Consider the following 234,396-nt stretch of genomic DNA (forward strand, 5'->3'; position numbering starts at 1 on the left):
TCTCTCTCTTTCCCTCTTTCCCTGTCTGTCTATCTATCTCTATCTCTTTGTCTGACTGTCTCTTTCCCTCTCTGTCTCTGACTGTCTCTTTCCCTCTTTCCCTCTGTCTCTTTCCCTGTGTCTGTCTCTTTGTCTGTTTCTTTACCTGTCTTTGTATGTTTCTTACCCTGTCTGTCTCTTTCCCTTTCTTTCCGTCTGTCTGTTTCCCTGTGTCTGTCTCTGTCTCTTTATCTGTGTCTGTCTCTTTCCCTGTCAGTCTGTCTCTTTGTCTGTCAAAAAAGTAATAGTTCTGGCACACTAAGAAGAATGAGAACATGAAAAAAATTTTCTTGAATGCAGAATCAGTTTTATTAGTGCAAAAAACAAGATAAATTCATCCAACGTTTCGACCGTCTTAGTCGTTATCAAGGATAGAATTATCTATATCATAATGGGAGGACGTGCGTTCAATAGAAAATGGTCATCACCATTAGGTATGAGTGATCAGGAGGTTACGATCTTATGTCTCTTGCACTGGCCTATGGTAACGAGCAAAACCAAGATGGAGGCAATCTATGGTTATAGTTGTTTCTGGAATAATGCGTAATAATTGATAGTAGAAAAAAGGAAAATAATAGGATTCCCTCATTGAATGGTTCTCAGTTACCTCCCAGATATGCATATGCGCATATGTTGGTATATGGTAACCGAAAAACAGAGCTGAAGGCAATCTGTAATAGTAGATGTGTCTGAAACACAGTGTAATAATTGATGGCAGCACAATAAGATTCCCTCACTGACTGGTTCTCAGTTACCTCCAAGACATGCAAATACTGGTGAAATACACTGGGCAAAACAAGTAAACTTTCAGGCAGTAGGGTGAAAGATTCTTGTGGTGGTGGCATAGGGTATAGGCCCCTGGGGAAAGCGCTTTCCCCAGGGGCCTATACCCTATGCCACCACCACAAGAATCTTTCACCCTACTGCCTGAAAGTTTACTTGTTTTGCCCAGTGTATTTCACCAGTATTTGCATGTCTTGGAGGTAACTGAGAACCAGTCAGTGAGGGAATCCTATTATTTTCCTTTTTTCTACTATCAATTATTACGCATTATTCCAGAAACAACTATAACCATAGATTGCCTCCATCTTGGTTTTGCTCGTTACCATAGGCCAGTGCAAGAGACATAAGATCGTAACCTCCTGATCACTCATACCTAATGGTGATGACCATTTTCTATTGAACGCACGTCCTCCCATTATGATATAGATAATTCTATCCTTGATAACGACTAAGACGGTCGAAACGTTGGATGAATTTATCTTGTTTTTTGCACTAATAAAACTGATTCTGCATTCAAGAAATTTTTTTTCATGTTCTCATTCTTCTTAGTGTGCCAGAACTATTACTTTTTTGATTGACTCCTATTTTTTCTGGGCACCTAATTCATACACAGTGAGCCAGACATATTCTCTTACTACTGTCTCTTTGTCTGTGTCTGTCTCTTTGTGTCTGTCTCTTACCCTGTCTATGTCTGTTTCTTACCCTGTGTCTGCCTCTTTCCCTGTCTATGTCTGTCTCTTTCCCTGGCTGCATTGTGACACGCCAACATTCCATATAAGGGTGAGACTGCGCATTCTTCTGAAGTTCTGTCTACACTGTGGCTCCCAGCTCCATTCGCTTTAATGGAGGCAGGTTTTTTGGTGAATAACTGTAAAGCACGGGGTTAAAATTTCGGGGTCCAGAAGTGTGAGTGTGCAAAATTTTGTGGCTGTAGCTGCGACGGTGCAGATGCCAATCCCGGACATACACACACACGCACATACACACACATTCAGCTTTATATATTAGATTAGTTAAAAACAATACATTTCTTCATCATGATGGAGAGTGCATCACATAAGCGTGTTTCATTGGACGCGATTTGGACAGAAAATGTCCTTAATCTGAGACAACCAGATTAAGGACATTTTCTGTCCGAAACGCGTCCAATGTAACACGCTTATGTGATGCGCTCTCCATCATGATGAAGAAATGTATTGTTTTTAACTAATTTTGGAATAAAGGAGAAACATTTTTTTAAAAATATACTGGATCTGGATGCTGGAATTTCTCAGTTTACTGTACTCCATATAGTAAGTGTCGTTCTTTGGAGTATGGGGTGTGTGAGGCTCCTCGTGCAAGTCACCCTAATGGAGGGCTGTTACACCTCGTGGCTCTCCTGTGGCAAGGAATGAGACAGTCTCCTTGCCTGCCACGAGCGCTCCTGCTCCGCAGCGCCGAAGGTCTGCCAGACTGCGCAGAGTGCAGGAGAAACCTCCTCAGAGAGGCAGCACAAGGGTGACACCTAGTGGTACTCCTGTTGCAAGAAATGAGGCGGTCTCCCATTCCTTGCCTGCCACAGCTCCTCCTGCTCAGCAGCCTCGAAGGTCTGTGAGGTTGCGCAATGTGCAGAGATTTGCTGCTCAGGGAAGCAGTGAGACTCCCGTTATCTCTACACATTGTGAGACCGAGGATCCCGCCTCTATTTCCCAGAGGCAGGAGGGTGAGCATGTGCTATGCTTGGTGGATCCTGATTCGCCCACTGACGTCACATGGCTTGATGACAAGGCTGGTGACGTGGTGAATCCTGACTGGCCAGGCTGGGATGTCATGGATCCTGATTGGGTCAAGTCCGTCATCTCCGCCTCGCGCCCGCCCTTGGCTGGAGCTACACCTCCTTAAAAGCTCCTCCTGCCATCATGGCGGCGCGCGACCGTCCTTCTATGTTTGGATGTCTGGCAGCGTGCTGCCACGCCACTGCTCAGGCATTATCTTCTGTGGGCTTGGCCCTTGCTGCTTAGGCAGCACCTGGTTTGCAGGCCGTGTCCCTGCCTTGCTGCTCCGGCAGTAGCTCCTTCTACAGGCCGTGTTCCTGTCCCAGGTGAGCTCCTCGAGTCTCCACTGGACTCACCTGGTTATTGAAAGCACACGTGCGTGGGCACCTCTGTGCTACCCTCGTGCCATATTCTCGTGACTTCCACTGGCACACGTGCGTGGGCACCTCTGTGCTTCCCCGTGCAACAGGTACACCGAGCCGTGTGATCCCTGCCATACAACCCACACGGGTTAGGGCAGACCGGTGTACATAGATCGTCTGTGACATTCAAGACGATCGCTAGCAGCAACCCGCTCACTCTTCACCCACCATAGCAGCGGTCCCTTACACCGCACAGTGGACCTTGACCGGCGGAAGCTGTCCATTCCCCATCTTGGCACGCTTCCCCGGGTCCCCCTCGTAACATTACGGTCGCGCCAAAGGTCTGGCTATGGCTGAAGAGCAGCAGCAGTTGCTGCGTTATGTGCAGCAGTTGGAATCACGTTTGGCAGCAGTGGAGCAGTCTTCCTCTGACAAGACTGCTCTGACGACAGTCGCCACCCAGGCGGCTACCCAGGCTGTGCTATTGGGCGGAAGGTCTCCTCGCCTTGCGCTTCCAGAGCGCTTTAGCGGGGACAGCTCCGAGTGCCGTGGGTTTATAAACCAAGTTACCACCTACTTAGAGCTGTCCGCGACTCTTTACGCTACCGAGAAGGCGAAGGTAGCCTTCGTCCAGTCCCTGCTCACAGGGAGAGCGCTGAAGTGGTCCACGCCGTTGTGGGAGCGCGGAGATCGGGTGGTGAATAACTTAGCATCTTATCTTGGGGCCATGAGAATGGTGTTCCTCGGGCCTCAAGTCACCCACGACTCCGCGCTGCGCCTCCTACGACTTCGGCAAGGGTCCGCTTCAGTCGGGGACTTTGCCGTACACTTTAGGACACTTGCCGCAGAGCTGGACTGGCCCGATAAGGTCCTTGTCCCTGTGTTCTGGGAGGGCCTGGCAGGGTTCGTCAAAGACGCACTGGCCACGCGTGAGGTGCCTGCTACTTTAGAGTCCTTGATTGTGGTTGCCTCTCGCATAGACATCCGCCAGGCGGAGCGGAGGCTCGAGGTCTCTTCAGCACCCACGTCCTCACGGCCTAAAAAGCGTCTGGCTCCCATATTCCACCAGACAGGTCTCCCAGCCAGCTCTGTAGGCGACTCCGTGGAGTCAATGGAGGTGTCCAAAGCGGTCTCCTCTACCCCAGGTTCTCGGTCTGGTGTCATCTGCTTTTCCTGTGGGCAGAGGGGACACATAGCTACCCGATGTCCCAAACCGTCGGGAAAAGACAGCGTCTAGTTTCCATCAGAGGGGGGTTACTAGACGCTGCTTCTCCCTCTAGGTTGACTATCAGCGCCCAGTTGCAGTTTGGCACTACTCTCTTCTCTGCTCTGGCCTGCCTGGACTCAGGCGCTGATGGCAATTTCATTTCGACCTCCCTGGCAACCCGATACTCAGTTCCCCTGGTTCTCTTACCCAAGCCACTCAGGGTTCGGGTAGTCAACGGGTCCCTACTAGTCGATCCCATCACCCAGATCACCATCCCTCTCAGGATGGAAGTACCACCAGGACACCATGAGCAGGTGTCCTTCCTGGTGCTTCCAGGGGGGACGGATGAGATCCTACTGGGCCTCCCCTGGTTGAGACAGCATGCTCCTATACTCAACTGGGCAACAGGGGAGATCTCATCATGGGCAGGATCCTGTAGGGAGCACCTCGTGACTTCCGAACCACCCGCTACCATTAGGTCGGTTGGGTCCTCAGGGAATACAGGGGAGCCAGGTTTACCGACACCTTATGAGGCCTACAGGGACGTCTTCTCCAAGAGGGCCGCAGATACCCTTCCTCCCTACCGGCCATACGATTGCCGAATAGACCTGAAGCCAGGCTCCGAGCCCCCTAGGGGCAGAGTGTATCCCCTCTCTGCTCCAGAGACGGAGGCTATGTCCAAATATATTCAGGACAGCCTGGCAAAAGGGTTCATTCGCAAGTCTATTTCACCGGCCGGTGCGGGGTTCTTCTTCGTGCAAAAGAAGGAAGGGGATCTACGCCCCTGTATCGATTACAGGGGATTAAATGCAATCACGATCAAAAACAAATACCCTTTGCCCCTCATTACGGAGTTATTTGATCGATTCCGCGGGGCAAAGATCTTCACGAAGCTGGATCTACGCGGGGCGTATAATCTAGTGCGAGTCCGAGAGGGCGATGAGTGGAAGACCGCCTTCAACACCAGGGACGGTCACTACGAGTATCTCGTAATGCCCTTCGGACTCTGCAATGCCCCTGCCGTATTTCAAGACTTTGTGAATGATGTTTTCCGGGATTTGTATCTTTCCGTGGTTGCATACCTGGATGATATCCTTATCTTCTCCCCCGATCTTGCCACCCATCGGAGGGATGTCATCCGAGTACTTAAGAGGCTCCGCACTCATTCGTTATATGCTAAGCTAGAAAAGTGCGTTTTTGAACGTGAATCCTTGCCGTTCCTGGGGTATATCGTGTCCAGTCAGGGGTTAGCAATGGATCCGGGGAAGTTGGAGACAGTGATGAAATGGCCTGAGCCCCGCTCGCTGAAAGCGATCCAGCGATTCTTGGGGTTTATCAATTATTATCGCCAGTTCATTCCCAACTTCTCGACGGTGGCAGCACCCATCATTGCCCTTACCCGCAAGGGCGCTAATCCCAAAGCATGGACATGGGAAACGGTAGAGGTATTTCACACTCTCAAAACTTACTTCTCCAGAGCTCCCATCCTTCATCGTCCAGACATCTCCAAACCCTTTCTACTAGAGGTAGACGCCTCTTCGGTCGGTGCTGGTGCAGTCCTGTACCAGAAAGACGAACGAGGAAGGAAGCATCCTTGTTTCTTTTTCTCCAAGACCTTTTCTCCGGCCGAGAGGAACTACTCCATAGGGGATAGGGAGTTACTGGCGATGAAACTAGCATTCCAGGAATGGCGGCATCTCCTGGAGGGTGCGAAGCATCCATTTGAAGTATTTTCCGACCATAAAAATCTCACATACCTCCAGACAGCACAACGCCTGAACCCAAGGCAGGCCCGTTGGTCCTTGTTCTTCTCCCGGTTCCGCTTTATTATCCGCCACCTGGCCGGTGAGAAGAACGTACGGGCCGATGCCTTGTCACGTTGTATGGTTGTGTTGGAGGAGGACGAGGAGGAGCCTCGTCTTATACTACCCCCGGACAGCTTGAGGATGGTCACTCCCACTTCTTTGGACCAGGTGCCACCTGGCAAGACCCTCGTTTCCCCTGAACTACGGAATGAGGTGCTATCGTGGGCCCATGCCTCCAAGGTCGGGGGTCACTTTGGGGTCAAAAGGACCAGAGACCTTGTGACTAGGCACTATTGGTGGCCGAGACTACCCCAGGACATACAGGAGTATGTGGGAGCCTGTATGTCGTGTGCACGGAATAAGCCATCCCGGCAGAGACCGGCAGGTCTTCTTCACCCACTGCCAGTGCCGGATCGTCCCTGCGAAGTGGTGGGAATGGACTTCCTGGGAGATCTGCCCAAGTCAGCAGGTCACAAGGTCGTATGGGTCATCACGGATCACTTCTCTAAAATGGTCCACTTGGTGCCTCTCCCACGACTCCCGACGTCACGTGCTCTCGCCACCTTATTCATTAGGCATGTATTTAGGCTGCATGGCATGCCTGACAAGGTGGTGAGCGACCGGGGTCCCCAGTTCGCGTCTCGCTTCTGGAGAGAGCTCTGTAAGCTCCTGCAGATAGAGCTGAACATCTCCTCCGCATACCATCCCGAAACCAATAGACTGGTAGAGAGGACCAATCTGACCTTGGTAGCTTACCTCCGCCATTTTATCTCCGCGCACCACGACAACTGGGCTAACCTCCTTCCTTGGGCCGAATTTGCCATTAATAATTCGGTCCATGAATCCTCTGGTCAGACTCCGTTCCTGCTCAATAACGGACAACATCCCAGAATCCCGGTTCCGATGCCCATTACGTCACCCGATCCTAGAGTGGAGGATTGGGCGACCGAGGCCCGGGAGATCTGGGATAACACCCAAGAGGCCCTTAAGAGGGCTAAAGACCGGATGGTGACAACGGCTGATGAGCGCCGCCGCCCTGCACCATCCTTCGCCCCTGGTGACCTAGTGTGGCTGTCCTCTAAGAATGTTAACCTACGGGTACAGGCAGCCAAGTTCGCCCCTAGGTACCTGGGTCCGTTTAAAGTGCTAGAGCAGGTGAACCCCGTGGCATACCGACTCCAGCTCCCTCCACGCTGGGCTATAGCCAACACCTTTCACGTGTCCCTCCTGAAACCCGTACGACTTAATAAGTTCTCGGGGTCCCTGACGCCTCAAACTGACTCCCCGCCCGACGACTCTGAGGTGGCGAAGCTTGTGGAGACAAAAGTTATACGGGGCAGGAGGTACTACCTCGTGGAGTGGGTCGGCCGTGGTCCGGAGCATAGATCCTGGGAATTGGAGGATCATATCCACGCCCCGGGTTTGATAGCGGCCTTCGAGCACGGGCGGGGGGGGGCCTAGACGGGGGGGTAATGTTACACCTCGTGGCTCTCCTGTGGCAAGGAATGAGACAGTCTCCTTGCCTGCCACGAGCGCTCCTGCTCCGCAGCGCCGAAGGTCTGCCAGACTGCGCAGAGTGCAGGAGAAACCTCCTCAGAGAGGCAGCACAAGGGTGACACCTAGTGGTACTCCTGTTGCAAGAAATGAGGCGGTCTCCCATTCCTTGCCTGCCACAGCTCCTCCTGCTCAGCAGCCTCGAAGGTCTGTGAGGTTGCGCAATGTGCAGAGATTTGCTGCTCAGGGAAGCAGTGAGACTCCCGTTATCTCTACACATTGTGAGACCGAGGATCCCGCCTCTATTTCCCAGAGGCAGGAGGGTGAGCATGTGCTATGCTTGGTGGATCCTGATTCGCCCACTGACGTCACACGGCTTGATGACAAGGCTGGTGACGTGGTGAATCCTGACTGGCCAGGCTGGGATGTCGTGGATCCTGATTGGGTCAAGTCCGTCATCTCCGCCTCGCGCCCGCCCTTGGCTGGAGCTACACCTCCTTAAAAGCTCCTCCTGCCATCATGGCGGCGCGCGACCGTCCTTCTATGTTTGGATGTCTGGCAGCGTGCTGCCACGCCACTGCTCAGGCATTATCTTCTGTGGGCTTGGCCCTTGCTGCTTAGGCAGCACCTGGTTTGCAGGCCATGTCCCTGCCTTGCTGCTCCGGCAGTAGCTCCTTCTACAGGCCGTGTTCCTGTCCCAGGTGAGCTCCTCGAGTCTCCACTGGACTCACCTGGTTATTGAAAGCACACGTGCGTGGGCACCTCTGTGCTACCCTCGTGCCATATTCTCGTGACTTCCACTGGCACACGTGCGTGGGCACCTCTGTGCTTCCCCGTGCAACAGGTACACCGAGCCGTGTGATCCCTGCCATACAACCCACACGGGTTAGGGCAGACCGGTGTACATAGATCGTCTGTGACATTCCAGACGATCGCTAGCAGCAACCCGCTCACTCTTCACCCACCATAGCGGCGGTCCCTTACACCGCACAGTGGACCTTGACCGGCGGAAGCAGTCCATTTCCCATCTTGGCACGCTTCCCCGGGTCCCCCTCGTAACAGAGGGCTATCACCCCCTATGGGTCAGAACAGGTATATTTACTAGATTTTTATATATTAAAGTCATAAAACAGAAAGGAAATGTCACTTCCCATCTGTGACAGTAAAGAAAGGCTCATCCCCATCTGTGCAATGGAAAAACCCAGTGTCATAAATGACGGATTCAGCCCCGGCCTCGCAGGAATGGCGCAGTCAGGCGCAGCCGCTGGGATCCGGGCGCGTCTGTTCCCCCGTCCCACGTTATCAGGTGATTACTGACAACAGGTTATTATGTCCTTTGTTTCTCAATGAATAATTAACAGAGACTTTTTTGCTGTAGGTGAAACTGACAGAGTGGATGAGCGGCAGACGGGGGAGGGGACGGGCCCGAGGACAAAGCGATCCGCAGGTGACACGAACGGCCGGATTCTGGGGAGCACGGATCTCATTAACCCCATCACTGCCTGGAATAAAGGCAAATAATGGAGGGAATCATGACTTCATGCACCTTTGGATGCGATACCGCCCCGCGTCGCACTGCGGCGACGTCGTCCTGCGCTAATCAATATCATGGGACATTGAATAAGTCACCAATGAGTTCTTTACAGTCAATGGAGCTGAGACACAACTAGATATAGAGCTGAGCAGCAAGTCCCCTTCTTGTTGATGGTTTCCAGTTAGGATTAGATATAAGGAATGGACAAAAGGAGAAAGAATTAAAAAATTAAGTTTATAATAAGATGTAAAATATTTCCCATGAAGAAATGATCATTCGCTCAAATTGATGGAGACCAATAATGGGGGGGGGTCATGTGCGAGGGCAGCGTGTGCCCCCCCCTGCCCCCCACCCCCCGGAAAAACAACTGTCTATTTAATTATACTCATGGCAAATCCCTGACCCCTTTTACACCTCGGACATCCTCAAGTTTTCCGGACTGTTTTCCGGGAAGAGGGATGCCAGGATCGGAGCAATGTCGGCCTCCTGGAAACCGTCATCGCACCCAAGACACCGGAAACAAAGTATTGGCAGCAGGAGCCCCAGGGAGGCCGGATCCAGGATAGTGTCTGGACTGAGGGATAATCTGACTATACAGTCGTTGTCCGAGCAGTCGCCATCTCTCCCCCATACACAAAAGCGCTCGGCTCCGCAGATCCTTCATTTGGTATCAACAAGAAAGGAGAAAGCTCCAATTAAACAAAATAATTGGGAGGTAAAATCCCAACTGCCCGAACCTTCTCCCTCCAACTGCCTGAACCTTCTCCCTCCAACTGCCTGAACCTTCTCCCTCCAACTGCCTGAACCTTCTCTCCTCCAACTGCCCAAACGTTCTCTCCTCCAACTGCCTGAACCTTCTCCCTCCAACTGCCCAAACGTTCTCTCCTCCAACTGCCTGAACCTCCTCTCCTCCAACTGCCTGAACCTTCTCTCCTCCAACTGCCCAAACATTCTCTCCTCTAACTGCCTGAACCTTCTCACCTCCAACTGCCTGAACCTTCTCTCCTCCAACTGCCTGAACCTTCTCTCCTCCAACTGCCTGAACCTTCTCTCCTCCAACTGCCCAAACGTTCTCTCCTCCAACTGCCTGAACCTCCTCTCCTCCAACTGCCTGAACCTTCTCTCCTCCAACTGCCCAAACATTCTCTCCTCTAACTGCCTGAACCTTCTCACCTCCAACTGCCTGAACCTTCTCACCTCCAACTGCCTGAACCTTCTCTCCTCCAACTCCCCAAACGTTCTCTCCTCCAACTGCCTGAACCTCTTCTCCTCCAACTGCCTGAACCTTCTCTCCTCCAACTGCCCAAACATTCTCTCCTCTAACTGCCTGAACCTTCTCACCTGCAACTGCCTGAACCTTCTCTCCTCCAACTGCCTGAACCTTCTCTCCTCCAACTGCCTGAACCTTCTCTCCTCCAACTGCTTGAACCTTCTCTCCTCCAACTGCCCAAACATTCTCTCCTCTAACTGCCTGAACCTTCTCACCTCCAACTGCCTGAACCTTCTCACCTCCAACTGCCTGAACCTTCTCTCCTCCAACTGCCTGAACCTTCTCTCCTCCAACTGCCCAAACGTTCTCTCCTCCAACTGCCTGAACCTCCTCTCCTCCAACTGCCCAAACATTCTCTTCTCTAACTGCCTGAACCTTCTCACCTCCAACTGCCTGAACCTTCTCTCCTCCAACTGCCTGAACCTTCTCTCCTCCAACTGCCTGAACCTTCTCTCCTCAAACTGCCTGAACCTGCTCTCCTCAAACTGCCTGAACCTGCTCTCCTCCAACTGCCTGAACCTCCTCTCCTCCAACTGCCTGAACCTCCTCTCCTCCAACTGCCTGAACCTTCTCACCTCCAACTGCCTGAACCTTCTCTCCTCCAACTGCCTAAGCCTCCACTCCTCCAACTGCCTGAACCTGCTCTCCTCCAACTGCCTAAAACTCCTCGCCTCCAACTTGATGCCGGAGGGGAGGGGTGTAGTGTGAGTTACCAGCCCTTGGGGCAATGAAAGTATTTTACTGTCCCCTAACCAGTGAACCATCAGCACTGGGTCCGCTCCCCCAGTCCAGGATCGAACCCTTTATACCCCAAGGATCTGTATTGTATTTTAAAAAATCCTGGTGTAATTACACTTTACCCTTCAGCTCTGTAGTTTTTTTCTGATATTTGAAATCCAACTATTTGAAAAATAAAAAGTTACACATTGTTACATTTTTATTACATATCTTATGTCATTATGTTATTATTCTAGGTCTAACACAAAACCTAACTCCAAACCTAGTCCAGTTCCTAAACCTAGTCCTATCCCTAACATAAAACTCAACCCGAACTCTAACCCTAAACCTAGTCCTATCCCTAACACAAAGCTCAACCCGAACTCTAATCCTAAACCTAGTCCTATCCCTAACACAAAGCTCAACCCGAACTCTAATCCTAAACCTAGTCCTATCCCTAACACAAAGCTCAACCCGAACTCTAATCCTAAACCTAGTCCTATCCCTAACACAAAGCTCAACCCGAACTCTAACCCTAAACCTAGTCCTATCCCTAACACAAAGCTCAACCCGAACTCTAACCCTAAGCCTAGTCCTATCCCTAACACAAAGCTCAACCCGAACTCTAACCCTAAGCCTAGTCCTATCCCTAACACAAAGCTCAACCCGAACTCTAACCCTAAGCCTAGTCCTATCCCTAACACAAAGCTCAACCCGAACTCTAATCCTAAACCTAGTCCTATCCCTAACACAAAGCTCAACCCGAACTCTAACCCTAAACCTAGTCCTATCCCTAACACAAAGCTCAACCCGAACACTAACCCTAAGCCTAGTCCTATCCCTAACACAAAGCTCAACCCGAACTCTAACCCTAAGCCTAGTCCTATCCCTAACACAAAGCTCAACCCGAAATCTAACCCTAAACCTAGTCCTATCCCTAACACAAAGCTCAACCCGAACTCTAATCCTAAACCTAGTCCTATCCCTAACACAAAGCTCAACCCGAACTCTAACCCTAAACCTAGTCCTATCCCTAACACAAAGCTCAACCCGAACTCTAATCCTAAACCTAGTCCTATCCCTAACACAAAGCTCAACCCGAACTCTAACCCTAAACCTAGTCCTATCCCTAACACAAAGCTCAACCCGAACACTAACCCTAAGCCTAGTCCTATCCCTAACACAAAGCTCAACCCGAACTCTAACCCTAAGCCTAGTCCTATCCCTAACACAAAGCTCAACCCGAACTCTAACCCTAAGCCTAGTCCTATCCCTAACACAAAGCTCAACCCGAACTCTAACCCTAAGCCTAGTCCTATCCCTAACACAAAGCTCAACCCGAAATCTAACCCTAAACCTAGTCCTATCCCTAACACAAAGCTCAACCCGAACTCTAACCCCAAGCCTAGTCCTATCCCTAACACATAGCTCAACCCGAACTCTAACCCTAAACCTAGTCCTATCCCTAACACAAAGCTCAACCCGAACTCTAACCCTAAACCTAGTCCTATCCCTAACACAAAGCTCAACCCAAACTCTAACCCTAAACCTAGTCCTATCCCTAACACAAAGCTCAACCCGAACTCTAACCCTAAACCTAGTCCTATCCCTAACACAAAGCTCAACCCGAACTCTAACCCTGAACCTAGTCCTATCCCTAACACAAAGCTCAACCCGAACACTAACCCTAAACCTAGTCCTATCCCTAACACAAAGCTCAACCCGAACTCTAAGCCTAAACCTAGTCCTATCCCTAACACAAAGCTCAGCCCGAGCACTAACCAATTTTGCCAAAATCCATGGGTTTGGTCGACTTTCATCTACTGTGTTTGGGGTCCTGCGGTTCTTGACTGTGGACATTGTCAGTCAGACGTGGTGATATCTCAGCAGGTCACCAGTGGAAAAACACCGACTCTAGGTGTCCCGTGCGGAAACAACATATGGACCATAGCTTCAACTGCTAATATCATTACAGCCGGTGCTCGTCATGGACCACCGCCTCCATATCTTCCCAGAAAGCCCCCCTGTTTTATACCTACCCATTAGTTATTCTGATCAATAGAAGACTTTCCTCTTTATATGTGATATCACAACAGTAAATTATAATGGTGGACCCCCACGTTCATTTACTGCTGGTGCTGGGGTGACTCTAATACAAGGACCACCAGGGTCACTCCTGAGCTTCAGTGCAAAAGCTCCAACAGGCCCCAAATTATTGCAAGTCTGTAATAGCTCTGGTCTTTTCATATAGGCCGCAGAGGCTTTTTGGGCCCCTTAGGCTCCATGGTCCAGGTGTGATTGCAAACCCTGCGCCTGTTGTAGTTACGCCCCATGGGACAGTGATGTGACAGTATATGGCGGCGATTTGAACCCCAAACCCGCACGAGGAGATGTTGGGGTGAAGTTGTCACAGACGTTGGTGGAAAGGAGATTTGGGGGATGTAGGTTGTCAGGCTCCGTATTCAGTGCCCCCCTGACAACTGTGCATTAACACTAGAAGTCCCAGAGAGGGGTCATTTAACATTTCTACCTTTGGAACCCAGAGACGGGTCGAATGACCTGAAGGATTTTAGCTAACATCCTATAATCACCGTCTTTTGTCGCAAAACAGGAGGTTGCTGTTTTCCATTGCGTTTAGCCATTTAGTTTCTAGTTAGTTCTATTCAGTTTGGACTAAGGGTCATTTGACCCTCTTTCGGGACTTCAGGGGGGAGCTCAAAATTTCAGGGACTTCTAGTGTTAAAGTGTGAACATAGGAAGGAAAATCTGGCAACTGTGCGGTGACGACAGACGGCGGAGCGCAGAGCAGACTGATAGCATCGCGCTCCGGGAACATGCCCTTCTGCGGAGCCGGTTACCAGGATGCAGGACGGTTCCTTTTTATTGTGATTATTCTGAGCAAACAGCTGCTCGGAGCCGAGATAAACAGCAGCAGGTGCTCTCCTGTGTCAGCCGGGCGGGGGCAGGGTGCGACACCAGCGTGGCACAGACCTCGCCAGGTATCAGGCCCAAGGAGAGCGGCGCCATGGAAAATGTCACAGAAATCCGAGTGTCCTAGTGCTAAGACGGCAGGGGGTCTGTCTGCAGAATACAGGCTGCCATTGATGGTGGTCTGTACTCTGCCTATGTGCGCAGGCAGCGAGGACACACGGGAACAGAAGATCGGATACTTTGCAATCCAAATACTGCCAGTGAAGGGAATAGTCATGAATTCTGTATCCGAGCTCAGGTCCACAGTTTCTGTCTCCAGCTGCACAGGGTTTAGAGTAGTATCCATTCCCTGACAGCAAGCAGAGGTCTGGAAAAAGAATTATTGATTCATTTAACTGTATGCAAATTAACTCTCCTCCAAAAGGAATAAAGCACTGCTGACATAGGCCAAGCAAAGCATCCTGGGAAAAAGGTATGCAAATTAGCTCTCCAAAAGGAAGAAAAGTGACTCTCTAGCGCCACCCCCTGGAAGAAGCCACTAGGTGGCAATAGTCCTATTCACTCACGCGGAGCATTGCCTGGCCTATAAGTCTCCCACGGTCACATCCACAAGCAAAAAGGCATCAAATACATGGAATATAAATATATATTTATATCTATAAATTCTCCTCCTGTATACTTGTAAATGCTGCCTGCAGCCAGGATTGCAGATAAATAAGCTTATCTATGATGATGTCATGTCTTTGGAAGCTTCTGATAGGTTTATTGGCAACATCTGAGTTAATTACAGAAGCACCTGTGGATGTATTGTAATGCACACCTGAAACACACAGCTTCTTTGTGTAACATCATGGGAAAGTCAAAAGAAATCAAGAAAGATCTCAGGAAGAGAATTGTGGACTTTCACAAGTCTGGTTTATCCTTAGGGGCAATTTCCAGATACCTGGAGAAGACTCGTTCATCTGTACAAACAATTATACACAAGTACAAACAAGATGGGAATGTCCAGCCATCATACTGCTCAGCAAGGAGACGGGTTCTGTGCACCAGAGATAAACATGCTTTGGTTAGACATGTGCAGATCAACCCAAGAACAAAAGCAAAAGACCTTGTGAAGATGCTGGCGGAAGCTGGTAAGATTGTGTCATTATCCACAATGAAACAAGCACTGTATCAACATGGGCTGAAAGGTCACTCTGCCAGGAAGAGGCCATTACTCCAAAAGAAACAGACAAAAAGACAGATTAATGTCTGCAAATGCAACAGGAACAAAGAGCTTAATTTTTGGAGACGTCATGTGATCTGACGAAACTAAAATTGAACTGTTTGGCCATAATGGCTGTGAGGTAAATCCGGAGATATGACGATAAATCATGATATTCAAGTATGTCAGGAAGCCCTCTCCTGGTGTCACCCCCCCTTTCCTTCACACAACTGGTTTAGCAACAAATCCCATGGCCATGTCCTGTGATATGGAAATTAGGTGGCTTAGGGACAATGGACACAGGATGACTCCCTGCCGTGACCCTGTAGTGGGGGCTGCTAGCTAGTTAGCAAGGCTATGGAAATAGCCAGACAGAACGACTCCAGTAAAAAATGGTTCATATCTCGCAAGCCATATTTCCGATAAATATGGCAACCATAAAAATGGTGTCTCCGCATGTGGACGATGCCGGCACCCCCTTTTTATGGGAGCAGGACATTGGGAAATGCCCCAGGCGTGATATCAGCCAATGGGGAACTGGCAGACAGGTCATGAGTCCCCTCGTTCTGTAGCTAAATTCATAACTGTCACAATGAGAGCATTGGCGTCTGCCTACGACGCTCCCAGGCAAAGTTATGGCCAATATCCCCTTTGCTGGATAATTCTGATCCATGCAGGGGGAGTGGCAGTGTTTCCCTGTGAGGTCACTAAGGTAGGAGGGGACCTGGATCTGCCCAGGTTGATAACCCTACTTCGGCCATTTTCCAGTGTTCTTCTGCTCGGGGGCCTGGTTGGGAAAGACCTGTGAGGGAGTTCCTGGAAACCTGGTCTACAGCGCCCCCCTGTGGCCAGACGCAACAAGGTAACTGCTGGAACTGTGTATGCCTGTTTGTAACCCATGCTTTGATTGTAACTGTACTCTGACATATGTATATTCTGTAGATTCCCTATTGTATATATTGTAGTTTCTAGTGTGCTTTAGGCTGATTAAATTATATAATTAATCTTGGGCTGTTCTGTTATCTCGATCTTGAATCCCACGTCTGTGTGTTCGGCTAATAGTTACCGTAAATCGGTTGGTGGCAGCGAATTGTGCCAAGGATTGTTGTGGGGAGGCCAGTGAGATTCGGGGAGATTTTATATATTCCGCCCGCGGAGGTCGGGGGAATATATACCTTACTCTCACCGGGGACCCTTCAATAATCGGCATAAGTAGTATAGCGGCCTCCTTGCTTATTGTCGGGCAATTCCATAATTGGCCTGACTATAAGAGGGGCGCTAGAGAGCGCGTCACGTGCTCTGTCTGTCGGTCGGGAGGTATAAAGGAGGGGTGACCCCACTTGTTACCCCCCCGATTGTGACGTACTGGTAGCCAGCGCGGGGGATTTCTGAGTGACCCCCCCGGTGGTTTGTGACATATTGGTGGCATAGCGGTGGGATCGAGATAATAGTGTGTGTGAGTGTGAGACCCATACTCCCAGACACTAAAGACTGCCTGCAGCAGCTGTGGCTGCTGGGGTCTTCAGACCAGCTCAACACTAGAGTGTCAGAGTGCAGATACTGTAAGGTGTGTGGAGGCATCAGGTGTCAGTTCTGTGTCAGTGACCAAAAGTCTGCAAGAATGGCTGATGGCACCAGGAGCAGAGCTATGCAACTGGCCAATGCTAAGGCAGGAGCCGAAGAGAGGGAGGACGGTGCTGTGGACAGTAATGAGGAGGTTGCCCACGAGTCCTCCAGGAGCTCGACGCCAGAAAACCGTTCTGCAGAGGACAGCGCACAAGCTGGCAATTATGGACAAGATGAGGAGCAGCTCACCCAAGGTTCCTCAACGAGCCAGATGCCAGCCCTCCGCTCTGAAAGGGACAGTGAATCGCCTAGCTCTGCAGCGTGCCGCAGATCACCACGTGCCATTCCACCGAGCCTGGGAGGCTCGGATAGCCTTCTTCAAATGGCTATGGCCCTTCTCCAGGCTGGAGACCAGAAGGGCTACAAGGAACTCCTGGCAGAGCGCAGGGCAGAGCGGCAGGCAGCGCGTGATGCTGAGGCTGCGGAGCGGCAAGCAGCGCGTGAAGAGCGCCAGGCAGAGCGTGAGGCTGCGGAGCGACAGGCAGACCGTGACTACCAGCTGCATCTAGCCAAGCTCCAGCCCTCATCAGCCACACGTGACCTTCAAGACACCAAACTTCCAAAGGTCCGTGTTGAGGACTTCCCAGTGCTGGAGAAGGATGGAGACTTGGACTCTTTCTTGACTGCTTTTGAACGGACTTGCTTGCAGCACCATCTGGACAAGGACCAGTGGGCCAAATACCTGACCCCCCGTTTAAGGGGTAAGGCCCTGGAAATCCTTGGGGACTTGCCTGCTGAGGCAGATCAGGGCTACGACACCATCAAGCGGGCCCTGATCCAACAGTTCAACCTCACTCCGGAGTCCTACCGCAAGAAGTTCCGGACCCTGCAGAAGGGACCAAAGGACTCCTGGGCTGACCACCGGCGGGCACTTGCCCGAGCTGCCGACCACTGGACCCAAGGCCTGCAGCTTTCCACCGGACCGGAGATCCTGGACTTGTTCATCACGGAGCAACTCTTGTGGAACTGCCCTGAGGATCTCCGCCAGTTCATCCGAGACCAGAAGCCAAAGGGGTCCACGGCTACAGCTGCCCTGGCCGATGACTACACCAACAATCGGGCTCCGGAAGCCAGGAGAGCAGCCACCAGCAGCACCTGGAGAGGGGGTAAGATGAATTCTGCGACTGCCCCACCTGCCCCTAGACTGCAGGGGGTGTCCCCCTCAACTCCCCTCTCCAGGCCCGTGGCGGAACCAAGACGGTGCCACCAGTGCAACCTACCTGGACACTTCAAGGCCATGTGCCCTCAGCGTCCCAAGGCCCCGGCTCCGTCCCCGTCCCAAGGGCCGCCCAAGGTGTATTGTGTGGGTGGGGGTGGTGGTAGGTCCCTGGACAGCTTCCAACCTGTCACCGTCGGCCGGTCTGTGACCATAGGACTGCGAGACAGCGCCTCGGAGGTGACTCTGGTGCGGCCTGAGATGGTGTCCCCCCAAGACTTGATCCCTGGAAAAACCCTCGCTGTCTCCGGGATTGGAGGCATTGACCCGGCGCTGCCTGTTGCTGACATTTATGTGGACTGGGGCGCAGGGCGAGGGGTGAGGGAGGTGGGGGTAACTGATCGGATCCCTGCAAACGTGCTACTTGGGACACATTTGGGGCAGATAACCTCCCAGTTTGGGCCCCAACCAAGGGCTGAACCTTCAGCCAGTACTGACATGCCTCCGGACAATGTTAATGTGTTATCTATGAATGATGTAAGGGAGGAGGGAGTGAACTCTGATATTTCTGCTTGCATAGACACCATAGACACACACTCAGCTGCAGCTGTGACAGGGGAGGGGGTCAGAGAAAGGTGTGACAATGCCTCTACAAGTAATCAGCCTGTGAGCTGGGATCTGTTGCCCTCTGCAGGGATAAGCAGAGAGCAGGGTGCTGCAGGGGGAGGACCAGTGTGTGGGGTGGGGGCTACCACAGCAAATGTGGGGTCCCCAGAGATTTCACAGCGGGGTTCTGTTGCTGCAGGAGGGGAACAGGCAGGTGAGATTGGGGCCGGTCCAGGAGCGGAAGTGCTCCCAGGTAAGATCTCGGTGCATGGTTCCCCCACAACCGGGGTGTCAGGAAGCCAGGTAGGTCTGCCTGAACCGGCGACTTGGTCAGGAACGGAGGAGGAGCAGGCACGACCCACGGTCGCAGCGGCTGTGGCCGCTGTCACCCGCAGTGGGAGTGCTGGAAGCCAAGGGGCCTCCCGGAGGTCCGATAGCTCTTCCCCTTCTGACCAAGTGGCAGCCGAGTCAGGTGGAGGCCAGGACACAGGTCCCGGGGTACTGACTGAAGATGTGACAGTCTCGTCGATTCTGGCCACATCTAGTCAGGGGTTTCAGGCAGCGTTAGAAGCTGACGACAGCCTGAAAGCTCTTAAGGAGCAGGCGGCACAGCCTCCCTCGGACTCGGACCCGGAGCGAGTGGTCTGGGACCAAGGACGGCTGTACCGGGCCACGGTCCAGCAGGGTTCACCGGAGGCGTGGCCCAGGGACCGACAGTTGGTGGTACCCTATCCGTTCCGGACGGAGTTGTTGCGGATCGCCCATGAGATTCCGATGGCCGGACACCTAGGGATCGCTAAGACCAAGGCCAGGTTAAACCAGCATTTCTACTGGCCAAAAATGGGGGCCGATGTGGCTGCCTACTGCCGTTCGTGTGAAACCTGTCAGAGAGTGGGGAAGGCGGGGCCACGCCCCAAAGCCCCACTAGTATCTCTGCCAATCATCGATGAGCCTTTCAGGAGGGTGGCTGTGGATCTGGTCGGCCCGCTGGCCATCCCCAGCAGCTCCGGGACACGCTTCATACTGACGGTAGTGGACTATGCCACCCGGTACCCAGAAGCAGTGGCCTTGTCGTCCATTCGGGCTGACAAGGTGGCCACCGCATTGCTGGAGATTTTCTCCCGAGTGGGTTTTCCCCAGGAAATGCTCACTGACCGGGGGACCCAATTCATGTCCCAGCTGATGGAGGCCCTCTGTAAGCAAGTCCAGGTGCGACATCTGGTGGCCAGCCCGTACCATCCACAGACTAATGGCCTGTGCGAGCGGTTTAATGGCACCTTAAAGCAGATGCTTAAGATGTTGGTCGACTCCCATGGGCGTGACTGGGAGCGGTATCTCCCACACCTGTTATTTGCTTACCGGGAGGTTCCACAGGCCTCAACAGGATTCTCACCGTTTGAGCTCCTGTACGGGCGACGTGTGCGGGGCCCCCTGGCTCTGGTGAAAGAGGCTTGGGAAGGGGATTTGGCCACCCCTGGAGTGTCGGTTATCGAGTATGTCATGCGCTTCCGGGACAAAATGCAGGCCTTGACGCAACTGGTACACGACAATATGGCTCAAGCCCAGGCCGATCAGAAGCGTTGGTACGACCAGAACGCTTGTGAGAGGACCTACCAAGTGGGTCAAAAGGTGTGGGTACTGGTCCCCGTACCACAGGACAAGCTTCAGGCAGCCTGGGAAGGCCCATACCTCGTGTACCAGCAGCTCAACCCTGTGACGTACCTGGTCACCCTGGACCCTGCCCGTGGAAGGCGGAAGCCCTTCCATGTGAACATGATGAAGGCACATCATGAGCGGGAGGCATGTGCGCTCCCCGTGTGCAACCTGCCCGAGGAGGGAGAAGCGGAAACCCTCTTGGATATGCTAGCCCAGGTTAGGGCAGGCGGATCCATTGAGGATGTGGAGGTTGGCCACCAGCTCTTGGAGGACCAACGGTCCCAGCTGTGGGCCACCCTACACCCCTTCCGGGGGTTGTTTACCAACCAGCCCGGAAGGACTGACTTGGCTGTCCATCACGTGGACACTGGGGATCATCCCCCGATCCGGCGTTCAGCATATCGGGTCTCCCTGGAGGTGCAGCAACACATGCGCCAGGAGATTGACGAGATGCTGAAGCTGGGGGTGATCCAGGCATCCAACAGCGCTTGGGCCTCGCCTGTAGTCCTCGTCCCTAAGAAGGACCGAACCACGCGGTTCTGCGTGGACTACAGGGGGCTCAATGCGGTCACGGTCGCCGATGCGTACCCAATGCCACGCATCGATGACCTGCTCGATCAGTTGGCCGGGGCTCAGTACCTGACCATCATGGATCTGAGCCGGGGATATTGGCAGATCCCCCTGACTCGCAAGGCCAGGGAACGCTCTGCCTTTATTACCCCATTTGGACTGTACGAGTCCACGGTGATGCCATTCGGGATGAGGAATGCCCCTGCCACTTTCCAGCGGATGGTCAACACCCTGCTCAAGGGACTTGAAGGGTACGCGGCCGCGTACCTGGATGACATTGCCGTCTTCAGTCCCACCTGGGAAGATCACCTAGAGCATCTAGCACAGGTGCTCAGGCGGGTCCACCAGGCAGGTTTGACCATCAAGCCGGGAAAGTGTCAGCTGGCCATGAGCGAGGTCCAGTACCTCGGTCACCGGGTAGGTGGGAGAACACTGAAGCCCGAGCCTGAGAAAGTGGAAGCCATCGCATCCTGGCCCACCCCCAGGACCAAGAAGCAGGTGATGTCCTTCTTGGGGACCGCTGGGTACTATAGGAGGTTTGTTCCATGCTATAGTAGCCTGGCAAAGCCCTTGACGGACCTCACCAAGAAGAAGCTGCCCTCTGCAGTCGATTGGACAATGGACTGCGAGACAGCCTTCCGGGCCCTAAAGGACGCCCTGTCCAGCCCGCCCGTGCTACAGGCAGCCGACTTCACGCGGCCGTTTGTAGTACAGACCGACGCCAGTGACTTCGGCCTCGGTGCGGTGCTCAGCCAGGTGGACTCTGCGAGCCAAGAGCACCCAGTCTTGTACCTGAGCAGGAAGCTGTTACCAAGGGAAGTTGCCTATTCCACGATGGAGAAGGAGTGCCTGGCCATAGTGTGGGCCCTGCAGCGTCTGCAACCCTATCTATACGGGCGCCACTTCATCGTGGAGACGGACCACAATCCCCTCAGCTGGTTGCACACCGTCTCTGGGACGAATGGGCGATTGTTGCGATGGAGCCTTGCGCTCCAGCAATACAACTTCACCATTCGCCACAAAAGGGGCCGTGACCACGGTAACGCAGACGGGCTGTCCCGACAAGGAGAGGTCGCGGACGGGCGCACGGGGGAACACCGGAGTGTGCTGCCCCCTAGCGCCCTCAAAAGGGGGGAGGTGTGAGGTAAATCCGGAGATATGACGATAAATCATGATATTCAAGTATGTCAGGAAGCCCTCTCCTGGTGTCACCCCCCCTTTCCTTCACACAACTGGTTTAGCAACAAATCCCATGGCCATGTCCTGTGATATGGAAATTAGGTGGCTTAGGGACAATGGACACAGGATGACTCCCTGCCGTGACCCTGTAGTGGGGGCTGCTAGCTAGTTAGCAAGGCTATGGAAATAGCCAGACAGAACGACTCCAGTAAAAAATGGTTCATATCTCGCAAGCCATATTTCCGATAAATATGGCAACCATAAAAATGGTGTCTCCGCATGTGGACGATGCCGGCACCCCCTTTTTATGGGAGCAGGACATTGGGAAATGCCCCAGGCGTGATATCAGCCAATGGGGAACTGGCAGACAGGTCATGAGTCCCCTCGTTCTGTAGCTAAATTCATAACTGTCACAATGAGAGCATTGGCGTCTGCCTACGACGCTCCCAGGCAAAGTTATGGCCAATATCCCCTTTGCTGGATAATTCTGATCCATGCAGGGGGAGTGGCAGTGCTTCCCTGTGAGGTCACTAAGGTAGGAGGGGACCTGGATTTGGCCAGGTTGATAACCCTACTTCGGCCATTTTCCAGTGTTCTTCTGCTCGGGGGCCTGGTTGGGAAAGACCTGTGAGGGAGTTCCTGGAAACCTGGTCTACAGCGCCCCCCTGTGGCCAGACGCAACAAGGTAACTGCTGGAACTGTGTATGCCTGTTTGTAACCCATGCTTTGATTGTAACTGTACTCTGACATATGTATATTCTGTAGATTCCCTATTGTATATATTGTAGTTTCTAGTGTGCTTTAGGCTGATTAAATTATATAATTAATCTTGGGCTGTTCTGTTATCTCGATCTTGAATCCCACGTCTGTGTGTTCGGCTAATAGTTACCGTAAATCGGTTGGTGGCAGCGAATTGTGCCAAGGATTGTTGTGGGGAGGCCAGTGAGATTCGGGGAGATTTTATATATTCCGCCCGCGGAGGTCGGGGGAATATATACCTTACTCTCACCGGGGACCCTTCAATAATCGGCATAAGTAGTATAGCGGCCTCCTTGCTTATTGTCGGGCAATTCCATAATTGGCCTGACTATAAGAGGGGCGCTAGAGAGCGCGTCACGTGCTCTGTCTGTCGGTCGGGAGGTATAAAGGAGGGGTGACCCCACTTGTTACCCCCCCGATTGTGACGTACTGGTAGCCAGCGCGGGGGATTTCTGAGTGACCCCCCCGGTGGTTTGTGACAATGGCCATCGTTATATTTGGTTGAAAAAGGGAGAAGCTTTGAAGTCTAAGAATACCTGATCTCAATCCTATGGAAAATGTATGGGCAAAAAGCTGAAAAGACCGGTGCGAGCGGCGACCTCCAAACATGGCTCAGCTACACCAGATCTGTCAGGAGGAATCAGCCCAAATTCCACCAACTATTGTGAGAAGCTGTGGAAGGATCCAGAATATTTCCCCCAAGTCACACAGTGTAAGGGCAATGCCACCAAATACTAGTGACATGGAGGGAACCTCACTGTGCAGAAAGGAAGAAAAATGCCTGAAAACATTCTCTCTGTCTCCTAATTGACCAAAAACCGGAGAAAAACTTGCAGATGTGTCTTTATAGAGAGCAGATGGAAATTTCTGGATTCAACTGTATATATATATATATATATATATATATATATATATATATATATATATATATATATATATATATATATACGCATATATATATATATATATATATACACAGTCATATGAAAAAGTTTGGGCACCCCTATTAATGCTAACCTTTTTTCTTTATAACAATTTGGGGTTTTGCTATTTCAGTCTCATATATCTAATAACTGATGGACTGAGGAATATTTCTGGATTGAAATGAGGTTTATTGCACTAACAGAAAATGTGCAATCCGCATTTAAACAAAATTTGACCGGTGCAAAAGTATGGGCACCCTTATCAATTTCTTGATTTGAACACTCCTAACTACTTTTTACTGTCTTACTAAAGCACTAAATTGGTTTTGTAACCTCATTGAGCTTTGAGCTTCATAGGCAGGTGTATCCAATCATGAGAAAAGGTATTTAAGGTGGCCACTTGCAAGTTGTTCTCCTATTTGAATCTCCTATGAAGAGTGGCATCATGGGCTCCTCAAAACAACTCTCAAATGATCTGAAAACAAAGATTATTCAACCTAGTTGTTCAGGGGAAGGTACAAAAAGTTGTCTCAGAGATTTAACCTGTCAGTTTCCACTGTGAGGAACATAGTAAGGAAATGGAAGAACACAGGTACAGTTCTTGTTAAGCCCAGAAGTGGCAGGCCAAGAGAAATATCAGAAAGGCAGAGAAGAAGAATGGTGAGAACAGTCAAGGACAATCCACAGACCACCTCCAAAGACCTGCAGCTTCATCTTGCTGCAGATGGTGTCACTGTGCATCGGTCAACAATACAGCGCACGTTGCACAAGGAGAAGCTGTATGGGAGAGTGATGCGAAAGAAGCCGTTTCTGCAAGCACGCCACAAACAGAGTCGCCTGAGGTATGCAAAAGCACATTTGGACAAGCCAGTTACATTTTGGAAGAAGGTCCTGTGGACTGATGAAACAAGGATTGAGTTGTTTGGTCATACAAAAAGGCGTTATGCATGGAGGCAAAAAACTACGGCATTCCAAGAAAAGCACTTGCTACCCACAGTAAAATTTGGTGGAGGTTCCATCATGCTTTGGGGCTGTGTGGCCAATGCCAGCACCGGGAATCTTGTTAAAGTTGAGGGTCGCATGGATTCAACTCAATATCAGCAGATTCTTGACAATAATGTGCAAGAATCAGTGACGAAGTTGAAGCTACGCAGGGGATGGATATTTCAGCAAGACAATGATCCAAAACACTGCTCCAAATCTACTCAGGCATTCATGCAGAGGAACAATTACAATGTTCTGGAATCCCAGTCCCCAGACCTGAATATCATTGAAAATCTGTGGGATGATGTGAAGCGGCTGTCCATGCTCGGCGACCATCAAACGTAACTGAACTGGAATTGTTTTGTAAACGGGAATGGTCAAATCTACCTTCATCCAGGATCCAGGAACCCATTAAAAGCTACAGGAAGCGACTAGAGGCTGTGATTTCTGCAAAAGGAGGATCTACAAAATATTAATGTCACTTTTATGTTGAGGTGCCCATACTTTTGCACCGGTCAAATTTTGTTTAAATGCGGATTGCACATTTTCTGTTAGTACAATAAACCTCATTTCAATCCAGAAATATTCCTCAGTCCATCAGTTATTAGATATATGAAACTGAAATAGCAAAACCCCAAATTGTTATAAAAAAAAGGTTAACATTAATAGGGGTGCCCAAACTTTTTCATACGACTGTATATACAGTATATGTACAGAGCACAGCTGGACCTGGTCTGGACCTTCCAGGTACAGATGGGGCAGATCTCAGGGCAGGTGCAATCGCTTTCCGCACAGGTGACGGCTGATAAAGGCAAAAGTGTCTGTGGATGGAAACATAAAAGATCTGATTGGAAACATAGTAACAACTAATCCAGAGGTTAATCATTCACATTGTTGGCTTTGCTGCCACATCCAAGGAGGACCTCTGTATCCTTAAAGGGGTCCTCTTCTCCGCAAATCCCTTTTCTTAAAAATAAATAAATAAAATAAATAAAGTGCCATATAAATAACCTGATGACAGAATTTCTCCCAGCTGTGATCATCAGCGACCATTTGTGGGGAACCAAACATCATGCGCTACATGTCCCTGCAGCGCCACCACAGGAGGAATGACGTATTACACATTTCTCATTGAAAACATTTATGCCAGGTCCTCCAAAATGAGCTTCGCACTTTATAGTGGCCTTCACTTTAGTATTCTTGGTGGGTGTAAAGAATTGTGCATCACAAATAATTAACAGTGAAGCTGGTTCCACATTATATCCATATATATCTATTCCGCTCAGCACTTGTGTGGCCAGTGTACTCCTCTCCTGAAATACTATGTGCTGCTGTGATATTCTGAGATTTTTTGCTTCGGTTCAGGTTTCTGGTTCTTCTTCACGGTGGCACAGAGAGTCCAGAGACCAGAGCAGAGATATCACCAGGACTTTCTTCTGGTGCAATAAAGGAGGCCACCAACCTGGTCCGGACCCCGTACGTCCGGCGCCTCATAGCAGCCTCTGCGGGGTATGACCGGTTCTTGAATTCCACCCACCTGATAATACTGATCCACCTATAATGTTCAGCATTATTAGCAATAGACAGCTGCACCCTCCTGCACATACACATGAGCTGCGCTCTCTGCACATACACATGAGCTGCGCCCTCCTGCACATACACATGATCTGTGCCCTCCTGCACATACACATGAGCTGCGCTCTCTGCACATACACATGAGCTGCGCCCTCCTGCACATACACATGATCTGTGCCCTCCTGCACATACACATGAGCTGCGCCCTCCTGCACATACACATGAGCTGCACCCTCCTGCACATACACATGAGCTGCACCCTCCTGCACATACACATGAGCTGCGCCCTCCTGCACATACACATGATCTGTGCCCTCCTGCACATACACATGAGCTGCACCCTCCTGCACATACACATGAGCTGCACCCTCCTGCACATACACATGAGCTGCGCCCTCCTGCACATACACATGAGTTGCGCCCTCCTGCACATACACATGAGTTGCGCCCTCCTGCACATACACATGAGCTGCACCCTCCTGCACATATACATGAGCTGCGCTCTCTGCACATACACATGAGCTGCACCCTCCTGCACATACACATGAGCTGCACCCTCCTGCACATACACATGAGCTGCGCTCTCTGCACATACACATGAGCTGCGCTCTCTGCACATACACATGAGCTGCGCTCTCTGCACATACACATGAGCTGCGCCCTCCTGCACATACACATGATCTGTGCCCTCCTGCACATACACATGAGCTGCACCCTCCTGCACATACACATGAGCTGCACCCTCCTGCACATACACATGAGCTGCGCTCTCCTGCACATACACATGATCTGTGCCCTCCTGCACATACACATGAGCTGCGTCCTCCTGAACATAAACATGAGCTGCGCCCGCCTGTACATACACATGAGCTGCGCCCTCCTGCACATACACATGAGCTGCGCCCTCCTGCACATACACATGAGCTGCGCCCTCCTGCACATACACATGAGCTGCGCTCACTGTACATACACATGAGCTGTGCCCGCCTGCACATACACATGAGCTGTGTCCTCCTGCACATACACATGAGCTGCACCTTCCTGCACATACACATGAGCTGCGCTCGCTGCACATACACATGAGCTGCGCTCGCTGCACATACACATGATCTGTGCCCTCCTGCACATACACATGAGCTGTGCCTTCCTGCACATACACATGAGCTGCACTCTCTGCACATACACATGAGCTGCGCTCACTGCACATACACATGATCTGTGCCCTCCTGCACAATCACATGAGCTGTGCCCTCCTGCACATACACATGAGCTGTGCCCTCCTGCACAAACACATGAGCTGCGCCCTCCATGGACAGTCCTCCTGAGTCCAACATAGTTATATATATTTACATAGATACATAACGTTAATTACATATAGTTACATAGTTACATATAGTTATATAGTGAAATAGTTACATAGGATGTAAAGGAGACCCCGTTACATCTAGTTCACCCATTCTCCACCAATTATACATTGTTGTCACTAAATCATCTATAACCCACAATCTTATGTGCACTAAGGAAATCATCTGGCCTCCTATATAAGCTGTTTTAGTATCGGCATCACTACCTCTTGTGTGACCCCTGGACTAGTCAGGTCGTCCCAGGTAGTCCCATGCACACACACCCCCTCCCTAAAAAGATGACAGCAGCCAAACTTCAAAACCCTTGTCACCACCCTCCAGTTTAGATGTCCACACCAGGGGGGTGGAGCCAGGCAGTTGGCTCCGCCCACTGAGGAGTTCACAGGCCCGGAGGCGGGAAAACAGTAGTTCTAGAGAGTAGTTACAAGAGAGAAGTCGAGTTCAAGGGCAGACCTGTGACCAGGCCTGCCAATAGTCTACCAGGTGTCTTGGTTGGAGCCCAGTCACCTCGGGCAAGGAGGCAGATGGTGGTCGCCGCCTGTAAGAGCTGGTATTGCAGCCGGTGGAACCGTAGGGACCGGGGTCGGGCGGTGGCCCGCCGGTACCGAACCGGGGAACCGATTGGAAACCGGAGCACTAGGAGGGGTACTCAGACCCAGTACGAAGCCCAGAAACCACAGGGCTGAGTCAAATCAACTGATTGAGGACTGGACTTAAGGACCTTTCCTACACAAGACCCGTTAGAAGACAACAGCCCAACCATACAGGGTAAAGCCACCGCCAAGGCATAGAGACCCGAGGGGCCAGCGTCTGCGGGCAAACAGGGCTCTCCTGACACCCAGCAAGCCAAGGAGCGGATTACCGTTGCTTAGGCATAGGAGTCAAACATTCACACAAAGAGGTGCAGGAGAAAGGCGGAAACCACCAACCTGTTAAGGGAGAAGCTGCAGCCGGCTGCGGGCCCTGTTCATCATCCCATTTGGTTTACCAGAGACTCCAGTGTGTTGTATTATAGTGAGTACACCAGTGCCTTCAGGCCACGCACCGTGCTGCACCGCACCGACACCCCAGCATGCATCCAATCCCCCGCCTCGGCACCTCCCTTGGGCCCCGGGACCATCAATCCCCTACACACGGAGGGGTCAACACCAAGCTGCGCAACACCGTCCCCAGGAGGCCTAGTCAACGGCAGCGGTGGTGTCCATCCATTCACCACAACCCGTGGGTGGCGTCACGAACTTAAATCCCCTACAAACCACCGCGGCTTTGGCTGTGGGACTCCCCACTGAAGTCCCCGCGTGTAGCGGCAACCACTTCCCCCTTACGGAGCGACGTGACCCCCGGGTCCGTGAAGAGCTCGAGGCACCCACCGTACGAGCACGGATCCGAGCGGCTTGGCAGCCGGCTGAGCCCGTGGGGCGGTACACTTGTGATCAGCATTTCACAATCTCACTGCTCTTACTGTAAAGAACCCTTTCCTATTTAGCTGCCGGAATCTCTTTTCTTCCCCCGCAGTGAGGGCCCCTGGTCCTTAGTATTGTAACGTGACTTCACCAAGAAGATACTAAGACCATCGTATGACAGTTTATGGAACATGTGAATGTCTGAGGCTGCTTTGCCTTCCTTCGAGGCATCGGCGCCCCTTCTGCAGTGTCACAGTGAGCGGGGTCCCAGCATTATGGGGGCCGCGTCCATCTGCAGAATGTCACCCAGATATGACACCCGTAGGTGGGCACCGGGCGTCATCCGCTCCGTGTCAGGCTGAGCTCGGCTGCCCAGATGTACCCGGTGCAGTGTTAACCTCCCTAATCCTGCGCCTCTGCGCAGCGATACCTAACACTAGAGGTGCTCGCTGGATAATCCTGCCTGCCATTATGACTATGGATCAGGTAACAGCTGGCTCCTTCTGGGGCCGGGTGCAATTAAATTGGTGGGTTACAAATGACATTTGCATTTTCCAAGAAACCGGCTTCACATGTAACCAGGCACCGGGCACAAAAGCGCAAAACAGATTCAGTGACAGCGAAGGGGGGGGATGACCGCGCCAATCCCGGCCCTGCCGCCCCGGCCCTCCGAGCTGTGAAGCCGTGAAATCCGGCGTTTCATCCATCCTCGCTTCAGCCTCCCCCAGGTTATATTTATATGGCGGTAAACAGCGGCTCTGGCATTGCCCCCGCAGGTGGGGGGCGCAGTATTATTACTTGTGATCCCAGGGAAAATGGCTCAAATGAGCAGAAACAGAAGATAAACTGATAATGATCGTTATTATGTCTCCAGATTGACCCCTGAGTGACACGTGCGGATGATCCGGCTCCATCAGGACACGGCGATCACCGGCTCCGGCTCTGCTGCAGCGTCCATTGGGGTCTGCAGGAGACGGAGAACAGACGTTTCCGCTGCGGATTCTCCACTTTTATGTAAATGAAGCTGAACTGATTTATAATAAAACTTTGGCCAATGTTTAACATATTTTGTCACTTACTTAATCTCTATTTCCAGATCTCTGCTTGGTGTCACTGAATGAGCATTTGTAAAAATGTAACAATGGGTGATCAAAACATTTTATCTACCCCAAAATGGTATCAATAAAAACACCAGCTCGGGGCCCAAAAAAACAAGTCCTCACAGTTCTATATCCCGAAAAATGAAAACACAATGGCTCTTGACAGAAGCAAACTATATTTTTATTACAAATGTTTGAATTTTTTTTCACACCACTTAAATAAAACAAAATGTATGCATGTGTGGTATCTCCGGAATTATAATGACCAGGAAAATCATGATACCAGGTCATTTTTACACTAAAATAAACGTTGTAACTTAAAAAAAAACAAAAAACAATTTCAGAATTGCACTTTTTTTTTGCTATTTCACCACACTTTTATTTTTTCCCTGCTTTCAATTACATCAAATGATAAAATGGATGACGTCATTTAAAAGTGCAACTCGTGCACCAAAAAACAAAGTCCCCATGTGGCTTATATCAATGGATAAAAAGTTATGACTCTTGGATTAAGCGAAGGAAAGGACAAAAGCGCAAAAACAACAAAAAAAATGCCGCCCACTTTACTGCAGCTGTAATCTGAGTTTTTTTCTAAAGTTGGATTTCTGTAGGATTTCAGAAGTTGCTCCCCCTAGTGTTTAACAGTGGAAACAGTGGAAAATATCAAACTTTTTTATTTTTTTTTATATTTTGCTCAATTAAAAAGAAATAATAATATTTAAACAAAACATTAAAATATTATTACTTTACATTTTTTCAGTTATTTAATTTTTTTTTTCTGACGATACATTCCCTTTAAGGGATACATATTTTTTTGAATATTTGAATGCTGATAAAGTGTTTTGCATTGTCATCGTTGTATCCTGCTCGTTGCTGGTTGGTCGGATTCTCTGTGCAGAGATTTGATTTTCGTACATTGCTCTGAGCGACACCAATAGGTTTGAATGTATCAGCCGGATTCTATTTCTGATTGTCCACAATGGATACATTTGTAACAAAGCATCAGAAGCATGAAGTATTATAAGGATGTAAGACCTTTGTCCCATTCAGTGACCGCCAGCAGAGATCTTGCTAATGACGATGAGTTGAATCACATAATTTGATAAAGTTGCAGAACTTTTTGTTACATATATAAGAATTAGTAAATTGTGTCTTTTGATTTATTCTGACTTTTTTTTTTACAGCCCCTTTTCTCCCAGTACCAGTACAAGGGATCTGTCCCCCTCTTCTTGGCTGGCACTTGTGTATCTGGTTTTTCTGTCGCCTCTGATGATTTTTCTGGCAGAACTGAGCCAGACTGACCACGTAATGACATTATACTGTGTTATGGCAAATTAAAATGTCATTTGTTTTTCAGATAAGAGAGAAGTCACATATGGAAGGTGTTTGCTAATGAGGACAGACAGAGATGTGCGGCTCTAGGACACCAGAGATGGGAGCTGGCGCCGCTCATCATCACCGATACACGGCCCGATATTACAGGGGACATAGAAGAAAATGCGTAACAGCTTCTTCTGAAACCCGCACCGATGAGGGCGAGGATCTATCTCTGCTGCAGGGAGATAACTTGTATCTGCTCAGCTCAAAGGCAAAATCTGTAACAGGGACCCATCCCTCTATATGCCTTTTATTTAAAAAAAAAAAAAATTGGGTCATTTTTATGGCAGAGGAATCATTGCAACCCACAAGCACTAGTTCTGGGTTGAGCTGCTAACCCTGCACCCCTATAGCTCCTCATGTATATCATGTTAGAAGTTAAAGGAAAGCATAAAAGATTCTGTCTGCAGCCACCACTAGAGGATCCCCCTGTATACAGAGATACATGATAAGATTCTGTCTGCAGCCACCACTAGGGGGAGCTCCCTGTATACAGAGATACATGATAAGATCCTGTCTGCAGCCACCACTAGGGGGAGCTCCCTGTATACAGAGATACATGATAAGATCCTGTCTGCAGCCACCACTAGGGGGAGCTCCCTGTATACAGAGAAAAATGATAAGATTCTGCCTATAGCCACCACTAGGGGGAGCTCCCTGTATATAGAGATACATGATAAGGTCCTGTCTGCAGTCACCACTAGGGGGAGCTCCCTGTATACAGAGATACATGATAAGATCCTGTCTGCAGCCACCACTAGGGGGAGCTCCCTGTATACAGAGATACATGATAAGATCCTGTCTGCAGCCTCCACTAGAGGCAGCTCCCTGTATACAGTGATACAGAAAGTTGAGCTCCCCCTAGCGGTGGCTGCCGGCATTCAGATTGGTATCATTTAGCTTGATGGATGTGTGAAAAGGAAAGGAAATGATTTGTCGCTTTATATAAGTAAAAAAAGAACCCTGATGTCTGGGAAAAAACATTAAAAAATATATTTTTTTAAAGACATTTCCCAATACAAATCTATAGTATAATCCTCAGCGCACGGAAGGCTCACGCCGTTTAAGGAAGCCGGGTGACAACTGAGAGGAGCAACGTTACAATTCCCACCCAACTTTCCCAGCGTTCAGCATTATACTTGTTATCCCGCAGGGTGAGGAGGATCTTATTATTACAGAACGGGAAGTGACTCATTATAATGGCATTTTTAGGAACAAGAGCAGTTCCTGTAATAACCATCAGCAGCCTCTGCCCGATGCAACAAAGGTTCAGTGTTCGGGGCAGGTTTTTTACAGCCTCTTATCTGTTCCTTGTTCTGGCTCTGGACGCCCCATTTACAGGATGCACCCGAGATAACATTGTGCAAAATGCAAAACGACTTCTTTAAATTCACTTCAATTTTCATAGAAAAGTTGTGTGACGACAATAAGAACTGAAAGCTCCAATAAAAAGCAGAGGAAACGGATAGAACATTCGCAGGGCTCGGGTTCGCTCACATCTTCATATACATACACCAAATGCACTCGCACCAATGATATTCAATGAGTCAGGTTTCGTCAGGTTGAATCTGGCTGGGACAGGAAAAAATGGCAGGATGTGGCGTATGGAGGTGTAAAATGTCCGAGAGTCGCCAATGCAAGTCTATGGGTGCGAGGAAAAAAAACGCACAGCACAGGAACAATCCTTATCTTCCAGATACATTGCCATTCTGCTGCACAGAACACTGTGAATGATTATATACGGATGCTAGCCCAGAGTAACAGTTGCACACCCGCATAGCACTCACATGACGTGTGCAATACCAAATGGATTTCACTCGCCCCACTTTTCTAGATGAAAATCAGTGCCATTTTTTATACGCAGGTGTGAGCGTACCCTTATATTGATTGTCCAATCCTTATGGCAGGTCATCAATATTAGATTGGAGGGGGGCTGGCAACTGATACCCCGAAGATCAGCTGTTTGCAGCTGGGTTAATGACCTTTTCCTTGCTGGTAGTGCCTGGTTAGTCTTATCTCAGACGCAGCAGTTTTGTGACCAATCTCCTTCCTCTTTAAATAGTCACATGTTCTAACACATGATGCCGGTTATAGATCCATTCTGAATGAACCACCATGGAGTGAGGAAGCTTCTTGTAGCTGATAGAATCCTCTTGTGTGCAGCCCTTGTGATTGGCTGCAACTGTGGAAGTTGGAGTACTGTATATCCTTTTTTGCTTTTGTTCCCCTGTCCTCCTTCCCATATATTTTATTACAACAGTGGTGTAATCTAGTGCATCAGCTTTCACACTAGCCAGGGTGAGTGGAGGGACAGCTAGGGACTACACATGTGATGGCGGTGGGGGGGAATGACTCAGTGACATTAGGGAGTTCAGGGAGCAGACACAGTGTAGTGACAGCATCACATTCTCACCGGCTCTCCACCGGCCCTCCACGTGTGCTGCTGCCTCCTTCCAGTCCCAGACCCTGTGCATGCCCACTGAGTTCTTGGGAGTGCACCTACGATGCGCGCATGCACACTTAAATTGCCGGCATGCTATTTCCATAAAAGGCCTCTCAGCCTATGGCTGAGAGGCACAGTGTATTTAAGGCACCCTCCCATTAGTGGAGGTACCTGGGCAATGTCTCTAGTTAGGCAGTCTCCAGTCTGCTACCTAGCTAGTTGTCAGGATCTGTTTATTCCTGTGTCCGTCTCTAGTACTTGCCTTACCATACCTGTGTACCTCTGCTGTGCCTAGCATTCCTCTCCATACCCACCTGTCCAGCCTGCCTCAGACACGCCACCTGTACCCGTCTATTCCTGAGTCCATCACCTGCCCTGGGGGTCAGCTGCCACAGTTCCGGTCACTGCCCGGGGAGTGGTATCTGGCGTCCGCCTCACGGTGGGGGCTTAGTTAAGCCCCTCACACTAAGGGGTGAGGCTGAGTCCTCCCTGTGGTCCAGTGGGTCCACTAATCCCGCTCACTGCCCCTACACCGGCCGTGAGCATTACACACAGGTTAGTGTCATGTGGTGACCCATCTCCCCTATCCCTGCCATAAGGGCCTTCCTACCCCCTAGCCATCCCCATTGTACCTCTGTATTGCGCCGAGCGATCCCTTGCCTGAGCGTGACACGTACCTAATTACGGCCAGTACAGATTGTGTACAGCTGTGCTGATCCGGCTCTGTACAATGTTTACATCTGGCCAGTAATGGACCTACAAACAGCTGATCGTCGGGGTATCGGCTGTGTGTTTCCCACCAATGTACTACTGATGATTAATTTTGAGAATAAGTATCACTATCATAGTTAAACCCTTTTTAATGTTTTTTCCAGGACTAAAACATTGATAGCCTTCACTGTGCTGTAAAGTCGAGGTCCAGGAAGACAGAGGCCAATGTATTAAATAGTGATGATCTATCATAAGTCCTATAAAATCCCTTTCATAGACATGTGATCTATGATGAGCTATCAGTGGCCTGGGGTCTGTCTTGCATTGTTTACACTGACACTGCAGCACTTCAGTACCTGAGCCTGCACCTGGGCCTGTAGCTGCTTGTAGGGAAGCAATAGGGTAACACTTTTTGCAAATGCAAATTTATAGGCACAGTCTGCTGATATCGTTACTGTGATGACACTTTGCTGACATTTAGGCTCTTTGTGGGAGTGACCTGTATTCAGGGGTGGGACTTACAAAAAAATAGCCCACCCACTAAGAACACTGACATCTTGGGTCTTTCTGAAAATATTTAGGCTGAATTTATATACAAGATTTTGCATCATTTTGCAGAATATTTCATGCTTTTTTGTTGTTCTTGCACCATCAGAAGATTAATACTATTTCTGAGGCCGCTGTTACATATACTGATCTCTCAGTCACACTGGTGTCCTACGTATAGAGTTGAGCGGATTGCTAATAATCCAGGTCCGGCGGATCAGTGGCGGGTTGACAAGGAAGTCCGAGATCCGATCTGGAGAGAGTGGAGAGAGGAGAGAGAGGAGAGGGAGGAGAGGGAGGGGAGGGAGGGGAGAGAGAGGAGAGAGAGGAGAGAGAGGAGAGAGAGGAGAGAGAGGAGAGAGAGGAGAGAGAGGAGAGAGAGGAGAGAGAGGAGAGAGAGGAGAGAGAGGAGAGAGGAGAGAGAGGAGAGAGAGGAGAGAGAGGAGAGAGAGGAGAGAGCGGAAAGAGTGGAGAGAGGAGAGAGAGGAGAGAGAGGAAAGAGAGGAAAGAGAGGAGAGAGAGGAGAGAGAGGAGAGAGAGGAGAGAGCGGAGAGAGGAGAGAGAGGAGAGAGAGGAGAGAGAGGAGAGAGAGGAGAGAGAGGAGAAAGAGGAGAGAGAGGAGAGAGAGGAGAGAGCGGAGAGCGGAGAGCGGAGAGAGAGGAGAGACAGGAGAGAGAGGAGAGAGAGAGAGAGGAGAAAGAGGAGAGAGCGGAGAGAGCGGAGAGAGAGGAGAGACAGGAGAGAGAGGAGAGAGAGAGAGAGGAGAAAGAGGAGAGAGCGGAGAGAGCGGAGAGAGCGAGAGAGCGGAGAGAGGAGAGAGGAGAGAGAGGAGAGAGAGAGAGAAAAAAAAAAACGAATCCGGATCGTCCACCCGGAATCCCGCGTCCGGATCGGACCCGGATCTACCGCTGAAACCGCGCGGATCTGGATTTTTCACGTCCGGGTCCGCTCAACACTACCAACGTTCTCTGGTCCACAGTCTGGCGGGTTAAATATCAAAGATTGGCTGCAGATACGATAATTACAAGATGTTCTGCAGCATTTGTGCCTGCAATCACAATCATCCTCTTATCCTGGACACCGGAGGCAGCCGCAGGCACAGGACAGGGTTGTGGGGCAGCGACCTGGAAGTGCTGCGCTAAAGGCAAACAAGTAATAAACCAGAAGAGGAGGCTGCGATGGGGAAGAACATGGAGTATCTGATTGGGGAAGGAGATAACAGCTCGCACCATCTGGCTCAGGCTGGATATAGATTTCTGCTTTACCAGGATCAGGAATCTCGCTCAATAGCACGCTGCCTGCAAAAAAAGCAGAAATATCGTGATAGACCAACTCCAAGAGACCTACAAATAAACAAGGCCAAAAATGGTTTGATAAAGAATGCAAGACACTGCGCAACTGCCTAAGGATAGCCTCAAATCAAAAACACAGAGACCCGGACAACAAGGAGCTAAGAGTGGTCCATGACACCCTACAGAGGCAATACAAGCGAACCCTCAAGGAGAAAAAACAAAAGCACATCTCCCACAAACTGCAGCAGCTCGAAGACTCCCTCCAGGACAACTCATTCTGGGAGACATGGAGCCATATCGGTACAAGTCCCAAGCAAAGTACCCTCCACATTCAAAATGGCAACATCTGGCACAGCTACTTCAAGGGCCTCTACAAGAATATCCCAGAAGACGACCTAACCCCAGAACAAGAGCATATAATGACTAAACTGAGGGACATGGAGGAGACAATCAAGGACTTTCAAAATCCTCTGGACATACCAATCAGTGTGCTGGGAATAAAAGACAGAATCAAACTGCTAAAATCTAAGAAGGCCGCGGGCAGTGACGGCATCCTGCCAGAGATGATCAAATACAGTTCCCCAGATATTCATGCAGCACTGGCTAAACTATTCACCCACGTCCTGAGTGCCGGCTACTTCCCTCAAAGCTGGAATCAAGGTCTCATAACGCCCATCTACAAGGATGGAGACCGATATGACCCAGCAAACTACAGAGGGATCTGTGTCAACAGCATTCTGGGAAAACTGTTTAACAGCATCATTAATAAAAGGATTATCGCCTTCCTCACCCAGGGTGACGTCCTCAGCAGAAGCCAAGCTGGGTTCATGCCAAACCACCGCACCACGGACCACATTTACACCCTGCAAAGCCTCATCAAGACCCACGTCCACGACAAAAAACAGGGGAAAATATTTGCATGTTTCGTGGACTTCAAAAAGGCCTTTGACTCAGTGTGGCATCCAGGCCTGTTCCTGAAACTCCTGGAGAGCGGAATAGGTGGCAGGACCTACGACGTGATCAAGAGCTCATACACTGAGAACCGGTGCAGCGTGAAGGTGAACGGAAAGAGGACGGCTTTCTTCCGACAGGGCCGTGGGATCAGACAGGGCTGCAGCCTGAGTCCAACTCTATTCAACATCTATATAAATGGACTAGCAACAGCTCTAGAGTCCTCCCCCACTCCAGGCCTCAGTCTGCATGACCGAGAGGTGAAGTTCCTGCTGTACGCAGATGACCTCCTGCTACTCTCCCCAACTGAAAGAGGCCTCCAAGATAGCCTGGCAGTACTGGAAACATTCAGCACCACATGGGCGCTTCCCATCAACCAAAAGAAGACCAAAGTCATGGTGTTTCAGAAGAGGAACCAGAACAAAATAAACACTCCCTCCTTCACATTAAATGGCTCCACGCTGGAGAACACCAGCAGCTACACCTACCTCGGTCTGGAGCTAAGCAATAACGGGAGCCTCAAGCAAGCAGCAGAAGCCCTGAAAGGAAAAGCATGCAGAACCTTCTATGCCATCAGAAGACAACTGTACCACCTCAAACCACCTGTGAGAGTCTGGCTCAAGATATTTGACAGCGTCATCACCCCTATACTGCTATATGGCAGCGAGGTATGGGGCCCAGTGACCTACCCAGACCACACAAAGTGGGATTCCAGCCCTACCGAAGTCTTCCACATGGAGTTCTGTAAATATCTCCTCCAAGTCCATCGCAGCACCTCAAACATAGCCTGTAGGGCAGAGCTGGGCCGATTCCCCTTATGGTTCACTATACACAAGAGGGCGCTATCACACCAGGCACACACACAGAACAGCAACCCCAGCTCCTACCATCATAAAGCCCTGCTGAGCCGGAGCCCAGAGCAAGCCAGGAACCCCGGCAGCCAGTCCAGCCAAAGTCAGCAACACCCCCTGACAAAAGCCCAAATAAAAGAGATCTCAGAGAGCTGCAAGATGCAATACATAGAGGACTGGAAGAGTGAATTAGAGAACTCCCAGAAACTCACCATCTACCGGTCACTGCGGAGGGACTACACTCTGGCCCCATATCTGGAAAGGCTACGCCACCCCAAAGACAGGCAGACCCTGAGCCTGTACAGACTGAGTGCCCACAGCCTAGAGGTGGAAACAGGGCGGCACCGACAGACATACAAGCCGCGAGAGAACAGACTGTGCCAGCACTGCCAGCAGGGGGCTCTGGAGGACGAGACGCATTTCCTACTGCACTGTGACAAATACTCAGCAGTGAGGGGCTCCCACTTCCAGAAATTTACCACCCATAGCCCGGGCTTTCCATCCATGGATGAGGACATGAAACTCCGCTTCCTACTGGGGGAAGAGGAATCAATGGTGGAGATCGCCGCCCAATATGTCACCACATGTCATAAGCTGAGGGGAACCTAAGACCCCTAAATGGACTGTCAGAGCCCAAATTGTGCCCCCCAACTCCCCATAACCCTGATCCCCTCCCACCACACTTACTGTATTTCTCTTGCTTTGGCAACACTAATTGTATTTTGGTCCTGCCAATAAAGCATATTTGAATTTGAATTTGAATTTGAATTGACTGCCTGATCATGAAGAGAATGGCCTGAAACTAGTGACTGAATTGATAATGCTGCTTATTAATTCCCAGCAAACTACTGACATCACTTAAAACATTTACATTGGGTTAGATAAGTATTGAACATGACACCAATTTGCTAAGTAAATATATTTCTAAAGCTACTATTGATATGAATTTCTCACTAGATGTCGGTAACAACCCATCCAATCCACACATGCAAAGAAATTAAACCATAGCTGTCCATAAATATAGTTATGTGTAATAATCAGAAATGACACAGGAAAAAGTATTGAACACCTGAAGAAAGAGAGGTGTAATAAGCCATGAAAAGTCCTGACACCAGCTGAAATTTATCAAATGTATCACTAATATTGAACCTATCCTGCACATTAGTGAAAAATAATATCAGCTGGTTCTGATTACTAAGGTGCCACACAAAAAACATCTCATGATGGGTAAAACCAGTGAGCTGCCTCAAGATCATTTTAAACTTATTGTTGCAAAACATAGTGATGGCATTTGTTACAAAGAATTTATAAACTACTGAAAGTTTCAGTGAGCACTTGTTAACAGGTAGAGAATGCAACAGCGCAGGCAAAGAGGAGACAGTGGTAGGTGAACCATCAAGGGTTTATTCACTTAACACAAACAAAGACAAGATACCTTGGGCACAAAGAATAGTGAAAATAATGGCAAAGAAACAGATTATATTGCAAGTAAAATACAGAAATTCATATGAAAAGGATATGAATACAATGCTACACACTACTGTTCTATGTTAACCATAAAGTAACAGTTACCGTTGACAAGGTTTTAGTTTTAACATCCAAACCCAGGAAACATCAGTGCCGCCACCGTTGTAACTCTATAGGATATACAAAATGTCACACGGACCACAATAGGGTTAACGATGATGCTACCCGCGAGGCTGCAAGGCTCAATAGGTGGGTTACTTTGCACCCTCAGCAGGCTGACCGCCTTTATTCTCTGGAGCACAGTCTCAGTTCCCGCTTGATAAAGTACATTCATACATGAAGTGACGGCTCACACTGACGGTCTTCCGTTATGACCCAGCTGTCTCTCCCCCTGTCGGCTCTGGCTCTATCAGGTCATATCTCCTCTCGGATCTTCTCTAGGGTCAGGTCTTGGATTTCTCTCGGATCTGGTCTCAGATCTTCTCTAGGGCCAGGTCTTGGATTTCTCTTGGATCTTCTATCAGATCTGGTCTCAGATCTTCTCTAGGGCCAGGTCTTGGATTTCTCTTGGATCTTCTATCAGATCTGGTCTCAGATCTTCTCTAGGGCCAGGTCTTGGATTTCTCTCGGATCTTCTCTCAGATCTGGTCTCAGATCTTCTCTAGGGCCAGGTCTTGGATTTCTCTCGGATCTTCTCTCAGATCTGGTCTCAGATCTTCTCTAGGGCCAGGTCTTGGATTTCTCTCGGATCTTCTCTCAGATCTGGTCTCAGATCTTCTCTAGGGCCAGGTCTTGGATTTCTCTCGGATCTTCTCTCAGATCTGGTCTCAGATCTTCTCTAGAATCAGGTCTTGGATTTCTCTTGGATCTTATCTCAGATCTGGTCTCAGATCTTCTCTGGGATCTGGTCTCGGATCGTCTCTGTGACCTGTCGCTGTAAGCCCACTCCGCTATTCACATGTCTGTCCTGTTACAGGTCCAGGTGCCGGCTGTGCCCCTTCCTGGCTCTCCCAAGACTTTTATACTTAGTAACTGCGCCACAGTTGTCACGCTCCTGCATGCACGCTCACCAAACAAGAGTCCATTGCTGAACAATAAGCATTTTCACATGCATTTTAAGTTTGCTCAACAACATTTAAACAAGTCTGTGAAATACCGGAGAATATAGTCCGGTCAGATGAGACCAAACTGGAACGCTTTGGAGGATATAATACACATTGTTTTTCGAGACCAAAAACAAATTACCAAAAAAACCCCGAACAGAAGTGAAGTGTGGAGGTGGGAACATCATGGTCTCCAGTTGTTGTTCAGCAGACGGCACTGGCAAACTATATACAGTACAGACCAAAAGTTTGGACACACCTCCTCATCCAAACAGTTTTCTTTATTTTCATGACTCTCAAAATTGTAGATTCACATTGAAGGCATCAAAACTATGAATTAAAACATGTGGAATGAAATACTTAAAGTGTGAAACAACTGAAAATATGTCTTATATTCTAGGTTCTTCAAAGTAGCCACCTTTTGCTTTGATTACTGCTTTGCACACTCTTGGCATTCTCTTGATGAGCTTCAAGAGGTAGTCACTGGAAATGGTTTTCCAACAGTCTTGAAGGAGTTCCCAGAGATGCTTAGCACTTGTTGGCAATTTTGCCTTCACTCTGCGGTCCAGCTCGCCCCAAACCATCTCGATTGGGTTCAGGTCTGGTGACTGTGGAGGCCAGGTCATCTGGCGTAGCACCCCATCACTCTCCTTCTTAGTCAAATAGCCCTTACACAGCCTGGAGGTGTGTTTGGGGTCATTGTCCTGTTGAAAAATAAATGTTGGTCCAACTAAACGTAAACCGGATGGAATAGCACGTCGCTGCAAGATGCTGTGGTAGCCATGCTGGTTCAGTATGTCTTCAATTTTGAATAAATCCCCAACAGTGTCACCAGCAAAGCACCCCCACACCATCACACCTCCTCCTCCATGCTTCACGGTGGGAACCAGCCATGTAGAGTCCATCCGTTCACCTTTTCTACACACACATGGTGGCTGGATCCAAAGATCTCAAATTTGGACTCATCAAACCAAAGCACAGATTTCCACTGGTCTAATGTCCATTCCTTGTGTTCTTTAGCCCAAACAAGTCTCTTCTGCTTGTTTCCTGTCCTTAGCAGTGGTTTCCTAGCAGCTATTTTACCATGAAGGCCTGCTGCACAAAGTCTCCTCTTAACAGTTGTTCTAGAGATGAGAAGGTGTGTCCAAACTTTTGGTCTGTACTGCATATAATTGAAGGAAGGATGAATGGACAAATGCACAGAGACATTCCTCATAAAGACCTGCTGCCATCTACCAGTATGAAACGAGGGCGGACAATTCGGCAAAACAATGATCCCAAACGCACAGCCAAGGAAACTCTCAACTGGTTTCAGAGAATAATAATTAATTAATAATTTTATTCATTTATATAGCGCTATTAATTCCACAGCGCTTTACATACATTGGCAACACTGTCCCCATTGGGGCTCACAATCTAGAGTCCCTATCAGTATGTCTTTGGAGGGTGGGAGGAAACCGGAGAACCCGGAGGAAACCCACGCAAACACGGGAAGAACATACAAATGAATGAATGAATGAATATAAATCAGCTAGAATGGCCGAGCCGATCACAAGAGCTGAATCCAATAGAAAATGTCTGCAAGGAACTAAAGCTCAGAGGTCATAAGAGAAGCCGGGACCTGCGGGATGTGAGGAGTGTGTGTGGAAGAATGGGTCAAAATCCACCTGAGCAATGCAGGCGACTAGTGTCTCCATACAGGATGTGAGGAGTGTGTGCGGAAGAATGGGCCAAAATCCACCTGAGCAATGCAGGCGACTAGTGTCTCCATACAGGATGTGAGGAGTGTGTGCGGAAGAATGGGCCAAAATCCACCTGAGCAATGCAGGCGACTAGTGTCTCCATACAGGATGTGAGGAGTGTGTGCGGAAGAATGGGCCAAAATCCACCTGAGCAATGCAGGCGACTAGTGTCTCCATACAGGATGTGAGGACTGTGTGTGGAAGAATGGGCCAAAATACACCTGAGCAATGCAGGCGACTAGTGTCTCCATACAGGATGTGAGGAGTGTGTGCGGAAGAATGGGCCAAAATCCACCTGAGCAATGCAGGCGACTAGTGTCTCCATACAGGATGTGAGGAGTGTGTGCGGAAGAATGGGCCAAAATCCACCTGAGCAATGCAGGCGACTAGTGTCTCCATACAGGAAGTGAGGAGTGTGTGCGGAAGAATGGGCCAAAATCCACCTGAGCAATGCAGGCGACTAGTGTCTCCATACAGGATGTGAGGAGTGTGTGCGGAAGAATGGGCCAAAATCCACCTGAGCAATGCAGGTGACTAGTGTCTCCATACAGGATGTGAGGAGTGTGTGCGGAGGAATGGACCAAAATCCACCTGAGCAATGCAGGCGACTAGTGTCTCCATACAGGATGTGAGGAGTGTGTGCGGAAGAATTGACCAAAATCCACCTGAGCAATGCAGGTGACTCGTGTCTCCATACAGGATGTGAGGAGTGTGTGCGGAAGAATGGGCCAAAATCCACCTGAGCAATGCAGGAGACTAGTGTCTCCATACAGGATGTGAGGAGTGTGTGCGGAAGAATGGACCCAAAATCCAGCTGAGCAATGCAGGCGACTAGTGTCTCCATACAGAATGTGAGGAGTGTGTGCGGAAGAATGGACCCAAAATCCAGCTGAGCAATGCAGGCGACTAGTGTCTCCATATAGGATGTGAGGAGTGTGTGCGGAAGAATGGACCAAAATCCACCTGAGCAATGCAGGCGACTAGTGTCTCCATACAGGATGTGAGGAGTGTGTGCGGAAGAATGGGCCAAAATCCACCTGAGCAATGCAGGCGACTAGTGTCTCCATACAGGATGTGAGGAGTGTGTGTGCGGAGGAATGGACCAAAATCCACCTGAGCAATGCAGGCGACTAGTGTCTCCATACAGGATGTGAGGAGTGTGCGGAAGAATGGGCCAAATCCACCTGAGCAATGCAGGCGACTAGTGTCTCCATACAGGATGTGAGGAGTGCGTGCGGAAGAATGACCAAAATCCACCTGAGCAATGCAGGCGACTAGTGTCTCCATACAGGATGTGAGGAGTGTGTGCGGAAGAATGGACCAAAATCCACCTGAGCAATGCAGGTGACTAGTGTCTCCATACAGGATGTGAGGAGTGTGTGCAGAAGAATGGGCCAAAATCCACCTGAGCAATGCAGGCGACTAGTGTCTCCATACAGGATGTGAGGAGTGTGTGCGGAAGAATGGACCAAAATCCACCTGAGCAATGCAGGTGACTAGTGTCTCAATACAGGATGTGAGGAGTGTGTGCGGAAGAATGGGCCAAAATCCACCTGAGCAATGCAGGCAACTAGTGTCTCCATACAGGATGTGAGGAGTGTGTGCGGAAGAATGGGCCAAAATCCATCTGAGCAATGCAGGTGACTAGTGTCTCCATACAGGATGTGAGGAGTGTGTGCGGAAGAATGGACCAAAATCCACCTGAGCAATGCAGGTGACTAGTGTCTCCATACAGGATGTGAGGAGTGTGTGCGGAAGAATGGGCCAAAATCCACCTGAGCAATGCAGGTGACTAGTGTCTCCATACAGGATGTGAGGAGTGTGTGCAGAAGAATGGGCCAAAATCCACCTGAGCAATGCAGGCGACTAGTGTCTCCATACAGGAGGAGTCTGGAGGCTTCAGCACCAACAAAGGCTTTTATACAAAGTATTAAATACATTTTAGTAACGTATGCAATACTTTTTCCCTGTGTCATTAATCATTATTTATTTACACATAATTTATGTACATCTATGGTTTGATTTTTTTGCCTGTGTGGATCGGATAGGTTGTTATCAACATCTGGTGAGAAATTCATCTCAATAGCATCTTTTGGAAATATATTTACTTAGAAAATTGGTGACGTGTTCAATACTTATTTCACCCGCTGTATTCATACACTGAATGTCTGCACACCTGGATGAATGAATACATGAACTGTTGCTATAGATATAAAAAGCCGAGGTGCTTAGTTAACATGTTTTGGTCAAAAAGCTTAAAAGCCTCCAACTGTGACAATGTGAGCTGATATGGATGGTCTCTAACTCCAGTGACATCACTAATGTTACCTATTAATTCCCTGGAATGTGATGACATCACTGAGAATGTAGCCTATCAAGTTCCTGAAATACAATTACATCACTGAGAAGTAGTTTTCCGATTCCTTTAGTTCCCACTGGCACATTACAGGACTACCCGGACCCTCGGGGCCCAATGTTCAGCTACATAAAAATATTACATTTTCCTCATTCACAGGTTGTCTGTACATAAGGAACCAAGTGTACTGTTCCCCTATGGGCCAGTCCAAGCTTAACACTATTAATTCCCTGGAATATGATGACATCACTGAGAATATATGATAACATTCTAAGGATGTATGCTGATAGTGTATGATAACATGTAATATGATGACGTCATTAAGAATCTGGCCTAGAAATTCCCTAGAATTTCATGACATTACTAAGAATGTAGTGTATCAATTCACTGGAGTATGATGACATCACTTAGAATGCAGTGTATCAATTCCCAATATGATGACATCATTTAGAATGCAGTGTATCAATTCCCAACATGATATCACTTAGAATGCAGTGTATCAATTCCCTGGAATATGATGACATCATTTAGAATGCAGTGTATCAATTCCCAATATGATGACATCACTTAGAATGCAGTGTATCAATTCCCTGGAGTATGATGACATCACTTAGAATGCAGTGTATCAATTCCCAATATGATGACATCACTTAGAATGCAGTGTATCAATTCCCTGGAGTATGATGACATCACTTAGAATGCAGTGTATCAATTCCCAATATGATGACATCATTTAGAATGCAGTGTATCAATTCCCAATATGATGACATCACTTAGAATGCAGTGTATCAATTCCCTGGAGTCTGATGACATCACTGAGGTCATTGTCTATGAGTTACTTATAGGAATATTATATGGCTACCCCTGGTAAAATAATGACATCATCACTATGTAATGTAGCCTATCAATTCCCTGGAATATGATGACATCACTATGAATGGAAATAACACGCAAACAGGGTGTATATGTAAATCCCACCAAAAAGGAGTATATACAATATGCCCATAAAATCAAATATTTATTGAATCCATAAAATACAAAATACAGCTGTGACGCCCTGGGCAAGCCAGGGGTCACAGGTCACAACACCACCACACCCAACACTCCAGGTAGGCACATCACAGCTAAACTACAAATCCTTGTTGCCTTCCTCCAGAGGCTGATGATTCACACCAGGGGGTGGGCCAGGCGGTTGGCTCCGCCCACCAAGGAGGTCACAGCTCTGGAGGCGGGAAAACCAGGCAGTCGAGCCCAGGCAGGGCAAGAGTGAAGGAGAGATAGCTCAGGGAGGAGCAGGAGTGAGGAGCTAAGTGGAGGAGTAAACAAGAAGTGACAGTAAAGAAAGAAAGCCTGAAGGGTCCAGCTTTGTGTAGGGCCAGATCAGCAAGGTCAGCGACGGCGGTGACTGTCTGGAGGGGGACCGTTTGGAAGTTCCTGGAAGGACCCCGTTGGCTGTGTGCCCGGTGGTCTGGAGCAGTGTTCCGAAGGACAGTCAGCACCAGGGCAGGGGCCTCTCGGACCCCGGCAAGGCTAGGAGTCGCCAATTTTCCGAATCCGTCAGTGAAGGGGACGTAGATCCCCCAACAACCAAGTCCCGATAGAAGGCAACAGCCCAACCTGAAGCAGAGAGACACCGCCACCGCCACGGCACCAGTTTCTCAGGGCCAGCGCCTGCGGGCAAAGTGTAGAGCTCCTCCGACCCAGATTGTAGTCGGGGAGCGGGTAACCGGAGGGAATCCACCGCTACCACAAGTCAACCATAGGTGCAAGGAAGAGAGACATCACCGTCACCTACCGGGAGTGCAGGTGCAGCCGTCTGTGGGACCGTCCTACCAGCCGTTTGGTTTACCGTACAAACTGTGTCCACGTCTCAGGCTGAGTGAGTACCACAGTGCCGCAAGGCACAGCGCTGCCCCCGCGCCCCTGCGCCCATCAGGTCCTGCACCTCACAAACCTTCACCGGGCCCCAGGATCACCAACCCCTGCCCACGGAGGGGCAACACAACACCTGGCTGCTCCGCCTCACCATCCCCGGGATCCCCGTATTGAGCAGCGGTGGTGCAATCACCACAACCGTGGGTGGCGTCACGGACAATAATCATCCCCACACCCAACAACCCCCTTTCACTCACGGGCGAGGAGTGCCGCTTGAGAAACCCCCGGGATCCGGCCTACGGCTCGAGCCACCACTGAGCAGCGGCCGCCGGACCCGAGCAGAAGGGGGCGAGCGTAGTGTGCCGACACCCTCCTCCCCGCCCGCGACAACTTGGCGTCACGAACAGGATCCTACCGCTCTGCCGTCTGGTAGAGGTGCGCCTTGTTACCGCCGGAGGTATCCGGCGGAAAAATTTCAGAAGCCGCCATCTTTGGCGCGAAAAGTTCCCGCTCGAGCGTCTTCTCGAGCAGTAGAGGCGCGAAGGCCAAAACCCCGCCCCGAGAAAGGAGGGGCCGGAAAGAGCTAAGGGGGACGGAAGCAGGATGTCTGCGCCCAACGGAGCCGCTGGAGGAGCGGTGGTCGCAGCCGCAGCGGCACCCGCGGATGGGAATGGGCCTGCCCAGGTCCCGGCCGTACCGGCGGGAGGTGCCGCGGCCCCCGCGCTCGCTCAGGTCATGCCGTTCTCCTTGCCCTATGCGCCCGGAGCTGCCTGGCTACCGCAGTATGACGGGAAACCGGATGCCCTACAGGCCTTCCGGAAAAAGCTTAACCCGTTGCTAGAGCTGTACCCCCTGACTGATAAGCAACGTGCAGCGATAGTGCTAGGCCAGTTAACCGGTGCGGCGGAGCAGGAAGCGGAGACCTGGGCCGAGGGGGACCGGCTCTCTGTAGCCACCATCTTTGAGAAGCTACAGACTGCCTTCGAGACCCGGACTGAAGCTGAGCTGAGGATGCAGTTTTACCAGTGCCGGCAACGAGCTGGGGATAGCATTCGGGACTATGCTCTACGTCTGCAGACCGCCCTCCGCACGTTGAGGCGGGTGAACCCTATTAATGAGGCGGACAGCAACAAGATGTTAGTAGAGCAATTCGCGCAGGGGATGAGGTCCCCTGAGGATCGTAAACAACTCCGGCTGTGGGCCCTGGAACACCCTGATGTGGACTTTGCTGTGTTAAAGGAGCGGGCCATTAAAGCACTACAGCCCCCAGCTGCAGAAGTTCTGGAACCCGCCCCGTGGCCCGTTGAGACGGCTCCCGTTGTGGCGGCCTCAGCCAAACTAACCTCTCCAATACCTGCAGCCCCGAGTAGCACAGTGGAAGAACTGGCAGCCCAGGTCCGTCGCATGGACGGAGACCTTGCCAAAATCCTTGCTGCACTACAACCTCTGACCAGATCTCAGCCTCCAGCACGGATACAGCTTGCTGACAGCCCTGAAGATGTACCCTGGATGCAGCGGAGAGGTGCTAATCCCCCGCGGAGCAGGCCTCCAATCTGCTACAAGTGCCGTAAGCCGGGGCATTACTAATATGCCACGAAAAGGCTTACTCATGTCGCTGTTGGTGGCCATATGTAGCTCCACCCCAATGTACATTTCACCCATCTTTGTCAGGGGGGGAGGTGACATCACTAAGACTACAATCTTGGAAATCCAAGGAATATGATGACATCACGGGATATGAAGCCGATCAGTCACATTACTGAGAAGGAGCCTATCAACCATTTATATACAATGACATCATTGAGGATGTAGCAGATCAGTCGCCTGTGATATGATGACATCACTGAGAATATTGTCCATCATACACAGTAGATAATGGCACATTATACATGAGTGATATGGAGGGTGATGTAGCTAATATCTGGTGAGAACAGATCGAAGAGTTGTATCATCAGATTTCATGTGAGCTTCACACGTTATGCAAACAACACACTGCAAACATACCGCCATATACCATCCCCGGTATGTACATACATACTCTGCCTTCATTTACATTATATATACAGGATGTACAAACACAGCACAATGCAAACAGCTGGGGACACACCCAAAATCTGCTCCGGGAAACATCTTGAACGTTTACGTAAATGTGAAGATTGGGGGAAAATTGTTAAAGGGGCAGGATGCAAAACTGACAAAGTATCAAGACTCCGTCCACAGAACTGCCCCTATTGTAGGTTTGATGGTGCAGACTGGGCAGGGTGTTATCGCTGCTGCTACCGGCCCTCTTGATAATGGTTGGGGGGTGATTTACAGTTTGTTCACACTGGAAGGTATCCAAATCCAAACTGAAGACCCTTACATGATGGATCTACAGCAAAGGATCGAGTTTAACCAGGAGTTAATTTTTTTAAATGGAACGTTCGTAGTAATTCATATTCATTCTAAAATACCAATTATTATTGTATTTATATTGTCCGGTGCCACGAGGATTATCTGATAAACCGCCGTCCCGGGTAACCAATTCTGTCATCCATTCTTTATATTGTGCATTTTATTAAGTTATATGACTTTTATATTCTGGACTGTGCAAAAGTTTTAAGTAAGTGTGGAAAAAAACACTGCAAAGTAAGAATACATTATATTATGGAGGAGTGAATAAATAGTTTATTGTAATCAATTAACACAATGCAAACTGAAAAGAGCAAAAAAAAAAAGTAAAGATCATTTTCATATGTAGGTTAAAACACAATCATTAACTGAAACAGAAACCGCTGTGTAGGAGGTTTAAAACTGGGTAAGGAACAGACAAACTGTGCTACAAAAGGTGAGGTTATGGAAGACAGTTTCATGTCGCAGGTCAGTCACCATGGCAAGACTGAGCACCGCAACAAGACACAAGGTAGTTATACTGCATCAGCCAGGAGTCTCCCAGGGAAAGACTTCACAACACACTGAACATAAGATCTGCTGATCAAGAAACGGCAGCTATGGAGCACCATAGAAGAAGTGATAGGCCTATGAAATTTAGTGCAGCAGATGAAGGACGTATTGAACATTACATTCATTTTCAGATATGCTTATATGGAGGTACAGATGGGGGCATTACCATATAGAAGTACGGGGGGGGGGCACTATTACAATGTGGAGGCCATAGAGAAAGCAATATTATTATGTGAAGGCAAAGAGGGGGCACTATTACTAGACGGAGACACAGAGAAGGAAATATTACCAAGCGGAGACAGAGCTGCAGACCTCAGCGATCAGCCTTCAATGTGAAAAGCAGGTGTTTGGATGAGTAGAATGACCCCTAAATGATGACAGGGAGTATGAAATAGAAACAGGTCATGGAGGACTGCAGAAGGAACAGAGGTCGTGGAGGACTGCTGAAGGAACAGAGGTCGTGGAGGACTGCAGAAGGAACAGAGGTCGTGGAGGACTGCAGAAGGAACAGAGGTCGTGGAGGACTGCTGAAGGAACAGAGGTCGTGGAGGACTGCTGAAGGAACAGAGGTCGTGGAGGACTGGAGAAGGAACAGAGGTCATGGAGGACTGGAGAAGGAACAGAGGTCGTGGAGGACTGCTGAAGGAACAGAGGTCGTGGAGGACTGCTGAAGGAACAGAGGTCATGGAGGACTGGAGAAGGAACAGAGGTCATGGAGGACTGGAGAAGGAACAGAGGTCATGGAGGACTGCTGAAGGAACAGAGGTCATGGAGGACTGCAGAAGGAACAGAGGTCATGGAGGACTGCAGAAGGAACAGAGGTCATGGAGGACTGCAGAAGGAACAGAGGTCATGGAGGACTGGAGAAGGAACAAAGGTCATGGAGGACTGCTGAAGGAACAGAGGTCATGGAGGACTGCAGAATGAACAGAGGTCGTGGAGGACTGCATAATGAACAGAGGTCATGGAGGACTGCAGAATGAACAGAGGTCATGGAGGACTGCAGAATGAACAGAGGTCGTGGAGGACTGCAGAAGGAACAGAGGTCATGGAGGACTGCATAATGAACAGAGGTCATGGAGGACTGGAGTAGGAACAGAGGTCATGGAGGACTGCAGAATGAACAGAGGTCGTGGAGGACTGCATAATGAACAGAGGTCGTGGAGGACTGCATAATGAACAGAGGTCATGGAGGACTGGAGAAGGAACAGAGGTCATGGAGGACTGCAGAATGAACAGAGGTCGTGGAGGACTGGAGAAGGAACAGAGGTCGTGGAGGACTGCAGAAGGAACAGAGGGCGTGGAGGACTGGAGAAGGAACAGAGGTCGTGGAGGACTGCTGAAGGAACAGAGGTCATGGAGGAGTGCTGAAGGAACAGAGGTCATGGAGGACTGGAGAAGGAACAGAGGTCGTGGAGGACTGGAGAAGGAACAGAGGTCGTGGAGGACTGGAGAAGGAACAGAGTTCGTGGAGGACTGCTGAAGGAACAGAAGTCATGGAGGACTGGAGAAGGAACAGAGGTCGTGGAGGACTGCAGAATGAACAGAGGTCATGGAGGACTGCAGAATGAACAGAGGTCATGGAGGAGTGCTGAAGGAACAGAGGTCGTGGAGGACTGGAGAAGGAACAGAGGTCTTGGAGGACTGGAGAAGGAACAGAGGTCATGGAGGACTGGAGAAGGAACAGAGGTCATGGAGGACTGGAGAAGGAACAGAGGTCATGGAGGACTGGAGAAGGAACAGAGGTCATGGAGGACTGGAGAAGGAACAGAGGTCATGGAGGACTGGAGAAGGAACAGAGGTCATGGAGGACTGGAGAAGGAACAGAGGTCATGGAGGACTGGAGAAGGAAGAGAGGTTGTGGAGGAGTGCTGAAGGAACAGAGGTCGTAGAGGACTGTACAGAGGTCATGGAGGACTGCACAGAGGTCATGGAGAACTGCTAAAGGAACAGAGGTCATGGAGGACTGCTGAAGGAACAGAGGTCGTGGAGGACTGCTGAAGGAACAGAGGTCATGGAGGACTGCTGAAATAACAGAGGTCGTGGAGGACTGCTGAAGGAACAGAGGTCATGGAGGACTGCTGAAGGAAGAGAGGTCGTGGAGGACTGCTGAAGAAACAGAGGTCGTGGAGGACTGCTGAAGAAACAGAGGTCGTGGAGGACTGCTGAAGAAACAGAGGTCGTGGAGGACTGCTGAAGGAACAGAAGTTGTGGAGGACTGCTGAAGGAACAGAGGTCGTGGAGGACTACCACAGGAAGAAAGGTAGTGGAGGACTGCGATGGGAAGAGAGGTAATGGATGACTGCTACAGGAATACAGGTAATGGAGGACTGTCACAGGAATACAGGTAGTGGAGGACAGTCACAGGAAGAGAGGTAGTGGATGACTGCGATGGGAAGAGAGGTAGTGGAGGCCCATTATTCCAGGTCCACCTGTCTCTATCCATATTACGGAGTCTCCTACATCAAGTGAATTGTAATATACAATGAAATAAATAAATAAAAACAATAGGGAAATCATTGTCCTAACGATTCCTCCGCCCTGACAATGAAGGTTCAGCAAATATGTACCCAGCCAGTCACACTGCACTGATTATACTGTATACTGAGCCCAAGGTAAATTCTACCCGGACACTTCACCTCCGGGGAAACATATTCTATTCCCAAAATAGACCGGAGGAACCAGATATTTTGGATGTGGTAACGGCGCCCACTAGTGGCAGGACGGCATCCGGTCAATTATTAGCAATGTCTTAGAAGGAAACTGTTAAACTCTGGGCAGAAGAAGTGGGAAGATGGGAACTAAATCTAGAATATAAAGTAGGGATCAAAAGAGGGAGGAGAAAGGGGCCGCAGTCCATGCGGAGGAAGGGGCCGCAGTCCATGCGGAGGAAGGGGCCGCAGTCCATGCGGAGGAAGGGGCCGCAGTCCATGCGGAGGAAGGGGCCGCAGTCCATGTGGAGGAAGGGGCCGCAGTCTATGTGGAGGAAGGGGCCGCAGTCCATGCGGAGGAAGGGGCCGCAGTCCATGCGGAGGAAGGGGCCGCAGTCTATGTGGAGGAAGGGGCCGCAGTCCATGCGGAGGAAGGGGCCGCAGTCCATGCGGAGGAAGGGGTCGCAGTCCATGCGGAGGAAGGGGCCGCAGTCCATGCGGAGGAAGGGGCCGCAGTCCATGCGGAGGAAGGGGCCGCAGTCCATGCGGAGGAAGGGGCCGCAGTCTATGTGGAGGAAGGGGCCGCAGTCCATGTGGAGGAAGGGGCCGCAGTCCATGTGGAGGAAGGGGCCGCAGTCTATGTGGAGGAAGGGGCCGCAGTCCATGTGGAGGAAGGGGCCGCAGTCCATGCGGAGGAAGGGGCCGCAGTCCATGCGGAGGAAGGGGCCGCAGTCCATGCGGAGGAAGGGGCCGCAGTCTATGTGGAGGAAGGGGCCGCAGTCTATGTGGAGGAAGGGGCCGCAGTCCATGTGGAGGAAGGGGCCGCAGTCTATGTGGAGGAAGGGGCCGCAGTCTATGTGGAGGAAGGGGCCGCAGTCCATGCAGAGGAAGGGGCCACAGTCCATGTGGAGGAAGGGGCCGCAGTCCATGTGGAGGAAGGGGCCGCAGTCTATGTGGAGGAAGGGGCCGCAGTCTATGTGGAGGAAGGGGCCGCAGTCCATGCGGAGGAAGGGGCCGCAGTCTATGGGGCGGAAGGGGCCGCAGTCCATGTGGAGGAAGGGGCCGCAGTCTATGCGGAGGAAGGGGCCGCAGTCCACGCGGAGGAAGGGGCCGCAGTCTATGTGGAGCAAGGGGCCGCAGTCCATGTGGAGGAAGGGGTCGCAATCCATGCGGAGGAAGGGGCCGCAGTCTATGTGGAGGAAGGGGTCGCGGCAACCACACACCATGGGCCCGCGACAGCCATACATCATGGGCCCGCGACAGCCACACATCATGGGCCCGCGACAGCCACACATCATGGGCCCGCGACAGCTACACATCATGGGCCCGCGACAGCCACACATCATGGGCCCGCGACAGCCACACATCATGGGCCCGCGACAGCCACACATCATGGGCCCGCGACAGCCACACATCATGGGCCCGCGACAGCCACACATCATGGGCCCGCGACAGCCACACATCATGGGCCCGCGACAGCCACACATCATGGGCCCGCGACAGCCACAGATCATGGGCCCGCGACAGCCACACATCATGGGCCCGCGACAGCCACACATCATGGGCCCGCGACAGCCACACACCATGGGTCCGCGACAGCCACACACCATGGGTCCGTGACAGCCACACACCATGGGCCCGTGACAGCCACACATCATGGGCCCGCGACAGCCACACACCATGGGTCTGCGACAGCCACACAACATGGGTCTGCGACAGCCACACATCATGGGCCCGCGACAGCCACAGATCATGGGCCCGCGACAGCCACAAATCATAGGCCCGCGACAGCCACACACCATGGGCCCGCGACACTCACACACCATGGGCCCGCGATAGCCACACACCATGGGCCCGACAGCCATACATCATGGGCCCGCGACAGCCAGACACTATGGGTCCGTGAGCCACGGGTTGGGGCCCCCCAATATAGATATGGGGGGAGGTAGAGACTATAAAGCAATTATAATGAGAAAGGGAATGTAAGAATTATGGACAGCTGAGACCATTACATGAGCTTTAGGGTGTGCAGGGGGCATTACATAAGATTTGTAGGTACAGCAGACATTACATGAGATATGGGGGTGCAGGGGACAATACATGAGATATGGGGGTGCAGGGGACATTACATGATATTCAGTTGTGCAGAGGACATTACATGAGATTTGGGGGTGCAGAGGACATTTAATGAGATTTAGAGCAGTAGGGGACTTTACATGAGATTTGGGGGTGCAGGTAACATTACATGAGATTTGAGGGAGCAGGGGACATTACATATGATTTGGGGGTGCAGGGGACATTACATATTTGGGAGTGTAGAGAACATTACATGAGATTTGGGGATGCAGAGGAGATTACATGAAATTTAGAGGTGCAGGGGACATAACATGATTTGGGGGGTGCATATGACAATACATGAAATTTGGGGGTGCAGGCACATTACATGAGATTTGCGGGTGCAGGGGACATTACATGAGATTTGGTGGTGCAGAGAATATTTAATGAAATTTAGAGCAGTAGGGGACTTTACATGAGATTTAGGGGTGCTGGAAACATTACATGAGATTTGGGGGTCCAGAGGACATTACATGAGATTTGGGGGTGCAGGAAACATTACATGACATTTGGGGGTGCAGGGAACATTACTTGATATTTGGGGGTGCAGGAAATATTACATTAGATTTGGTGGTGCATGGGGACATTACATAAGATTTGAAAGTGCAGGAAACATTACATGAGATTTGGGGGTGCAGGGAACATTACATGAGAGTTGGGGGTGCAGGGAATATTACATGAGAGTTGGGGGTGCAGGGAACATTACATGAGAGTTGGGGGTGCAGGGAACATTACATGAGAGTTGGGGGTGCAGGGGGATATTACATGATGTTAGGGAGTGTAGGGTACATTGTGTGAGATTTGGGGATGCAGGGCACATTAGAATGAGATTTGGGGGAGCAGGGAACATTACATATGATTTGGGGGTGCAGGACACATTACATGATATTTGGGAGTGTAGGGAACATTACATTAAATTTAGGGGTGCAGAAGACATCACATGATTTAGGGAGTGCATATGACATTACATAAGATTTGGGGGTGCAGGGACATTATATGAGATTTGCGGGTGCAGAGATTATTTAATGAAATTTAGAGCAGTAGGGGACTTTACATGAGATTTGGGGATCCAGGGGACATTACATGACATTTGGGGGTGCAGGAAACATTACATGAGATTTGGGGGTGCAGGAAACATTATATCATATTTGGGAGTGTAGGGGACATTACATGAAATGTAGGGGTGCAGAAGACATCACATGATTTAGGGGGTGCATATGACCTTACATGAGATTTGGGGGTCCAGGGGACATTACATGAGATTTGAGAATGTAGGGGACATTACATGATATAGGGGGAGGGGTGTATGGGGACCTTACATGAGATCTGGGGTGCAGGGGACATTTAATGAGATTTGGGGGTGCAGGGAACACTACATGAGATTTAGGGGTGCAGGAAACATTACATAAGATTTGGGGGTGCAGGGAACATTACATGAGAGATGGGGTGCAGGGGGATATTACATGATGTTAGGGAATGTAGGGTATATTGTGTGAGATTTGGGGAGCAGAGGACATTATATATGATTTAGGGGTGCAGGACACATTACATGATATTTGGGAGTGTAGGGAACATTACATGAAATTTATGGGTGCAGAAGACATCACATGATTTAGGGGGTGCATATGACATTACATGAGATTTGGGGGTGCAGGGGACATTACATGATATTTGGGAGTGTAGGGGACATTACATGAAATATATGGGTGCAGAAGACATCACATGATTTAGGGGGTGCATATGACATTACATGAGATTTGGGGGTGCAGGGGACATTACATGAGATTTGGGAATGTAGGGGACATTACATGATATTTGGGGGTGTATGGGGACCTTACATGAGATCTGGGGTGCAGGGGACATTTCATGAGATTTGGGGGTGCAGAGAACACTACATGAGATTTAGGGGTGCAGAGAAGATTACGTTAAATTTAGGGGTGCATGGGACATTTCATGAGATTTGGGATCGCAGGAGACTTTTCATGTGATATCGGGGTGCAGGGGACCTCACATGTGATATTGGGGTGCAGACCACATTGCATGAGATATGAGGGAGCAGGAGAAATTTAATGAGATTTGGGGGTGCAGGGGACAAATTTCTAAAATAATATTTAGGAAATTTCCGGACAGTGCAGCACTCGGCGCTGAGTCAGGAATCTGCTTGGAGTCGTCCTCGGTCGGTGCTCAGCTACACCGGCATAACGCGAGCCGAACGAACAAAACGTTGTATCAAGCATTGCACGTCTGGCTCGACGTCAGCCCGGGGCAGAGATGGAGCTCCGGGGCGGCGGGCACTGATCCTCGGGCAACCGGGGTCTGCAAGCAAAACAGCAAGGAGAGACTGGATGATTCAACTACAACTCCCAGCATGGCAGGCGCTGCAGCAACAACTGATCCCTCTGCATCCGCTGCTCCCGAAACAAATGCACAACTTTACAAAGTAATGACAAATACATAAGCAGGTGACAGCCAGGACACAGGGGTATACAGAGGGGTATAAAGAGGAGTATACACAGGAGTATACACAGGGGTATACAGAGGAGTATACAGAGGAGTATACAGAGGAGTTCACAGGGGAGTATACACAGGGGTATACAGAGGAGTATACACAGGAGTATACAGAGGAGTATACACAGGGGAGCACAGAAGAGTATGCAGAGGGGTATACACAGGGGTATACAGAGGAGTATGCAGAGGAGAAAACAGAGGGGTATGCAGAGGAGAAAACAGAGGTGTATGCAGAGGAGTATACACAGGGGTATGCAGAGGAGTATACACAGGGGTATGCAGAGGAGTATACACAGGGGTATGCAGAGGAGTATACACAGGTGTATGCAGAGGAGTATACACAGGTGTATGCAGAGGAGTATACACAGGGGTATGCAGAGGAGTATACCCAGGGGTATACAGAGGAGTATACACAGAGGTATGCAGAGGAGTATACACAGGGGTATACAGAGGAGTATACCCAGGGGTATACAGAGGAGTATACACAGAGGTATGCAAAGGAGTATACACAGGGGTATACAGAGGAGTATACCCAGGGGTATACAGAGGAGTATACACATAGGTATGCAGAGGAGTATACACAGGAGTATACAGAGGAGTATACACAGAGGTATGCAGAGGAGTATACACAGAGGTATGCAGAGGAGTATACACAGGGGTATACAGAGGAGTATATACAGAGGTATGCAGAGGAGTATACACAGGGGTATACAGAGGAGTATACACAGAGGTATGCAGAGGAGTATACACAGAGGTATACAGAGGAGTATACACAGAGGTATGCAGAGGAGTATACACAGAGGTATGCAGAGGAGTATACACAGGGGTGCACAGAAGAGTATGCAGAGGAGTATACAGAGGGGTACGTAGAGGAGTATACAGAGGAGTATGCAGAGGAGTATACAGAGGGGTACGCAGAGGAGTATACAGAGGGGTACGCAGAGCAGTATACATGGGAGTATACAGAGGAATACGCAGAGGAGTATACAGAGGGGTACGTAGAGGAGTATACAGAGGAGTATGCAGAGGAGTATACAGAGGGGTACGCAGTGGAGTATACAGAGGGGTACGCAGAGCAGTATACAGAGGAGTATGCAGAGTATACAGAGGAGTATGCAGAGTACACAGAGTATACACAGTACACAGGTGTGCATTGTATGCACCTATGGATGATGTCCAGCACCCATGTAAATTCATGACAAGAGCAAACTGACTATTCCATAATACAGCTCCTTACAGGGGTCTGAGGGGTCCGGGGGTCTCACCTGTCCGTCTGGTGAATGTCTGCAATGCTGGAGATCCTGCAGTCACTGGTGCCCGGGTGAGTGATGGCGCTGAAGGTGAGACCGCCCGCCTGTAGTGACGGCTGGGGCGCTGTATAGCAGGTAGAGGTGACCGGTAACACGCTGTGTGTGTACATGACACATATATGCAGTATATAGCGGTATGTGGCAGGTCTGGTCACCACACTGCAGGGTAAGGAGCGCTGATGTCCCTATGCTCGGTGCACCCAGCTCTGTGCCACGTGTGGGTCCTCTCCAGATCTGACTTCACACGTCCTGTAATGAATCGTTAGAACAGATCTAGCAGAGATCCACTAGTAAAATGATTTCTGCTAAATCTGTTTTTTTAACATTGGAGTCTATGGAGAACGGATCCGTTAACGGATTGCTATTAATCTTCCATTTGTAACGGATCCTGTAAGAAAAAAATGGATCAATTGCAAATACAAGAAAAACGGATGAATAAATGAACAATCAGGTAACGGATCCCTCCTCCATAGACTGCAATGTTACAAAAAAAATGGATCTGGCAGAAATCAGTTATTTAAAAACGGAGAAAAGAGGCCACCTGTCATTCTGTGCTAAGCATGGGCTACCATCAGCTGCGCATGGCAAAGACCACCTGCAGCTCCATGCCAAATACTGCCTACCACTGCTTCTCTGCTAGGCAAGGACCACCTGTAGCTCTATGCCAACTAAGGACCACCTGTAGCTCTATGCCAACTAAGGACCACCTGTAGCTCTATGCCAACTAAGGACCACCTGTAGCTCTGTGCCCAGTATTGGCCATGTTCAGCTCAGTGCCAAGTAAACCCTGCAGCTCTGTACCAGGTAGGAACCACCTGTATCTCTGTGCCAGGTAGGGACCACCTGTAGCTCAGAGCCAGCTAAGGACCACCTGTAGCTCTGTGCCAGGTAGGGACCACCTGTAGCCCTGTGCCAGGTAAGGACCACCTGTAGCTCAGAGCCAGGTAAGGACCACTTGTAGCTCTGTGCCGTGCCAGGTAAGGACCACCTGTAGCTCTGTGCCAGGTAGGGACCACCTGTAGCTCTGTGCCAGGTAGGGACCACCTGTAGCTCTGTGCCAGGTAAGGACCACCTGTAGCCCTGTGCCAGGTAAGGACCACCTGTAGCTCAGAGTCAGGTAAGGACCACCTGTAGCTCTGTGCTAGTTAAGGACCACCTGTAGCTCAGAGCCAGGTAAGGACCACCTGTAGCTCAGTGCCAGGTAAGGACCACCTGTAGGTCTGTGCCAGGTAAGGACCACCTGTAGCTCAGTGCCAGGTAAGGACCACCTGTAGCTCAGAGCCAGGTAAGGACCACCTGTAGCTGTGCCAGGTAAGGACCACCTGTAGCTCAGTGCCAGGTAAGGACCACCTGTAGCTCTGTGCCAGGTAAGGACCACCTGTAGCCCTGTGCCAGGTAAGGACCACCTGTAGCCCTGTGCCAGGTAAGGACCACCTGTAGCTCAGAGCCAGGTAAGGACCACCTGTAGCCATGTGCCAGGTAAAGACCACTTGTAGTCCTGTGCCAGGTAAGGACCACCTGTAGCTCAGAGCCAAGTAAGGACCACCTGTAGCTCAGAGCTAGGTAAGGACCACCTGTAGCTCAGAGCTAGGTAAGGACCACCTGTAGCTCAGAACTAGGTAAGGACCACCTGTAGGTCTGTGCCAGGTAAGGACCACCTGTAGCCCTGTGCCAGGTAAGGACTACCTGTAGGTCTGTGCCAGGTAAGGACCACCTGTAGCCCTGTGCCAGGTAAGGACCACCTGTAGGTCTGTGCCAGGTAAGGACCACCTGTAGGTCTGTGCCAGGTAAGGACCACCTGTAGCCCTGTGCCAGGTAAGGACCACCGGTAGTGCTGCGCAGTATGAGAAGCAGATACCACCTGTTGCTGGGTGCCAGGTAAGGGCTCCATTTTGCCATGTGCCAGGTAAGTAAAGTCTCCTTTTGCTCGGTCAGCTTCTCGGTTGCGTGGTTCTGGGTGAGAAGTCCTCGCTGTCCCTCGGTGTTTGCTCGGGTAGGACGGTACCTGTAGTTCTTGGTGTAAGTGCCGGCAGTTCTGCTTGGCTGCTGTGACACGTTGGCAGGCGCTCGCAGGTGGAAGCAGCTGTCTGGCAGTTCCTGGGTAGTGCTGCAGGCAGCGCAGGCACAGTGCCTTTATATAGCCCTCCCACCCAATTATCCCGGCTCGCTAATTTATCAGTGGACTAGAAAGCATCCATATAGATAGGAGCACATACATACATACATACATACATACATACGAGCCACGCATGTCCGCAGAGAGGATATTGGTTTTTCGGTGTAAATGGAGAGAAGCTCTTCTCAGCACCTGTCACTTAGGTGCGTTGGTCCTGTGCAAATATTGACACAAGAAGGGGGGGAGGGGGCACGAAAAAAGGGCGAGGGAGGAGTCCATTACGTTTTGGCAAAGGGTTTTTTATGCAAAGTAGTTATCTGTCTTTTGTTAATGCAAGCCTGATGGGTCAGAAGAGAAGGCGAAAAATACAGGGTGCATGGCGGAGGGGGAGGGGGAGCAGGGATTTATTAACCTGTATTGAAACAACACCAGCTGCCACTTTCCACCCACCTGAAATTGCTCATTTGCACACATTTCTGTGAGGAGGGGGCGCAGGTGATTGGGAGGCCGGGGGGGGGGGGTTGCTAGGCAGAGAGCGCTCGATGGGGTATTTTAAGGGTATTACGGCACCAGACTGCCCTCCACCATCATAAACAGACATCATGAATTTGCTAACGGGAGCGTGTATTTTTTCATAATTCTCTGGCGCCATCTGCGCAGCTTTAGATGCAGCTGGCTCCACCGACGTGCTACCTGACGACGCTCGCCCGGGGCCGGGTACACCGAACCGGGGATTCAGGGCTATGGAGAGTCTGTACAAAAGTCAGCATTTTATTCCAATAATTAAAAATGTGCAAAAAAGAAATTCGACATTGGGGTGTGACTGGCTCCGTGGCCCAATACCCTTCCCCATCAGGTCCCTTCTCCACGGGGCAATACCTGCAGCGCAGAGCAAGTGACGCAGGAGCAATGGTCGCAACGCCGGCTCTGCCATATAGTATAATGACGCCACATTCACTTCTGTGCTATACTGGCCCTATGGATCGCACACTACAAGCGTGATCCTACAAAGCTGTGCCTCTGCAATGTGAGTATACTATGTAGCATTGGGGGTCTTGTTTCTTCAGCCCCCCTATAGCTACAGGACTGGGGGACATAGTGTCCATGATAGTGATACATTTACCTGCACTGACACCATCTGTTGTATCGATTGTCCTATTTGCTGGTGAATTATTTCCACAGATTCGCTGTTTGTATATAGGGGATGGTGACGGCTGCGGGGCACGATTGTCGCTGGCTGCGGCCTCAAATAAAAGCCTCATCTGGTGGACTTTAGAAATCAATAATTACTGAATGGCCGAAAAAAGGGTGGGCACCTTGAAATTGTTCCAGAAAATTAGGTATTTCTCCCAGAAAATTATTGCAGTTACACACATTGGAACATGAAAGAAGGACATAATTTCACCAAACTCCAAAAATGAGCCAGACACAATTGTTGCCCCCCTCAGTTTCATATTTAGTTGCACCTTTTATCCTTTGGAATAAATCCCTTCCATCAGTCGCCTCCTGTCCCCGTCCACAGCTTCTTCCTCCTCTCACCTGGACTCTTCTTTATAAACGTCCCCAGGTTTCTCATATCTGAAGGCGTCTCCTCTCCTCTCCTCTTCTCTCCTCTCCTCTCCTCTTCTCTCCTCTCCTTTTCTCTTCTCTTCTCTCCTCTTCTCTCCTCCTTTCCTCTTCTCCTCTCCACAGCAATTTCCAGATCTCTCCACAGGTGACAATGGGCTTTAGATCCGGACTCATTGCGGCCTCTTCAGATCTCTCCAGCTCTTTGTTTCCATCCATTTCTGGGGCTTCTTGAAGTATTTGGGGTCATTGTCCTGCTGCAAGACCCCTGACCTAGGACGAACCCCCAGCTTTCTGACACTGGCACAACATTGCCACACAATGCTTTAGTAATCTTCAGATCTCATGATGTCTTGCACACAGTCACCGCACCCAGTGCCAGAGGCATCAAAATAACCCAAAACATCTCTGACCTCCACCATGTGTGACTGTAGGTGCCGTTTTCTTTATTTTGTAGGCTTTATTTCATTTCTGGTAAACATTAGAATGATGCGCTTAACATAAAGCTCTATCTTGGTCTCATCTGTTCACAAGACGCTTTCCCAGAAGGATTTTAGTTACTCACATACATTTTGGCTTTATTCTGTCTCTGTGTCAGCAGTGGGGTCCTTCAGGATCTCCTCCATAGCGTTTGTCTGTGTGTGGCAGCAGTGGGGTCCTCCTGGGTCTCCTCCATAGCGTTTGTCTGTCTCTGTGTCAGCAGTGGGGTCTTCCTGGGTTTCCTCCATAGTGTTTCATGTCATTCAGATGTGGATGGATAGTTCTCGCTGACACTGATGTCCCCTGAGCTGCAGGATAGCTTAAATTTCTTTGGACCTTGATTTGGGCTTATCCACCAACCGGACTATCCTGCGTTACAACATTTCATCAAGTTTTCTCTGCCGTCCATGTCCAGGGAGATTAACTACAGTTCCATGGGTTGTAAACGTCTTGATTATGTTGAATACTTTGGACAAAGCAACATCAAGATCTCTGAAGATGGATTTGTAACCTGGAGATTGTTGATATTTTTCAACAATTTTGGTTCTGAGGTTCTCAGACAGTTATCTTCTTTTTCTGTTCTCCATGTTTCACACACAGGGACACACAATCCAAACGCTGACACAACTTTTCCCCTTTTTATCTGGTTTCAGGTGTGATTTTCATATTGCCCACACTTGTTACTTGCGATTGAGTTTGAATGAGCATCAAAAGCTTGAAACAAAGTTGTCTACCCACAATTATGAAAGAATGCCAACAATTTTGTCTGGTCCATTTTGGCTTTGTGTGAAATTATCTCCAATTTGCCTTTTTTTCCCCCTGTTTTTTTGTGTTGTTCCAATAAACACAAAGAAAATAAACATGTGTATAACAAAACGTGCGTAATTGCAATAATTTTATGGGAGAAATATTTCATTTTCTGTAACAATTTCAAGGGTGCCAACACTTTTGGCCAATGATTGTATATTTGTTTTGGGAAATTACATGATCTCTAAGCATCCCCTAACAATAACCCAGACTAGCACCCCAACCCTAACAATAACCCAGACAAGTACCCCACCCCTAAAACAAACTCAGACAAGTACCCCAACCCAAAAAGAAACTCAGACAAGTACCCGAACCCTAATAGTAACTCAGACAAGTACCCCAACCATACCAATAACTCAGAAAAGTACCCCAACCATAAGAGTAACTCAGACAAGTACCCCAACCATAAGAGTAACTCAGACAAGTACCCCAACCATAAGAGTAACTCAGACAAGTACCCCAACCATAAGAGTAACTCAGACAAGTACCCCAACCATACCAATAACGCAGACAAGTACCCCAACCCAAAAAGAAACTCAGACAAGTACCCCAACCATAAGAGTAACTCAGACAAGTACCCCAACCATACCAATAACTCAGAAAAGTACCCCAACCATAAGAGTAACTCAGACAAGTACCCCAACCATAAGAGTAACTCAGACAAGTACCCCAACCATAAGAGTAACTCAGACAAGTACCCCAACCATAAGAGTAACTCAGACAAGTACCCCAACCATACCAATAACGCAGACAAGTACCCCAACCCAAAAAGAAACTCAGACAAGTACCCCAACCATAAGAGTAACTCAGACAAGTACCCCAACCATACCAATAACTCAGAAAAGTACCCCAACCATAAGAGTAACTCAGACAAGTACCCCAACCATAAGAGTAACTCAGACAAGTACCCCAACCATACCAATAACGCAGACAAGTACCCCAACCCAAAAAGAAACTCAGACAAGTACCCCAACCCAAAAAGAAACTCAGACAAGTACCCCAACCCTAACAGTAACTCAGACAAGTACCCCAACCCTAAAAGAAACTCAGACAAGTACCCCAACCCAAAAAGAAACTCAGACAAGTACCCGAACCCTAATAGTAACTCAGACAAGTACCCCAACCATACCAATAACTCAGAAAAGTACCCCAACCATAAGAGTAACTCAGACAAGTACCCCAACCCAAAAAGAAACTCAGACAAGTACCCCAACCCAAAAAAAACCTCAGACAAGTACCCGAACCCTAATAGTAACTCAGGCAAGTACTCCAACCATACCAATAACTCAGAAAAGTACCCCAACCATAAGAGTAACTCAGACAAGTACCCCAACCATAAGAGTAACTCAGACAAGTACCCCAACCATACCAATAACACAGACAAGTACCCCAACCCAAAAAGAAACTCAGACAAGTACCCCAACCCTAACAGTAACTCAGACAAGTACCCCAACCCAAAAAGAAACTCAAACAAGTACCCCAACCCAAAAAGAAACTCAGACAAGTACCCCAACCCTAACAGTAACTCAGACAAGTACCCCAACCCTAACAGTAACTCAGACAAGTACCCCAACCCTAAAAGAAACTCAGACAAGTACCCCAACCCAAAAAGAAACTCAGACAAGTACCCCAACCCTAACAGTAACTCAGACAAGTACCCCAACCCTAACAGTAACTCAGACAAGTACCCCAACCCTAACAGTAACTCAGACAAGTACCCCAACCCTAAAAGAAACTCAGACAAGTACCCCAACCCTAACAGTAACTCAGACAAGTACCCCAACCCTAAAAGAAACTCAGAAAAGTGCCCCAACCCTAAAAGAAACTCAGAAAAGTAGTCCAACCATACCAATAACTCAGATGTACCCCCAACCATAAGAGTAACTTAGACAAGTATCCCAACCCTACTCATAAACCCAAACTATTAGCTGAACTCTCGCAATAATCCAGACAAGTACCCGAGCCCTAAACATAACCCAGACTATTACTCCAATTAAAAAAAAAATCAAATCACAGAAAACTATATATCCCTGAGCTCAGCCCATCATCCTATATCGATTATTGCCCCCAGACACAGACCTCACAGAGCAATATTATAGAGCAGATCCTAATCTTAAAGGGACGTTTCATAATTCCTCCTTTCATGGTCCTGGATGGTGACAATGTAAAGTTGACCAGAGCCAAATATAATAAGTTACTGACTGATGGGTCCTGTCCAGCTTTCTAGGTGACTGGCAAATTAAATAAGTCATAAACGAGCCCGGTCCTCAGACACAGATGGCAGCAATTGCCCCCGATACAGCCATTAACCTGCCCTTAGGGGGCAAACACGAAGAACTGACAATGATATAAACTATTACAAACAATTCTGCCTAGAAGAAACATCCACGTCGGGAAGAGATAACATTTTTACCTTTTTCAAACCCATTGAATTTTTGTCTTAGTAAGAGAGAGAATAACAAAATCTGCACAAAATAGGAGAAAATGACAGACAGTAACATTACAGGCGACAAGTCAGAACGAACGAACTGACCACAATCCAGAAAAGGGAACGCCTCACAATAACCGTAAAGTTAATCCGATATTTACCAATGACCAACAAACAGGCGCATTGTAAGGTACATATCCATCAATCAGAAGATGACTGTAATCCGGGTCCAGCCTCTCTTCATGTGATTAATGAGATTATTATTATTATTATTATTATTATTATTATTATTAATGAGATTATTGAAACCTCCTGATTATTAGATACCAAATAAAAGGAATCGCAGCCTCCTGGGGCTCAATGGATGCTCCATAATAAAGTAATGCAATGTAGTGATCAGATTTTGCATGAACTTATGATTTATACAATATTAGCGACATAACATTTACAGGATACGACTTATTGCACTTTCCTTTTACTAAAGATAATAAATATTGACTATTATTAAATCAGCAAAGCTGAAAAAGAGGATGTAGTTTATATCCCATCTTACAACGATATCACTTCTCAATAAAGGGGAAATAACCAACTATATACATGAGAAACTACAATAATACTGCCCCTGTATACTACAAAATAACTACTATAATACTGCCCCTATATACTACAAAATAACTACTATATTACTGCTCCTATATACAAGAATATAACTACTATAATACTGCCCCTATGTGCAAGAATATACAGTTAGGTCCAGAAATATTTGGACAGTGACACAAGTTTTGTTATTTTAGCTGTTTACAAAAACATGTTCAGAAATACAATTCTATATATAATATGGGCTGAAAGTGCACACTCCCAGCTGCAATATGAGAGTTTTCTCACATCCAAATCGGAGAAAGGGTTTAGGAATCATAGCTCTGTAATGCATAGCCTCCTCTTTTTCAAGGGACCAAAAGTAATTGGACAAGGGACTCTAAGGGCTGCAATTAACTCTGAAGGCGTCTCCCTCGTTAACCTGTAATCAATGAAGTAGTTAAAAGGTCTGGGGTTGATTACAGGTGTGTGGTTTTGCATTTGGAAGCTGTTGCTGTGACCAGACAACATGCGGTCTAAAGGCCCCGTCACACTAAGCAACATCGCTAGCAACATCGCTGCTAACGAACAACTTTTGTGACGTTGCTAGCGATGTTGCTGTGTGTGACATCCAGCAACAACCTGGCCCCTGCTGTGAGGTCGTTGGTTGTTGCTGAATGTCCTGGGCCATTTTTTAGTTGTTGCTGTCCCGCTGTGAAGCACAGATCGCTGTGTGTGACAGCGAGACAGCAACAACTAAATGTGCAGGCAGCAGGAGCCGGCTTCTGCGGAGGGTGGTAACCAATGTAAATATTGGGTAACCATGAAGCCCTGTCCTTGGTTACCCGATATTTACCTTTGTTACCAGCCTCCTCCGCTCTCACTGTCAATGCCGGCTCCTGCTCTGTGCACATTTAGCTGCAGCACACATCGGGTAATTAACCCGATGTGTGCTGTACTAGGAGAGCAGGGAGCCAGCGCTCAGTGTGCGCTGCTCCCTGCTCTCTGCACGTGTAGCTGCGTGAGCTGGTAACCAAGGTAAATATCGGGTTGGTTACCCGATATTTACCTTAGTTACCAAGCGCAGCATCTTCCACGCGGCGCTGGGGGCTGGTCACTGGTTGCTGGTGAGCTCACCAACAACTTGTGTAGCCACGCTCCAGCGATCCCTGCCAGGTCAGGTTGCTGGTGGGATCGCTGGAGCGTTGCAGTGTGACATCTCACCAGCAACCTCCTAGCAACTTACCAGCGATCCCTATCGTTGTTGGGATCGCTGGTAAGTTGCTTAGTGTGACTGGACCTTAAGGAGCTCTCAATTGAGGTGAAGCAGAACATCCTGAGGCTGAAAAAAAAGAAAAAATCCATCAGAGAGATAGCAGACATGCTTGGAGTAGCAAAATCAACAGTCGGGTACATTCTGAGAAAAAAGGAATTGACTGGTGAGCTTGGGAACTCAAAAAGGCCTGGGCGTCCACGGATGACAACAGTGGTGGATGATCGCCGCATACTTTCTTTGGTGAAGAAGAACCCGTTCACAACATCAACTGAAGTCCAGAACACTCTCAGTGAAGTAGGTGTATCTGCCTCTAAGTCACCAGTAAAGAGAAGACTCCATGAAAGTAAATACAAAGGGTTCACATCTAGATGCAAACCATTCATCAATTCCAAAAATAGACAGGCCAGAGTTACATTTGCTGAAAAACACCTCATGAAGCCAGCTCAGTTCTGGAAAAGTATTCTATGGACAGATGAGACAAAGATCAACCTGTACCAGAATGATGGGAAGAAAAAAGCTTGGAGAAGAAAGGGAACGGCACATGATCCAAGGCACACCACATCCTCTGTAAAACATGGTGGAGGCAACGTGATGGCATGGGCATGCATGGCTTTCAATGGCACTGGGTCACTTGTGTTTATTGATGACATAACAGCAGACAAGAGTAGCCGGATGAATTCTGAAGTGTACCGGGATATACTTTCAGCCCAGATTCAGCCAAATGCCGCAAAGTTGATCGGACGGCGCTTCATAGTACAGATGGACAATGACCCCAAGCATACAGCCAAAGCTACCCAGGAGTTCATGAGTGCAAAAAAGTGGAACATTCTGCAATGGCCAATTCAATCACCAGATCTTAACCCAATTGAGCATGCATTTCACTTGCTCAAATCCAGACTTAAGACGGAAAGACCCACAAACAAGCAAGACCTGAAGGCTGCGGCTGTAAAGGCCTGGCAAAGCATTAAGAAGGAGGAAACCCAGCGTTTGGTGATGTCCATGGGTTCCAGACTTAAGGCAGTGATTGCCTCCAAAGGATTCGCAACAAAATATTGAAAATAAAAATATTTTGTTTGGGTTTAGTTTATTTGTCCAATTACTTTTGACCTCCTAAAATGTGGAGTGTTTGTAAATAAGTGTGTACAATTCCTACAATTTCTATCAGATATTTTTGTTCAAACCTTCAAATTAAACGTTACAATCTGCACTTGAATTCTGTTGTAGAGGTTTCATTTCAAATCCAATGTGGTGCCAACTCGCCAAAATTGTGTCACTGTCCAAATATTTCTGGACCTAACTGTAACTACTATTATACTGCCCCCTATGTACAAGAATATAACTACTATAATACTGCTCCTATGTGCAAGAATATAACTACTATAATACTGCCCCCTATGTGCAAGAATATAACTACTATAATACTGCCCCCTATGTGCAAGAATATAACTGCTATAATACTGCTCCTATGTACAAGAATATAACTGCTATAATACTGATCTTATATACAAGAATATAATTACTATAATACTGCCCCTATGTGCAAGAATATAACTACTATAATACTGCTCCTATGTACAAGAATATATCTACTAAAATGCTGCCCCTATGTACAAGAATATAACTACTATAATACTGCCCCCTATGTGCAAGAATATAACTACTATAATACTGCTCCCTATGTGCAAGAATATAACTACTATAATACTGCTCCTATGTACAAGAATATAACTACTATAATACTGCCCCTATGTACATGAATATAACTACTATAATACTGATCTTATATACAAGAATATAATTACTATAATACTGCCTTTATATACAAGAATATAACTGCTATAATACTGCTGACTATGTGGATTCTATTACAATACTGTTACAGTACAGATGATTAGTTTGTTTTTTTTGCGGACACGTTGCAGTGTGTTGTTACCACAAGTCATTGCTCATTAGTTTGAGTCCATAAATGAATTAGTTGAGACAATTACAGTTTTGTTTTCTGGTTTCTGCCCTTACACAAGCTGCAGGCACCAGGGGATTCAACAGATAAATCTAATAATGGAGAGTAAATTTGGGGCTTACTGTGACTTAGCGTCTCTATTAGTTATATGCTGTGACGTACTTTGTAGCCACTATGTCCGAATACTGGAGGGCCTTGAAGGGAGGGAGGGGCGGTATTCTATGTAGATGGATGGCAGCATAGGAGCAATGATAAACAATGTAACCTTTTGGTTTATTTACTACTAGCTGTACTACCCGGCTTCGCCCGGGTTAATGACCGCTGTTAACAAAATAGAATGTATTAACAAAAACCACAAAACAGATATAAATGTAATTATAATGTCTGTCTCCCCCTCTGTATATATCTCTCTGTCTCTCTCTCTCTGACTGTATCTGTCTCTTTCTCCGTCTGTCTCAATCTCTTTCCCTGTCTGTCTATCTATCTCTTTCCCTGTCTGTCTATCTATCTCTTTCCCTGTCTGTCTATCTATCTCTTTCCCTGTCTTTCTATCTATCTCTGTCACTTTCCCTGTCTGTCTCTTTCTTTCCCTCTCTTTCCCTGTCTGTCTTTTTCCCTATCTATCTCTTTCCCTCTCTGTCTCTTTTCCTCTTTCCCTCTGTCTCTTTCCCTGTGTCTGTCTCTTTGTCTGTCTTTTTACCTGTCTTTGTCTGTCTCTTACCATGTCTGTCTCTTTCCCTCTCTTTCCCTGTCTGTCTGTTTCCCTGTGTCTGTCTCTTTGTCTGTCTCTTTACCTGTCTGTGTCTGTCTCTTACCCTGTCTCTCTCTTTCCCTCTCTTTCCCTGTCTGTCTCTTTCCCTGTCAGTCTGTTTCTTTGTCTGTGTCTGTCTCTTTGTGTCTGTCTCTTACCCTGTCTATGTCTGTTTCTTAGCCTGTCTGTGTCTGCCTCTTTCCCTGTCTGCGTCTGTCTCTTTCCCTGGCTGCATTGTGACACGCCAACATTCCAGGGCGTGGCTGCGCATTCTTCTGAAGTTCTGGCTGCACTGTGGCTCCCAGCTTCATTCGCTTTAATGGAGGCAGGTTTTTTGGCGAATAACTGTAAAGCGCGGGGTTAAAATTTCCCCCCCTCAAAACATAGCCTATGACGCTCTCAGGGTCCAGAAGTGTGAGTGTGCAAAATTTTGTGGCTGTAGCTGCAACCGTGCAGATGCCAATCCCGGACACACACACACACACACACACACACACACACACACACACATTCAGCTTTATATATTAGATGTGTGGAGCAGAATGGCGGAGCCACGGTGAATGTAGCCGATTCTACTGATCAGGGTCCGAGACGCCATATTGCTGCCAATCAAACAATTTTTGCAGATCGTCGTGCGCACACTGTATCTTTTTGGTGACCGCAAAGATGCATGTTTTTGGTCCTAAAAAAAAAAACACCCTCGGCTGCATTTTTTGCCATGTTTTACTGCTTTTTTAACACTTTTTTTAGTCAAGTCTATTGACTGGAAGGGCTCAAAAACCCACAAAGAATTAACCACAAAAAAGCAGCCAAAAAAAGCTGCAACGTGCGGACAGAAAAGCTGAAATCTCATAGACTTTGCTGGGGAAGGAAATGCATACAGTTTTGGGACCAAACCTGCACCCAAAAAACATGCAAAAACGCAGCGTGCGCACAAAGCCTTAAGAGGGAGATGACGTGCAGCAATCATGGGGGGCCGGTCTCCCCTGTTCTCATGGTCATTGGTGATTTTAGTATTTAGACCCCCACCAAGTTATTTCCATGTTACATAAAGTAGTAAATATCCTGAATAATGCAGCAGTGAGCGGGAAGAGGGCGAGAGATTAGGAAGCTTTAGTCAGTGAGCGCAGGACACAAAGGGCCGGGGCTGTGGGTTGCCTGTTCAGCGCCTGCACCCCCCGCCGCTCCCTGCACCCCCCGCCGCTCCCTGCACCATCTGCTGCTGCGGGATGTTTATTTTCTTCCTCTTTCCTATCAACAGTTTCCTTTCTGTTGGTTTTGAATAATAAGGAGCCGTGCGACCCATTCAAATCTCCCACAAGTGGATTACGACTTCCATATGAAAATTCTCTGCAGTCATTTCTCTCCAAACAGCTGCTGTCACCAGAAAAGCACCCGAGCTTTGCATAGGATATGATCGCCGCTGTGACGGGTGCAGCTGCGCTCGGGACTAACCTGGCGCCCGGTCTGCCGTCCATTCCAGACTGTACACTAAGGCCATGTGCGCACGCTGCGGATTTACCGCGGATTTGCTGCAGAAAATGTGTCTAACCTTTCTGCAGTCATTCCCCAGGAAAACCTATGGGTATAAAAAACTGCTGTGCACACTGCGTTTTTTTATACCTGTGGATTTTCCGCTGCGGAATTAATGAGCATGTCACTTCTTTTCCGCAGATACCTGAATTTTTCGCAGAAAAACTGCGGCAAATCCGCACAAAACTGCGGCAAAACTGTATGCGGATTTCGTTGCGGTTTTGATGCGTTTTTTTACCGCAGGTGCGGGATTCTTTAAGAGGGTCTGGATTTTCCTTGAGAAAAAGTCAATTTCTAGTGCACATGACCTCACATGGATTTATATTAACTGTGCGAGATACCTGGTGTAAATACATAATTGCCAAATCTTCCAGATTTTCCAGGAGATGCTGAAAAAAAAAAGGAGAAGGGTCTGCTGTGTGGCCAATACTTGTTTCCGGGTGCACTTAGGGTTGTATGTAAAAGGCCACAGATTAGGGTCATAGTAACCACTGCAGGCAATCACGTGCAATAGTGATACATTAGTCACCTCTGCAGCCAGTGATTGGATGTGTCTGTCCTTTCATCAGTCACCTCTGCAGCCAGTGATTAGCTGCAGCTGTCCCTTTATTAGTCACCTCTACAGCCAGTGATTGGATGTGGCTGTCCTTTCATCAGTCACCTCTGCAGCCAGTGATTAGCTGCAGCTGTCCCTTTATTAGTCACCTCTACAGCCAGTGATTGGATGTGTCTGTCCTTTCATCAGTCACCTCTGCAGCCAGTGATTAGCTGCAGCTGTCCCTTTATTAGTCACCTCTACAGCCAGTGATTGGATGTGGCTGTCCTTTCATCAGTCACCTCTGCAGCCAGTGATTAGCTGCAGCTGTCCCTTTATTAGTCACCTCTGCAGCCAGTGATTGGATGTGGCTGTCCTTTCATTAGTCACCTCTGCAGCCAGTGATTGTAATGTCTGTCCCTTCATCACTCACCTCTGCAGCCAGTGATTGGCTGCAGCTGTCCCTTCATTAGTCACCTCTGCAGCCAGTGATTAGCTGCAGCTGTCCCTTCATTAGTCACCTCTGCAGCCAGTGATTAGCTGCAGCTGTCCCTTCATTAGTCACCTCTGCAGCCAGTGATTAGCTGCAGCTGTCCCTTCATTAGTCACCTCTGCAGCCAGTGATTAGCTGCAGCTGTCCCTTCATTAGCCACCTCTGCAGCCAATGATTGGTTGCAGCTGTCCTTTCATTAGTCACCTCTGCAGCCAGTGATTAGCTGCAGCGGTCCTTTTATTAGTCACCTCTGCAGCCAGTGATTGGCTGCAGCTGTCACATCTTTTCCAGCTGCAGCACAGACACAGTGCAGGAGGATCAGTAAGATGGGATTATTTTTGCACAGTTTATTGCACGCTTTCACTGTGGGTTACAATCCCTGTAATTGCGGTGACATTGTGTAATGACTGGTGGGTGCAGTGCGGCTTCTCATGCACTATGGCCGGCAGGTGACTGGGTGTAGTAGCCACTTTCTCTGAATGGCGGCCGCACTGATACTGTGCATTTGAGGAAGTGGTGGTGATAGTAGGAGATTTGAATACTATTTACGACCTGGCGAGGACTTTGCATGCTGCTGTATAATACCCCGGCCTCCTCACCGTCCTCGGAGCTTCACACCTGACGGCTTCATGACCAGATGATGGGTTCATACTGTGTACTCCAGTCCGGCACCTTGTGATCTGGAGATCCTGCTCATCCTGCATGTGATCCAGTCCCTGTGGCTCAGCCATGCATTTCCATTGAGGTTATCGTATATTTGTCACCATTTTGATAATACCCCCTCCCCATAACTGAGCCCACGGTCTCCCACCCCCGAATGTGCGTTCGGACGCTGGGGTCCAACCTGAGACGACGCATCCGGGGACCGCACAGGAAACCTTCCTGGAGCGAAGCGTTTCAGGGGGCTCTGGTCCCTTTAGGCACAGCCCGTCCTCCATACATCCTCTGTTATTCTCCAGTACATACAGAACAGTCACATCACACTCCATTGACATTTTTTTTTTTTGCTATACAATGCATTTTGGGGCGATATTTCTGACAACACAAACTTCACTAGTCCAGGAAAGACAACAGCAGCCCTGTAATTCTGCCATATAGTGCACATTTGCTGCACCGCTCTCCTGTAGGACCCGAGCGTCTTGCACTATATACAGGGACAGGATCAGGGAACAAACCGTGACTATTCTAGTTTTATCAGGACTTATAGGAAATGTCAAATATAATCTGCTCCCAACTGTACAAAGTGTGACACCCCCTGTCCTGATACCGAGGAGTGCGGGGAAGAGGGACAGCCGCAGGGCACAACAGCCGATAAGCGGCCGGAAAGGGAAAATTAACCCTTCATCTAACAACCAATGCAGCAGAGGATTACAGTTATGCCAGTGCCCAAGTGATCTATTACATTGCAAATATCTCTAAGATCAATATGGAGTTTCCTAATCCAGGATTTGTCACATTAACCAACATTTTACATTTTATAGATAGAATAAAAAGCTGAGTCATCCATTACTGATCCTGCGTTACCTCCTGTATTATACTTCAGAGCTGAACTCACTATTCTGCTGGTGCAGTCACTGTGTACATATATTACATTACTGATCCTGAGTTACCTCCTGTATTATACTCTAGAGCTGCGCTCACTATTCTGCTGGTGCAGTCACTGTGTACATACATTACTGATCCTGAGCTACCTCCTGTATTATACTCCAGAGCTGCACTCACTATTCTGCTGGTGCAGTCACTGTGTACATATATTACATTACTGATCCTGAGTTACCTCTGTATTATACTCCAGAGCTGAACTCACTATTCTGCTGGTGCAGTCACTGTGTACATACATTACTGATCCTGAGTTACCTCTGTATTATACTCCAGAGCTGAACTCACTATTCTGCTGGTGCAGTCACTGTGTACATACATTACATTACTGATCCTGAGCTGCCTCCTGTATTATACTCCAGAGCTGCACTCACTATTCTGCTGGTGCAGTCACTGTGTACATACATTACATTACTGATCCTGAGTTACCTCCTGTATTATACTCCAGAGCTGCACTCACTATTCTGCTGGTGCAGTCACTGTGTACATATATTACATTACTGATCCTGAGTTACCTCCTGTATTATACTTCAGAGCTGAACTCACTATTCTGCTGGTGCAGTCACTGTGTACATACATTACATTACTGATCCTGAGTTACCTCCTGTACTATCCTCCAGCGCTGCACTCACTATTCTGCTGGTGCAGTCCCTGTGTACATACATTACATTACTGATCCTGAGTTACTTCATGTATTATACTCCAGAGCTGCATTCACTATTCTGCTGGTGCAGTCACTGTGTACATACATTACATTACTGATCCTGAGTTACTTCATGTATTATACTTCAGAGCTGCACTCACTATTCTGCAGGTGCAGTCACTGTGTACATACATTACTGATCCTGAGTTACCTTCTGTATTATACTCCAGAGCTGCACTCACTATTCTGCTGGTGCAGTCACTGTGTACATACATTACATTACTGATCCTGAGCTACCTCCTGTATTATACTCCAGAGCTGCACTCACTATTCTGCTGGTGCAGTCACTGTGTACATACATTACATTACTGATCCTGAGCTGCCTCCTGTATTATACTCCAGAGCTGCACTCACTATTCTGCTGGTGCAGTCACTGTGTACATATATTACATTACTGATCCTGAGTTACCTCCTGTATTATACTCCAGAGCTGCACTCACTATTCTGCTGGTGCAGTCACTGTGTACATACATTACATTACTGATCCTGAGTTACCTCCTGTATTATACTCCAGAGCTGCACTCACTATTCTGCTGGTGCAGTCACTGTGTACATATATTACATTACTGATCCTGAGTTACCTCCTGTATTATACTTCAGAGCTGAACTCACTATTCTGCTGGTGCAGTCACTGTGTACATACATTACATTACTGATCCTGAGTTACCTCCTGTACTATCCTCCAGCGCTGCACTCACTATTCTGCTGGTGCAGTCCCTGTGTACATACATTACATTACTGATCCTGAGTTACTTCATGTATTATACTCCAGAGCTGCATTCACTATTCTGCTGGTGCAGTCACTGTGTACATACATTACATTACTGATCCTGAGTTACTTCATGTATTATACTTCAGAGCTGCACTCACTATTCTGCAGGTGCAGTCACTGTGTACATACATTACTGATCCTGAGTTACCTCCTGTATTATAATCCAGAGCTGCACTCACTATTCTGCTGGTGCAGTCACTGTGTACATACATTACATTACTGATCCTGAGTTAGTTCCTGTATTATACCCCAGAGCTGCACTCACTATTCTGCTGGTGCAGTCACTGTGTACATACATTACATTACTGATCCTGAGTTACCTCCTGTATTATACTCCAGAGCTGCACTCACTATTCTGCTGGTGTAGTCACTATATACATACATTACATTACTGATCCTGAGTTACCTCCTGTATTATACTTCAGAGCTGCACTCACTATTCTGCTGGTGCAGTCACTGTGTTATTTTGCCCCTCGTCTCCATTTTCCGATATGACAGTGGCGCTATGTTCGCTGCTATTTCAGGATTCTTTCCTTCCATTGATGGCAGATACTAAGATTTGCTGTAGTCAGTAAATGAGAGGAAAAAGTGTTGCGGGAGAAGACTTGGAATCGTCAGGCTCCGTTCACATGTCCTGTAATCGTCTTCTAGAATGGATCCAGCAGCAAAAACATCTTTCTTGTCCGTTTTGTAAAACTTGATTTTTGCAGGATCCGTTTTTTTAACATTGGAATCTATGGAAAACAGATCTATTAACCGATTCTTATTTAGTCATCCATTTTTCTTGCTTTTGTAAAGGATCTGTTTTTTGCTCACGGAATCTGATTCAAATGGAAGATTAATAGCGATCAACTATCGGATCCGTTCTCCATAGCATCCAAAGGTAAAAAAAAACGGATCCTGCAAAAATCACTGTTTTCAAAACCGACATAAAAGTTGTGTCTGCAGAACCTTTTTGGGAACAGGCTTCTGCCGGATCCGTTCTACCGGAGGATTACTGGACGTGTGAGCAGGTTTGCAGTGAGAGGCGCAGCAGGTGCGTCGCTGCGATGATGGAATTGTGCTGCTTACACCAAAATGGACACAAAGGTAAAATCCGCCCGGTATAAATCTTGCCCCATGTCAGTTTAGGGATTTGGTGTAACAATATAGAATATAATTTGGAATTCTGTCTTGGTTGTTATATTTATGGCCATCTTAAAGGGGCAGGGACACTTTTTAATTAGAGGGTCTCCCAATAATAAGCTGGATTCGTGTTTTCGGATCCCCATATGATCAGGAGTTATAGTCAGACATAGTAACTGTAGAGCAGCGGCCTCGCTTTGTTTCCATGTTAGTGGTTTCACTAGTCTTCTCGACAACCTTGATATTTTTAGGATTTCATGCCTGGTGTAGTTTAAGCCTTAATTTAAGGAAATCCTAGGAGTGTCGCTTTAAATGGTCCATTTGCAGATTTAGAGCATTACACAGGCGGAGCAGCTGCACCTGCGGAGATAAGGAGCCGGTTTTGTGGACAGGTCTGTCCTCACTGATGTCCCAGTGATTAGATAAGGAAGGTTCCCCTATAGGCAAACAAATATGCAGATGCAGCAGAGCCCAGTGTGTCACCAGCAGAGCTAATGGCATTAACACATGGCAACTGCTGTTCAACAGAACTGGAGGAGAAGGGTTCCAGTACATAGAATAATCAGCCCTGCTCTCAATATGTGGCGGGTCTTGTGGGGTGTTCCCAATATGTGACGGGTCTTGTGGGGTGTTCTCAATATGTGATGGGTCTTGTGGGGTGTTCCCAATATGTGACGGGTCTTGTGGGGTGGTCCCAATATGTGGCGGGTCTTGTGGGGTGTTCTCAATATGTGACGGGTCTTGTGGGGTGTTCCCAATATGTGATGGGTCTTGTGGGGTGTTCTCAATATGTGACGGGTCTTGTGGGGTGTTCTCAATATGTGGCGGGTCTTGTGGGGTGTTCTCAATATGTGATGGGTCTTGTGGGGTGTTCCCAATATGTGATGGGTCTTGTGGGGTGTTCTCAATATGTGACGGGTCTTGTGGGGTGTTCTCAATCTGTGGCGGGTCTTGTGGGGTGTTCTCAATATGTGACGGGTCTTGTGGGGTGTTCCCAATATGTGACGGGTCTTGTGGGGTGTTCCCAATATGTGATGGGTCTTGTGGGGTGTTCTCAATATGTGACGGGTCTTGCGGGGTGTTCCCAATAAGTGACGGGTCTTGTGGGGTGTTCTCAATATGTGATGGGTCTTGTGGGGTGTTCCCAATATGTGACGGGTCTTGTGGGGTGTTCCCAATATGTGATGGGTCTTGTGGGGTGTTCCCAATATGTGACGGGTCTTGTGGGGTGTTCTCAGTATACAGCAGGTCTTCAGGGGGTGTTCCCAGTATATGGCAGGTCTCACAGGATGCTTCTGTTATATGGCCGGTATATGGATAAGGCTGGAGTTCCACCTGCGTATGACTCGCGTGAGTCTCACATCGGTATCACCCGGCACGGCCGCACACTCTCCGGACACGAGCGTCTCAGCTGCACAGAAATACATGCAGCCCGCTCCTGTGTGCGCCGTGCCGGGTGATACCGATGTGAGACTCACGCGAGTCATACACAAGTGGAACTCCGGTCTAAGAAGCCTTTTCAGGATGAGGTTTGAGAGAAATGACAAAGAATTGAAGGGGACGACTTCCCAGAACTGAATCTGATCGATGATTTTGGGGCTGGGCAGAAAAAAGCAGTGTGATTAACAATTTACTAAAATTTCGAGTACCTCCAGGAAGCCTTCAGAGACCTTGTGGTGTCCAGGCCTCGGGAATTTACCCAATATTCGGCTGGTGACTGATGGGTGTTTATTCTTAGTGAAAACCTAACAGTGATCACCAGGGGCCCCGGTGCTGGGACCATTCTTGTGCAGTCACGAGGAGTCAGGATTCCCCTCCATTAACCACACGTTCTCTATTTTTTACAAATTGTTTTAAATGACCAATTTTCTGGAAACCACTGAATGCTGGGACTTGTAGTTGCAGTGAATGATGGGACTTGTAGTTGCAGTGAATGCTGGGATTTGTAGTTGCAGTGAATGCTGGGATTTGTAGTTGCAGTGAATGCTGGGACTTGTAGTTGCAGTGAATGCTAAGACTTGTAGTTGCAGTGAATGCTGGGACTTGTAGTTGCAGTGGATGCTGGGACTTGTAGTTGCAGTGAATGCTGGGACTTGTAGTTGCAGTGAATGCTGGGACTTGTAGTTGCAGTGAATGCTGGGACTTGTAGTTGCAGTGAATGCTGGGACTTGTAGTTGCAGTGGATGCTAAGACTTGTAGTTGCAGTGGATGCTGGGACTTGTAGTTGCAGTGGATGCTGGGACTTTTAGTTGCACTGAATGCTGGGACTTGTAGTTGCAGTGAATGCTGGGACTTGTAGTTGCAGTGAATGCTGGGACTTGTAGTTGCAGTGGATGCTGGGACTTGTAGTTGCAGTGGATGCTGGGACTTGTAGTTGCAGTGGATGCTGGGACTTGTAGTTGCAGTGGATGCTGGGACTTGTAGTTGCAGTGGATGCTGGGACTTGTAGTTGCAGTGGATGCTGGGACTTGTAGTTGCAGTGGATGCTGGGACTTGTAGTTGCAGTGGATACTGGGACTTGTAGTTGCATTGAATGCTGGGACTTGTAGTTGCAGTGGATGCTGGGACTTGTAGTTGCAGTGGATGCTGGGACTTGTAGTTGCAGTGGATGCTGGGACTTGTAGTTGCAGTGGATGCTGGGACTTGTAGTTGCAGTGGATGTTGGGACTTGTAGTTGCAGTGGATGCTGGGACTTGTAGTTGCAGTGGATGCTGGGACTTGTAGTTGCAGTGGATGCTGGGACTTGTAGTTGCAGTGGATACTGGGACTTGTAGTTGCATTGAATGCTGGGACTTGTAGTTGCAGTGGATGCTGGGACTTGTAGTTGCAGTGGATGCTGGGACTTGTAGTTGCAGTGGATGCTGGGACTTGTAGTTGCAGTGGATGCTGGGACTTGTAGTTGCAGTGGATGCTGGGACTTGTAGTTGCAGTGGATGCTGGGACTTGTAGTTGCAGTGGATGCTGGGACTTGTAGTTGCACTGAATGCTGGGACTTGTAGTTGCAGTGGATGCTGGGACTTGTAGTTGCAGTGGATGATGGGACTTGTAGTTGCAGTGGATGCTGGGACTTGTAGTTGCAGTGGATGCTGGGACTTGTAGTTGCACTGAATGCTGGGACTTGTAGTTGCACTGAATGCTGGGACTTGTAGTTGCAGTGAATGCTGGGACTTGTAGTTGCACTGAATGCTGGGACTTGTAGTTGCATTGAATGCTGGGACTTGTAGTTGCAGTGGATGCTGGGACTTGTAGTTGCAGTGGATGCTGGGACTTGTAGTTGCACTGAATGCTGGGACTTGTAGTTGCAGTGGATGCTGGGACTTGTAGTTGCACTGAATGCTGGGACTTGTAGTTGCAGTGAATGCTGGGACTTGTAGTTGCATTGAATGCTGGGACTTGTAGTTGCACTGAATGCTGGGACTTGTAGTTGCAGTGGATGCTGGGACTTGTAGTTGCAGTGGATGCTGGGACTTGTAGTTGCACTGAATGCTGGGACTTGTAGTTGCAGTGGATGTGGGACTCGCAGGCCCCTGTACAGGTCTGGTGTTAGCAGTTTCTGGAAAGCATACACTTCCAGTACAATGGCCGGGCGCACCGCCAGCTCCAGATCCGGGTGGATGGAGAAGTGGTGTAGGGTTCACAGGGCGGCTGTATGGATATAGGGTGGAAGGGAGGTGACGTGACACTGTGCTGCTATATACCAGCAGTGGAGAATGCAATATATACCGACACACGTAATAAAGAAACCGTATTTCTAATATAAATTTTCAAGATCTCTGCTTGCTGTTACCAACACTAATGTGTACATTACAAAATCAACTCAGACCTAATACTTTTCACAGCTGAGGATTTGTTCCAATTGAATACTCTGTTAGCTAAATACAAGAACAGGCAGAAATCCCTCCCCGAGTGCAGAGGAATGGCTGGACTGGATGCAACGGTAACAAACCCTCAGCTTTGAGAAATATGAGATCTGGGCAAATTGTCAGTCTGTGTTTCCATTCACTGGCACCAAGCAGAGATCTTGAAACTGGAAAGGAATTGAATGAAAAAAAGTTTCTAAAAAGTTTCAAAATGTTTCTTTATACACTGGAGAGTGAAGGACCTCTCCCAGATCACCACCAATTCACAAAGTTGCCGAGGTCCGATCGTACAGCCGGGTCACAGATTATTTATTGTGCTTTCCACAAATTGAACACGGTGTCGGTGTGACATGAAATCACTCGGGCGTCACAGAACAGGTCAAGGCTATGGCGGGATGTGAAGTGCTCGGCTGTATGCAGTCACTTTGTACCGCCAGTGTCTTGTGCGATCATATGTTCAATGCATATTTAAAGGGGTTCTTCACTCCATAGGCCACATAACATAAGGTAACCTTGGAAGAAGAGCCCCTTTAAATGTCCTCATGTGATTGGAGAGGAGTAGTCTCAAATATTCTGTGCGCTCACGGCTGAGGGTCCGCAGGAGGAACAGGTCCCGGAGCTTCGGGGGTGCTTGGACTTGGCGGTGGACTGTGCGGCCCGGTGCGGGCTGTGGAGGCCGGTGTCATCCCCCTGTGGAGCAGAGAGCCGGGATGTGATATTTGTACACTACATGCAGAGCTGCGGTGTTGACACAGCTGTAAATGATGTGGAGCCTCTGTCACCTGGACAGGTGGAGCGTCCGCTGTGTTCCCATATTCAGTGTGACACCCCTAAAGCTGCCCGTACACCTGCAATAGCTGTCATCGCTCCGCTGACAGTTATTCCTCCCCTCCCCCCGGTTTGTCGGAGCATTTATGGGTTTTTATGGGGAACGGGAAGTGAGCAGCTGCCAAACTCTTCTGGCAGCTGCTTATCCTCCCTGACAAGAGGCGGTGATGATTTTTTCGGTAGGATCCCATATATTTAAGATAGTTGTCAGGTGTTGCTGGATTTGGGGCGATACTGCTAGCTATGCTATAATTTATTTGGGCTCCCTTAAAGAGTCCATACACATTAGACTAATTCCGGCAGAACCACCCACTATTGCCGGGCTCGGCCAACATCTAATGTGCATGGGGGCCTCATGACTCTGCCTTAACAGATGATGTCGGGGGAAATAAGGATCCAGCACATTCGATTTAAGACCCTTTTATTCCCAGAGAGATAAGACGCCCACAGAGGAGTCTGATGGAGGCTCTCTCATAGAGAACACAGAGCGAGTGCTCCTGTGTATAGGATGAGCTGGAATATGCAAACTTGCAGTCACGTGGCGAGTAGCTGCTTTAGGGTACTTTCACACTTGCAGTTTTTTCCTTCCGTCACAATCCGCCCTTTTGGAAAACAGCGGAATCCATTAACGGATTCCACTGTTTCCCATAGACTTGTATGGATGACGGATTGTGCCAAAAGTACCTGCGTTGCTTCCGCTGGCCGACGCTGCGTTGCTTCCCCCGGGCGGAAGGAATGCAGCATGTAACATTTTTTGAGCGGCGGAATCCTCTATTTTTCACTGCGCATGCTCATCTTCTTTTTTTTTTTTCTTTAATCACAGAAGAAGGGAATTTTGTTTACTTACCGTAAATTCCTTTTCTTCTAGTTCTAATTGGGAGACCCAGACAATTGGGTGTATAGGCTATGCCTCCGGAGGCCGCACAAAGTACTACACTTAAAAGTGTTAGGCCCCTCCCCTACTGCCTATACACCCCCCGGCTCCCACGGGCTGCTCAGTTTTGGTGCAAAAGCAAGAAGGAGGAAAAAATAATTATAAACTGGTTTAAAGTAACTTCAATCCGAAGGAAACTCGGAGAACTGAAACCATTCAACATGAACAACATGTGTACACAAAAAAACAGGGGCGGGTGCTGGGTCTCCCAATTAGAGCTAGAAGAAAAGGAATTTACGGTAAGTAAACAAAATTCCCTTCTTCTTTGTCGCTCCATTGGGAGACCCAGACAATTGGGACGTCCAAAAGCAGTCCCTGGGTGGGTAAAATAATACCTCGTAAGAGAGCCTTAAAACGGCCCTTTCCTACAGGTGGGCAACCGCCGCCTGAAGGACTCGTCTACCTAGGCTGGCATCCGCCGCAGCATAGGTATGCACCTGATAGTGTTTCGTGAAAGTGTGCAGGCTCGACCAGGTAGCCGCCTGACACACCTGCTGAGCCGTAGCCTGGTGCCTCAAAGCCCAGGACGCGCCCACGGCTCTGGTAGAATGGGCCTTCAGCCCTGAGGGAACCGGAAGCCCAGCCGAACGGTAAGCTTCGATAATTGGCTCCTTGATCCACCGAGCCAGGGTTGATTTGGAAGCCTGTGACCCTTTACGCTGGCCAGCGACAAGGACAAAGAGTGCATCCGAGCGGCGCAGGGGCGCCGTACGAGAAATGTAGTATCTGAGTGCTCTCACCAGATCTAACAAGTGCAAATCCTTTTCACATTGGTGAACTGGATGAGGATAAAAAGAAGGTAAGGAGATATCCTGATTGAGATGAAAGGGGGATACAACCTTAGGGAGAAATTCCGGAACCGGACGTAGAACCACCTTGTCCTGGTGAAACACCAGAAAAGGGGCTTTGCATGACAACGCTGCTAGCTCAGACACTCTCCGAAGAGAGGTGACTGCTACTAGGAAGACCACCTTCTGCGAAAGGCGTGAGAGAGAGATATCTCTCATTGGCTCGAATGGTGGTTTCTGAAGAACCATCAGCACCCTGTTCAGATCCCAGGGTTCTAACGGCCGCTTGTAAGGTGGAACGATGTGACAAACTCCCTGCAGGAACGTGCGTACCTGTGGAAGTCTAGCTAGGCGCTTCTGGAAAAACACCGAGAGCGCAGAAACTTGTCCCTTAAGGGAGCCAAGCGACAAACCCTTTTCCAGTCCAGATTGAAGGAAGGACAGAAAAGTAGGTAATGCAAATGGCCAGGGAGAAAAACCCTGAGCAGAGCACCATGACAGAAAAATTTTCCACGTCCTGTGATAGATCTTGGCGGACGTTGGTTTCCTAGCCTGTCTCATAGTGGCAATGACATCCTGAGATAATCCTGAAGACGCTAGGATCCAGGACTCAATGGCCACGCAGTCAGGTTGAGGGCCGCAGAATTCAGATGGAAAAACGGCCCTTGAGACAGCAAGTCTGTTCGGTCTGGTAGTGCCCACGGTTGGCCGACCGTGAGATGCCACAGATCCGGGTACCACGACCTCCTCGGCCAGTCTGGAGCGACGAGGATGGCGCGGCGGCAGTCGGCCCTGATCTTGCGTAACACTCTGGGCAACAGTGCCAGCGGAGGAAACACATACGGGAGCTGAAACTGCGACCAATCCTGAACTAAGGCGTCTGCCGCCAGAGCTCTGGGGTCTTGAGACCGTGCCATGAACATTGGTACCTTGTTGTTGTGCCGGGACGCCATGAGGTCGACGTCCGGCACCCCCCAGCGGCAACAGATCTCCTGAAACACGTCCGGGTGAAGGGACCATTCCCCTGCGTCCATGCCCTGGCGACTGAGATAATCTGCTTCCCAGTTTTCCACGCCTGGGATGTGAACTGCGGATATGGTGGAGGACGTGGCTTCCACCCACATCAAGATCCGCCGGACTTCCTGGAAGGCTTGACGACTGCGTGTGCCGCCTTGGTGATTGATGTATGCCACCGCTGTGGAATTGTCCGACTGAATTCGGATCTGCTTGCCTGCCAGCCACTGCTGGAACGCTTTCAGGGCAAGATACACTGCCCGAATTTCCAGAACATTGATCTGAAGCGAGGACTCTTGCCGGGTCCACGTACCCTGAGTCCTGTGGTGGAGAAAAACCGCTCCCCATCCTGACAGACTCGCGTCTGTCGTAACTACTTCCCAAGATGGGGGAAGGAATGATTTCCCCTTCGATAATGAAGTGGGAAGAAGCCACCACCGAAGGGAGGCTTTGGTCGCCTGAGAGAGGGAGACGTTCCTGTCGAGGGACGTCGGCTTCCTGTCCCATTTGCGTAGGATGTCCCATTGAAGGGGACGCAGGTGAAACTGCGCGAAAGGGACTGCTTCCATTGCTGCCACCATCTTCCCCAAGAAGTGCATGAGGCGCCTCAAGGGGTGTGACTGGCCTTGAAGGAGAGACTGTACCCCTTGCTGTAGTGACTGCTGTTTGATCAGCGGAAGCTTCACTATCGCTGAGAGGGTATGAAACTCCATGCCAAGGTACGTCAGCGATTGGGCCGGTGTCAGATTTGACTTTGGAAAATTGATGATCCACCCGAAACTCTGGAGAGTCTCCAGGGTAGCGTCGAGGCTGTGTTGGCATGCCTCTTGAGAGGGTGCCTTGATCAACAGATCGTCCAAGTACGGGATCACAGAATGACCCTGAGAATGGAGGACCGCTACTACAGTAGCCATAACCTTGGTGAAAACCCGTGGGGCTGTTGCCAGGCCGAATGGTAGTGCCACGAACTGGAGGTGTTCGTTTTCCATGGCGAAGCGCAAGAAGCGTTGGTGCTCTGGGGCAATCGGAACGTGGAGATAAGCATCTTTGATATCGATCGATGCAAGGAAATCTCCCTGGGACATTGAGGCGATGACGGAACGGAGGGATTCCATCCGGAACCGCCTGGTCTTTACGTGTTTGTTGAGAAGTTTCAGGTCCAGGACAGGACGGAAGGACCCGTCCTTCTTTGGGACCACAAACAAGTTGGAGTAAAAACCGTGGCCCTGTTGCTGAAGAGGAACAGGGACCACCACTCCTTCTGCCTTCAGGGTGCCCAGCGCCTGCCGAAGAGCCTCGGCTCGCTCGGGAGGCGGAGAGGACCGGAAGAATCGAGTCGGGGGACGAGAGATGAACTCTATCTTGTAACCGTGAGAGAGAATGTCTCTCACCCAGCGGTCTTTTATTTGTGGCAGCCAGGTGTCGCAAAAGCGGGAGAGCCTGCCACCGACCGAGGATGCTACTAGAGGAGGTAGAAAGTCATGAGGCAGCCGCTTTGTTAGCGGTGCTCCCAATGGCCTTTTTAGGACGTGACTTAGACCGCCATGCATCAGAGTTCCTTTGTTCTTTCTGAGGCCTTTTGGACGAGGAGAATTGGGACCGGCCCGCGCCCCGAAAGGACCGAAACCTCGACTGCCCTCTCCTCTGTTGGGAGAGGTTCTGCTTGGGCTGGGGTAAGGATGTATCCTTTCCCTTGGATTGTTTGATGATTTCATCCAGGCGCTCGCCAAAGAGCCTGTCGCCAGAAATTGGCAAACCGGTTAAACGCTTTTTGGAAGCGGAATCTGCCTTCCACTCCCGTAGCCACAAGGCCCTGCGGACTACTACCGAATTGGCGGTCGCAACTGCCGTACGGCTCACAGAGTCCAGGACGGCATTCATAGCGTAAGACGCAATTGCCGAGGTCTGGGAGGTAATGGAAGCCACTTGTGGCGCAGCCGCTTCAATTTTCGCTTGACCTGCTGATATAGCTTGTAGCGCCCATACGGCTGCGAATGCTGGGGCAAAAGAAGCTCCGATAGCTTCATAGATGGATTTCATCCAGAGCTCCATCTGCCTGTCAGTGGCATCTTTAAGCGAGGCCCCATCTTCCACTGCAAGTATGGATCTAGCCGCCAGTCTGGAGATTGGAGGATCCACTTTGGGACATTGAATCCAACCTTTAACCACTTCCGGGGGAAAAGGATAACGTGTATCCTTAAGGCGCTTAGAGAAACGCTTATCCGGACAAGCATGGTGATTCTGGATTGCCTCTCTGAAATCAGAGTGGTCTAGAAACATACTCTGTGTACGCTTGGGGAACCTGAAGCGAAATTTCTCCTGCTGAGAATCTGACTCCTCCGCCGGAGGGGCTGAGGGAAGAATATCCAGCAACTGATGAATGGATGCAATAAGATCATTCACTATGGCGTCCCCGTCTGGAGAATTAAGATTGAGAGCGCTCCCAGGATCAGAATCCTGATCAGCTGTCTCCGCATCATCAACCAGAGAATCCCCCCGCTGAGACCCTAAACAATATGATGTCGAGGGAAATTCTAAGCGGGCCCGCTTAGACGATCTGGGGCTAGGTTCTAAGTCCGAACCCTCCGTCTGGGAGGTATGAGATACCCCGTGAGGACATTGTTGGTCCAACTGAGGGGGGGCAGGGAACAATGATTCAACAGAGTCCCTTTGCTGAGATACCGGTCTGGACTGCAAGGCTTCTAGTATCTTAGCCATAGTCTCAGAGAGTTGATCCTTAAAGGCTGCAAACTCAGTCCCCGTCACCTGGACATTGTCAATAGGTGGCTCCCCCTGGGCCCCTCTTAGCAGAGGATCCGGCTGAGGAAGTGTCACAGGGGTCGAACACTGTACACAATGAGGGTCAGTGGAACCTGCCGGTAGCTGGGTCTTACATGCGGCGCAGGCAACATAATAAGCCTGTGTTTTGGCACCCCTGCCTTTTGTGGGCGCCATGCTATAGTTTTCCCTGAGTAACACAATAGGGTATATAGCCAGAAAGAACTGTGCTCATACAGTGTAAATTATATACAGTACACAAATAATGTACCAATACAATACAGCACCATGGGGCTAGCACCACATGTGCTGCTTACCAGCCGCCTAAGCGGTTGTGAGGCCACCAGAGACCGTGTCTGGGTCTCCCATGAATATGTCCCTCTCTGCAGCGTCGGTGGAGCTGACAGGAATGGCTGCGGCGTCCTGACGAGCTGAGGAAGCTGTGGGCGTGGCCTGGAAAGAGCGCGAAACGGGCGCTCACACTGTGCACGGTGAGGGGAGTGGAGCATGTAAATCATACTCCAGCCCTCATTGCTGCTCGCTCCGTGCAGCGTCCCGCCCTTCCCCTGCCTGTCAGGGCTGAGGGCGGGAGAGAAAAAAGGAAACTAGGCCGCAATGAAGCCGGGGACCGTAGTAATAAACGCGGCCGCCGTAAAAGCGCGGTCGCGTGAAAGTCCCCGGCGAACTACAAGTCCCAGCCGCGCCGCAGTGTCCCGTGGCAACGGCGGTCAGTGCGGTAGCCCTTACATATAAACACACTCAGCGACGCTGAGTGTGTAATGGCACATATAGACCCGGTCAGCGCCGCGGTCCCCGGTGCACTAGCACACCCAGCAAAGCTGAGGTGATGCCGTGCGCGGTCCCCATAGGGATACAGAGTACCTCAAAGATGCAGGGCCATGTCCCTGAACGGTATCGGCTCCTATCCATCAGGCTCCACAGGAGTTGTGGATGAAGCCCGGTCTCAGTGCCTGGAGACCGATAAGATCCCACTTCACCCAGAGCCCTAAGGGGGATGGGGAAGGAAAAACAGCATGTGGGCTCCAGCCTCCGTACCCGCAATGGATACCTCAACCTTAACAACACCGCCGACAAAAGTGGGGTGAGAAGGGAGCATGCTGGGGGCCCTATATGGGCCCACTTTTCTTCCATCCGACCTAGTCAGCAGCTGCTGCTGACTAATCTGTGGAGCTGTGCTTGCATGTCTGCCTCCTTCGCACAAAGCAAAAAACTGAGCAGCCCGTGGGAGCACGGGGGGTGTATAGGCAGAAGGGGAGGGGCCTAACACTTTTAAGTGTAGTACTTTGTGCGGCCTCCGGAGGCATAGCCTATACACCCAATTGTCTGGGTCTCCCAATAGAGCGAAAAAGAAACTTTATTTTGTCTCTCGTTCAGCTGAGCGCCCGGCAGCCGGCACGTGAGAGCGCTCAGCTGAGCGCCCGGCAGCCGGCACGTGAGAGCGATCAGCTGAGCGCCCCGGCCACCGGCATGTGAGAGCGCTCAGCTGAGCGCCCGGCAGCCGGCTATTGGGAGCGATCAGCTGAGTGCCCGGCAGCCGGCTATTGAGAGCGATCAGCTGAGTGCCCGGCAGCCGGCTATTGAGAGCGATCAGCTGAGCGCCCCGGCAGCCGGCTATTGAGAGCGATAAGCTGAGCGCCCGGTAGCCGGCTATTGAGAGCGATCAGCTGATCGTTCACAATAGTCTGCTGCCGGTAAAAACTGTAAAGATGAAAAAAAATAAAAAAAAAGCTTTCCGTTGTTTTGTACGATCTGTTCCATCCGTTTTGCCATTATATGCAACGCATCCTTTGCATCCGTCACACAACACAATGCAGCAGATGCTGTTCAACGCAAGTGTGAAACTAGCCTTAATCAATGTTCTACCTAGTCGACATGTGACTGCAAGTATACAAAATCACATACTTGTGCCCTCATGACAACCGCTCCATCAGGAAACTGTGCAGAATCCTGACAGTGTACATATCGCACAATGCCAGGATTCAGCTACCTGCAGCACTAAAGCCCCCGTCACTATTAGCGGACTTACCAGCGATCCCGAAAACGATGCAACCTGATAAGGATCACTGGTAAGTCGCTGGGAGGTCGCAGGTGAGATGTCACACAGTCAGACCTTACCAACGACGCAGTAACGATACAGGTCGCAGTAGGGACCTGTATAACGATCTCTGCTGTCTTTGGGACCCTGTTACACAGTGTCAAACATAGCGATGCGTTCTGCCCAGCAGGACATCGTCTTTGAAGAAAATGGTCCAGGACATTCAGCAACGACCGGCGACCTCACAGCAGGGGCCAGGTCGTTGCTGGATGTCACACATAACGAGATCGCTAGCGAGATCACTGTTGCGTCACCGAAAACCGTGACCCAGTAACGATGTCGCTAGCGATGTCGCTTAGTGAGATGTGGCCTTAAGGAGAGTTAATGTTAACTAGGAACCCTCCTTTATTTGAGAGAGATCATGCATGTGTGGTAATGCCTCCACCGGACGCAGAGTCCAAGCCCCCATGTTCCCCGTGGGGTTCCCTTGTGTTGACCTTGCAACTGTTCAGCCTCCCCATTGCTTCATATTCCCATTACCGTACCTTGGGGTTGCAGGTGGCAGAGCGATGACACGAGGCCGGGTGGTTGAGAACGACCTCCCCGCGGTTGGCTTCCGTCATGATGTTCTGCAATGTGTTTTCCAGTATGGCCTCCACCACTTGGCTGAACACCGGTGTCCTGATGGAGAGAGAGAGAACCAGTATAAACTCCACGCCACCTGTGTATTGAACTCTGCACCTCTCAAAGGGTTAAATATTCTTTACATCACACTTATGGATTGTCTTATATGGAGCGTTCACTTCTGTGTGGGAGGAGGGAATGAACCCTAAAATCCTTATGTACCCCAATTCATGTTTCGAGTGGTTGTCCTTGTCAGTTTTTGCACGCACACCTCACCTGAATGTCTCTTCCAGCTGTCAGTGGGGGGGTCCCTGGAGTGAGACCCTTTTCAATCAGTGCTGACCGACACAGTCCAGGGACAAGGAATATGGTAACACAATGAGTTTTCTGATGAGAAAATCCGCCGTGTTTTTACAGGCCTGTCACTGTGCATGAAGTAATAGGAAATCTCGTGCCCAAGCTGCAAAAAATCTCCACTCGGCAGCACCGAGGATTTTATACCGCGGATGTCAGTGCAAGGAGAGTGCAGAGGGGAAATGTGCGGGTTATCTGCAGCATATTCGCAGCAATATCCGCCGTAATATACGCAGCCATGGACTCTGCTGAGGGGCGTTCCGGTGACCGGGGCGGGCTGCAGTTCTTTGCAATTCTGTGCAGGAGATGGCGGCACTATATCAGTGCTGTGGCCCTTAACTCTTGCAGGATGGTCCAGGTGGAAATTTAGGGTTATTCCCCCTCTGCCCTGTTCAGACACGTCTATTCACGTCTATGAAGCGCGGCCGCTGATATCCCCATCTCAGCCAGGACAGGGGAAGGGAAGAAAACCTGTAAAATTTGCTAATTTTGACCCTAGATAGTAGATGGAATTAAAAAAAAAATAAAATTTTAATCAAATCGCCTATGGTCAAGGAAAGTGCAAGGAAACGAACGGGGAGAAATATCCTACTGACACCGGATGTAGCCCACCTAATGCATGGGAGTCACCATAACAGGGTAATGCAATCACAGGACTCCAGGATGTGGTTTTATAGATATTTTAACCATACGTATCACTTTTTGGTCTTCTCTCCTCTGTATACATTTTTTGTACACTGTGTGCAGAATTATTAGGCAGATGAGTATTGTGATCACATGATGCTTTTTATACATGTCGTCCTACTCCAAGCTGTATAGTGAGAGCCAACTACCAATTAAGTAAATCAGGAGATGTGCCTCTGTAATGAGGAAGGGGTGCGGTGTAATGACACAACACCCTACATAAGGGGTGCTTATTTATTAGGCAACTTCCTTTCCTTTGGCAGAATGGGTCAGAAGAGAGATTGGACGGGCTCTGAAAAGTCCATATTGTGCGATGTCTTGCAGAGGGATGCAGCAGTTTTGAAATTGCCAAACTTTTGAAGCGTGATCACCGAACAATCAAGCGTTTCATGGCAAATACCAACAGGGTCGCAAGAAGCGTGCTGGGCAAAAAAATAGCAAAATAACTGCCCATGAATTGAGGAAAATCAAGCGTGAAGCTGCCAAGATGCCATTTGCCACCAGTTTGGCCATATTTCAGAGGTGTGCCAAACTCAGGGACAGGCCGAGGTAAGGAAGGCTGAAAAACCACCACCTCTGACCAAGAAACATAAGATAAAACCTCAAGACTGGGCCAAGAAATATCTTAAGACTGATTCTTCACAGGTTTTATGGACTGATGAAATGAGAGTGACTCTTGATGGGCAGATGGATGGGCCAGAGGCTGGATCAGTAAAGGGCAGAGAGCTCCACTCCGACTCAGACGCCAACAAGGTGGAGGTGGGCACTGGTATGGGCTGGGATCAGCAAAGATCAACTTGTGGGACCTTTTCTGGTTGAGGATGGAGGGAAGCTCAACTCCCAGACCTACTGCCAGTTTCTGGAAGACAACTTCTTCAAGCAGTGGTACAGGAAGAAGTCGCTATCGTTCAAGAAAAATATGATTTTCATGCAGGACAATGCTCCATCACATGCATCCAACTACTCCACAGCGTGGCTGGCCAGTAAAGGTCTAAAAGAGGAGAAAATAATGACATGGCCCCCTTGTCACCTGATCTGAACCCCATAGAGAACCTGTGGTCCCTCATAAAATGGGAGATCTACAGGGAGGGAAAACAGCACACCTCTGGGAGCAGTGTCTGGAGGCTGTGGTGTCTGCTGCATGCAATGTGGATCGTAAATAGATCAAGCAATGACAGAATCTATGGATGGAGGCTGCTGAGTGTCATCAGAAAGAAAGGGGGCTATATTGGGCACTCATTTGTTTGGGTTTTGTTTTGGCATGTCAGAAATGTTTATTTCTAAATTTTGTGCAGTTATATTGGTTTACCTGGTGACAATAAACAAGTGAGATGGGAATAGATTTGGTTTTTATTAAGTTGCCTAATAATTCTGCACAGTAATAGTCACCTGCACAAACAGAATCCTCCTAAGATAGCCAAATCTAAAAAGCCCCTTCAGCTGCCAAAAATATTAAGCTTTGATATTTATGAGTCTTTTGGGTTGATTGAGAACATAGTTGTTGATCAACAATAAAAAAAATCCTCTAAAATACAACTTGCCTAATAATTCTGCACACAGTGTATTTTGCATTTGTTTTATTTAATATATATTTTTTTCTTTATTAGGTTTAATATTCATCACTTACTCTTTTTGCTGAGACCCTGTGCTGCTATATAATGAATCCTGCTAATGAACGCTGTGTCACCTATACTAGGACATCATTCCCAGTCTGTGGAAAAGAATAAGTGTTATAACTCCTTTGGATGGACGTTCGGCTGCTGCGCTTTTGTAGTTAGTTTATTGTCTATGTCATAATTTATTATTATTGTTGGCGCCGTTTCCAACACTTAGTTTTATATACAGTCAGGGCCAGAAATATTTGGACAGTGACACAAGTTTTGTTATTTTAGCTGTTTACAAAAACATGTTCAGAAATACAATTCTATATATAATATGGGCTGAAAGTGCACACTCCCAGCTGCAATATGAGAGTTTTCACATCCAAATCGGAGAAAGGGTTTAGGAATCATAGCTCTGTAATGCATAGCCTCCTCTTTTTCAAGGGACCAAAAGTAATTGGACAAGGGACTCTAAGGGCTGCAATTAACTCTGAAGGCGTCTCCCTCGTTAACCTGTAATCAATGAAGTAGTTAAAAGGTCTGGGGTTGATTACAGGTGTGTGGTTTCGCATTTGGAGCCTTTAGCTGTGACCAGACAACATGCGGTCTAAGGAACTCTCAATTGAGGTGAAGCAGAACATCCTGAGGCTGAAAAAAAAGAAAAAATCCATCAGTGAGATAGCAGACATGCTTGGAGTAGCAAAATCAACAGTCGGGTACATTCTGAGAAAAAAGGAATTGACTGGTGAGCTTGGGAACTCAAAAAGGCCTGGGCGTCCACGGATGACAACAGTGGTGGATGATCGCCGCATACTTTCTTTGGTGAAGAAGAATCCGTTCACAACATCAACTGAAGTCCAGAACACTCTCAGTGAAGTAGGTGTATCTGTCTCTAAGTCAACAGTAAAGAGAAGACTCCATGAAAGTAAATACAAAGGGTTCACATCTAGATGCAAACCATTCATCAATTCCAAAAATAGACAGGCCAGAGTTACATTTGCTGAAAAACACCTCATGAAGCCAGCTCAGTTCTGGAAAAGTATTCTATGGACAGATGAGACAAAGATCAACCTGTACCAGAATGATGGGAAGAAAAAAGTTTGGAGAAGAAAGGGAACGGCACATGATCCAAGGCACACCACATCCTCTGTAAAACATGTTGGAGGCAACGTGATGGCATGGGCATGCATGGATTTCAATGGCACTGGGTCACTTGTGTTTATTGATGACATAACAGCAGACAAGAGTAGCCGGATGAATTCTGAAGTGTACCGGGATATACTTTCAGCCCAGATTCAGCCAAATGCCGCAAAGTTGATCGGACGGCGCTTCATAGTACAGATGGACAATGACCCCAAGCATACAGCCAAAGCTACCCAGGAGTTCATGAGTGCAAAAAAGTGGAACATTCTGCAATGGCCAAGTCAATCACCAGATCTTAACCCAATTGAGCATGCATTTCACTTGCTCAAATCCAGACTTAAGACGGAAAGACCCACAAACAAGCAAGACCTGAAGGCTGCGGCTGTAAAGGCCTGGCAAATCATTAAGAAGGAGGAAACCCAGCGTTTGGTGATGTCCATGGGTTCCAGACTTAAGGCAGTGATTGCCTCCAAAGGATTCGCAACAAAATATTGAAAATAAAAATACTTTGTTTGGGTTTGGTTTATTTGTCCAATTACTTTTGACCTCCTAAAATGTGGAGTGTTTGTAAAGAAATGTGACAATTCCTACAATTTCTATCAGATATTTTTGTTCAAACCTTCAAATTAAACGTTACAATCTGCACTTGAATTCTGTTGTAGAGGTTTCATTTCAAATCCAATGTGGTGGCATGCAGAGCCCAACTCGCGAAAATTGTGTTCTCCAGCGTCCTTTAGGGTTCCTGCGTTTGCGCGGGTGTCATGGTTACTCCGTGCCTCTCACGCATGTGTGGAGTGCCCGGACTGCCGGATGTGTGGCGCAGGGTTGCGGCAACTGTGTGCGCATGCGCCGCTTAAACAGTGTGGGGACATGGCGGCTATGCACGCATGTGCCGCCTCAATATCTATTAGGCGATCTGTGTTACATGATCGGCGGTAGATTTAAAAGCAGCACACAGTACATCCTGGTACTATGGTCTTTCTCTTCACTGATGTGAAACGTACGTTGGGGAATCGGATCTCTGGGATTTCTATCCACGCTGACACTGGTGCCTGTGGACTCCTTGCTACATTTAAACTGGTATGTTTGCCAGGGGCATTTCTGTTCTCCAATTTAGGTTGACTTTTTTTTTGTCTATTAGTATTCAAAGGTACCTTTGGGTTATTTCCCTATCATCTATGCACTTTAATCCTTTTATATGGCTAATTGCCATACCCTGTTATTGTGATTCTCATGCATTAGGTGTGCTACATCCTTGTCAGTAGGAGATTTCTCCCCGTTGTTTCCTTGCACTTTCCTTGACCTTGTAGGTGTTTTTAATCTGCCACAGCACTTTATATACAATTATTTTTTGAGCATCATTTCTCCTTTTCGCCTGTTTTTTTGTATTATATGCAGGATACGATGAGCCGGACTCGGGGACGTTTCCCCGCAGGGTGATAACGCAGGGCTTGATGTCACGCCGTGCGCTGCCGTCTCCCCGGTGACTTATTCCAGGTAACACCGAGGATCAGAGATAAAAGGAGGTGGCATAAGCCAAGGCCTCGCCGTCCTCGTGACAGAACACCATGTCAGATCATCTCTCGGAAAATAGATCATGTGTCGGCCGCTATGAATGATGCGATCTGGACAACCTGCGGAGGTTTAATGGGTCACACAATAATTAGTTATGAGGGTACAGGGAGCAAGGTTATGGAAAAGGGGGGTGTAGAGGGAAGAAAGGGAGAAAATAAAGGTAACCACACGTCATCAGTGCCAGGACGCCCGGGAAGATTAGGAGAGGGACTGGACATCTGAGAAAGGTGCGGACAGAAAAGAGTTTATAGCTCAGGCTCCAGAGGAACAGTAATGACTGTTAATGACGGTAAACAAGCACCGGCTGACTTCTTTAGTCGTGGGTAGGAGCTGCCTCAGGTAATATATGGGGCCGCGTAAAAGGACTCCAAAGTCAGGTATTTGTGACATGATGTTAGAGCGCCCCTGGTGATAACAGGCGGTGAGTGATCACACCTACCATAGATGTAGGGTTGACTGTAAACTTATTGGCAGTCGGGGGTGGGGGGCTTCTGAAGATTATTAGAAAGCACAAACACTTTGCAATTTATTTTTTATATTGTATAATTTATAACTTATTTAAACTCTTGCAGATCCAGATCCTGAGACAACCAGTGATTATTCATACACTATGCAGAAGCGCTGACATCAGGAGGCAGAAGAGCTGACTTCAGGAGGCAGAAGAGCTGACGTCAGGAGGCAGAAGAGGTGACGTCAGAAGGCAGAAGAGCTGACGTCAGGAGGAAGAAGAGCTAGAGCTGATGTCAAGAGGAAGAAGAGCTGACATCAGGAGGCAGAAGAGCTGACGTCAGGAGGCAGAAGAGGTGACGTCAGGAGGCAGAAGAGCTGACATCAGGAGGCAGAAGAGCTGACGTCAGGAGGAAGAAGAGCTGACATCAGGAGGCAGAAGAGGTGACGTCAGGAGGCAGAAGAGCTGACATCAGGAGGCAAAAGAGCTGACGTCAGGAGGCAGAAGAGCTAGAGCTGATGTCAGGAGGAAGAAGAGCTGACATCAGGAGGCAGAAGAGCTGACGTCAGGAGGAAGAAGAGCTGACATCAGGAGGAAGAAGAGCTGACATCAGGAGGCAGAAGAGGTGACGTCAGGAGGCAGAAGAGCTGACATCAGGAGGCAGAATAGCTGACGTCAGGAGGCAGAGGAGCTAGAGTTGATATCAGGAGGAAGAAGAGCTGACATCAGGAGGCAGAAGAGCTGACGTCAGGAGGCAGAAGAGCTAGAGCTGATGTCAGGAGGAAGAAGAGCTGACATCAGGAGGCAGAAGAGCTGACATCAGGAGGCAGAAGAGGTGACGTCAGGAGGCAGAAGAGCTGACATCAGGAGGCAGAAGAGCTGACGTCAGGAGGAAGAAGAGCTGACATCAGGAGGCAGAAGAGGTGACGTCAGGAGGCAGAAGAGCTGACATCAGGAGGAAGAAGAGCTAGAGCTGATGTCAGGAGGAAGAAGAGCTGACATCAGGAGGCAGAAGAGCTGACATCAGGAGGCAGAAGAGGTGACGTCAGGAGGCAGAAGAGCTGACGTCAGGAGGCAGAAGAGCTGACGTCAGGAGGCAGAAGCGCTGACGTCAGGAGGCAGAAGAGCTGACGTCAGGAGGCAGAAGAGCTGACGTCAGGAGGAAGAAGAGCTGACGTGAGGAGGCAGAAGCGCTGACGTCAGGAGGCAGAAGAGCTGACGTCAGGAGGCAGAAGAGCTGACGTCAGGAGGCAGAAGAGCTGACGTCAGGAGGCAGAAGCACTGACGTCAGGAGGCAGAAGCGCTGACGTCAGGAGGCAGAAGCGCTGACGTCAGGAGGCAGAAGAGCTGACGTCAGGAGGAAGAAGAGCTAGAGCTGATGTCAGGAGGAAGAAGAGCTGACGTCGGGAGGCAGAAGAGCTGACGTAAGGAGGCAGAAGCAGTGACATCAGGGGGCAGAAGCAGTGACGTCAGGAGGCAGAAGCAGTGACATCAGGAGGCAGAAGCAGTGACATCAGGAGGCAGAAGCGCTGACGTCAGGAGGCAGAAGAGCTGATGTCAGGAGGCAGAAGCGCTGAAGTCAGGAGGCAGAAGCGCTGACGTCAGGAGGCAAAAGCGCTGACGTCAGGAGGCAGAAGCGCTGACGTCAGGAGGCAGAAGCGCTGACGTCGGGAGGCAGAAGAGCTGACGTCGGGAGGCAGAAGAGCTGACGTCGGGAGGAAGAAGAGCTGACGTCGGGAGGCAGAAGAGCTGACGTCGGGAGGCAGAAGCGCTGATGTCAGAAGCAGAAGCGCTGACTTCACGAGGCAAAAGCGCTGACTTCACGAGGCAAAAAAGCAGACTTCACGAGGCAAACGCGCCGACGTCAGGAGGCAAAAGCGCCGACATCAGGAGGCAAAAGCGCCGACATCAGGAGGCAAAAGCGCCGACATCAGGAGGCAATCGCGCCGACGTCAGGAGGCAAAAACGCCGACGTCACGAGGCAAAAACGCTGACGTCAGGAGGCAAAAACGCCGAAGTCAGGAGGCAAAAACGCTGACATCAAGAGGCAAAAACGCCAACGTCAGTAGGCAAAAACGCCGACGTCAGTAGGCAAAAACGCCTACGTCAGGAGGAAAAAGTACTTAGCTCCTACAGAGCAGTGTATGTAACCATGCACTTACTATGGTGTCTCAGGGGCCTGGGTATATGTATACTCTGCCTCAGGGACCTGGTTATACGCGTACTCTGCCTCAGGGGCCTCGTTATACGCATACTCTTCGTCAGGGGCCTGGTTATACGTATACTCTGCCTCAGGGGCCTGGTTATACGTTTACTCTGCCTCTGGGGCCTGGTTATACGTATACTCTGCCTCTGGGGCCTGGTTATACATATACTCTGCCTCAGGGGCCTGGTTATACATATACTCTGCCTCAGGGGCCTGGTTATACATATACTCTGCCTCTGGGGCCTGGTTATACGTATGCTCTGCCTCCGGGGCCTGGTTATATGTATACTCTGCCTCAGGGGCCTGGTTATACGTATACTCTGCCTCAGGGGCCTGGTTATACGTATACCCTGCCTCAGGGGCCTGGTTATACGTATACTCTGCCTCAGGGGCCTGGTTATACGTATACTTTGCCTCAGGGGCCTGGTTATACGTATACTCTGCCTCAGAGGCCTGGTTATACGTATTCGCTTCCTCAGGGGCTTGGTTATACGTATACTCTGCCTCAGGGGCCTGGTTATACGTATACTCTGCCTCAGGGGCTTGGTTATACGTATACTCTGCCTCAGGGGCTTGGTTATACGTATACTCTGCCTCAGGGGCTTGGTTATACGTATACTTTGCCTCAGGGGCCTGGTTATACGTATACTTTGCCTCAGGGGCTTGGTTATACGTATTCGCTTCCTCAGGGGCCTGGTTATACGTATACTTTGCCTCAGGGGCTTGGTTATACGTATACTCTGCCTCAGGGGCTTGGTTATACGTATACTCTGCCTCAGGGGCTTGGTTATACGTATACTCTGCCTCAGGGGCCTGGTTATACGTATACTTTGCCTCAGGGGCTTGGTTATACGTATACTTTGCCTCAGGGGCCTGGTTATACATATAATCTGCCTCAGGGGCTTGGTTATACGTATACTCTGCCTCAGGGGCCTGGTTATACGCGTACTCTGCCTCTGGGGCCTGGTTATACGTATACTCTGCCTCAGGGGCCTGGTTATACGTATACTCTGCCTCAGGGGCCTCGTTATACGTATTCGCTTCCTCAGGGGCTTGGTTATACGTATACTTTGCCTCAGGGGCCTGGTTATACGTATACTCTGCCTCAGGGGCTTGGTTATACGTATACTCTGCCTCAGGGGCCTGGTTATACGTATACTCTGCCTCAGGGGCCTGGTTATACGTATACTCTGCCTCAGGGGCCTGGTTATACGTATACTCTGCCTCAGGGGCCTGGTTATATGTATACTCTGCCTTATAGAATATTGCGGAGCCCGCATGCAGAGCCGGTATTGCAGTGCGTGACAGTGCGGAGCTGTGCCGCCGCCATGCGCTGTGTTACAGGCTGCACTAGACTTGCAGTGTATGGAGATATGATGCTGCCGTAATCCTCTGTACATACGACAACCCACGGGGCAGGTCACCATTTTCTGTCCATTTTTGTTCTATGGGATACTGCAGAAAACCCGTCTGTATGGAAGCCTCTGTGTACATGTATGTCATGATGTCCAATGGTAAAGAACATCCAATAGTCCGGCACCCTGTCGTTCCCACGGAGTGCAGGATTATTGAATTTTCACTGGAATATTTGCACCGTGTGTTCATTTTACCTTTTAATCTTCTCCTTCTGTTCATCTTGGGGTACATGTGTAATTTTGGCCCGTGTCTCCTCGTGTGGCGCATCTCCTGGCACTACCCGCGAGTCTGATGGTCCCTCTTCCTTCGCTTCTGGGGGTGCAGACTGGGCCGCCATCGCCCTCTGGTCTGCCGGGGTGGCGGCGTCCGTCGTGTTTGGCCTGGACTCTGTGCTGCGTAGCTGGGTGAAGTACGGCAGGGGCTCGTTCTGGATCTGGATCAGCGCGACATGAAACTGCTGATCATCCAGGAGATTCCTACACGGTAAGGAAAGTATAGGTTATATACAGCCGCGGTGCAAAGTGAATACCTATAGACCCTATATTACCCGGGTGTGTACAGTAACACGAGCCCTGTAAATCCGCCCCTATTGTACTCACCCTGCAGGTAATAGCTGTAATTAGCCGCACGCTGTAATCATCCGTGGCCTCGTTATAATGAGCGGTGTTACAGGAGCTGATGACATTCTTAGGCTAGGTTCACACTTCTGTTAAAATGTATCAGTCACAATCCGCGGCTCTGGTAAACAATGCAATCCGTTTAGCGGATTCCGTTGTGTCCCATAGACTTGCATTAGTGGCGAATTGTGACTGATGACCTTGCGTTGCGTCCGCTGCATCGCGGTCCGTCGTATTTTGGCTGACCGCCGGGTGGTAATGTAACGTTTTTCTGGCCGTCAAAATTGACGCACTGCGCAGGAATCCGCCGCAGTCCGTCACGCTTGTAATGTACGTCTATGGTGCTGGATTCCGTCATGTTTTACTGAGCATGCCCAGCATGTTTGGCACGCCCACTGGGCTGTCCCAAACACAAACGGATCATGACTGATCCGTCAAAAAACGGACGCACAGCGGATGCAACGGATCAGTTTTTTCACAGGATTCCTGTGAAAGGAATCCTGTGAAAAACACATCCGTTGCATCAGTTGACATCTAATAAACAACTGATCCGTTGCTGACGGACCTGACGGATTTAAAACAGCGGAAGTGTGAACCTAGCCTTATATAGTAACCGCTGCTCTCTAGCCGGTGTGAAATGGCAAGTGCCAGCGTGCCACGCCAACTGCAGAGTGTGATGCATGCTGGGACTTGTAGTGTCACGCCAGCTACAGAGTGTGATGCCATACTGGGACTTGTAGTGCCATGCCAACTGTAGAGTGTGATGCATGCTGGGACTTGTAGTGTCACACAAGCTGCAGAGTGTGATGCATGCTGGGACTTGTAGTGTCACACAAGCTGCAGAGTGTGATGCATGCTGGGACTTGTAGTGTCACACAAGCTGCAGAGTGTGATGCATGCTGGGACTTGTAGTGTCACACAGGCTGCAGAGTGTGATGCATGCTGGGACTTGTAGTGTCACACAAGCTGCAGAGTGTGATGCATGCTGGGACTTGTAGTGTCACACAGGCTGCAGAGTGTGATGCCATGCTGGGACTTGTAGTGTGACACAAGCTGCAGAGTGTGATGCATGCTGGGACTTGTAGTGTCACACAGGCTGCAGAGTGTGATGCATGCTGGGACTTGTAGTGTCACACAGGCTGCAGGTCCCAGCATGCATCACACTCTGCAGCTTGTGTGACACTACAAGTCCCAGCATGCATCACACTCTGCAGCTTGTGTGACACTACAAGTCCCAGCATGCATCACACTCTGCAGCCTGTGTGACACTACAAGTCCCAGCATGCATCACACTCTGCAGCCTGTGTGACACTACAAGTCCCAGCATGCATCACACTCTGCAGCATGTGTCACACTACAAGTCCCAGCATGCATCACACTCTGCAGCTTGTGTGACACTACAAGTCCCAGCATGGCATCACACTCTGCAGCTTGTGTGACACTACAAGTCCCAGCATGCATCACACTCTGCAGCCTGTGTCACACTACAAGTCCCAGCATGCATCACACTCTGCAGCCTGTGTGACACTACAAGTCCCAGCATGCATCACACTCTGCAGCTTGTGTGACACTACAAGTCCCAGCATGCATCACACTCTTCAGCTTGTGTGACACTACAAGTCCCAGCATGGCATCACACTCTGCAGCTTGTGTGACACTACAAGTCCCAGCATGCATCACACTCTGCAGACTGTGTGACACTACAAGTCCCAGCATGCATCACACTCTTCAGCTTGTGTGACACTACAAGTCCCAGCATGCATCACACTCTGCAGCCTGTGTGACACTACAAGTCCCAGCATGCATCACACTCTGCAGCTTGTGTGACACTACAAGTCCCAGCATGCATCACACTCTTCAGCTTGTGTGACACTACAAGTCCCAGCATGCATCACACTCTGCAGCCTGTGTGACACTACAAGTCCCAGCATGCATCACACTCTGCAGCTTGTGTGACACTACAAGTCCCAGCATGCATCACACTCTGCAGCCTGTGTGACACAGGCTGCAGAGTGTGATGCATGCTGGGACTTGTAGTGTCACACAGGCTGCAGAGTGTGATGCATGCTGGGACTTGTAGTGTCACACAAGCTGCAGAGTGTGATGCATGCTGGGACTTGTAGTGTCACACAGGCTGCAGAGTGTGATGCCATGCTGGGACTTGTAGTGTGACACAAGCTGCAGAGTGTGATGCCATGCTGGGACTTGTAGTGTCACACAGGCTGCAGAGTGTGATGCATGCTGGGACTTGTAGTGTCACACAGGCTGCAGAGTGTGATGCATGCTGGGACTTGTAGTGTCACACAGGCTGCAGAGTGTGATGCATGCTGGGACTTATAGTGTCACACAGGCTGCAGAGTGTGATGCCATGCTGGGACTTGTAGTGTCACACAGGCTGCAGAGTGTGATGCATGCTGGGACTTGTAGTGTCACACAGGCTGCAGAGTGTGATGCCATGCTGGGACTTGTAGTGTCACACAAGCTGAAGAGTGTGATGCATGCTGGGACTTGTAGTGTCACACAAGCTGCAGAGTGTGATGCATGCTGGGACTTGTAGTGTCACACAGGCTGCAGAGTGTGATGCATGCTGGGACTTGTAGTGTCACACAAGCTGCAGAGTGTGATGCATGCTGGGACTTGTAGTGTCACACAGGCTGCAGAGTGTGATGCATGCTGGGACTTGTAGTGTCACACAGGCTGCAGAGTGTGATGCCATGCTGGGACTTGTAGTGTCACACAGGCTGCAGAGTGTGATGCATGCTGGGACTTGTAGTGTCACACAAGCTGCAGAGTGTGATGCATGCTGGGACTTGTAGTGTCACACAGGCTGCAGAGTGTGATGCATGCTGGGACTTGTAGTGTCACACAAGCTGAAGAGTGTGATGCATGCTGGGACTTGTAGTGTCACACAAGCTGCAGAGTGTGATGCATGCTGGGACTTGTAGTGTCACACAGGCTGCAGAGTGTGATGCATGCTGGGACTTGTAGTGTCACACAAGCTGAAGAGTGTGATGCATGCTGGGACTTGTAGTGTCACACAAGCTGCAGAGTGTGATGCATGCTGGGACTTGTAGTGTCACACAAGCTGCAGAGTGTGATGCATGCTGGGACTTGTAGTGTCACACAAGCTGAAGAGTGTGATGCATGCTGGGACTTGTAGTGTCACACAAGCTGCAGAGTGTGATGCATGCTGGGACTTGTAGTGTCACACAAGCTGCAGAGTGTGATGCATGCTGGGACTTGTAGTGTCACACAGGCTGCAGAGTGTGATGCATGCTGGGACTTGTAGTGTCACACAGGCTGCAGAGTGTGATGCATGCTGGGACTTGTAGTGTCACACAAGCTGCAGAGTGTGATGCATGCTGGGACTTGTAGTGTCACACAGGCTGCAGAGTGTGATGCCATGCTGGGACTTGTAGTGTGACACAAGCTGCAGAGTGTGATGCCATGCTGGGACTTGTAGTGTCACACAAGCTGCAGAGTGTGATGCATGCTGGGACTTGTAGTGTCACACAGGCTGCAGAGTGTGATGCATGCTGGGACTTGTAGTGTCACACAAGCTGAAGAGTGTGATGCATGCTGGGACTTGTAGTGTCACACAAGCTGCAGAGTGTGATGCATGCTGGGACTTGTAGTGTCACACAAGCTGCAGAGTGTGATGCATGCTGGGACTTGTAGTGTCACACAAGCTGGAGAGTGTGATGCATGCTGGGACTTGTAGTGTCACACAAGCTGCAGAGTGTGATGCATGCTGGGACTTGTAGTGTCACACAAGCTGCAGAGTGTGATGCATGCTGGGACTTGTAGTGTCACACAAGCTGCAGAGTGTGATGCATGCTGGGACTTGTAGTGTCACACAAGCTGCAGAGTGTGATGCATGCTGGGACTTGTAGTGTCACACAAGCTGCAGAGTGTGATGCCATGCTGGGACTTGTAGTGTCACACAAGCTGCAGAGTGTGATGCATGCTGGGACTTGTAGTGTCACACAAGCTGGAGAGTGTGATGCATGCTGGGACTTGTAGTGTCACACAAGCTGCAGAGTGTGATGCATGCTGGGACTTGTAGTGTCACACAAGCTGCAGAGTGTGATGCATGCTGGGACTTGTAGTGTCACACAAGCTGCAGAGTGTGATGCCATGCTGGGACTTGTAGTGTCACACAAGCTGCAGAGTGTGATGCATGCTGGGACTTGTAGTGTCACACAAGCTGGAGAGTGTGATGCATGCTGGGACTTGTAGTGTCACACAAGCTGCAGAGTGTGATGCATGCTGGGACTTGTAGTGTCACACAGGCTGCAGAGCCTCACGTTGCAGATAAATGTTTTAGTCTGTTTGCAGACTTGTGAATATTCCCTGAAATTCCTTTTAGGTGGCATCACTGGGATTTACCAATGCCGGATTATTGAGGGTTTGGGAATCAGATTTCCTAACTGCTCATTAACAAATGCCGGATTATTGGTATAAAAACTGAGAACAGCGACAACACATCACCGGATGATGGAGGTCATGACGTCCCGAGTCATCTCCTGCTGAGCCTCGTTCGGGCTCTCTCTGTAGCGGTCCGGCTCCCCGGTCTCCGGCTGAAGCAGCACAGGAAGAGGTCTCTCCATCTTCTTTCTGTATGGACTATAAAGTGTCCAGAAAATAAAGCCAAACAAAAGGAATAAACGTAAATCACACAATAAATGCTGCACGGGCAACTGATCCCAGAAATAAGAGTGTATATTCTGCTGGTGCAGTCACTGGGGACATACATTGCATTACTGATCCTGTATTATACTCCAGAGCTGCACTCACTATTCTGCTGGTGCAGTCACTGTGTACATACATTGCATTACTGATCCTGCATTATACTCCAGAGCTGCACTCACTATTCTGCTGGTGCAGTCACTGTGTACATACATTGCATTACTAATCCTGCATTATACTCCAGAGCTGCACTCACTATTCTGCTGGTGCAGTCACTGTGTACATACATTGCATTACTGATTCTGCATTATACTCCAGAGCTGCACTCACTATTCTGCTGGTGCAGTCACTGTGTACATACATTGCATTACTGATCCTGCATTATACTCCAGAGCTGCACTCACTATTCTGCTGGTGCAGTCACTGTGTACATACATTGCATTACTGATCCTGCATTATACTCCAGAGCTGCACTCACTATTCTGCTGGTGCAGTCACTGTGTACATACATTGCATTACTGATCCTGTATTATACTCCAGAGCTGCACTCACTATTCTGCTGGTACAGTCACTGTGTACATACATTACATTACTGATCCTGTACTGATCCTGAGTTACCTCCTGTATTATACTCCAGAGCTGCACTCACTATTCTGCTGGTGTAGTCACTGTGTACATACATTACGTTACTGATCCCGAGTTATCTCCTGTATTATACTCCAGAGCTGCACTCACTATTCTGCTGGTGCAGTCACTGTGTACGTACATTACATTACTGATCCTGAGTTACCTCCTGTATTATACTCCAGAGCTGCACTCACTATTCTGCTGGTGCAGTCACTGTGTACATACATTACGTTACTGATCCCGAGTTATCTCCTGTATTATACTCCAGAGCTGCACTCACTATTCTGCTGGTGCAGTCACTGGGAACGTGCATTACATTACTGATCCTGAGTTACCTCCTGTATTATACTCCAGAGCTGCACTCACTATTCTGCTGGTGCAGTCACTGTGTACATACATTGCATTACTGATTCTGAGTTACCCCCTGTATTATACTTCAGAGCTGCACTCACTATTCTGCTGGTGCAGTCACTGTGTACATACATTACATTACTGATCCTGTATTATACTCCAGCGCTGCACTCACTATTCTGCTGGTGCAGTCACTGTGTACATACATTACATCACTGATCCTGAGTTACATCCTGTATTATACTCCAGAGCTGCACTCACTATTCTGCTGGTGCAGTCACTGTATACATACATTACATTACTGATCCTGTATTATACTCCAGAGCTGCACTCACTATTCTGCTGGTGCAGTCACTGTGTACATACATTACATCACTGATCCTGAGTTACCTCCTGTATTATACTCCAGAGCTGCACTCACTATTCTGCTGATGCAGTCACTGTGTACATACATTACATTACTGATCCTGAGTTACCTCCTGTATTATACTCCAGAGCTGCGCTCACTATTCTGCTGGTGCAGTCACTGTGTACATACATTACTGATCCTGCGTTACCTCCTGTATTATACTCCAGAGCTGCACTCACTATTCTGCTGGTGCAGTCACTATGTACATACATTACATTAATGATCCTGTACTGATCCTGTGTTACCTCCTATATTATACTCCAGAGCTGCACTCACTATTCTGCTGGTGCAGTCATTGTGTACATACATTACATTACTGATCCTGAGTTACCTCCTGTATTATACTCCAGAGCTGCACTCACTATTCTGCTGATGCAGTCACTGTGTACATACATTACATTACTGATCCTGAGTTACCTCCTGTATTATACTCCAGAGCTGCACTCACTATTCTGCTGGTGCAGTCACTGTGTACATACATTACATTACTGATCCTGAGTTACCTCCTGTATTATACTCCAGAGCTGCACTCACTATTCTGCTGGTGCAGTCACTGTGTACATACATTGCATTACTGATTCTGAGTTACCCCCTGTATTATACTTCAGAGCTGCACTCACTATTCTGCTGGTGCAGTCACTGTGTACATACATTACATTACTGATCCTGTATTATACTCCAGCGCTGCACTCACTATTCTGCTGGTGCAGTCACTGTGTACATACATTACATCACTGATCCTGAGTTACATCCTGTATTATACTCCAGAGCTGCACTCACTATTCTGCTGGTGCAGTCACTGTGTACATACATTACGTTACTGATCCCGAGTTATCTCCTGTATTATACTCCAGAGCTGCACTCACTATTCTGCTGATGCAGTCACTGTGTACACACATTACATTACTGATCCCGAGTTATCTCCTGTATTATACTCCAGAGCTGCACTCACTATTCTGCTGGTGCAGTCACTGTGTACATACATTACATTACTAATCCTGAGTTACCTCCTGTATTATACTCCAGAGCTGCGCTCACTATTCTGCTGGTGCAGTCACTGTGTACATACATTACTGATCCTGCGTTACCTCCTGTATTATACTCCAGAGCTGCACTCACTATTCTGCTGGTGCAGTCACTATGTACATACATTACATTAATGATCCTGTACTGATCCTGTGTTACCTCCTATATTATACTCCAGAGCTGCACTCACTATTCTGCTGGTGCAGTCATTGTGTACATACATTACATTACTGATCCTGAGTTACCTCCTGTATTATACTCCAGAGCTGCACTCACTATTCTGCTGATGCAGTCACTGTGTACATACATTACATTACTGATCCTGAGTTACCTCCTGTATTATACTCCAGAGCTGCACTCACTATTCTGCTGGTGCAGTCACTGTGTACATACATTACATTACTGATCCTGAGTTACATCCTGTATTATACTCCAGAGCTGCACTCACTATTCTGCTGGTGGAGTCACTGTATACATACATTACATCGCTGATCCTGAGTTACCTCCTGTATTATACTCCAGAGCTGCACTCACTATTCTGCTGGTGCAGTCACTGTGTACATACATTACATTACTGATCCTGAGTTACCTCCTGTATTATACTCCAGAGCTGCACTCACTATTCTGCTGGTGCAGTCACTGTGTACATACATTACATTACTGATCCTGAGTTACCTCCTGTATTATACTCCAGAGCTGCACTCACTATTCTGCTGGTGGAGTCACTGTATACATACATTACATTACTGATCCTGAGTTACCTCCTGTATTATCCTCCAGAGCTGCACTCACTATTCTGCTGGTGCAGTCACTGTGTACATACATTACATTACTGATCCTGAGTTACCTCCTGTATTATACTCCAGAGCTGCACTCACTATTCTGCTGGTGCAGTCACTGTGTACACACATTACATCACTGATCCTGAGTTACCCCCTGTATTATACTCCAGAGCTGCACTCACTATTCTGCTGGAGCAGTCACTGTGTACATACATTACGTTACTGATCCCGAGTTATCTCCTGTATTATACTCCAGAGCTGCACTCACTATTCTGCTGATGCAGTCACTGTGTACACACATTACATTACTGATCCCGAGTTATCTCCTGTATTATACTCCAGAGCTGCACTCACTATTCTGCTGGTGCAGTCACTGTGTACATACATTACATTACTAATCCTGAGTTACCTCCTGTATTATACTCCAGAGCTGCGCTCACTATTCTGCTGGTGCAGTCACTGTGTACATACATTACTGATCCTGAGTTACCTCCTGTATTATACTCCAGAGCTGCACTCACTATTCTGCTGGTGCAGTCACTATGTACATACATTACATTAATGATCCTGTACTGATCCTGTGTTACCTCCTATATTATACTCCAGAGCTGCACTCACTATTCTGCTGGTGCAGTCACTGTGTACATACATTACATTACTGATCCTGAGTTACCTCCTATATTATACTCCAGAGCTGCACTCACTATTCTGCTGGTGCAGTCACTGTGTACATACATTACATTACTGATCCTGAGTTACATCCTGTATTATACTCCAGAGCTGCACTCACTATTCTGCTGGTGGAGTCACTGTATACATACATTACATCGCTGATCCTGAGTTACCTCCTGTATTATACTCCAGAGCTGCACTCACTATTCTGCTGGTGCAGTCACTGTGTACATACATTACATTACTGATCCTGAGTTACCTCCTGTATTATACTCCAGAGCTGCACTCACTATTCTGCTGGTGCAGTCACTGTGTACATACATTACATTACTGATCCTGAGTTACCTCCTGTATTATACTCCAGAGCTGCACTCACTATTCTGCTGGTGGAGTCACTGTATACATACATTACATTACTGATCCTGAGTTACCTCCTGTATTATACTCCAGAGCTGCACTCACTATTCTGCTGGTGCAGTCACTGTGTACATACATTACATTACTGATCCTGAGTTACCTCCTGTATTATACTCCAGAGCTGCACTCACTATTCTGCTGGTGCAGTCACTGTGTACACACATTACATCACTGATCCTGAGTTACCCCCTGTATTATACTCCAGAGCTGCACTCACTATTCTGCTGGTGCAGTCACTGTGTACATACATTACATTACTGATCCTGAGTTACCTCCTGTATTATACTCCAGAGCTGCACTCACTATTCTGCTGGTGCAGTCACTGTGTACATACATTACATTACTGATCCTGAGTTACCTCCTGTATTATACTCCAGAGCTGCACTCACTATTCTGCTGGTGGAGTCACTGTATACATACATTACATTACTGATCCTGAGTTACCTCCTGTATTATACTCCAGAGCTGCACTCACTATTCTGCTGGTGCAGTCACTGTGTACATACATTACATTACTGATCCTGAGTTACCTCCTGTATTATACTCCAGAGCTGCACTCACTATTCTGCTGGTGCAGTCACTGTGTACACACATTACATCACTGATCCTGAGTTACCCCCTGTATTATACTCCAGAGCTGCACTCACTATTCTGCTGGTGCAGTCACTGTGTACATACATTACATTACTGATCCTGAGTTACCTCCTGTATTATACTCCAGAGCTGCACTCACTATTCTGCTGGTGCAGTCACTGTGTACATACATTACATTACTGATCCTGAGTTACCGCCTGTATTATACTCCAGAGCTGCACTCACTATTCTGCTGGTGCAGTCACTGTGTACACACATTACATTACTGATCCTGAGTTACCTTCTGTATTATACTCCAGAGCTGCACTCACTATTCTGCTGGTGCAGTCACTGTGTACATACATTACATTACTGATCCCGAGTTATCTCCTGTATTATACTCCAGAGCTGCACTCACTATTCTGCTGGTGCAGTCACTGTGTACACACATTACATTACTGATCCTGAGTTACCTCCTGTATTATACTCCAGAGCTGCACTCACTATTCTGCTGGTGCAGTCACTGTGTACATACATTACATTACTGATCCTGAGAATTCTGCTCTTGGGGTCCATTGCTTGGCATACAATGTTTGCTTGTTATAGAATGTTTTGTTCGCTCACTCCAGGATCAGACTACACATACGGTAGTTAGTTGTCTGTTACCATGGAGACATATAAACATACCCAGGGGCTGGAGATATAATTTTATAGGACATTTTTATATCGATCTATTGCAATTCTTCGTTTTCTTCGTTCTCGGCAGTGGTAGTGAACGTGGACAGAGACTTTCCGTCCATACTGTCCTTAATGCAGAGGAGGGGAGATCTCCGCCAGTTTCAGGTGTGATCCTTCCATTATTGGGTAATCACCGCCGGCAGCAGGTTCCCGGATAACATAATACAGGGGCAGATTTCAGTGTTTTATGAATGGATTATGTAAAATGCAGACAATCCGGGGCCCGGACTTGTGGAATTTCCAGTTCTACCCGGAGACTGTATTCACCTCTGTGTGATCAGTAATGAGAGGCGACGAGAGGATGGCCCCGGAATATGCATACAGTATATCACAAAAGTGAGTACACCCCTCACAGTTTTGCAAATATTTCTTTATCTTTTCATGGGAGAATACTGAAGATCTGACCCTGTAATACAATGTACAGTGTCAGTGTGCAGCTTGTATAACAGTGTAAACAAAAGTGAGTACACCCCAAAGTGAACATGTCCGAATTGTGCCCTTGGTGTGAATATTTTGTGAGGCCGCCATTATTCTCCAGCACGGCCTTCCCTCTCTTGGGCCTGGAGGTCACTAAAGCTTCACAGGAGCCGCTGGATCCTCTTAATCCTCCATGACGACATCCCGGAGCTGGTGGATGTTACAGACCTTGCGCTCCTCCACCTTCCGATTGAGGAGGCCCCACAGATGCTCCATAGGGTTTAGGTCTGGAGATGCTCGGCCGGTCCAGCACCTTTACTGTCAGTTTCTGTAGCGAGGTAGTGGTGGTCTTGGAGGTGTTTGGGGTCATTATCATGTTGAAATATGAAGAGAGGGGATACTGCTCTGCTTCTATATGTTGCAGGACATCTTGGCATTCATGGTTCCCTCAATGAACTGTAGCCAGCCACAGCTGGCAGCACTCATGCAGCCCCAAACCATGACGCTCCACCACCATGCCTGACTGTAGGCAGGACATTCTTGTCTTCGTGCTCCTCACCTGGAGCAACAACACATGCTTAACACCATCTAAACCAAATAAGTTTATCTTGATCTCATCAGAGCACAGGACAGTTCCAGTAATCCATGTACTTAGTCTGCTTGTTTTCAGCAAAGTGTTTTTGGCTTTCTTGTGCATCAACTTTAGAAGAGGCTTCCTTCTGGGACGAAAGACATGCATAGCAAACTGATGCAGTGTGTGGCGTATGGTCTGAGCACTGACATGGTTGACCATGGTGAGGCGTGTTCTGAGTGGATCCTGTCTGGTTATACCGCTGTATGGTCTTGGCCACCGTCCTGCAGCTCAGGGTCAGGCTGGTGACAATCTTCTTACAGCCTCAGCCATCTTTATGTAGAGCAACAATTCTTTTTTGTCAGATCCTCAGAGAATTCCTGGCCATGAGGAGCCATATTGAACTTCCAGTGACCAGTATGAGAGAGTGTGTGAGAGATAACCCCAAATGTAACACCCCTGCCCCCATTCACACCGGAGACCTTGTAACACTAATGAGTCACACGACACTGGGGATGGAAAATGGCTAATTGGGCACAATTTGGCCATTTTCACTTAGGGGTGTACTCACTAGTAGTTTAGACATTAATAGCTGTGTGTTTACCCTGTTATACAAGCTGCACACTGACACTGTACATTGTATACAAGCTGCACACTGACACTGCACATTGTATACAAGCTGCACACTGACACTGTACATTGTATACAAGCTGCACATTGTATACAAGCTGCACACTGACACTGTACATTGTATACAAGCTGCACACTGACACTGCACATTGTATACAAGCTGCACACTGACACTGTACATTGTATACAAGCTGCACACTGACACTGCACATTGTATACAAGCTGCACACTGACACTGTACATTGTATACAAGCTGCACACTAACACTGTACATTCTATACAAGCTGCACACTGACAATGTACATTGTATACAAGCTGCACACTGACACTGCACATTGTATCACAGGGTCAGATCTGCAGTGCTCTGACATGAAAAGATATAATAAAATATTTACAAAAATGTGAGGGGTGTACTCACTTTTGTGATATACTGTGCATATATAACCGGACTACAGTGATCACTTACTAGGTTCACATCTCCACAGTGGTCAGCTCCTCACCGGACATTAGGCACCTTACTGAAGTGCAAGACGTGCAATGTGATTGTGCCACGCAGAAGATGGAGCAGGAACAGGGCAGCGGAGTATTTTTTTTTCGGGGCGCACTATATGATAGCATTATAAATGAGGACTGTAGCTCTTCAAAGAAGCAATATTAGGGGAAATGATAAAGGGACACTATGCGGTATAAGTATGAAGGGGCACTATGCGGTTGTATTATAAACTGGGACTATATAGTAGCATATTAAGGGTGCACTATGTGGTAGCATTGTAGCACTATAGGGTGAACTAGGTGGTGGCACTATATAGAAGAAATGTTAAACCACAGCATAAAGGAGCACTTTTCAGTAGCACTATAAAGGGGAAATATGCCTGGGCATATAATGGGACAGACTATATGGTGAACGTGCAGGGTCAGCCTCATCGTTCAGCAGGCCTGCGTGTGGTACTGTACGGTCTTCAGCAGCCTTATAGGACACTTTTGCAGGGGGTCGTACATTATGTTGCACTGCTAGGCACTATTTTCATGATTAAACGGGTACACCGGTAAGAAGACATTCTCAGGTATCCACATGATAGAGGATAACCTCTCGTTTGCTGGGGGTCCAAGCTCTGAGATTTCTGTCCCCTTGTGAGTGGATCAGCGCTGCACACAATTGACCACAGCTCCATTCATTCTCCATGGAATGACTGACACAGCCGAGCGCTGCACGGGGCTCTGTCCGGAAGACCAATGTCTTATAGCCCTTTAAAGGGAACCTGTCACCACTTTTTTGGCCTATCAGCTGCGGCCACCACCACCGGGCACTTATATACAGTATTCTAACACCCTGTATATAAGAGCTCAGACCGCTGTGTAGAACATAAAAAACCACTTTATAATACTTACCTAACGGTCGCTCGGTTGGCCTTATGGGCGTCTCCATTCTCTGGTGCTGGCGCCGCCTCTTTCGGCCATCTTCGTCCTCCTTCTTCTCTAGCCGCGGTGCATGACGCGTACGACGTCATCCACACTCGCCGGCATTCAGGTCCTGTGCAGGGCAGATCATAGTATTGTAGTGCGCCTGCGCAGGACGGGCAAGTGTGGATGACATCGGATGCGTCATGCACACAAGAGTCGGAAGGAGGACGAAGATGGCCGAAAGAGGCGGCGCCGGCACCGGACAACGGAGACGCTGATAAGGCCAACCGAGCGACCATTAGGTAAGTATTATAAAGTGTTTTTTATGTTGTCACAAAGGCCTGGGTTCTTATATACAGCATTCAAACACGCTGTATATAAGAGCCCGGTGGTGGTGGCCGCAGCTTATACGGCAAAAAAATGGTGACAGGGTCCCTTTAAGTGAACATTCTCACCTTACCTTTATCTAACACTTTATATCTTCCAGATACTTTTTTGTGTTCTTGTGATGCTGTTATGGCTGTGTCCCATCCAATCCTGCACTCATCATGCTGCTGGCTCCTGTTCGCTCTCACGATTCACCTTTTTTTTTGCTTGTGGTTTATTTTGTGTCACGTTTCACCAGTAACTATGTGTCATGGCGTAGGACGGGCCTAGTATGTGATATATTGGGTATGTGGTAATTGTTTATCCGATTATCAGTCTATGGACACTTCTCAGACACATCACGGGCGTGTTTATAGTCAGTCACACTGTAAACCTGATGGCGGTGCTGGGATTGTGGCCTCATCATATACCGTCTCTCGGTAGTAATGACACTCACCGCTGCTGGAAATGGCGGAGGAAATCATTCTGGAATTGGTTGAGATAATCTGGAGTGTGGTGGGATCTTCCGGTCACTGATAAGTGGAGCTGTAATGGCGCAGGGGGCCGGGGTCTCGCCCAGATTCGCGCTGCCTGTTTCATTGCTTTTCGGTTTTCTCGGTCTCGGCTGGCGGGTGCTCGGGCGGCGTTCTTGATGGGGGGTAGGGTCTGTCAATGAAAACACAGTCTGGTCTCATAAATTAGGAATCCCCCCAGCATAGGTCATGATATTATAGATTGTCGGGGTCTAGCCTGTGACAATCACTCCCCAATGGCTGACTGTGACTGTGAGCTGCAATGTATGACCCAGGGTCCAGTTTTGGAATAAACAGTTGATGTGGCCCAGACACCGATGACTTCCAATTACTATGCAGTGGACCCACACAGATGGAAAATCACAGTGCTGCCCCCTGGTGGTTATTCTTTATTGATGTGTAGTAGGGTTATTTGTACAAGTCAAAGTGGCTTCTGATTACTAATGTGCATGATAAATGGAATATAAACTATGAAGGTTCCTGACCTGCGAGCATGACGTGACCGCAACTTCTTACCTTGTATCTCCTTATTTCCGTCAGTTGTCGCTCAGCAGGATCGATCCGGGCACCCCTGGACTCCGGCGCGCCCTACAACATAAGCAGCCTGTGAGTACACACCGGCCATGAGCAAAACTAATGCTGGTAATGGTAATGAGGATATCCCATTACTATTGTGGAGATAGAGAAACATTTAAAGGGAACCAGCCATCAGGATTTTCCTATATAAAGTAAAGCCGGTGCTATACTGGGGCTAGGATGCTGGATGTAAGCATGGCTTTTGTTCAGAGATTGGATGTTTTATTTCAGAAATATGTGCAAGTAAAGTTCCAGCAATGCACTGCTATTTGATTGACAGGTGCAACAGGAAGGGAATATGTTTGATGGGTCTTGCTATCTATTCCTGTCCCTGTCTGTCTGCCTGCGCCAGAATTCACATCTATGATGGTTTGAGGAGGAAGGTCAGGCAGGCAGACAGGCGGGGGAATTTATAGCAAGATCTGACCAACATTTTCCCTTCCTGTTGCACCTGTCAATCAAATAGCAGTGCATTGCTGGAACTTTACTTGCACATATTTCTGAAATAAAACATCCAATCTCTGAACACAAGCTATGCTTACATTCAGCATCCGAGCGCCAGTATAGCACCGGCTTTACTTTATATAGGAAAATCTTGGTGGTTAGTTGCCTTTAATATACAGAAGAATAAGCATTCATGTATATTAATGTCCCCTAGGTAACTTTAAGTAGTATGTATTAGGGCTACAACGTTTATATAAAAAATTCCCAAAAAACCTATATCATCTGGGGCTAGTATTTTAAATATTTAGTATCAAGAAACGTATCCTGCCTGTAAGGTATTATCTACTCCTTGGCTTCAAAATCTCTGCTTTGATTGTTTGCTTGGTAAACCGGAAGAAAAGCTCGGTGGAATAAGCATTTGATAAAATATAAAGATATAATTGTAACCCTATGATCCACCTGGTCAGTGATATCACACCATAGTCACCTCCAAAGCAGCATTCAACGCTCTGTTCACCACCAATCTGATTCTGCACTTTTGTATTTCTTCCATTTTCCTGGCATAAACACTACGGGCCCCATTCATTATCGCCCAGTTTCTGTCTTGTTTTTCTTGTTGTGAAGCTGTTTTTTGTTTTCTAGTTTCATGCAAAACTCTTCTATTAAGTTTTAAGTTATTTTTGAGCCTATTTTCTACTTTGTCGTCCTTGTTTTTCGCTGTTCGCCGTTATGGACATCGTTTTTTGTTTATCCAGATGTTTGCAGCCAATTCATTTTTTTTGTGACTTTTTGCGTTCCCCTTACCAGAAGTGATTTTCTTTCTTTTAGCTCAGCAGAAATGTTACAGATGCATGGGACATATTAACTGATCATGAGACTTTTTGTTATCAAAAAGGCACAAAAAAGGAAAAATTAAAAAAAAGTACATTTTTTTTTACTTTGCACAAAGTTTATGACCCACATGCGCCATTTTAAAGAACTTGATGTTAAAAACAACAACGAGTAAAAAATAAACTTAAAATTGACTCAAAAAAATAAATGGAAAAGGCGAAGGCCTGCATCTTCATAATGCAGCTCTGAAGCGCATGTTTAGTCCAGATCCTGAACCAGCAGCAGAAGATCGGGAGCTTTCAGAAAAGCAGCAGAATCCCGAATGCAGCTTTGGATGCAAAGTAGCAAAACTAAATCAAGACACGTAAAGCAAAAAGCTGTAAAAAAAAAAGTCAACCGTCTTTGTGATTTCTAGCACTACATTGCAGCTCTAATGTCAGAGCACTGTCTATACGTCACAGTGACGTGTCAGAGGCTTTGATGGTTGGAGGTCCGGGTGCTGAGACCCCACCAATCACTGAAACGAAGGTGCAAAGACCCTTCTCTGATTGCGGCGCCCCTTCATCGCTGCACAACGGGTCTCCAGAAACAGAGGGTTAGTGGTATAAAAGGATCATAAAAAGTATACGGCTATGTGCGCACGCTGCGTTTTTGCGTTTTTCGGGTGAGTTTTTGGCCTCAAAACCGCATGCACTTCCTTCCCCAGCAAAGTCTATGAGATTTCACTTTTGCTGTCTGCACAGTGCAGTTTTGTTTCAGGTGCGTTTTTCTGGTGACCAAAAAAAGCAACATGTCAATTATTTCTGCGTTTTTCCGAGTTTTTTTCACCCATGCAATGCACTGGAAAAAACGCAGGAACAAAAACACAGCAAAACACAGGAAAAAACGCACAAAAACATGCATTTTTTGGATGCATTTTTACTGCGGGTCCGTTTTTCTGTGGCCAAAAAAAGCACAAAAACGCTGCATCTTTGTGGTCGCAAAAAAAAAGACAACATGCGCACTGCACACATACCCTAAATGCCGCTTTACACACAATGATATTGCTAGCGATCTCGTTAGCGGTGTGACACGCCCAGATCGTTGCTACGATTTGCCGAGATCGCTCATAGGTCGTTTTGTAGCGGTCACACGTACACATCTCACAAACGATGCTACATTGTGTGTACACCATCACACAGCATTCCTCCCAACGATTCCTGCAACGACAGAGGCGTATAATTGTCCATAGCACACACCCTGGCGTGATACCAATCAGAGCGGAGGAGGCGTGGAGCATTGCTCGCAACGACACGCCCGCATCGCTGATGACGGATGCACTAACGATGTTGTTCGTCATTGGCACGGTGTCAAACATAGTAATAGGCCTGCTGCGTTCGCAACGACGACCAATATTTTTGAAAATGAACGATGTGTCAACGATCAACGATTTTCGCTAGTTTTAGAATAGTTCGGAGTCGCTCGTAGGTGTCACACGCAACGTCGTCGCTAACCTGACCCCGACGACATATTATCAGATAAATCGTAGCGTGTAACGGGGCCTTAAGAGTCTGTTCACTCCCATGTTCACAGTTTCACTTCCCCGCCACGATTTTGCCCCCCACATTTCGCTGCTCCGTTCTTTGCTGTCCGGACGCCAGTTATGCTATACTTGTGTGAATGGAGACGTACCTCCGCCGTCCGGCTTCTCTTTTCTGGCTTCTCCGATTTAGTGATCGTGAACTCCAATGACTGCCGTTCCCCTTCTTCCTCCCAATCGCGGAGATCTCGCTCGTACTCGGCTATGGCTCTCTCCATGAATATCTGCACGGGGATATTACATTACATACGATCCATCACAGAAGACGATTAGTGCCGTATAAAGCTTCAGTCCGCACCTCACACACCAGCTCCAGAGCATAGAACGAGGCCTGCTCTCCAGACTGAAGGGTGACCGTGATACTGAGACTGTCACCGGGACGTACCGCGCCGGACAAAGGGGAGACCTGAAGAGTCTGCAAAACCAGAGGACACTCCAGTAACGGTCTCATAGACTCAGACACATCCATGGGAGGAGAAACGGGGTCTTAGGAGTTCTCAAATCCCCTTCTCAGACAACCCCCTCTTAAACACTATATTCCCCTTTGTGAATTAAGCTAGTGGATCATATCCTGCCCCTTCACGGTGTGTTAGTGACTGTACCCACCTCGCTGGCATTGGGCGACGCTGCGTACCAAGTGAAGAAGATGGATTCGGACCCAGAAGTGTTGTTCAGGAACAGCAGCCGACTGGACTTACTGAAAACGGGAATATCCCCGAATGATAACTTCTGCTGGGTCAAGTGCGGGATCTGCATGAGACAGAAAGCACAATATAATATAATATAATAATAATAATAATATTTATTCACTTATATAGCGCTATTAATTCCACAGCGCTTTACATACATCAGCATCACTGTCCCCATCGGGGCTCACAATCTAAATTCCCTATCTGTATGTCTTTGGATACAATATACCTCTACATCACACCACCCGAAAAATTACATACAAAACAGAATATGTAGGATGCACGCACGGCTGAGCGTACACATACCGTCACTGTAAACCTGCACAGACCCGTGTCCTCACCTGTCCAGGAAGAGTAAGCTGCGGAACAGCTGATAATGGCCAAAAGTCCTCAAATACCGCTGTGCCCCCCAAAACACTGCGATCATAACCAATCCCTTCAAAGGTGATTAAGGCAGAGTCCCCCCCTAAGATGTGAACAGGAACAGTGACCTGTGAGAGGAAGAAGAGGCCATTACTGGAGATAACGCAGCTACCTGCAGACAGCAAACCATCCAGAAGACGAGGAGACGCTTACCGAGTACGTCCTGGCCTCCAGCGGTGAGAAGATCCACTCCACACCGGCCGTGGCCCCGGGTAGAATCTCCCCTCTGGGGTTCAGGCACTGGAGTATGGGGTGGTGGTAGTTCTGCTCTTGGACTTCCCGCAATGGTTCTAGCTGGATCTCATAGATTACGGCAACAGATCCTCCATTGAACAGCTCATAGATCTAGAGAAATGTGGAAGATCACACATCAGCTGTACCCCATCAGCAAAGAAGAAGCAACACTATGATTTACAGTCTGACTAAGTCCCTGGGAGACTCCATACACTGACCCCATACAATGCCCCCATACAGTGATCCCATACAATGCCCCCATACACTGACCCCATACAATGCCCCCATACACTGACCCCATACAATGCCCCCATACAGTGATCCCATACAATGCCCCCATACACTGACCCCATACAATGCCCCCATACAGTGACCCCATACAATGCCCCCATACAGTGACCCCATACACTGACCCCATACAGCAACCACATACAATGCCCCCATACACTGACCCCATACAGTGACCCCATACAGCAACCACATACAATGCTCCCATACAGCAACCACATACAATGCTCCCATACACTGACCCCATACAGTGACCCCATACACTGACCCCATACAGTGACCCCATACAGTGACCCCATACAATGCTCCCATACAGTGACCCCATACACTGACCCCATACAGTGACCCCATACAATGCTCCCATACAGCAACCACATACAATGCCCCCATACACTGACCCCATACAGTGACCCCATACAGCAACCACATACAATGCTCCCATACAGCAACCACATACAATGCTCCCATACACTGACCCCATACACTGACCCCATACAGTGACCCCATACAATGCCCCCATACACTGACCCCATACACTGACCCCATACAGCAACCACATACAATGCGCCCATACACTGACCCCATACAGTGACCCCATACAGCAACCACATACAATGCTCCCATACAGCAACCACATACAATGCTCCCATACACTGACCCCATACAGTGACCCCATACACTGACCCCATACAGTGACCCCATACAATGCTCCCATACAGTGACCCCATACACTGACCCCATACAGTGACCCCATACAATGCTCCCATACAGCGACCACATACAATGCTCCCATACACTGACCCCATACAGTGACCCCATACAATGACCCCATACAATGCCCCCATACAGTGACCCCATACAATGCCCCCATACAGCAACCACATACAATGCTCCCATACACTGACCCCATACAGTGACCCCATACAATGACCCCATACAATGCCCCCATACAGTGACCCCATACAATGCCCCCATACAGCAACCACATACAATGCTCCCATACACTGACCCCATACAGTGACCCCATACAATGAGCCCATACAATGCCCCCATACAGCGACCACATACAATGCTCCCATACACTGACCCCATACAGTGACCCCATACAATGAGCCCATACAATGCTCCCATGCAATGGCCCATACTGTGACCCCATACAGTGACCCCATATAATGCCTACATACAGTGCCCTCAGTGACCCCATACAATGCCCCCATACAGCGACCACATACAATGCTCCCATACAATGCCCCCATACAGCGACCACATACAATGCTCCCATACACTGACCCCATACAGTGAACTCATACAATGACCCCATACAATGAGCCCATACAATGCTCCCATGCAATGCCCCATACTGTGACCCCATACTGTGACCCCATACAGTGACCCCATACAATGCCTACATACAGTGCCCTCAGTGACCCCATACAATGCCCCCATACAATAAGCCCATACAGCGACCACATACAATGCTCCCATACACTGACCCCATACAGTGAACTCAAACAATGACCCCATACAATGCTCCCATGCAATGCCCCATACTGTGACCCCATAAAGTGACCCCATACAATGCCTACATACAGTACCCTCAGTGACCCCATACAATGCCCCCATACAGCGACCGCTTACAATGCTCCCATACAGTGATCTCATACAGTGAACTTATACAATGACCCCATACAATGAGCCCATACAATGCTCCCATGCAATGCCCCATACTGTGACCCCATACAATGCCTACATACAGTGCCCTCAGTGACCCCATACAATGCCCCCATACAGCGACCGCATACAATGCTCCCATACAGTGATCTCATACAGTGCTCAAGTACAGTGTCCCCATATAGTGCCTCCATACAGTGACCACATACAATGCCCTTATACAGTGACCATATACAGTGACCCATACGGTGTCTCCATACTGTACCCTCATACCGTGACCCCATACAGTGACCCCATACAGTGTCAGTGCTTTATCACTGCATCTTACCTGCTTGGAAGGACTGGAGCTGCCGATGGCCACTGGGGTGAAGCAATGTTTAGTGGAGGTAAAATGCACGTAGCGTTGTTCCTTCTCTACTGTCACTCCAATGAAGTTCAGCTGGAATGTTAGACAGGTGGAAAATGATACAAATGCTTCAATTAAATGTCATATAAACCCTGAATAGGGCACAAAACATCCACCACAGGGGTCTGACCTTCCTGTATGACATTAGCATTCACACCACTAGGGGGAGCTTGTGAGGCTCCTGCAGACTGTTTAATAGTTGAGCTCGATGTAACATTCGTCTGCAGTGAGCTCCCCCTAGTGGTCATTGTAGGCAGCCACAACTAAGGCTGTGTGAAGAAAGCAGTGGATTTGGAGCTTTGTATCAGACAAATAATGGTCTGAATGTGAATAATTAATCTGTGGTACATACCAAAATCTCCCGGCCATGTGAGACTTTTAGGAGGACGGGCAGGCGGTCAGTTCCGACAAAATCATGTCTGTGCATAAAACGGATAAAACACAAGAGTGAAAAATCCAAACTTTTGCAACTTTTGTAACTTTTTGTGTCGCATTGTAGGGGTTTTATCAGCTTTTTTCCAAAAATATTAATTTGTAACCTAATAATAAAAGTTCCGCATACTATTTTCATCACGTAAATCTGCTGCATAGTCACCGCACGGTGTCCTCAAGGCCCTAAGTAGCAGCATCATTAAAGAATTAAACGGTTGCTCTGGCCGCACTCACTTCCGGGCCTGGAGGAGAGCAGCGCCGATGACAGGTGCCGCCATAGTGTGCACGGCCGGCGGGTTTAGGGAAATTGTGCTAGGATAAGGGTATGATACCGGACGGCCAAGCACGAATATACAGTCATATGTTGACGAGATGCATCAGTGCCACTCACCGTACAAACATGGGAGTGGCACCAGAACAACCCATTACTGGTGTTGAGTGGACACGGACCGAAAAGTCCGCATCCGCGCAGTTTCAGCGCTAGCTCCGGGGACCCGGACGCGGGATTCCAGGTGCACGATCCAGATTTGGCAATAAAACATGAAAAAAATTCTCTTTACAAGGTGACAGAATATCTTCTGTAAATTCTGGACCTATTCTATAGGAGCCCATACGTTTCCCTCTGTGGTGCTCCTTATACCAGTGTATGATGTATACGTCCGTGCGTCTCACCTGTACGTTACTGTATGACGTATACGTCCGTGCGTCTCACCTGTACGTTAGTGTATGACGTATACGTCCGTGCGTCTCACCTGTACGTTAGTGTATGACGTATACGTCCGTGCGTCTCACCTGTACGTTAGTGTATGACGTATACGTCCGTGCGTCTCACCTGTACGTTAGTGTATGACGTATACGTCCGTGCGTCTCACCTGTATGTTAGTGTATGATGTATACGTCCGTGCGTCTCACCTGTACGTTAGTGTATGACGTATACGTCCGTGCGTCTCACCTGTACGTTAGTGTATGACGTATACGTCCGTGCGTCTCACTTGTACGTTAGTGTATGACGTATTCGTCCGTGCATCTCACCTGTACGTTAGTGTATGACGTATACGTCCGTGCGTCTCACCTGTACGTTAGTGTATGACGTATACGTCCGTGCGTCTCACCTGTACGTTAGTGTATGACGTATACGTCCGTGCGTCTCACCTGTATGTTAGTGTATGACATATACGTCCGTGCGTCTCACTTGTACGTTAGTGTATGACGTATACGTCCGTGTGTCTCACCTGTATGTTAGTGTATGACGTATTCGTCCGTGCATCTCACCTGTACGTTAGTGTATGACGTATACGTCCGTGCGTCTCACCTGTACGTTAGTGTATGACGTATACGTCCGTGCGTCTCACCTGTACGTTAGTGTATGACGTATACGTCCGTGCGTCTCACCTGTACGTTAGTGTATGACGTATACGTCCGTGCGTCTCACCTGTACGTTAGTGTATGACGTATACGTCCGTGCGTCTCACCTGTACGTTAGTGTATGACGTATACGTCCGTGCGTCTCACCTGTACGTTAGTGTATGACGTATACGTCCGTGCGTCTCACCTGTACGTTAGTGTATGACGTATACGTCCGTGCGTCTCACCTGTACGTTAGTGTATGACGTATACGTCCGTGCGTCTCACCTGTACGTTAGTGTATGACGTATACGTCCGTGCGTCTCACCTGTACGTTAGTGTATGACGTATACGTCCGTGCGTCTCACCTGTATGCTAGTGTATGACGTATACGTCCGTGCGTCTCACCTGTATGTTAGTGTATGACGTATACGTCCGTGCGTCTCACCTGTATGTTAGTGTATGACGTATACGTCCGTGCATCTCACCTGTATGTTAGTGTATGACGTGTATATCTGTGCGTCTCACCTGTATGTTAGTGTATGACGTATACGTCCGTGCGTCTCACCTGTACGTTAGTGTATGACGTATACGTCCGTGCGTCTCACCTGTATGTTAGTGTATGACGTATACGTCCGTGCGTCTCACTTGTACGTTAGTGTATGACGTATACGTCCGTGCGTCTCACCTGTACGTTAGTGTATGACGTATACGTCCGTGCGTCTCACCTGTATGTTAGTGTATGACGTATACGTCCGTGCGTCTCACCTGTACGTTAGTGTATGACGTATACGTCCGTGCGTCTCACCTGTATGTTAGTGTATGACGTATACGTCCGTGCGTCTCACCTGTACGTTAGTGTATGACGTATACGTCCGTGCGTCTCACCTGTATGTTAGTGTATGACGTATACGTCCGTGCGTCTCACCTGTACGTTAGTGTATGACGTATACGTCCGTGCGTCTCACCTGTACGTTAGTGTATGACGTATACGTCCGTGCGTCTCACCTGTACGTTAGTGTATGACGTATACGTCCGTGCGTCTCACCTGTATGTTAGTGTATGACGTATACGTCCGTGCGTCTCACCTGTATGTTAGTGTATGACGTATACGTCCGTGCGTCTCACCTGTATGTTAGTGTATGACGTATACGTCCGTGCGTCTCACCTGTACGTTAGTGTATGACGTATACGTCCATGCGTCTCACCTGTACGTTAATGTATGACGTATACGTCCGTACGTCTCACCTGTAGGTTAGTGTATGACGTATACGTCCGTGCGTCTCACCTGTACGTTAGTGTATGACGTATACGTCCGTGCGTCTCACCTGTACGTTAGTGTATGACGTATACGTCCGTGCGTCTCACCTGTACGTTAGTGTATGACGTATACGTCCGTGCGTCTCACCTGTACGTTAGTGTATGACGTATACGTCCGTGCGCGTCACCTGTACGTTAGTGTATGACGTATACGTCCGTGCGTCTCACCTGTACGTTAGTGTATGGCGTATACATCCATGCGTCTCACCTGTACGTTAGTGTATGGCGTATACGTCCGTGCGTCTCACCTGTACGTTAGTGTATGGCGTATACGTCCGTGCGTCTCACCTGTATGTTAGTGTATGAAATATACGTCCGTGCGTCTCACCTGTATGTTAGTGTATGACGTATACGTCCGTGCGTCTCACCTGTATGTTAGTGTATGACTGTGAAGATGTAATTTACCCTCTCACTGTATATGCTGTGATACTATGTCATGATATGTATATTTCCCTGTCATTTATTTTGTATAATATGTCATGTAACTTTTCCCTGGTTGTATTAGTTGTAATTCATGTATTTCCTTGGGGGAGCTACTGGTCTCAATGTGTCTCTCTCATACAATTGCAGTCTTGGCATCTAATGTGATTATGTCAATAGCCTGTCCTCTTCTTTCCAGAGTTGTGTATCTAGTCTGTATTTGCATTGGCCAGTGAAGGAATAGTCATTGTTCTGCACAGCAGGGGATCCCTTCATCTACTGTGGCTGGCAGACATATTGGAGCCCTGTGATGGACCAAACCATTGATGATAGGATGTGTGACCCCTACCCCCTGAACATGGTGGGCTGGTCAAGGAGCACAGACAATGCATTTCCCTTTTTGTAACTTCAGAGTGAGCTGAAACTTGGAAGAAGAAGGAGCTCCCAGCCTGGGTGGCTGTGGACACGGACGGAGCTAGGCCTGTGTGGTGGCCCGTGGGATTGTGTGGAACTCTTTGGACTACTGTAAGGACGATTGCTTTGTTATCCGGGCCGAGGATTGTCGGGAAGGGCCCCCGAATCTGTTTTACGTGGAGTTATCGTGTGCTGTTCCAGTGTTCTTGTGAATAAACCTGTTGGATCATCCCTCAGCCTCGTCCATCCTTTGCTCTGTTGTACACCCCCGTCACAATGACGTATACGTCCGTGCGTCTCACCTGTATGTTAGTGTATGACGTATACGTCCGTGCGTCTCACCTGTACGTTAGTGTATGACGTATACGTCCGTGCGTCTCACCTGTATGTTAGTGGATGACGTATACATCCGTGCATCTCATCTGTATGTTAGTGTATGACGTATACGTCCGTGCGTCTCACCTGTACGTTAGTGTATGACGTATACGTCCGTGCGTCTCACCTGTACGTTAGTGTATGACGTATACGTCCGTGCGTCTCACCTGTACGTTAGTGTATGACGTATACGTCCGTGCGTCTCACCTGTATGTTAGTGTATGGCGTATACGTCCGTGCGTCTCACCTGTATGTTAGTGTATGACGTATACGTCCGTGCGTCTCACCTGTATGTTAGTGTATGACGTATACGTCCGTGCGTCTCACCTGTACGTTAGTGTATGACGTATACGTCCGTGCGCGTCACCTGTACGTTAGTGTATGACGTATACGTCCGTGCGTCTCACCTGTACGTTAGTGTATGGCGTATACGTCCATGCGTCTCACCTGTACGTTAGTGTATGAAATATACGTCCGTGCGTCTCACCTGTATGTTAGTGTATGACTGTGAAGATGTAATTTACCCTCTCACTGTATATGCTGTGATACTATGTCATGATATGTATATTTCCCTGTCATTTATTTTGTATAATATGTCATGTAACTTTTCCCTGGTTGTATTAGTTGTAATTCATGTATTTCCTTGGGGGAGCTACTGGTCTCAATGTGTCTCTCTCATACAATTGCAGTCTTGGCATCTAATGTGATTATGTCAATAGCCTGTCCTCTTCTATCCAGAGTTGTGTATCTAGTCTGTAATTGCATTGGCCAGTGAAGGAATAGTCATTGTTCTGCACAGCAGGGGATCCCTTCATCTACTGTGGCTGGCAGACATATTGGAGCCCTGTGATGGACCAAACCATTGATGATAGGATGTGTGACCCCTACCCCCTGAACATGGTGGGCTGGTCAAGGAGCACAGACAATGCATTTCCCTTTTTGTAACTTCAGAGTGAGCTGAAACTTGGAAGAAGAAGGAGCTCCCAGCCTGGGTGGCTGTGGACACGGACGGAGCTAGGCCTGTGTGGTGGCCCGTGGGATTGTGTGGAACTCTTTGGACTACTGTAAGGACGATTGCTTTGTTATCCGGTCCGAGGATTGTCGGGAAGGGCCCCCGAATCTGTTTTACGTGGACTTATCGTGTGCTGTTCCAGTGTTCTTGTGAATAAACCTGTTGGATCATCCCTCAGCCTCGTCCATCCTTTGCTCTGTTGTACACCCCCGTCACAATGACGTATACGTCCGTGCGTCTCACCTGTATGTTAGTGTATGACGTATACGTCCGTGCGTCTCACCTGTACGTTAGTGTATGACGTATACGTCCGTGCGTCTCACCTGTACGTTTGTGTATGACGTATACGTCCGTGCGTCTCACCTGTACGTTAGTGTATGACGTATACGTCCGTGTGTCTCACCTGTATGTTAGTGTATGACGTATACGTCCGTGCGTCTCACCTGTATGTTAGTGTATGATGTATACGTCCGTGCGTCTCACCTGTGCGTTAGTGTATGACGTATACGTCCGTGCGTCTCACCTGTATGTTAGTGTATGGCGTATACGTCCATGCGTCTCACCTGTACGTTAGTGTATGAAATATACGTCCGTGCGTCTCACCTGTACGTTAGTGTATGACGTATACGTCCGTGCGTCTCACCTGTACGTTAGTGTATGACGTATACGTCCGTGCGTCTCACCTGTATGTTAGTGTATGGCGTATACGTCCGTGCGTCTCACCTGTATGTTAGTGTATGACGTATACGTCCGTGCGTCTCACCTGTATGTTAGTGTATGACGTATACGTCCGTGCGTCTCACCTGTACGTTAGTGTATGACGTATACGTCCGTGCGCGTCACCTGTACGTTAGTGTATGACGTATACGTCCGTGCGTCTCACCTGTACGTTAGTGTATGGCGTATACGTCCATGCGTCTCACCTGTACGTTAGTGTATGAAATATACGTCCGTGCGTCTCACCTGTATGTTAGTGTATGAAATATACGTCCGTGCGTCTCACCTGTACGTTAGTGTATGAAATATACGTCCGTGCGTCTCACCTGTATGTTAGTGTATGACGTATACATCCGTGCGTCTCACCTGTATGTTAGTGTATGATGTATACGTCCGTGCGTCTCACCTGTACGTTAGTGTATGACGTATACGTCCGTGCGTCTCACCTGTATGTTAGTGTATGACGTATACGTCCGTGCGTCTCACCTGTATGTTAGTTTATGACGTATACGTCCGTGCGTCTCACCTGTATGTTAGCTGAAGCGTTTGCTGCTCGCCGGGTCTTAGATCCCCCGATTTGGGGCTGATGGTAAACAGTTTATTATCCTGAATCCTCATCTGGTGGATCTCACCGGGGTCGAACTCCCAGGTCTCAGCCCAGAACTCCAGTTCAATCTGCTGATCCGCTGGAAACAAAAAATCCCTACAGAAAAGCACAAATCTTCACTACATCGGATCAACAGGTGACGGGAAAAGGAAAATATTCTAAACTCAGGTGACAAATCACCATCTTGTGGCAGCAAGAAGTAACGCCTGACCCTTGTCCTGTTAAAAGGGTTTGTCCCGCTACACATAGGAAGCTGATCTGCATATACCTGCCAGTACAACTGCACGATCAACATATACTGTGCATGTGTCCTATCCTGTCTGCACATACCTGCCAGGACGAGGGCACGATCAGCACGTACTGTGCATGTGTCCTATCCAGTCTGCATATACCTGCAAGTATGAGTGCACGATCAGTATATACTATGCATGTGTCCTATCACAGTCTGCACATATCTGCCAGGACAAGTGCACGATCGGCATATACTGTGCATGTGTCCTATCCTGTCTGCACATACCTGCCAGGACGAGTGCACGATCAGCATATACTGTGCATTTGTCCTATCCTGTCTGCATATACCAGCCAGGACAAGTGCACGATCGGCATATACTATGCATGTGTCCTATCCTGTCTGCATATACCAGCCAGGACAAGTGCACGATCAGCATATACTGTGCATGTGTCCTATCCTGTCTGCATATACCAGCCAGGACGAGTGCACGATCGGCATATACTGTGCATGTGTCCTATCCTGTCTGCACATACCTGCCAGGTCGAGTGCACGATCAGCATATACTATGCATGAGTCCTATCCTGTCTGCACATACCTGCCAGGACGAGTGCATGATCAGCATATACTGTGCATGTGTCCTATCCTGTCTGCATATACCAGCCAGGACAAGTGCACGATCTACAGGAATTGTGCATGTGCCCTATCTAGTATGCATATACCAGTCAGTACAATTGCATGATCTACAGGAATTGTGCATGTTTCCTATCCTGTCTGCACATACCTGCCAGGTCGAGTGCACGATCAGCATATACTATGCATGAGTCCTATCCTGTCTGCACATACCTGCCAGGACAAGTGCACGATCAGTATATACTGTGCATGTGTCCTATCCAGTCTGAACATATCTGCCAGGGCATATGCACGATCGGCAGGTATTATGCATGTGTCCTATCCTGTCTGCACATATCTGCCAGGACGAGTGCACGATCGGCATATACTGTGCATGTGTCCTATCCTGTCTGCACATATCTGCCAGGACAAGTGCACGATCGGCATATACTGTGCATGTGTCCTATCCTGTCTGCACATATCTGCCAGGACGAGTGCACGATCAGCATATACTGTGCATGAGTCCTATCCAGTCTGAACATACCTGCCAGGACGAGTGCACGATCGGCAGGTATTGTGCATGTGTCCTATCTTGTCACCACGCCTTTATGATTAAGGCCCCAGTACGCGTTTCTCTTTGATGTGGTGGCGGCTTCATACAGATCAGAATGTTACCTAAGACCCCCGTGTTCAGTTTTGTACACTCTTCCTTAGCCGCATAGTCCAGTGTATGGGTTTGGATGTGCGGTCCGTATCTTGTGCCGCAGTTATGTTATTTGAGGTGGGAATGCTGCGGACATAGTGTGCCGTACAGTCACTGCGCACTCACCATCTTACAGGTAATACGCCTTTATTCTCCAATAGAAGTAGAGCCACAAACGGCTCAGACCCCACCGGGGCGGCTCCGAAGTTAAAGTCCAGGAGCACCGGAGAGTTTACAGAGGGGCACCGGCGGATGCTGCTTGAAAAAGTACAAAAATGCATCATGTGACATTCATGGAGCGTTCAGGCCTTATGCAGAGTAAACATATCGGGCTCATCTTCCAGCTATGATACCCTGATGGGTGTTACCTGTGTCGCGTGGGCACCCTGTATATGAGCTCCCCTGGGGTGGGGTCACTTTGCAGGCAGGAATTTAACCTTTGCAGGGAGAAGAGCTTCCAGAGCTGGGTCTTGCTGAGGGCGGCAGCGCCCCCCGCTGGACATGCATCCACCACAGAGAAGGTTGGGTACACACCATGTGCCGTCACCGTACATAGAAACCGCTCCTCACTGATGGCACTGCCAGGATCCAGAGCTACAAAGAGAGAACAGTCAACTCCAGAGCTAAAAAGAAGCTGCAGGTGGCTGCACTCATCGCAGAACACTTCTGCTGCTTTCAAATACAGCGCCACTCCCCCCCACAGGTTGTGTGCGGTATGACAGCTCAGCCCTGATCAGCGGAGCAGAGTCACAATGCTCAGTCTCACTGGACTTCTACACGAGCAGCGGTGTACGTCCTGCTCCTGTGCAGCCAAGTAATGAAAGTCAGCAAACTAGGAGCCGAGTACTGAATCTGCAGCTCTAGTAATGGAAGCTGATCGGCGACATAGAAACAAAAGCACCTTTTGGTGACAGGATGAAGTAGTGGATGGTCCAAGTGTAGGAAACCCGGCGGGCAGGACGAGCGGTGACCCTGATCCTCAGCTTGGTACGTGCCGGCAGGCTGCCCTTATTGTGTTCAAAGTCCAGAGCTGAAGAGAGAAGGACAAAGAATGGAGTAGCCGGTTACCGCTCATGTGGTAGATGGTCATGTGGCTATCGGTATTATCGGCCGTGTGGTAGATGGTGATGTGGTAGGCGGTTGTGTTTTGTGTTATACGGAAAAATGGGTTTTGGTATTATCGGTGGCGTGGTTATTGGTTGTGCGGTTATCTGTTGTGTGGCTATCAATCGTGCAGTTATCAGTCGTGCAATATCGGTCATGTGATTATGGTCGTGCGGTTGTTGGTCGAGCAGTTATCGGTCATGCGGTTATTGATCGAGCGGTTATCGGTCATATGATTATGGTCGTGTGGTTATTGATCGAGCGGTTATCGGTCACATGATTATGGTCATGCAGTTATTGGTCATGTGATATCAGTCATGTTATAATGGTGGTGCGATCAGTCAAGCAATATCGGTCATGTGCTTATGGTCGTGCGGTTATTGGTCGTGCGGTTATTGGTCAAGCGGTTATCTGTCATGTGATTATGGTCATGCAATTATTGGTCGTGTGATATCAGTCGTGTGGTTATCGGTCATGTGATAATGGTCGTGCGATTATCGGTCGTGCGATATCGTTCATGTGATTATGGTCGTGCAGTTATTGGTCAAGTGGTTATCGGTCATGTGATTATGGTCACGCGGTTATTGGTCGTGTGATATCAGTCGTGTGGTTATCGGTCAAGTGATAATGGTCGTGCAATATCGTTCATGTGATTATGGTCATGCAGTTATTGGTCGAGTGGTTATCGGTCATGTGATTATGGTCATGCGGTTATTGGTCGAGTGGTTATCGTTCATGTGATTATGGTCATGCAGTTATTGGTCGAGTGGTTATCGGTCATGTGATTATGGTCATGCAGTTATTGGTCGAGTGGTTATCGGTCATGTGATTATGGTCATGCGGTTATTGGTCGTGTAATATCGGTCGTGTAGTTATCGGTCATGTGATTATAGTTGTGCGATATCGGTTGTGTGGTTATCGCTCATGTGGTTATTAGTCGAGTGGTTATCGCTCATGTGGTTATTGGTCGAGCGGTTATCGGTCATGTGGTTATTGGTTGTTTGGTAGGCAGTCATAGAAACTTAGGAATAGCTGTAACCTCGGCAGCTTTCTGAGCAGCAGAGGTGAGTGGATTTTGGGTAGTGACCAGCAATCTGTCTTTTTACTGACCTGTGACATAAGTGAATAACATCCCCAACAGGTGAAAGTGCAGCAGAAGCCGGCCGTACAATATCGCTGACACCCTGCCGCATCAATCATAATCACTTTTGGCACCTACGCGGCTGTTTAACCCCTTGAATGCTGCTGTCAATAGTTAATAGGAATTTTAAATAGGTGAATAGGACTTTTAAATTCCTATTTTGCATCTGTGTTCTCTAAGAAAGTAAATGTAAAATCAACTGATCTTCAATTTACTATCGAAAGAATAAAATAATCCAGGCCATCAATAAACAGAGAGACGGGGAGGGAATATTTAAATAACGTAAATGAATTAAAATCCTGATGACTTGCATCCCTGGGTCCTGAAAGTGATAGCAGAGGAAAGTTCAGAACCACTAGCCAGAATCTTTTACAATTCCTGGAGAACAGGAGCAGTCCCAGAAGATTGGAGAAGGGCAAATGTTGTCCCTGTCTTCAAAAAAGGAACGAAGATGGAGCCAGGAAATTAAAGGCCTGTGAGCCTAACTTCTATACTAGATTATTAAACAGCGTGTATGTAACTACTTGAATAAGAAAACAGAAATTAGCTGGAGCCAGCATGGGTTTGTAGCAAAGAAGCCATGCCAGACTAATCTAATGTCCTTCTATGATGGAATCACTGACTGGGTGGATCAGGGAAATGCGGTAGATATAGTATTTCTCAACTTCAGCAAAGCATTTGATAAACTATCTCATACCATCCTTATTGAAAAAATGACCAAGTATGAGATTGACAAGGCTAAATGGATTCATAACTGGCTCAGTGATCATACTCAAAGAGAGGTAATAAATGGCTCCACATCCAATTGGAAGAAAACTTCAAGTGGGGTAACACAAGGCTCTGTCTTGGCCCCAGTGTTGTTCAACATTTTTGTAAATAATCTAGATTTGGGAACAGTAGGTAAACTAATCAAATTTGCAGATGATACAAAGCTAGGAGGGATAACCCTAGAGAAGACAGAGAAAGGATTAACAAGGATCTAGATAAGCTGGAACAATGGGCAGCGACTAATAGAATAGTATTTAACTGGGACAAATGCAAAATTCTACATCTGGGCAAGAAAAACCAAAATGACATCTACAGAATGGGAGGAATACGGCTAAGCAACAGCACTTATGAAAAGACTTGGTATACTAATAGATCACAGACTGCACAGGAGTCCACAGTGTGATGCAGCAGCAAAAAAGGCAAACACAGTTCTGGGATGTATTAACAGAAGCATACAGTCTAGATCATGGGAAGTCATTATCCCTGGAATACTGTGTCCAGTTCTGGGCACCACATTTTAAAAAAAGACATCAACAAACTGGAGCAAGTTGGGAGAAGCGCTACCAGGATGGTGAGCGGACTAAAAGCTACGTCCAACAAGGAACAGTTAAAGGATCTGGGAATGCTTGGCTTGCAAAAAAAGAAGGCTAAGAGGAGGCTAAGGCTGGCTTTGCACACTACGACATCGCAGGTGCGATGTTGATGGGGTAAAATCGAAAGTGACGCACATCCGGCGTCACTTGCGATGTCGTAGTGTGTAAAACCTTTTTGATACTATGAACGAGCGCAAAAGCGTCGTTATCATATCATCGGTGTAGTCTCCAACATTTCCATAATGCCGGTGCGGAGACAGGTACGATGTTGTTCCTCGCTCCTGCGGCAGCGCACATCGCTGTGTATGAAGCTGCAGGAGCGAGGAACATCTCCCTACCTGCGTCCCGACTGCTATGAGAAGGAAGGAGGTGGGCGGGATGTTTACATCCTGCTCATCTCCGCCCCTCCGCTGCTATTGGCCGCCAGCCGTGTAACGTCGCTGTGACGCCGCACGACCCGCCCCCTTAGGAAGGAGGCTGGTTGCCGGCCAGAGCGACGTCGCAGGGCAGGTAAGTGCATGTGAAGCTCTCGTAGCGAGAATATTCTCTACAGCAGCTATCAGAAGATATCGCATGTGCGTCGGGGGCGGGGACTATCGCGCTCGACATCGCAGCATCGGCTTGCGATGTTGCAGCGTGCAAAGTACCCCTAAGAGTCGGGGTCACGGTTTTCGTGACACACATCCAGCATCGTTAGCGGTGTCGTTGCGTGTGACACCTACGTGCGACTCCGAACGATCGCAAATAGGGTGAAAATCGTTGATTGTTGACACGTCGTTCAGTTTCAAAATATTGTTCGTCGTTTGGAACGCAGCAGACATATTGCTACGTTTGACACCCTGCCAACGACGAACAACATCCACACGACCGCCTTGGTCAAACAATATATCGCTGAACGATGTAGCGTCGTTTGTGAGATGTGTACGTGTGACCGCTACAAAACGACCTATGAGCGATCTCGGCAAATCGTAACAACGATCTGGCGTGTCACATCGCTAACGAGATCGCTAGCGATAGCGTTGTGTGTAAAGCGGCCTTAACGTTCTATGATTCTATGACTATGGCATCTGAATGGTTAGAGTGTGGGGGTCCACGTCAACCCATCAGCATCCTGAGGTCATGCTTGTGGGGTCCTTTTGACAACAGCTGAACAGGTCCTTTCAGCTATAGGGATCTGTTCAGAAGTTAGCAATATTTAGGTGGTAAAAAAAATGTGTTTTCTAAATTTCCTTGAAAAATCTGAAATTTCTGCTACATTTTGAAAACTCCTAACATAAAAAAAGGAGCTTTTACAGATGGGGCTGATGTAACGAAGACAGGAGGGACTTGTTATTTATTAACTATGTGGTGTGTTGTGATGATCTGGATTAAAGGGATAATCAATCAAAGTTAGAAAATTGCAACATTTTAGAAAGCCCCATTTCTGCTATTTTTATAAATCAACGCAAAACCTATCAAGCTAAATTTACCATTTCATAAAGTAGAATGTGTCACAAAATAACAATCTCAAAATCACTGGGATAAGTTAAAGTGTTCCAGAGTTATCGCCAGATAAAGTGACACCGGTCAAATTTGAAAACTTCGACCCAGTCACTAAAGAGTTAAAACAAAAAAAATGGAGAGAATTCAAATAAAGTACGGAAGTTTCAGAACTTTTCATTGTTAATGCTTATTATTTATTTTATAGTCATTTAGGCCCCGCAGTTACTCACCCACAGGGTCGGTGAGGACGTCATCCGGGTCACACGGGCCAGAGATCTCCTGTTTAGCACTGAGCGTATATTCCAGGGTGCAGACACCATCATTACACAGAAGCAGATCGTAGGACTGAAAACTCCCGACCAGAACGTTCCCCAAGTCGACCGACTCTGGCTCCGTCTGCAGAAATAATCAGGGAAGTATAATATGGAAGAACAGAAGCCTACCTAGAGCCGCAGCCTGACTTACCGACAACCACCCTTTACAGCCCTCGCCATTGATGCGCAAGGTGCAGTGGTTTTTGGGGCTTAGATCATCAAACCACGACAGTACAGTGGCTTTAATGAAGTAATTTCTTTCTTCTTGCGGCACAAATGACCACTTCTGTGCCTGAAAATCAAAATATCACAGTTTAGAGCTCAGAGCAATTATATAAAGTCATCAGCCAGCGGCTCAGGTTGTCCCCGTCAACTAAAAAGCGCTGGCCCACGCTTCCCCCTCTAGGCAGGGGGCACACTTATGGGGTATCTGCACTGGACAATAATTGGGAACAGGCGTTCCTAGGATCGCCCAGTCTAAAAAGGAAGATTTTTGTGTACTCACCGTACTATCTTTTTCTCTGAGCCTTTATTGGGGGACACAGGACCATGCCGTGTCCCCCAATAAGGCGAGAGAGAAAGGTCGCCAATCACCCCCCCCACCAGTCTGCATAAAAATCACCAACAGGAAACGTGCTGCTGACTACCATGACAGTTTTAGTGCACAGAACGATTGTATCAAAGGGTAATTCCCATCTTCATGGCTGGTTATTGTTGATACATTTTGTAAAAACAAGCCCTTTTGCAATTTACGGCTTATTAAAATTTGCAGCGGTTCTTGTAAAAATGAACACTTTTCATTTGTTTACAACTTGTTGTCTGGGAGACCGACCTCCGCTGCTGTCCAGCTTGTAAGCACAGTGCTGCAACTGAGCGTGATCTGTAGATCAGTGGGCTCCAGCGATCATGGTCACCTCTAAAACAGTGCTTACAAGCTCAAGACAAAAGAGTTTGTAAGCAGTGCCCCTGTCCTGCTGTGGAGCAGCGGTGGCCGGTCTCCAAGGCAACTAGATGTAAGCAAAAGAATAGTGTTAAAATCTCAAAAACACCTCATCGATATTAATAAATCGTTTGATGCTGCAAAATTAGTGGGCTTGGGCAAATTTCAAACAATGTGGATAGGCAGAATAAAAAGTACGGTCCGGGCCAATACTATAAAACAACTGACAAACAAGCCAGATTAACCCCCTCTCACCAGGATTTCATTTGGTCTGATAATCCCTGATCTTGGATGCACGGATACGTATTGCACATGATCCGGCTGGATCCTCCACTCGAAGTGCACGGGGACTCTGCAGACGTTTCTTATGGAATAGCATTGCTCGCACCGGCTGCCCACCGAGGTCGGCTTAAAGTAAAGTCTTCCTTCTTTTTCTAGAGACAGTTGTGGAGTTTCCGCTCGACAGAACAAGACGATCTCCTGCAGAATACAACACACCGAGGAACAGAAGTGGACGTCATTTCTATATTATTAGATGTGGCCCCAGATATACACAGCATTCAGTAATAACCCCCCACGTGGAGCACTCTCTGCCGATCTCTATGCTATATCTCTACCATATACACAGCATTCTGTCAATGAGTAATAACCCCCCACGTGGAGCACTCTCTGCCGATCTCTATGCTATATCTCTACCATATACACAGCATTCTGTCAATGAGTAATAACCCCCCACGTGGAGCACTCTCTGCCGATCTCTATGCTACATCTCTACCATATACACAGCATTCTGTCAATGAGTAATAACCCCCCACGTGGAGCACTCTCTGCTGAGCTCTATGCTACATCTCTACCATATACACAGCATTCTGTCAATGAGTAATAACCCCCCACGTGGAGCACTCTCTGCCGATCTCTATGCTACATCTCTACCATATACACAGCATTCAGTAATAACCCCCCACGTGGAGCACTCTCTGCCGATCTCTATGCTACATCTCTACCATATACACAGCATTCAGTAATAACCCCCCACGTGGAGCACTCTCTGCCGATCTCTATGCTATATCTCTACCATATACACAGCATTCTGTCAATGAGTAATAACCCCCCACGTGGAGCACTCTCTGCCGATCTCTATGCTACATCTCTACCATATACACAGCATTCTGTCAATGAGTAATAACCCCCCACGTGGAGCACTCTCTGCTGAGCTCTATGCTACATCTCTACCATATACACAGCATTCTGTCAATGAGTAATAACCCCCCACGTGGAGCACTCTCTGCCGATCTCTATGCTACATCTCTACCATATACACAGCATTCAGTAATAACCCCCCACGTGGAGCACTCTCTGCCGATCTCTATGCTACATCTCTACCATATACACAGCATTCTGTCAATGAGTAATAACCCCCCACGTGGAGCACTCTCTGCCGATCTCTATGCTATATCTCTACCATATACACAGCATTCAGCAATAACCCCCCACGTGGAGCACTCTCTGCCGAGCTCTATGCTACATCTCTACCATATACACAGCATTCTGTCAATGAGTAATAACCCCCCACGTGGAGCACTCCCTGCCGATCTCTATGCTACATCTCTACCATATACACAGCATTCTGTCAATGAGTAATAACCCCCCACGTGGAGCACTCTCTGCCGATCTCTATGCTATATCTCTACCATATACAGAGCATTCTGTCAATGAGTAATAACCCTCCACGTGGAGCACTCTCTGCCGATCTCTATGCTACATCTCTACCATATACAGAGCATTCTGTCAATGAGTAATAACCCCCCACGTGGAGCACTCTCTGCCGATCTCTATGCTATATCTCTACCATATACACAGCATTCTGTCAATGAGTAATAACCCCCCACGTGGAGCACTCTCTGCCGATCTCTATGCTACATCTCTACCATATACACAGCATTCTGTCAATGAGTAATAACCCCCCACGTGGAGCACTCTCTGCCGATCTCTATGCTATATCTCTACCATATACAGAGCATTCTGTCAATGAGTAATAACCCCCCACGTGGAGCACTCTCTGCCGATCTCTATGCTATATCTCTACCATATATACAGCATTCTGTCAATGAGTAATAACCCCCCACATGGAGCACTCTCTGCCGAGCTCTATGCTACATCTCTACCATATACACAGCATTCTGTCAATGAGTAATAACCCCCCACGTGGAGCACTCTCTGCCGATCTCTATGCTACATCTCTACCATATACACAGCATTCTGTCAATGAGTAATAACCCCCCACGTGGATCACTCTCTGCCGATCTCTATGCTACATCTCTACCATATCCACAGCATTCTGTCAATGAGTAATAACCCCCCACGTGGAGCACTCTCTGCCGATCTCTATGCTACATCTCTACCATATACACAGCATTCTGTCAATGAGTAATAACCCCCCACGTGGAGCACTCTCTGCCGATCTCTATGCTATATCTCTACCATATACACAGCATTCTGTCAATGAGTAATAACCCCCCACGTGGAGCACTCTCTGCCGATCTCTATGCTACATCTCTACCATATACAGAGCATTCTGTCAATGAGTAATAACCCCCCACGTGGAGCACTCTCTGCCGATCTCTATGCTATATCTCTACCATATACACAGCATTCTGTCAATGAGTAATAACCCCACACGTGGAGCACTCTCTGCCGATCTCTATGCTATATCTCTACCATATACAGAGCATTCTGTCAATGAGTAATAACCCCCCACGTGGCGCACTCTCTGCCGATCTCTATGCTACATCTCTACCATATACAGAGCATTCTGTCAATGAGTAATAACCCCCCACGTGGGGCACTCTCTGCCGATCTCTATGCTACATCTCTACCATATACAGAGCATTCTGTCAATGAGTAATAACCCTCCACGTGGAGCACTCTCTGCCGAGCTCTATGCTACATCTCTACCATATACAGAGCATTCTGTCAATGAGTAATAACCCCCCACGTGGAGCACTCTCTGCCGAGCTCTATGCTATATCTCTACCATATACACAGCATTCTGTCAATGAGTAATAACCCCCCACGTGGAGCACTCTCTGCCGATCTCTATGCTATATCTCTACCATATACAGAGCATTCTGTCAATGAGTAATAACCCCCCACGTGGAGCACTCTCTGCCGAGCTCTATGCTACATCTCTACCATATACAGAGCATTCTGTCAATGAGTAATAACCCCCCACGTGGAGCACTCTCTGCTGAGCTCTATGCTATATCTCTACCATATACAGAGCATTCTGTCAATGAGTAATAACCCCCCACGTGGAGCACTCTCTGCTGAGCTCTATGCTATATCTCTACCATATACAGAGCATTCTGTCAATGAGTAATAACCCCCCACGTGGAGCACTCTCTGCCGATCTCTATGCTACATCTCTACCATAAACAGAGCATTCTGTCAATGAGTAATAACCCCCCACGTGGAGCACTCTCTGCCGAGCTCTATGCTATATCTCTACCATATACACAGCATTCTGTCAATGAGTAATAACCCCCCACGTGGAGCACTCTCTGCCGATCTCTATGCTATATCTCTACCATATACAGAGCATTCTGTCAATGAGTAATAACCCCCCACGTGGAGCACTCTCTGCCGATCTCTATGCTATATCTCTACCATATACACAGCATTCTGTCAATGAGTAATAACCCCCCACGTGGAGCACTCTCTGCCGAGCTCTATGCTACATCTCTACCATATACAGAGCATTCTGTCAATGAGTAATAACCCCCCACGTGGAGCACTCTCTGCCGATCTCTATGCTACATCTCTACCATATACAGAGCATTCTGTCAATGAGTAATAACCCCCCACGTGGAGCACTCTCTGCCGATCTCTATGCTATATCTCTACCATATACACAGCATTCTGTCAATGAGTAATAACCCCCCACGTGGAGCACTCTCTGCCGATCTCTATGCTATATCTCTACCATATACAGAGCATTCGGTCAATGAGTAATAACCCCCCACGTGGGGCACTCTCTGCCGATCTCTATGCTACATCTCTACCATATACACAGCATTCTGTCAATGAGTAATAACCCCCCACGTGGGGCACTCTCTGCCGATCTCTATGCTACATCTCTACCATATACACAGCATTCTGTCAATGAGTAATAACCCCCCACGTGGAGCACTCTCTGCCGATCTCTATGCTACATCTCTACCATATACAGAGCATTCTGTCAATGAGTAATAACCCCCCACGTGGAGCACTCTCTGCCGAGCTCTATGCTACATCTCTACCATATACACAGCATTCTGTCAATGAGTAATAACCCCCCACGTGGATCACTCTCTGCCGATCTCTATGCTACATCTCTACCATATCCACAGCATTCTGTCAATGAGTAATAACCCCCCACGTGGAGCACTCTCTGCCGATCTCTATGCTACATCTCTACCATATACAGAGCATTCTGTCAATGAGTAATAACCCCCCACGTGGAGCACTCTCTGCCGATCTCTATGCTATATCTCTACCATATACACAGCATTCTGTCAATGAGTAATAACCCCACACGTGGAGCACTCTCTGCCGATCTCTATGCTATATCTCTACCATATACAGAGCATTCTGTCAATGAGTAATAACCCCCCACGTGGGGCACTCTCTGCCGATCTCTATGCTACATCTCTACCATATACAGAGCATTCTGTCAATGAGTAATAACCCTCCACGTGGAGCACTCTCTGCCGAGCTCTATGCTATATCTCTACCATATACAGAGCATTCTGTCAATGAGTAATAACCCCCCACGTGGAGCACTCTCTGCCGATCTCTATGCTATATCTCTACCATATACACAGCATTCTGTCAATGAGTAATAACCCCACACGTGGAGCACTCTCTGCCGATCTCTATGCTATATCTCTACCATATACAGAGCATTCTGTCAATGAGTAATAACCCCCCACGTGGGGCACTCTCTGCCGATCTCTATGCTACATCTCTACCATATACAGAGCATTCTGTCAATGAGTAATAACCCTCCACGTGGAGCACTCTCTGCCGAGCTCTATGCTATATCTCTACCATATACAGAGCATTCTGTCAATGAGTAATAACCCCCCACGTGGAGCACTCTCTGCCGATCTCTATGCTATATCTCTACCATATACACAGCATTCTGTCAATGAGTAATAACCCCACACGTGGAGCACTCTCTGCCGATCTCTATGCTATATCTCTACCATATACACAGCATTCTGTCAATGAGTAATAACCCCCCACGTGGAGCACTCTCTGCCGATCTCTATGCTACATCTCTACCATATACAGAGCATTCTGTCAATGAGTAATAACCCTCCACGTGGGGCACTCTCTGCCGATCTCTATGCTACATCTCTACCATATACAGAGCATTCTGTCAATGAGTAATAACCCTCCACGTGGAGCACTCTCTGCCGAGCTCTATGCTATATCTCTACCATATACACAGCATTCTGTCAATGAGTAATAACCCCACACGTGGAGCACTCTCTGCCGATCTCTATGCTATATCTCTACCATATACAGAGCATTCTGTCAATGAGTAATAACCCCCCACGTGGGGCACTCTCTGCCGATCTCTATGCTACATCTCTACCATATACAGAGCATTCTGTCAATGAGTAATAACCCTCCACGTGGAGCACTCTCTGCCGAGCTCTATGCTACATCTCTACCATATACAGAGCATTCTGTCAATGAGTAATAACCCCCCACGTGGAGCACTCTCTGCCGAGCTCTATGCTATATCTCTACCATATACACAGCATTCTGTCAATGAGTAATAACCCCCCACGTGGAGCACTCTCTGCCGATCTCTATGCTATATCTCTACCATATACAGAGCATTCTGTCAATGAGTAATAACCCCCCACGTGGAGCACTCTCTGCCGAGCTCTATGCTACATCTCTACCATATACAGAGCATTCTGTCAATGAGTAATAACCCCCCACGTGGAGCACTCTCTGCTGAGCTCTATGCTATATCTCTACCATATACAGAGCATTCTGTCAATGAGTAATAACCCCCCACGTGGAGCACTCTCTGCTGAGCTCTATGCTACATCTCTACCATATACAGAGCATTCTGTCAATGAGTAATAACCCCCCACGTGGAGCACTCTCTGCCGATCTCTATGCTATATCTCTACCATATACAGAGCATTCTGTCAATGAGTAATAACCCCCCACGTGGCGCACTCTCTGCTGAGCTCTATGCTATATCTCTACCATATACAGAGCATTCTGTCAATGAGTAATAACCCCCCACGTGGAGCACTCTCTGCTGAGCTCTATGCTACATCTCTACCATATACAGAGCATTCTGTCAATGAGTAATAACCCCCCACGTGGAGCACTCTCTGCTGATCTCTATGCTATATCTCTACCATATACAGAGCATTCTGTCAATGAGTAATAACCCCCCACGTGGAGCACTCTCTGCCGATCTCTATGCTATATCTCTACCATATACACAGCATTCTGTCAATGAGTAATAACCCCCCACGTGGAGCACTCTCTGCCGATCTCTATGCTACATCTCTACCATATACAGAGCATTCTGTCAATGAGTAATAACCCCCCACGTGGAGCACTCTCTGCCGATCTCTATGCTACATCTCTACCATATACACAGCATTCTGTCAATGAGTAATAACCCCCCACGTGGAGCACTCTCTGCCGATCTCTATGCTATATCTCTACCATATACAGAGCATTCGGTCAATGAGTAATAACCCCCCACGTGGGGCACTCTCTGCCGATCTCTATGCTACATCTCTACCATATACAGAGCATTCTGTCAATGAGTAATAACCCCCCACGTGGAGCACTCTCTGCCGATCTCTATGCTATATCTCTACCATATACAGAGCATTCGGTCAATGAGTAATAACCCCCCACGTGGAGCACTCTCTGCCGATCTCTATGCTACATCTCTACCATATACACAGCATTCTGTCAATGAGTAATAACCCCCCACGTGGAGCACTCTCTGCCGATCTCTATGCTATATCTCTACCATATACAGAGCATTCTGTCAATGAGTAATAACCCCCCACGTGGAGCACTCTCTGCCGATCTCTATGCTATATCTCTACCATATACACAGCATTCTGTCAATGAGTAATAACCCCACACGTGGAGCACTCTCTGCCGATCTCTATGCTATATCTCTACCATATACAGAGCATTCTGTCAATGAGTAATAACCCCCCACGTGGAGCACTCTCTGCCGATCTCTATGCTACATCTCTACCATATACAGAGCATTCGGTCAATGAGTAATAACCCCCCATGTGGAGCACTCTCTGCCGATCTCTATGCTACATCTCTACCATATACAGAGCATTCTGTCAATGAGTAATAACCCCCCACGTGGAGCACTCTCTGCTGAGCTCTATGCTATATCTCTACCATATACACAGCATTCTGTCAATGAGTAATAACCCCCCACGTGGAGCACTCTCTGCCGATCTCTATGCTATATCTCTACCATATACAGAGCATTCTGTCAATGAGTAATAACCCCCCACGTGGAGCACTCTCTGCCGAGCTCTATGCTACATCTCTACCATATACAGAGCATTCTGTCAATGAGTAATAACCCCCCACGTGGAGCACTCTCTGCCGAGCTCTATGCTATATCTCTACCATATACAGAGCATTCTGTCAATGAGTAATAACCCCCCACGTGGAGCACTCTCTGCCGATCTCTATGCTATATCTCTACCATATACAGAGCATTCTGTCAATGAGTAATAACCCCCCACGTGGAGCACTCTCTGCCGATCTCTATGCTATATCTCTACCATATACAGAGCATTCTGTCAATGAGTAATAACCCCACACGTGGAGCACTCTCTGCCGATCTCTATGCTACATCTCTACCATATACAGAGCATTCTGTCAATGAGTAATAACCCCCCACGTGGAGCACTCTCTGCCGAGCTCTATGCTACATCTCTACCATATACAGAGCATTCTGTCAATGAGTAATAACCCCCCACGTGGAGCACTCTCTGCTGAGCTCTATGCTATATCTCTACCATATACAGAGCATTCTGTCAATGAGTAATAACCCCCCACGTGGAGCACTCTCTGCCGAGCTCTATGCTATATCTCTACCATATACACAGCATTCTGTCAATGAGTAATAACCCCCCACGTGGAGCACTCTCTGCTGAGCTCTATGCTACATCTCTACCATATACAGAGCATTCTGTCAATGAGTAATAACCCCCCACGTGGAGCACTCTCTGCCGATCTCTATGCTATATCTCTACCATATACACAGCATTCTGTCAATGAGTAATAACCCCCCACGTGGAGCACTCTCTGCCGATCTCTATGCTATATCTCTACCATATACACAGCATTCTGTCAATGAGTAATAACCCCCCACGTGGAGCACTCTCTGCTGAGCTCTATGCTACATCTCTACCATATACAGAGCATTCTGTCAATGAGTAATAACCCCCCACGTGGAGCACTCTCTGCCGATCTCTATGCTACATCTCTACCATATACACAGCATTCTGTCAATGAGTAATAACCCCCCACGTGGAGCACTCTCTGCCGATCTCTATGCTATATCTCTACCATATACAGAGCATTCTGTCAATGAGTAATAACCCCCCACGTGGATCACTCTCTGCCGATCTCTATGCTATATCTCTACCATATACACAGCATTCTGTCAATGAGTAATAACCCCCCACGTGGAGCACTCTCTGCCGATCTCTATGCTATATCTCTACCATATACAGAGCATTCGGTCAATGAGTAATAACCCCCCACGTGGGGCACTCTCTGCCGATCTCTATGCTACATCTCTACCATATACAGAGCATTCTGTCAATGAGTAATAACCCCCCACGTGGAGCACTCTCTGCCGATCTCTATGCTATATCTCTACCATATACAGAGCATTCGGTCAATGAGTAATAACCCCCCACGTGGAGCACTCTCTACCGATCTCTATGCTACATCTCTACCATATACAGAGCATTCGGTCAATGAGTAATAACCCCCCACGTGGGGCACTCTCTGCCGATCTCTATGCTATATCTCTACCATATACACAGCATTCTGTCAATGAGTAATAACCCCCCACGTGGAGCACTCTCTGCCGAGCTCTATGCTACATCTCTACCATATACAGAGCATTCTGTCAATGAGTAATAACCCCCCACGTGGAGCACTCTCTGCCGATCTCTATGCTACATCTCTACCATATACAGAGCATTCTGTCAATGAGTAATAACCCCCCACGTGGAGCACTCTCTGCTGAGCTCTATGCTATATCTCTACCATATACACAGCATTCTGTCAATGAGTAATAACCCCCCACGTGGAGCACTCTCTGCTGAGCTCTATGCTATATCTCTACCATATACACAGCATTCTGTCAATGAGTAATAACCCCCCACGTGGAGCACTCTCTGCCGATCTCTATGCTACATCTCTACCATATACACAGCATTCTGTCAATGAGTAATAACCCCCCACGTGGAGCACTCTCTGCCGAGCTCTATGCTACATCTCTACCATATACAGAGCATTCTGTCAATGAGTAATAACCCCCCACGTGGAGCACTCTCTGCCGATCTCTATGCTACATCTCTACCATATACACAGCATTCTGTCAATGAGTAATAACCCCCCACGTGGAGCACTCTCTGCCGAGCTCTATGCTATATCTCTACCATATACAGAGGTCTCACTGGAGGCAGAAAAATCAGACACAAAACCCTGTAAAAATATATACATTTTTTATGCATTTCTTGACATGTATTTCTCTGCTTCTAGATGGTTAAATGGTAACATTTTGAGCATTTTTCATAATGAAACATAACAAGAAATGACATACAACGTGTAGTAAAGCCGCGCTATGTGCACTATAATTGCATTTTCTTTCTGAAATCAACAGAAAGTCATGTAGGCCTCCTTCACACATCCGTGTCTCCAAGGACATGTGATATCCGTTTTCAAACGTACCTAAAGGCTGCTTTAAACATATCAGTTTATCGTGCGTTCGCACCCACCCCCATCGTTTGTGTGATACGAGCAATTTGTTGCCCGTGTCACACAAACTCGGTAACCCCCGTCACACGCACTTACCTCCCGAACGACCTCGCTGTGGGCGGCGAACATCCACTTCCTGAAGGGGGAGGGACATTCAGCGTCACAGCGACGTCACACAGCGGCCGGCCAATAGAAGCGGAGGGGCGGAGATGAGCGGGACGTAACATCCCGCCCACCTCCTTCCTTCCGCATTGCCGGCGGGACACAGGTAAGCGGTGTTCATCGTTCCGGGATGTCACACGGAGCGATGTGTGCTGCACCGGGAACGATGAACAACCGGCGCGCAGAAGGACGTTCGATTTTTTTGAAATGAGTGATGTGTCAACGAGCAACGATAAGGTGAGTATTTTTGCTCGATCACAGTCGCTCGTAGCCGTCACACGCAATGATATGTCAAACGAGGCCGGATGTGCGTCACTAACGACGTGACAACAACCACATATCGTTTGATAAATCGTAGTGTGTAACGCGCCCTTTAGACACAGACACACGTAGACCCATTAAATTCAGTGGGTTTGCACACACGTCTGTGTTTTCACGTGGAATACGTGTCCGTGTGCTCCATACTGTGACATGTCAGTTTTCTGCTGGCAGCACGGGTGTCACACGGACCGCACACTGATGTAATCTGTTAGACATCAGTGTGATACATACCGGGGAAAACACAGGTCACATAAAAATAAAGAGTTTTTATACTTACCTGTCTCTGGCGCTGCTATCTCCGGAGAAGCTGTTGTTTTCCGGATCCCATTCATTATGCTCATGCATATTCACTGCACTGACCGTGGACCCGGAAGTAACAGCAGCGCCCGGGACAGGTAAGTATACCAGCTCATGCTGTCTGTGTGTTATCCTGAAGTCACACTGACAGCACATGTAGAATACACATACGGACACATGGATGGCCTTATGTACTCTCCCCACGGACTGTGACACGTGTGTGTTTAATGCACGGATATGTGAAAGAGTATGTTAAACGTGTTTTAACACAGGTTTTGAATGAAATCCTACTTAAACATTGGCGTGAACATGAAACTCTTGAGAACAACTCCAGACAGGTCTGTATATTGAGGGCTTGGTCCGTGCAGGGAAGACTCACCTGTGTATAGTCCGGGCTGCAGTTTAGCAGCAGCGGCACAGTGTGTTTTACTAGTCCACCTTCACTCGGACTGGTCCTCGCCAGTAAAATCTGATGGGATCCGGGGTCCAGGTGACCGGACCTTGGTTTCACGTGGACCTCAGGGCAGCTCTTCTCATCCATCACAAATGTCATTATAGTAGGTCCTGTATTCTGCAGCAGCAGGGTGCGGTGAGTGCGGTCATCTTGTTTAGCCGGTGGAAAAAGCTGTGACAAATGGAGAGAATATGAAGCTTCTTGTCTCACGGGTTACAAGTAAATCTCGTTTTTACTTTCCTTACCATCCGTGGAGAATCCAGCACACACCTGGGTACAAAATGTTCTTGTCCCAATGCGAAAGTGTGTCCCCTCGCTCTAAGCGTAATGCACCACGGAGGACAAACAGTGATCTCCTTCACGTTGCGATAATCACGCTGAACCTGGAAGACAAGAGGGCCACCAGGATTTGAGAGGCTGACCGCATGCTTCGTAGTCACCTGACATAGTTGTGCCATTTATCTTCTTAATTAATTTGGCCAATTATTGTTAAGGGCCCTTAGAAATAAGTGCATTTTCCAGTGTAATTCACACATCTCCCATTCGCTCACCTTATAAAAGACAAAGCCCTCCAGTTCCGCAGCATACAAAGAATTGATCTGTGCTGGGTGGAAGATGGCTCTGAAGGCCGTGGACTTGAGCGGTGGTATCTCCGTGCACTCGGGGGTGATCCTAAAAGGGCTGCCAGGCTTACAGGTCCAGATGACGGTCACCTTGCCTTTAGTGTGATTGGTCAAAGAGAGGGGACGGGGTTCCTGGGAGCTGCACTCACAGCGGCCAAAATCAAAGTGTCTGGTGCTGGCTGTGATATGGGAGGTCGGGCTGGGGGCCTCGGGGTTAAACTCATCATGGAAGTATTCGGTGGAGGCGTCGGATGGGGCACACGTCTCAGGAGACGGGGAATCTGGACCCTGGAGAGAAGAAATAAGAGACCAAGATTCTGACAATGTGGAAAAAGAAACCTAAACAATCACATGATACCAATATTCTTATATCTGGGGTCACAGCCCCGACCTCGCCTGCAGGAGCGGGGAGCCAGCTCTTTTACCTATACACATGTGTCATTTATATTATTTTTTTATTTAGAAAGAAAAAGAAGAAAACGATTCTATTGTAGCTTTTATTTTGTGATAACGTACCCCAAACATCATGGATAGTGATAAAGGCACAAGTTGTTCTGATGTTATGAACAATCTGTATAATATTTAATAAAGTTTTGGGACTTACATGTAATAAAAGATTATTTATTGGAAAAATTGTGCATTTGTGTCAGCTTTTTTTTAAAGTATAATGCAATGGCTCCTATTTGTCAGTATATCACCCGTGTGTACACATATTACACATATCTAACTACAGGGCAGCACGGTGGCTCAGTGGTTATCACTACAGTCTTGTGGTGGCTCAGTGGTTATCACTGCAGTCTTGTGGTGGCTCAGTGGTTAGTACTGTAGTCTTGTGGTGGCTCAGTGGTTACCACTGTAGTCTTGTGGTGACTCAGTAGTTAGCACTGCAGTCTTGTGGTGGCTCAGTGGTTAGCACTGCAGTCTTGTGGTGGCTCAGTGGTTAGTACTGAAGTCTTGTGTTGGCTCAGTGGTTATCACTGTAGTCTTGTGGTGGCTCAGTGGTTAGCACTGCAGTCTTCTGGTGGCTCAGTAGTTAGCACTGCAGTCTTGAGGTGGCTCAGTAGTTACCACTGCAGTCTTGAGGTGGCTCAGTGGTTAGCACTGGAGTCTTGTGGTCGCCCAGTGTTAGCACTGCAGTTTTGTGGTGGCTCAGTAGTTAGCACTGCAGTCTTGAGGTGGCTCAGTGGTTAGCACTGCAGTCTTGTGGTGGCTCAGTGTTTAGCACTGCAGTCTCTAGAGGTGTCAGTGGTTAGCACTGCAGTCTTGTGGTGGCTCAGTGGTTAGTACTGTACTCTTGTGGTGGCTCAGTGGTTACCACTGTAGTCTTGTGGTGACTCAGTAGTTAGCACTGCAGTCTTGTGGTGGCTCAGTGGTTAGCACTGCAGTCTTGTGGTGGCTCAGTGGTTAGTACTGTAGTCTTGTGGTGGCTCAGTGGTTAGCACTGTAGTCTTGTGGTGGCTCAGTGGTTAGCACTGCAGTCTTCTGGTGGCTCAGTAGTTAGCACTGCAGTCTTGAGGTGGCTCAGTAGTTACCACTGCAGTCTTGAGGTGGCTCAGTAGTTAGCACTGTAGTCTTGTGGTCGCTCAGTGTTAGCACTGCAGTTTTGTGGTGGCTCAGTAGTTAGCACTGCAGTCTTGAGGTGGCTCAGTGGTTAGCACTGCAGTCTTGTGGTGGCTCAGTGTTTAGCACTGCAGTCTCTAGAGGTGTCAGTGGTTAGCACTGCAGTCTTGAGGTGGGTCAATGGTTAGAACTGCAGTCTTGAGGTGGATCAGTGGTTAGCACTGTAGTCTTGTGGTGACTCCGTAGTTAGCACTGCAGTCTTGAGGTGGCTCAGTGGTTAGCACTGCAGTCTTGTGGTGGCTAAGTGGTTAACACGGCAGTCTTGAGGTGGCTCAGTGGTTAGCACTGCAGTCTTGCAGTGCTGGGGTTTTTGGTTCAAATCCCACCAAGGACACCATCTGCAAGGGGTTTGTATGTTGTCCCCGCGTTTGCGTGGGTTTCCTCTGGGTTCTCCGGTTTCCTCCCACCCTCCAAAGACATACACATAGGGAATTTAGATTGTGAGCCCCGATGGGGACAGTGTTGCCCATGTATGTAACGTGCTGTGGAATTAATAGCGCTATATAAATGAATAAATATGATTATATTATAAGTATGTCCTAACAACAGCAAATACAGTATGGCAGCCGTGGGGCCCTTCAATGCTCCGGGCTGTCTGCCATTGTGATGTACGGGCCCCTGTCATGTCAGAGATTCCCTGCAATGCTATACAGGGGACCCAGCACAACACATCAGATCCCCTTCATGTGACGCCCCCCATTACAAATCCCACCGGTTCTAGGAGTGCGAGCGCTCCGCTGGGGTCTGCGCTGAGCTGCCCGCTTTCCAGCATGGCGTCCAGGATGTCAGGAGAGTAGACAGATAGGCCCCGCGCCATATTAGTTCTGTAGATAGAAAGGTGTTTTGGACGGATGATGGCGGGTTTATCCATATCTGAGTGACAGGTGCCGATCAGATCCACAAACAGAGGGTCCTGGACGAAGCAGAGGACGATTGTCATCCACAAATGTGCCTAAAAACACGATAAATCTAACAGCAGACAGTTATTACAGAGCTACCTGGTGGTGGATGAGACAGGCGACCCTCCGATAGTGCGGGATCGGGTGCATCGGAGAGAAGGTGATCCTTACACTCCGCGTCTCCTTAGGACCCAGATTCCCAAAGAGGGGATCGAAGCAGAAAACGCTTTCACTGCTGTCGATGTCAAACTGGTAGACGGCGGGCACCTCCGAGGAGTTGGTGACGTCCAGGGTCCGCACAGCTTTCTCCTCCAATTGCAACAAGCCAAAATCCACTAAAGACGTCTGTAAGGAAATCAGGGGCCCTGCAAAATAATGATCCAAGAATGAAGTGTATCTCGTAGGTGAGAGACTTGTCTGACTGCACCAGTAAATCACAACGGAAGTCGGAGTCCTCTATGAGTTATCGTAGAAGTGCCCATCTATCTGTAAGTGTTCTAATATTACAGGTGATGTGGAGTCACAGTAACCCTTAAAGGGGTTGTTCACTACTGCGATATTGATGACCTATCATTTGTATAGGTCCTCAGTACGAGATCAGTGAGGGTCCGACATCAAGAACCTCCATGATTGGCTGTTTATAGCTCCAGCACCGGCCAACTATAGACAATAAATGGAGCAGAGACACAGAGTATCAGTACATGCAGTGGCCCAGGAGGTACAAGCAGAAGACCTGGGAAATACATGCAGAGGCCTGGGAGGTACAAGCAGAAGACCTGGGAGGTACAGGTGGAGGGCCCGAGAAGTACATGCAGAGGCCCGGGAGGCACATGCAGAGGGCTCGGGAGGTACATGCAGAGGGCCCAGGAGGTACATGCAGAGGGCCCGGGAGGTACATGCAGAGGGCCCGGGAGGTACATGTAGAGGGCCCGGAAGGTACATGCAGAGGGCTCGGGAGGTACAGGTAGAGGGCCCGAGAGGTACATGCAGAGGCCCGGGAGGTACATGCAGAGGGCCCGGGAGGTACATGCAGAGGGCCCGGGAGGTACATGCAGAGGGCCCGGGAGGTACATGCAGAGGGCCCGGGAGGTACATGCAGAGAGCCCGGGAGGTACATGCAGAGAGCCCGGGAGGTACATGCAGAGAGCCCGGGAGGTACATGTAGAGGGCTTGGGAGGTACATGCAGCGGACCCGGGTGGTACAAGCAGAGGGCCTGGGAGGTACAAACAGAGGGCCCAGGAGGTACATGTAGAGGGCTAGGAGGTACATGTAGAGGGTTGGTAGGTACATGTAGAAAGCTGGTAGGTACAAACAGATGACCAGGGAGGTACAAGCAGAGGGCTCGGGAGGTACATGCAGAGGGCCGGGAGGTACATGCAGAGGGCTCGGGAGGTACATGCAGAGGACCCGGGAGGTACATGCAGAGGGCCCGGGAGGTACATGCAGAGGGCCCGGGAGGTACATGCAGAGGGCCCGGGAGGTACATGCAGAGGGCCCGGGAGGTACATGCAGAGAGCCCGGGAGGTACATGCAGAGAGCCCGGGAGGTACATGCAGAGGGCCCGGGAGGTACATGCAGAGGGCCCGGGAGGTACATGCAGAGAGCCCGGGAGGTACATGCAGAGAGCCCGGGAGGTACATGTAGAGGGCTTGGGAGGTACATGCAGCGGACCCAGGTGGTACAAGCAGAGGGCCTGGGAGGTACAAACAGAGGGCCCAGGAGGTACATGCAGAGGGCCCGGGAGGTACATGCAGAGGGCCCGGGAGGTACATGCAGAGGGCCTGGGAGGTACAAACAGAGGGCCCAGGAGGTAGAAGTGCCCATCTATCTGTAAGTGTTCTAATATTACAGGTGATGTGGAGTCACAGTAACCCTTAAAGGGGTTGTTCACTACTGCGATATTGATGACCTATCATTTGTATAGGTCCTCAGTACGAGATCAGTGAGGGTCCGACATCAAGAACCTCCATGATTGGCTGTTTATAGCTCCAGCACCGGCCAACTATAGACAATAAATGGAGCAGAGACACAGAGTATCAGTACATGCAGTGGCCCAGGAGGTACAAGCAGAAGACCTTGGAAATACATGCAGAGGCCTGGGAGGTACAAGCAGAAGACCTGGGAGGTACAGGTGGAGGGCCCGAGAAGTACATGCAGAGGCCCGGGAGGCACATGCAGAGGGCTCGGGAGGTACATGCAGAGGGCCCAGGAGGTACATGCAGAGGGCCCGGGAGGTACATGCAGAGGGCCCGGGAGGTACATGTAGAGGGCCCGGAAGGTACATGCAGAGGGCTCGGGAGGTACAGGTAGAGGGCCCGAGAGGTACATGCAGAGGCCCGGGAGGTACATGCAGAGGGCCCGGGAGGTACATGCAGAGGGCCCGGGAGGTACATGCAGAGGGCCCGGGAGGTACATGCAGAGGGCCCGGGAGGTACATGCAGAGGGCCCGGGAGGTACATGCAGAGAGCCCGGGAGGTACATGCAGAGAGCCCGGGAGGTACATGTAGAGGGCTTGGGAGGTACATGCAGCGGACCCGGGTGGTACAAGCAGAGGGCCTGGGAGGTACAAACAGAGGGCCCAGGAGGTACATGTAGAGGGCTAGGAGGTACATGTAGAGGGTTGGTAGGTACATGTAGAAAGCTGGTAGGTACAAACAGATGACCAGGGAGGTACAAGCAGAGGGCTCGGGAGGTACATGCAGAGGGCCGGGAGGTACATGCAGAGGGCTCGGGAGGTACATGCAGAGGACCCGGGAGGTACATGCAGAGGACCCGGGAGGTACATGCAGAGGGCCCGGGAGGTACATGCAGAGGGCCCGGGAGGTACATGCAGAGGGCCCGGGAGGTACATGCAGAGAGCCCGGGAGGTACATGCAGAGAGCCCGGGAGGTACATGTAGAGGGCTTGGGAGGTACATGCAGCGGACCCAGGTGGTACAAGCAGAGGGCCTGGGAGGTACAAACAGAGGGCCCAGGAGGTACATGCAGAGGGCCCGGGAGGTACATGCAGAGGGCCCGGGAGGTACATGCAGAGGGCCCGGGAGGTACATGCAGAGGGCATGGGAGGTACAAACAGAGGGCCCAGGAGGTACATGTAGAGGGCTAGGAGGTACATGTAGAGGGTTGGTAGGTACATGTAGAAAGCTGGTAGGTACAAACAGATGACCAGGGAGGTACAAGCAGAGGGCTCGGGAGGTACATGCAGAGGGCCGGGAGGTACATGCAGAGGGCTCGGGAGGTACATGCAGAGGGCTCGGGAGGTACATGCAGAGAGCCCGGGAGGTACTGTACATATAGAGGGCTTGGGAGGTACAAGGTTAGGTTGGGGAACACTGTATTTTACTAGGGCACATAATCCCCAATATAATTACCTTTACATGTTCCAGAAACCTTTAGCACCGTCCTAGTGAGATTCCCCGCAGGAATAACATGAAAATAGTCCACGCTGTCCAAGCCCACGATACGTGGCCGAAACTGCAGGGGAACTCGCAGCTTCCCTTGAGCAGGAACGACCCCACGGACAACTTCACAAGAAAAGTTACAGTCCACTTGGGAAGGGCGTTTCTCTTGCTCAATAAGGAACGGAGAATCCACCTACGGGTACAAGGATACAAAAAGATAATAGTACAGTCATACAGTTGATACAGTATATCCCAAAAATGGGAACACCCCGCACATTTTTTTTAAATACTTTATTATATCTTTTCATGGGACAACCCTGGTAACAAAAGTGAGTACACCCCCCCCTCCCAGAAGGGAAAATGGCCAAATTGTGCCCAAAGTGGCAATAATTTGTGTGGCCACATTATTTTCCAGCATGGCATTGGGCCCGGCTCTTTTGAGCCGCTGGATCCTCTTCCATCCTGCATGACGACATCCCGGAGCTAGTGGATGTTAGAGACCTGGCGCTCCTCCACCGCAAGGTCCAAGGTAGGTGGACGGTGGGGCTGGAAAATGAAAAAGTTATGGCTCTTGGAAGAAGGGAAGGAAAGACTGAAATTATAAAAACTATAGTTGAATGCATCCTTAACATGCGAAGGAGCCCCTGACAACAATCGCCAAATCAATATATTATCTTAGAACTCTACATCGTGTCATTCCTATGATAATGTATGAATGCACGGACAAATGAGAGTTACTATACAGTGTGTCCACCCGTATCCTGTATACACCGCACCTATATACAGTGTGTCCACCCATATCCTGTATACACCGCACCTATATACAGCGTGTCCACCCGCATCCTGTATACACCGCACCTATATACAGTGTGTCCACCCATATCCTGTATACACCGCACCTATATACAGCGTGTCCACCCATATCCTGTATACACTGCACCTATATACAGTGTGTCCACCCATATCCTGTATACACCGCACCTATATACAGTGTGTCCACCCATATCCTGTATACACCGCACCTATATACAGTGTGTCCACCCATATCCTGTATACACCGCACCTCTATACAGTGTGTCCACCCATATCCTGTATACACCGCACCTATATACAGTGTGTCCACCCATCTCCTGTATACACCGCACCTATATACAGCGTGTCCACCCATATCCTGTATACACCGCACCTATATACAGTGTGTCCACCCATATCCTGTATACACCGCACCTATATACAGCGTGTCCACCCGTATCCTGTATACACCGCACCTATATACAGTGTGTCCACCCATATCCTGTATACACCGCACCTATATACAGCGTGTCCACCCGCATCCTGTATACACCGCACCTATATACAGTGTGTCCACCCATATCCTGTATACACCGCACCTATATACAGCGTGTCCACCCATATCCTGTATACACCGCACCTATATACAGTGTGTCCACCCATCTCCTGTATACAGTGTGTCCACCCATATCCTGTATACACCGCACCTATATACAGCGTGTCCACCCATATCCTGTATACACCGCACCTATATACAGTGTGTCCACCCATCTCCAGCAGAGTGAAGGCAGATAGACGTAACGTACATGACTGAGGCAGTGATAGATCCAGGAAAGGGTTAAGGAGTAAGGGATGGGGGTTTTTACCTAAGGAATGTGGTGGTGGGCGAGCAGGAGGAGAGATGGGGGCAGGGGCCATATAAGAAATAGGTCCCATGTTAAGGTGTCATTCCTTTGTCCTGGACTTAAAGACTGAACAAGCAGTATGGATGCCTTGCTGAAGAGCGTTCAGGCCGCGGCTTTGACATGTAGGCCCGAATGGATTCAGGCCCAGCTAGACGAATTGCTGAAGAATGCCCGGGATACAGCATCTGTCCCTTCTGAACTTTCTGAACATCAAACTCTAAGAAGATCAAGACCTCCTGAGAGACTAACTTCTGAAATGGCCAATAGGACTCACAATAGGATCATAAGTCCTTCCGTTACCTCTAGGAAAAGAGCAAAGCGTAGCACGGCCTCTGATCCTGCTTACAAACCAGGAAGGAAATTACAGTACAAGAATAACAAAGGACAGAGAAAAGAGCCCGACCATCTAACCAGAGAGACACCAAGAAGTGCAAGGAGAAAGTCCAGCTCTACTGAGGTGCCAGCCAGAGAAGCAGCCACACAAGCTACAACTGACGTGACCACAGCCCACCATGAATCCTTAGAACTTCCTCAACAAACTTTGTATCATTCTAGAGGACATCATACGGCCTTACCCCAGGAAATAAACCAACACGGGGGGATGGGCTTAGGACACACAACATTTCCGGATCCGGGTTCTCATTACACGAGGAGTGGCAGGAATCCAAAAAGACAACTGCGCAAAAGTACTTTAACCAGACAAAGACTTCTTCGGCCGGCTCAGGATATGAGTCCGGCAAGAAATCTACAGCTACAAGACTCAGAAGAGATTCCAGACAATGACTATGACACAGATAACGACTGCCCACTAGAGGGCAGCAGCACGCAGCACTTCAATAATGGAGGGGCTGTAGAGACTATAACTAATACGTCACGGACGGCTGGTCAACCTAGGACGCAGCCAGGTATTGGTGAGAACACTTTTTCTTGTCCTATATCTAGTGTAACAACACCTGTAATGAATCCAGTGGGCGCAGTTGGGGGTACAGTTCCCGGCAATGTAGGATGGGATCTTAATTCAGTAGTACAGCAATTAGTGTCCGGGGTTAAGGAGGCTTTGAGTCAGTCTAGCTTACCCATAACTTCTTCTCCTATTGCTGCATGGTGTGGGAATGGTCCCCGGACACCGGAGGTGGTAAGTCAGTCGTGTGCTGATCCAGACACACAGGAGGACGCAGTAATTTCACAAGGGGTTCCATTATCTGATGCAGCAAAAGGAGAATTATATGTATGTTTTGAGGGTCCTCTAGGAATTCATTTGAAACAGGAGGTTAGGGAGAAGATTTGGGCCGACGAATATGTGGAAATATTTTCATTATTGCCCTTAGAAAAATATAACTTGGATAGAGTAAGGTTTGATGAGAGGAAAAGAGAGGAACAAGAAAGACGGTATTGTCTCATCCCCCAAACATTTAGCAATTGGTTCCAGGCTTTTGCCATATTAGCAAGTGTAATAGGCCAAAAAACTCCTGAACATTGCTCTGCCTTATTTTGTTACATGAATTCTATCGGGGAGGCGCACCGTGCGTATGGAGGTTTAGCATGGCTGCGCTATGATGAGCAGTTTCGCCAACGAAAGGCTGGTCGCCAAGGGATTCGTTGGGATCACAAAGATATTAGTTTATGGATGCGTCTCATGACAGCGCCACGTGGGGTTAATCAGCCCTTTCAGGGCTATGTCGGCAGATCATCAGCAATCGGATTGTCGGCAGCAAACAGAAAAGGTTGCTGCTGGCAGTTCAATGATAGCCAGTGCAGATTCGGAAACACATGCAGGTACAAACATGAATGCAGCTTCTGTAGTGGAAACCATAGCCTATCAAAATGCTTTAAACGAAATAAAACCCCAACAGCAGAGATTAACCAAAAAGGGGGAAACCCCAATTAGACTCGGGGAGATGGTGGGCTATCTAAGCAGGTACCCAGATAGAAAAGCAGCACAATTGCTGGGGGAGGGTTTCTCAGAAGGTTTTAAGATCCCATCTACTTCAGGCCCATTAACCTGTTCTCGTAACCTTGCTTCAGCTTATACATATTCTCACATTGTCTCCACAAAACTAAACAAAGAAATTGACCTGGGCCGCATGGCAGGCCCATTCCCCAAAATGCCAATAGAAAACTTAAGGGTCTCTCCATTGGGGGTGGTCCCAAAGAAGGAACCCAATAAGTTTAGGCTGATCCATCATCTGTCCTTCCCTCATGGAAGCTCAGTTAATGATGGAATCGATCAGGAACTTTGCACAGTCTCGTATACTTCATTTGATACAGCGATTGCATGGGTTCAGAAGTACGGCAGAGGAGCTTTAATGGCAAAAACAGACATTGAAGCTGCCTTTAGACTCCTACCAGTCCATCCAGAAAGCTTCCATCTCTTGGGTTGTCAGTGGCAGGGAAGGTTTTATGTAGACTTGTGTTTACCGATGGGCTGCTCCATCTCATGCTCCTTGTTTGAATCATTTAGCACATTTTTGGAGTGGGTAGTAAAGAAGGAAGCCGGCGTGCGTTCTGTCCTGCATTATCTAGATGATTTCCTATGTATTGGTCCACCAAAGTCATTTGTTTGTGCTTCATTATTGGCAGCGATTCAGTCGGTTTTTAAGTGTTTTGGAGTACCGTTAGCATCAGATAAAACAGAAGGCCCGTCTACACTTATCAAGTTTTTAGGAATTTTGATTGACAGTGAAGCAAAGGAGTGCAGATTACCGGATGACAAGGTCAGTGATCTGCTGGAGGCAGTCAGAGAAGCTAGATCTCACCGTAAGATCAGATTAAAGGATCTACAATCGCTGTTAGGGAAAATGAACTTTGCGTGTCGCATTATTCCAATGGGTAGAGTTTTTTTGTAGGCGCCTAGCTGCAGCTACCTCAGGCATAACCTTTCCACATCACTTTGTGCGGCTGGCTAGAACATTAAAGGACGATCTGGCGGTATGGGAACAGTTCTTAATAGAGTTTAATGGGAGGTCATTGTGGATCAGACCACCGGTTTCAAATTTTGATCTAGACATCCACACTGATGCAGCGGGGTCAACTGGTTTTGGTGCATATTGTTCGGGACAGTGGTGTGCAGATAGGTGGCCAGAGAGTTGGAGAAACAATGGGTTAACACGAAACTTAGTACTCCTTGAATTGTTCCCCATAGTGGTTGCTTGTGAAATTTGGTACAATATTTTCCAAAACCGAAAAGTGAGATTTCATTGTGATAACTTGGGAGTTGTAGAAGTCATCAACAAACAATCAGCTTCTTCCCTGCCTGTTGTTACGTTGCTGCGTCATCTAGTGCTGCGCTGTGTAAAGTCACATTGTCAGATTACAGCTGTGCATGTCCCCGGTGTGTGTAATTCTGGGGCTGATGCTCGGGCTCGTTTTCAGTGGGACAGATTCCGTTCGTTAGCCCCGATGGCAGAGGTACAAGGCAAGAAGTGTCCGGATTTTCTGTGGTCACTGCCAGTGACACCGCATACGCTCTGATAGAACGGTCTGTGGGTGTAAGCACATGGCAGAGGTACCAGTCAGCATGGAGGGAATGGGAAAACTTGTGTGCTCTAGTGGGACATGATGCCAGGTTACATGACAATGTTTCCTTGTTGTTATTTTACATTAGCAGGGCCTTTGTGGATGGTACTTCATTGTCCAGTATTGATAGTAAAATGTCTGGATTAGCTTTTTGGTTTAAGTTGCACGACTTCACTGATTACACAAAGCATTTTTTAGTTAAGCAGGCCCTAAAGGGTTACAGGAAAAGTTGTAAGAAGACCAGAGATAAACGGCGTCCGATTTCTTTCCAGTTATTGCAGCAGATACTGAGTGTACTAGGCCGAGTCTGTAGCAGTCCCTTTGAAGTGTTTCTCTTTAGTTGTGCATTCACACTGGCCTTTTTTGGCGCTTTTAGAATCAGCGAGTTGGTGGCGAGTAGCTCCACCAGAAGTGGGGGTCTACAAGACGAGGACGTGCATCAGTACACAGACAGATTAGAATGTTTTCTGGCAAAGTCAAAAACTGATCAACAGGGTAGAGGAAAATGGATCACATTGTTTCCTTTAAGCGGGTCCAGGGCCTGCCCGGTCATCTGTTTTAGAAACTATGTCTCAAGAAGGCCAAATATCCAAGGTTCATTACTAATTCATGAGGATTGTAAGTCATTGTCACAATTTCAATTCACAGCAGTTCTTAAAAAATGCCTGACAATATTGGGAGAGTCTCCAAATGCATTCACTTCACACTCATTTAGGATAGGAGCAGCCACAGAAGCTGCTAGATGGGGCTTAGGGCCTGACATAGTTAAAAAAATCGGGAGATGGGAATCGAGCAGATTTAAGAGTTACATTCGATTACATTTATTATAAATGGCGTACATGTATATATATGTGTACATTGTGGTAATCCTATAGTAGTTGTGTCTTCATTTAGACAATTGTGTGATAATTGTGTTTTTGTTTTTTGTTTTAGCTGAACAGCAATGCCTGGTTTGGATCATGGGACATTCATTTGTTTTTTGGGGGGCCTTACGTGCAGCAGTCAGGCCTAATGGCAAACAGTTGGGGTTGCCCAGTTCCTTGGCACGGGTGACATGGATAGGAAAGAGGGGAATGCAGTGGCATCAGCTGTTAAAAGAAATCCAGTATCATGTGGAGTTCTACCGCCCCCCGGACGTCTTACTTATCCATTTAGGTGGTAATGATTTAGCAATAAGAACATCAAGACATTTAGTTAGGAACATAAAGCTTGATATGTTGAATTTATGGAGGTCTTACCCAGAAACAGTGGTGGTCTGGTCGGATATAGTAGCTAGACAAATGTGGAGAACAGCGCGATCAGTGGCTCGCATCAATAATACAAGGATAAAGGTTAATAAAAAAATAACAAAATTTGTGTTGGAAAACGGAGGGGTGGCCATACGTCACCAGATGCTGGAAAATACAAAGGAACATTTTTGGAGAGATGATAAGGTACATCTTAATGACATTGGCATTGATATATGGATGTTGGGAATACAAGAAGGAGTAGAACGAGCCATTAAGTTGTGGAGGAACTCACTCTTGTAAGGTGTCACAAGAGCGAGTCTTGGCGGGATGTGGTTGTTTAAACCCCCTCTTTGTTGGTTGGAGAATTATGTTTTTAATGGGGTCCCTGGGCCAGAGCTCAGCGGACAGTGGAATATGGGTCCCTGGGGAGGAGCTCAGTGGACAGTGGAATAGATGGGTCCCTGGGGAGGAGCTCAGCGGACACAAGGAAAATGATCAAGGGGTATACCCAGATTCCCCCTTGAGCTAGGTGTACACGGCGGAGGGGGATATGGGGCTGGGATTTATAACAACCACATCTCTGGGCCGATAATCTTGTTTTTTCTTATTGATGTTTTTTCTTATTAAAATAAAGGGCTGCTGTGGCCAAAATTTTAATCCATGTCACGCAGTGTGTGGTGTCTTATTTATTAGATTACCAGGAGCGCAATTCACTAGTCCATCAGTCAAGCAGAGTGAAGGCAGATAGACGTAACGTACATGACTGAGGCAGTGATAGATCCAGGAAAGGGTTAAGGAGTAAGGGATGGGGGTTTTTACCTAAGGAATGTGGTGGTGGGCGAGCAGGAGGAGAGATGGGGGCAGGGGCCATATAAGAAATAGGTCCCATGTTAAGGTGTCATTCCTTTGTCCTGGACTTAAAGACTGAACAAGCAGTTGTCCCACCCACCCTCCCTATAAAAAAGGGAAATGTATCAATATCAGGACTTTGCAACACTGTCATTATTCTAACAATGTTATTGGTATTCAACATCATCGGTATTTTATCAACATTATTAGTATTGTATCATATTGTATTAATTGTTATCAGTAATGTATCCAAATTGACAATGTCATATCAACATATTAATATTGTATTAACATTTTAATATTGTATGTTACAGCAGCATTTGGCGGCGGCGGGATGTGGTTGTTTAAACCCCCTCTTTGTTGGTTGGAGAATTATGTTTTTAATGGGGTCCCTGGGCCAGAGCTCAGCGGACAGTGGAATATGGGTCCCTGGGGAGGAGCTCAGTGGACAGTGGAATAGATGGGTCCCTGGGGAGGAGCTCAGCGGACACAAGGAAAATGATCAAGGGGTATACCCAGATTCCCCCTTGAGCTAGGTGTACACGGCGGAGGGGGATATGGGGCTGGGATTTATAACAACCACATCTCTGGGCCGATAATCTTGTTTTTTCTTATTGATGTTTTTTCTTATTAAAATAAAGGGCTGCTGTGGCCAAAATTTTAATCCATGTCACGCAGTGTGTGGTGTCTTATTTATTAGATTACCAGGAGCGCAATTCACTAGTCCATCAGTCATGTATACAGTGTGTCCACCCATATCCTGTATACACCGCACCTATATACAGCGTGTCCACCCATATCCTGTATACAAAGCACCTATATACAGTGTGTCCACCCATCTCCTGTATACAGTGTGTCCTCCCATATCCTGTATACACCGCACCTATATACAGCGTGTCCACCCATATCCTATGTACACCGCACCTATATACAGTGTGTCCACCCATATCCTGTATACACCGCACCTATATACAGTGTGTCCACCCATATCCTGTATACACCGCACCTATATACAGTGTGTCCCCCCATATCCTGTATACACCGCACCTATATACAGTGTGTCCACCCATATCTTGTATACACCGCACCTATATACAGTGTGTCCACCCGTATCATGTATACACCGCACCTATATACAGTGTGTCCACCCATATCCTGTATACACCGCACCTATATACAGCGTGTCCACCCATATCCTGTATACACCGCACCTATATACAGTGTGTCCACCCATATCCTGTATACACCGCACCTATATACAGCGTGACCACCCATATCCTGTATACACCGCACCTATATACAGTGTGTCCACCCATATCCTGTATACACCGCACCTATAAACAGTGTGTCCCCCCATATCCTGTATACACCGCACCTATATACAGCGTGTCCACCCATATCTTGTATACACCGCACCTATATACAGCGTGTCCACCCATATCCTGTATACACCGCACCTATATACAGTGTGTCCACCCATATCCTGTATACGCCGCACCTATATACAGTGTGTCCCCCCATATTCTGTATACACCGCACCTATATACAGCGTGTCCACCCATATCCTGTATACACCGCACCTATATACAGCGTGTCCACCCATATCCTGTATACACCGCACCTCTATACAGTGTGTCCCCCCATATCCTGTATACACCGCACCTATATACAGCGTGTCCACCCATATCCTGTATACACCGCACCTATATACTGTGTGTCCCCCCATATCCTGTATACACCGCACCTATATACAGTGTGTCCACCCGTATCCTGTATACACCGCACCTATATACAGTGTGTCCACCCATATCCTGTATACACCGCACCTATATACAGTGTGTCCACCCATATCCTGTATACACCGCACCTATATACAGTGTCCACCCATATCCTGTATACACCACACCTATATACAGGATATGGGTGGACACGCTGTATATAGGTACGGTGTATACAGGATATGGGTGCACACACTGTATATAGGTGCGGTGTATACAGGATATGGGTGGACACACTGTATATAGGTGTGGTGTATACAGGATATGGGTGGACACACTGTATATAGGTGCGGTGTATACAGGATATGGGTGGACACGCTGTATATAGGTGCGGTGTATACAGGATATGGGTGGACACACTGTATATAGATGCGGTGTATACAGGATATGGGTGGACACACTGTATATAGGTGCGGCGTATAAAGGATATGGGTGGACACACTGTATATAGGTGCGGTGTATACAGGATATGGCTGGAGACACTGTATATAGGTGCGGTGTATACAGGATATGGGGGGACACGCTGTATATAGGTGCGGTGTATACAGGATATGGGTGGACACGCTGTATATAGGTGCGGTGTATACAGGATATGGGTGGACACACTGTATATAGGTGCGGTGTATACAGGATATGGGTGGACACGCTGTATATAGGTACGGTGTATACAGGATATGGGTGCACACACTGTATATAGGTGCGGTGTATACAGGATATGGGTGGACACACTGTATATAGGTGCGGTGTATACAGGATATGGGTGGACACACTGTATATAGGTGCGGTGTATACAGGATATGGGTGGACACGCTGTATATAGGTGCGGTGTATACAGGATATGGGTGGACACACTGTATATAGATGCGGTGTATACAGGATATGGGTGGACACACTGTATATAGGTGCGGCGTATAAAGGATATGGGTGGACACACTGTATATAGGTGCGGTGTATACAGGATATGGGTGGACACACTGTATATAGGTGCGGTGTATACAGGATATGGGTGGACAGACTGTATATAGGTGCGGTGTATACAGGATATGGGGGGACACGCTGTATATAGGTGCGGTGTATACAGGATATGGGTGGACACACTGTATATAGGTGCGGTGTATACAGGATATGGGTGGACACACTGTATATAGGTGCGGTGTATACAGGATATGGGTGGACACACTGTATATAGGTGCGGTGTATACAGGATATGGGTGGACACACTGTATATAGGTGCGGTGTATACAGGATATGGGTGGACACACTGTATATAGGTGCGGTGTATACAGGATATGGGTGGACACACTGTATATAGGTGCGGTGTATACAGGATATGGGTGGACACACTGTATATAGGTGCAGTGTATACAGGATATGGGTGGACACACTGTATATAGGTGCGGTGTATACAGGATATGGGGGGGGACACACTGTATATAGGTGCGGTGTATACAGGATATGGGTGGACACACTGTATATAGGTGCGGTGTATACAGGATATGGGTGGACACACTGCATATAGGTGCGGTGTATACAGGATATGCGTGGACACACTGTATATAGGTGTGGTGTATACAGGATATGGGTGGACACACTGTATATAGGTGCGGTGTATACAGGATATGGGTGGACGCACTGCATATAGGTGCGGTGTATACAGGATATGCGTGGACACACTGTATATAGGTGCGGTGTATACAGGATATGGGTGGACACACTGTATATAGGTGCGGTGTATACAGGATATGCGTGGACACACTGTATATAGGTGCGGTGTATACAGGATATGGGTGGACACACTGCATATAGGTGTGGTGTATACAGGATATGCGTGGACACACTGTATATAGGTGTGGTGTATACAGGATATGGGTGGACACTGTATATAGGTGCGGTGTATACAGGATATGGGGGGGGACACACTGTATATAGGTGCGGTGTATACAGGATATGGGTGGACACACTGTATATAGGTGCGGTGTATACAGGATATGGGTGGACACACTGTATATAGGTGCGGTGTATACAGGATATGCGTGGACACACTGTATATAGGTGTGGTGTATACAGGATATGGGTGGACACACTGTATATAGGTGCGGTGTATACAGGATATGGGTGGACACCCTGTATATGTTGCTGCACAGTCGGTCATTGTAAAGTGAGCGTTGAATGTGTATGACTAATCACAGATAGAACGGTAACATCCAGTTGTCAATTTATTCCTACATTTCCAGGAGGAACAACAGAGGCACAACAATGTTCAAGGTATTAAGAACAGTTGTTTAGGAATGCAGATATTTAGGAAACGTCAGGTTTAGAAACAAGGAAGGGCAGAGATATGTTATTCTATACTCCCGCCCTACAATAAGGCACCTACCATAGACAGGTTGTATATTTCAATGACTTTTTCCGTTACCGTGCTCACTCCCACAGACCCAAAATCCAAAAGTGGTCCTCCTTCTTCCTTCTTCTCACAGGACGCCTCTGGCACTGTGACTAGGAGATGGGGATACTTTGCTACAACAAGGAACATTAGAAAGTTAGTTACCTGCATTCACAAAGATGTAAGATAAATAGATTCCGGGCCCCAATATATCAGGGCCCCCTGTGTGATATCTAGAATTGTGGGTCCTCCAGAGGCAAAGATCCTACAGCTTCAATGTGACGTCATTGACAGATTAACTCTTTCCAATCTACTAGTCTATGAATCTGCTGGAATAAGAGCTGAGCAAATCGATTCTCAGGACCCTGGTCAGCGGCCAGGTCGTTATTCAATGGCCGCTAGATGGGAGACCTGCGGACCGTGTCCCACCTGCTGGAATCCCGGGTCCTCTTTTGATGAGCTGGCCTGGCGTGATGCTGTGTGTGGACCGTGCCGTAATGATGATCAAATCAAAAGAGGAGCCGTGAACTCCGGGAGGTAGGCATATATTCCCCGGGTCCTGTCTAGCGGACGTGCAATACTGACCTGCCAAGTTCCTGTACTGTAACTACAATACATGGCTGTTACTCAGCACAGAAAAAAGCTTAAAGGGGCTCTCCATACTTATAATACTGATGTCTTACCCCCAGGGTAGTTCATCAATATCACATTAGTGGGGGCCCGACACTTGGCAGCTCAACTCATCAGATCCGGCAGCGGTTGAATGTCAGCAGTGAATGGAGGTGAACAGCACAGCTCCGTGCGCTGTGTGTGGCCGTTCACAGGTACTGCAGCTCAGCTCCTATTGAAGTGAATGTAATCAGAGCTGCAGCACCAAAGCACGACCACTACACTATATACGGAGCTGAGCTGTCCGGCACCCGTCATTGTTTACGACCAACTGCTGCTGGAGCTGGGAACAGCTGATCGGTGGAGGCGCCAGGGGACGGACCCCCACGATCTGCATTAATGACTTATCCTGAGGATAGGTCATGAATGTGAGAAGTCTGGTTAACAACTTTAAGGAACCTTGTACGCTCTTAATGCCCAATGTTTACCTATACAGAATACAGGTCCAGAAGAAGACGTTTCACTTAACAACATAGGGGGAGGTCCCATCACATAAAGTGCTGGCATATTGCGAGAATAAGCCATTAATCTAATATTGATGGGGATTCAATCTCAGGGACCCCTGCTAATCCTGAGAATAAGGGGGCACAGCAATGACAACTACTTTACTATTATCCCCTACACAGGGGCGCTGGTGACCACGCAATGAAGCTGCCATTAATCAGATAATTTGGGCTGACTACCGTTCCCATCAGGAAATGTGTTACAAGTTGTCAGGACCTAAACTCTGCTTCACTTCTTACCGATTGCAGTAAACTGGATGATTCTTTTATATTCTTCTCTTTCCCCAAAGTAACACGTTGCAGTTGCGTTATACACAAGGGCAATCTGTGGTTGGAATATGACTTTGGTCCGAATCTCGCCCCTGGGATCAAGGACTCCGCTGGATGGGATCACGAGGAAAGGCTCGGGCACATCCCAATGGAATCGAGTCTGCAAGTCTCTGAGAAGCAAAACGTATAACACATAATGGGGCATTCACAATGCTCCTGCCCATGGACTTCTAATTTACGAGTAGGGACAGATTCCAAGCATCACAATGGACAAAGTGATCACTTACCTTACATTACGCAGGATGAATGTGGCCTCTGATGTGTCGTACACGGCGCAGGTGGGAAGACTGAGGTCTGCAGGGACCAGCAGCTCGTGGTGAGTGAGAGTAGCACATAACGCCACTGAGAAACTGCCGTCTTCTGTCTCAAAAGTGATTGCATCTTCATAATCCTGCTATAGATTAATAACAAGGGCAAAATCAGCCAGAATCACACTTAATGATTGCATAATGACAAGTCCTGCAAATATCATACTGTGTCTCATATCTCTACATGATCCCTGCTTGCTGTCACAAATATACGGCCTGAGCACATTTTCACCTTCTATAAGTAAACAAGAACATTCTGGACCGCAAGCAGAGATACTAAGGTCAATAGGGGAGCATCAGAAAGCTGCAGAATATTGCATTCTACAATCGCACGCCGCTTCTAGAAATGACCACTAGATGGCGGTATAAGACAAGCAACTGAATCATATATTATCTGTATAATTCTGGTAAATTGAGAGCTACTTATTAATAATAATTTAATAATAATTGTATTCATTTATATAGCGCTATTAATTCCACAGCACTTTACATACATTGGCAACACTGTCCCCATTGGGGCTCACAATCTAGAGTCCCTATCTGTATGTCTTTGGAATGTGGGAGGAACCCGGAGAACCCGGAGGAAACCCACGCAAACACGGGGAGAACATACAAACTCATTAAAGATGGTGTCCTTGGTGGGATTTGAACCCAGGACCCCAGCGCTGCAAGACTGCAGTGCTAACCACTGAGCCACCACAAGACTGCAGTGCTAACCACTGAGCCACCACAAGACTGCAGTGCTAACCACTGAGCCACCACAAGACTGCAGTGTTAACCACTGAGCCACCACAAGACTGCAGTGCTAACCACTGAGCCACCACAAGACTGCAGTGCTAACCACTGAGCCACCGTGCCGCCCACTTAAATAAGACCCCCGAGCAGGGATCCAGAGAGAGCGAGTAATACCTTTTCCAGGGGGCAGAATGTGATCGGCAAAGTAAAAGACGTTCCTGCGTTCAGTGTGACGGTCTGCGGGAACAGAGTCTTGAAGAAGGTCGTGACGGGAGGACTGCAAGATGCACAGAGCAATACAGACGGTTATTACAGTCTTGGTATATTTCAGTGTATACAGTAGTTATAGCTTGATGTGGTCCAACCCCGTGACTGAGGACCAAGCCTTGCAACATGGCAATGAGGAACCCAAAACTATCCCTCCGGTGCCCCAAGTACAGCTCAAATGTTCTTAAACCCAAGCCTGATGTCAGGTGATTATGTCCTAAATCTCAGCAATACATAATATACAATCCCATGTTTCAAAGTCACATATTTCAGAGGCCCAACTCTCCCCGGATCCATTCCTGGGGGACCCAAATGCAAGATCATTGTTCTTTGTGAATATGTTTTCAGTCTAAGATACAGTATAAACTATACAAGACAATTGCCTAAAATTGCATTGAAAAAGTGGTCTCTGGGCGAGGGGGGGGTCTTCTCTGAGAAGATGTCCCATTTGGCCAAAATTTAAGTTGGAAGTGAAAACCTATCACAAGATTTCTGGACTGGATATTGGGGTGGTCTTCTCATAGAGGTGGTCTTCATTGTAAGACTATGGGTTGGCCCTTAGGTGTGGGGACAGCAGATGGGGTTTCTGTATGGGAGTCAAGACTCAAAATTAAAGGAAAGAAGCATCGGACCCTTATCAATAATGTTAGGTAAATGCTCCAGATTCACTGGACAGACGATAAATGTATGACTGCAGGGGTCCGAACGCTGGGACCTCCACGACCACGAGGACAGTGATCACAAAATCACTGTGTAAATGGAGCGGTAGTGAGTAAAGTGTGACCACTGTTCCATTCACCGTCCATAGGAGTGGTGGTCGCTCACTACTGCACCATTCACAAAAGGGATGATTAATGGGGGCCACCGCAGCCGGACCCCCAGTGATCATACATTTATCATCCAAACTGATTTTAGGGGACACCCCTTTTAAAGGGGTTGTCTCACAAATAACATGGTTCACCTAACGATGGGATACGCAATGAATACCTGCTCCCTGGGGGCCCCATTGAAAGACCCCCTAAAATATCATAATAACTGAGGTCCTGATGAATGACCACAGTGAAGCAGAGTTTGTATAGGTGGTGGTGGAGCAAATGAAGAAGTCTATGGGGAGACAACCAAATACAGGGGCATCAGTATCAGTGACCAGCTGGAGTCCAAACCGTGGGACCCCAGGTATGAGACTCTTATCCCCTATTCTGTGGATAAGCGGTGCATTTCTGTTGTGGTTTCAGGGTGGGATATGTCCACTTGGGACTAATTCACAAAATCGGGAGCATTTGAATGGCTTTGGTTTCATGTGAATGGAGTTGTGTGAATATAGCAGATACGGGAGGGGTAATGCAGAGGGGTAAAGTTTATTCTCCCAATTCAAAAGATTCAGAGCAATACCCTCGCCTTGTACCTAAATAGCACCTCTCTGGGTGATTGATGCCCCTCGGCCCCCGGGCACCCGTCACCCTCCATCATCACCTGAATTTTATCTTCTGCTTCCTCAGTCGGACATTTTTCAGGGTCAGGTTCTTGGTGATTTCCTTTCCTGGTTCCCAGTTCTGCCATCGTAGACGTTTGGAAACCTCGATCCCCAGGCTGTTGCCCTTCTCCTTCACCTTCCTGCGTATCATAGAGCGGGGCTGTGCCCCCGAGGAGATGTGTCTCTGTAACACACACATGTGGCCTGTCACCGCCTGCTCTTACATGGGACTGCACCTGGGGGCTGCGGATGGGTTACACACTCACCAGCTGGATTGAGGGGCTCCGGATCTGTCCCCCAAATGGACTGGAGTCCAAATGTCTCATGTGAACTGCTCCAAGCATCGTACCGCGAATTCTGAAGTGAATGCAGCCTCTGTGGAATCGTCAGTCTGCGGAGCAGAGACAGGTCAGTACGCCATCATCCACCTCGCACAGACCCCGGCTATTACAGGCTCCAAAAATACCAAGCCTGAAAAATAATAAGAAGTCATCCTCTAATTTCAACCGTTTATTTACTTTGTATCATTCTTCTGGTTCTCTGCACGCAGCCTGCAGTGTAAAGAATGGAGGCTTCAGTCTGATATATATAGGTCATTTTCCTGATTTTTACACTATAACTTAGTGTATCTCGTGTAAAAAGAGAATAGGTGTATATACATGTATGCATTTCCTATGAATGTTTCCATAGCAACCAGAAAGAGAGCCTCCATTCTTTACACTGCAGGCTGCATTCATACCACAGGAGAAGGGTGCAGAGGACAGACAAGGCACAAAGTGACTTCTTTTCCTATGAGACAGAGAAGATATATACCCAACGAGGTGCAGAAAGGGGTCTCATCTCCAGCCGCTGTGAATGGGGGGAGGCAGCAAATGTACTTAATCATCCCAGGACCAGTGCTGCAGCCAGTCAGCTCAGCGGCTCTGCTCTCTACTTGGCAGAACCAACCGGTGAGCTCAGCGGCTCTGCTCCCTACTTGGCAGAACCAATCAGTGAGCTCAGCAGCTCTGCTCTCTACTTGGCAGAACCAATCAGTGAGCTCAGCAGCTCTGCTCTCTACTTGGCAGAACCAACCAGTGAGCTCAGTGGCTCTGCTCTCTACTTGGCAGAACCAATCAGTGAGCTCAGCGGCTCTGCTCTCTACTTGGCAGAACCAATCAGTGAGCTCAGTGGCTCTGCTCTCTACTTGGCAGAACCAATCAGTGAGCTCAGCGGCTCTGCTCTCTACTGGGCAGAACCAACCAGTGAGCTCAGCGGCTCTGCTCCCTACTTGGCAGAACCAATCAGTGAGCTCAGCAGCTCTGCTCTCTACTTGGCAGAACCAATCAGTGAGCTCAGCGGCTCTGCTCTCTACTGGGCAGAACCAATCAGTGAGCTCAGTGGCTCTGCTCTCTACTTGGCAGAACCAACCAGTGAGCTCAGCAGCTCTGCTCTCTACTTGGCAGAACCAACCAGTGAGCTCAGCGGCTCTGCTCTCTACTGGGCAGAACCAACCAGTGAGCTCAGCGGCTCTGCTCTCTACTTGGCAGAACCAACCAGTGAGCTCAGCAGCTCTGCTCTCTACTTGGCAGAACCAATCAGTGAGCTCAGCAGCTCTGCTCTCTACTTGGCAGAACCAACCAGTGAGCTCAGCGGCTCTGCTCTCTACTTGGCAGAACCAACCAGTGAGCTCAGTGGCTCTGCTCTCTACTTGGCAGAACCAACCGGTGAGCTCAGCGGCTCTGCTCTCTACTGGGCAGAACCAACCAGTGAGCTCAGCGGCTCTGCTCTCTACTTGGCAGAACCAACCAGTGAGCTCAGCAGCTCTGCTCTCTACTTGGCAGAACCAACCAGTGAGCTCAGTGGCTCTGCTCTCTACTTGGCAGAACCAACCAGTGAGCTCAGCAGCTCTGCTCTCTACTGGGCAGAACCAACCAGTGAGCTCAGTGGCTCTGCTCTCTACTTGGCAGAACCAACCGGTGAGCTCAGCGGCTCTGCTCTCTACTTGGCAGAACCAACCAGTGAGCTCAGCGGCTCTGCTCTCTACTTGGCAGAACCAACCAGTGAGCTCAGTGGCTCTGCTCTCTACTTGGCAGAACCAACCAGTGAGCTCAGCAGCTCTGCTCTCTACTGGGCAGAACCAACCAGTGAGCTCAGTGGCTCTGCTCTCTACTTGGCAGAACCAACCGGTGAGCTCAGCGGCTCTGCTCTCTACTGGGCAGAACCAACCAGTGAGCTCAGTGGCTCTGCTCTCTACTTGGCAGAACCAACCAGTGAGCTCAGCGGCTCTGCTCTCTACTTGGCAGAACCAACCAGTGAGCTCAGCGGCTCTGCTCTCTACTTGGCAGAACCAACCAGTGAGCTCAGCAGCTCTGCTCTCTACTTGGGCAGAACCAATCAGTGAGCTCAGCAGCTCTGCTCTCTACTTGGCAGAACCAACCAGTGAGCTCAGCAGCTCTGCTCTCTACTGGGCAGAACCAATCAGTGAGCTCAGCGGCTCTGCTCTCTACTGGGCAGAACCAATCAGTGAGCTCAGTGGCTCTGCTCTCTACTTGGCAGAACCAACCGGTGAGCTCAGCGGCTCTGCTCTCTACTTGGCAGAATCAATCAGTGAGCTCAGCAGCTCTGCTCTCTACTTGGCAGAACCAATCAGTGAGCTCAGTGGCTCTGCTCTCTACTTGGCAGAACCAACCAGTGAGCTCAGCGGCTCTGCTCTCTACTGGGCAGAACCAATCAGTGAGCTCAGCAGCTCTTCTCTCTACTCGGGCAGAACCGCTGAGCTCAGTCATTGGCTGCAGCGCTATCGACGTGACGTCAGCATATCAGACAATACTGAACACCGGGAGCAGCGGCAAAGACTCAGCGCTGGACCTGGGGAGGGGGAGTAAAGCACAGTTTGTTTGTTTTCTAATAGACTGCTCTGGGGGACCAATATCTTCTGAAAGTTGACAGCCCCTTTAATTTCCAAATGCCCTTTAATTGCTGCTCTGAGCAAGGAATGTCTTCAGCAATGGTCGTCACGGATTTCTGGGTACAGGAGACCCCCCCATTACTGGCAGAGGGGGTGAGGGCCCCCATTCATTTTACACTTAAAGGGATATTCCAAAAATGTATCAGCAATCTACAGATTATTGTGCAAAGTTCCTGATGGCTGCGTCCCTCAGAGGACAACAAAGAGTGCCTGGTCCCCAGCAGCCACCAGCCCCAAACACTGAGCACAGCCGGTGTATATCACAGGCAGAGCACAAGATACAGCACCTAGGAGAGTAGTGACGTCACAAGTCGGGTGTATCTCCTGTGTAAGACTACCGACAAGCCATTAGCCCCTGGTCACACGCTGCATACATCGGTGGCGGCCGCGGTGCAGGAGACTGTCCGTCCTCACGGTTCGCTCGTCTTGCCGGCAGCCATGATCCGTCTCCTAGGTAACGGGACGCGGCCCTGTGTGTTGGGAAGAGCGTTGCTTGGTAACCACGGCAGCCGCGCAGGCTCAAATCTGTGAGAAAGCGAAGCAATAAAGATTGCGCTGGTGTCGCAAATTTTCCCGCTAAACTGCACTGCACGTGGATGACTGGTGCACAGTGTGAACGTGAGTCTGCTGTGCGGTAATCAGGCAGCTATCCGCAGATTGCGCTTCATAGTAACCTAAATGTAAGGTATTTAAAGTATGTAGAGGGTGAAGATCTGTGGGGAACGCTCAGAAAATGTTTCTTTTTGGCAGGAAATGCCCCACTGAAGACACCAGGCATCAACGAGGAGCAGAGGTGGAGGTAACACTGCGCCACCCCCCGAAACCACGGAACACGACCCCAAAATACCAGCTGTCTTCTTCAGGGGCCCCCAGTATCAGGGCATGACCAGCCTGTAGTCATGGAGACGGGACCAGCTCCTGGTGTATGTGGCCCCTGGAAGACCGAGTCCTAGTTACCAGTACCGAGCACCTGAGCATGGTAGTGCCCGCTCATCACTAGTTACCAGTACTGAGCACCCGAGCATGGTAGTGCCCGCTCATCACTAGTTACCAGTACTGAGCACCCGAGCATGGTAGTGCCCGCTCATCACTAGTTACCAGTACAGAGCACCCGAGCATGGTAGTGCCCGCTCATCACTAGTTACCAGTACAGAGCACCCGAGCATGGTAGTGCCCGCTCATCACTAGTTACCAGTACAGAGCACCCGAGCATGGTAGTGCCCGCTCATCACTAGTTACCAGTACAGAGCACCCGAGCATGGTAGTGCCCGCTCATCACTAGTTACCAGTACAGAGCACCCGAGCATGGTAGTGCCCGCTCATCACTAGTTACCAGTACTGAGCACCTGAGCATGGTAGTGCCCGCTCATCACTAGTTACCAGTACTGAGCCCCCGAGCATGGTAGTGCCCGCTCATCACTAGTTACCAGTACTGAGCACCTGAGCATGGTAGTGCCCGCTCATCACTAGTTACCAGTACTGAGCACCCGAGCATGGTAGTGCCCGCTCATCACTAGTTACCAGTACAGAGCACCCGAGCATGGTAGTGCCCGCTCATCACTAGTTACCAGTACCGAGCACCCGAGCATGGTAGTGCCCGCTCATCACTAGTTACCAGTACTGAGCACCTGAGCATGGTAGTGCCCGCTCATCACTAGTTACCAGTACTGAGCACCCGAGCATGGTAGTGCCCGCTCATCACTAGTTACCAGTACTGAGGACCTGAGCATGGTAGTGCCCGCTCATCACTAGTTACCAGTACTGAGCACCCGAGCATGGTAGTGCCCGCTCATCACTAGTTACCAGTACTGAGGACCTGAGCATGGTAGTGCCCGCTCATCACTAGTTACCAGTACCGAGCACCCGAGCATGGTAGTGCCCGCTCATCACTAGTTACCAGTACTGAGGACCTGAGCATGGTAGTGCCCACTCATCACTAGTTACCAGTACTGAGCACCCGAGCATGGTAGTGCCCACTCATCACTAGTTACCAGTACAGAGCACCCGAGCATGGTAGTGCCCGCTCATCACTAGTTACCAGTACTGAGCACCCGAGCATGGTAGTGCCCGCTCATCACTAGTTACCAGTACTGAGCACCCGAGCATGGTAGTGCCCGCTCATCACTAGTTACCAGTACTGAGCACCTGAGCATGGTAGTGCCCGCTCATCACTAGTTACCAGTACTGAACCCCCGAGCATGGTAGTGCCCGCTCATCACTAGTTACCAGTACTGAGCCCCCGAGCATGGTAGTGCCCGCTCATCACTAGTTACCAGTACTGAGCCCCCGAGCATAGTAGTGCCCGCTCATCACTAGTTACCAGTACTGAGCCCCCGAGCATGGTAGTGCCCGCTCATCACTAGTTACCAGTACTGAGCCCCCGAGCATGGTAGTGCCCGCTCATCACTAGTTACGAGTACTGAGCACCCGAGCATGGTAGTGCCCGCTCATCACTAGTAACCAGTACTGAGCACCCGAGCATGGTAGTGCCCGCTCATCACTAGTTACCAGTACTGAGCACCCGAGCATGGTAGTGCCCACTCATCACTAGTTACCAGTACTGAGCACCTGAGCATGGTAGTGCCCGCTCATCACTTGTTACCAGTACTGAGCACCCGAGCATGGTAGTGCCCGCTCATCACTAGTTACCAGTACTGAGCCCCCGAGCATGGTAGTGCCCGCTCATCAGTAGTTGCCAGTACTGAGCACCCGAGCATGGTAGTGCCCGCTCATCACTAGTTACCAGTACAGAGCCCCCGAGCATGGTAGTGCCCACTCATCACTAGTTACGAGTACTGAGCACCCGAGCATGGTAGTGCCCACTCATCACTAGTTACGAGTACTGAGCACCCGAGCATGGTAGTGCCCACTCATCACTAGTTACGAGTACTGAGCACCCGAGCATGGTAGTGCCCGCTCATCACTAGTTACGAGTACTGAGCACCCGAGCATGGTAGTGCCCACTCATCACTAGTTACGAGTACTGAGCACCCGAGCATGGTAGTGCCCGCTCATCACTAGTTACCAGTACTGAGCACCTGAGCATGGTAGTGCCCGCTCATCACTAGTTACCAGTACTGAGCACCTGAGCATGGTAGTGCCCACTCATCACTAGTTACCAGTACTGAGCACCTGAGCATAGTAGTGCCCACTCATCACTAGTTACCAGTACTGAGCACCTGAGCATAGTAGTGCCCGCTCATCACTAGTTACCAGTACTGAGCACCCGAGCATGGTAGTGCCCACTCATCACTAGTTACCAGTACTGAGCACCTGAGCATGGTAGTGCCCGCTCATCACTTGTTACCAGTACTGAGCACCCGAGCATGGTAGTGCCCGCTCATCACTAGTTACCAGTACTGAGCACCCGAGCATGGTAGTGCCCGCTCATCACTAGTTACCAGTACAGAGCCCCCGAGCATGGTAGTGCCCACTCATCACTAGTTACGAGTACTGAGCACCCGAGCATGGTAGTGCCCGCTCATCACTAGTTACCAGTACAGAGCACCTGAGCATGGTAGTGCTCGCTTATCACTAGTTACCAGTACTGAGCACCCGAGCATGGTAGTGCTCGCTTATCACTAGGTACCAGTACTGAGCACCCGAGCATGGTAGTGCCCGCTCATCACTAGTGACCAGTACTGAGCACCCGAGCATGGTAGTGCCCGCTCATCACTAGTTACCAGTACTGAGCACCCGAGCATGGTAGTGCACACTCATCACTAGTTACGAGTACTGAGCACCCGAGCATGGTAGTGCCCGCTCATCACTAGTTACCAGTACTGAGCACCCGAGCATGGTAGTGCCCGCTCATCACTAGTTACCAGTACTGAGCACCTGAGCATGGTAGTGCCCGCTCATCACTAGGTACCAGTACTGAGCACCCGAGCATGGTAGTGCCCGCTCATCACTAGTTACCAGTACTGAGCACCCGAGCATGGTAGTGCCCGCTCATCACTAGTTACCAGTACTGAGCACCTGAGCATGGTAGTGCCCGCTCATCACTAGTTACCAGTACTGAGCACCTGAGCATGGTAGTGCTCACTCATCACTAGTTACCAGTACTGAGCACCTGAGCATGGTAGTGCTCGCTCATCACTAGTTACCAGTACTGAGCACCTGAGCATGGTAGTGCCCGCTCATCACTAGTTACCAGTACTGAGCACCTGAGCATGGTAGTGCTCACTCATCACTAGTTACCAGTACTGAGCACCTGAGCATGGTAGTGCTCGCTCATCACTAGTTACCAGTACTGAGCACCCGAGCATGGTAGTGCTCGCTCATCACTAGTAACCAGTACTGAGCATGGTAGTGCCCGCTCATCACTAGTTACCAGTACTGAGCACCTGAGCATGGTAGTGCCCGCTCATCACTAGTTATCAGTACTGAGCACCCGAGCATGGTAGTGCCCGCTCATCACTAGTTACCAGTACTGAGCACCCGAGCATGGTAGTGCCCGCTCATCACTAGTTACCAGTACTGAGCACCCGAGCATGGTAGTGCCCGCTCATCACTAGTTACCAGTACTGAGCACCCGAGCATGGTAGTGCCCGCTCATCACTAATAATTTGGTCTTATAACCAATGAATGATGTGAAGATGAATGTGATCCGCTAATAACAGCGTCTCGCTGGGATCGCGGCCCCTCCGTGGTGCAGATTACAGGTGTATTTCATAACCGGAGAGTGGATCGCTGTTTAAGGCTCGGGGATAAGTGGGATTAATGAAGCACTAATGAGATCGGGCTGTGTATACACGGTGAGTCATGCACCACGGGGGCCATAAATCAGCGCTCCCGGGCCAAGAAGCAGAACTGGGCCCTCTGCCCGTCTCTCCCAAGCAGAGCCATAAATTAAAAAAAAATACTGCTCCTGACGGCCGCTGTCACTGCAGGAGCTACAGCAGCGCATTCATCACTTTAATGCTTGTACTTTGCAAATTAAAGCTGTCAGCGCGCAGCGAGGAGCCCGATTTCAATCGTTTACGTCCTTCCATATTCGCTGACCCCCCCCTCACTTTTCATCCTTTCTTCCTTCTCTATGAATCTCTCTGGCTGACAAGTGTCTGTGTCCTGGGACCAGTGCGTTTCTCTTCCAGATTTAATCCACAGTGGAATTATTTTCTCTTTTAATTCAGAAGAAAATTGGCCCAAATTAAACTTTAGTCACGAGGCTTCCGGTCATCCACGCTGCCGAGGCCTGGACGTCTGTGCACGGAGGCGGCCAAGTGCTGAGGCTCCATCAGGCCCATAAGAGCCCAGAGACTCTCCTTCAGGCACCATAGCCCCGATTCTGACAACTCGTACTCCAATCTCATTCCTACTGGAGCTGCTGAACTTTGTGCTACTTTGTTTTGTTTTTGTCTGTACAAGCCCCCACGTATTGTAAAGTGCTGCGGAATATGTTGGCGCTATAAACGTAAACATTATTATGTACACAGTGCCTGGACCAGCAGAATAGTGAGCGCAGCTCTGGAGTATAATACAGGAGGTAACTCAGGATCAGTAATGTAATGTATGTACACAGTGACTGCACCACAGAATAGTGAGCACAGCTCTGGAGTATATACAGGAGGTAACTCAGGATCAGTAATGTATGTATACAGTGAGTGCACCAGCAGAATAGTGAGTGCAGCTCTGGAGTATAATACAGGAGGTAACTCAGGATCAGTAATGTAATGTATGTAAACAGTGAGTGCACCAGCAGAATAGTGAGTGCAGCTCTGGAGTATAATACAGGAGGTAACTCAGGATCAGTAATGTATGTATACAGTGAGTGCACCAGCAGAATAGTGAGTGCAGCTCTGGAGTATAATACAGGAGGTAACTCAGGATCAGTAATGTAATGTATGTACACAGTGACTGCAGCAGCAGAATAGCGAGTGCAGCTCTGGAGTATTAATACAGAATGTAACTCAGGATCAGTAATGTATGTACACAGTGACTGCAGCAGCAGAATAGTGAGTGCAGCTCTGGAGTATAATACAGGAGGTAACTCAGGATCAGTAATGTAATGTAATGTATGTAAACAGTGAGTGCACCAGCAGAATAGTGAGTGCAGCTCTGGAGTATTAATACAGAATGTAACTCAGGATCAGTACAAGATAATATAATAATAAAAAAGTCAATTTTTATAGCGCCAATATATTCCGCAGCACTTTACAATTAAGCAGGAGCATGAACAGAGAAAAACAAAGTAGCACATAGTTCAGCAGCTACAGTAGGAATGAGGGCCTTAGGCCCCACTCACACTTGCGCTATTTTCACGCAAACGGACTCCGTCACTACTGTATTACAGTTCATTTATTTACAGTGTAAGCGCGACACCATGTGGACACAAGCGGGTAGTGCATGAGTCATGCTGTCGCTCTTCCACTGTAAATAAATGAACTGTAAACATTAGTGACGGAGTCCGTTTGCGTTGAAACAACGCAGATGTGAAACCAGCCTTACTCGAAAGCTTACAATCTATGTGGAAATAGGGGGACAGAAAGGTAAAACATGTCTGTAGTATCTGGTCCACCAGCACAATAGTGAGTGCAGCTCTGGAGTATAATACAGAATGTAACTCAAGATCAGTACAGGATCAGTAATGTAATGTATATACACAGTGACTGCAGCAGCAGAATAGTGAGTGCAGCTCTGGAGTATAATGTAGGAGGTAACTCGGGATTAGTTCAGGATAAATTAATTATAATTAACGTCACATAGTAGTAAATTCGGAGACTTAAGGTGTGAGCTTTTTTACAATGACCATCATATCACGTATAGTCCAGGAGGGATCCAGCGGGGCAGGATTTTTGCAGTAGGACACGCTGGGATCTTGCAGGATGTATAAGTATAGAATGTACTGAATTTCGCCATAATCTGCTTCCCAGCCCCATAAATTATCTAGTCTTTTTCTGTTCTCCAGGATATAAAGATTGAGTGATAACGGCACGGTCAGGAGTGGAGGACTCCGGGGTCACAGCACTCAATGATTATATCATCGTCAATAATCTTATCCCATGACCCCGTCCATCCCGATCCTGCACATCATCACTACTCTGCAATAAGGAGAGACATTCTGAGCAGATGTGAAAAGTGATTGTGTTGTTTATTTTACAGTGTTCCTCATATTTTCAGCCCACGTAATAACGCCACATGGTGCCAAGATAATACTGTCATATCCCATCTGCACCATATAGTGTATAGTGCCCGAGTGAGGCAGAGTATTGAATCACGCCTCTCAATGATGGGACCCACATGTATCAGACATTTGTCATAACCATAAATGTTTGAGGTGCAATAATACCGCCGTACGGTTACTATATACAACCCCTGGCACATATTATGGACTCACCTGGCTCTGAAGATCTTCATTCAGTTGTTTACTTTTGTTTAAAAAAAGCCGATCACAAACGGCACAAAACTAAAGTAATTTCCAATGGCAACTCTCTGGCTTTAAGAAATGCTAAAAAAAAAAAAATCATGAAAACAGCAGCCAGAAACAGTTACTTTTCCAGATGAAACAGGGGGAAAAATTATGGAATCATTCAATTATGAGGAAAAAATTATAGAATCATCCTATAAATTTTCATTCCCAAAACTAACACCTGTATCAGATAAGATCTGCTCGTTAGTCTGCATCTAAAAAGGAGTGATCACACCTTGGAGCGCTGTTGCACCAAGTAGACGGACATGAATCATGGCTCCAACACCAGAGATGTCAATTGAAACAAAGGAGAGGATTATCAAACTCTTTAAAGAGGGTAAATCCTCATGCAATGTTGAAAAAGATGTTGGTTGTTCACAGTTAGCTGTGTCTAAAATCTGGACCAAATACAAACAACATGGGAAGGTTGTTAAAGGCAAACATACTGGTAGACCAAGGAAGACGTCAAAGCGTCAAGACAGGAAACCTAAAGCAATATGTCTTCAAAACAGGAAATACAAAACAAATGAGGAACGAATGGGAGGAAACTGGAGTCAATGTCTGTGACCGAACTGTAGGAAACCACCTAAAGGAAATTGGATTTACATACAGAAAAGCTAAACAATAGAAAGATGACTGACTGAAGAGAAGATGTAAATATCCACAGTCATTGATGATATGGGTCTGCATGTCAGGCAAAGGCACTGGGGAGATGGCTGTCATTATATCTTCAATAAATGCCCAAGTTTACATTGAAATGTTAGACACTTTTCTTATTTCATCAATTGAAAGGATGTTTGGGGATGATGAAATAATTTATCAAGATGATAATGCATCCTGCCATAGAGCAAAAACTGTGAAAACATTCCTTGAAAGAAGACACCTAAGGTCAGTGACATGGCCTGCACATAGTCCGGGTCTCAATCCAAGTGAAAATCTTTGGTGGAAGTTGAAGAAAATGGTCCATGACAAGATCCAACCTGCAAAGCTGATCTGCAACAGCAATCAGAGAAAGCTGGAGCCAGATTGATGAAGAGACTGTTTGTCACTCATTAAGTCCACGCCTCAGAGACTGCAAGCTGTTATAAAAGCCAGAGGTGGCGAAACACAACACTAGTGATGTATTACAGAAGGGGTCTTATGTTTGTTTTTTTCATGATTCCATGAATGTTTCCTCATAATTGAGTGATTCCATAATTTTCTCCCTGTTTGGTCTTGAAAAGTCACCGTTACTGGCTGCACAATATGTTTTCAGGATTTTTTTTAGTATTTCTTAAAGCCAGAAAGTTGCTATTTGAAATGACTTTAGTTTTGTGCCGTCTGTGATCAACTGAATGGACATCCTCAGAGCCAGGGGAGGCCAGAATTTTTGCCAGGGGTCATAGTACTGCAGCTCGGTCCCCAACTAATACCGCCACACATTCCTAAATAATATCCGAGTCTTAGAGATGGGTCCTAGGGGCCCCTAGAAAGTGGGGGCTTCTGGGCTTTACACCTCAGCCCTGCTTATAGGGCAAAGTTTTTGTTAGATTTAATACTATATTAACTGGGTGTATCGTTAATGGCGTAGTTAGAGGTTATTTTGTTTTTCTTTCTTCGAGGCTGGTATTGTCTAAATTCCACCTTTGTCCCCCATGCTTTACACTGCAGCTCTGCTTGTTCACTTTACCCATTATGGAGAGATGATTTTTCTATTATAACAAGGACAGAAAGATTATAAACTCCAAGCAACTAAATTACAAAGGAGAGAAAGCGAATAATCCGATATTCCGGCAGCTAAATAGGAAAGGGTTCTTTACAGTTAGAGCGGTCAGACTGTGGAATGCCGACCACAAGAGGTAGTAATGTCCGACACTATAACAGCTTTATATCAGGGCGGATGATTTCCTCAGTACACAAGATTGTCAGTTATAAATGACTTAATGACAAAATATATAATTGGTGGAGGAAGGTAAAGTGGATGGATCGGGGGCTTTCTTCAACATATGTAAGATATTGACACCCTGATACCGAGGGTCTGGAGTTTCCCTTTAAATAATATCAAGAGCGCCCTGAAGGGAGAGGATTCCTTGTTTGTCAGCGGAGTTTATTTTCATGTTATCCATTATTATTAACTTTCCGTCACCGCTTCTCTTTTACAAGGAAATAATCATAAATGAATCATCAGAACAGCGCCACCTGGTGTACAAATGATCATGAAACATAAATATTTGTGAACATCACCCACAATGATTCCAAATATAGCAACAACCCCGCAGACCATCCCTGGCTCCTGACAAGCCATGCTGAGACTTGTAGTTCGCCTATGACTATGTCTAGTTGACAGTAGACGCGCTGCGGCCATAAGATAAGAGAAACATAAAGTGACAATCGATTTTGCTGCGGTCCGGTCACTGATCATGGAAAATGCTGTATCTATGGAAGGAAAACCTCTCTAACAAACCCACTCAATAATCCAGAATATTTCATAATCCGGCTCCTATGGACCCCCACATGTGTATTATATCAATGACCATCCAATAATCCAGAATGTCCGGTGTCTGATCTTGTTGATGCCATATTAAAGGAATTTTACGGCATAAGGCCATTTTTGGTTGAATCCACTGTGACGACGCTTCCTATTTATTTGCTAAGAAATCCTGGTAATTGTGTCACGAGAAGTTCTGCAATATTCCACTATACTGCAGTCCTCACTGGATCCATGCTTCTGCTTGCTGTCAGTGAATGGAAACATGCATTGTTTGATGGGGGGTAAGAGCAGGTGGTACAGACCCAATATCCCTCACCCTGAGTGTTTGCTACAATTGTATCCACATCAGCAGTAAGTACCTAGCATTGTTACATTGTATCGCTCTGGGGGGGTTGTCTAGATTGGATACAATTGTAGCAGATGCTCAGCTGTGAGCAGGTTTTGATCTATTTAGGATTCAGTCTCTTGATGTAAATTTGGATTTTTGTCCTAAAAAAAGATGAAGTATTAACACAGAAATTATATTACAAAGCTACAGAACCTGTTACTCTTCAGGACCCTATTCTCTACATCAGAGGCGCATAGGTCGCCCCTCACCCCGTACCCCCCCCCACAAACCCCACAACTCTCAGAAGATAATTAAATACATATAAATTAAATCTCTCCACCCTCCTCGTGTCTGTGGAGTAATCCTGTCCATGGTGAATAAATAATGTTGGGCTGCCCGGTGCCCGAGGTCCATGATGTGCCCGTCTTATAGAGAGGACCTGGCCGCAGTCTCTTCCTCGGAGCAGAACGACTCCGGGCTGTAGCTGCTCTGGGCCGGGAGCCGCAAGATGTCCGTGCCACACTCCGCTGCTTGGAACGCGCCATCCTCTTCCTCATCTTCCTCCTCCTCTTCCTCGTCTTCGTCTTTCGGAGGCGTTTTGCCCCCGGATCTTTGGCTGGACGATCCCTGTTCTTTGGTTTTGCGGCTTCTTTTCCATTTCATCCTGCGATTCTGAAACCAGATCTTTACCTGGAAATGAAGGCAGAGATGAGGTTTAGATGGATTTACCTGTGCCGGGGTGTAAAAAAAAATAACCTTAAATGACTATATTTATCTCCGTCACCTCACAGCTGAGGGTTTGTTACAATTGTATCATAGAAACTCAACGAAATAATAGCGGTATTAATCCAATTCTTTTTTTTTTTTATTTTATTCATAGAAATTTTAAAAAACAAGCAAGCAGTGCACAGTATGGGCGAATTCACAGTCAAGTCAGATTCAAAACAGAATAATTATATGCGGTATAATACGTTCCCTGATGAAGAGGTGAAACGCGCGTCGGGAAGCTCGGGTGGAACACAGATCAAGCAGTTAAAGGGAACCTGTCATCAGAAATTGAGCTTTAAACCTAAAAGATTACCCCTCTGCAGCTCCTGGGCTGCATTCTAGCAGGTTCCTGTACTTTTTGTGTCCCCTTTTAAACCAAATTAAACACTTTATAAAGTTGTACCTTTTTGTCTGCAATTCTTGTAAATTCTCCATGGGGGCGGGCTCTCTTGCGTCCGTTACTGTCCCTCCTTCTGGTTTACGCCGTCCCTCATTGCTTCATTTCATAGATCAGGACGCCGCCCACAGCGCCCGAGGTCCCGTGCACGCGAGGACTGCTGGTGACGTGGTCGCAGGCACGATATTATGCCCGCCCATAATACCGTGGCCGCGCTCTCCCCTTTGCCTCCTGCGTTCTGCGCAAGCGCTGGCCAAATGATCCGACGTCGCCTTTCCCATCTTGCCCTGCAGCAGGAAATAGATGGGAGGAGCGGATCAGGCCACCACAGGTTACGAGGAGACGCTTGCGCAGAACGCAGGAGGCAAAGGGGAAAGTGCGGTCATGAGGTTATGGGCGGCACTTGCTGATGACACTCACAGTGCCGCCCATAACCTCGTGCCCGCGCAAAGCGTCACCAGCGGTCACACGTGCACACAGTGCACGGCACCGCTACAGTCGCACAGCGCATGCGCAGGACCACGGGCACCCAGGGGCGGCGTCCTGAGGTTTGAAATTCAGCGTTCGGGGGCGGCGTAAATCGCCAGGAGAGCAACGGACACCAGGCAGCCCGCCCCCATGGATAATTTTCAAAATTTGCATACGAAAAGGTACAAGTTTATAAAGTATTTATTTGGTATAAAAGGGGCCACAAAAACTATAGGAAGCTTCCTAGAATGCAGCCCAGGAGCTGCAGAGGGGGGAACTTTTAGGTTTACAGGTAAATTTCTGATGACAGGTTCCCTTTAACCGATCAGTACTTTAATGCAACCTTACTGGTATTTATGAATCGATGTTGGTTACACTGATGTAATACTACTAAAGGGAGGAATACAAGCTACAGTTAGGTCCAGAAATATTTGGACAGTGACACAATTTTGGCGAGTTGGGCTCTGCATGCCACCACATTGGATTTGAAATGAAACCTCTACAACAGAATTCAAGTGCAGATTGTAACGTTTAATTTGAAGGTTTGAACAAAAATATCTGATAGAAATTGTAGGAATTGTCACATTTCTTTACAAACACTCCACATTTTAGGAGGTCAAAAGTAATTGGACAAATAAACCAAATCCAAAAAAAAAATTTTTATTTTCAATATTTTGTTGCGAATCCTTTGGAGGCAATCACTGCCTTAAGTCTGGAACCCATGGACATCACCAAACGCTGGGTTTCCTCCTTCTTAATGCTTTGCCAGGCCTTTACAGCCGCAGCCTTCAGGTCTTGCTTGTTTGTGGGTCTTTCCGTCTTAAGTCTGGATTTGAGCAAGTGAAATGCATGCTCAATTGGGTTAAGATCTGGTGATCGACTTGGCCATTGCAGAATGTTCCACTTTTTTGCACTCATGAACTCCTGGGTAGCTTTGGTTGTATGCTTGGGGTCATTGTCCATCTGTACTATGAAGCGCCGTCCGATCAACTTTGCGGCATTTGGCTGAATCTGGGCTGAAAGTATATCCCGGTACACTTCAGAATTCATCCAGCTACTCTTGTCTGCTGTTATGTCATCAATAAACACAAGTGACCCAGTGCCATTGAAAGCCATGCATGCCCATGCCATCACGTTGCCTCCACCATGCTTTACAGAGGATGTGGTGTGCCTTGGATCATGTGCCGTTCCCTTTCTTCTCCAAACTTTTTTCTTCCCATCATTCTGGTACAGGTTGATCTTGGTCTCATCTGTCCATAGAATACTTTTCCAGAACTGAGCTGGCTTCATGAGGTGTTTTTCAGCAAATGTAACTCTGGCCTGTCTATTTTTGGAATTGATGAATGGTTTGCATCTAGATGTGAACCCTTTGTATTTACTTTCATGGAGTCTTCTCTTTACTGGTGACTTAGAGACAGATACACCTACTTCACTGAGAGTGTTCTGGACTTCAGTTGATGTTGTGAACGGGTTCTTCTTCTCCAAAGAAAGTATGCGGCGATCATCCACCACTGTTGTCATCCGTGGACGCCCAGGCCTTTTTGAGTTCCCAAGCTCACCAGTCAATTCCTTTTTTCTCAGAATGTACCCGACTGTTGATTTTGCTACTCCAAGCATGTCTGCTATCTCTCTGATGGATTTTTTCTTTTTTTTCAGCCTCAGGATGTTCTGCTTCACCTCAATTGAGAGTTCCTTAGACCGCATGTTGTCTGGTCACAGCAACAGCTTCCAAATGCAAAACCACACACCTATAATCAACCCCAGACCTTTTAACTACTTCATTGATTACAGGTTAACGAGGGAGACGCCTTCAGAGTTAATTGCAGCCCTTAGAGTCCGTTGTCCAATTACTTTTGGTCCCTTGAAAAAGAGGAGGCTATGCATTACAGAGCTATGATTCCTAAACCCTTTCTCCGATTTGGATGTGAAAACTCTCATATTGCAGCTGGGAGTGTGCACTTTCAGCCCATATTATATATAGAATTGTATTTCTGAACATATTTTTGTAAACAGCTAAAATAACAAAACTTGTGTCACTGTCCAAATATTTCTGGACCTAACTGTATACCTTATCAAGGACTTAGGCGGGCTTTGCACACTACGACATCGCAGGTGCGATGTTGATGGGGTCAAATTGAAAGTGACGCACATCCGGCATCGCAGGCGACATCGTAGTGTGTAAAGCCCAGATGATATGATTAACGAGCGCAAAATCATCGTAATTGTATCATCGGTGCAGCGTCGGTGTAATCCATAATTACGCTGATGCGACGGTCCGATGTTGTTCCTCGCTCCTGCGGCAGCACACATCGCTGTGTGTGAAGTCACAGGAGCGAGGAACATCTCCTACCGGCGTCACCGCGGCTTCCGTAGGATATGTGGAAGGAAGGAGGTGGGCGAGATGTTTACATCCCGCTCATCTCCGCCCCTCCGCCGCTATTGGCCGCCTGCCGTGTGACGTCGCTATGACGCCGCACGACCAGCCCCCTTAGGAAGGAGGCGGGTCGCCGGCCAGAGCGACGGTCGCAGGACAGGTGAGTGCATGTGAAGCTGCCGTAGCGATAATTTTCGCTACGCCAGCTATCACACGATATTGTACCTGCAACGGGGGCGGGCACTATCGCGTGCGACATCGCAGCATCGGCTTGCGATGTCGCAACGTGCAAAGCCGCCCTTAGTGCAAACCAATTTACTGGAAGTTTAACTATTTAATTACTGGGTGCACTATAGTTAAAAATCTTCCTTGTATTTCATTATCTACATTGAGGTAGCATAACTACCGCATAGAATTATTCTGTTTTGAATCTGACTTGACTGTGAATTCGCCCATACTGTGCACTGCTTGCTTGTTTTTTGTGTTTTAAAATTTATATTAATAAAATAAAAAAATAAAAAAAAAAAGAATTGGATTAATACCACTATTTTTTTCGTTGAGTTTCTATGTAAATTGGGTGGTTCCGTGATTACTCTCACATAGGTCGTGTGTAGTGACTTATAGATACCATTGTATCATGTAAAGATCCTCTGTGAGCGAAACGCATCCGTATCTCTTATGCTGGTAGTTTGCTACAATGTATCAGTGTAGGGTCCAGATTGGCTCACAGAGGATTGTATAGAGTCGATACAATGGTAACAAACCCTCAGACGGGGAAGAATCCGGCAGAGGCTTATCCATGTGCAGTTTGTTTACTGACTCGTCTGCTTGGTCATGCTTCTACAACACGCACTATAGGAGATTTGTTGACAATTTTACTTTTTTAATATTATTATTTAGTTGTAAATGTATTTTGAATGTGTAATGGTAACGAGCAATCATCACCGGCAACACTCATTATTCAGTTACATTTTATCACTGATGCCCACTAGAGGGCGCAACTGCATCTGGGGAAAAAAAAGTGCAATGGACCAGAAATGAAAAAAGTCTTCGGCTATGTGCGTATTTGCTGTGGTTTTTTTGCATTCTTTTTTTTTATTGGTTTTATGGAAATAAATGCAAATAAAAAGATGATTTTTACAGCAGCAGCAAAACCTGTGAGATTCCAGAAATCTCCATACACACATTTGCTTTTTTTTTCCCCGACTGAAATGGGAAACTGCTGCGTTTTTCAAAAGAGCCGCGTGTCAATTCTTTCAGCGTTTTTGCTGCTTTTTTTTCCCATTGAAAACAATGAGAAAGTGAAAAAACTCAGCTGCGTTTTTGCTGCTTTTGTGGTGAATGAAACAAACTGTATTTAAACATGAGCTGTAGACACAGAACAGGCCAAAAATGCTGCAAAAAAGGCAACGTGTTTACTGCCAAGAGATTAGGATTTGCTGCAGAAAAAAAAATACAGCAAAAAATACCCTAGCCTTAAGCGGGCTTTACACACAGCGACATCGCTAGAGATGTCGCTGGCGAAAGCGCCCGCCAATGTCGGTTGTGCGTCACGGGAAAATCGCTGCCTGTGGCACACAACATCGCCAGTCCCCATCACATGGACTTACCTGCCTAGCGAAGTCGCTGTGGCCGGTGAACCGGCTCCTTTCTAAGGGGGCGGTTCGTGCGGTGTCACAGCAACATCACTAAGCGGCCGCCCAATAGAAGCGGAGGGGCGGAGATGAGCGGCCGTAACATCCCGCTCACCTCCTTCCTTCCTCATTGCCGGAGGACGCAGGTACGGTGATGTTCCTCATGCCCGAGGTGTGACACGTAGCGATGTGTGCTGCCGCAGAAACGACGAACAACCAGCGTCCTGCAACAGCAACGATAATCGGGAAAGGAACGACGTGTCAACACTCAATGATTAGGTGAGTAATTTTGATCGTTAACGGTCGTTCCTGCGTTTCACACACAACAACATCGCTAACGAGGCCGAAAGTGCGTCACGGAATCCGTGACCCCAACAACATCTCGTTAGCGATGTCGCTGCGTGTGAAGCCCCCTTGAGAGTATGTGCACTTTACAGCAGATATTTCTGCACTATTTATAGATCTCTTGCAGATAAAACGATATTAAATAGACGCGTTTTTGCCATGTTTTTTACCTGCGTTTTTGTTGCAGATTATTCCTTTTTAGTGGGTGAAATCTGCAGCAAAATTGTTGAAAGACTTGACATGCTGCAGGTAAATCTAGCAAGCAGGAAATCCGCAACGTGTGCATGAGAGCACTTTGCTGGGACAAAGAAATCCTTCCGATTTTGTGAAAATCTGCACAGAAAAAAATGCAACAAAGCTACAATGTGTGCACAGACCCTAAGGCCATGTGCCCACGGGAGCTTTTTGTTGCGGAGTTTGCCGCGGAAAACCTGCAGATTTTTCTGGATATTCCAGATAAATCCGCAGGTTCTAGCATGTACAGGCACTCCCCATGTTACCCTATGGGACATGGGGAGTGTCTGTGTCCACGCTGCGGAAAGTGCGGCTGCGGAACATGCTGCAGAGATCCCTCAGCCGCACCTAACTGCATGTCAATTATTCATGCGGATTTACTTGCAGAGATCCCGGCCCTCCGCTATGGAGATAGAGGCCGGGACGTCCGCAGGTAAATCGCGTGAAACTCCGCATGTTTCCCGCAGCTATTCTGCTGGAAACTCGCAGCTAAAAATAGCTGCGGCTGCCGGCGGGCAGCTGCGGGAAACATGCGGCCGTACCTGCGAATATATCTGCAGGTATGAGCGTCCCGTGGGCACATGGCCTAAGGCTGCGACCGTACTTTGCGTTTCCAGCTGCGTTTCAGGTGCTTTTTAGGTCCGTTTTGAGAAGCACCTTTTCCAGCCAAATGCATGCGTTTTGATTTCACAGCAAAGTCTATGGAAAATGGGGATTTCTAGACCGCACTTTGCGTTTCTAAACGCTGCGTTTAATTTGCATATTTTGTGGCAGAAACCATGCGTTCAAAGAAGCAGCATGTCAATTGTTTCTGCCATTTTGGGTGCGTTTTGCCAACATTGAAGTCAATGAGAAAAGGCAAAAACCAAGATTACTTCAAATTCCTGCGTTTTATCTGCTTTTTCAGTGCAGACACAATGCGTTTTGAACTTACAAAACGCATGCTTTTTGCAAATTAAATTAATGATTACATATGTCCCTTTACACACACAGATAATCCGACAATTAAATTAAAGAAAATGTTAAATTTAGTGCTATTTTTCTAATAAATACTATATTACCGCTATAATTCCATTATATATTTCTATTTTCTTTTTAATTTCTGAACTTATGTTTTTAATCCTTTTTTTTTTTTTTTCTCTTTTTTCAATATATTTATTTGAATGTTTAACTTTTATTTAGCAGTGTCTTGATTTACAAAACGCAGGTGGAAAACCAGGTAAAAAGCGCTGAAAATGCATAAAAAACGCGGTAAATACGCATGCGTTTTCAGCGCTAAATTTCTGAAAAATGCAACTTTGGTCAAATCAATTAAGCACAAAATGTGCGTTTAGAAATGCAAGTAGGTGAACGCAAAGTGCGGTCGCAGCCTAACAGTTGCATGTGTGAAAGAAGACATAAACCAGAATGGCGACTACGAAGTTAGACAGTGGGTAAAAAAAATCATATGGACCTGAAAACAATGGGTCAGACTGAGCACTAATGGGGCACAATACCAAATATTACAGGGTATGTCTGCGGATTTTCATACCTGGGTCTCGGTCAGCATAAGAGACGTCGCCACCTCGAATCGCTTCGGTCGGGACAGGTACTTGTTCAGCTTGAACTGGTTTTCCAGCTCCAGCAGTTGTTGGCTGGTGAAAGCCGTCCGGGGGCGTCTGCACTTCCCCATGAGCCCTGGCTGAACGGAGGCTGCAAAGTAAGACCCCAGAGTCAGCAAACCGGTGTATATAATCTGGCTGTGGATTACAAAACCATCAATATACAGGGTGTCCCCCCATATCCTGTATATACCGCACCTATATACAGTGTGTCCACCCATATCCTGTATACACCGCACCTATATACAGTGTGTCCACCCATATCCTGTCCACCGCCATTAACTTGAGAACGGCGGCAGCTATAGGCATAGAAGTGGTGTCTAGGTGTAGTAAAGTATCCATGTGCTACGCAGTGAAACCACCTATTGCGCCACCTGGTGGAAAACAACGGAGTTAGCATTTTTATTTCGAAAATAAATGAGAGAGAAAAAAAGTGAATTACAAAGTTGTAGGGAATCATCAATTCAATACGAATCCACACCTTGCATACAGAAATGCTATGATTAAAACGTGTAAAACTCACAAGGCTGCGGACGTGAAGCGATACCTCATGGAGACCTTCCTACAAGTCATTGGGTATGGTGGCTGCGTGGAGTGGCCTCCGCTCACCTGACCTGACCCCATTGGACTTCTTTCTGTGAGGTCACATCAAACAGCAGGTGTATGCGACCCCTCCCCCAACATTGCAGGACCTACGACCACGTATCACAGATGCTTGTGCAAACGTGTCACCTACCATATTGCACAACGTGCAGCAAGATACAGTATGCTGTGCAGAGGCCAGATGTGCATTGCAGCAAAATACAGTATGCTGTGCAGAGGCCAGATGTGCATTGCAGCAAGATACAGTATGCTGTGCAGAGGCCAGATGTGCATTGCAGCAAGATACAGTATGCTGTGCAGAGGCCAGATGTGCATTGCAGCAAGATACAGTATGCTGTGCAGAGGCCAGATGTGCATTGCAGCAAGATACAGTATGCTGTGCAGAGGCCAGATGTGCATTGCAGCAAGATACAGTATGCTGTGCAGAGGCCAGATGTGCATTGCAGCAAGATACAGTATGCTGTGCAGAGGCCAGATGTGCATTGCAGCAAGATACAGTATGCTGTGCAGAGTCCAGATGTGCATTGCAGCAAGATACAGTATGCTGTGCAGAGGCCAGATGTGCATTGCAGCAAGATACAGTATGCTGTGCAGAGGCCAGATGTGCATTGCAGCCAGATACAGTATGCTGTGCAGAGGCCAGATGTGCATTGCAGCCAGATACAGTATGCTGTGCAGAGGCCAGATGTGCATTGCAGCCAGATACAGTATGCTGTGCAGAGTCCAGATGTGCATTGCAGCAAGATACAGTATGCTGTGCAGAGTCCAGATGTGCATTGCAGCCAGATACAGTATGCTGTGCAGAGGCCAGATGTGCATTGCAGCAAGATACAGTATGCTGTGCAGAGGCCAGATGTGCATTGCAGCCAGATACAGTATGCTGTGCAGAGGCCAGATGTGCATTGCAGCCAGATACAGTATGCTGTGCAGAGTCCAGATGTGCATTGCAGCAAGATACAGTATGCTGTGCAGAGGCCAGATGTGCATTGCAGCAAGATACAGTATGCTGTGCAGAGGCCAGATGTGCATTGCAGCTGACGGTGGCCACTATGAGCATCAAAGTTAAATGAGCGCCATATGCGTGACCAGCATTAAATGTTTTGGGGGGGTCATGGGTTTCAGATCATAGCATTTCTGAATGCAAGGTGTCGATTCCTATTGAATTGATGATGCCCTACAACTTTGTAATTCCCTTTTTTTCTCTATCTCGTTCCGTTTTCGAGATAAAAATGCTAACTTCGTTGTTTTCCACCAGGTGGCGTATAGGTGGTTTCATTGCGTAGCGCATGGCTACTTTACTATACCTAGACACCACTTCTATGCCTATAGCTGCCGCCGTTCTCAAGTTAATGGCGGTGGACAGGATATGGGTGGACACACTGTATACTGTGCAACAGCAGAAGACTATAAGGCCTTGTTCGCACGCTGCTTTTTTTGCTGCTTTTTTGGTGCAGTTTTGGGTGCAGTTTGTTGTCCTAAACTGCATCTATGACCTTCCCCAGCAAAGTCTATGAGAAATCCGAAAGGCTGTGCTCACATTGCTTCTTTTTTGCCTTCAGTTTTGGTTGCAGAAAAAAGCAGCAGCATTGCACTTCTTTTCTGCGGTTTATCCTGAGTTTTGCCAATGACAATGTTTTAAAAAAAAAAAAAAAAAACGCAGGCAAAAATGCACCAAATTGTATGCATTTTTTTTAATGCATTTTTTCGGCCAGAGGTGCGTTTTTTTTCTGAAGAAAGAAAAGTGCAGTGTGCGCACATACCCTTAGGATAAAAAAAATGCATAAAAACAACAAATATATTGTTAGGGAAGCAATTTTACAGGCACTTTGTATTATTACCTCGCATTTTTTTTCTTTTCTGTTTTTGCATTTTTATTTTCACACTTCGAATCTGAGAATCGCACAACTTTGACCTTTACAAAACACATTAAAATTAAATTAAAAATTAAAAACCACCCCCCAAAAATGACAGAAAAAGCACCAGACGTTTTAAATGTCCTGTTGGAGGAAAAAAAAAATGGTGGCAAGAAGTGTCCATGATGGTAGCCTCAGGCTGGTTTCTCAACTGTTCTCCACTTATCCATGGCAATTTTATTTTTTTTAAATGCCACATTTTTTTGTAACCATTTACAATTTTTTGTTTTTTAATTTTTTTTATGTTCTATATTAAAACTCCATACACGGCGCACACCGCATTAAAATCACCACTAAAATACCACATAAAAGAAATCGCTGTATGGCGCTCATTATTTTTTTTATTATTTATATTGCAGAATAGATTTGAAAGCTAAAATTGACATGAAAAAAAATTTACAAAAAAATCAGCCTCCATAAAGCGTATGTCGGTGTAAAAAAAAAAAAAATACTAATCTGGAAAACGCCGTAAAAATATTCTATAAGAACCACAAAGTAAAAAAAAAAAAAATATTTAAAAGATTGTAACAAATCTGGAAAAAAAACAGCATTTGGTTTGGCTGATATCTTTAGTTAAGGCTACTTTCACACTTGCGTTCAGCGCAGTCCGTCACTATGGAGAATAGCGCAGTCCGTTAACGCACTGCGTTATTCTCCATAGACTTATATGGACGACGCACTGTAACGCAAGTGTCTGCGTTGCATCCGCTGGACGACACAGCGTCGTTATTTTGACGCTGCGTCGGGCGGATGGAACGCTGCATGTAGCGTTTTTCTGCGCTTGGCGGAGTGTCAAAAAAACCGCAACCTGCAGGAATCCGTTTGGCGTCTGTTATTTTTATAATGGACGCCTATGGTGGCGGATTCCGTTAGAATGCGTCATTTGACGGATTCCGTTAACGCATCCGTCTTTACACAACTGCGCATGCCCAGATGTGTAAAGTCAAGGAAAAAAACCTATAACGGATTGCGTTATTTTGTACGATCCGTAGCATCCGTTGTGCCACTATATGCAACGCATCCGTTACACAATGCAATGCTATGGATCCCGTCCAACGCAAGTGTGAAACTAGCCTAAGTCTCAAGTTACACTGAAGGGTTAAACATTGACTTGTTGTTGTCCATTAGCATCACGTTTCCTCCTTTCTGGCGGAGAGCTCATCTGCAGACCCCTTTTCTGGGGGAGCATTGCCTGGCTGATCAGACTCCTTACCCTGCTGGAGGTCTCTGTGCCCCCAGATCTACAGCTCCATAATAATCGCTCCTGCGGAGGAGGACGGAGCTCGCAGATGAGCAGTGAACTTGTAGTCACTTTTGTGGAACAGATAAAATGAAGATAATTACCAGATTATGGCAACGAAACAATAAACTAATAAAATCATTACACAGGGAATTGTCGGTTTCCTCAAATCTTTCATGTGATATTGAAGGTCGTATCCTCATAAACGGAAGACTTCAAATGGAGCAGTCTCCGGTCCACAGATGGGGAGCTCCTCGCTTCCGGGACGGGTAACTGTAGGTTTGCCAATAGATATTCCTACTCAATATCACTCATCTTCAAAGGCGCAGTTCACACACCGTATGCAGAAAGTATCAAACCCCACGCTTTAATCAGTAAAAATCTAGTTTCATCCTTCAGCCCCAAATGTATAATTACTATTGTGACAGTGCAGAGCTCACTGATACCAGCGCATCCTGTACTAGGAGCCACCGGGTAACAAGTCCATTCACAACATTTCTTCCTCCTGAATCTTCCCCATCACCTGTGAGTGATATTACTGAGAAGTGGAAGGAACCGCAGCAACTCAGCACAAAGTGGAGACCCTGTAATGTTACAGAGCGGGGGGCCGAGTGCTGAGGAGCAGAGGATAGAAAAGTCCCCACCGCTCTTCTGACTCCATAACTGCAGAGTCCAGACCATATCTGGTAACATCAGCACAATCATTGCCAAGCAGCTGCAGCCGTACATCACCAAGCACAATGCCGAGCCGTACATCACCAAGCACAATGCTGAGCCGTACATCACCAAGCGCAATGCTGAGCCGTACATCACCAAGCACAATGCTGAGCCATACATCACCAAGCACAATGCCGAGCCGTACATCACCAAGCGCAATGCCGAGCCGTACATCACTAAGCGCAATGCCGAGCCGTACATCACCAAGCACAATGCCGAGCCGTACATCACTAAGCGCAATGCTGAGCCGTACATCACCAAGCACAATGCCGAGCCGTACATCACCAAGCACAATGCCGAGCCGTACATCACCAAGCACAATGCTGAGCCGTACATCACCAGGCACAATGCTGAGCCATACATCACCAGGCACAATGCTGAGCCATACATCACCAAGCGCAATGCTGAGCCGTACGTCACCAAGCACAATGCTGAGCGTTGGATGGAGGAGACGTGTTCTGTGCAGTGACGGATCGCACTTCTCTATCTGCATCTGATGGAGGGGTCTGGGTTTGGTGGAGGACGTTACCCCCTGACTGCACTGTGCCCGCTGTACAGATGGTGGAGGAGGAGGATGCTCCGGGCTGTTATCAGGGGGCGGCCGCGGCCTCTTCGCTCTGGTGATGGGAAATCTTAATCTTCAGCACAAGACATTGTGGACAATTGTAGCTTCCATCTTTGTGGGAACAGTTTATGGAAGATCCTTCTCTGTTCCCCATGACTGTGCCCAGTGCACAAGCTCCACACAGACATGGAGGGGGAGAACATGACGCCGCACAGAGCCTGGACCCTAGCCCCATCCTATAAGATATATATCCCATATGCAATCAACATTTGAACACCAGTCTTCCTATGATCGTGTCCTCTGTGGGGGGTGCCCTGTGATGGACTCATGCCTGGTCTGCACATGTCCTCTCCTGTGCCTCCTCTATGACACTGTGGTTGGGTACTGTGCAGTGTTTTTGTGCTGTATATGTTCCCAGGCTGCTCTGTGCCCATCTCGGGGACAGAAGGCCGAGGATTAGTCGCTGCCAGCCTCGGGTAAATTAATAAAAGCTTTAGTCGCTGGCAGTGAACGTCGCCCGCTCTTTATCTGCAGCCTAATAACTAATGATCAGTCTGCAAACACAGATAGAGGCGCAGTTTATAGAGGAGTTTACACAGCACGGGTCACAGTGCACGGAGCGCACCGCCAACGTGACGGGGAAATGTGCAGCTCCTGTCAATATTATTATTAGGTGTGAATCTCCCGGCCACAAGCAGAACCTCTCACGGGAACAGGTACGGGGCGAGTGTACACCGCCACCGCCGCAGTGTCCGCCCTGCCGGGATTTACACATGGATTTAGTCCTCAGCCACCATCAAATAAAGCATTAGAGAATAGAAAGTGGCCCCCAAGGGCGTTACAGAATTTTTTTTAACCCTTTCAGGACCAGGACTTTTTTTTTTTTTCAACACTTTCATTTTTTTCTCTTCTTTCTCAAACCATAATATCTAATATATAAAGCTGTGTGTGTGTGTGTGTGTGTGTGTGTGTGTGTGTGTGTGTGTGTGTGTATGTCCGGGATTGGCATCTGCACCATCGCAGCTACAGCCACAAAATTTTGCACACTCACACGTCTGGACCCCGAGAGCGTCATAGGCTATGTTTTGAGGGGAAATTTTAACCCCGCGCTTTACAGTTATTCACCAAAAAACCTGCCTCCATTAAAGCGAATGGAGCTGGGAGCCACAGTGCAGCCAGAACTTCAGAAGAATGCGCAGCCACGTTTTATATGGAATGTTGGCGTGTCACAATGCAGCCAGGGAAATAGACAGACACAGACAGGGAAAGAGGCAGACACAGGGAAACAGACAGACAGGGAAAGAGAGGGAAAGAGACAGACAGGGTAAGAGATAGACAAAGACCGGTAAAGAGACAGACACAGGGAAAGAGACAGAGGGAAAGAGGGAAAGAGACAGACAGGGAAAGAGACAGAGATAGACAGACAGGGAAAGAGATAGATAGACAGGGAAAGAGATAGATAGACAGACAGGGAAAGAGATTGAGACAGACAGAGAAAGAGACACAGACAAAGAGAGAGCGACAGAGAGATATATACAGAGGGGGAGACAGACAGAGAATGGGAGAGAAACAGAGAGACTGTTACTATCCCGGGCGTTAATACATTCTATTTTGTTAACAACAGTTATTAACCCGAGCGAAGCCGGGGAGTACAGCTAGTATATTATATCTTTTATATATTTAAAATTCTCCCAAAAAATTATTGCAATTAATCATGTGAATAACAAGACTTGTATTTCTTTTGTGTGTTTTGAGACATCCCCAAAATAACAGAAACAAATTGGACAAAATTTCACACAAAACCTTAAAAATGATCAGGACACAATTGTTTTCCCCTTCCACTTATGATTTGGCTGCACGCTCTTTGGAATAAATCCCTTCCATCAGTTGCCTCCTGTCCCCGTCCACAGCTGCTTCCTCCTCTCACCTGGAATCTCAGACTCTTTTTTTATAAATGTCTCCAGGTCTTTCATATCTGAAGGCGTCTCCTCTCCTCTCATCTTCAGATCTCTCCACAGGTGTCAATGGGGTTTAGCTCCGGACTCATTGTGGCCCCTTCAGAAGTCTCCAGCACTTTGTTTCCATCCATTTCTGGGGCTTCTTGAAGTGTTTGGGGTTATTGTAATGCTGAAGCTTTATCTGGGTCTCATCTGTCCACAAGACGCTTTCCCAGAAAGATTTTGGTTACACACGTACATTTTGGCTTTATATCTCTGTGTCAGCAGTGGGGTCCTCCTGGGTTTCCTCCATAGCGTTTCATTTCATTCAGACGTGGATGGACAGTTTGCACTGACACTCATGCCCCCGGAGCCTGCAAGACGGTTTGAATTTCTCTGGAACTTGATTGGGGCTTATCCACCATCTATCCGCTATCCTGTGTTACAACTTTTCATCACCTTTTCTGCTGTCAATGTCCACGGAGATTAGCTGCAGTGCCATGGGATGTAAACCTTCTTGAATATGTTGCGTACCATGGATAAAGGAACATCAAGATCTCTGGAGATGGACTGGTAACCTTGAGATTGTTGATATTCTTCAACAATTTTGGTTCTCAGACAGTTCTCTTCTCTTATTTCTGTTGTCTATCCTTAGTGTGGCACACACAGACACACAATGCAAAGATTCAGTCAACGTCTCCCCTTTTTATCTAGTATCAGGTGTGATTTTCTTGTGGCCCGCACCTGTTACTTGCCAAGGCAGAGTTTGAATGAGCATCATATGCATAAAACAAAGTTGCATACCCACAATTTTAGAAATGTGGCAACGATTTTTTTCTGTTGCATTGCTGTATATAGCAGAACCAATCAGATGATCATAGATTCAAGTCCTCTAAGGAGACTGTTAAGAACAGTAAAAAGTAAAAAAAAATTTTTTAAAGATATTGAAAAAATATAAAAACATAAATTCAAATTACCCCTTTTTGTTGAATTAATGCCGCTATATGATTGAATAAATATTATTTTGTGCCATTAAACATAAAGACATCGCTGCGTTTAGAAAAGTCCGATCTATGAAAATATAAAAATAATTAACACGATCGCTAAACACTGTAAACAAAGCAAATTCAAGTCCAGATCGATATCTAGGCCTCATGCACGCGCCAGTATGGTAGCATTAAAGCTCCTCTGTCCCTTCTACAACCTGGGCTTTATTGCCCCTGATTGACCGCTGTACGGATATCACATCTCTGGTATACGGTGCACGTCATCTTCACCTGCGGATCATTCTCTGTATCATCTGTATATAGATATCGCAGCAGCCGGCGCTCCCGGAGAGTTTATTGCTAAGTGGAAAATAAAACACTTCTTATCTTCTGTCCACAAAACACGTGAAATTAAAATAAATTAATTGCTGACGCTAATCACAGAACTGAGGCTCTTTGTTCTAGAGGATATTTTAATTAACAGATCAGCCAGGTTGTCTCTGCTCATATTATCTGCAAATATCGGAGAAGCGAAGGGGGCGATCAGGTAGAAAATGTGCAACTTTTACAGCAGCCGTAAAGCGGATCAGATTAAATCCCCCCTCATGTTATGTAAATGGCCAGAATGTGATACAGAAATAGTGTAAAGAAATAGCGTAATGTTAGAGAAAAGTAGAGATGCGCAAAAGTATCACCCGACACGAGACCCTCAGAGAAATCAGACATTCTAGTGGCCATAACGAGGTGTGGCCCCTTTCCAAGTTCTGCTATCGATGCCCGAATAATTCTATCACTACATTACATATATATATATATATATATATATATATATATATATATATACATATATATATATATATATATATATATACATATATATTTTATTTATATATATATTATATATAGCAAACCCAGTTCTAGGCTGGGATGAGTCTTCAGCCCGTGAATATGAGCAATGAACGACTCCAGTCACCGCTGAGATCTATACATTGTTACAAAACAGATTCTTGTAGGAAAATCATATCCATAATAATGAGACTTTGATGCAATATGACGACAGATCAGCCCTGTCCATGAAAGGCAAGACTGACTGTCACAGCAACAAGACGCCAAAAACCTCCCAGGAGAGTCCTGAAGAGGTGACTAGTACACCAACAGATGGATTACCCCTACACAATGCAGAATAGTGAGTGCAGCTCTGGAGTATAATTTAAGATGTAACTCAGGATCAGTAATGTAATAGACAGTGCCTTGTGAAAGTATTCGGCCCCCTTGAATTTTTCACCCTTTTCCCACATTTCAGGCTTCAAACATAAAGATAATAACTTTAATGTTCTGGTGAAGAATCAACAACAAGTGACACAATTGTGAAGTTGAATGAAATTTATTGCTTATTTTAAACTTTTTTAAAAATAAATAACTGAAAATTGGGGCGTGCAATATTATTCATCCCCTTTGCTTTCAGTGCAGCAAACTCATTCCAGAAGTTGATTGAGGATCTCTGAATGATCCAATCTTGTCCTAAATGACTGATGATGATAAATATAAGCCCCTGTGTGTAATCAAGTCTCCGTATAAATGCCCCTGCTCTGTGATATCTCAGGGTTCTGTGTAAAGCGCAGAGAGCATCATGAAGACCAAGGAACACAACAGGCAGGTCCAGGATACTGTTATGGAGAAGTTTAAAGCTGGATTTGGTTACAAAAAGATTTCCAAAACTTTAAACATCCCAAGGAGCCCTGTGCAAGCGATCATATTGAAATGGAAGGATCATACCACTGCAAATCTACCAAGACCCGGCCGTCCATCCAAACTGTCATCTCACACAAGGAGAAGACTGATCAGAGATGCAGCCAGGAGGCCCATGATCCCTCTGGATGATCTGCAGAGATCTACAGCTGAGGAGGGAGAGTCTGTCCATAGCACAACAATCAGTCTACACTGCACAAATCTGGCCTTTATGGAAGAGTGACAAGGAGAAAGCCATTTCTCAAACATATCCATAATCAGTGTTGTTTAACGTTTGCCACAAGCCACCGGGAGACACCAAACGTGGAAGAAGGTGCTCTGCTCAGATGAAACTAAAATTGAACAATTTGGGCACAATGCCAAACGATATGTTTGGCGTAAAAGCAACACAGCTCATCACCCTGAACACACCATCCCCACTGTCAAACATGGTGGAGGCAGCATCATGGTTTGGGCCTGCTTTTCTTCAGCAGGGACAGGGAAGATGGTTAAAATTGATGGGAAGATGGATGGAGCCAAATACAGGACCATTCTTGAAGAAAACCTGTTGGAGTCTGCAAAATACCAGAGACTGAGACGGAGATTTGTCTTCCAACAAGACAATGATCCCAAACATAAAGCAAAATCTACAATAGAAGGGTTCACAAATAAATGTATCCAGGTGTTAGAATGGCCAATCACAGTCCAGACCTGAACCCAATCGAGAATCTGTGGAAAGAGCTGAAAACTGCTGTTCACAAACACCTCCATCCAACCTCACTCAGCTCCAGCTGTTTACAAAGGAAGAATGAGCGAGAATTTCACTTCTCCATGTGCAAAACAGATAGACACATCCCCCAAGAGACTGCAGCTGTAATCGCAGCAAAAGGGGGCGCTACAGAGTATTCACTTACAGGGGATGAATAATATCGCACGCCCCAATTTTCAGTTATTTTAAAGTTCAACTTCACAATTGTGTCCACTTGTTGTAGATTCTTCACCAGAACATTAACATTTTTATCTTTATGTTTGAAGCCTGAAATGTGGGAAAAGGCTGAAAAATTCAAGGGGGCCGAATACTTTCGCAAGGCACTGTATGTACATAGTGACTGCACCAGCAGAATAGTGAGTGCAGCTCTGGAGTATAATACAGGAGGTAACTCAGGATCAGTAATATATGTACACAGTGACTGCACCAGCAGAATAGTGAGTGCAGCTCTGGAGTATAATACAGGAGGTAACTCAGGATCAGTAATGTATGTACACAGTGACTGCACCAGGAGAATAGTGAGTGCAGCTCTGGAGTGTAATACAGGAGGTAACTCAGGATCAGTAATGTATTGTATGTACACAGTGACTGCACCAGCAGAATAGTGAGTGCAGCTCTGGAGTATAATACAGGAGGTATCTCAGGATCAGTAATGTAATATATGTACACAGTGACTGCACCAGCAGAATAGTGAGTGCAGCTCTGGAGTATAATACAGGAGGTAACTCAGGATCAGTAATGTAATGTATGTACACAGTGACTGCACCAGCAGAATAGTGAGTGCAGCTCTGGAGTATAATACAGGAGGTAACTCAGGATCAGTAATGTAATGTATGTACACAGTGATTGCACCAGCAGAATAGTGAGTGCAGCTCTGGAGTATAATACAGGAGGTATCTCAGGATCAGTAATCTAATGTATGTACACAGTGATTGCACCAGCAGAATAGTGAGTGCAGCTCTGGAGTATAATACAGGAGGTAACTCAGGATCAGTAATGAACACTTCAGTATGTAGCTTTGTATGTCTCTAGTTGTTAGTTTGGTAAATGATGATATAATAAAGTGATAAACGCCTCTATAAACATACAGTAAACGCTGTGCACACATTAATAATCGTAATCTCTGATAAATAATAATGTTTAATCTCACACAGTTATTCACTGTCAGAAGCCAAATATCCGCCCTGTAGACAAACTCCCATGTAAGACGTCATTGTCACTCACGCCCGGTCACTAATCTGTGGTCAGGAGGAGAGCACTTTGTTAATAGCACTGAGCCTTGTATTCAGAGCGGAGATCTCTTCATTCAGGGTAATGGGGCAGAAATCGAAGCCCTCCCATGAGATCACCACGACAGGACCGTGTGAACAGGACAATGAGGCCAAAGAGAAGGGGCCTCCGCTCAATCACCCCGGATAATGGGCTTCCTTCTGCCACGCTCCAGCCCGGGCTGGTCATGGTCATTGTCACCTCAAAGCCCCCCACAGGTCACAGGGGCTGCAGACAGTGATATATACACGCATCAGCATTATACAGCTATTTGCTATGGGATAATGTATCTAAGTTTATCATTTGTGATACCGCAACAGAACTATTTTTTCATCACATGACCTCCCAAAATGTCACTATGAAAAGTTCAGCTCATCCCGCAAAAAGCACGTCCTGATAAATCACCCAAAGAAGTTCACTCTCTCAAAATATGGTGACTGAAGCCAATTTTTTTTTTTTGAGTTTTTACAAGTTTTTTTTTCTTTAAAGTAGTTTATAAATAAATCATAAAGAAACCAAACAAAAAGAAAACTCCTACATAAATGTAGTGTTACCATAACCATACGACTTCGCCGTATGAGGAGGAGTTGTAGTTTTAAATGACACTGTTCAGCTGCCGAATAATGTACTGGAAAACTAGAAAACCCCTCAAAGTGCAACAAAGAAACATATTGACAAGTTATTGTGTCTTTTTTACCCCAAGGGGAACTTTGTTAAAACAAAACCCAAAAAAACATTGACTCCATGTTTTTTTGAGTTTTGATTTTATACGTTCCCCTTGTGATAAAGATGACACAATAACTTGTCAATTTGTTTCTTTGTTTACACTTTGTTTCTGCAATTTGTTTCTTTGTTGCACTTTGCGGGGTTTTTCTAGTTTTCCAGTACATTATAAGCTGAACGGTGCCATTCAAAACTACAACTCATCCTCATACGGCGAAGTCAACGGCAAATAAAAAAAAGTTTTGGCTCTTGTAATATGGGATCCAGTTTTGGGCTCCACATTTTAAAAAGGACATTCAGAAGTTAGAGTCAGTTCAATGGCGGCAACTAGATTATTACAAGGAATGGAGGCCGCCCGTATGATGAGTAATGGAGGCCGCCCGTATGATGAGTAATGGAGGCCGCCAGTATGATGAGTAATGGAGGCCACCCGTATGATGAGTAATGGAGGCCGCCCGTATGATGAGTAATGGAGGCCGCCCGTATGATGAGTAATGGAGGCCGCCCGTATGATGAGTAATGGAGGCCGTCCGTATGATGAGTAATGGAGGCCGCCTGTATGATGAGTAATGGAGGCCGCCCGTATGATGAGTAATGGAGGCCGCCCGTATGATGAGTAATGGAGGCCGCCCGTATGATGAGTAATGGAGGCCGCCCGTATGATGAGTAATGGAGGCCGCCTGTATGATGAGTAATGGAGGCCGCCCGTATGATGACAGGTTGAAAAAGTTAGATATGTTTAGCTTAGAAAAAAGACGTCTCAGAGGAGATCTCATTTATATATATAAATACATGTGTGGTCAATATAAAGGACTGGCACATGACTTATTCCTTCCAAAGACAATACTAAGGACCAGGGGCACTCACTGCGAGTGGAAGAAAAGCGATTCCAGCAGCTAAATAGGAAAGGGTTCTTTACAGTTAGAGCAGTCAGACTGTGGAATGCGACCACAAGAGATAGTAATGGCAGATACTATAACAGCTTTATATCAGGGCGGATGATTTCCTTAGCACACGACATTGTGGGTTATAAGTGACTTAGGATCAAAATGTAGAAGAGGTGGAGGAAGGGTGACCTGGATGGACCTAGGTCTTTTTTCAACCTAAGTGACTATGTAACTATGAAAGATGAGGCGGAAAAGTATGAAGATGTCTGCATCTCCAAGGGGTGAGCCTGTAAACTTTTGCAGACCCCCATGGACATTACATTGGGTGAGCATATTAGGGGTGCACTGTGCAGTCCCTCAAACGTATCTGGAGGTTGTGTATCTAAGCCGATGTAGTGTGATACCCCACACAGAGCAGTACTACATCCCCCATCATGTCAGGTATTACACCCGTCCGCCCCGGTCTGTAGGACGATGACTTCATGAGATCTTCACTCCTGCACTGGATCCCAGTTTGGTGATCACTAGATTTTGGGGGAGGGGGTGATCACTAGATTTGGGGGGGATGGTGATCACTAGATTTGGGGGGGGGGGGCGGTGATCACTAGATTTGGGGGGGGGGGCGGTGATCACTAGATTTGGGGGGGGGACGGTGATCACTAGATTTGGGGGGGACGGTGATCACTAGATTTGGACCCCGTTGTGTTTAATGTCCTGTGAGGAGGGGGCTCGGGGTCACGGTTACAGCCCCGCTCTAATAAGACAATGCGAGAGGAGTTTACGGCTTGTCATCACCAAGCACAAAGCACCACTTAGCGCCACAATTTATGGCTGCCAAACCCACCGCCTCCTAATTTATAGAAACGTCCTTGGGAAACAAATAAATAAACGGGATGGGAGTGTCAGCTCTTCAGGAAAGCGCTTAACTCATCCCTTTTATAGAGACTGTCTACTTTTGTAATAATGAGGAGGCGTACTTAACCACGGAGGTCCTTGAGATGTCCTTCCCTGCCACTTTCTTCTGAGCCATGTACCTAAGCCCATTATATGTGATGCTGTATCTAATCCTGTGCTGTGTGATGCCGTCTGGGAGGAGCACATAATACCTGGGTGATAATGAGTAATACACACATTGCTGTCTTATCTCCGCTCAGTGATTATATATACATTACCCGTGGTGATAAGAGCCATTGCTCCCGCCATATAATAATCTGGATACAAAGTTCTCGTGTGGTTCCTGCGCGCCGCGCCGCAGCAGCTGTCGTGCCGGCCGTGACTAATGAACTTCTAGAATTGTAATCAAACAGCAATCTCAGGTGCTCGTCACTACCTGTCGAAAATCCCCGGACCTCGGAGGGCAAACACTGCACGGGTGCTCCGCTCTGCTGATTGCTCCGGGCAAATATATCATTGTCTCATTGTATGTGGATGTATGCACAGTCACCGGCGGGCATATGTGATCAGGGCCGTATTTGGCATTCATGCTGCCCTAGGCACTTTAAGTGGTCATGGCTACAACTCAGGACTAAAAGTGCCCATACCCTTTAGATAGTCTAATCTATTTGGGGACTTTAACAACTAATATTGGCCAAACCCACCAATATGGATGGGTTCAGTCCACAGTCTGTGTATGGGGGCCACGTGACAGAAGATAAGGATCCCGTGTGTCCGATTTCTGACTATAGATCCATTTGTTATCTAAGTGATGAGCCATTACCAGAGATATCTTCGCAGACGCAGTGGCTCTCCCCTAGAGAACTCAGGGTGTGCGCACCTGTGTGTGGGAGAGTTGAGCAAGATAGCTGACTGATCAGTCAAATCATTGTTAGGTCGACAGCTATGGGGTCATTAGTCTGTCGCTTGTTTGACACACAACACCTTTTTCAAAAGGCTGTATTTTTAATGTTTGTGTTATCCATGTGTCACTTACTGTATAATCTATTGTCAGATCTCACAAGTTAAGGATTACTACAGCTACATTGCTACAAGATCAGAACCAACATTAATACATGCATACAGCAGCAGAACCATTATCAGTACATGAATACATAACCAGTACATGAATACAGCACCAAAACTACAATAATTACATGGATAGAGCAGCAGAACCACTATCAATACATGAATAAGGTACCAGAACGACCATTAGTACATTATTATTGCACCAGAAATACCATCAGTACATGAATAGGGTACCAGAACCACCATCAGTACATTATTACTATGCCAGAATCACCATCAGTACTTCAATAAAGCATCAGAACCACCATCAGCACAGGAATACTGCACCAGAACCACCATTAGCACAAGAAATCAGCACCAGATCCACCATCCGTACATGAATACAGCACCAAAACCACTAACAGTACATTAATCCAGCACCAAGCTTAGTACAACATTCAGTGCAGCAGACACATATGCAATTGTATCATACGAAACTGCAACTCCCTGTATGTCCTTAATAATAGTAAGGATATGATGAGCGTTGTTGTTGTTGTTACCAGCCGTCATCAGGCACTGGATCATACAACAACCACTGTACTGATTAAATGTTTAATAATGCTTCTGCCTGCGTCTAAAGAGGAATTTAACTATTAGGAGATGTCTTATATGTTTTAGACCCTTTCATTCTGAGGAGACTGACTGGGTTCGGGACCCAAGACTCCCACCAATCTCTCAAAGAACTGCACAGCTCAGGAGACAGGAGCTTAAGGAAAGCCTAGGATTTATTTATGTTTTTGTACTGTATCCATATTCCTCTGTGTGCTCGCCTTTCTATTAAGCTGCGTTCTTCTAATAGGTCTTTTTAGTTATTGTTGGGGGTCCCAGGACCCGGTCCTCCACTAATCAGAATTAGAAAGTCTAAAACAAAAAAAATCTACCAAAGTGTAACTATTCTGTAAGGTGCATTTACACCGGCCGCTAATTGGGAATGTAATATCAGCCTAGCTAAACAGGACATTATTTTGACACTTAGTAAAATATCATCGTTCTCTGCAGCAGATCATCCTGTGTACGGCTCCGTTCACATGAGCAGAAATCATCCGGCAATAACCCTTTGGCAAATAATTAGAATAAGGTTTATGGCGCACTTGGCATTATGGGTGCTCAAGAAGGGTTCAAACCGTCATTAGATGCAGAAATAACTGGGCACACCAAAGTGAATAGTAGGACGTGTAAGGGGTACTTTGCACGCTGCGACATCGCTAGCCGATGCTAGCGATGCCGAGCGCAATAGTACCCGCTCCCGTCGCAGCTGCGATATCTTGTGATAGCTGCCGTAGGGAACATTATCGCTACGGCAGCTTCACACGCACTCACCTGCTCGGCTCTCCATAGTGTGCCCTCTCTGCAGTGTCCTTTGCTACACTATCCATACTCACATTAGCTCTCAGTCTATGCTGAACCACCCCCATAGTAAAAGTCCCTTGTATCTTCAGCTCCGTGGAGCGCCCACCTTCTCCTTCTCCACTTTTTCGCTGCCTCTTCGGTGCAGTAACAACATCAGTGGTGTGACTACACTGCCACACATTCGAATGGGGAGTCATTGAGGCTCCTCTCAGGTCTGGACTCATTGCTGGCCACTTTAGTAGTCTCCAGTGCTTTCTATCAAACCATTTTCTAGTGCTTTTTGAAGTGTGTTTTGGGTCATTGTCCTGCTGGAAGAGCCATGACCTCTGAGGGAGACCCAGCTTTCTCACACTGGGCCCTACATTATGCTGCAAAATTTGTTGGTAGTCTTCAGACTTCATAATGCCATGCACACGGTCAAGCAGTCCAGTGCCAGAGGCAGCAAAGCAACCCCAAATCATCAGGGAACCTCCGCCATGTTTGACTGTAGGGACCGTGTTCTTTTCTTTGAATGCCTCTTTTTTTTTTTTTTCCCTGTAAACTCTATGTTCATGGCTTTTCCCAAAAAGCTCTACTTTTGTCTCATCTGACCAGAGAACATCCTTCCAAAACGTTTTAGGCTTTCTCAGGTAAGTTTTGGCAAACTCCAGCCTGGCTTTTTTATGTCTCGGGGTAAGAAGTGGGGTCTTCCTGGGTGTCCTACCATACAGTCCCTTTTCATTCAGACGCTGACTGATAGTACGGGTTGACACTGTTGTACCCGCGCACTGCAGGGCAGATTGAACTTGTTTGGATGTTAGTCGAGGTTCTTTATCCACCATCCGCACAATCTTGCGTTGAAACCTCTCGTCAATTTCTCTTTTCCTTCCAAATCTAGGGAGGTAGCCACAGTGCCATGGGCTTTACACTTCTTGATGACACTGCGCACCGTAGACACAGGAACTTTCAGGTCTTTGGAGATGGACTTGTAGCCTTGAGATTGCTCATGCTTCCTCACAATTTGGATTCTCAAGTCCTCAGACAGTTCTTTGGTCTTCTTTCTTTTCTCCATGCTCAATGTGGTGCACACAAGGACACAGGACAGAGGCTGAGTCAACTTTAATCCATGTCACCGGCTGCAAGTGTGATTTATTATTGCCAGCACCTGTTAGGTGCCACAGGTAAGTTACAGGCGCTGTTATTACACAAATTACAGAAGCATCACATGATTTTTCAAATAGTGCCAATACTTTTGTCCACCCCCTTTTTTATGTTTGGTGTGGAATTATATCCAATTTGGCTTTCACAATTTTTGTTTTTTTTTTCTTCATTGAAGACAAATTAAATGAAGATAATATTCCCAAAGAATTTGTGATTGCAATTATTTTCAGGAAGAAACTGAGTATTATCTGACAGAATTGCAGGGGTGCCAATACTTTTGGCCAGCACTGTATATAGGGTGGGTGGTATACGGTATACTATATGCACTTATCTCCCGTCATGTGGAAGAGACCTCCCGCCGCCCCGTCATGTGGAAGAGACCTCCCGCCGCCCCGTCATGTGGAAGAGACCTCCCGCCGCCCCGTCATGTGGAAGAGAAATCCCGCCGCCCCGTCATGTGGAAGAGACATCCCGCCGCCCCGTCATGTGGAAGAGACATCCCGCCGCCCCGTTATGTGGAAGAGACATCCCGCCGCCCCGTTATGTGGAAGAGACATCCCGTTGCACTTTTATATAGAAGAGACATCCCGGCGCCTCGTCATATGGAAGAGACATCCCGCCGCCCTGTTATGTGGAAGAGACATCACGCCGCCCCCTGGATTGTGTAGACATCTGTACCGGCTACACTGGCAGCACACAGCATAGACTCGCTGCCACTCATGGAGGAAGTGTGTCGCGGGTGGGGAGGGGACGCTGCGCTCACCACTCTCGGGTCCGGCGCTGCTGCTGCTCGGTGGCTTTAGCGGTGGGCCGGATCCGGGGACTCGAGCGGCGCTCCTCGCCCGTGAGTGAAAAGGGTGGTTTGTTGGGGTTTGGGATGTCGGTTCGTGACGCCACCCACGGTGTGTGGTGAGGTTGGGGCACCACCGCTGCTCTGTACAGGGATCCCGGGAGCGATGACAGGGAGCAGCTGGGATGTTTCTCTCCCCTCCGTGGGTAGGGGGATTTTGGTAGTCCCGGGGCCCGGAGTTATTGTCTGTTTGGTGGATTGCAGGGCTTGGCCAGGTGCAGGGTCGCGGGGCAGCGCAGTGCAGACGGCACGGTGGTACTTACTCAGTCAGTAACGCACACGGAGTCTCTTGTAAAACAAACAGCTGGATGGACGAGTCCCACAGACTGCTGCAGCGGTCACTCCCGGTCAGTTGGCGGTAACTGTCTCCCCCTGCACCGGTGTTATGTTCTTGGCCCCGATGGCTTCCCACCGGTAACCCTCTCCCCAGCGGTGTGTTGGCTAAGGGAGCCCCTGTTGTTGCCCGCAGGCTCTGGCCCTGGGAGCTCTAGCTCTGGCGCTAGCTTTATCTCCCTCACGGTTTGGACGGTTGCCTTCAGTCGGGTCTTTATTGCTGGGAAACCCCGGAGGTTCCCGTCGCTGACGGATTTGATCGGTTTAACGGCGACTCCTAGCCTGGTCGGGGTCCGTAGGCCCTGCCGGATGGTGCTGGCTTCTCTTCGCTCCCCGGTCCGGTACCGGCGGGCTACCGCCCGTCCCCGGTCCTTACAGTTGTGCGTCAATCTGCCTCTCCTGCAGACGGTCACCACAGTCTGCCAACCTTGTTGTATGTGCCCGGGCCACGTACCCGGACACTGTTAGTCTGCTCCTCCACTACTACCTCCTTCAACTTCAAACTCTCCTACTCCACTCCTCGTCACTATCTATCTGACCTTCTTTCCCGCCTCCAGGACTGTGAACTCCTCGGTGGGAGGAGCCAACTGCCTGGCTCCGCCCCACCTGGTGTGGACATCAGCCCCTGGAGGGAGGCAACAAGGATTTGTGTGTGTGTGTGTGTGTGGCTGGTGTGCCTAACCGGGGTGTGGGGTGTGTTGTTGCAGTACCTGTGACGTCCTGGCTTGTCCAGGGCGCCACAAGTGCACTGGGGGATTTCCCTTTATGCCATTGCTCAGTAACGCAAGTGCAGATTACGTCCCAGATAATCTGACCAATAAGATGTAATGATTGTGTATATAGGGTGGGTGGTATACGTATACTATATGCACTTATCTCCTGGGATAAAGGTTTCCCATTATCTTATCAGCTATATAAATCAATCCTGGAGATGATCCATGAGCGTCTCACTACTTCCTTGTATCTCTTATCCAAATGACTGCACTGTGCCCTTAAGAGATTGGAATGTGACCACCACCATAAAGCAGATTGAGTAAAGAGGCCGGTATTCGCCTAGGGTGTAAGGGTGCCACATGAGTAATGGCAGGGGCCGGTATTCGCCTAGGGTGTAAGGGTGCCACATGAGTAATGGCAGGGACCGGTATTAGCCTAGAATGCAAGGGTGCCAGGTGAGTAATGGCAGGGACCGGTATTAGCCTAGAATGCAAGGGTGCCAGGTGAGTAATGGCAGGGGCCGGTATTAGCCTAGAATGCAAGGGTGCCAGGTGAGTAATGGCAGGGCCGGTATTAGCCTAGAATGCAAGGGTGCCAGGTGAGTAATGGCAGGGGCCGGTATTAGCCTAGAATGCAAGGGTGCCAGGTGAGTAATGGCAGGGGCCGGTATTAGCCTAGAATGCAAGGGTGCCAGGTGGGTAATGGCAGGGGCCGGTATTAGCCTAGAATGCAAGGGTGCCAGATGAGTAATGGCAGGGGCCGGTATTAGCCTAGAATTCAAGGGTGCCAGGTGAGTAATGGCAGGGACCGGTATTAGCCTAGAATGCAAGAGTGCCAGGTGAGTAATGGCAGGGGCCGGTATTAGCCTAGAATGCAAGAGTGCCAGGTGAGTAATGGCAGAGGCTGGTATTAGCCTAGAATGTAAGGGTGCCAGGTGAGTAATGGCAGGGGCCGGTATTAGCCTAGAATGCAAGGGTGCCAGGTGAGTAATGGCAGGGACCGGTATTAGCCTAGAATGCAAGGGTGCCAGGTGGGTAATGGCAGGGGCCGGTATTAGCCTAGAATGCAAGGGTGCCAGGTGAGTAATGGCAGGGGCCGGTATTAGCCTAGAATGCAAGGGTGCCAGGTGGGTAATGGCAGAGGCTGGTATTAGCCTAGGATGTAAGAGTGCCAGGTGGGTAATGGCAGGAGCCGGTATTAGCCTAGAATGCAAGGGTGCCAGGTGAGTAATGGCAGGGGCCGGTATTAGCCTAGAATGCAAGGGTGCCAGGTGGGTAATGGCAGAGGCTGGTATTAGCCTAGGATGTAAGAGTGCCAGGTGGGTAATGGCAGGAGCCGGTATTAGCCTAGGATGTAAGGGTGCCAGGTGAGTAATGGCAGGGGCCGGTATTAGCCTGGAATGCAAGGGTGCCAGGTGAGTAATGGCAGGGACCGGTATTAGCCTAGGATGTAAGGGTGCCAGGTGAGTAATGGCAGGGGCCGGTATTAGCCTAGAATGCAAGAGTGCCAGGTGAGTAATGGCAGAGGCTGGTATTAGCCTAGAATGTAAGGGTGCCAGGTGAGTAATGGCAGGGGCCGGTATTAGCCTAGAATGCAAGGGTGCCAGGTGAGTAATGGCAGGGACCGGTATTAGCCTAGAATGCAAGGGTGCCAGGTGGGTAATGGCAGGGGCCGGTATTAGCCTAGAATGCAAGGGTGCCAGGTGAGTAATGGCAGGGGCCGGTATTAGCCTAGAATGCAAGGGTGCCAGGTGGGTAATGGCAGAGGCTGGTATTAGCCTAGGATGTAAGAGTGCCAGGTGGGTAATGGCAGGAGCCGGTATTAGCCTAGAATGCAAGGGTGCCAGGTGAGTAATGGCAGGGGCCGGTATTAGCCTAGAATGCAAGGGTGCCAGGTGGGTAATGGCAGAGGCTGGTATTAGCCTAGGATGTAAGAGTGCCAGGTGGGTAATGGCAGGAGCCGGTATTAGCCTAGGATGTAAGGGTGCCAGGTGAGTAATGGCAGGGGCCGGTATTAGCCTGGAATGCAAGGGTGCCAGGTGAGTAATGGCAGGGACCGGTATTAGCCTAGGATGTAAGGGTGCCAGGTGAGTAATGGCAGGGGCCGGTATTAGCCTGGAATGCAAGGGTGCCAGGTGAGTAATGGCAGGGACCGGTATTAGCCTAGAATGCAAGGGTGCCAGGTGAGTAATGGCAGGGGCCGGTATTAGCCTAGGATGTAAGGGTGCCAGGTGGGTAATGGCAGAGGCTGGTATTAGCCTAGGATGTAAGAGTGCCAGGTGGGTAATGGCAGGGACCGGTATTAGCCTAGAATGCAAGGGTGCCAGGTGAGTAATGGCAGGGGCCGGTATTAGCCTAGAATGTAAGGGTGCCAGGTGGGTAATGGCAGGGACCGGTATTAGCCTAGAATGCAAGGGTGCCAGGTGAGTAATGGCAGGGGCCGGTATTAGCCTAGAATGCAAGGGTGCCAGGTGAGTAATGGCAGGGGCCGGTATTAGCCTATGGTGTAAGGGTGCCAGGTGGGTAATGGCAGAGGCTGGTATTAGCCTAGGATGTAAAGGTGCCAGGTGGGTAATGGCAGGGGCCGGTATTAGCCTGTGGTGTAAGGGTATCAGGTGGGTAATTGTAGGGATCGGTATTAGTCTACGATGTGAGGGTATCAGGTGGGTAATTGTAGCCTAGAATGTGCAGGGTGGTTAATGACGATAAATCCTGGCAGGACACCACAGCATCCTCAGTCTTTTGCCATGGTCTGAAAACACCTGAGCCTCAGTCCTCGATATATGAATCCACCTGTACTGAGTCCTCGGGGCACAAACACACCTGTTACATATTGGTTCGGGACGGGACCACCTATTACATATTAGAGCAGGACGGGCCCACCTGTTCCATATTAGAGCGGGACGGGCCCACCTGTTACATACTAGGGTGGGACGGGCCCACCTGTTACATATTAGAGCGGGACAGGCCCACCTGTTACATATTAGAGCGGAACGGGCCCACCTGTTACATAGTAGAGCGGGACGGGCCCACCTGTTACATATTAGAGCGGGACGGGCCCACCTGTTACATATTAGAGCGGGACGGACCCACCTGTTACATATTAGAGCGGGACGGGCCCACCTGTTACATATTGGTTCGGGACGGGACCACCTATTACATATTAGAGCAGGACGGGCCCACCTGTTCCATATTAGAGCGGGACGGGCCCACCTGTTACATACTAGGGTGGGACGGGCCCACCTGTTACATATTAGAGCGGGACAGGCCCACCTGTTACATATTAGAGCGGGACGGGCCCACCTGTTACATAGTAGAGCGGGACGGGCCCACCTGTTACATATTAGAGCGGGACGGACCCACCTGTTACATATTAGAGCGGGACGGACCCACCTGTTACATATTAGAGCGGGACGGACCCACCTGTTACATATTAGGGCGGGACGGACCCACCTGTTACATATTAGTGCGGGACGGGCCCACCTGTTACATATTAGGGTGGGATGGGCCCACCTGTTACATATTAGAGTGGGTCGGGCCCACCTGTTACATATTAGGGTGGGATGGGCCCACTTGTTACATATGAGAGCGGGACGGGCCCACCTGTTACATATTAGTGCAGGACGGGCCCACCTGCTACATATTAGAGCGGGTCGGGCCCACCTGTTACATATTAGGGCGGGACTTGCCCACCTGTTACATATTAGGGCGGGACTTGCCCACCTGTTACATATGAGAGCGGGACTTGCCCACCTGTTACATATTAGTGCGGGACTTGCCCACCTGTTACATATTAGGGCGGGACTTGCCCACCTGTTACATATGAGAGCGGGACTTGCCCACCTGTTACATATTAGGGCGGGACTTGCCCACCTGTTACATATTAGGGCGGGACGGACCCACCTGTTACATATTAGTGCGGGAGGGGCCCACCTGTTACATATTAGGGTGGGATGGGCCCACCTGTTACATATTAGAGTGGGTCGGGCCCACCTGTTACATATTAGGGTGGGATGGGCCCACCTGTTACATATGAGAGCGGGACGGGCCCACCTGTTACATATTAGTGCAGGACGGGCCCACCTGCTACATATTAGAGCGGGTCGGGCCCACCTGTTACATATTAGGGCGGGACTTGCCCACCTGTTACATATTAGGGCGGGACTTGCCCACCTGTTACATATGAGAGCGGGACTTGCCCACCTGTTACATATTAGTGCGGGACTTGCCCACCTGTTACATATTAGGGCGGGACTTGCCCACCTGTTACATATGAGAGCGGGACTTGCCCACCTGTTACATATTAGGGCGGGACTTGCCCACCTGTTACATATGAGAGCGGGACTTGCCCACCTGTTACATATTAGTGCGGGACTTGCCCACCTGTTACATATTAGAGCGGGTCGGGCCCACCTGTTACATATTAGGGCGGGACTTGCCCACCTGTTACATATTAGGGCGGGACGTGCCCACCTGTTACATATGAGAGCGGGACTTGCCCACCTGTTACATATTAGTGCGGGACTTGCCCACCTGTTACATATTAGAGCGGGTCGGGCCCACCTGTTACATATTAGGGCGGGACTTGCCCACCTGTTACATATTAGGGCGGGACTTGCCCACCTGTTACATATGAGAGCGGGACTTGCCCACCTGTTACATATTAGGGCGGGACTTGCCCACCTGTTACATATTAGAGCGGGTCGGGCCCACCTGTTACATATTAGAGCGGGTCGGGCCCACCTGTTACATATTAGGGCGGGACTTGCCCACCTGTTACATATGAGAGCGGGACGGGCCCACCTGTTACACATTAGAGTGGGACTTGCCCACCTGCGCGCCGCCCCGAAGGTCATGAAGTCTCCACCGGAGACCTGCTGTGTTCTGTGGAGATTTGTTTACAGATGTTTTGCTGTTTGTTATCACAAAATGTATCCGTAAATATTTACATTTGTACAGGAATTCTCTCTCCACCGCGTTTACAGCAGATAGGAAAAATATGAACATATGAGAAGTGCTACATTTCAGTTTGCCATTAAAAAGTATCAGCCATTGAGGAGGCTCAAATTGTAATATTTTTCTATTTTCATTGTGTCAAATGGGAAGTTCTGATGTTTCCTCCACAACAGTAATGAGCTGAAATATCCAGGAAATCTCCGCATCGGGGTGACTCGTACACAGGGTGCACATGGTGCGACTACTGGGCTACACGGAGCGACTACTGGGCTACACGGAGCGACTACTGGGCTGCACGGTGTAACTACTGGGCTGCACGGTGCGACTACTGGGCTACACGGAGCGACTACTGGGCTACACGGAGCGACTACTGGGCTACACGGTGCGACTACTGGGCTACACGGTGCGACTACTGGGCTGCACGGTGCGACTACTGGGCTACACGGTGCAACTACTGGGCTACACGGAGCGACTACTGGGCTACACGGAGCGACTACTGGGCTACACGGAGCGACTACTGGGCTACACGGAGCGACTACTGGGCTGCACGGTGCGACTACTGGGCTGCACGGTGCGACTACTGGGCTACATGGAGCGACTACTGGGCTACACGGAGCGACTACTGGGCTACACGGAGCGACTACTGGGCTGCACGGTGCGACTACTGGGCTGCACGGTGCGACTACTGGGCTACACGGAGCGACTACTGGGCTACACGGAGCGACTACTGGGCTACACGGTGCGACTACTGGGCTGCACGGTGCGACTACTGGGCTACACGGTGTGACTACTGGGCTACACGGTGCGACTACTGGGCTGCGCGGTGCGACTACTGGGCTGCGCGGTGCGACTACTGGGCTGCGCGGTGCGACTACTGGGCTGCACGGTGCGACTACTGGGCTACGCGGTGCGACTACCTGCATAAGGCTTCTCTCTGTACATGGATACAGGGATGGATCTTAGATATGAGATGGAGGGATATCAGATGCCATTATCACACAGGTCTATCCATTGTGCCCACTGATCCCAGCTGTTGTGTAGCCCCTGACCCTGCTGTGTGCCCTCTGCCCGGTACTTACCATGCAGCTCCGGTGCCCTGTGCAGCAGCAGCCCAGCCCTCAGCCAGTGCTCCAGGGGCAGGGAGGCCGCTTTCATATGATCCGGTACAGGAAGCCCTGAGTAGCCGCTGTATGGAAAGTGTGGGTGCTGCACAGTGCCAAGGGTGGGCATGTGGTACAGGGGTGCGGGGTACAGTCCGTGCAGAGGCAAAAATCCAGTTTTCGGGTACAAGTGCGATATGAGGGGAGCCTGCGCGAGACAAGGTTCTCTGCCCTGCACTGGCACCACACGGGGGCGCTCTTCTGCCAGGAGGGCATCAATCCGAAACTTCTGCGAATTCTCCATGACTTTGTGCATGGCCGGAGCAGGACGGGGCTGGCCGGGGCTCTCCAGGCTCCTGTGGTGAGTAGAGTGCAAGCTCCTCTGCTCCTGCAGATGCTCAATAATGTCAGGCTGCAGGAGAACACATCCTGGCACTGTGCAGGGGTAACTGATTGCAAGCTCTGCGGTTCAGCAGGAGTATTTGGACATTTTAGGACATGAATGATGGGAACAATGAAGATCACGCCGTTAATAGAGTTCATGGATTGCAAGCTCTGCGGTTTTTCTAGCTGCAGACAGGAGAATGAGATAGTTGTTTCTTCCTGGCCAGTGATTGCTGCTCTGGAGATCACAGGGGTTAATTAATCGCAAGCTCTGCGGGTTCTTGCAGGTCCTCAGCAGTGACTTCAGGAGACACTGTCATTCTGCAGATTCAGCCGCATGGGAAAGAAATGTAGCAACTCCGCAAAGTTCCTGCTGTTTGCACTTGAGCTTCCTTCTGCTGCTGCCGCTTCCTCAGCCCTGACTGTGGCCGGAGTCTGCAGCTTCTCATTGGTTGTCAGACGCTGCCCTCACCCCCTGTGCTAAGCGCGGCAGCACCTCTGCTAATGAGTGCAAGAAGCCAACCCCTCTGCACAGGAGATCCTGGCATCTCTGCAGGAGGAGACCAAGGCACAGGCTGGGGGGACCAGGGAGGGCACAGCAGCAGGGATAGGCACAGCAGCACCAGGGAGGGCACAGCAGCACCAGGAAGGGCACAGCAGCACCAGGGAGGGCACAGCAGCACCAGGGAGGGCACAGCAGCAGCAGGGAGGGCACAGCAGCACCAGGAAGGGCACAGCAGCAGCAGGGAGGGCACAGCAGCAGCAGGGAGGGCACAGCAGCACCAGGGAGGGCACAGCAGCAGCAGGGAGGGCACAGCAGCAGCAGGGAGGGCACAGCAGCAGCACCAGGAAGGGCACAGCAGCACCAGGGAGGGCACAGCAGCACCAGGGATAGGCACCACACCAGGGAGGGCACAGCAGCAGCAGGGAGGGCACAGCAGCAGGGATAGGCACAGCAGCACCAGGGATAGGCACAACACCAGGGAGGGCACAGCAGCAGGGAGGGCACAGCAGCACCAGGGATAGGCAAAACACCAGGGAGGGCACAGCAGCAGGGAGGGCACAGCAGCACCAGGGAGGGCACAGCAGCACCAGGGAGGGCACAGCAGCAGGGATAGGCACAACACCAGGGAGGGCACAGCAGCAGGGATATGCACAACACCAGAGAGGGCACAGCACCAGGGATATGCACAAGACCAGGGATAGGCACAGCAGCAGGGATAGGCACCGCAGCAGGGATAGGCGCAACACCAGGGAGGGCACAGCAGCAGGGATAGGCACAACACCAGGGAGGGCACAGCAGCAGGGATAGACACAACACCAGGGAGGGCACAGCAGCAGGGATAGGCACAACACCAGGGAGGGCACAACAGCAGGGATAGGCACAACACCAGGGAGGGCACAGCAGCAACAATGAGGGGCACAGCAGCTGTGAGGGGCACAGTAGGCTTAACCCTTCCTGTCCCCAGATGTGGAGGAAACGTCCTGACTATAATGTAGTCAGCAGACAATAGAGGCTGCAGATAATAGTCGGAGCTTGTACTTTAAACAGGTCACCAATGTACAGAAAGTTAATGTATAATCAGGGGAGCAGAGCTGTGTCTGTTGGGAGCAGTAGTGCACTGGACAATGAATCTGCTTGGTCTGTTATTGTTAATGCATTTTCTGCCCAAACTATATATGATAAGAAATTATAGAATATGGAGCAATGATTGAGTATAACATGCAGCAATATTGTGGATACAGTGGAATTGCTTTTCTTTCTGTTCAACTGAGCTAAATACAAAATAATGAATTTTGGTTGCAATAATTTTTAGTTTCATGTATCCATGATCCACCCCAATAATTATGTACAGTATCTATCCCTCTATCTATCCCTCTATCTATCTATCCCTCTATCTATCTATCTATCCCTCTATCTATCTATCTATCTATCCCTCTATCTATCTATCCCTCTATCTATCTATCCCTCTATCTATCCCTCTATCTATCCCTCTATCTATCCCTCTATCTATCCCTCTATCTATCCCTCTATCTATCCCTCTATATATCCCTCTATCCATCCCTCTATCTATCTATCTATCCCTCTATCTATCTATCCCTCTATCTATCTATCCCTCTATCTATCCCTCTATCCATCCCTCTATCTATCCATCCCTCTATCTATCCCTCTATCTATCCCTCTATCTATCCCTCTATCTATCCCTCTATCCCTCTATCTATCTATCTATCTATCCCTCTATCTATCCCTCTATCTATCTATCTATCTATCTATCCCTCTATCTATCCCTCTATCCCTCTATCCCTCTATCTATCTATCTATCTATCCCTCTATCTATCCCTCTATCTATCCCTCTATCTATCCCTCTATCTATCTATCCCTCTATCTATCCCTCTATCTATCCCTCTATCTATCCCTCTATCTATCCCTCTATCTATCCATCTATCTATCTATCTATCTATCCCTCTATCTATCCCTCTATCTATCCCTCTATCTATCCCTCTATCTATCCCTCTATCTATCCCTCTATCTATCCCTCTATCTATCCCTCTATCTATCTATCTATCTATCTATCCCTCTATCTATCTATCTATCTATCTATCCCTCTATCTATCTATCCCTCTATCTATCCCTCTATCTATCTATCCCTCTATCTATCCATCTATCTATCTATCTATCTATCTATCTATCTATCTATCCCTCTATCTATCCCTCTATCTATCTATCTATCCCTCTATCTATCCCTCTATCTATCTATCTATCTATCTATCTATCTATCTATCTATCTATCTATCTATCCCTCTATCTATCCCTCTATCTATCTATCCCTCTATCTATCCCTCTATCTATCTATCGGAATTTTGAAATGAAAAAAAAATCATCATGAGCCAATTTTTTTTAAGTCAGATTTTCTTGTCGCTAAGTTTCCATTTTCTGTACCAATTTTGACAAACTACATTTTTACACCACTTTTCTACTGCAGTGAGTTTGTGACTTTTTTGTGTGATAACATTTTTGTTGCGTTTTTTGTTTTGCTTTTTTTTTACAGTTGGAAATTTATAAATTTGGTTTTTAAACCTTATTTGCAGAAATACCACACATGGTTACATGCACTTTTAAAAATTGGCAATCGTAATATAAAATAGCAAAAAGTTGTGTTTTTGTTTTTTTTTTCTTTTCTCAAAATGAGCTAAAATTTGTGACTTTTTTATGCCCAAAAACACTTGATCATTTCCCCCTGGTTTGGTTTTGTGTCATTTGCTTCAAATTCTTCATACTCGTGCATGTGAAATTTTACGTTCAATCAGAAATGCTTTGCCTTTAACCTGTTTTATGACGTTTCGCTCAAAAGGTCTCATGTTCCACTAAAATGCAACCTAATTTCCCCCAAAATTTCACGCATACGGAAAATTACTTTTACATGGTTACAATAGGTTTTATTTTGGATACATTGCACTTTAGACCTGTTTAAATGAAGATTGATAATTTGAAGCTGCAGGTAGCCCCCTGTGCCATTAGCTGGGTCCGGGGAGGGTTGTATGATCCTGGCTGGGTCTCCTCTCATCATCTCCCATCCTGATGGGGGTTGTTGTGTTGTACCCAGAGCTGATACTATGTAATGACAGCTCATTATTCCTGCCAAGGTGTCTGCTCTCTCCTGAGTGCTCAGGTCCCAGTACAGCACCACAGCCAGATAAGCTCCAATATAGAGAGACGGCTGTATAAACAGGTTATCGCTTTATGGCCAGTCCCTGTGATAGGGACAATGTCTCCTTTGTTGTAGTCCCTTCATGTCACCCCTGGCTCAGCCCACGCCGGGTCCCATCACTAATCACAACACTTCCCTGGGCCAACATCTGCCCCATTTATCCAAGAAACCATAAAACAATTATATGTCAATTTGCTAAAGGTTACAATTTCCCAAGCATTGCTATCAGGGCCGGGCTGTCATAAAGAGGCAAACAAGCATTATTACATTTATACAAGGAAGATAAATAAGGTTTACAGTTAAAGTGAAATTTACATGCTAGGAAACGCTAATAAAAATAATAAAGTGATAATAAAAATTGATATATAAAAAGGTAAGCTAAAAAAAACCCTGTGCAAAATATATTGATAAACAATAATTAAAATCTATATCTAAAAAAGGTGATAATAAAAATGAAAATATTATAAAAAGTAAGGTAAAAAAAAAACCTCTGGAAAATATACAGATAAATAATAATTTTATTTATATATATATATATATATATATATATATATATATATATATATATACACACACACACATACACATACACACACACACAGTTATATATATATATATATATATATAACTGTGTGTGTATGTGTGTGTGTATATAACTAATATATATATATATATATATATATATATACACACACAGTAATATATATATATATATATATATATATATTTAGGACAAGAAAAATGAAACTTAGTGTACCAAAAGTTAACTAAAAAACAAACACTGTAAAATGTATAAACAATAATTACAATATATATCTCAGAAAGGGGTTTGTAATAAAAATAGAAAATAATACAAAGAAAGCTAAAAAAAACCCCTCTGTAAAATATATATATTTTGTATGTGTGTATGGAAAAAATGGCGCTATAATAATAAATAATTATATATAATTTGGGATAATGAAAATGAAAAATAGTATAGCAAGGGTAAAGTAAAAAAAAAAACAGCCCTCAATGTATAAACTATAATTAAAATTTATATCTGAAAAAAGTTTATAATCAAAATAAAAAATAATACAAAGAAAGCTAATAAAAACCCCCTATGTGTATGTGTGTATGGAATAAATGGTGCTATAATAATAAAAATATATATATATATATTTGGGATAATGAAAATGAAAAATAGTATAGCAAGGGTAAAGTAAAAAAAAAAAACAGCCCTCAAAATGTATAATAATAATAATAATTTTATTCATTTATATAGCGCTATTAATTCCACAGCGCTTTACATACATTGGCAACACTGTCCCCATTGGGGCTCACAATCTAGAGTCCCTATCTGTATGTCTTTGGAGTGTGGGAGGAAACCGGAGAACCTGGAGGAAACCCACGCAAACACGGGGAGAACATACAAACTCCTTGCAGATGGTGTCCTTGGTGGGATTTGAACCCAGGACCCCAGCGCTGCAAGACTGCACTGCTAACCACGGAGCCACCGTGCCGCCTGACGTATAAACTATTTAGTTAAAATTTATATCTGAAAAAAGTGTATAATAAAAATAAAACATAATATATAAAAAGTAAGCTTAAAAAAACCCTCTGTAAATATAGCTAAACAATAATTAAAATAATTAAACAAAAGTGATAATGAAAATGAAATATAGTATATCAAAACTAAACTAAAAAAACAAAAAAAGTAAAATATCTAAATAATTACAATAATATATCTAAAAAAGGGTGTTAAAAATGAAAAATATTTTAAAAGTAAGCTACATATATATTAGGATGATAAAAGTGAAAAATAGCATTTCAAAAGTAAACTAAAAAAAAAACAAAACAGTAAAATATCTAAACAATAATTAAAAAAAAAAAAAATATATATATATATATATATAAAAATAATATAGAAAAAAGCTAAAGAAATCTCAGGTAAATATATAGATAGCCAATAGTTACTATAGATAGATATAGATATATGTTGAGAGAGCTAATAAAAATAAAAAATAGTGTCTCAAAAGTAAGTTACATAACATCATAAATTATATAAACCATAATTAACGTATATATCTAAAAACAAGTGATAATAAAAAGGAAAAATATATAAAAAGTAAGCTAAAAAATTGTAAAATATATTTAGATAAACAACTAAAATAGATAATAAAAGGTTAAAATAAAAACTTAAATGCATAGATATAGGTAACAAAAATGAATTTAAAAATTAATAATTTAAAGTTCTAAAATTGGAGAATTTGCATGATATGCATTTATAAAAAAAAATCACTGTAAATAAAAATCATGTAATAAAATGTGGTTTTTATATTGGAATAATTCTCAGTTACTTATTACAGGCGGCATAATTCTATTATTATTGTACTGTTTGCAGTCAAATTTAATTATTATTTTACTTTTTGCATTAATGTTCACATTCAAATAAGCGAATTCTACTAGACAATAGTATCTCCAGGTAGAGAGATATTAATTAATTATTATTGGGATTGTGTTATATGAGCCATTTCTTTTAACACCTCTTCAAATAAATACATTGCGAAACAATTTATTTTTCTTACAATATAGAAATTCTGTTAATGATTGTAAATCTGTCATTTAGATTTCCTTTTTGTTTGTTTTTTTTGCCACTTGTTACTGTTATATATCTATTGTGAACCAAATTCTTTTCTTTCGTTCCTTTTGCAGATGTAACACTTGCACGTGACAGTCGGTAAGTCGTAATTTATATTCACATTGTTTAGGGACCATAAACTATTGTTAGTTGTAGTTATATGAGGTCCCATAGTCCAATAACCAGTAGACAATTGCTGCAATATTGCAAGATGGGTCAGAATGAAAAAGTTGATTATTATGATTTTATAAACAAAAAGCCATTTACAGAATTCTAATCACATATTCCTTACCATCCATTTTACATTTATATGTAATATTTCAATTATTATTATTTTATACACTTATATAGAGCCATTAATTCTACAGCATTTTACAGATGTGCTGATCACCACTGCCCACATTGGGGCTCACAATCTGCATTCCCTACCAGTAAGGTCTTTGGAGTGTGAGAGGAAACCGTTGGAAACACGGGGAGAACATGCAAACTCCTTGTTTATTTGCAAACTCCTTGTTTATTTAAAAAAAAAAAAAAATATATACAATTCTGTTGTCATTTATTAATAAAATTCAAAATATTTTAAATTCTTATACTATTGTATATCATTAGATGTGCAGCAAAAAAAAAAAAGTGTCCCTCTATCCCTGGATATAAGGAAACAAAAACGCATAAGAATAAGGTCTTATCTGTGAGATATGGTGAACCTGCGATTAAGGTTTTGCTCACCCTGGGGGGGGGAAGGGTTGTCGGACACAACTACAAGGTCAAGAATCTAGGAAAGACAGCTGCTGCAGCCCACAGTCTCGAGGATACTTGTGATGCAATAAGAGATGGAAAGGGTTAAATTGTCATGCTGCTGTGCAATAAAGATGAATGCTGGATCTTCAATATGTGACTTTATTCAATGTGTTTCGGGGTAACCTCCTTCATCAGGATCATCACATTCAATCATGTGATGATCCTGATGAAGGAGGTTGCTCCGAAACACGTTGAATAAAGTCGCATATTGAAGATCTAGCATTCATCTTTATTGCACAGCAGCTCGGCAATTTAACCCTTTCCACCCCACAAGTATCCTCTATCCCTAAAAGTTTTATTGTCAGGTCCAAATAACACTTCCCGTTGTCCCAGCATATGGATTGTGTGAATGAGGGGTCCCCTTGTGTCTATCATAAATATTCTTTAATCCAGTAAATATGTGACCACATAAATGCTCATTTATCAGATATTCTGGAGAATTTGTAACCCAAGGAAGAAAGCAGATAATAACCTGATCCTGTTCCATCTATGTCTCTAAATATGAAAAATTTACTAATAACTGATTTATTCTTTCTGTTCAACCTTCTGGTTTTATGAAATCTCACATTGTACTTTAGATCCGTTCTTTGATTGAGTGGAGAATTACCAGACTTTCTGGATTATGGGATGCTGGATTAATAGAATTTCTTATAATAGATGAGGATAATTCTCTTAAATGTAAATATTACCTAGTGAAAAAATAATTTCTTCTGATCCTTATGATCAAAACTAATATTTTTAACCCTGGTGTCTCAAGAGATTTCGAAAACTATTAAGAAAGTTGATTTTTTTTTTTAGTACATGAAGTAGTAGTAGTTTTTAGTTTTGTTTTTTGTTTTTTTGTTTTTTTTTAAATTTAAACATTTGTGAATTTTGGCTGAAATAAAAAAAAAATTCCGGTAATAATAACACAATGAGAATGGAAACAAAGTAAATCTGTTAAAAAAAAGTAACAGAAATTCAGGATTAGAAGAAACCGGGTGTTGGTGCCTTTAAAACAAATCCTTCCTAGAATAAAACATCATGCTATAGACTTAGTATCGTAATCTTTACATATTACCCGGGAATGTAACATTGTTTAATAACCGATTCATAGTCAGAATTTTACATCCAGCATCAGCACAGACATTTATTCCATTTTTCATGGTTGAACTAAAATCCTGAAAGTTGCTTTAAGAAATCTAAAAAAAACAAAAACAAAAAACAAACAAAAAAACAACTCTTTCCTTTTATTCTTCCTCATATAAAGTAATATCAGATTAGTTTCGTACATATTTTTCTAGTTTAGATGATTATTTCCTTTTATTCCCGGGTCATATCTGCAGCCAAGGTTGTAGCCCTAGTTTTCCTTCAAGTGGTACCTTTGCAAAACCCAATAGACCCCATTATAGTCAGTGGCGGATGGACCATTGGGGCAGCCGCACAGGGGGCCCAAGAGGTCAGGGGGCCACATCTATCTCCATGCAATGAGGAGCCATTGGCCAGCAAAGAGCCCATATACTGTTCTTACACGGGGGCCCTTTTCTATTTGTGGCCGCTCCTGATTGAGTCAATGCTGGTCACCCAAAATAAGGTTTCCAGGAGGCTTCTAACAGAAGCCCAAGAAGCAAAGGTAGCTAAGGGCAGTCCGCAGTATGGGACCCTTGGAGATAGGAGGCTTTAACCCCAGACTATCCCATCATCTTTACCCTCAGGTGGGGTCGATAACCTCTTCTACACAATGGGAGCCCAAAGTTTAATCTTTGATCTGGGCCCTTTTCTGGAGTTTAGAGGGGGAGAATAGGATCCGTCCTGTTAGAATTCCGGGACCATCTGAGATCTATATCTTTGCATTTGCTTTTTTTTGGCTCTTTTATGGTCTTTGGTGTTGTTGTGTTTTATATTTTTGTTCAGTAGATATATGGCCATGTCTTTCAGAAATTACATTGTGTGTTCCCTCCACGCCCCATTCATTTAGTAGGGCGTATTCCTGCCCGACCGCAGCCTGATATAGAGCAGATTTACTCTTGGGAAATCAGAGGTAACGTCCAGCCCCCCAGCGCCGGGGTCCGGTATGATTTAATGCCCCTCCATATAAAGCATAGCGTGCCTTCATTATCACTGCTGCCATGATGGAGCTGTAAGGGAATGTATCACCGAGGCCTGACCTCATCGGATCACTCATTCCACAACTGAGAGGACGTCATCCGGGGAAGCGTTTCCAATATTAAGGCTCAGTATCGGAAATTTCCTATTAAAAGATGACGCCCCTCATATGTGGAGCGTCTGCAGGGAAGAGAGGGCAACGATCGCCAATCCAACATGTGCCGTGCCATAGACTCCGACCCCAAAAAGACTGAATGTGTCAGAAATTCAAAAGGGACTTCAACAAAATATTACTGTAAGGGTGTGAAGATTTATGCAACCACTTCTTTATTTTTATTTTTCCAGCAGAAAAAAAAATCAGTTTATTTGTACAGATTATGTCCACGTGCACACGTTATGTGTATGGTCAGTATTTGTAAAGTAAACCCCTCTGGCAACACAAACTACATGTTTAAGCCGCATATTTTTCAACGCATGGAGCTTGATTTTTGTGAAAGTGAGCTCTAGTTTTTTGGGGGTTTTTTCAGTACAAGCATTTTTTTTATTGCTTTTTATTCCAGATTTTTGACAGGTGAAAAGACCAAAAATACAAAAATTCTGGTGCTTTCGCAACATTTATCATATTGTATGCACATTTTTATATTCTGATACATCTGACTCTTATGGTCACAACAATATCAAATGTGTCTCTTGTAGGGAAAGTGCAGGGATTTCAATTTTTATTTTTGCATATTTTAATTATTTATTTTGTCCTCTTGGGGAATCGTTTGTGCAACACGACACAATACTCTTGTAATACTGCCGGCTATTGTAAGATGGGGCTCCTGAATTCTTGAGCCCGATCTATAAAGAGAGGAGCTTTGTTACCATCTATTTGTTGGGGGGATAAGGGCTTTCTAATTCTCGTCCGGTTCCTGTATCTCCTTCCTTCGACCGGTCAGTAGTGGTCTCGCCAATAGAGATTTTATGGATTTTCCCACCATAAACTTATATCACATCGATAAGTTTCATTGCTCAGATCATGATGCCCAGAAATCGTTCTCCATTGAGATGAATGGGAAAAAAGTGACCATCCTGGTTCACCGTGCACCCATGTCCTCTCTACCTCGGCATAAAGAGCGCACCTGTGTATTCGGGTAGGAGCCCCTCATATCTAATCCCATTCCTCTGAATCTTTACAACCCCCATTCGTGGTGGGCCATGGAATTTATGAGATCAGCCCCTAACGGCTTTATGGCTGAGAGGAGACTACCTGCATTAGGAGGAACGTCTCCCAAATCAGCCACCGGTGCTATTGTAATACACAGGACAGGTGGGCCGCATTCACTGGACTTCCAGTGGTTCAGGCACCAGCTGTGCCGCTCGGTGTGCCGTTGCCTCAGGTCATATTTTGCAGGAGAGTATTCATGGACAACCCCTTTAAGTAGACATGCATCCAGCAGGCCCAGGTGCGGCGCCAGTGATGGTATTGGGAGGTTACTTTGGATCCATCCTCATCAATAACTGTAGAATTTGCAATCAAATTCCGGTTTCCATACCCCGTGTACTCTATAGTGACCCCTGAACTATCGCACTTCCATCATCAGTCATTATGGCCGGGTAATGAGCTCCCGCAGGTTGATAACAGAGCAATTAGTCACCTGCTTCTAATTTCTGCACCTCTCACCCAAATTCCAGGAAAAATTACACTGCAAATGACAGAGCCGTCTGTGCGTTCCCAGGCCGGGGTGATAAGGAGCCAGGACTCGGACTCCCTGGTCTGCGGAGAACACAGGGGCCGGTGGAGGACCGGGCTGGGGGGGGGCATAGATCGATTTTTTTCTGTTGCACCAGACATGATAGACCAGTGACAGAGAGCCGCAATCCATGACTGTAGCCACCATTTACTTCTATTATTATGCTATTTATATGTCTACGTGCTGCCGATTTCTGTGCAGATTTGCAGTAGTACAGGAGGGGAAGCCAAAATCTGCAATAAAACACAATTGTATCAGATTTTACTGCAGATTATTAGCAGAACTGATAGATCTACAGGAATGACGTGACGAGTGACTGCTGCAGCCAATCACTTGCTGCCAATCACTTTCTGCAGCGGTCCTATGTGATGACTCTTTAGCACTTGATTTGGACCAGTCGATCCATTCTCACTGGACACGTTGTGTAAAGCCCCCATACTCTCTAAGGCCCCCTTCTCAGTGATTCTGGGATGCATGTTACTTTTTTATATGTACCAGAATAATGGACATACGCAGACCCATTAAAATCAGTGGGTCTGTGCACACTTCAGTGATTTATCACTGACTGTGTGTCCGTGTGTTGAGCATGGAGACATGTCCTTTTTTCTCCGGCATCATTGATACACGTGCCAGAGGAAACGCGTATCTTTGAAATAACATTATTTTTATCCTCACCAGTCTCCAGCGATGCTGTTTTTAGTTGCTGCTGTCTCGGCTTCCAGGCCGACTAATTCTGCTGATCATCATTCTCTGCACCGCAGACCCGGAAGTAACAGCAGAGGGGAGACAGCGGCGGCCGGAAACAGCACCACGGGAGATATAAGCACCATGTACAGCAGAGGCGTGGACAGGTGAGTATAAGTGCCTGATCTCTATGTATTATCACGGATAGCACGCGGAGAACACTCATGTGCCAAAATCACAGCACACAGAGGGATATATGCATCTTTAAGACATCAGTGGAAAACGTGTGTGTTATTCAGTGACGTGTGAAGGAGGCATGAAGCGGTCACTTTTTCAGCAGATCAATCTCTCTCTTGACTCCTCCATACACAGGAACACTCGGATCGGCCCCTGTGTCCTTAAGAACCACTTTCTTCATCTGGCAGCTAATTTCTTGGAAAACAAAAGGATCATCGTTCCGGATCCGCCATAGCTGATACTTTAGTCCCTCGGCGTCATCTGTTGGAAGGTCCCCATGCAAATGAGACTCTTGGCCGACCCCGCTGATATCTGCGGGCCCTAAGCCAACAACGCTTTGATTTCTATCTACTATGGGAACTAAAGGACCCAGCATTAATATGAAATGTAGCTAATTCTTTCCCAACAGTTAGTTTTTAGGGGACATTTGAGAGGCGACCATACACAATAGATGGTCTGCCAGCCCCTGAGAGCAATGTATGCAGCCAGAATATCTAATTTGTGGGGGTAAAAATAAGTTTTACAAAGAAGCTTCATTACAGAACATCGCTTAAGTAACAATTCCATAATGTAATATTAACGAAATCGCTACAAAGTAGCTGTGGAAGTTGCAAAGACAAAAGTATTGTCCACTTCTGGATCCCTCTATAAGCACTCGCCTCCTTGACAGACGCCGTTCTAATAATGTCTCCAGGTCGTCAGGTCACATTATGCCACGTGACCGCTGCTGCCAATCAGTGGTCAATGTTCGGCTGCAGCCTTTCATTATTCCACCTGAGAGGACATTGCTGGAACAGCACCAGTCTGGGAGGGGAGTATGCGGTTGTTTTTTTTTCTATTTTACATGGGTCAGTTAAGAAGAAATTGTCCAGCAGTGGAGAGCCCCTTTAAGAGACCTCAAATTTTACAAGCCTTTTTGGAGGCGTCCTATGCAGACACACTGATCACTGAGCGTCCATCCATGGGACAACCTGTAATTAGGAGTAATCTGTCCGCAAACATGGCAGCAAATGTTTAACACTAGAAGTCCCAGGGATTTCGAGCTCCATAGGGTTCCAATGGTAGAAATGTCAAATGACCCCTCTCTGGGACTTCTAGTGTTAATTTCCCTGTAGCGCCCCCACAGGAGAAATGAGGTATTACACAAGTCTCATGGAAAGCAATGGAGTGTCCAGATAATACACAGGTGTCCTGGGTCCGCCTTTGTACAATGAAGGCGCACACTGTACACTAATAGGGGCACTTATCCCAAAATATGACAGGGTCTTCAGCTGCTCAATATGACGGCCATTGTGGAGGGAAACTGTCACCCCAATCCTATAAGCCGGGACCTAATATTTGGCCATGAACGCGCGTACTCTTATTTACCCCCCATCCCCTTGTGTGCTCCGTGCTGCAGCCTATGTCCAGTGTGGATAGTGGTTAATGATTATTCCGCTGGCAATCACCGGTCATTATCTTGGTAATGATGGACATTAATTAAAAGCCAAGGTCTGGGCAGACGCTTTGATTTCTCCATGTGAATCAGTCATCCCTGAGCAGTGCAAAACAGATGACCATTTAACCCCTGAAACACTGGGACACTTAGCTCTCTGGGTATGGAGACTTTTGCAACCATGTTTCATCGCTTCACTGCATCCAAAAGAAACAATTTTGCAAATAGTCTGAATTTAAAACTATATCATCTGGTGTATGCAGCTCTCATGCAAAGCTATGTGGCTCCATGGTGTTTTCTTCATCCACCCCTAATCAGCAAGTAGAGGCTGCAGATGGCATGTGCCCCCTTGGGTTTACTCAGGGGCGGACATATCATTGGTGCAGCACAGGGGCCCAAGAGGTCAGGGGGCCACGTCCACGTCTCAAGCAGGCGGAATTGTACATTTCGATGAGCTCTTGGGTTGTAAAGGGCCCATGTTTTGTTCTTGCACAGGGGCCCTTTTCTGTCCGGGTTTACTGGACCCCTGATTTAGAAGCAAATGTTACAAGCTGTAGGGTCACAGAACCAATGACAGTCCGGGGTCCGTTAGTAATAGACGAGCACATTCCTCCAGGACACAAATGGATATTAAAGCACTGAGAAAATAAACTCTGGTTTATGCCCCTGAAGCTGCAGTTATACAGACGGCGGACTTATTTCCAGCCATTACATCAATTCTCTACTTTATTTTTTCCCAACCACATAAGGTTATTTGGCATCTGCTCGGCACCACTTCATGCCGCTATCAGCAGCAAATATATTGCACATGTACCATGAGTTTCCGGTGCATGCGCAAAACTTTCAGATTTTGGACACTGACATCACTTATGTATTGTATCATGCACCGTTCATCATTGAAGAGAACTGCGCATGTGCAAGGCTGAGCGCGCAGGGAACATGCGCAAGACTTCACAGGCAGCGGAGCAGAGCAGACGCCAATCAAAGCCATGGGGCGGCACGGGATGGCGAGTAATGCAGAGAATCTGTCCCAGAATCTGGACTGCAATCGGTGCAGCCTCAGTGCCATGAAGTTAACTTTATCTAGTCCAAATCTATTTTCAGCCAACAAGGAATGCTTTAGATTTATTCTCCATCCACCGCCACCCCCTCTTAATGCTTTTGGCAGCAAAACCTGTCTCATGCTGTTCCTGGTGCACGTGCAATACGAGGGGCTGCTGATAAGTCTTTGACTTTACCCAGAAAGAAGTGAGATCGGATGATGAAACTTTCCATTTATTCCACATACTCTCCACTGATGACAACTCACTTCTTACATTGGTATTCCAAGTTCTGTAAGCCTAGCAAAAACGATTTCGGCTGTGCCTCAAACCAGGCATCCGTAGCAGACATGGCATCAGAAATGGTGTGACATTTGGTCCCTTGTGGTGTTTCTTCAGGTTTGGAAACAGATGCTAGTCGGAGGGAGTTAGATCTGGTGAATAAGGTGGGTTGTCACCAGTTGGAAGCCCGGCTCTTCCAGTTTTGCCGTGGTCGCTTTTGCAGTGTGAGCGGAGGCGTGTTCTTGCAGGAACAAGAATCCTTTGGACAGCTTGCTGCGCCTTTTATCCTTCAGAGCTGCCTTCAATTGGTCAAAAAGTTCAGTGTAATACATTGCATTGATGGTGGAACCCTTTTGAAGGTAGTCCACTAGCAGCACACCCTCCTTATCCCGGAACATAGATGCCATCACCTTAGTGGCTGATTTTTGCACCCTGAACTTCTTTGGATGAGGAGAACCACTGTGCCTCCACTCTTTTCACTGCTCCTTGTTTTCAGGGTCAGACAATAAATCCAGGTCTCATCCATAGTGACCAGTTGATCCAGGAAGTTCTTATCAGTCCGGAAACGCTGACGAATGGACCGGGAAGTTGTCACTCGCTGCTTCTCTGATCTGTTGTCAGATATTTGGGGAGCCACTTTGCAGATCACTTCCTCATGTCCAAATGTTCATGGATAATGACACAAACACGGGAAATCCCCATGATGTCTGCTATTGCTTTAGCTGAAATTAGTGGATTCTCCAGTATGAGGTTGTGCAGAGCATCGACGAGCTCCGCACCAACAACCACTCTCGCGCGTCCAGGACGTTCCTCATCATTGGGGCTGAAGTGGTCCGATTTACATTTGACAACCCAGTTCTTACCTGTGTAATATGAAGGGCATTGATCCCCCAATGCCTGCGACACATCACCATGAATATCCTTTGTGGACTTTCCTTGCAGAAATAAGAATTTTATCCCTCCTCTGCCCTCAGTTGCTGTGAATATTGCATTAGACTCCGCCGTTTTGTTTTCCCGCGTGCGTAAAACACTGTTGCCATAAGCAACAAACACAAAATTTTGAAAACACATATTAGACACATAAGGCTTTCATGTGATGTAACATTTGTTACCATAGAAACAAAAAAAATCGCAAAGCCAAAGACTTATCAGCAGCCCCTCGTACTCGTCCTGTGAGCAAAAGGCATCTCTTTTGTATTGCACATGCTCAGATCATTAGTGATGGATTTACCCACTAAAGACAGTAAAGTGCTGTGGACCAAGAACGCGCGGCGCATGCGCAGGATTTCCCTGCTGATAGAAATGACTTAAATGAAGCCCATGGAGGTGCTGCAAGGTGGGGAATAGTGCAGAAACCTGGTGAACATGACGGAACTCAGCTAAGGAAGATATCACTACGAAGCATTTCACGTGGATCCTGCAAGAATTTGCAACTTTTAAAGCTAAAAATTCACCATAAAGCATTTGATGTATTTAGCAAATTTTTTGCAAATTTTGCAAAAATGTTGATAATTCATGTATTTCAGGGTAATTTTAGACTATTTTGGGGGCACAGGAAAGATCACACAGAGGCTTCTATCTGGGCAAATCCTCCAGACCGGGGAACATGGCAGCTCCGTCTCTTCCCCGCAGAGCCGTGAGTGGCAGGTTAATCAGGGAATGGGCCGGGTGCAGGGAAGCGAAAGGCTACTAGTGCCTCATTAAAGTGATGAAGCCTCATGTTTATGGAATGGATGTTTCTAATCCATAGCGGACACACGTTTAAACTCCTACCAAGGTCAATCACACGGACACTTAAATATCCAATGTTAATGGGGCCAATATGACTTCACAGGGACGAGCGGCGGTGTTTACTGCAGTACCACTTTGTGCCATCGGGGGTCTCGTCCTCGGTGTCTCTGACATCACAGCAGATCTTCCAGGTTTCTTAATGGAGTCGTCTTCTGCATTTACTGCACAAAATGTAAACAATATAGGTTAAATATGCAAAAAAACCCTCCAAATATCAGGAAGAGCGTCTTCAGTCCTCACCTGCCGCCCACCAGGGAGAGACACGGAAGAAAAATATATGGACCCTTTGCTGCGCTCCCTGTCCCATAGATAGTGACTGGTGCAGACGGGGGCGTACGGAGAAATCCTGGGGCTCCACCATAGCAGAGGTTCTAATGGAGCCCCTTAAAAAAAAAGCCCCAAACATCTGGGTCACATAATAGCATATCTGATATTTCAACTCTTTCAAAGTAATTCTACTCCTATTGAAGCCCCTAGATTTCACTTTCATTGCACCCATAAAGTGTGATAAAAGTGCCCCCCAAACACTGTATGATTGTATGATCCTCCACAGTGAATTCCTCCACAGTTCCCTATACCTGCACACTGTTGTGACCCCAACACAGTATAATCCCCAACTTTGACCCAACACGGGCCTACATACAGTATAATGCACCCCACACCTCTTCACACTGTATAATTGCCCCCACTAAGCACTGCAAAGTGTATAATGGCCCCCACACAGCCCTCCGCATAGGATGATAGATCCCACACAATCCTTTACACTGTATAATTGCTTGCATACAGTATAATAGCATTCAGATAGTCCTTCATATAATATAATGCACACTCATAGTCCTTCATATAGTATAATGCACTCCCCATAGTCCTCCATATAGTATAAAGCACCCTCCATAGTCCTCCATATAGTATAAAGCACCCTCCATAGTCCTCCGTACATTTTAATTCACCCTCCATAGTCCTCCATATATTATAATTCACCCTCCATAGTCCTCCAAATATAATGCACCTCCCATAGTCCTCCATATAGTATAATGCACCCCCATAGTCCTCCATATAGTATAATGCACCCCCATAGTCCTCCATATAGTATAATGCACCCCCATAGTCCTCCATATAGTATAATGCACCCCCATAGCCCTCCACATAGTATAATGCACCCCATAGTCCTTCATATAGTATAATTCTCAGCCCGTAATCCTCCATATAGTATAATTCAGCTCATAGTGCTCCATATAGTATAATGTACAGCCCATAGTCATCCATGTAGTATAATGCACCTCATAGTCCTCCTTTATCTATAATGCACAGCCCATGGTCTTCCATATAGTATTATGGCCAATGTGTACTCACCGATTTAAAGTGAATAAATACTCGCCTCTCCTCGGTCCCTCGCTGCTCCGGTCTCTGCAGGGGGGGTTCTGTAGCTCCGTCTTCACCGCTCTGCACAGCAGGCGCGTAGTAGTGACGTCATTGTACCCGCTGCGTTGAGGTGT

At 47.7% G+C, this 234,396-nt stretch overlaps 2 protein-coding genes across 2 annotated transcripts; both read right to left on the reverse strand.

Moving 5' to 3' along the window:
• Positions 1-81,119: 81,119 nt before the first annotated feature.
• Positions 81,120-172,773, reverse strand: CFAP65 (cilia and flagella associated protein 65). The gene is given in 34 exon segments (XM_075317089.1): positions 81,120-81,512; positions 89,766-89,809; positions 89,811-89,901; positions 99,466-99,747; positions 104,380-104,514; positions 114,015-114,223; positions 114,607-114,678; positions 117,613-117,744; positions 117,819-117,935; positions 118,127-118,270; positions 118,551-118,700; positions 118,786-118,977; positions 121,154-121,264; positions 121,584-121,650; positions 127,792-127,968; positions 129,543-129,671; positions 129,785-130,010; positions 130,318-130,446; positions 134,735-134,900; positions 134,970-135,110; positions 136,014-136,238; positions 146,986-147,231; positions 147,306-147,443; positions 147,612-147,971; positions 150,016-150,216; positions 150,302-150,567; positions 153,574-153,796; positions 165,050-165,189; positions 166,468-166,667; positions 166,785-166,951; positions 167,775-167,877; positions 169,341-169,525; positions 169,608-169,812; positions 172,579-172,773. Coding segments are annotated over 33 exon segments (5,355 nt in total). The 5' UTR covers positions 169,686-169,812; positions 172,579-172,773; the 3' UTR covers positions 81,120-81,403.
• A 10,031-nt stretch (positions 172,774-182,804) lies between these two features.
• Positions 182,805-216,417, reverse strand: LOC142245772 (motor neuron and pancreas homeobox protein 1-like). Its single transcript, XM_075318729.1, has 3 exons — positions 216,081-216,417; positions 190,252-190,412; positions 182,805-183,190 (listed from the first exon to the last, which is right to left on the reverse strand). Exons 1-3 carry the CDS (start codon positions 216,415-216,417, stop codon positions 182,927-182,929), a joined length of 762 nt encoding a protein of 253 aa, XP_075174844.1. The 3' UTR covers positions 182,805-182,926.
• Positions 216,418-234,396: the final 17,979 nt, after the last annotated feature.

The sequence above is a fragment of the Anomaloglossus baeobatrachus genome, chromosome 7 (assembly GCF_048569485.1).
Source record: "Anomaloglossus baeobatrachus isolate aAnoBae1 chromosome 7, aAnoBae1.hap1, whole genome shotgun sequence".
NCBI lineage: Eukaryota > Metazoa > Chordata > Amphibia > Anura > Aromobatidae > Anomaloglossus > Anomaloglossus baeobatrachus.

Coding starts and splice junctions, on each gene's coding strand:
- LOC142245772 (XM_075318729.1), bottom strand. CDS start 216,417: ATGCACAAAGTCATGGAGAATTCGCAGAAGTTTCGGATTGATGCCCTC. Junction 190,413..216,080: donor CAGGGCACCGGAGCTGCATG/GTAAGTACCGGG, acceptor CTTACTTTGCAG/CCTCCGTTCAGCCAGGGCTC. Junction 183,191..190,251: donor TTATGCTGACCGAGACCCAG/GTATGAAAATCC, acceptor CTTCATTTCCAG/GTAAAGATCTGGTTTCAGAA.